At 38.2% G+C, this 288,358-nt stretch overlaps 7 protein-coding genes and 1 pseudogene across 15 annotated transcripts; 3 read left to right on the plus strand and 5 right to left on the minus strand.

Annotated features, from left to right (window-relative positions):
* Window positions 1–3,053: 3,053 nt before the first annotated feature.
* Window positions 3,054–22,362, plus strand: LOC306880875 (macrophage mannose receptor 1-like). Its single transcript, XM_079434675.1, has 31 exons — window positions 3,054–3,442; window positions 3,628–4,011; window positions 5,088–5,264; window positions 5,439–5,591; window positions 5,714–5,827; window positions 6,087–6,224; window positions 7,122–7,301; window positions 7,410–7,567; window positions 7,708–7,824; window positions 7,942–8,057; window positions 8,255–8,403; window positions 8,509–8,708; window positions 8,844–8,965; window positions 9,323–9,395; window positions 9,477–9,630; window positions 10,026–10,061; window positions 10,162–10,328; window positions 10,473–10,534; window positions 10,619–10,719; window positions 10,888–11,030; window positions 12,165–12,267; window positions 16,134–16,273; window positions 16,379–16,423; window positions 16,513–16,612; window positions 16,720–16,949; window positions 17,298–17,463; window positions 19,295–19,450; window positions 19,545–19,658; window positions 20,341–20,529; window positions 21,229–21,261; window positions 21,473–22,362. The coding sequence occupies exons 1-31, from the start codon at window positions 3,379–3,381 to the stop codon at window positions 21,685–21,687; spliced, it is 4,299 nt and encodes a 1,432-aa protein (XP_079290801.1). The 5' UTR covers window positions 3,054–3,378; the 3' UTR covers window positions 21,688–22,362.
* A 324-nt stretch (window positions 22,363–22,686) lies between these two features.
* On the minus strand, window positions 22,687–52,435 carry LOC306880984 (voltage-dependent L-type calcium channel subunit beta-3-like; the record flags this gene model as incomplete). The annotated part of the gene is made up of 13 exons (XM_079434778.1): window positions 22,687–27,054; window positions 29,142–29,315; window positions 30,151–30,246; window positions 33,253–33,404; window positions 34,973–35,082; window positions 35,173–35,231; window positions 35,576–35,656; window positions 35,775–35,797; window positions 36,021–36,082; window positions 36,221–36,360; window positions 36,907–37,029; window positions 39,389–39,466; window positions 52,274–52,435. The coding sequence occupies 13 exons, from the start codon at window positions 52,433–52,435 to the stop codon at window positions 26,359–26,361; spliced, it is 1,956 nt and encodes a 651-aa protein (XP_079290904.1). The 3' UTR covers window positions 22,687–26,358.
* A 7,558-nt stretch (window positions 52,436–59,993) lies between these two features.
* On the minus strand, window positions 59,994–62,469 carry LOC306881252 (transmembrane protein 236-like; the record flags this gene model as incomplete). The annotated part of the gene is made up of 4 exons (XM_079435257.1): window positions 59,994–60,595; window positions 60,678–60,801; window positions 61,757–61,829; window positions 62,222–62,469. 4 exons carry the CDS (start codon window positions 62,467–62,469, stop codon window positions 59,994–59,996), a joined length of 1,047 nt encoding a protein of 348 aa, XP_079291383.1.
* A 1,281-nt stretch (window positions 62,470–63,750) lies between these two features.
* On the minus strand, window positions 63,751–83,913 carry LOC306881111 (signal transducing adapter molecule 1-like; the record flags this gene model as incomplete). 4 transcript variants are annotated; one of them, XM_079435023.1, is made up of 14 exons in its annotated part: window positions 63,751–65,338; window positions 67,796–67,929; window positions 68,061–68,214; window positions 68,391–68,445; window positions 68,524–68,611; window positions 68,839–68,927; window positions 69,657–69,751; window positions 70,093–70,294; window positions 70,375–70,465; window positions 78,192–78,338; window positions 78,430–78,525; window positions 78,649–78,724; window positions 78,826–78,910; window positions 83,874–83,913. In XM_079435023.1, 14 exons carry the CDS (start codon window positions 83,911–83,913, stop codon window positions 65,164–65,166), a joined length of 1,527 nt encoding a protein of 508 aa, XP_079291149.1. In that variant the 3' UTR covers window positions 63,751–65,163. The 4 variants fall into 4 exon arrangements, with proteins under 4 accessions (XP_079291149.1, XP_079291148.1, XP_079291150.1 ...); XM_079435022.1 differs by having other exon boundaries at window positions 63,753–65,338; window positions 83,507–83,901; XM_079435024.1 differs by having other exon boundaries at window positions 63,753–65,338; window positions 67,796–67,948; window positions 83,507–83,901.
* A 1,491-nt stretch (window positions 83,914–85,404) lies between these two features.
* LOC306880813 (collectin-12-like) lies at window positions 85,405–125,444 on the minus strand. 2 transcript variants are annotated; one of them, XM_079434584.1, is made up of 10 exons: window positions 124,754–125,444; window positions 122,176–122,226; window positions 98,938–99,060; window positions 97,123–97,209; window positions 93,194–94,237; window positions 90,702–91,202; window positions 86,965–87,101; window positions 86,680–86,789; window positions 86,367–86,509; window positions 85,405–86,243 (listed from the first exon to the last, which is right to left on the minus strand). In XM_079434584.1, exons 1-10 carry the CDS (start codon window positions 124,758–124,760, stop codon window positions 86,224–86,226), a joined length of 2,223 nt encoding a protein of 740 aa, XP_079290710.1. In that variant the 5' UTR covers window positions 124,761–125,444; the 3' UTR covers window positions 85,405–86,223. The 2 variants fall into 2 exon arrangements, 1 of the variants encoding a protein (XP_079290710.1); XR_013785106.1 differs by having other exon boundaries at window positions 85,609–86,243; window positions 86,367–86,577.
* A 4,322-nt stretch (window positions 125,445–129,766) lies between these two features.
* Window positions 129,767–133,275, plus strand: LOC306881089 (clusterin-like protein 1; annotated as a pseudogene). The gene is made up of 7 exons: window positions 129,767–129,875; window positions 129,993–130,141; window positions 130,284–130,423; window positions 130,539–130,971; window positions 132,006–132,129; window positions 132,668–132,882; window positions 133,093–133,275. The product of its transcript is annotated as a clusterin-like protein 1 (transcript).
* A 1,626-nt stretch (window positions 133,276–134,901) lies between these two features.
* Window positions 134,902–167,886, minus strand: LOC306881476 (tyrosine-protein kinase yes-like). 3 transcript variants are annotated; one of them, XM_079435597.1, is made up of 13 exons: window positions 167,385–167,820; window positions 167,066–167,214; window positions 154,882–155,172; window positions 151,475–151,574; window positions 150,972–151,070; window positions 147,022–147,125; window positions 146,770–146,919; window positions 143,513–143,668; window positions 142,340–142,519; window positions 141,945–142,021; window positions 141,047–141,200; window positions 139,720–139,851; window positions 134,902–137,246 (listed from the first exon to the last, which is right to left on the minus strand). In XM_079435597.1, the coding sequence occupies exons 3-13, from the start codon at window positions 155,162–155,164 to the stop codon at window positions 137,038–137,040; spliced, it is 1,644 nt and encodes a 547-aa protein (XP_079291723.1). In that variant the 5' UTR covers window positions 155,165–155,172; window positions 167,066–167,214; window positions 167,385–167,820; the 3' UTR covers window positions 134,902–137,037. The 3 variants fall into 3 exon arrangements, 2 of the variants coding, with proteins under 2 accessions (XP_079291723.1, XP_079291722.1); XR_013785154.1 differs by lacking the exon at window positions 167,066–167,214 and adding an exon at window positions 140,301–140,343 and having other exon boundaries at window positions 134,917–137,246; window positions 167,385–167,803; XM_079435596.1 differs by lacking the exon at window positions 167,066–167,214 and having other exon boundaries at window positions 167,385–167,886.
* A 4,596-nt stretch (window positions 167,887–172,482) lies between these two features.
* Window positions 172,483–174,805, plus strand: LOC306881477 (glucagon family neuropeptides-like; the record flags this gene model as incomplete). Of its 2 annotated transcripts, XM_079435598.1 has the most annotated exons (4): window positions 172,483–172,586; window positions 173,499–173,633; window positions 174,005–174,109; window positions 174,622–174,805. In XM_079435598.1, the coding sequence occupies 4 exons, from the start codon at window positions 172,483–172,485 to the stop codon at window positions 174,803–174,805; spliced, it is 528 nt and encodes a 175-aa protein (XP_079291724.1). The 2 variants fall into 2 exon arrangements, with proteins under 2 accessions (XP_079291724.1, XP_079291725.1); XM_079435599.1 differs by lacking the exon at window positions 174,005–174,109.
* Between the last annotated feature and the right edge of the window lie 113,553 nt (window positions 174,806–288,358).

Consider the following 288,358-nt stretch of genomic DNA (forward strand, 5'->3'; position numbering starts at 1 on the left):
TAGCCATGATTTTCTGAAAGCAACTAGGTACTGAACTTAGGCCAAAAGTAATCCTCTTAAAATGGAACAACCCCATGTAAGTCACGAATCAAGTCAGGTTTCTGCTGTCCTCGTGCAGGGGTATCTGCATGTAACCTTGCTTAAGATCCAGCTTTGTGAACACTGAAGAACCATAGAAGAGTGTTGTGAGTTCCTCAATAGTCGGCAATGGGTATTTGTCTGGCACCACAGCCTTGTTAGGCCCCCGAAGATCAACACAGAGACGTATACCACTAGACCGTTTTTGCACCACAAGATTTGAGACCCAAGGGGAAGCATCAATGGGCTCAATAAGGTCTGCAGCTAGCATGCCCTGTAGTTCAGTGGTGACCTTGTCACGCAAGGCGAGAGGCACTCGTCGCAGTAGCTGGATTACTGCGATACAGGAGGTACATCTGGGTTAAGCAGGGGTTTGTGGGAAAAAACAGAGAGGCATCCTAAACCACTGAATAGAGCTGGAAACTGTGTCTGCCATGGAGAGTCCACCTGAAGGATGGGTGCACCGCTGTTGTCATGCAGAGAAAAATCAAGGCTAAGGAACAGGTCAAGACCCAAGATGTTAGCACCATGCTGAGTTACGTAGAATGGAAACTCTGGTAGACATTTTCGCCCATATTGTACTGGCAGTTTAACTACTCCAGTCACTGCAATGCTGGCTTGGCCATAACCACAGAGCTTCAGAGGTGATGGTTGTAACTCAACATCAGAGAAAAATTTCTTGTAAGTGGCCATATTAAGCAATGACACTTTAGCTCCTGTGTCAAAAAGCAGGGGAATACAACAGTCTTTCAGCTGCACACCACATGTAGAGAAAGTGACTGAGTGAGGACCAACTGTATGAATTACTGCTGGTGAAGGCTGCGAACTGGACTTTGATCTGCACCACCTTGCAAAGTGGTTAAGCTTGCCACTATGTCTACACTTTTGGCCTATAGCTGGGCAGTCTGGGGACCTGTTGGCATGATGAATGAAGCCACAGTTGCTACATTTCCGTTTTTGTTGACTTGACTGAGGCTGTGTTTGCTGGATGATTGCACCTCCTGCAGGCTGGAACTCATCATTCATGACTGTATTTGCAGGTACATCAGTTTTAGAGGTGACATCAGTTTTAGCTGCATTAGTCTCAGCAATTTTAGCTGCACACTGTGTAGCTTCTTCAATTTGGAGTGCCAGAGTGAGAGCCTTATCCAAAGTAAATCTATCATCTTCCATAAGCAGCCTCTCTCTGACCCGTGCACTGTTTGTTTTTTCAATAAGTTGGTCTCTAATTAATTCGTCACGGAGAGCACCGAATTTGCATGGCTCAGCAAGGCTTTTTAAATCAGCCACAAACTGACTGGCTGACTCACCCGAACGTTGGCATCTTTGTCTGAAATTTAAGCGTTTCAACAGCACGCTATGAGTCCTTTGAAAATGTCCTTTCAGTCGTGCAACAGCGTCAGATTATGTATTTGCAGCGCCGAGCGTCTGGAAGATCCGTAATCCCTCAGCGCCGAGACAATGGAGGAGAAGTGCGTGCTTTCTCCCGTCCGGGACATCATCCAAGCCCGCGGCTACAAGGTACGTCTGAAATGACACATACTCAGCGCTCCCACTGAACGACAGGTTCACCAGTGTGGGGCAGAAATGGCTCACGGGGAGGCAGAGATAAAGCCATCCTCGTCGCCAAATGTTATGTTCAACAAAAACGCATACATATGGAGCTTCGGGTGAATGCTAGTTTACTCAAGGAACTCCTGCGGCAACAGCACGGAATATGGTACAACTGTGAAGTCCGCGCATCAGCATGACTTCACGACAGTATTACTACAACAGATAAGAACCGGTTAGCAACCACAACAGAAGGCTCGGTAGAAATCGCGTTCCGTGGGGTGCTTATAGAGCAGGGGTGTCAAACTCAGTTCCTCGAGGGCCGCAGCCCTGCAGAGTTTTTTGTTCCAAGCCTGCTCCAACACACCATGTAGTATTCAAATATGCCTGAAGAACCTGATGAGCCGGATCAGGTGTGTTTAATTAGAGTTGGAGCTAAACTCTCCAGGGCTGTGGCCCTCCAGGAACTGAGTTTGACACCCCTGTTATAGAGGTAAGGGGCCACCTGGCCGGCCCCCTCATGCTGCCAATATTGATGACAGATGGATACATACAGTAAATGGTATTACTGCCAGTTCTTGTTAAACAGTTCTTGCAGTTCTCCTCTCAGAATTGAATGGAATCATATCATAATCATAAGGTGTGCTTGTTCCATATTCCTTTAAAAATACCCATGTGATTTAATATTTTACCATAAAATGCAAAAGTAGGCCTATCGCTTAAGTGTCCATATTTCTCACATTGTTTTCTTCTATAAATTAATATCTTTGTGTCTGTATCTTTCTTTGTACACAGCAGATGTGGGGCTGTTGAGGAAACAGTTTTTCCCCACCATGCAGTTTATAAAGCATGGGATTTGGGAGGCTCCATTTCAGGAGGGTGTGTGGCTCTCCGGTAGACCTGCAGTTAATCAGCGACGTGTTCGTAGGCATCTGACACCTGGTTCTCATGAGGCAGAAAAATGGTGACATCATAACAAGTGATAAGTATAAATGCATGCAAAATGAACTGAAATACCACTGGGTGATTGGAGACCAATCTGTAAAAATGATTTATAATGATTTATAATTACTGAATAAAATATTTATATAATTATATATTTATAAATATTATTTATAAAGTAACATGTGGTTTCACAGACAGTAACAGTATCTAATAGTATCAGGGCAGGCATGACCTTAACATATTTTCGTATGTGGTAAATTGCTGTCACCACAAGTTTTTACACAGGATGTCCAGGAACATGAGTACAAGGCATAACAGGAAATTGCATTCAGATCATAAATTTTAAGTGTAATTCAGTTTCTTTGTACAGCTATTGTTGTGTATGCTGACAGGGCAGAACCATTGCTGGGAAGAGGGAATGTCTCAGTGATTTAGGAGGTGACAGCGACTATAGGTTTGACTTCCGAATGGTCTGGTGTGAGCAGTCACTTTTCTAGAACAGAAATTATCTGTGTTCCTCATATAACTAAACCAAAACACCAAAATTCACAAAATTAAGCTGACTAAGACCATATTTTCGATCATTGAGAAGATCCCTCCTTTCCAAAGAAGCTTTGTGACGTTAGCGTTTCAACAATTTTGAAGAAAGAGACATGTGACAGGATGTGATTCTGATTGGGACAATCGGACCAGTTTAAAGGGCAGGTCCGCATGAGCAAATGTGAGACTGCAGAATCTCAACCAGAGACAGAGGATGACACTGGAATGAACCTAGCAGCAGCACAAAATACATTTTGAATCAAGATGAAAATAATAACAGTAGTGATTTTGCTCGTATTACATTTAGCAAACTGCTTTGCACAGACAGGTATGTCTTTTTTTCTTTAATCAAGCTGAAAAATGAATGAAAGTATTAATCATGCTTTTTGTTGTTGCAAATAGTATTATTTGTTATGTGTGTGTGTGTATGGGGGGGGGGGGGGTATGCTATAGCACATTCTATATGTGTGTAAATAATTGAATGCTGCATCATCTCATACAATTTTTGTGTAGGAGGAAATTTTCTAGTATATAATGTGGATTATAACAAATGCATGAGCAGCTCCCTGGAACGGCTTGCCACCTGTGACCCATACAGTAACCCACAACAGTTTCGCTGGACTTCAAAGAATCGCATTTTGAACACTTTCACAAAGAAATGCCTTGGAGTAGGAAGTAAAACAGTGGGAAAAAAACTGCAGTGGCTGCTTTGTGAAGATGACAGTGTTCTGCAGAAGTGGGAATGCCACAGTGATACATTGCTTGGCCTAAAGAATGAGTCTCTGTACCTGGCTGTAAGTAATAATGGTGAGCCAGTGATCTCTAAAGACACTGGAGCGAAGAGCAAATGGACAGTTCATGGAACACTAAACAGCATTTGCTCTAAGCCTTATGAAGGTATGTGTCTTAATGTGTCTATTGAACTTTTTTCTTTTCTATGCAAATGTGTTTTATTTAATCAGGGAGCAAAATACAACAGTTATTTCTCTGAATAATGGTGAAATAAAACATTCATTCCCAGCCTTTTTTAATCCTCATTAGTAAGTCTCTAGTATATGTTCCCCCTAACTGGTATTTTGCTCATTAATTTGATTCAAATGCCCTTTATTTTGACTTGTAAACAAATATGAATCAAAATTGTTTGTGAAGACTCAGATTGCTTCTCCCTTTAAGGAGACCGCTGAGCTTGTTTGTTTTCCAGCAGTTCAGTGGTCTAGTCAGACTAGTCTTACAAGTTAGTCATCTGTGTTTTCTTTAAGACTGGTCATAACTATTTTTTTTCCAAGTCAGTTGCATAAAAACATAGATTTGAATCTGAACAGTAAGACCGATTATTCCTTGGTTTGGGAAGTCTGAGCATAGTGGTTATGTTTATGTGTAACTGGCCCCTGGATTCAATCACAAAAAAGATCTAACACCTAAATTATTAAAAAATAAATTACTGTATGTCATCAGTTATGTTTTACAGGCTTTAAAACAAAATCAAAACATTCCTAAGTACCCTTGAAACCTGAGTACAGTACATAGCTGTACATGTCCGTGTACATGTAATAGTTTATTCTGATTGGTCAATCATTGCATCCATACTGAATATTTGCTATAATCCAAGGTAACACTATATATGAGTGATTGGGTAAATCAAATGCCTTTTGTCACATGGGACCCACTGTCTAGTTTCATCAGGAAATGGTTTGTTACTATTACTAGCCTTGAAACCAATGCAACTAATTAATTATATACATTTTTGAATACAAAGTGATTTCCAACATTAATCGATTCAATTCCATTTAGCAGATTGTCTAATCAACCTCTGCTATTTAATATTTAACTGAATGATTAATATATATATATATATATATATATATATTTTTTTTTTTGCAAATGTAGTTTTGTGCATAATTTGTTCATTTCACCAGTACTACAAATGATGGTTCAAATAACTGATCTACAAACTCTTACATTTTATTTTACAGAATTGTACAGCATTGGTGGGAATGCATTTGGGCGCCCATGCCAATTTCCCTTTCTTTATGAGAAAAAATGGTATGCAGATTGTACCAAAGTTGATACACAAAATCAACGTCTATGGTGTTCTGTTGAGACGGACTACGGTGTTAATCAGCTTTGGGGCTACTGCCCAACACCTGACAGTAGGTTTATTTCCTATTCACTTTACATTTGAATTGTTACCTCCATGATCAATATTAAATCTTTGAGACTACAATTGTTACTTGTCCATCACTGAAGACTAAACAAATTAATAATATATATTCTAACAATGAAACATTGGCTTGCACATATTGATGGGTAGTGATGATTTTCAGATACTTTCTGGGCCAAACATCCACTGGCAAACGTCTATTACCAAGTGAATAGTGGGTCTGCCCTGACATGGTACCAGGCTAGAAAGAGCTGCCAGCAGCAAGGTGCGGAGCTGCTGAGTGTCTCTGAACCTCACGAACACACCTTTGTAGCAGGTACATTCCCATCAAAAAGATTCTCTGAATGGAACTGTTCATCATTATATGCTATAATGTAATATTGATGAATGTCTAGAAATATCCAAAGAATAAAACATTAAGAAAACTGACTTGTCTAGGAATTGTCCAGACGACTCAAAATGCACTATGGACAGGACTCAATAAATTAGATGAAACCAGTGGATGGCAATGGAGCAATGGACAGCCGTTACGCTATCTGAAATGGCTCAGTGGTAAGACCGTCTTTGAGTCAAAGGATTCAGTCTCATTGAATTAATGCAGCTCAATTAGAAGAGTATAATACCAACAACACTAGTTTGATTCCTAGTGAACAAAAAAAACTGATACAAAGGAATGTGTACTTTAATAAATGTAAGTGTAGCGTGAAGTGAGAGACCTTCACTATGCCTTTATTAACCATATCCTAGATGTGTTTTAGCTTGTACTGAATAACTAAATGAACTGAAATGATAATTTCTTTCTTTGTTGAAGGATACCCAACCACACAACCAGGCTACAGTTGTGGTGTCCTGAAAAATGCTTTTGGTTCTGAATGGTCAAATGAACCTTGTTCTGTAAAACATGGATACGTCTGCCAAAGAGGCCATTCTGTTCCAACTCTTCCTCCAGGTAGGCTTCCCAGTCACTATTTATTTCGTATAGCAGGGGTTCTCAAAGTGTGGAACTGGGATTTATGAGTCGAGAACTGTTAGGAAAACAAACAAACATATAGCGTGATCTGTGTATTCCAATTAACAAACAAATGACTCTTATGAGTCGGATCTTTTCACCAAATCCCTCGGAGTGGTTCTCATACATGTGGCACACTTATTGAACTGCATGTCAGTGCGTTTTTAACCTACTTCAATATGGGCTATTAAGGGTGGGCGATATACCGGTAGACACGATTAACCGGTAGAAATTTGTCAACTGGTAGAGATTTTGGACTATTTTGGTTACACGCTCACGTGACGTTGCTGTGCAACGTGATTACTAAAATGTTTTGTTTGCACATGTTTTTAAGCATTGCGGTTACAAACAAGTGATTTTAAGCCGTTGAAATGCAATCAGCAGCAAAAGAAAACCCATTTCGCTATATGCACACGCTGTCAGAGAGGTGCGAGCATGTGAAGACGATGTTCATATAGCAAGGGTGTTATTTTTGCCAATTTGTAGGCTTCGAACAGTTAAATACACACAAGCTATGAGATAAAAAGCCAGTCTTTGCAAGTATCTTCGTAAACACAGTAATTTAGGTCTTAAGTGAACGCAAACAGCTGGGAAAGAAAACATGTAACAGTATATTGGATCTGGACAGCTCTTAAAGTGACAGCAGTCTATGACAGCAGTCTGTCATTCATGTTAATTCAAGTTTTTTTTTAATTTAGGCTAGTATTTGTTGTTTTGTGATATTGACACTGGTGACAAGAATTGTAAAATTTCTATGGTATCCAAAATGTTGGTATCCTCTACCATACTGTATTGTATAAAGTGTCGGTAATGTGTTATCTTTGTATTTTTGGACAGCGGTGCACACTGGTTTTTGCCATAGCCCCTGGATTCCATATTCAGGCAACTGTTATCTCCTTCATCGCAGCAAGCGAACATGGCTGGAGGCGCGAGACTCCTGTCTGCGGGAAGGAGGAGACCTGCTGAGTATTCTCAGCAAAGAAGAGCAAAGCTTTGTCATCACACAACTTGGATACTGTACGTTTTGATAATTAAAATACATTTTTAACAGTGTTGTTGTAAACAAGGTATAGAAGTCACCCCTATACAAGGTTACTAGGTGATCATCTACATCTCTATTCTCAGCGAAAACAGACGAGCTGTGGATTGGTTTCAATGACCGTAAAACACAGATGCTGTTTGAGTGGAGTGACCAGTCTAGTGTCCCATTTGCCTCATGGGAAGTGAGAGAGCCGAGTCACAGTGCTATTTATGCGGAGGACTGCGTGTTAATAAGAGGAGAGGTAAGAACTTCATTAGTAAGAAGTAAAAAGCATTTACTAAAAACATTTTTTGAGAAGTCATCTTAAATTCTAGTTGCATAGTTTTTCTCATAGCATTATGGGTTGCTGAACTGAACATTTGCATAATGTTTCTCATTTAGGAGGGAAAATGGGCCGATGATATTTGTGAAAATAAGTATGGATTAATCTGTAAGAAGAAGGCCAGCTCTAAAGCCTCAAATAATGACACAGCTGTCACAAGCCCGGGATGCAAAACAGTACGTATTGTACGATTAGAAAATGGCCTAAAATTGTAGAATTATGTCTTCTAGTTATGTTCTTGGTCATCAGGTGGTAAAATGTATTCACTGACAGCTGTCTTATTTTTTGAGAAGGGTTGGACCAGGTATGGGTACTACTGCTACATGGCAGGATCTGAGACTAAGACCTTTGAAGAAGCAAAACAGATGTGTGCAAAAGCTGATTCTCAACTGGTTGATATTTCATCCAGGTCAGATCACTTCTTCAGTTACATGCTTTCTGTCCTTTCTACATCTGACATTGAATTCTTAATACACTGACTAAAATCTTGAAGCATTTGAAAAAAACTTTTCAAAATGTGTAAATTATTTCATATTTAAAAACTATGAACAGCTTTCAGTGTTATTTTCTGCCTCACAAAAGACTTAATCTGTTTTTCCCCATTAGAGTAGAAAATGCATTCCTTGTTAGTCTAGTTGGAGCTCGACCAGAGAAGTACTTTTGGATTGGATTGTCAAATCAGAGGGATCTGCACACTTTTGAATGGACCAACACTAAGGAAGTCTCTTATTCTCATTTCAATGCTGGGATGCCAGGTACTGTACTCAGTGTCAATTAAATTATTATGTTTCTGATTTCTCATAATTACAGTATTACATTTTAGAAAATCTCTTTTTTTTTTTTTGTCTTTACAAAATTAGGAAGAAAACAAGGCTGTGTTGCCATGACGACTGGACTTATTGCTGGGCTTTGGGATGTGCTCAGCTGCTCAAATAAGGAAAAATACATCTGCAAGCAGAGAGCCGATGGACTAGTTACAACTCCAGCCCCACCAACCACACCTGCTTTGGCCTGTCACGAAGACTGGCTGCCACTTTTGTCTAGAAACCTTTGTGTCAAGGTAAAACAGGCTTTTTAAGTTGTTTTCATGATGAATTTTGGCTAAATTTGTTATTTAAACAAAATAAAAGCCACATTGTAGCACATTTCCTTGCTTATTATAGAATCATAAAGACTTGATTTCTCTCTCTGGCAGCATTTTAATGTACCTATGAGACAAATGAAGACTTGGAATGAAGCTCTTGACTTTTGCCGAGAGCTTGGCGGCGATCTCCTGAGTATCCATCATGAGGCTGATATTCCTTGGAAACAAGGAGGGTAATATCTATCATTCCTTCTGCAAAATGATAGCTGATGAATGTCCAGCTAATGGAAAAACTTGTTTATCATGATCAATAGCAGACATGTATTTCAGTCAGGTGACACTGACCATCAGCGGTAATAATTCACAATAATTACCCACAATTAAACCACAATCCATCTCCATACACTTGCATATCATTTAATATTATATTTGTCTCCATGTTTTTCTTGTGTTTTTGTATACCATGCCATTAATTTGATAATTTGTGAAATGATAGATGAGAAGAAAAGTCACATGACTAAAAATTATTAATTCATAAATTAATGATAGATAGATAAATAAATAAACAAACTATGTGTTTTTGCTTTTAGAGTGTACCCAGCATGGATTGGTTACAGAATGTACGATCCCGCTGTGGGTTATGTTTGGAGTGATGGTTCTTCGGTGAGTTCACAAAGACAACAAATGCTAAATAGAATTCACATTTGATATCATTTTGGTTTTTCAAAATCTACTCTCTTTCAGTCATCCTATCAAAACTGGGCTAGTGATGAACCAAACAATTTGAACAACATGGAAAATTGTGTTGAAATGAAAATTTCAATGTGGGACAGTGATGGAGCATGGAATGACATAAACTGTCAAGATAGAAAGGACTGGTATTGTCAGATCCGAAAAGGTACATGTCAATCTGGCAAAAGTCTAATTCTATCATCACTCAATTGAAAAGAAAATTTGGTCACTTTATTTTAAGATCCAATTCTTGCTATTAACAAATATCCATTAACTATGACTTTTGCCTCAATAAACTCCTAATTTGCTACTTATTAATAGTTAGTAAGGTAGTTGTTAAGTTTAGGTATTGGGTAGGATTAGGGATGTAGAATATGGTCATGCAGAATATGTGCTTTATAAGTACTAATAAACAGCTAATATGTTAATAATAGGCATGCTAATATGCAACTAGTTAATAGTGAGAATTGGTCGATTTAGGCAACTAACGTGTCACAGAAAATTCTATTTAAAATGTTTTATTTAAATACCTGACAGCTAACTGCTATGCTTTGTCTTTAGGAAAGACACCAAAGGAAGTAAATATTACAGGTCCAGGTAAGTCTTAAACTTGCACGAACGTTTTTGTTTGTTTTTGTCACACTGATGGGGTAAATGAGGAACTCAAATTCAAAACATTTATTTCTTTTTATTTAAGTTTATAATGAAACAGAGGATGGCTGGATTCAATTCAAAGGTAGCCAGTACTTTGCATCTCAGTACTCAGCACTTTCTATGCACGACGCACGGACATTCTGTAAGAAATCACATGGTGATCTAGTGGTTATCAATGATGAGGACGAGCGGGTGTTCCTCTGGCATCAGGTATGAGGGCTGAGCTACATTTTCTAGCAGCATATTTGTGTTGCATGTATCACACATCATGTATCTTTGTATCATTTGATTTTGAATATGTTTTCTATATAATTTCTGACTGATTTTAGTGTTGGGCTTTTTTCTGTGTTGCAGGCTAAACATTCGCACAATGAATATATCATTGGTTTGACAGTTGATATGGATAGGACTTACCAGTAGGTTTAAATAATGCAAGTAGCATTCTATTTTCCCTTGCAAAAGAACAAATAAGCAAATACATTTTTTTTTTATCTATAAAGGTGGATGGATGGGTCCCCTGTAGTATTTCAAGCTTGGGAAACAAATCAGCCTGCTTTTAAAAACAGTGAGGAAAGATGTGTGAAGATGACCACATCTCAAGGTACAACATATCTTCTTATCTATAAATCTGGTGGATACAGTATAATAAATGGAATGTGTTATTGACCACTGATAAATTTGGTGCAGAAAATGTTTCTTATGTATGATCAAGTCACTGTTGATACATTTGATAATTTACATTAAACAAAACGTATTTTGACTGTTACAGGACTCTGGGAAACCGTTAACTGTGGTGATGAATATAATTTTGTTTGTAAGCGAAGTCAGTCACCTCCAGTGAATGCCACGGTGGCCCCTACACAAGAGCCAAAAGGAGGCTGTGCTCCTGAGTGGAAAAGCTTCAAAGGAAAAGTAATTATAAACATATTTTAAAATTATATATATATATATATATATATATATATATATATAAAAAAAAAAAAATAATAATAGTGTTACAATTAAAATTATACCTTCAGGTTTTACATTTAGACATTTTTGCAATATTTATGTAGTTTCCGTCAGTATATTTACTTTACTTTAGTCATTTAGCAGACGCTTTTGTCCAAAGCGACTTACAAATAAGAAAAAGTAACTAAAACTAAAAGTTACAACTCTATAAATACTATATACCTACATATTTAAGAAAATAAAGAAATTAAATAAAATTGACACATGCATGTAACATTTCAATAATAAACAAATAAATGGAAAAACTAAAATAAAAAGCGATACTTCTATCCCTTGGTGGAGTCGCACGGTAGAGTTGATGGTCTTTACACTCTTCGGGCTTCACACGACGACTGCCGCGGTATAATAACCTTTTTTATACCAATCCAACAAATCACCATTTCAATTCAGCTGGACCCACTTTCCTGTTAATCAACTACAAATGGCCAACCAAGTGCACACACTGACAAGATAAGCGATACAGTACGAGACCAAACGCGATTTCAGCAACTCTCAACACAGTAAACAAAAAGCGTTTCCTAGCAACGGCAAATGCGCTAAACACTGAGACAAGTAAATACACTTACGAGCTGATTTTAAACTTCGGCTGACAGACTGCTTCTCTTAAAGTCTATTTCATTACACTGCCTTCTGCTGGCGCTTGAACCCACTTTCCTGTTAATCAACTACAAATGGCCAACCAAGTGCACACACTAACAAGATACGCCATACAAGACCAAACGCGATTTCAGCAACTCTCAACACAGAATTAAATATATTATAAATTATAAATATAAGAATAATTATAAATATTATATATTAGAATATTTAAACAGTTCTGCACCAGATTGTTCTATAGCTCAATGAAATTAAAATGTTTCACAGCAAAATCAGACCTCCCACAGAATAAAGCTGTGCTTATCACAAAAAATTGTTTTTGCACTGCTGTAATAGATTTTCCAATCCAACATTTGTGAAATTGTGTCATGATCTGTTTTTATGGCTATTAATTTTTAGAAGAAGATAAATAATGGTTGTTTATATAACACATTATAGTGCTACAACATAAAAGAAGACATAAAAAAGTGGACTGAAGCGAGAGAATACTGCAGAGAGCTTGGTGGAGATCTGGCATCTATTATGAGTAGACAACAACAAGGTAAGCTTGGTTGTTCAATTAATGAATTAGACAAGAGATTTCAATGCTACTCAAAATTATGTTAAAAAATGTAAATGTACACTGAAATTGTAGCATTATTATATTTTGCATACATTTACATTTAGTCATTTGGCAGACGCTTTTATCCAAAGCGACTTACAATTGGGGAATACAAAAAGCGATTCATCTTGAAGAGGCAGTCAGACAGAGGAAGTGCTCGTAACACCAAGTCTCAGTCATTGTTCAAATAAGTACAAACTAGTAGGTGGAGAGAAAGATAGAGGGAAAGTTTTTTTTTTTTTTTTTTTTTTTTAAAGTTTAGGATGAAGTCAAGTACTGCCGAAAGAGATGAGTTTTCAGTTGTTGCTTGAAGGTTGCCAGAGATCCGGCGTTCCGGATAGGGGTGGGAAGATTATTCCACCAGCCAGGAATGGTGAACGAGAATGTTCTGGAGAGTGATTTTGAGCCTCTCTGTGATGGTACCACAAGGCGTCGCTCACTAGCAGATCTCAAACTTCTGGAGGGGATGTAGGTTCGTAATAGTGAGTGGAAGTAGGAGGGTGCAGAGCCTGTGGTAGATCTGTACGCAAGCATCAGTGACTTGAACTGGATGCGAGCTGCCACTGGTAGCCAGTGCAAGGAGATGAAGAGAGGTGTAACATGCGCTCTTTTGGGCTCGTTGAAGATCAGTCGTGCCGCTGCATTCTGAATCATTTGTAGAGGTTTGATTGCGTTTGATGGCAGACCAGCCAGAAGAGCATTGCAGTAGTCCAGTCTAGAAACAACCAGGGCCTGGACAAGAAGTTGCGCAGCATGCTCTGTCAGAAAGGGCCTGATCTTTCTGATGTTGTGTAGTGCAAACCTGCAGGAACGAGCAGTCTTTGCAATGTGCTCTTTGAAGGTCAGCTGGTCATCAAAGATTACACCAAGATTTCTGACCGAAGTTGATGGGGTAATCATTGATGAGCCGAACTGAATCGTGAAGTCATGCCATGGAGTCGGAGTGGCAGGGAAGACCAGAAGTTCCGTCTTTGCCAGGTTGAGCTGTAGGTGATGTTCTTTCATCCATGCCGAGATGTCCGCCAGGCAGCCTGAGATCCGTGCAGCTACCGTTGGGTCATCTGGTTGAAAAGAGAGATAGAGCTGCGTGTCATCGGCATAGCAGTGATAGGAGAAGCCATGTGCATGTATGATGGGACCCAGCGATGTAGTGTACATGGAGAAGAGGAGGGGTCCAAGAACCGATCCCTGAGGAACTCCAGTGATCAGTTGATGTGGTTTGGATACCTCCCCTCCCCAGGTCACCCTGAAGGATTTACCGGTGAGATAGGATTGAAACCAGCGAAGTGGAATTCCAGTGATGCCCAGTGAAGAGAGTGTAGACAGGAGAATCTGATGATTGACAGTGTCAAAAGCAGCAGAGAGATCCAGCAGAATGAGGACTGACGATTTGGAATCAGCCTTTGCAGTTCGCAGGGCTTCAGTGACTGAGAGTAGCGCAGTCTCTGTTGAATGGCCACTCCTGAAACCTGACTGTTTAGCATCCAGCTTGTTGTACTGTGAAAGAAACCGCGAGAGCTGGTTGAAGACAGCTCGTTCGAGTGTTTTCCCTATGAATTGAAGGAGAGAGACAGGTCTGTAGTTATCTAAAAGAGAAGCATTTAATGTAGGTTTTTTGATCAGTGGGGTTACCCGAGCCTGCTTGAATGCTGTGGGGAAGATGCCTGTGAGGAGAGATGTGTTGATAATGTGTGTGAGTGCCGGTAAGAGTGTGGGAGAGATTGTTTGGAGAAGATGTGAGGAGATCGGGTCGAGAGGACATGTTGTAGGATGGCTGGAGAGGAGAAGTTTGGATACTTCTGCCTCGGTGAGGGGACAGAAGGAGAAGATGGGAGCTGGAGCGGTGGATGTGGTTGATCGGAGGTCCTGCGGAGTTGAGAACTGGTTGCTGATTGTTCTAGTTTTGTCTGTGAAAAAAAGAGGCAAAGTCATCAGCGGTTATCAAAGTGGTGGGAGGTGGAGGAGGGGGACAGAGGAGAGAATTAAATGTTCTGAAGAGATTACGCATGTCTGGAGTGCTGGTGATCTTGTTGTGGAAATGTGAGGATTTGGCAGTGTGGACTTCAGTAGAGAAAGATGAAAGCAAAGACTGATACCTACTCAGGTCCGACGGATTGTTTGATTTGCGCCATTTTCTCTCTGCCGCTCTGAGTTTGGTCCGATTCTCACGAAGAACATCGGATAACCAGGGGTTAGAAGGAGCAGCCCGTGCTGGCCTAGAGGAGAGAGGACAGATGTCGTCTAGACAAGAGGTTAAGGTAGAGCATAAAGTGTCAGTGGCTGCATTTACATCCAGAGAAGAGAAATGGGTAGGCGAGGGAAGAGAGGAGGATACTACAGAGGAAAGAAGGGAGGGGGAAAGGGAGCGTAGGTTGCGTCTGAAAGTAACCGGTAAGGGAGATGGTGGCACCTGAGTTGCAAAATGTAACGTAAATGTAATGAAGAAATGGTCAGATATATGGAGTGGTTGTACCAGAATGTTATCTGTAGAACAATTGCGTGTATAAATTAAGTCGAGTTGGTTACCAGATTTGTGCGTGCTAGTAGTGGTGAGGCGTTTGAGATCAAATGAAGCTAGGAGTGACTGGAAGTCTGTAGCATAAGGCCTGTCTAGGTGAATGTTGAAATCGCCGAAGACTAAGAGTGGCGTGCCATCCTCCATGAAAGACGACAGCAGTCCGTCCAGCTCGTCTAGGAAGGTTGGTGGTATTTGGCCCGGCGGACGATAGATTACCACAATCTGGAGTCTTATAGGAGCTGTCACAGTAACAGCATGCGATTCAAATGAGTTGAGATTGCCTAGGGGAGAGTGGGTAGAGTATTTCCAATTGTTAGAAATGAGCAAGCCAGTGCCCCCACCCCGGCCAACTTGCCTAGGGGTGTGAGAGAAAGAGAAATTGTGAGAGAGAGCAGCTGGGGTTGCCGTGTCTTCTGGACGGATCCAGGTCTCAGTCAAGCCCAGGATGCTGAGTGTGGAATGTAAGGAAAATGCAGAAATGAAGTCGGCTTTGTTGACAGCTGACTGGCAATTCCAAAGACCTACAGAGAAAGAAAGAGGTGCAGTGGAAGATGTAGAGATAGTGCGCAGGTTGGCAGGGTTACGTGACCTTCTGCATGTATTTTTAGAGCGAGGTAGAGAGAGAACCGGAATGGTTTGGAAACACATGATAGAGGATAGGAAAGCGTGAGGGAAGATATAAAGGATACTTAAGTGTGCGCTCGGTGTCGTTGCTCGGTCAAAGTCGCGCAGGAAAAAGTCGTCTGTCTTTACACTCGTTGGTCTTCACACGAGGAGGCTGAACGCTTCCGACATCAACTAAATACAGTCTAAGAAACTAGAGTGAAAACAGCTGTTGCCGGCTTCTGATCAGCCCAGCCAATAAGGTTAAAGGACTGCTAAATAGCTCAAGACGAAACTAACACTTTGCACAAAAACAAAGGCTCGTTCTGACCTGAGGCGCAAATTATTCTAATTTCCAGCAAGCGCAATTAACAGAAAAAACAGCGAAAATGCAGAGTAGAAATAGGTAGGAAACGAACTATTCCTTCCTAGTAGCAAGTAAATTATTTAAACAACAGAACTGCAACCAAGTTATTCAAAACACTTACGCAGCTGTAGTCCTTCTCTTCTGGTGACAAATTGGCTTTTTCACAGTCGCATAGATAGATTAAAATGGGACCTTTTTCTAAAATATAGAACTGCTGTATCTTGATTAGAGAGATTTATTTATTTTGTTTGCTGTACACTTTGACATGATCATTATCATACACTGCATGTTTTATTTATTACATCATATTTGCTGCAGCCTTTTTAAGGACACTGATTAGAGATAAAACCACAGACTTCTGGATTGGATTCAACAATTTAGCAAGCGGGAGGTTCAAGTGGACAGATGGGACTAAAGTTACATTCACCGATTGGGCCAAAGGAGAACCTCAAAGTTATGTATGTAAACCTGCTTAAGAAAATCCACACTTAACCTGAAGATGTTTTGGTATAACGATGGACTGTTTTTATAGTTATTTATTGAAATGTTTTCCCCACTCACAGTGGCATTCATACTATTGGACAAAATATCACTATTCGGATGAACAGGTACTGCGACAAACTGAGATTATAACTGAATAGTATTATTTTTAGTGATAAAACTAGTGACTTCAATAGAGTGTTTCTTTTTCAAACAGGAATGTGTTTTTATGGGCAAATCGTCAGGCTCTGTCTTTGGCAAGTGGGTGGCAACTGACTGTAATGCGACTCACGGTTTTATCTGCAGTCGTGATGTTGGTGAGTTTAACTGAACACTGTGGACTTGCAGAGAAATTGTAGATATCTTGCAGGCTTTTACTGTTCTTCATATTTTGCTTCCTTTGTGTAATTTTTTTCATGTTCAGATCCTGGTATTGCCTCAGTGCCTATTGAAGTTCCTAAACACTTTGTCAATCTCGGAAATTCATCTTTCAAAGTGATTCAAGAGAATCTAACATGGAGTGAGGCAAACCGTCGCTGTGAGGCAGAGGGGGCTCATTTGGCCAGCATTCGGGATTTGATAACACAGGCTTACCTTGAGTTGCAGGTCTATAGGTCCAAACAGCCCATGTGGATCGGTCTCAGCAGTGCACAGGTAATGCACCAGAGTGAGAAAGGGAAAATCATGGCATTGCAATTAGTAGGAATATTCAGCCAAAATGGGAATGTCATCCGTATGAGTTTCTTTGTTCTGTGGAACACAAAAGCAGATGTTTGGCAGAATATACAGGCTGCTCATTGCCAGACAATGAACGTGAATGATTAATCACATTTAATGACAAAATTACATTTTACTTTGAGCATTATGTGGAAAATATAAATGTAACGGAGTGTTTTTTTCTAAATTAGTCTTTTAAAAACTAACTCTGTATATCCTACTCTTCTGTATGGGATATGTTGATGATGACTCATAATCTACAAATTGTATATTTGGATCCAACAGACACATGGATATTTTTTATGGGCAAATAACTGGCCTATGAATATGGAGAAATGGGCACCTTCTGAACCACGGCCCAATCGCCCTTGTGCATACATGGAGATGGATGGAGAATGGAAAACAACGCTCTGCAATCAAACCTACTACAGTGTCTGTGAGAAAACAACAGGTGAGATACAAGTGTGTGTGTGTGTGTGTGTGTCCCAAAATACAGCAAATAATTCTAGATACATTATTATCAAATTATTTAGACTTTTAGAATGCATTAGAAAGCTTATTATCCATTAAATCCTATACACAAAGGTTTCTGTATATGTCACTTGCCACTTGTCATGAATAAAGGAAGTCAAACAGTATTTAAAAGTGTCTTTAAATGAGAAGCCAAAATCCCCTTGATCTTTTGACATATAAGAGGTCATTGTACTGTAAAAACATCCTGTAAGTTTCGGAACTTTCTCGTTAGTCTAAAAACAGCTTATATTGAAGCCAGTCTGCCAAAATGACAGGTTGGGGAGTGTGCCACTTTATTACGTAATAGTGTGGCTAAACACCGCCTCTGCAGAAAAAGATCAATGCCTGCTTCTACATCGCTGCCTGTTTAGCCCCGCCCACCGATTTGCACATGCAAAGATGGCCCCGAAGGCAAAAAGATGCTGTGCAGTGCCAAGCTGTGGAAAAACAGTCTTTGCATTTCCTTCCTTCTGATCCCAACATTAGAAAAGAGTGGATGAACTTTATTTTTAATGAAGCTCCAGACCGCGTCAAGAACTTGGTCCTTTGTTGACTTCATTTTACCGTGGATTGGTTAACAAACAAGGCACAATTAGACACAAGATTTTAAAAAAAAATTGAAACTGAAAGACGATGCTGTGTCCGACTATATTGGATCCAGCAGTAATGTCGCAACAAACAAGTGTGAGTAATTGTTTTTATAGTCTCACATAGCCAAACCTTCAGACTGACAAAATGTCAAACAACCAATCACAGTTCGTTTCATTCAGCGTCATGTTTTGGGGCGTGGAAATGTTGCCACAATAAACATGACGGCTTTCTTCTTTCGTGAGGGGGTTTGACGCCACGTTAAAGAACGCAACACACACGTCTCCCGGGAATCCTGTATAATCTAACCAATCCGATGACGACTTTGAAACTCCTGAAGTGTTTCCAGATAAGTGTGCCATATGCATCAGACTTTTAGCCAACGGTTCGTGGGCGTGAAGTCTGAGACTGAGACTACTGTTTTTATTACATGCTCACTATTGCTTTATCTGTTAAACAGATCATTTGATGTGAGTATTTATGAGTTTTTAACCTTAATCACTGCAGCGTTCATCTGTGAAGGACGTAGTCTGTCAAACATACACAACTGTTAGCTGATCAAAGCATGTGGCGTTTACTTCAGTGTATAATCAGCCACACCTATTCAAACAGCGTTCTGATGAGGGGGGTTAAAAACAGGACAGAACATAGCCTATTACTTCTAAATTATGATGTTTTTGATGTAAAAATCTTGATAAAATTATAAGTGGACCTCAGAGAACAGTACTAAATAAAAAACAGAGGTAGTTCATGACTCCTTTAATTGTTTTCAAACAGCCATTCAGAGTTGTGTTAATAGTCATACCTTTGGTCACACAGACAGAAGTGAAACAAATTGGTTGAGTGAAGGATTCTGTCACTCACCCAGAAAGCCAGTCACTTCCTGTTCCTGAATGAATAAGTGTTTTTCAATGGATTGGCTGAATCAATGATTCCATATCTTATTTATAAATACAGTTTTCGCCACCTACTGACATAACAATGTAATCTGCAGAAAGAGTCAGTAAAAATGCACTGTCTGTCTTTTGCATGCGAACACACACAAGCGTTATGATACAAACAGGTAAAAGCCTTAATACTCAGTTTTTGAAATGACACACATCTAATCATATTCCATACTGAATGGATAATACTTCTTGAATAGCTTGGTAAAAACTATTTCCATGTGACGTTCTCCTCAGACATTCCCCCGACCATTCCAGCACAGCAGCCTGGGCACTGCCCACATGAAAATGATGACAGTCCAGTGAGGTGGATACCGTTCAAAGACAGCTGCTATGCTTTTATGACGGACATGAAATCATGGAGCAGAGCAGCTAGACTCTGTATGACATGGGGTAAGGATATAAATTGATTTAAAAAGCTGTTTACTCAATTACATGACAGGTGCAAAGAACAAAAGAGTAAGAAAGTTTGCACTTTGGTTTTCAGGAGCATCTCTTGTCAGCATTAGGGATGAAGGGGAACAGAAGTTTATAGAGAACAACATTATGCTCCTTGAAAGTTACAAAGACTTTTGGATTGGGCTCTTCCAAACCCAGAAAGGTAATGCACCAAATATACATTTACATACAAGAATCTCTTCTGCCTAACACTTCTGGTGGCCCCAAATCATTTATTACTCAACCTCATGTCGTTCCAAACCTGTAAGACCTTCGTTCATCTTCGGAACACAAATTAAGATATTTTTGATGGAATCTGAGAGCTCTCTGACCCCCCCATAGACAGCAACAATATTACCACGATCAACGCACAGAAATGTAGCAAGGAGATCGGTAAAATAGTCCATCTGACATCAGGGGTTCAACCATAATTTTACGAAGCTACGAGAGTACTTTTTGTGTGCAAAGAAAACAATGATATGCTAAACGTGAACAATGCTGATTACGGTGATTATGTTCTGGGGTACTCTTCAAAATGGCGGAAGACGGTAACTCGGGGAGAAGAATTGCTGAATAAATTATGCGATTATTGTTTCTGTGCGTTGATCGTGGTAATATCGTTGCTGTCTATGGGAGGTCAGAGAGCTCTCAGATTCCATCAAAAATATCTTAATTTGTGTTCCGAAGAAGAACAAAGGTCTTACGGGTTTGGAACGACATGAGGGTGAGTAATTATTAACAGAATTTAAATTTTTGGGTGAACTAACCCTTTAATAGTGAATGAACTCATATGCCTAAAAGAGGTGGTTATATCTGAACTCACCCTGGGTTATCCAACTACACAGGTCACTGGATATGGTCAGACAATACCGTGGTAGATTACAGTAACTGGGCAACTGTGAATGATTATGAAGATGACTATCAAGACCATTCTTGGAATACGGACTGCGCATTAATCTCTACCAAAATTAAAAAATGGAAAAAACAGCATTGTGATTACTCAATGTTATCCTTTATCTGCAAAACTGCCAAAGGTATGTATTGTAAAATTTCAAAACAGCCTTTTTAGTGACATTTTGTAACATATGGGGAAAGCAGAATTAGTCAGAGAAACAGAAGATTGTGTCTCATTAACTAATGTTTTGAGTAAAATGTCCAATAGCATGTTTGCATTGTTTCTCTAGCAGTGCTTATCTATGCTGTTCTCAAACATTTAATTCAAACCTGTCTTGTGAACTCAGTCCTCCAAATGAAAAGTACTGTGCAGTAAATTATTTGTGCAGTGACTCAGGTGACCACAGTTTGTTTCAGTATTTTGCTGTTTAAATCTTCCTGAAAAGCCATTAAATACCCTATGATATATTTTAAATGCAAGTATGCTGTGGAAGATGTAATTTTTTATTTTAGACATTTATATTTCATGAAAATATATTCTTGTTGAATAACGGCAGGTCCACATTTTTTGTGAATTTACCCTATATTCAAAAATATATTTTAGGTAGACAAAAAATAATTTATTCACTAGAGTAAAACTTGTGACAAATAGTCTCACCAAACATAATTTTGGACGTGATCAATAGATCTGCTAAATATTAATGTTTAGGGGAAATTAATCACCAACATTACATGATCAATCTATTTGCCTATAACATTTTATAGACAGATGTTATATACAACATTTCTTGTTTAAAAAAAAGACCAGATTTTTTAAATTCTGTTTTTTTTTTCTGCAGTAACAAGTCCTACCATTAAGGCCCCGGAAGAAGGTAATATTATAACTTCACTTGCACTTCTTTTTGTCAAGAAATATTAAAAACGTTTATGTCAAGAATGCAGCAACCTCTCTACTTTTAAATAGACTGATTCTCAAAAGTCCATATGTTATGTAATAAAACTGCAGTTTGATGTAATGTGTATATATCCCATTTTCACACTAGATAGTTTGTCTTATTATTTTTGTCTCTTATTTCTTCACAGGTCCTGAACCTCACAAGGTCAATACGGGTTTGGCTGTGTTCTTGAGTATTGTAGTGATTGGCATATTGGGAGCTCTAGCTTTCTTGTACTACAGAAATTCAAAAAGACAGTTATTGCCTACATTTGAAAATCCCATGTATAATAACAGAGATGCTGCCTATTCAGATAGTAAAGATAACAAATCGTTGATTGGCAACACTGAGATCGCTGAATAGAACTGTTTTATAATGTCAAATTACTTGTATATATGTAAGGGATGGTCAGTCGATTTTTATCATAAAATAAATAAATCAAATCTATGACAGGGCTCATCAGGTTTATTTTGCGATAATGGCTGTATGTTATCCTGCTTTACATGGCTACTCACCAAATATTAATTTGAGTAGAAAATATTTTATGTTAGATGAAACATAGCTATGTAAAAGCCAGTTGTTAATTATATGTTCAGCACGCATTATGCCAAAAATATCTAACTGCAGAATGTTGTAAATGTGCAGTAAGAATTTAATATTGCAAAGAATCTCTGGTTTAATATGGCATTGCCATTGTTCTGTATAGTGTATGTTTTTTTTAGGGTTTTCAGTTTGATATATGTGTTTTTGAGCAAACCACCAATTACACACCAACTGTGCAGTGCAAATTAGTATAAGCATGGAAAAATTGTGCAATGCCAAAAAACAGGATAAGATGATGTGTAAAGGTCAGCTGACATGGCAGCATTTCGAGTGTCAGGACAGTGTTGGACCACAATTTAACTTTTCCATTTTTAGTTTCAGAAAATGTTATGCCCGCTTTGAATTCAGTGGCAATTTCAACCATAAGGAAATTATTGTTTTTCCTGAAACACATTCAAATATAGAAGTGTGTTAAATAAACTTTTTTTTTTGTTTTCAGAACTGTACTGATTTTATATTTATACCGAATCTGTGCTCAAAAAAAAAAGTCCTTCATAATATTGGCAACGTTACAATAAGGTCCTATTAGTTAATGCATAAACAGATCAAATAAAACCGATAAAACTTTCACATTATTAAAATCAAAAGCTGAAATTAAAATGAACAAAAAAATGCTTTAGAAGTATTTTTCATTGTTAATGTTAACTAATGTAGTTAACTAATGTTAACAAATTGAACCTTACTGTAAAGTGTTACTGTAATACATAGTGAGGTGAATGCACAATGAGAGCCACATCGGGGAAAACATCAAATGGTAAATCGGACGTGTGCATTATTTGTTTAGGAGAACATTTCAAAGACAATATACAGTCAGACCAACTGAATACAGAAGTTCATCTATATTACAGTGCAGCAGTATCTGTACTCAGTTTTATCAATCCAGTATCTACAAAGGCATTTATGAGGTATATACAAATGCATAGAAACAATTTTCAAGCCAGAGTGTTGTCACAAACTAATGCATAGAGCACTCAGGAAACATAAAGGTATCAAGTGTAAAGAAATGTCATGGTTCCAGATGCACTGAGAATATGAACAGATCAGAGATCATTGCCATCTTCCTCTTTTCATTTCTAACAAAACTGGAAACAAATCTTTTACCATTCTGTTGTAATAAAATAGGTATTTTCTGAATCATTGTACTTCTTTTTCTCAGGACATTCGAGTGTGCCTTTTTATTTTGTGAAGATGAAAGTAACGATTAAGAAAAAATATATATCCATTTGATATACATACTGTATGTATGTAACATTTTGAAAATCATAAATACATGCAGCTGGTTGGCTAAAATGATCTCATTGTATACATTATAAATGTGGAACAAAATTAAACTGTTCATAAACATTAAAAGTGTTCATTTGAACTAATTTTGCATGAGCAAATAACACATAGTATGGCTCCAGAGTTGATGTGATCAGCTAAGGTCTTTGTATTGACACAAACAATCCTTTGTATTAAATTTACTGAATAAAATTTGGATTGATTTTTGTGACATACAATCTACAAAACCAGGCCAAACTAAACGCTGAACTTTGTATACATTAAAGCCAACATGAAATTGAAATATGAAAATAAATATTCTGCTTTGAATCTCACTGAAATTCTGTGTCCCTCTGAGATATTTCAGATTATGGAAGTCTGTCTGAAAAATCATTATTATGTTTTATAATTCTATTTAGTGAAATTATAAAACATAATAATGATTTTTCAGACAGGCGCCTTGAACCCTCTCCCAATCTGCCATAGGTCAGACAAATACATAGTATTTATGGCAGCCATTGCTGTCAGGCTGGTTGAGATTGTCAAATATATATATATTTTTTTCTGTTGTGCCACAGAGCCACGATGTTTATACGTTTCAGTTAAATCAACCTACACATTTCTTGTTTCTGTGCTTTAAACTAGCATAACAGAAAATATGTTAACATCCAAAATATCCACTTTATTTTTTTTTAGCATTTTTATGTAAATATGCAAGACTTCTGATTCATTAGGCGAGATAGGTAAATAACTACAACTAAAAGAGTGTAATTAAATTATTTTAAACTAAAATTTCTTTGAAATACAAATCAGCGCATTTATGATTTTGATCAATTAAAATAATATGAAAATAAATACCAGTTTGCAATATATCAAGCAGCATAACGGATCGTTTTTGTACAGCTAAAATAACTAAGCAAATGACCCCAGAAGCCTTGCACATTTCAATTACAAATGGCAGCACTATGTTAAAAATAAGGTGGACAAAAAGCATAAAAAAATATTAGACTAGACTGTCATTGTTTGAATGTTGGTAAAAAAACAGACCTTCCAATCCTTGAGGTGAAAACTCCCAAGTGAGCGTAGTCCTAAATTTCATGCAGCCAATGGCAGCACAATGTGAATGCATAATTAATATTTCTGTGTGGCTTGCCCCTTATTATATTCTTAATATTTTCATATCTACCACTAGTGTAGCAGCACGTTCTACAAAAGGCCAACTGAAAAAAAAAAATTCACAAGTCAAAAAAATCCAGTTATTTTTCTCAAGGGTGACAAATAAACATGCGTAAGAGCATAGCAGTATAAGACGTGACCAGTTTGCATGTACAGTCGTGGTCAGAATTATTGGCACCCTTGGTAAATGATCAAAGAAGGCTCTGAAAATAAACCTGCATTTTTAATCTTTTTGATCTTTTATTTTTTTTTAAATCACAAAAATCTAACATTTCATTGAACTAAAACAATTGAAAATGGGGGAAATCTTATTATGAAATAAATGTTTTTCTCAAACACACGTTGGACACAATTATTGGTACCCCTAGAAATTCTTATGAGTAAAATATCTCTGAAGTATATTCCCATTCATATTCACAATTTTGAGCACTCCAGGGTGATTATGAACATGAAATTATCCAGCCATGGCTTCCTGTTTAACAGAAATATAAATAGGAGGAAAAACAAAGCCCAAATTCCCTTAATCATCCATCACAATGAGAAAAACGAAATAATTTATTTCTGATGTGCAGCAAAAGATAATTGAGCTTCACAAATTAGTGAAGTGGCTTTAAGAAAAGAGCTAGAGCAGTGAAAATTCCAATTTCCACCATCAGGGCAGTAATTAAGAATTTCCAATCAACATAAAATGTTACGAAACTGCCTGGAAGAGGACGCGTGTCTATATCGTCTTAATGCATGGTGTGAAGGAGAGTTTGAGTGGCTAAAGACTCTCCAAGGACCACAGCTGGAGAATTGCAGAAAATAGTTGAGTCTCAGGGTCAGAAAATTTAAATAAAAATTGTCAAACAGCACATACATAACCACATGTTGTTTGAGAGGGTTTCAAGAACAATTATCCTCGCTCACCCAAAAACAAACTCCAGCATATTCAGTTATCAGACACAACTGGAAATTCAAATGGGACTGGCTTCTATGGTCAGATGAAACTAAAGAGTGAGTTTTTTAGCAGCAAACATTCAAGATGGGTTTGGTGAACACAGGGATAAAAAGTACCCCATGTGTACAATGAAATATACTGCTGTATTTTTGATGTTGTGGGCCTATATTTCTGCTGGAGGTCCTGGACATCTTGTTTAGACGCATGGCATCATGAATTCTATCAAATACCAACAGATAAAAATCAATAAGTGACTGACTCTGTTAGAAATCTTATAATGGGCCATGTTTGGATCTTCCAACCATACAATAATATTCAAACACAAATCTCAAAAACAACACAAAAATGGGTCACTAAGCACAAAACCAAGTTTCTGCTGGCCATTCCAGTCCTCTGACCTGAACCCTGTAGAAAATGAGTGAGATGAACTGAAGAGAAGAAGCACCAACATGGAGCTGGGAATCTAAAGGGTCTGGACAGATTCTGGATGAAGGAATGGTCTCTGATCTCTAGTCAAAGTGTTCTCTAACCTCATCAGGCATTATAGGAGAAAACTTAGAGCTGTTAAACTGGCAAATGGAGGTTTCAAAAAGTACTCAATAAAAAGGTGCCGCTAATTGTGGCCAATGTGTATTAGAGAAAAACATTTATTTCAGGTTAGATTTTTTTGAATTTTTTAAAAGGATTAACAATGCAGGTTAATCTTCACAGCCTTCTTTGATCATATTTACCAAGGGTGCCAATAATTCTGACGACGACTGTACATATCAGGAAACAGGAACAGTAACAAGCAAAGAAGTAACCACATACTCAGGATTGGAAGGACCAATGTGCTGACTCTTTTTACTTATGCAGTAGTCAAGCCCTGATAGCAAGACATGAATATAAAGCAAGAGAAAAACTAAATTATGTGAATGAAAACTGAAAATCAAAGAAATTAGATGTGGACCAGAGGAGGCGATAATGCAGCAGAATGGATAAAGAAAGAGAAACCATGTTGTCCTGAGTACACAGTAGACAGCATTTCACATAGCAGCATTAAAACAACGTCCATCTCAGCGATGAATGTACATGTCTTCAGTCCACTCCTCTGTCTCGACGCACCTGTCCCTCTCCCTGTCCCGCTCCCGTCCCTGGTAGTGATAGTGATTGTGGTGCGAGTGAGGGTAGTGGTGCGATTGTTTGTGCGAGCGCAGCTGGCTCGACTGTCTCTGTTGCCTGTTGTGCTCGTTGTGCTCCAGCTCGTAGTCCTGCTGCCCGGGGTGGGCATAATCCGGCTGAACGTCTGTGGTCCCGCGGCGGTGGTGGTGATGCCGGTGGTGGTGGTTGTGATGGTGATGGTTATGGTCCCTTTGAGTTGTAGTCCTATTGTGGTAGACCTCCGTTTGGTCCGGGTCGCCCTCGACCGGGAGCGTGCACCTGCTCCGAGACTCCACATATGAAGCGTCTTTAGCAGGAAGCAGCTCCATGTCGGCAGGCTGCTGGTGGCGTATGTGGTGCTGGTGTTTGTTATGGGGCTCTGTTGGTCTGCTGGAGCGGTGGTGGTGATGATGGTGGTGATGATGATGGCTATGTCTCTTTGGCTCACTACGAAGGAGCCTCTCCTCCTCCTCGGCCTCCTCCTCCACTTCCTCTTCTTCCTCCTCCTCCTCCTCCTCTCTCGTCTCCTGAGCCTGGGGCTGATACTCCTGCTGGTGCTCTTGAGATCCTTTTCTCTTGGTGGCAGCCGTCTTCTTGCTTTTCTGTTCATCCTGTATATGAGATACATGACATGAAATTAGAGTTTTGTGGCTTCTAGTCCATGTCTGTTAGCTTTGGAACAGAAACAGACCAAAATAAAGTGCAGCATTTGGGCTCCAGGAGTAAAAATCCCATTAATTTTCTCTGTGGGGGAACTGATAACTTTTAAACCTTTACAGTCAGACCTACTGTGAGCTACAAGGTTGTTAATCAGTGGAATATGCTTTTGTTGAAATAGTAAGCCCTCATTATGCCTTCTTATTTTTTAAATAACTATATTTAACTGCAAAAATCCTAGTGAAAAACTACATTACCCATGATTCTGCAGACATATCTCCACAAATCAGAGAAGGAAATAACCAAAGACGCTACAAGAACTACAAACGTGGCACTTCTGCCCTATTATAAAGTTTACTTACAACACCTACGTAAGATAGGCTATTACTAATACTATGAATACAAGCTACTGACACTATAGGCATTTTACCTCAGAGGCCACCATCTCACTCATCGAAGGTCCTTAAAACTCAAGTCTTCTTTAAATGTCCAAGAAAGTTTAGTAAGAGGTGGAGAGGAAATTGAAAATGTCACAGAATGACAAACCACTAAGCTAAAGTTTCAGACTTTATGGAGCCTGCAGATGTTTCCAAACAGTTGTAATTTAGGACACTCACAAAAGAATGCACGAGTTAACAAAAATGAACAAAATGTTAGATTGTGGATTAAACTGAAGGTATAAGAGACATTAATGAGAAAATAATACTGAAAACTTAGTGTACATGGTTACTCATAAAATATACTTGAGATGAAATATGATAAGTGAAATGTGAGGAAACAAAAGAAAATGGCCTGTAATTTTCAATCAAATTGTAATTGTCAGATTATGTGAAAAAATTGTGAAACTAATATTTAATTGTGTGTATTTAGGATATATAAAATGATAGCAATGACATTAGACTTAAAACGAAACAAGACAAAAAAAAATAAAAATAAAATTTTTATATATAAAAAAAAAAAAAAATGACATACCCATTTCCACCACAGAACACTATTAAAACACAATACATAATGTGAAATGTGGTGGAAATGACACTGTGTATGAACTTTTTATGATTTATGAATATATGTACAGTATATTACCATTCAAAGGTTTGAGGTCAGTAATAATTTTTAAAAAATATTTTTTTTTTACTTTTTTTATATTTATCTAAAGTTACATTAAAGATATTTATAATGTTACAAAATATTTCTAATTCAAATAACTGCTGTTCTTTTCAACTTTTTTTTCTTTAAAGAATTTTGAGAAAAAAAAAAAGGGTAACACTTTACTATAGGGACCAATTCTCACTATTTGCATATTTGCACACCTATTATTAACATATTAGCTGTTTATTAGTACTTATAAAGCACATATTCTGCATGACCATATTCTACATCCCTAATCCTACCCAATACCTAAATTTAACAACTACCTTACTAACTATTAATAAGCAGCAAATTAGGAGTTTTTTGAGGCAAAAGTCATAGTTAATGGTTTGTTTACAATAAGAATTGGACCTTAAAGTGTGACCAAAAATGTATCAAGATTTCCACCAAAAAATTTAAGCTGTCCAACTGTTTTTATCATTGATGATCATAAGAAATGTTTCTTGAGCAGCAAATCAGCATATTAGAATGATTTCTGAAGGATCGTGTAACACTGAAGACTGAAGTAATGGTTGACAAATATCAGCTTCACCATCACAGGAATACATTACCTTTTAAACTATATTCAAATAGAAAATGGTTTAAATAGCAATAATATTTCACAACATCTATCTATCTAAACTGTATTTTGTGAAAATGCAAATAAATGCAGCCTTGGTGAGCTTACGAGACTTATTCAAAAACATTTACAAATCTTACCGACCCCAAAAATTTGAACCACCATGAGTATATTTACTATCTTTGAACAAATTTACCTAGCGAATGTCAGAAAACACACGTCTACAGAGCATTTCTTGATTTGTGTTTGTTCACTCCTAAAAATCCACAGGCTCTGTCTGTAAATGTTCAGTCTCAGTACTTCATCTCCTGTATTTCTCAGTGCGTCCAGTACCTTAGCAGGTGTGGGGCTGGTGGGGAGTGTGTTTTCTGCCAGTTTCTCCAGCATGGGGTTGGGAGGCTCCATTTCAGGAGGGTGTGTGGCTCTCCAATAGGCTTCCAGGTAATCAGCGATGTGTTCACAGGCATCTGACAGCTGGTTCTCATCCAAGATGACATCGAACAGCTCCTGTGAGAGAGACCAATAGTGACGTCACAAAAAGTGTAAGTATAAGTGACAGAGAAATTAAGCACATAACACAGGATAATGCTGGGAGGCTAATCTATGTCAACTACTGCCTTGGGTGCCTTGCATGATGCAGAATAAAAATAACAGTCTCTTGATAATCAGATCAAGACAGTTTGTGATTAAGCCCTCCGGCTATACTTGGATTAGAAATAAGGGCAGTGTTAAAAGGAGGCCATCAAAGAGGTTCAAAATTTGGGTGTTCATATTGATTTTCTAAAGAAACAGACTCTAAGTTTATCAGAGGTAATATATCAAGTGCAAAACAAGGTGACATTTTGTCTCATGATTAATTGACCACTATGCCTTAAAACGTTATTAAGCAATCCACATGAAAATAGAGCTTATCGAGAAAATTTTCAATTCATTCCTATGGGATATTTTGTAAAGTTAGAGGAATAGTTCACCCAAAAAATTGCTAATAATTTACTCGCCTTCAGGCACCATTTACATGTAAAAACAGTCCAAAACAGTTCCAAACAAATATGACAGTGGTCATATTTAAATGGGGTGGTCTTTTTCACTGGAGAAAGTTATATTATAGATAGAGGTCCCGTATCGATCCACTGGCGATGCAATGCTAAATTTCTCCAAATCTATTCCGATGAACAAACAAATTCATTTACATCTTGGATGGCCTGAGTACATTTTCTGCAAATTTTGGGGTGAACTATTCCTTTAAGTGGGGTGGATTTTTAAGACGGGTCATCTGCAATCACATGGAAAACATTTTAATGTCTTTAGGATGTATTTAAGTGTTTACAGAGGGCACACTTACATTGGGACATTGGGCCAGTTTGTCTGCGGCCACCATCTGAACATTCAAATGTTTAGTCTGAGATTTTCCCCTGGTCTTTATCAATCTTGTCAGAACCTGAACAGCAGATGAAAAGAGGAAGGAAAAAGGGACAGGAAGGATGAGTGGGAGGCATACGTGGTGAAAGAACAGTGGACGTTAGGTCATGCTGGGTCACAAGAGAAAGGTTAGCGTTTTTTTGCAACCGGGCTTCTCGTAAACTAGCGTTTCCTATATAAATGTAATGGCTGCACATTCAAAAAAACTTTTGGACAATGAATGAAACCATGCTTTGTGTAGCCTAGTGACAGAAAGATAGATCTTATTCCTATGACAGATATTTATCATTTTGAATGATATAGTGCACTTTAAAAGACATTTGCAGTTATCAGAAATGAGACAAGTTTATCAAACAAGTTGATATAGTACCACATCAGATCCCGCTGTACTGACAGAATAATCTTGTTTCTGCCTCCTAGTGGCTCAAATCATATTTTTTATACCAAATATTAGCTCACACCATAAAGCCAATGAAATACTTGAACATACTAGCAAATAATACTTTTAATATTTTTGCAGACTAGGGAAATGGCATAGACCAGCTGGAGCTGGTTAACATAATGAGTGAATGCTAAATTAATTTCTTTCTGATGACTGAATAGCTATTAAACTGATGACTAAGTATTGAACATTATTTAATTGTTGAACATAATTCTCCACACATAATAAGTCCTGTTTTGGAATAAACAAATGTGGAATTTGGAATTGCTTTGAGGTTAATATTTGCTGAATGCAGTTAAGATTTTAAATGAAAAGCTATTTTATTTATTTAGTTATTTCTACATATTAAATGAACGATGTGCATTAATAAAAACATATTTTAAAATGAAAAAAACAAACAAACTATTTACTCACCCAAAACATACTAACTGATCAAAAGTCACAGTAAAGACATTTAAAATGTTACCAATAAATTCTATTTCATATAAATGCATCTTCTGAACATTATATTCATCACAGAATCCATAAAAATGCATCATGGTTTCCACAAAAATGGTTTACCATAACTGTTTTCAACATTGATTATAATACTAAATGTTTCTTGAGCACCAAATCAGCATATTAGAATGATTTCTAAAGGATCTTGTGACACTGAAGAATGGAGTAATGGCTGAATATTAAGAATATCCAGCTTTGCTATCACAAGAATATTACATTTTACAATTGCCTTTTGAAATATAATCAAAAAGAAAAAAAAGTTTAAACAGTAATAATATTTTCATAATATTGTTATATTGTTATATACATATTATATGTATTTTTAATTAAGTATATGCAGCTCTGGTGAGCATTAAGAGACTTTTAAAACAATAAAAAAATCTTACCTTACAAAGACACTATTTAAACTGAACTGAGCTGGACGATGACATCGCTGAATTCAATAATGAAATGCCTTTAACTGATAATTGAAATTCAAAAAGTGAAACTTTCATATATTTTAGATTCATTGCATGTAAAGTAAAACATTTCAAAAGTTTTTTTGTTTTAATTTTGATGATTAGAGCTTACAGCTCATGAAAGTCAAAAATCAGTATCTCAAAATATTAGAATATTTACATTTGAGTTTCAATTAATGACCATCCCTACAGTATAAATTATGGGTATCTCTTGTTCTTTGAAACCACAATAATGGAGAAGACTGTTGACTTGGCAATGATCCAGAAGACGAACACTTACCCTCCACAAATAGGGTAAGTCTCAGAGGGTCATTACTGAAAGGTGTGGCTGTTTACAGAGTGCTGTATCAAAGCATATTAAATGGAAAGTTGACTGGAAGGAAGAATATCGGTAGGAAAAGGTGCACAAGCAACAGGGATGACTGCAAATTTGAGAATGCTGTCAAGCAAAGCTGATTCAAACACTTGTGAGAGCTTCACAAGGAGTGGACTGAAGCTGGAGTCAGTATATCAAGAGTCACCACGCTCAGATGTCTTCAGGAAAAGGGCTACCAAGCCACTTCTGAACCAGAGACAACGTCAGAAGCGTCTTACCTGGGCTGTGGAGAAAAAGAACTGCACTGTTGCTCAGTGGTCCAAAGTCCTCTTTTCAGATTAAAGTAAATTTTGCATTTCATTTGGAAATCAAGGTCCCAGAGTTTGGAGGAAGACTGGAGAGGCACAGAATCCATGTTGCTTGAAGTCCAGTGTGAAGTTTCCACAGTCAGTGATGATTTGGGCTGCCATGTCATCTGCTGGTGTTGGTCCACTGTGTTTTCTGAAGTCCACAGTCAACGCAGCCATCTACCAGGGAATTGTAGAGCACTTCATGCTTCCTTCTGCTGACAAGCTTTATGGAGATGCTGATTTAATTTTCCAGCAGGAATTGGCACCTGCCCACACTGCCAAAGGTACCAAAAGCTGGTTCAATGACCATGGTGTTACTGTGCTTGATTGGCCAGCAAACTCGCCTGACCTGAACCCCATAGAGAATCTATGGGGTATTGTCAAGAGGAAGATGAGAGACACCAGACCCAACAATGCAGATGACCCGAAGGCCACTATCAAAGCAACCTGGGCTTCCATACCACCTAAGCAGTGCCACAAACTGATCACCTCCATGCCACGCCGAATTGAGGCAGTAATTAAAGCAAAAGGAGCCCCTACCAAGTATTGAGTACATATACAGTACATGAACATACTTTCCAGAAGGCTAACAATTCACTAAAAATGTTTTTTTTATTGATCTTATGAAGTATTCTAATTTGTTGAGATAGTGAATTGGTGGGTTTTTGTTAAATGTGAGCCTAAATCATCACAATTAAAAGAACCAAAGACTTAAACTACTTCAGTCTGTGTGCATTGAATTTGTTTAATACACGAGTTTCACAATATGAGTTGAATTACTGAAATAAATGAACTTTTCCACGACATTCTAATTTATTGAGATGCACCTGTAAATAAAGGTGACTTGACTTGACTTGCTATCCCCAAACTTTTGAATGGTAATGTTTAATCAGTTTATTTCATTAGTAAACAAATGACTATTAAAAGAATGTGTGCGAGCGCCGTGAACACAGTTTCTGACCTTGGGTGATGAAATCTTGACATACACAAGGATCGGGGCTAAGGAGGTCTTGCTTAGTTGGAGAGGATGATTAATGGTGTCGGCATCCAGAACCACAAGCTGTAGACTGCGTGCTAACTCAAAAATCCTCTCAACCTCTCCTTGGATTTGGGCTGTAGGGGCAGATTAAGAAATAAATGACTAGTCAAACTAAAATCCTTATATGACATCTTCAAAAATATTATTCTATCAAAGTACAAATCTGCTGAAGTGTAGCCAAAAGCACTTCAAATGTAATGGGAAGCTTTTTATGTCCAATTCCTCTATTATACATAAGAAGAACATCAAAAACGATCAAGAAGAAAAGCTTTTTGCACTATTTCATGAAGTATAGATATAAAAGGACATATTAAAGTAAAAGTCTCATCTTCAAAACTAAATGCATTCCATACACAGTTCATGCAATATGTCAATGAAAATAGAGATGATCAAAATATCCTGACAGGACAGTTCCTTGCCCACAGGATGTAACAGAACAATGAAGGTTTAAAACTTGCTCTTGCCACAAAGTGAGCAAAACTTTAATGATAAAAACAGGACAAGATCAAAATCATCTCACATGGTGTTCAACATTATCTTTTACAGCACACTGTAAAAAAAAGTTGGTTTAATCAGTTGTTTTATATTGTTTTTAAGTAAAAATATCAAAACATTCTTTTGTTCCTTTTACTCCAATGAGAAATAGTTTTCTTTTGTTAAACATAAATCAGGGAAAAACATTCTTATTATCTTACGTAAATGATCTTTTTATAAGAATGCTCATATATTTTTTTCAGAAAAACTAAACAAAATTTACAGATTAAGCCGCACAAAACTCACTCTTACGTACACATTAAAATACTTTGGCTTGCATTTGCTTGACCAGTAAAATTAAACACATATTATGAATGTCAGTGGAGATTTTGTGGTTATGGCGTCTAACACAAGCCGAAGCTTTTAGAAGCAGTGACCTTTACTAAAAGTATCAGGGTACTTTGACACTTATAGTGTTTTCTAAGAGGTAAAGCAGTTCTGATGACACCAACAGGAATGAGTTGGGGAACATGGATAGGCTACTGCTGTTATACATACCCGCGACATCTGAGGTAAGAGAGCAATGCAAGGGACAGAGTGGAGAAAACCAGTCAGATCCCCTTAACAAAGCTAGCTACACACCTCAGATCCACACTTGGTGAGAAAACACACCCACTAATGTTAAACAGCCATTTAATAATTTAATAATAAAAGATACAACTTTTAGTGTTTGGAGAATTACAGTTTAAAAGCAGTGGGAGTTTCTCTGTAAGTGGGATCATTTTTTTGTTTTCTGAACACACTGCAAAAAGTTTGACTAGTCAGTATTTTTGTCTTGTTTTCAAACAATTATTGAGAAATCTATCATACAAAAAAAATCGACTTAAGTTTACTTGTTTATGCAGTTTTATATAAGTAAATGCATTAAAGAAAATCAAGACAAAATACTGATTAGGATTTTTTTGTTTGTTTTATTGCAGTGCACCATCAAGCTCTATTATCCCAGTGTTAAAGTATATGCACGTTTGTGTTCAATGACCAATAAATTCTTTCTAAACTCTCTGATTCTGAACTAAATGTATTATTTAATATCTCACGCCAATACATTTAGAATATATTATCTAATTTGCATGGATAGACATACAGACAGACAAACATAAGTGAATACCTAAATTGGAGCGGGTGTTGGAGCGATCCATTATGGCGTGCTTGCTGGGGTTGTTCAGGATCGATCGCTTGGCAAGTGCAATATCTGCTGTCACCCGGGTGATAGTAATTCTAGCAATGGATTTAAATGTTAGAAAAGTCACAACAGTCTACTACTACAACTACTACACACATTTTGAGTCAACAGTCTGTGTACCATACCTTCCTTCAAATCTGTGTTTTAAAAAATCAAAGAGAGCTTTTTGCATCATGTCTGTAACCTGTAAATTAAAATAAAAGGGAGAAAATATGCAACTCAGTAATTGTACTTCATAAAAGTGTAGTTTCTGTTATGTACAAGAGAGGGCAGTACATATTTGTACAGCATAAGTGTGGCTAAAGAGAACATAAGAATATAATCCTCAGATTCAGCGATAAGACACATTATAGACCATTTAAAATAAGAATGGTACTTTTTTTAAGTTTTATTTTAGGAGTAATATATTTTTATATGTCTTCTGAGCCACTGGCTCCTTCAAAGCTTTAATGCTTAAGATCCTCAGAGAGTTTGGACGGTGAATGACTGAACATGGCACATACGGATACAGCAGCAAATGGTCCTCACCTCATAGCCCTTGAGCGAAGGCCCCATGAGTACCACAGGACGCATGGAAGGTACAACATCATATGCAGCCAGTTGCTCTCCCTGCAGTCAAAGAAAATGGGTGAAGATATGTTGAAACAAACTGGCAGTATTTGAATATAAACATAAATGTGTGTGTGGTGTGGTCATAATCACAGCATTACTGTATGTATTTGCGTACCGATTTCTTCTTCACTTGCTGAACTAAAGGATAAATTGAGAAAAATTAGAAATTGAATTGCACACAGAAACATAAAATAACATTATTTATGTTCAACATACATACTTTTCATCCAGATAAGTGGATGATAACAAATTAAGGATAATAAATTATAAAAGGAAACATGCGTGCAAATTTGGTTAAATTTAGTAATTTGTCTAAAAAATAATAATAATTCAAATAATGAAATATGAAGTGTCAGTGCACCTGTTTGTGGTGGAGCAGCTTTCTTTGCATTCATATCATCTTTGGTAGCACTAGCCGCTTTACTGTAAACAAGAGAAAAAAGGCAAAATTAATTTTACCGCAATTTATGCACATTTAAATGGCTGATTCATTCATGCAATAAGAACACAAGGATTACAAAATGAAGACTCCACACTGCATTATTAATCATGTTTGTTTACTTGGCCAGCGCTTTGGCGGCCTTCCTGGCCTGCACCTCTCTTCTGATAAGAATTGTCTCCAGGTTCACCGGGCTGGGGATAAAACCAACCTCTCCCCCTTCCTTCACAGGCCGTCCAATCCACCAGTCATTGTTAAATTTCTGTAAACAACAACAAAAACAACACAATATTTTAAAAACCATCTTCACTGACTATACTGACATTAAAGAGTGCACCTAAAAATGAAAATTCTGTCATTAATTACTCACCCTCATGCTGTTTCAAACCCGTAAGACCTTTGTTCATCTTTGAGACACAAATTAAGATATTTTTGATGAAATCTGAGAGCTCTCTGACCCTGCATTGCAACTACCATATTCAATGGACATCCTTAAAATAATCCATTTGACATCAGTGGTTCAACCGGTAATTTTAATAATTTTATGAAGCTACGTGAATACTTTTTGTGCGCAAAGAAAACAAAAATAACAACTTTATTAAACAATTTCTTCTCTTCTGTGTCGAAGCACATTCATGATAGAGCCACGCATGTGTGGTGCTGCTGACGCAGGAGCCGCCGTTCTGATGTTTGGAACGACATGAGGGTGAGTTATTAATGACAGAATTTTCATTTTTGGGTGAACTATCCCTTCAATTTGATGTACTTCGGTGTAATGATTGTGCAGTTGATCTGGGAGCACACTGACCTCTTTGATATGCAGGAAGTCTTTAGCTTCAAAAGAAACCCCGTGCCCTGGTATGGGGACGTTGTCATCATCTGCAGGAGTGTAGGTGAAGTTTGTGCGCACCGCGAAAGCAACATGCTTAAACTGAATAATCGCAACAAAAAGGAAAGAGTAAAACCTCTACATTTTGATAACACAACACATTGAATGTGACACTTTTGCATCAGAATTCTTTGTGAGCACATGAACTGCGACAGTATGTGTTTCAGTTCTGTAAACAAAATCTCTGTGTGTAGTTCAACCATGTATGATAAAAATATTTGTAAATTTGTCCATGAGGCTGTGTATGAGTGAATGGCAGCAACTTTGAGGAGAGTGCGGGAACAAAACAACTGCTGATTTGAGCAACGGCACATGTGCTGTATTGCCCCAGGCAAGTTACTAATAATAGCTTTCGTTCATTTACCTTCAAACCAACTGCAATGCATAAATTCATTGTCAAAGAGCTCCATATCAGCCCAGTAAAGGGTAATGTATTTTGTAATGGCAGCTACATGAGGCTTGAGGACAGTGCGGGTTTGTATACATAGGATGAAACTGAATGCACACAAGATCATTTTAATTTAATCTGCAAAGACCTAAAACTTGTCCTTCAAGTGCTGTAAAATTTGCAATGATAATTTCTATGGAGTGCAGCAGGGTAAGCTGCATGTGATCATGTGATCAGAGTTGATTCATCCATATTTACATATATGTACAGTAAAGGACAAAAGGACAATTGAGTAGCAACTGAGATTTTTTGATAAACAGTTGGTTTGCCTGGGTCAGTGATTGCCAACAGGGTTATTTGTACAATATTTTGGGAACAATTTTGATTAGTTAAACATATAAAACAAAAACTTCAAATAAGGAATCTCTAAAGGTAAAAAGGTTACAGTAATCACAATCTCATTGATTGATTGATTGCCTTAAATCTGGTATAAATGTAAAAGAAACGGGATTAAATGATTACTTGAGTCTTACAAAGACAAAAAAGTGGGAAACATTATCTTACTGTAGATTACAATGTATAACTTTTTTTGGTAACACTTCACAGTAAGGTTTCATTAGTTAAAATGAACTAATAATAAACAATGAAGAATGAACAATACTACAGCATTTATTAATCTTAGTTAATGTTACTTTCAGCATGAACTAATCACTTATTAAAATCCAAAGTTGTGCTTGTTAACATTCGTTATACACTGTGAATTAACATGGACCAACAATGAACAACTGTATTTTTATTAAGTAACATTAACAAAGATTAATAAATACAGTAATAAAAGTATTGTTCATTTCTTGTTCATGTTTGCTAATATAACTAACATTAACTAATGGAACCTTATTGTAAATTGTACCCTTTTTTCTTTAAAAAAACAATCCTCCAAGTCTCCATGCTTGAAAATACTGCAATTGTTTTGTTCCTAATTAATTATTGTATTATAATTTGAATTTGATTTAAAAGAAGTCAAAAGTCAAATATCAGCACAATGGAAGTCTAGCATAACACTCCCTATAATTTTTTTAAACTAATCAATGGCAAAGTCTCTACCACAAAACAAAAACTGCATTTATAAAAATCCATAAAATAATGATGTGATGTGAAAAGTAGCTATAATATTCAATCTTCTATATGACCTGCGGAAGGATTTGATATTTGATATTACACTTACAGGTTAAAAAGGACAAAATAATCACAATTTCATGCTTTTTAGTGAATTTTTTAGAAAATCTGGAATACAATTTTTTATTTTATTTTTAGACTTAAAAAAAGTTTGGTTAGTATATTTCACAGTGTATAACTTTTTCTATCTTTGAAAAAAAATCAGCTAAGTCCAAGTAATTGAGTCATAACACAATAATAAATAAATCATACAATGATAAGTAACTGCTTTGTTCTATTAATTTGTTGTATTATAATGGAGTATTTAATTAAAAGAAAGTCAAATGTCAACTGCTTATAGCCTGGTTTTAAAAGGCGATGCTCTGTGGGAGATGGTGGACTGAAGCAGTACGTGATGCCGTCTGCTCAGTACCTTAATTAAAAAGGACCTCAGGGAGCTCACTGACAGACAGGGGGGTTTCATTCAGTTTTTAAAGCCAAGCAAAACTGGACTCTGTAAAGAGCCGATGATAAAACACCAAGCATTTGTTGTCTTATTTCTTATCTGTTTTTGGGCTGTGTAAAGGAACAGAAGAAAAGGTAATTGTAGCTATCGTTTGTCAGTCACGTGTAAAGCACTGATTTTGTAGAGAACAAGATTTAACACTGATGTGCTGTTTCAACCAAGGCACTTGGTACTTAGCTTTTTGACACAGCTACCTTGTTACTTTGACAGAGGAGAAAGAGCCGTGCAAAATTTATGAGCACATCTAAAGCTGTGATATATTTCGGTCCATGTGGCCAACGTCACTGGTAGCAGGAACGGGCAGCTGAGAGAATTATGGAGTTGCAATCTACCTTGGCCTTCTCCAGCTGGACTTGGGCATTCTTCTCTTTCTCCTCAGAGGCCCCTGAGTCCTGACGGTCCGCCGAACCCTTTTCAAACAAGAGTAAGAACCAGCATTATTAGAACACCCAAATTCATTCTCCTTCACAAGACATTTCTGTCCATTCTGACTCAGTAGTAACAAGCACTTGACTGTGCACATATCATCAAATATAACAGTGATAGTGTTGAGATGATTAAGCGGTAACTGTGCTGCCTTTGCCTTTAAAATGAAAAATATTAATAAAATATAAAAACAGAGGTAATCATAAGCAGGTACAAAGACATCATCATGTTATCATAAAATCATCAAATGAGGCATATGCATTGATGTGTCGTTTTCAGTAGAGTTCACTCCACTATATAATGACAGTGTCATCAAAGTCACAAATGATCCTTTCTCCTTCGGGGCTCCGTCATCAAATTTTATTAGCAACTCCTCACAAAGGGCAGTGTTCAAAGTCATGCAGATAATTTCTTAGTAATGTCAGGCAATAAGAACTCAAAGCAAAACCATTTCACTCTGTCAAATTGAGCTTGTAAATTGATATGAGCATAACACTCCCTATCATTTTTCAACACTAATCTATGACAAAGTGCTACCACAAAACAAAGACTGCATTTAAAAACATTCCATAACACAGTGTCCATAATATTTTTTAACTCAGTGATGTGAGGTCATCGTAGCCACCCAGATCCAGACTGTATCCAGATCAGATGGTGGATCAGCACCTAGAGATGACCTCTAACAGCCCTGAATGTCAACGGAGACCAGGACAATTAGATGAGCCCCAGAGACTGATCCCCAGTGAAGACCCTGTCTCCTAGACGGCCATCGGGACAAGACCACAGGAACCAATCCTTTGCACAATCTGATTCTGCTTTAGCCTAGATTTAAACTGCTGATTTTGTCTGGCCAGAGGAGAAGGACACTATTTCGACAAACTATTTCCCCGTCTAAATACTGTAAAGCTGATATAAAGCCACCCAGCATTATATCAAGCCGATGTAAAGCTGCTTTGACACAATTTGCATTGTTAAAAGCGCTATACAAATAATAGTGACTTGACTTCACTTGAGAAGCAGTGATGATATTAAATCTTCTATATGACCTGCTGAAGGATTTTATATCAGATATTAGCATAGGCGGAAATCTCGGGGGGTTGAGGGTCATCTGAGGGTTGTCCCCCCTAAAAATATGATTTAAAAAACCATGCTGTGTATTGTAAATAATGTTTTATACTTAAAATAATTGTGTAAGTAGTAAAACAACACAAACGCAAACGGAGCAAAAATGTGTTTAAGAAACATTTTGAGTCTCCCCCTCCTTTGCCTTACAGTGATTTGGTCCAAATGCTTTCCTCTTTTATATCACACACACAAGTCAAGAGATAATACGTCTCAATAGCTGTGGAACTCCAGTAAGTAAGGCTGTCAGTTGGCTATTTTATATGGATTTTTTTCAAAAGGAATTGCAAATTGTATTTTCAAATGCGTTTTCCACATGTGGGCGCATAAATTGCGACATAATCCAAATGCAATTGCAAATCTTGCATTATCTTTTTTTATTTTCGCTTTCGCGAACGCACAGTGACTGCCAAATTTCAAATGAAAAAAGCAAAGTCCATTTTCAACTGTATTTCCCATGTCTTATGAGCTATGAGCCTGTCATATTTAAATAGCAATATTAATTACCACATTTTCCTTTTCACTTTCTCTGCGTCCTGCATGTAACCTGCCAAAACTCAAATGGAATCGCAATTCCTTTTTCATTTGAATTTCCTGTCTTCGCAGAAAGCTGTCAATCAATGTGAGTGGGCGGGACTATACTAGGGGGCGTGTTTGTATTGGGAGCTGACGTCACTCACAGACGACCCTGCCGAATGCTTTGATCAATGCAGGTGATCGGGAAAGGCTCTGATAAAGGCAGCTGCCAATCAGTTCGTGCCTGTGTGAACGAACAAAAAACCTTCCTGGAACAATAAACATTTTTTTATATAATAATAATTATTATAATAATATTTTTTTTTACCCCAAATGTAGCGGTTATACCCTGCTGGGAGCAACAACGGTACGCACAACAGGTCAATATTCACTATTACCCAAACCCTTTTCACCTGTCTTAACATCACTCACTGTTTCTCTCAGTGCAATTCTACACTTATTACAGTACATTTTATTCCTTTCTTTTAATCTGTAAAATAGTGATGGAAAAACAGTGCCAATCTATATTTATCTACCCATTTTCCACCGTATTTATTTTGTATTATTTCATATTTTAACAGTTTTAATCCGTAATGGAGCACGCATCCCATGGGCATGGGCACCAAACCGTCGGGCAAGTCTCCAGATCTCTCACTGTGTACAGCCACCGGACACCGCGATTGATGCACATGATTTTTAATATTACTTCACCTTGGCTGTGGCATGTTCTGTGACAGCTGTGCCTATCATTGGTGTAAAGTGAAGTCTCATCTAAGGCAGGCAGAGTAGGAGCAGCATTTTCTGTTTTGTCAAGTGCATCAATTGGAGTGTACACAGGCTGAGAGATCTAGAGGCAGGTGCTCTATTATACGATAGGACTAAGATATAGGTGGCAAATAGGTAAATACGTGCAGATTTGCACTGTTTGTTTGTTTCAATCGGAGTGCAAACAGTAGGCTAAAAGATCTTGAAGCAGGTGATGCTCTCTCTATTACTACGGAGGTTCTAAGAAGCCATGCATTTTTTCCCTCTTGTTTTCTCATGATCACGACTTTATTTTTGTTGTGACCTCGACATTACAAACGTTGTTTTCTCGTTATCATGACTTATTTTACTCGCGATCTCAACATAACAAAAATTGTTCTCCAAGTTACACAACTGCACCAGCATGTGGCAGTATAGTATGAAGGTAGATCAGTAGTATCTACTACTGATGGGGAGTTGTTTACTGTATCAACTATAGCCTATTGTACGAGTTTGGGACAGAGGACCTTCTTCGTGATCGCTATAATTTATGCAGTTCATTACTGACATTTAATTAAATATAAATGTTAAATGCCTGAATAAATATGATCATTTTGATTGAAATTGTATATGTTATTGTTACGTTATTACTGCTGCATGACTCGTCACAGTTTCTCATTTACAACGACTATTTGTAATGTGCATCTTTATTATTTTTAATCTTTATTGTTAATAAATGTATATTAGTAAAAACTGTGATTTGCATATGTGTATAATTTAGTTCAATGTTATTATACAGTGGTGTAGCCTAATTTTTTAAAATAAATGTATTTTCTACATTTCTTTGTAAGAAATCATAAGTGTAGAATTGCACTGTCTGTTTACTCATTTGCATCAATGGGAATGAGAGAAACAGTGAGTGGACTCACTGGACTTTGCTTTTTCATTTGAAATGTGGCAGTCGCGAAAGCGAAAATAAAAAAAAGATAATGCAAGATTTGCAATTGCATTTGGATTATGTCACAATTTATGCGCCCACATGTGGAAAACGCATTTGAAAATACAATTTTCAATTCCTTTTGAAATCCTGAATATTCTTCCATAATTTTATTCACTTAAACATCGGATGAAGTGATTATTTTTTTTATTTTCAGAGCAACGTGTTTCTGAGAGCGCGCGTCTGTGAGAGCAAAGAAAATCCGCGTGCTAGGGAAGAGATTCCCGCTCGCGCATTATTTTCATTTGCTTTCGTGCTACAATGCGCTCTCGACATTTGTCATTAAAATAACTCCTAAGTCTTCCTGCTACACTAATTGTAGTAGCTTTCTTCTGTGTATACATTCTTACAAGAACAATTTTAGCTGTATTATTTGTGTCCCCTTCAAAAACTGCTCTTGAGAAATGTTATGCATATTGTTTTAGTTTAAGATTCCAAATTTTCAATGTAAAACAGTTTCAAATGTACACCCAAGCACACTTTTTTCCCAAAGGCACACCTACGCATGCTCACATGCACACTAACACGCTGACAGGAATGGCACCGTGACAAGCCCCTCGAGAGACACTGGTGTCATTCTGACCTTAATATAAGGCTGATAACCTTGCTAACAAGACCAGCACTACTGGTCTCATGTATATGTTGTGTTTTGGATACTGAAGTGCTGGTTACCCAACTATTTTTTGCTGGTAAACAGCACCAAACCAGCAAGACCCAGTCTGAACTTCATCATCACATCAAAGCAAAATCGTAATTCAAGTTGTAAATGCTGTAAATGTTTCATAAAGTCTGTCAAGAATGTCAATGTGAGCTTGAATGTTATTATTAATAAATATTGTGCTCACAAGTGTTTAAAATAAACAGTTTGAATGCAGGACCCATTGGATAAACTGACTCAAGGGCATGCAGCAAACATAACATAGTTTGCGTTGAAAGAAATAAGGCTAATTAGCAGAGAAGGTGGTGAAATAAGATTGAGAAAAGGAATGAATAAAATGAGGAATTAGAGGAGACCGGGATAATTGGAGGGTGGGGAGCGGAGGGGGCTTGTCATATAGGCACAGTCATGTAGAGGTGCTTGCTTTTGTTTACTCATGTCTGCCATAGACATCTGTTCACTCAGTGCCGCCTCTCCTGCAAGTCAATGTCACAGAGAGAGCAGTACAAAACGCTCCTGAATTATTAACCAATGCCACGCTCACTAAGATGCTTTTCCACTGAGTTTAGTGGGAATCATTTATATTCTCATTCTTAGATGTATTGAAGAGTGAAGCCTCTCCAATATATTCAAAGGGAGTAGCTGATTTTTTGAGTCAATGATATGACCATCTCTTCCCAATGTTTCCTAGTCATTGTTAAAGGTTTGGTGCGATCATGCAAAAATTTAACAAAGGCAACCACAGATAAACAGAGCTGGGTAGATTACTTTTTGTAATCATTACTGATTTGTGAGTTTAATGAAAAACAAATAATTAATTCAATCATTAAAAATAAATTAAATAAGTAATTTTAAAATAACATCAAAGTAAAACTAATTACTAAAATTTGTAAATATTTTATTTGTTTACCTGCATGTCATGTGACCATTAACCATTGTCTGAGAACTGTGATCATGCAAATATTATACTTAATTTTTAAAATATTTATTTAAAAATCTCAGGGGTACTTAAAGTAAATATATTAGTTAGTGAAAAAAGTTTGAGAATCCCTTCATTCAATGTAAATAAGAAATAATGTGAATTTGTGCATTTTAATGTGTTTAAAAAGACAAAAGCCTTCCAAAGACAAAGTAATACGTGATTAAATAACCCTCTGCATGTTCATCAGTAGTTGCTGTAATGTTGAATTGCTAAGAAAACAATTCTTAAAACTGAAATGATTTTTGTAAATCCAGTGGTCAAATTTCTGCGAAATTATATCCACCTGACTAGTGACTGGTCTTTTTGTGAATGTCTGCAAAACTAGAAAACTTTCTGACTGTAAATACGCAGTGGGCAATTTTAGAAAGGAAAATTTAAAAGACAAAAAAGAAGAATCAGGGAGAATTAATGAATTATGAATAACTTATTGCTATTGAATAATATGTAATCATGTAATCAATAAAAAAGTAACTGTAGTCTGATTCTGAGTATTTTATAATGTAATTGAATCTAAATTACAAGTATTTATTTTTTGGAATCTGATTCTGTAATCTCTGCAGATAAATCATATGTTGCACCTGTTTTTGTTTAAACCACACACTGGACTTCAGTGTTCTTTCATCTTCATAGGTACGTTACCAATGAGTCTGTGATTGGCTTACTAGTGCAAAACCAATTAACAAACCATAAAGTGAGCGTCAGCTATCAGACTTGGATCCCCTGGATGACAAACCTGACATACATAGAGGTGTGGAAATGTATTTCATGATATTCCACTTTGGAGAAGTAGTTGCAAATAAACAAATCAATCAAAATGTAACATCGCACAAAGGGAACCAGACACTCCATTATTTTAATGTCTCATTTTAAATCATTATTTAATTTTGCTGTTGCAGTGAAAAAAATTACCCAAACTTAAAAAAAAAAGAAAAAAAAAGTTGATTGCGGCTCTCACAATTCAGACATTTTTCCTAAATTCTGAACTCGCAACTCTTATTTTATATAAAGAAAATTCTGAATTCTGAGTTAAAAAAAAATCACAATAATTCTGTGAAAAAGTATAATGTCAGAATTGTGCAGAATTGTCAGAATTTTTTTGAGCAGTTCAGACACGGACCTGATTATGTTTTGGTTCATTGTCCTGCTGCATCACCCAATTAGACTTCAGCTCATGTACAGACGGATGGACAATATCTTTAAGAATTGTCTGGAATGTTGCAAGTTGTCCAGGTCCTACAGCAAAACATACCTATACCATCACTCTGCTGCAGTATGACATTGTTACAATGGAATCAGTACTCGCTTTACACCAGGAAGACAATGTATCTTCCAAAAACTTCCATAATTAGTTTTTCATAGGGTCAGTCTGGGCAATTTTAATTATTATAATGGCTTAGAAACTTGTTCTTTGTATTTTAAGGTGCCCATTGTATAATATAAAATATTATTACTATAAGATTAATTCAGATTGATGACATTATGAAATATAAATGAGGAAAAAAGATTTTATCATTCGTCATCAATACAATAGAACTATGTGTGTGTGTCTGCATTAAAAGCTGTAAGGGATCGAGCCAAGAACAGACGTTGCTATGGAAACCTCAAGAAAAAGAAATGTGCTGGCTATGCAGTAAATTTCACGTGGTGTATGACTTAAAATCTAGATTTCCCATTTCCCAACTACAAAATACTGTATTAATCATTAAAATTATTAGATTTTTCATAAAACAACCTAATGTATTGTGTGCTTTTCTAAAAATGATTAGGACAGTTAAAAGATTGTGATTAATAGACACGAGTATGTCACAATATCACACTAGTGGATTTTTTGTCCAGTGCTATAATGGTTTGAGTTCTGGGCTGTGCTCCTACCTGTGTGACTCCTGCTACCACACCACTGAACATGTCATGAGATTTGGGTCAGATACATTTAGTGAGTCAGCACCTTTCACTTCAACACTGGGGGTACAGCAGGAGCCGGAAATTCAGTCAAAATGTTTTAACTAACATGCTTATATAAAGTTGAATACAAAATTTGAGACTTTAGTTAATTAAGCAGATTCAGGGCTATGTTCAGTTTGGTCTCAGGTGAATGCACGGGTGACGGAGAAAATATACAGATTTTCTGAGAGGCTGGAATGTTTTCCTGAGCTTTGAGTGGACAAAACAGAGGACAAAATGTGGATGGTGGAGCAGCACACTTTCTTATTTGAAACTGCCTCCTAATCTAATTAAGACTAAGATGCTAAATGAGCTCTGGCAGGTCGCCCAGGTGTTCAACTGCTCTTTATTCTAGGCTATGCCAAATGTTACTGTTTGTACAATATAAAGTAATGACTGTATAGATTTTTAGTAAATAAGACTATTATCTTGAAACAGACAGATACACATCCAATACAGTAGACTGAACTATTTCTGATTAATTTTATAATTCTGTAATAGTAGGACTTTAATATCAGATATCATAACACAGTAAACACTGATAAGGAGTGTTTATCACAATGATCAGTTTAGATTTTGTTTAGTTTAGTTTAGAGATGCTTTTAGTGTTTTCCCATAAAAATACACTGCATATCACCAGCATATTCAGTGGTGGACAATCACAACGTCAACCTGTATTTTTATATCAACAAAACATTGTGCCAGTTAAGGCAATGTATAGAAAGGTACAGATCCGGCTTGTTCTGTACTGAAACAAAACACACTATGAGACCTATGGGAGAGACACTCATGAACATTGCATCTCTTTTTCTCGCTGTTGCCTCCTGGTCATGATTGCTTCTCTGTAAGGAGATTAAGATGGCATGCGTCAATCCAGGATTTGGAGAGAAAGAGACAAATGCAAACTCGTCCTGTCCAATGGACAACACTGCAGATAGAGACTAGAGTTTCACACGTCCTCAACGACCCACAGCTACAAAACAAGGACTTTGAAACCACTTGTTTTTTTTTTTGTTTTTCTCAGCAGACAAAATTTACAAAATGTTTCTAATCTATATTTTTTTTCTAGTAAAAATATCTAAACCAGATGACAAGCAACATTAAATTATACATCTTTAATTTTTAAAGTTTTATTTTTCTCATGGCCCCTTTTGTTTGTTTGTTTGTTTGTTTGTTGCCAATTGTGGTAAGAAAAATACATTTAATTTAACACGAACTTTGAAAATGCCAACTACGGTATGAAAAAGAAGCTTGATTTAACATGAACTCTGAAAATGCCAATTGGGGTATGAAAAATAAACTCTGAAAACATTTTATTTTATCATGGCGAACAAAGTATAGAAGCAAGAAGGGACTAGTTTAATGCCCCTTTGACAGAGGTCATAATTTTTTTAAAGCAAACTAGTCCGGGTACTTTCCCAAAAAATATAAACTATGGAAAAAACAAAACAAAACACAAACCACACACCTGTTCTATATTTAGAGATCATTTGATAAACAGCCGAGTTTTGTAATCCTGACAATTGGAAAAGGATTATGTTCATAACACTGCTCAGCACAATTCAGCATCGCAATGATTGTGCAACCTGTCACGTGGAGGTTACACTTCAGGACAAATTTACTTTTGACAAAGAAAACATCCAGCATAGGCAGAGCACTCTTAACTCCAGTACTGGTGCACACACAACGTATTGTCTATGGTACATAAAAGCAATGATGCATAGCAGCTCAAGCTCACATGGATTACAGCTGAAAGCAACAGATGGCACTCTCATGTCTACCTCATCATCACTCCCTCACAAACACAAACACACTAACACACAAGACGTTTTACCTTTTTCTTGGGTGGCATGCCCACTTGCTCGCTTTTCGTTTCTCCACGATTAACAGCTTAAGTAGTGGTCAATTTTATGCTCTCACAGCCGAGATTGACCAGCGACTGAGAAATATCCATGTACTATCCCCTTTAATCTGTTCCGTCCCAGGACAGCCAGCCAACTTTGTCAGATGAGCCCTAAGCAGGTTTTACGGCATGTTTTGCACATGGTGAAAATCATAAAGTCGTGAGCCTCGGGTTTCTCTGATAGTTATGGCAAACAATGAGGACCGAAGGTCTCTCCATGAGTGGATACACAAGCAGTGTGAGCAGCTCTCGCTGTGAGTGGAGTTTACCACACTACTCCTCCACCCTCCCCCGCTCTGAAGAGCTTTATTCCACAACGTGGCATCTGTTGCTCCAAGCACGAGCTGCAAACCTGTGCGATTAGCAAAACTGCTATTCGGTATATGGTATATAATAGGACATATCATACATATCATTTTTATATTGAGATAAAGATGTTTGCCAAGCCCTAATTTTAACATTTCAACTACACTTAAACCTCACAGGCAAATCAGTAGATTTAAAATTAATCATGAGTTGAGATTTATGAGCCTTGGGGAGTAGGGACTGCTTCAAATGTCCTCTCAAGTTGGTTTTCATCATGTTTTACTATATTAGTGATGACATTTTCAAAAACGAATTAACTTTTTTAAGTCTCAGAAAAACACACTATGGCGTTCCTGAATGAACCACAAATCGGCTGAGTAAATGATTCAATGACTCAAACACTAAATAGTATACTAGAATACTACTCTTATTATTTATGACATATAATCACAGAAATAGTAAGTAAGCTATTCCTACTCCTGAGTGAATCGGTTGAGTAAATGAGTCAATGACTCACTCATTTTAAAGTCACTTGTCGCCACCTACTGGCAAAATGCCTGCAGAAATGGCCCATTGCTCTGGACTGTTATATGAGCAATCTCAGAACACCACTCAATCAGTGAGATTTGACCGGAACTAACTGTTTAGAACAAAATGTTCTTAAAATCAGACATTTTCAGATCAGATCAGATGGCATAGGCTCAATAACATGCAAATTACGTGACAGAAAATTGGACATTTTAAATGCATAAACAACAGCAGGAGTATGATTCACCAGACTCACACATGGAACAAACACTGGGCCAAATATTATATTAGCATTAGCTATATTACAAAGTGAAAGCTGAATCTGCACCAAAATACTATAGTTTGATCAGACACACAACATTTGATATCAACAACAAAAGATATAAAAAGTATTATATAAAAAATTAAAAAGGAAATTTATTTGTTTTGCTGCCCTAACTACTGCACAGTTATTTGGTTAGTTGCCGTTTATAAGTGGCATTTAGCAATGTTTTTCCCTGTTGACCACAACCCTATCACAACAGACTGGAGAACCCCTGCTATCGCTATCTAAATGAGGAAATACTGTAAACTTCTATTGTTGATATAAACAATCAACAATAATTACTAAAGACTAACATTGTAACCCACTAAAGACCACTACATCTTTCTAGATGCCCTATATATGCCACTGATCAGATGACAGAGTATTAAAGGTGTACACCTGAGAGTAAGTGATTGTGATCCTATGAGAGAGAAAGAGGGAGAGAGAGAGAGAGATTTGTTTTTGAATGTGGATTTCTCTTCAAATTTGCTTTAAAAATGACAGAAGACTAAATGAAAATTATAGACAGTAAAATCCAGACTATGGGGACAACAGATTATGCAATGCTTGCTTTGAATTTCAGCACTTTTAAATGATATATTTTGAGCTCAGAATACTTATATTGTGTGCACTTGATTTCAAGTAAACTATTTATTGACCTAACTACATGAAACATGGCTAGACATGAAAATATAATTTGATTTGCAAAATTGCAATCGTTTATTTGCATGATTTTTTTCACAAGCCCTTTTTATACAATATAAGGCCTTGTAATTGTATACTTCACTATTCCTTAGCCAGTGTGTAATAATTCTTATTCTTATTTCAGCATGTGACAGATGCTATAAAGTTGTCAAATGCAGAAAGAATGGGAATGCACTAACACAGACCTTGCAGGAAAAGTGAGAAAGTAGAAACATACACATAAGACACAAAACTCTATGCCTACGATTATTGTTCTTTTGGCATAGACAGTATCTTTGGATCATTCTGAATAGTTTTGAAAACTATCTTTAATTTTTTTATTTGACTTCTATTTAGATGCATATTTATCAAATATATAAGGCAATAAACGCTTATAAAAAATCTCAATATAATAACCCATTTATAATACTGTCTCTGAAAATTTATTAATTTGGTTAAAACAAATTAATCTTAAATGGTATACTCAGTGGAAATGAGTAAATCATATTTCTTTTCATTTCTTTAGACTTTCAAAGAATTACATTTTTATGGACTAGTAAAAGTGACAAAAATCACAATTATGTAATTTCTGAGAGTAGCCAAGTGTATGAACAATACAATCTTTATAAAAAAATAATATATATATTTATATATATATTTCTCACTTTTAAATGGCATCAACCCACACACACACACACACACAAGCAGTCATGATCATTCTGTGAGCACACAGATGCACTTAATAAATTAGTATTAGTAGATGACAAATCTTAGTGTGAGACACTTTACATCAGCTACACTAACAGAATAGGATTTCTGTGGAGCATCCGTTGACCATAGAAATATCTGCTATATTGTCCTAGTAATGTATTACCCTAGACATGGCTAATGCATTCCAAATTAGGATACAGCTCTTCGTCTGTTTATAAAATTGTTATTTTATAGACCTGCACATTTAAATACATAAATATAGCACACAAACACATATTCATGCTCATGGGAATGAACATGCACTAATATGCATGTGAAAGCACATGCAGTTGGATTACACACACACACACAGTGAATCTATAAGCTTCTTACAGAGGGGTGTGTGTAGTGTAAAGCCACGCTCAGTAATACACTGCTCAGAAGGGCACAACGAAGCAGACACACACTGCTGGAGTTCCGGCCTCAGCAGCTCTCTCCTCTGGACCATTCAACCACACACACACACACACACACACACACACATCCAGCTGGAAGACAAACATCTGTCTGACCTTACAATCACATCAGAAATGATCAGCCTTTCAGTGGGAGACCGCAAATTTAAACTCCACTGCTCTTCAGTTTTTAAAGTGACAGTTCATACAAAAAGAAAAATTCATTATGTCTTTTAATATAAAAATTAAAATGTCATAATTTACCCTCATGTCACAACCTGTCTGATTATCTTTAATGATCTTTTATTGAAGATTTCTAACTATTTCAAGTCAGTGAAAGTCAATGGGGTCCACAGAAGAAAGTAAGTAATATAGAACTGAGTAAATCATATGAAATTTCTGAGGGTTATTTCTAACTTTAATTAATTTCTGAATTTAGTCTAGTACCAACCTGAATATTGGCTTCTTTTTATACTTAAAATGTTGTATATCTGATTTTCTGATTACAATGCTCCAGAAGAGCTTAAGTTGTGTTTCTGGGAGGGGTTTTTTTTTCTCAGTAATCCTTGTTCTTAACAGCATTCAGGTCACTCATTATGCCTGTTTGAAATGCATCCTGGAATGAAAGCATATTTCCCTTCACATCTGTTTGAATATGGCATTATAAATCAAAGTTGTAAGGTCTTCAAAAGCTGTAAAGTCGCATAACGGCTAATGCGGTAGCATACTTTATTCTGCCATCTTTATATGCAAATTATGACCTTTTTCAAACAAGTCATATCCTTCTAATCACAATCTGGCCCTCACAAACTACAGCTGTCAATAGAGAGTTTTGTGCACCTAAAGTTCATCTAAAGCCACTTGTACCAATGAAATCCATGTGCTTTGAATGACAATTTAGCTAGACACACACATGCAATGTACCTCAGGGTTTACAGTTTTAGTTTCAGACAGTACTCACCCAAGAGACGTTTTTATTCTTGAGAGTTCTGGGCATTTCTGCAAAGAGAATCGGTGAGTGATGCCCCAAGTTCACCTCTGAGATCTGTGGCCCATTAGCGCTGATGTCTGATCCCACTGAAGTTAGGCTTTGAGATGATACACAGTGGCCATCAGCCACCATCTACATGATGTGTACAGCAACTGGCAATGCCAGGACATGAAGAAAAACTCAACGTTTGGTCATCTTGTCTCTATCATTTTCTTCCTCCTTAGCCCCTCTGACTGGCAATGCATTAAAATACTGCATGAATATGCGACGTAACATCTGGATGATGCTCCGCCCCATAATGCTGGAGGCAGGAACTCAAGAGTGGCCAATCCTGCCCACCCAACAGCTGGGAGAAGAGATTTAAAATGGTAGAAAGAATAAGGTGGAGCACAGGGCATGTCCTGCCCAGTGTTGTCAGACAGATTGTATGCCTCTCTAAAACAGGATGAGCAATGCTCATAATCCTCCAGAACTGTTCAAAAACTCTCTGTCCTGCCTCTGGAATAGGTCAAAGCACTGAATACTGCAAAAGAACATGCTTTTCATAACCATCAACATACCACCAACCTTCTCCAACTATGATGGCCTAGAGTTAGGGTAGCGCCATATTTAATTTTTTGACAAAGAGACCCCCTGAATGCCATTTCTACCGAAGGGCCCTCAAGTCTTGAATTTGCTTAGAGCCCCAAAATGGGTCCGTGGGTAAAGATTTGTATTACCCTCACATACTTGTTTTCATCAGCATTAAGGTCTAGACTGTGTACAAAACGTTTGGTAGTAAACCAACAGATTTGAACTATAAGAGTACAAAATATCCTCTGTTAATTTATAGGTTACTCACTCCGAGCTTTCCCTTTAAAAATGAGAAACGCAGGGCAATTGAATGTGGTAAACCCGCATTTTATAGAGACGCGTTTTTAAAAGATTCTTAAAACTTATTTACATTTGAGCGCCGCATTTTTAGAACACTGTGTCATGCGCGAGACATTCGTCTAGTGCACGTTCACATAGGAAAAAACAATAGGAATGCCGTGCAATTAAATGCAAAAAGGAGTTCTACATATCAACTGAAATTGGCGCTACTTTCATGTAGCATCAGACTGCTCAAAGTTGTCTCTTACAAACAAAACTTCCGCCATGCGTCTTCGTTATCGATTTTAGATGAAAAGTTACCTGGGGACTTGAGCCGGGCAAACTTTGTCTTTAAAATGCTATACAGAAAAATCATAAACAGCTACATAAAATTAAAAGACGGAAGAAAAAAGAACATTTCATCCGGCAACAACATTCATTAGAAAGCTTTTTAACCAATCACAGCCTCTCTAGATTGTATCAGAATCAGAATCAGAATCAGAATTAGATACAGAAAATCAGTATCACGTTATATTACAGTAAGGGGGTGTTCACACACTGTGTAAATTTTTACACATTTTTGTTGTAGAATTTATAATAAACAAACAAACATTTACAACAGTATACAAAAATGTAAAGTTAGTTTATGGCACTTTAAAGTAGAAAATTCTGTTAAACGAATAGGATACAGATCCTTAAATAGTAGGTATAAAATATTCTATTTAAAACAAGTACGTTAATTGTTAACTATTAGTTGCAGTTGTGCTATCAATCAACTTTACATGTGTGGATTATAGGTAAACTACCACAAAAAATCATTTTGTAAATCAATCAATCAATCAATCAATCAAATGAGGAAGCTTACTCTTCAGCATTGGCAGTGTTCAAATCAAATCAACACCCCTGCTGAAACTTAAAATGTTTGTGTCTGCATTAAAAGGATAATTCACCAAAAAATAAAAAGTTGTTCCAAACTGGTATGAATTTCTTTCTTCTGCTGAACACATGGAAGTCAATAAGGACCAGCAATTGTTTGGTTACTCACATTCTTCAAAATAACTTTTAAATGAGTTTTCAGTTTTGGGTGAACTAGCCCTTTAATTCCCTTTGTTCAAAAACTTTTCAGCTTTGCTATTCATGGAACACATGATTCCTCGTATAAAACAATAAAATGCTCCCTGCTCCAAAGGGTTATGAAATACATGGGCCTGTTGCAAAGGTGTCATGTGTGCACATAAATCAAGAGAGGAAAGCTCACTTATCAAACAAAATAGAATGAGTTTGCTCAACCTTTTCATTTATATAATGTGGTGTATTTGAATGCCAGAAATCGGCATTAACAGAGGCATGTCCTTCATCTGCTGCCATCCTGTCTCCAGTATCCTGGCAGGATCATGACAGAGAGGAGTGATCTGCCTTTAGCCACTGCCAATAGCCACACAAACACTTAATATAATTCAAGTTCACTCAAGTTCAATATCTGCCAAAGAAAAACAAGACTTGAATGTTATATTGGAAGAACATTAAAGTCGATGCTGAACTAGGCCATGTTTCAACCCTTCCTCTCATATTAAGTCCTTAATACTTCATCTTGTCAGGTTAAGCTGCTAAGTGACAGCATTTCCATTTAATGATTTCTTCATGAAACGATTACTGATTAAATCATTTTTTTTCTCACAAAATCATACTGACGTGAACTACATCTAAAAAAACAACAACAAAAAAACAAACCATCTAAAAACAAACATATGTACAACTCAGTAGGCATAACCTTTGATCAAGTTCACAAGCCCTCAAGTGCCACCACTGAGTCAGAGAGTATTTGTCAAGAGAAGTGGCAAATTTTTCCACAAGAAATGTCATGTAAGCCTGTATGAATTCTAAATGGTGTCTCTTACACAAATACTCCAGTATAATCCATGTTAGGGGATTAGATACACAACAGAAACCAAGAACACATGGCAAGGAATTGGAACAGGCAGCACCTCCCAAGTGCACTTCAGAGGCTTAACATGAAAGTTCAATCCATCCAACATCAATATCACACAAAACTCCCACACTGCAGACAAAAATAGATGTTGGAGTTTGCTGGAAAAACAAAAGCAACTCACATAATCCTTTTGGTCTTGTCTTCTAATAAAAATATAAAAGCATTCTTTAAGCAAACACAAAATCACATTTACAGCTTGTTTGCAATATGATATATTTCAGAGTGGAATAGGACATTCAATGCTAATTTTAACAGCACAATACTACCATACTTTTATTGGTGCAGTACCCAGTATGCAAATTTTCTGTATGCAAATACTGCATCCCACAATGCAATGGACCTGAATTCATTTTCAGTATGATCAGTGTCAACTTATTTTTTCAAAACTGGATTTAAATGCAATAGAATGCATAGTATATACAGTATGTATACTGCACAATTTTTAGTAATATTTTGTAATCTATAGCATTCAATTATAAACATATCCCAAGGAAAAACAAAGCATAAAACCATATTATTATTATTATTAACATCATAAAATAGCCCACATGGGCTAAGTGACGTCAGCACCAAGAAAGTCGCTTCAGAAAAGAGTTATTTGCTCTACAAAGAGATAAGAGCAAATACATTTAGATAAAAGATCGCAAAGACAAATTGTTTTGTGAATCGATGGTTTTTCGCAATAAACATGGAAACTCCTATTAACAAAATAGAGTTTATTTTAATTTCATGTTCTTGTTCACTCCACAAAAACACTGCAAAAATGCTTTTCTTACATTTTTTTGTCTTGTTTCCAGCCAAAATATCTAAAAATTGTTTTCAGGAAAAAACTTGTCAAAATTAAGTGAATTTTTGCTTGAAACAAGCTACATAATCTACCAATGGGGTGAACAAAATAATCTTATTTCAAACAGAAAACAAGATTATTTTCCTTACCCCATTGGCAGATTATTTAGCTTGTTTCAATCAATAATTCACTTAATTTTGACAAGTTTTTTCCTGAAAACAATTTTTAGATATTTTGGCTGGAAACAAGACAAAAACAATCTAAGTAAGAAAAGCATTTTTTGCAGTGAAGGTATCTGAGAAATTGGCACCTATTAAGGTGACTTAATTGAAAACCAGTGTTTATATTTTAGTGCTGGATAATCTTTTAATTAAGTCCCGCGATGAAGCTAGCTCTAGTTTGACGACTACTAGCGCAAGACATTGATCGTCTTGACTCCTGACTGTACCGAAAACCCCAACAGCACATTTCTGAGGATTTGGAAACATCTGACGCATGGGTTACAGTAAGAGATGGCGCTTTCAAGAATTCCTTTCTTTGCACTTCGAGTTCTGCTGCCTGACACTGCATACGGCCTGAGGCACGATACGCCTATTTACTACCTGTTTGCTTTGACAGCTTTGGAGCTTCTGTGTGACTGTGATCCCCTTCCGCCTGCTCTGGGGGGTATTTAGGTAAGGCATTCATCATGGCACACACAGTGACTCACGCGTCTCTCATTCTGTTCTTTACACACACACACACACACACACACACACACACACACTCATTCACTTTCTCTCCATGCGGCAGTCCAGGTGACAGTAAAAACGTGGCTTAAAATAGCAGCGAGTGTATTTTTAGACCTTCTACGTTTGAGTCGAGTTCCTGCTGAAACGTGCTCGTACGTCAAATGTTATGAATGATGAAGTACTCGAAGAAATACTGTGGTGGTGGTTTAGTAGGTGGTTTGTGGGATATTTTCAGTTCTGACCTCTTCACTAAATGCTACAGAGGGAACAGGTTGCCATTTTGAAATCATAAAAGTCCAGAATGCAAAAAACAGTCTGGACATTACTATGACATACATCACCCCTGTTTTTAGTATTATGAAAAGTAACATAGGCTACACAAAAACACTCAATGAAAACTTTAAGGAGGCTTAGAATGACAATACGTACCATTTCACACTTTCAAGTTCTACTTGAAGTGTATTTTGTAACCCTTACTCAGAATTGTTTGTTTAGATGCAGTGGTTTTCTATCCAAGAGCATCCTGATGGTGGAAAATCACGTTAAGTATGCTGCGGTTACTCACATAGGTGGACTGTTCTCTCCGCCAGTGTCCCAGACCACAGCAATACATCAAGAGAACATCCAGGGGGGTCGTGATGATGGTGCAGCCAAGAAGAGTTTAAATCACTCTTTCTATGACACACAGCCTCTGGATCCCTTTCTGTAAGGGACAGCCATCACATCAGTCTGATGAGAGACACAGCAGCATCAGCAGCAGCAGGTAAGTGTCTCCGTTCCACACAGCCTCCGGTCCAGCCCATAGGTTTACAGAGAGTATTAAAAGCGGACATTCCTCCACAAACGGTGAAGAATGCTATGCAGTCAGTCAAAGTGAGTGATTCACATCCTCCTGCTGTTCGAGACCAACAGGCTCACAGTCCGCTGGCTCCAGGTGTGTGTGCAATTTTATTTGTTCGGCTCTTCCCTCGTTGAGTTCCTCTCCTTATTTATTTACGCCAGCCCGCGCCCTCCCCAGACAAACCCCAACCCACCCCTCCCACCGCACTCCTTTTTTTCAAAGACAGACACAGGCTTGGAGTTTAAAATTGATACACGGTGTAAATGTCATTTTCCTGCCTGACTTTCTCTGCGTCAGCTTGTCCCTGCCCACCCTGGCCAATCAGAATGCAGATGCCAGCCGTGTCTGGGCTGCCTTGTCTCCAGTCCACACAGGCAGAGGAGGCTGGAGTCCACCATCTGCTGTCTCTCCTCCCCGCTTTCTGCTGTTCTCTACCTCCACGACTCCTCCCTGCCTCCCTCCCCTGTGGATTCAGGCTCTTTCTGTCTCTTTTTCGCTCTATGCTATCAGGGATGCTCCTGATTACCTGTGTTACCCCCTCGTGTCCTTTCTGTTGCTGTAGTTTGCTGTTTTCTCTCGCTCCCTGTGTTGCTACACTGCATGCTAGAGCACTAAATGCAGGAGAAACACAGGCTGAATTCAAATGCACTTCCTCTCATGGCATCTCAGCGCCTTTTCTTTATCAGTCAGTCCACTCTTTTTCTTTATCTATATACTGTATCTGAGTGTCTGTCCTTGCTGTCTCCCTCTGTTGTCCCCTGCTGAGGAGGTGAGCGAGACCTCATGCAATTTCACTTGCAGCATCTGTTCACATGCTGACTGTCAAGTGTAAACGGAATGAATTAAAATTAAGCTCTATTCTGAAATCCGTGGGAGACACGCTGAGGCGAACAATTTAGTCACACTCAGATATGGGTTTTTAACATCTCCTTTCGAGGGAATAAATCACGCCTCATTGGTTATATGAGAATAATGCTTGAAATAGGCTTGAAATAAGTATTAGACCGAGAAAGAAAGCTATTTTATTCAGAGGTTTCTCCTTGAATACTTACACTTGGGATTTTAGAATTTTTTTATATCATATATAGCACAACATCTTGGTCATACACTTCAAATCAAGTAAAAATGTGTTATTTGGTTAGCTGTTAGGTAACTGGTAAGTTACATAATATAATGATAAGTTACCTAACAATATAAAGTAAAAACAAAACAACAAACACTAGTACAATTATTCCCAATTTATTGCAATATGCTGTAAAAACCTGTTTCTGGAAGTAAAAAGTATGAATTGCTATGTAATTTTCTGTTAAAATATGGAAGACATTGCGTGTGTATATATATTTGAGTATTTAAAAGAATATAATGTATTTTACAGTAAATTATTGATAAAATATTAATATATTTTTTTGTTAAATTGATTACATTTAATTAAAATCCTTAAAAGAGAAGAGAAGTCTTAAATCTGTCAAGTCACACTGTTATTCTTTCAAGGTTACAAACACATCACATGGTCTCTGACAACAAGTGTGACCATGTATAACGAAAAAATGATAGATGGAATTATAGTGTGCAGCAGTATATGAGATGCAATGGAAGGGGATTTCTAAACATCATGGAAATTCAAAAGCTGTATCTTATAATATGCATTATAGTTGAATCAAAGCATTACTGGTCAGGCTTTTTATGAAAAGCAATCAGTTTTTACATTATGTACTGGTATAAGATCAACTTGCATTACCTTAAGTCAGTATCAACTGTAGCTGCACTCACGTGCTGAAATGAAATCCAACAATAAACATGTGCAACATCAGATGCTCTTAATAAATTGCTATATTTTACAAATTTGAAAACATGATATTTGGCACAATGAATTAAAATGTACAATACTTGAAAAATGCATGAACTGTTATGCATAGAAAAACAACAAAACAGAAAGCCTTAATACATGTAATAATATACTCAAAATATTAACACAGTATTTACACTACACAAGTTTGGAATAATTAAGATTTTTTTATGTTTATGAAGAAAGCCTCTTATTCTCAACAAGGCTGCATTTATTTGATCAAAATACCATAAAACTATCATATTAGAATGATTTCTCAATGATTTCAGCTGCTGAATATTCAGCATTACTATCAAATTAATTAAGTTAAATTTCAAAATATATCAAAACAGAAAAACAGTTACTTTAAATGTAATAATGTCACAATATTACTGTATTTCTGCTGAAATAAATGCAGCCTTAGTGAGCAGAATAAACCTTTTTCAAAAACATTATTTTTAATTATTTAAAACGTTTGCCCGGTATTATACCAATATATTCTACAATAAATATTAATAGAATGACTAAAAATTTGGATGTCTGTGTATCGTTTTGGCCACCTGTAAAATAAAAATCCAGAAATATACACATTTATTCTGAACTCTAAAACGTATTTACAATCTAAATACATCAGCTGTAAATCTGTATGGATTTCCTAATGCCCTCAGAACATGCTTCCTCTGTTCAGCAGTTTTAATTTAGTCATAAAGACAAAGTACACGAAAGATACCACAGTGAAAATGTTCTTTAGTATGTACAGCACAGGCGTAATGTAACCGAAAACAGCCACCAGGCATATACGCACCACCAGGAAGGGCAAATCTTGGGAGAGAACTCTTGATGAAGCCAGCAAAGGACTGTCTGGAGTTATAACAACACGCAGGATGGACAGATAAGCCAGTATGTATATGGGAAACACCCATGCTGAGTAATACACCGAATCAGTCCCAGCCACCCTCACCATTTCCACGGTGTCAAACCAAAACATGAAGGTGGCCACAAAGAGGTCATGCCGAGGGTCTCGAATCCAGACGAAGTGAAACGGACCCGAGTAAGAATGAGAGGAGTAGAGATATGCCGTGCGAGAGGTGCCGCCTTCATCTGCATCCCTCCAACGTCCTGATAGTGTCCCATTCCTGACCGGCGACCTTGAAGACGCGTCGACGTCCCGTCCGTTAGCCTGCAGCTGTCCGGAAACTGATGTCACCTGCTCCAAGTGAGTCAACACCGGGCCTGGCATCTCAAAATCCAACTCTAATCCGCTTGCTTTTTTAAAAAGAGGATAAAAATAGAGCACAACTTAGACAGATAATTTAATTGGACAAATTTATCGGCGGTTATCTCTTACCCTGTCCTGTCAGGCGGAGAGGGCGAATTTTCTCCACTATGTCCACACAAATGAGGGAGAACAAGACCAGAGAGACGGGGAGCTCAGTGAAGCGGTCATACTTAACGCCAGCATCAACTTGAACCTGCACAACCATAAATAGACCAGAGGGTTGCTGAGAGAACAAAGAGTCATGAGCAAAAAGCCTTTTATCATCCTCAAGAGAAAACTGTAGTGAAAGACTGAAAGTGGAAGCAGTTTTGGATGTATCACCAAAAACCAACTACACTGTTCATTTAAAACAGCTGGACCAATGTGAAGATTCATATCTTCACCAGTCAAAAACCGTGAGAACCCTTTTCAAAACTGGTAATACATTGACAGTTGGCTGTGATACAGATCTATTCACATTCCACAGTCTATTATACCCCATCTTTGGGTTAATAGTAAACCTGCTGGTTTGCCGTGAGTTACTGAGTTCCTTGGAGAGAATGTTTACGAAAAGTTTCTGATGTCTTGATGAGCCCTACGTTTTTTTATTACAGATTTTATTGTGGATGTCATTCTGAAAGTAAGACTACAAATGATCAGTATATGGTATAAATACATTCAAATGGATACATATTCAAAATGTTCTAAAAGAGTGTGAAGTGCCATAAGGGAACCTTTTTTTTAGTTTATTCTGAAAAATTATACTCTAGGTGTCTGGAAACCATCACCAGCTTTAATGAACCCAATGAAATCAATGTGTTTCAAACTTGAAAACCCTCTACACTCATAAAAAAAGGGATAAAAAACACAGTGTTGCCAGTGATGACACAGTGATGCCATGGAACCACTTTTGGTTCTATAAAAGTTAATGTGAAGAACATTTTAAAAATCTAAACAATCTCTTTTTTTTCCACTATAAAGAATCTTTTGTGCAATGGAGAAGTTCCATGGATGGAAAAGGTTATTCATGGAACCATAGATGCCAATAAACAACATTTATTTTTAAGCGTGTACAGTAAATAACGGTTCTTGGTAGTAATATAGATTTTAATAATCATGAAGTGCTCAGTCATATGGTAGTTTCCTAGTGAGACGGAATAATGCGTTACCTTTGAGCTGGCTATGATTATAGCAAAGCATGGTAAAGTGCTGAGGATCACGTATGCAAGTGTAACAGGTCTCCTGCAGAAGAAATAAGGGTGTTTTCATTGAGGAACATGATTTGCATCACAAACTAAGAAACAAAGTTTAAAAATTAAGAGCAAAATTTCATATCAAATGGATTTATATTGCAACTTGTGTTTATAGTTAGTTGATTTTTTAATTTCTAGACATTTCTTTAGTGGCATGCTTTAATTAATCTGAAAATATTTGAGTATTTTCTCATATAGTTCTTCCAGAGTTATATGGAACGATTTACACTGAACAAGTAAAGGCAAAGAGGTGACTCTGAACGGAGTACATTTGCACTACTATGAAAATTCAAACTAACATTTTAATGCTGAATAATGAGAGTTCATGGATCAGCTACCCTTATAAAACAGTGGCAGTGTAGAGAACGGTTTAGTACTCACCAGTTGGTCACTTCTGAGAAGAGCTGTGTCTTTAGGATGAAGTACTTCAAAGGAACCCACACAAACAGGGTTACAGACGCCACATAGGCCACCGAGGCGGCCACCACCAGCCAGTAGGCAGTGACACTAGACTTCACATTATGAATGACAGAAGCAAAGTGCTCCATTACTACAAACACAGGAATACAGAGACATGCGAACTGCAGAAGCTCATAAAGGATGAGTTTGACAGTCTTTCCAGATAGCATCTTGACAGTATGAGTTTTCAGTAAATTCCTCTACGAGTGAGCCATCACTGAATGCATCTCTCACAGAACTTAATGACTGAGTGCTCTGGACTCTGTACACTGCTGCTGCTTACACTGCATTCTTACAGGTGCTCTTTTACTGCCACAGTAATGAAGCAGTCACAATTCTTTTTTTTATGGTGTCATGGAAGCAAAAAGTGCCAGTAGCAAACTGAAACATAACAGTCATAATGACATGCACTGCAATGTCACCACATCAAGAACATGTATTAATGGTGTTTTTAGCACAAAACAGGAAAACGTAAGTTATTTTATTTTTCATGCCTTATAGTATTAGTATATAGTAAAAAAAAAAAAAAAAAAAATCGGTATCTTTATTTTTTAGCCAGACTCCCTTATAACAAGATACATGTATTAAATCAACATAGTATTTTTGTTTGTATGTGTGTGCACGTTTTTTCCCAACAAATTGCAAGATGTACACTACCATTCAAAAGTTAGGAGTCTGTATGATTTTTCATCTTTGAAATAAGTTTGTTATGGTCAACAAAGCTGAATTTATTTGATTAAAAACTCATTAAAACAGTAAAATTGCCAAATGTAATAATTTAAATAAATTGTTTTCTATTTTAATATATATATATATATATATATATATATATATATATATATATATATATATATAGTTTATTCCTCTTATGACAGATGAGTTTTAAGTAGCTATGCTCTAGTCTTCAGTGTCACATGATCCTTTAAAAATATTTCTAATATGCTGATTTGATGCTCAAAAAACATTTCTTCATCTATTATCAATGTTGAAAACAGCTGTGCTGCTTAACTTATTTTATATAGAAATAGTTTTTTTTTCAATTCTGTGAAAAAGTTAAAAAGAACAGCATTTATTGAAAATGTTTTTTTTTGTGTGTGGTAATGTAAAATATAAACTGTCATCTTTGATTAATTTAATGCATCCCTGCTCATAAAAGTACTGATTTCTTAAAAAAACAAACAAAAAAAAACATTCTGACCACAAACACTTGACTGGTAGCGTATATTATTTTGAAGTGGATAATAAATTCTTCTTTTCAATAAAATGTATTTATTATTAAAACTATTATTTTGCTGTTGTTATTAATAACAACCAATTACCAAGTTTAATATGTCTTGTTAAATTTGCACACCTGCAGCATAACAAGAGCTTATTTAACCGATAAACCATCAATAATCCAACTAAACCGTCTCTACCAGAGCAAAGTGATGCATAAACATGAGACACAATGTGTCATGTACATTTGGCCTAGTTTTATTGTGAATACTAATAATTAAGATGATTAAAATAGTGCATACAAACAACGGGGTACATAGAACTGATACACACCAAAAACAGTCATTTCCCTGTGGATAAGGTTGACATAAGGATTATCATCTCCGTGTGCAAATGCTTAGGTGGTACATTAGAACTGGCCCGTGGTCCCAATTTCCCAAAATGTTCTCTATGAAACGTCAACAACTACTCTGATAACACGAGCTATACAGAGACAGAGAAGTGGGGTACTGCCTTGGTTCAGAGTAGGAGATGTAAATGAACGGATGGAGTCTGCTCTCTTTAGTGTCAGTCTCAGCCCTTGCCAGGACTTACGAAAATAAGAGGTTAGTTCAATCATCCCACACGCTACAGATCATTTACACACTAGCATTAATTCCCAGGAGATACGGAGAGTTTGAAAAAATTAAATCCAAGCCAAGTATTTCTGTCGCTTATTTTGAAACAGTTATGGAAAAGAGTTCGAGTGCAGGGTTAATGCCATGGTGGTTCTTCTTCGAGGGCGGAGTTAACGTATGTTTTAAGTGGACACATCTGAAATAAGGGTAATGACAAGGGTAAATTAAAAGTGCATGATGTGGAGTAGCATTACTCCTCAATTTCCCATGTGCCCTTTCTACAGAAGAAGCAGCTGCTTTGAACGTTACGCTCTAAAGACAGAAGTGAGCTCTCGTATATACACATCTGCACACAGGCAGAATATTACATCCTTCTATTAAAGTACTGTCCATTAAAACAGCAAAACGACAATCAAAATATAAATAAAATGCACTAAAAAACATCTGATCTTAACACTGAAAACTGAGCTTAAAGACATTGGGGTGATGGGTCACTGTCAAGACAATGGCAGTGTTTCGCAACATGGTTCTGGAGGAGAGGCGAGATGACTTGAGGGCCTAAACACGCTCTCTCTCCGACACACACACACACACACATATAGTGATGAGAAATTAAAATGACGACGTAACCTCCCCTTCAGGAACTGTTGTGAAAAAACACTGGATTATCGGGACCTACATTGGTACGGAAACGTATGTACAACACAAGCATGCTGTGTGTTTTCCTGTAAGAAACATCCAGTTAATTATTACTATAATGACGCTGCCAAATAAACCGTATAACTTAGTGTTCCTCATCACCTTCCACAAGATGTTCTTATAAAAGAGACCAAAGAAGTATAAGATGGATCAGAACCACTCTGTGAGAACACCACTGGTTAGTAGTCAACAATCGGCACATCCTGTCTTCATCAGAATCAGTGTTTGTTTGTAGTGTCTTAAAGAAAAGGATGAGATATCTTTCTGTGAGCTGAATGTTCCTTGTTTCTGACTGTAAGTGTGTGTGTGTGTTTGTATGAGTCTCTAGGGATCCTATAAGAGGGCTTTCTCAGGGTAATGGGTCTGTTGGCTCTCGGTGGAGGGTATGGTGTAGCCGGGGGTCTGTCTCATGGCCGCTGGAGCCTGGTAGGACTGGACATCAGCTGGAGGCATGCTGCCAGGGGTCGGGCTGTAGACTGGAGGCTGGCCCATGTACATATGGACATCACTGAGAAACAGATCAAATAATAAAAAATCTATTTATTTAAATTTAATTATACAAATATCATAATTATCATCATCACCACTACCAGTAATGCATTAATAATAATAATAGGTTATTGTTAAATAAATAATACAGCCTTGTTTGTATTATTTTAATTTGAATAATAATATTAATATTATTAAATATTTTATCTAATCATACAAACATTATTATTAATGTATTATAAAAATAGCTTCTTATTTTTATGGCTAATTTAATTAACTCGTTATATTATTAATATCAACAAAAATATGTAATTATACTTAGGGCTGGGCGATATGGCCCAAAAAATTATCACGATAATTTTTTTCATATCAGTCGATATCGATAATTATCACAATAAATGTAAAATCTTTATTTTTTTCAAGTTTAAAGCCAGATTTTTGCTCCAAAGTGAAAGTTGTAGAAACCAGACCATTAATTTTCCTTAACAAAATAAATATCTAAATAGAAAAATGTATTTCTTAGTTTCTGCATGTTCTAATTAGTGATAGTGTTTCAAATCAAGAAACAGGTTTGGGTTGCCAGATAATATTAATAATAATAATAATAATAATAATATCACTTTTTTTGTCTCCTTAGAAATGCACATTTGATAGTAGCTTGAGTTAGGATGCAGAGGTAAAGTTTTGTTCATTATCAAAATCAGTAACATCTGTAAAAATTGTGGCAAGTGTTTTTTTTTAAGCATTGGTCTCCCACAGTAGCATACATTTAAATGATGATAAACACAATTAAAACCACATATAGCACCTCAATACCATGGTAAAAATATAACTATATGGTTTTTAGGTAACCTATTTGTATGAAAAACAGTAGTCTAAAAACATTCAGTATAAATGCACACATGCTATAGCTTAATCACAAATACCTACTATAATTATATACCATTACTCCTGTAATAAAATTCAGTGTGAATAGCCCACATTTCTGCCACAATGGTGCAGTGAGTGTTACTACAGTAAATCCATGGTAAATGATGGCAATGTGTAGATTGAAAAGCCTTCTGACTGTCTCGTTGCACACAATGTTACTCAGAATCAGAATCAGAATGAGCTTTATTGGCCAAGTATGTTTACACATACAAGGAATTTGTTGTAGTGACAGAAGTTCCACAGTGCAACAGAAAGACGGCGGACAGGACACCGATAATAAAATAATAATAATATCCAAATAGGCAAATGTACAAAGCAGCAAAAACACAATATATAATATAGACAACTATGTATGTACAGGTCAAGTATGTCCAAGTATGTACTCCTGTTTGGCTTTAAACTTTAAACTACCACAGAGTCATTTGTGTTCTTCGTTGAATTCAAGCGCTTCACACTGGATCTCACAGTTTAATGCTCGCGTGACTGAGTAAACGCATCTGATTAGTAAACTCTCTAGTGAGCTTACGCCACGCGGCAGTTTGAACTTTGATCCGAGCTTTTGGCGCATAAACATTATATCGAACATTTATCGAACTCTTCATATCGTTTTATCGAGGAAAATTATATTGCGATAGTTATTGTTATCGAATTATCGCCCAGCCCTAATTATACTAAAACATTAATATTATGGCATCAATACAGCTTTTTTATTTTTTATTATTTTAAATGTAAAAACAATAACATATAATACTAAATTATTATTAAATATACAAAATAAACGTAATAATAATAATAATAATAATAATATTATTAATGCATTTCTTAATTTATTTAATAATAATAATAATAATGATGATAACAACAACATTATTATTATTATTATGGAATTTATATAACTTGTATGATTTATTATTATTAAATATTTTATCTAATTATACAAAAATAATATGGCATCAATACAGCTTTTTAAATTTTATTTTAAATGTAATAATGACATAAAAATAAATAATTATTATTAAATATACAAAATAATAAACTTAATATTATTAAGGCATTGCTAATATTTAAAAAATGATTTAATAAAAACAACATTTTTATTAAGGAATTGATATAACTTGTTTGATTTATTATTATTATTAAATATTTATATAATTATACAAAAATATTATGGCGTCAAAAGATTTTTGTATTATTTTAAATGTAATAATAATTACAATAATTAATTATTAAATTTTTTTATAAAATATACAAACTAAAACTTAACAACAACAACATTATTATTATTTTTAAGGAATTTATATAACTTTTATTATTATTATCATTCTCATCAATATTATCATTATCAGTTAACTGATACAACTTGTTTTATTTATTATTACCAATAAATTTAAGTAATGAATTGCTTATAATAAATTATTATATTTTTACTAATTCATTGATATAGCTTTTTTTAATAATAATAATAAAACTGATAATAAAAATCAGGCTAATTTTTTTTAAAATACTAAAATTATTGTATTAGTGTAATATAGTTAAGTGTGATTACCTGGGAGCCTGCTGCCCGCCCATTGGTGTTCCTGTTTGGTTCATTGCAGAGAGCTGCTCCATTGGAACATTGTATCCTGGTACTGCTGTGCTGCCCAATGCATACTGCCCTCCAGTGGACTGGCCAGGGTACACCTGAAAAAATAACAGAGACCTACCCTAATATATCACTACACAAAACAATAAAAAATAAACCGCTATAATAGAAATTTAAATCATATATAGCAAACTAACAACATACACACTTTGATCACTTTGAGTTTCACCTGTTGGGAAGCGTTAGGGGTCTGCTGCATGTAGTATTGCTGACTCTGTAGTTTGGCATACATAGTGTATACTGGGTCTTCATTCATTAGCTTAGCATAGAGAGACAGCCCTTCCATGACCTTCACGTTCAGATCGGACAGCTCCGAATGTTTCCTGAAAACAAACATGGCAGATTTATTACACATGAGATCTATGGGGAATGACGTGTGCATTTTTCTCATTGGATTTCATTCACTAAAAATAATTGGAGGTTAGTTTACAGGCTTTGCTAGATATATGGAAGGATGGATTTGCATTAAATTAGATTTTAGATGGGACTTTTTGAATACCTGTCAATATCCTCCAACTTCTGATCAATGAGAGGACCCATCTGGTTGCAACCAGCTAATTGGGAGAAGAGGAACAACTATGAATCAATGTTTTCAACACAGAACCAACATACAGATACGGTTTTAGACTAACCCTCCAACTGCAGGAGTTCACAGGTGTCTGACTGGTCATCCGTTGGATCTGCACTCTGGATCATCTGAAGCAGCTGGTCCATTTTCTCCTGCAGAACATTGAAAAGACATTACAAACTAGACTGCATGACACTTCAATGAGAGCTGCAACGACTAATTCTAACACAGTTCTCCACCGAGAGCATCTGATGTCTTTGAAGGGAAAACGTGAATAGTGGATCATTAATTTCACTATGCAATTTCATGTGCTTTGTAGTTGTAAGGGGTATGTATAAGAAATACAGTGCCTTATACTGTGAGAAATATGCAGCCTCACCTCATCGATGTAGACAGGCTCTGGCTCCGGTTCAATCGTCTCTACCTGGACGTCTTCACTGAACTGCACGGTCTTCTTCTCTGTTTTCACTAAGGAAAGAAAAATATTAAAGATGACAATGTAATGTAATAAGCAGAGAACAGAAACCCAAAAGGATATTGTTATGATAATGCACACTGGGCTACAAAAGTCTGAGACCACATTGAAAATATGGGATTGAATCGTGGAAATGAACAAAAACTGATATTTGGAAGGTTTTCAAAACAAGGACTGTGATATTGGTCATGTGAATTCCTTTGTATAGATGGTCAAATGTTCTTCCAAAGAAGCTCTAGATGCTCTTTGGTTCATTCTCCAATCATGCTGGCATGATTGCTTGGCATGATAAAGCAACAAAAAAAAAATGACATGTAAAATATTAAAATTGATCTTATATGGAAAATCATAAGAAGAATTCAGATAATTTTGAAAAAATAAAATAAATCGAATTCAAAATAACTTCTATTTTATATATTTTAAAATGTAATTTATTCCTGTGATGGAAAAGCTACATTTTCAACAGTCATTACTGCCGTCTTAAGTGTCACATGATCCTTCAGAAATCAATCCAAAATGCTGATTTACTACTCAAGTTACATTTCTTATTATTACCATGTTTGAAAAAACAACAAAAAAGTAAAAAAAAAAAAAAAAAATATTTGAATGGAATGGTAAAGTGAAAAGAGAAAAACTATTAGAAAATGTTGTGAAACAGGAAGAGACTTTGAGGGGCTGCAGACTATCAGGCGGAAAAGAGTAGATGTGACAACTTTACTTACTCATCTCAGGCTCTGCTGTCAGGTCTGCTGTCACAAAGTTTGACGGAAAAAGCCCAACACCCTGATACGTCTCACCCTTCCACCAGTTAGGGTCACTGTGAGAGAAGAGATGCTTAAGCCACCTCCCAATAATTGCCATTTTAAAAAAAAAGAAAAAAGAAATGAAACTCTTTGGCTGTGTTTGGAATCATTCACTCAATCTCTACACAGTGCTGAATGTCTACTAACCACCTCAAACTACTTCTGTTTCATAGTCATGTGCTAGTAGCTTAGCAACCAAAATCAGCTGAATTGATTAAACTGACCAAAGTGCAAACAAGCCTTCCAAACAGAACAAAAATGACCAATGTGTAGTGAATATCATATGAAGGGAATGATTTCAAATAGCCTGTGAGTGAAATTCATTGTGACCATCAATGAACAGAACCAGACTCACCTGTCATCCAGGATGGTGATGATCTCGCCTGATTTAAAGGTGAGCTCGTTGTCCTCGGCTGCCTCAAAGTCATAGATGGCCCTGACCTTTCTGCCGTCAGCCTTGTGAGATGTGAGGAGGCTGCTGGTGCTCGGGTAGAGGCCAGACATAGAGACCTGAGGCTGCTGCTGGTGCCGCTGGTCCTTCAAAGACAGTTCGATCGCTGAGAAAGAGAGAGAGAGAGATTACCTCTTTCATCAAGACAATTCATTGTATACCTCAGGATTACAGATTTGCACCCACCTTTAGCAAGGTCTTCTTCTTCTTTCTTGTTTGTTGATGTTGCAGGGTCTTTAGCAACTAATGCAGGACTGGCTTTAGCTTGTTCTGCTGCCTGAACAAATAAAGTTAAACAACTCATTACTTAATATCATACACATTTTCTCCTTATAAAGGTTAAGGCTCATTCACACAAAGTCTGACAAAACAGAACAAACAGGGTAACATATAATCAACACTCAACATACTGTATTCTACACTGTCTGCATATAATATAAAATAATTATTGACAGAAGTCATATGCTAAAAGCATTTATTTAATCAAAAATACAGTAAAAACAGTAATATTATGAAATATATTTTAAAATGACACTTGTCTATTTAAATATATTTTATATTATTATTATTATTTTATTATGAAATTTATTCATCTACTTTTGATTAATATTTTTGTGGAAACCAAGATATATTTTTTTATAATTCTTTATGAGAACAATGCTCAAACTAACAGCATTTATTTGAAATATAAATATATGTTTTAAAACAAATGTTTTTACTGTCACTTTTGATCAATTTAATGCATCTTTGCTGAATAAAAGCATACATTTGTATTTATTATTCCTATGAAAAAATGAATATACTCTAAGAAAAAAAAACCTTACTGACCCCAAACCTCTGAACGGTAGTGTGTGTGTATGCATGTATGCGTATATACATATATATATATATATACACATATACACACACACACCCGTGTGACCCTGGACCACAAAACATCATACATAAGTGTCAATTTTTCGAAATTGAGATTTATACATCATCTGAAAGCTGAATAAATAAGCTTTCCATTGATGTCTGGTTTGTTAGGATATGACAATATTTGGCAGAGATACAACTATTTCAAATTCTGTAATCTGAGGGTGCAAAAAAATCTAAATACTGAGAAAATTGCCTTTAAAGCGGTGCAAATGAAGTTCTTAGCAATGCATATTACTAATCAAAAATTAAGTATTTATGGTAGGAAATTTACTAAATATCTTCATGGAACATGATCTTTACTTAATATCCTAATGACTTTTGGCATAAAAGAAAAATGGATCATTTTGACCCATACAATGTATTTTTGGCTATTGCTACAAATATACCCCAGCGACTTAAGACTGGCTTTGTGGTCCAGGGTCACATATATATATATATATATATATATTATATACAGTGCCTATAAAGTCTTCATACCCCTTAATTTTTTCCGCGTTTTGTGGAAAGCCTTGTTCAGCCTTGTTAAACTGCTTTGAATTACTTTTTTTCCACATTAATCTACACTCCATATACCATAATGACAAAGCAAAAACAGAATTGTCACAACTTCATAAATTAATAAAAAAAATATAAAACATACTGATATAAGTACATGGCATAAGTCTTCATACCCTTAACTCAGTACTTAGCTGAAGCACCTTTACAGCCTCAAGTCTTTTTGGGTATGATATGACAAGCTTTGCATATCAGAATTTGGCAATTATCTGCCAATTCCATCTCCTCATCTCTTCACGTCTAAAGCTCTGTCAGGTTGGATGGGGGCAGATGCACATTTTCCGGTTTCTCCAGAAATATTTGGCTGTGGCTGGGCCACTCAAGGACATTCACAGAGTTGTCTATAAGCCACTCTTGCTGTGTGCTTAGGGTCATTGTCCTGTTGTAAGTAGAACCTTAGTGCCAAGTGTGTTTTCATGTGTCTTCACTGAGGAGAGGATTGCATCTGGCCACACCAGCATAAAGCACAGATTGGTGGAGTGTTGCAGTGATGTTTGTCCTTCTGTAGGTTTCTCCTATCTCCACATATGATCATGGAGTTCAACTAGAGTGACCATCAGGTTCTTGATCACCAGTCTAGACAAGGCCCTTCTCCATCAATTGCTCAGTTTGGCCAGGAGGCTAGCTCAAGGAAGAATCCTGGTTGTTCCAAACTTCTTCCATTAAGGGTAATGGAGACTAGATGCTTCTGTGAAACTTCAATGCAGCAGAATTTTTCTCTGAACTCTTCCCCAGATGTGCGGTTTGATGCAATCCTGTCTCTGAGCTCCACAGGCAGTTTGTTTGAGCTCAGGGCTTGGTTTTTGCTCTGATATGCATTTTCAGCAGTTATACCTTTTATTAAAACGCGTGTGCCTTTCCAAATCATACCCATTCAATTGAATTTGCCACAGGATAACTCCACTCGAAGTGCAGTAACATCTAAAAGCAATATGAATGCTCCAGAGCTAAGTTTCAACTGTCCCAGATAAGGGTATGATTACTTATTCAATGGAATCGTTTAAGGTTTTTATTTTTAATAAATTTGCAAAGATGTTAAAAACCTGTTTTTTGCTTTGCCATTTTGAGTGTAGATTGAAGTGGGAAAAAAAAGTAATTTAAAGCAGTTTAAAATAAGGCAGCAACATTACAAAATGTGAAAAAAATTAAGGGGTATGAAGACTTTTTAGAGGCACTGTATATATATATATATATATATATATATATACACACACACACACACACAGTATTTCACAGAAGTGAGTACACCCCTCACATTTTTGTAAATTATTTTATATCTTTTCATGTGACAACACTGAAGAAATGACACTTTGCTCCAATGTAAAGTAGTGAGTGTACAGCTTGTATAACAGTGTAAATTTGCTGTCCCCTCAAAATAACTCAACACACAGCCATTAATGTCTAAACCGCTGGCCACAAAAGTGAGTACACCCCTAAGTGAAAATGTCCAAATTGGGCCCAAAGTGTCAATATTTTGTGTGGCTACCATTATTTTCCAGCACTGCCTTAACCCTCTTGGGCATGGAGTTCACCAGAGCTTCACAGGTTGCCACTGGAGTCCTCTTACACTCTTCCATGACGACATCACGGAGCTGATGGATGTTAGAGACCTTGCGCTCCTCCACCTTCCATTTGAGGATGCCCCACAAATGCTCAATAGGGTTTAGGTCTGGAGACATGCTTGGCCAGTCCATCACTTTTACCCTCAGCTTCTTTAGCAAGGCAGTGGTCGTCTTGGTGGTGTGTTTGGGGTAGTTATGTTGGAATACAACCCTGTGGCCCAGTCTCTGCTTCAGTATGTCACAGTACATGTTGGCATTCATGGTTCCCTCAATGAACTGTAGCTCCCCAGTACTCATGCAGCCCCAGACCATGACACTCCCACCACCATGCTTGACTGTAGGCAAGACACACTTGTCTTTGTACTCCTCACCTGGTTGCCGCCACACACGCTTGACACCATCTGAACCAAATAAGTTTATCTTGGTCTCATCAGACCACAGGACATGGTTCCAGTAATCCATGTCCTTAGTCTGCTTGTCTTCAGCAAACTGTTTGCAGGCTTTCTTGTGCATCATCTTTAGAAGAGGCTTCCTTCTGGGACGACAGCCATGCAGACCAATTTGATGCAGTGTGCGGCATATAGTCTGAGCACTGACAGGCTGACCCCCCCACCCCTTCAACCTCTGCAGCAATGCTGGCAGCACTCATACGTCTTATTTCCCAAACACAACCTCTGGATATGACGCTGAGCGCATGCACTCAACTTCTTTGGTCGACCATGGTGAGGCCTGTTCTGAGTGGAACCTGTCCTGTTAAATCGCTGTATGGTCTTGGCCACCGTGCTGCTGCTCAGTTTCAGGGTCTTGGCAATCTTCTTATAGCCTACGCCATCTTTATGTAGAGCAACAATTCTTTTTTTCAGATCCTCAGAGAATTCTTTGCCATGAGGTGCCATGTTGAACTTCCAGTGACCAGTATGAGAGAATGAGAGCGATAACACCAAATTTAACACACCTGCTCCCCATTCACACCTGAAACCTTGTAACACTAACGAGTCACATGACACCAGGGAGAGAAAATGGCTAATTGGGCCCAATTTGGACATTTTCACTTAGGGGTGTACTCACTTTTGTGGCCAGCAGTTTAGACATTAATGGCTGTGTGTTGAGTTATTTTGAGGGGACAGCAAATTTACACTGTTATACAAGCTGTACACTCCTACTTCAGTGTTGTCGCATGAAAAGATATAAAATTTACAAAAATGTGAGGGGTGTACTCACTTCTGTGAGATACTGTGTGTGTGTATATATATATATATATATATATATATATATATAGTGCCCTCCATAAGTATTGGAACAGTAAAGACAAAATTGCTCTGTTGGCTGTGGAGTCAAGACATTTGCAAATATGATTAAAAGATGAATATGAAACAAAACTATAGAATGTCACATTTTATTATTTGTATTTCAACACACACATTTTACCAAATAAAAAGAACAGCACTTTTAATGTTCATCCTACTACTAGATGTGAGCATATGTATTGGGACAGTTAAATTTAAGGCAGACGTAAAAGATTAAAAGCTATTATTTAGTTGCAGATCCCTTGCACACAATCACAGCAGTGAGTCTGCAACCCATAGACATCACCAGACTCTTGGTCTTATCCTTTGAAATGTTTTTCCCAGCCTTTAATGCACCCAATTCCAACTGTTGCTTGTTTTGGGGAGTTTCTGCCTTTAGTATCCTCTTCAGCTGGTGAAATTCATGTTCAATCGGATTTAAATCTGGAGATTGATTTTGGCAATCTAAGACTTTTCAATTCTTTGCCCTTATAAACTCCTTGACTGAATTGGCAGGGTGTTTTGGGTCATTGTCCTGATGCAATACGAAGCACTTCCCAATGAATCTGGTGCCATTTTCTTGAATATTGGTAGCCAAGATGGTTTTGTACCCTTCCAAATTCATTCTGCTAGAGTCATCATACATTAAGTCATCAGTAAAGTTTCTATATCATGCTTTACAGATGAGGCTGTATGCTTAGGATCATTTGCAGTTCCCTTTTTTTCTCCACATTTTTGCTTTCCTATCACCTAGATAAAGGTTCATCTTTGTCTCATCGGTCCATCGACGCAGTTCCAAAACTCTTCTGGCTCACCTTTGTGCTGTTTTGAAAACTCTAATCTTGCCTTTCTATTTTTGGTGCTGGTCAGAGATTTGCATCTTGCTGTAGTCTCTGTAATTCTGTGTCAAAGTCTCCAGCGGACAGTAGATTGTCAGAGCATCACCCCAGCTTTCTGGAGGTTGTTGGTGATTTTACAGACACATTTTAGGGTTCATTTTCACAGCTTTTATGATTTGTCATCAACTGCTATTGTTTTCCTCAGTCGATCAGGTCATTGTTGCTGGTGGTGTCCAAACTCTATTTTTCCCATGCCCTTTGTTTTTGCTATAGCTCTAATTGACTTCCTCTTTTCTTTTAGTATCCAAATTGCTTGCTTTTCTCTCAAAGTCGTCTTCATCCTGGTTTGTGTGTGTTGTCATCGAATGTAAGATTCAGAATGCAGAAGCAATGGATATAACTGATATGACACATTCCCTGCTTTTCATATCTGAAGAATTAATGCAACAGGACACAGCTGATCACTTAGAAAGACCTGTGAGGCAACTGTTCCAATTCTTATGCTCACATCAGATAGAGGGATGAAAGTCTAAAAGTGCTGATCTACTTAGCTGGTAAAACATCTGTGTTGAAACACCCAATAATAAAATGTGACAATTTGTAGTTGTCTCATATTCATCTTTTATTCATATGTACAGATTTCTTAACTCCACGGCAAACCGGGCAATTTTGTCTTTACTGTTCCAATACTTTTGGAGGGCACTGTATATATATGTGTGTGTGTGTGTATATGTGTATTTCTGACTCAATGTGAGGGAGTTAGATTGCTTTCATTTGAAAATTTCTTTAAAGGTCCCATGACATGCTGTTTTTTGGATGCTTTTATATAGGCCTAAGTGGTCCCTAGTACTGTATCTGAAGTCTCGTTCCCGAAATTCAGCCTTGGTGCAGAATTTCAGCCACTATGAGCCAGTCCCACAATGAGCTTTCCTTAGGACGTGCCGTTTCTGTAGCTTTAAATGCTAATGAGGAGGAGAGAGGCGGGGCAAGGTGGAGGGTGGATGTGTGTGTGGCCTGTAGCTTGCGGCCACGGTACCATGCGCTAATGTTGACAGTGGATGTATCACAATGGCTCGTAGACACGCAGACGTTCAAGCTTTTCAGTTTGACCTAGAATCTGATGCGGATGGAGAAGCATCAGATGAAGAAGTTGCAACTCAGCGGCTACAGCAGGACGTCTCCGAATGGTTAGTTTAAAATATTGTGTCTGGATAAAGTCTATGTGTTTCCCACACATAGACTTTACCTGGGCGGGCCGCAACAATATCCACCGCCTGCTGCCATTAGCTCCCGTGTCTCACACACACAAGCGCGAGTTTAGAACAATATTTAGTAACTTTCAGACCCTTTTGGTTGCTTTTTTCCCCATAACGGGTACATACTAACAAACCTAGCGACTTGCCTGCCTCCAGTACTGCCCCGCGAGCGCGAGGTCTGACTCTGCCGGCACAGTGTCACCTCTCTCTGCGTCTTTTCTGAGCAGCGAGCGGCAGAGAAGCAGCGCTTTCAGTTTGCCTTAAAGCAGCAGACTCATCAATAAATCATTTACAAAACAGCGTTTCCAAGCACTTGTCGCTTACTGAGTGTTTGGACTTTTAAATATGAACATAATTTGTCTGTTAATATTTATATAATATTAACAGTTTATTACTCAGACGCAAAACAGTAAAATAGCCAAAACCACTGCATATAGTCGCTTTTTAGTGCAAGTTAGATGTATATTGATTTTATCAGACAATGTTGCGATTATAAATCAGGATTTAAGGAGTATAGGGAGAGTGATTCAGGGTTAACGTATTATTAATGGGTCGTGTTTACTATTTATACTTGTTTTATGTATGACAACAGAAAATATGTAAATGTGAACAGCTTTATTGGGCATTCGGGTTGTATTACAGTATAGGGCTGGGTATTGTGACCAATTCTTCGATTCGATTCTTATTTTTATGGTTTCGATTCGATTTGATTTCGATTAGCTATCAATATTTCATTTAAAATGTTAGTTTTGCAGACATGGGATCCATAGTTTGATATAAATGCTGGTAACTGAAACTCTCCTACTTAAGTTTATTACTGAAATACACATCTACATTAATAATAGGGTGCACACAGTTGTTTTTTTTAGTGGAGCAATTCGAAAGATGGTGACACCTTCAGGACGAGAGGTGAATATTCATATCCTCTTACGTGAAGCACGCGCATTAAGAATCGATTCGGGGATTTCCCGAATCGATATGGTTGCGTTAAACTGAAGATCGATTAAAATCGGAGAATCGATATTTTTTACCCAGCCCTATTACAGTATGTGACAGTTCAGAGTAGAACAGATCTGAAGTGCCAAAAAACAATGCTTTGCTCGTTTGCAAGCCATGATGTCTCTCGAGGAAAAAAAAAATATTGTGCTCGCCTCGCACGGTCGTAGCTCATTTTCTCATGGGCGGGCAAAGCAGAGAAAGGGGAGGTAACCTTTCCCCGTATGACGACATAAAGGGAAGATTCCAGATTGGGCCATCTGAGCTTTCATTTTCTCAAAGGCGAAGCAGGATACCCAAGGCTCGGTTTACACCTGTCGCCATTTCTAGCCACTGGGGGACCATAGGCAGGCTAGGGGAACTCATATTAATGTTAAAAAACCTCATAAAGTGAAATTTTCATGCCATGGGACCTTTAATATCATGTTGTGCAAGTTTTATGTTCTAAAGACTGTGATTTGGCCTTTAAACTGAAACTGCACTCCTGACACACATTTAATTACATACTTATATAAATTACTACGGCATTTTACAGAATCCAGTGAACAGGCAGATCTGTGCAGTGAGGAGCTGGATTAGGCTGTTCACCTGAGAGCCCACGGCAGGGAAGATGACACCCTGTTCTCTGAGGTTCTTGATCATGGCTGATATGAGGCTGAGCTGGGGGTCATTACGGAAATCCTCAGCCCATTCCACCATCAGAGCCTTCAGCTTCTCACACACTTTTGGGTGACCCTTGAGAAAAAAAGACAAAACATCAGTCTTTTGCTGCTGGACTAAACAATTTAAGCATGCAGTATTTCTACAAACAAAATGAAAAACATACCTTATTTAGCACGTTGCTAACTTCACTGGCAAATTCCCTGGAGCAAACCTCTAAATGGAATATTTTTCCACAGTTTGACACACACGCACCTAGTAGCTATGGAGGAGAAAACACTCATTTGATTCTTGATAGCTCATTAATGGCTTCTGATGTTTGCATACTTGAGATTGAAGCATGCATTCTCATCCAGCAGAAGGCATTAAGAATCATTTGACTTACCGTCAATGCTTGCATGGCAACATGCGGATCCTTGTGATTCACTCTCCTCATTATAGATCGCAGACATTCTTTAGGCCTTCAGAGGACAAGAAATTACTTTTAATCTTTTATACACCCATTAATCTAAAAGACACTCTTCCAGAATGAAAAAAAAATCCAGAATGCTCATTCACTAACCCTGTGCGAGACTGTCCAATCTTGTCACAAATGTCCAAAATGAGGCCCCAGTCCTCAGCTGTGTTCATCTCACTTGTCGCTTTCTCTGCAAAAGAATAGTTACTCAAGTGTTTATCACTCATGATAAAAGTTTCCTGTGATTTTCACAGATTCAGTGGCATAACATTCATTTGCAAATTAATGAATGTGTATCTGTGAAAGGCCACAGGCTCTGTTACACCTAATTATAGAAACCAGAGTCAGAAATTAGCCAGTGACTAAGAAAGAAAAAAAAAAAAGCCACCGAAATGCGCAAAAAAATAAAAAGCCCAGATATTCAAAATGTGAGTGCAAAAATAGCCCCAGGTTATACGGTAATAATAATGAGTTATAAAAATGGGTTATAATTCAGATATATCTATACAATTTAGGGTTGGCAAAACTATTTTCATGTTTTTGAAAGTCTCATAATCATCAAGGCTGAATTTATGCATTTAACAAAATTACAGAAACAAACAAAAACATTTCAGTTTTGTGCTCATGAAACATTTCTTATTATCAATAATAAAAGTGCTGTTTAATATTTTGTGGGAACTGTGATACAAAGTGATATTTGAAATACAAATCATTTGTAACATTATAAGTCTTTACTGTCATTTTCAATCAATTTAATTCATCCTTCTTGAATAAAACTATTAATAAAAAAAAAATAAAAAGAAATCTTACTGACCCCAAACTTTTGAATGGTAGTGTATATGCCAGATCTGTGTTTCCATTACATTTAAGAATGTGTCTTTGTTTAGAAACCTCTATGTTAATTTATTCAACCAGAATGTTAATCATGCCACAATATTTTGTTATGAATCTCTATTTACAGCAACTGTTATTATTTTACTTTGATGTGGATTCAATTTGATAATCAACAGCCAAAATTGTTTAAACCCCCATGAAAATCCATTCCAGCCCAGACAGAAAATATTTCCCACAACAAAAGTTAATTTATGACAGAACAATAACCCCGTTTACAGAAGGTTAACCAATGACATACATTTGTTGTGAGATTCTGTTTGTCAATCTAGCAAGCTGTCAAATAGAGGACAGAGGTCACCCAAAACATAAACACACTGGTGGTGTTCAGTATCAGTGATCTAGTACAGAAACACCCCTACAAAACATTTACAATGAACAAAACCGGCCAGGAGACTTATTCTACACAGAAAATTCATCATGTCATCAGGCCAGCTCAAACAATGCCATCTGCAGCTACTGTACATCACAATCTGACATTCCCCACATCACAATGATTTAATCTGCAAAGCCTGAACATATTCAGATAAACTCATATGTGAATGTGCAAAAATAGCCCTATAGGTAAATTTCATGTACTTCCTAAAATGCGTGCATTTGTATTCTAACTGATTTGGTCTCGTACTGTATCGTGTATCTTGTCAGTGTGTGCACTTGCTTGGCCATTTGTAGTTGATAAACAGGAAAGTGGGTTCAAGCGCCAGCAGAAGGCAGTGTAATGAAGTGGTCTTTAAGAGAAGCAGTCTATCAGCGGAAGTTTAAAATCAGCTCGTAAGTGTATTTACTTGTCTCAGTGTTTAGCGCATTTGCCGTTGCTAGGAAACGCTTATTTTGTTTACTAGGATGAGAGTTGCTGAAATCGCGTTTGGTCTCGTACTGTATCGTGTATCTTGTCAGTGTGTGCACTTGCTTGGCCATTTGTAGTTGATAAACAGGAAAGTGGGTTCAAGCGCCAGCAGAAGGCAGTGTAATGAAGTGGTCTTTAAGAGAAGCAGTCTATCAGCGGAAGTTTAAAATCAGCTCGTAAGTGTATTTACTTGTCTCAGTGTTTAGCGCATTTGCCGTTGCTAGGAAACGCTTATTTTGTTTACTAGGATGAGAGTTGCTGAAATCGCGTTTGGTCTCGTACTGTATCGTGTATCTTGTCAGTGTGTGCACTTGCTTGGCCATTTGTAGTTGATAAACAGGAAAGTGGGTTCAAGCGCCAGCAGAAGGCAGTGTAATGAAGTGGTCTTTAAGAGAAGCAGTCTATCAGCGGAAGTTTAAAATCAGCTCGTAAGTGTATTTACTTGTCTCAGTGTTTAGCGCATTTGCCGTTGCTAGGAAACGCTTATTTTGTTTACTAGGATGAGAGTTGCTGAAATCGCGTTTGGTCTCGTACTGTATCGTGTATCTTGTCAGTGTGTGCACTTGCTTGGCCATTTGTAGTTGATAAACAGGAAAGTGGGTCCAGCTGAATTGAAATGATCATTTGTTGGTTTGGTATAATAAAGGTTATTATACCGCGGCAGCGGTCGCGGCAGTCGTCGTGTGAAGCCCTCTTAGTGTGAAGACCAAAGAGTGTAAAGACCATCGACTCTACCGTGCGACTCCACCGGGCAGGGACACCGGCAAGGGATAGTAGTAGCTTTTTATTTAATTTTTTCATTGATATGTTTATTATTGAAATGTTGTTGTTATATGCATGTGTTAATTTTATTTAATTTCTTTATTTTCTTAAATATGTGGGTAGATAGTATTTATAGAGTTGTAACTTTTTAGTTTTAGTTACTTTTTCTTATTTGTAAGTCGCTTTGGACAAAAGCGTCTGCTAAATGACAAAAGTAAAAAAGTAAAGAGTGTAAAGACCATCGACTCTACCGTGCGACTCCACCGGGCAGGGACACCGGCAAGGGATAGTAGTAGCTTTTTATTTAATTTTTTCATTGATATGTTTATTATTGAAATGTTGTTGTTATATGCATGTGTTAATTTTATTTAATTTCTTTATTTTCTTAAATATGTGGGTAGATAGTATTTATAGAGTTGTAACTTTTTAGTTTTAGTTACTTTTTCTTATTTGTAAGTCGCTTTGGACAAAAGCGTCTGCTAAATGACAAAAGTAAAAAAGTAAAGAGTGTAAAGACCATCGACTCTACCGTGCGACTCCACCGGGCAGGGACACCGGCAAGGGATAGTAGTAGCTTTTTATTTAATTTTTTCATTGATATGTTTATTATTGAAATGTTGTTGTTATATGCATGTGTTAATTTTATTTAATTTCTTTATTTTCTTAAATATGTGGGTAGATAGTATTTATAGAGTTGTAACTTTTTAGTTTTAGTTACTTTTTCTTATTTGTAAGTCGCTTTGGACAAAAGCGTCTGCTAAATGACAAAAGTAAAAAAGTAAAGAGTGTAAAGACCATCGACTCTACCGTGCGACTCCACCGGGCAGGGACACCGGCAAGGGATAGTAGTAGCTTTTTATTTAATTTTTTCATTGATATGTTTATTATTGAAATGTTGTTGTTATATGCATGTGTTAATTTTATTTAATTTCTTTATTTTCTTAAATATGTGGGTAGATAGTATTTATAGAGTTGTAACTTTTTAGTTTTAGTTACTTTTTCTTATTTGTAAGTCGCTTTGGACAAAAGCGTCTGCTAAATGACAAAAGTAAAAAAGTAAAGAGTGTAAAGACCATCGACTCTACCGTGCGACTCCACCGGGCAGGGACACCGGCAAGGGATAGTAGTAGCTTTTTATTTAATTTTTTCATTGATATGTTTATTATTGAAATGTTGTTGTTATATGCATGTGTTAATTTTATTTAATTTCTTTATTTTCTTAAATATGTGGGTAGATAGTATTTATAGAGTTGTAACTTTTTAGTTTTAGTTACTTTTTCTTATTTGTAAGTCGCTTTGGACAAAAGCGTCTGCTAAATGACAAAAGTAAAAAAGTAAAGAGTGTAAAGACCATCGACTCTACCGTGCGACTCCACCGGGCAGGGACACCGGCAAGGGATAGTAGTAGCTTTTTATTTAATTTTTTCATTGATATGTTTATTATTGAAATGTTGTTGTTATATGCATGTGTTAATTTTATTTAATTTCTTTATTTTCTTAAATATGTGGGTAGATAGTATTTATAGAGTTGTAACTTTTTAGTTTTAGTTACTTTTTCTTATTTGTAAGTCGCTTTGGACAAAAGCGTCTGCTAAATGACAAAAGTAAAGTAAAAGTAACTGCACTGGCTGTTTGCCCCAGCAACACTATTATCAGCAGACTCATAAGTCATAATACAATAATGATATAGACAACACAACACTGTAATCTTAATAAAGGCCTATTATAAAGGATGCAGTCATGCAGTTGGAATATCATCAGTCAGCAAAACAAACACGGCTCTTAATATATAAAAGGAACAGCTGGAGACATTTGCAGAGTCACCGTGTGAACCGTTAGCTCCGGTGCGAACGCTTCAGGTCGAGGATGAATTAACGTTAAACCATTAAAGACCGAGAAGGCTCAAATCATCTGAAGTGGACTGCAAAGCGTCTGTTTTTACTCAATAGTGCGCTGTCAGTGCCATACAAATAAAGAAAATGAGATTTTGCTCGCTAACAGTCAGTCACAGCTTCTTTAGCTACAAACTTGGCTAGCCATCAGGCTAATAACATGTTAAGCTCTCTAGAGCCGAGGAACTGTTGTCATTAAAGCCAACGTTAAAAGTTTCTGGTTAAAACCACTAATGGGAATTATTTAATCAATGGAATGCCATTGCGAAATTCCCATAAACAGTTATAGTGATATCGAAAAGAAACAAAAAGCCGGTGGGTTGCCATGAACAACAATAGACACAGATGAGCTCCCGTTAGCTCGCCTGCTAACTGCATGTCATCTCAAACTTACCAACATCTTGATCAAAGGGATTTGACGCGAAGAGAGGCATGGCCGAGATATACACGCGACGAAATCTAAGCTCGATCCTCTCCCTGTCAGCACTTGGTTAAAAGTGAATTAATAAACATAATAAAATAGAAACTACACTTAATGTTGCTGATGGGATCCCCTCCTCAGTCACTTACTCGCAGCCCTACAGCGGTGCATTCTGGGTAACAGAGCTATTTGCTGGAGTGTGCAGACTGTGCACATACCACACAGTTAAAACACACAAACAGCTGGGCATATCCAAATAAATATGAGCGGGATGTGAACGAGATGTTTGTTATTCGACACTGGAATCTCTTAATCGGATAATGAAAAAGACGACTCTAACCGTGTCTCAAACGGAAGGCTGCATCCTCCGGAGGTCGCATTTGTAGGCTGCATACGTCATAAAGAAGATCTTATTTTAGAATATTAACAGTTATTAATTAATATGGTTTTGACTCCCGAATGTAATGCTCAGTTAACTGAAATAAACCAGGCTTGATGAAGTATGCAGCCTACAAATACGACCTCCGGAGGATGCAGCCTTCCGTTTGAGAAACGGCCTTTGTGAAGGTTGGGGAAAATACAGCTGATAAATAAAGTCACATGACTTAATCACATGATAGACCCTATCTGACACAGCAGTCACGAGATGATGTGAACACTTTTTTGTTGTTGTTGTTGCTTTTTTTGTCTTATTGCATGTTTTGTTAAAATATTAAATTGTGACTTTTATGATAAGGCAGACCAGTTGTCAAGAGCTATATAAGAGTTTAAGAGGAAAAACTGCAATGACAAATGTGTGTTTTCTCTAGCAGTGGTTTTGCATGTTGATTTAAAAAGAGGATAATTCATAAATTCCGAAACCATCATATTTTGACATTGTTTTTGGGTAAACAAGTAAATAATAATCAATAAATAAACAAGTAAACACAATAAAATTACACTGACCTACCTGACAAGGGGGATTTTCCATAAATGTTAGTCATTCATTATAAAATTAAAAATTTAAATATATAGTCTACATATTTTATATATGATGTAAATTATTTTAAAAATGTTTTATAATTTATTTAAAAAAAATATACAGTTTTAAAGTCTATTATGGTCTATTTGGCTTATTTGACCAAAAATACAACTTAAAACAGTAATATTGTGAAATATTAATTTAAAACATTTTCTTATTTTAATATATAGTATAGTAAGATATAATTATAGTATATTTTAAATATATTCTATATTTATAATACATTTATAATATTATTCCATTTAATATATAGTATTTTTTAAATGTAATTTATTCCTGTAATAATAATAAAATAATAATAATATAATTAAAAAAATAAATGTAATATATAATAATAAATGTTTGAGCACCAAATCAGCATATTAGAATGATTTCTAAAGTGATCCTTTGCATCAAAAGAATAAATTACATTTATATAAAAAAAAAATCAAATAGAAAGCAGTTATTTGGGGAAGTCGTGGCCTAATGGTTAGAGAGTCGGACTCGTAATCGAAAGGTTACGGGTTCGAGTCCCCGGCCGGCAGGAATTGTAGGTGGGGGGAGTGAATGTACAGCGCTCTCTCCACCCTCAATACCACGACTGAGGTGCCCTTCAGCAAGGCACCGAACCCCCAATTGCTCCCCGGGCGCCGCAGCATGGCTGCCCACTGCTCCGGGTGTGTGTGTGTGTGTACTTGGATGGGTTAAACGCAGAGCACCAATTTCGAGTATGGGTCACCATACTTGACAATACGTCACGACTTTACTTTATTTCAAATTGTAAAAAATATTTCATATTGCTGTTTTTACTGTATTTTGTGATCAAATAAATGCGGCCTTGGTGAGCATAAGGAACTTTTTTTTTTTTTTTAAACATTTAAAAATCATAATGAATCAAAATATATATACAGTATTTTTGACAAGCACTGTATATAGTTGCAAAAGACAATCAACAGACAAATACATACTGGCAAATCATTATAATTAAAGTAGCTACAATTGATGCTGCATTATTGTGTTACATGTGGGACATTCCACAATGAAACATTTATCAAAAGGATTTCAACAAAACATTGAAAAATACCAACTATATTTTATTTCAGATAAAAACATGGTCTTTGATGATAACTACATACATGTACATGTATTCAAATACACAACTATTTTATACATAGCTACTGCATAATCAAATATTTGAAAAATTCAAAGCTTTAAAGATTTTATTCATAAAATCAAATTAATGATGTCCAGGATGTAAGATGTAAAACTCTGGTGTGAACAAATTTTGGATTATAGTCATTAAAACATATCAACATATTAATTGTAGCTTTACGGTTGTCTGTTAAAAGCTTTATTTTAATTAAAGCAGCTACAAAGCTTCATTGTATTGCACTGGAATAATGTGGCATCAGCTTTGTTAATGACACAGGTAAAACAGGTATTTACAATCACATGATTACAATACATTACAGCGTTTTCACTTATCTAAACCTTAACGTGACTGGTGATCAGTGTATTGTATAGTGTGCAGTCTTGAATTGTTCGTGATTGTCGATGACATTTACTTTTGTGTCCGTCACACATGTGGCTCTCAGGGCAAAGCGATCGTTCGTGCTTTATGAAAGGATACTGTGACAGAAGTCTTCTGAACTGTCTCTGTGATTGTCTCATCCAATATTCTCAACAGGTGCTATAAAACTGGAACTTTGACTGTGAATAATGGAGAAAAGACCGCGATGAATTAAATGCACTCAAGCACAGCAAGCAGATAACTCTTTTCAACCAAAAGAAGCTAAAAATGTGTGCAAGAAACTGTAAAGAATTGTAACTTACATTCATTCGTTCGTTCACAAATGAAACCAATGCGTTCTGTGCAGAAAAAGTCGTTCCAACTGGCCTCGTGTATTAACCCGGCACAGTCCTCCCCAGCCTCGTGTCCATGGCTCCAGTTATCAGGCTGTCCAGGCTTCCATTTCCTTTCAATTAAAATCAGACAAGACTAATGGGGAATGTTTCCTCACACTGCCATCTCCTCATTAATTTACTGAGGACCCTCAAGATAATGGAAAAAAATGTTATACACTGGATACACATGTATTATATACACACTGGAGTAACAATAATTTTATTTCAGTTATTCACTCACGTATAGTTGGGCAGGCTCCCGTCCACCCATCTCCAGATGCCTTCATCAACGCTGTCAGTGAGGCCCAGCCAGAAGTAACCCTTTCCAGAAATCTGCCTCTTTATCCATAGCTGTGACAGATAAAATAACCATTGAGTAACATTTATAGGGCAATGCTAGGTTTAAAACTCAAGAGTTCTAACACTGCAAGCTGTCCACAAGGCTATTGGCGACGACTGTTTTATTAGAGTTAATTCTGTTTATTTAAGATGCATTATATATTTTAGAATAGTATCCAGGATTTACCTGCACGTCTTCATCATTGATAATCAGCATAGTTGAACTCTTGTTGCTGCAACTTTCCATCGTTTCATTAAAGTTCAGACTCTCTGATGAGAAGTAGTAACATTTGTCTTTGAAGCTCTTCCACTGAGGTGGGCACCCTAAGATAAAAAAAGAGAAAACATTAAAATGGAAAAAAACATAAAAATATTATTAGATCTTCACTTGTGCTTAAAAGTAGCACTTATGAGAAAGACTGGTTTTAATTCAAGTTTTCAAGCTGTAAGGAAATTGAAATTATGTTGCAAACGATGTGCTATTATCTCTATGTGCAATGCATCTTTTTTAGTTTTGTGCTGAAATCATGTTTTTGTACTGTCAAAAAAAGTAACACTTAAATCAGTTACATATTTGTGGTTTGTGGAATTTTGACAACTTTTAACTTTTCATTTGAATTAACAAAATGCATGTCAACATATGAACTGATCTGAATTGAACATATCAAGAACTGATATGCATATCCTGATATCTTCATTTGATATAAAAAACTACGGCTGAATGATTAATTGCATTTGCGATAATATTGCGATATGAAAACCTTTATTTTTCAACTGCAGAGGCTGCGATTACACTGTCACGTGACGCCGGTTTCACACTGCAAGCGAGAGAGGTGTGCTCGATTTGAAGATCGATCGGTGTATGCAGGGGCGTGTCCAGGATTTTATACTTGGGGTGGCAAAGGGGGGGCAAGTCAAGAGCAGAATGAGGGGTGACAACTAGGCTTGTCAACAGGGGCGCAAATTTGCAAGATCAGTGTTGTTATCCCCCCTCGTGCAATTGTGACCCGTGCTGGCAAAATGAGTGTGAATGCGCATGGCCTGATTTTGATCTACAGACAAAAGAAGTGAAAAAAAATGTCAGTTTTGGTCGAATTTGAGGTTTTCACAAAAATGAGTTCATTAAGCCGCCTTCTAGCGATCCCAATGCTCCAAATAGTAATTACGCATCTAAAATGATCTTTATTTGTATGTTTTCTGAGAGGTGTACCTTTTCTCTGCTCACTTCTGGACGACTGCTGCTGCTTCTCAACACAAGTTGTAGGTTTATTGTTGCAAAGCGCAGCATTCCAGCTTTGTGAATAATCGAATTCTCGATTACATGAGTCCAAACCAGTGAAATATGATTTTCAAACCCATGCTGATGAAAACAAAACGATCGCGCTATTTGCAAAGCGCGTGCATAAATGCACCTTTCCGCAAGCGCGCGATCTCCCTACATTATTGCAAACTATGTTTTGACGAGATTCACACAAACAAAATCTGTTTTGTCTGACATGAACGTTTAGTTAATGGTTGGGGAAAAATCTGATGTGTAACATTATATTATATCCATGCATTCCAGTAGGTCTCAATGTTAATCAAACATTAAAAGAAAAGAGGAATCACTCGCTGCTCTTGATTAAACTACTGTTTATTTGCATCTTTGTTCTTGTTTTTAGTAACAAAGATAAAATAAAAAAATAGCTATATTGTGATTAATAATACAGTAATTATTAAGAAAAGAATAGGAGGAAAATATCAAGTAATAAATGAACATTACTTGATATTACCACTACGACCAGTAGATGACTGCAGAGGATCACTCATTGGTACATTTGCCTTTTCTAATACAGTTATTTTGCTTTAGGATTTATATTTAGACATTAAAAAAAATATCATTAAAAAATACTTTTTGTCAAAGTTTAGCACTGTTTTGTACTAAAGGATAAATAGTATAAAGAGTTTTCAAAAACTTGTGATCACCAGAAATGACCTATTTTGAATTCCAAATTTTATACGAAATGGGACTAGTTGAGCTTTACTCATTTTAATGCATTGCCCCCCCCCCCTTGTCTTTTTCTGTTCAGCACCCCAGAGCATTTCCCTCCTCTATTCATTTTATTTAGGATAATTCAGTGTCTGTAATGTCAAATGAGTGATTGATGCTCACTTGATAATAAAATTTATTGTTAGAAAAAAGAAAATAAAAACTTCTTTCATCTTTGTTTATTTGTAACAAGTAATGTTTTGGTTATTTATAACGTTTTATTAGAGAAGATTTTGACAGCATGATTTCGGCAAAAATGTAGCTAATCAGAATCATGGGTTCGAATCGATCTCATAGCCCATGAATGCAACAAAAATGTAGCTCTTTATGTTAATTGCATTGCGGTTTGCTTTGGATAAAGTAAATGTAACTTAAACGCAAGAGCCCTTGAGCAGATCTGATAAGACAAAAAGGGCTATTTGTGTTAGGCTATTTCTTTTCTTTTAGGCTAGGTGCATTAAATGATTTACCAAGCTGTTATCAGCATTAAGACGTTAAATCTGTCATTGTAGCGTTTTGAAGCTCCAATTTTCTTTGGAAGTCTTAAAATAACAGTACATTTTAATCAGTTATTTTATCAATTATTTAGTCAGATACAGATAGAGAAGCACAATAAGATTACATTTATTTGAATGCATTTGTGAGAGCGCGATTGCATGTGAATTAGTCCCGCACGTCTGTGCAACGTCTTTCTACTAGTGAAGCTGTGTTTTAATTATTTGTCCATTAACTGTCCATCGCCGTTTTCATAACCTTCACCTTCTGTCTGATTTGAGTGATAGGCTACATCAGTGTCAAGCTAGATAATTGCGTCAATTCTTGATCAAATGCAGTTATATTATGAGCTGTTGGCATTAATTGTGCTCGTGATGAAGCGGTAGCGGAGCGCTCTCGGAGCGAACGAAAACTACAACTCCCGACTTTCAAAAATTCCTTGCTTCAGTCAAAATCACGCAGCTCCATGATTTTCACTCCGCTCTCACTTCAATCGATCCCATAACTCTGGTTTGGGGTGGCAACGGGGTAGCTCATTTTTAGGGTGGTAGTTTCCACCCCGTGCCACCCTTGTGGACACACCCCTGGGTGTATGACATCAAAATACGGCGAGAGAAAGCATAAGGAGATGTCCGCTCTCTCGCGGTACTTTGACGACACACACACCGATCGGTCTAGCAGCGCTGCTACACATCTAAGCAGTCTTCAGAGGAAGCATCAAGTTGGCATGCTACAGTGTTGCCAAGTCTGTGGTTTGCCTCCAAAAACGTGATATTTAGCCCCTGAAATGCAAATCTTACATGGGGAACCCCTCCAAAAAATGTGTATTTTACCCCCCGAAATATTTTTTTTTACCAGTGGACCCCCTCGAAACGTGATTGGGCTAGTTTTGAGTAGTAGCCTAACTGGGCAGGTTTTGTTGTGAAAACCTGGCAACCGTGGCACGCTGCAGGCGGAAATGTTTGAAAGCGTATAAATGAGCGTAGCCTACTTCAAAACGGCGCATGGAAATTACACGAGCAGTAACAGTGTTACGGTGCATTTTATAGGCCCTGGCCCTATATTTTTGGCATAAAGAACAATATCGACACAGAGAACGACTCAGACTCTCTCCGATACAGCCAAACAACACAGGAGTTATGCAAATCATATCTAGCACACCCATCTCATTTAACGTACTTTAATAAAAAAATATATGATAGGTTGCATACTAATGATCTGTTTGATAAAAGGGAGTTACTTTACAAAGGTATATAACGTGCATGTTTTTAAAATACTTTGTGACTAGTGTGAAAGAGGGTGTACGCAGAAGGACGTTAAATGCCTGGCGGAGTACGTGACTGTAAAAAGTTTAAGACCCACTGGTGTATGTGAACAGTGAGTATAAGAAAAACTAGTACCTGGTGTACTTGTAGGGGGTGGCGCTACCTGGCGGTTGACAAAGCCTTGTGGATCTACCGGGGGCACAACTACTGGTGCAGGAAGTCCTGGCAATCCAGGAGGTCCAGGTGGGCCAATGGGGCCAACGGGCCCACGGGATCCTTCCAGTCCTGCAGGCCCAGCTGGTCCAGCTGGCCCTCTGAGTCCTTGTGGCCCTTGTGGCCCTTGAGGACCTGGCTGACCATCTCTTCCAGGCAGCCCAGGTATACCAGGGTCACCTTTCTCTCCTGAAGGCCCCGCCCTGCCCCCAGATCCTCGTGAACCCTTTTGCCCAGGGCTTCCTCTTGATCCGGGTGGCCCTTTCATTCCTGGTACACCAGGAGGCCCTGCTGGACCCCTTTCTCCTTTAGGCCCAGCAACACCAGGTGCTCCCTTTTCACCATTTTCACCTTTCTGGCCAGCTTTGCCAGGTGGCCCCTGGGACCCTTTGTCTCCCCGAGGACCTCTTGGACCAGGAGGACCTGAAATCATGAAACAAAGAAACTAACATCCACTCTTCTAAAACCACAAATGAGTTATTAGGGTATATTCAGAAATGTTGATATGTGCAAAGTGTTTAAGTTTGAACATTTTAAAGAGATCGCTCATCGATTCAGCCTGACGGCACCCCACGTGATCACACAGCCATGTTTTGGTTGCAAATTATAGCTCAAAATATAATTTTTAAATAAATAAAATAAATACATAAATCTTTTGGAATACTTTATCTTGGCAATATACACTCACTGGTCTCTTTATTAGGTACACCTTGCTAGTACCGAGTTGGACCCCCTTTTGCCTTCAGAACTGCCTTAATTTTTCGTGGCATAGATTCAACTAGGTGTTGGAAACATTCCTCAGAGATTTTGGTCCATATTAACATGATAGCATCACGCAGTTGCTGCAGATTTGTCGGCGTTCTACCACATCCCAAAGGTGCTCTACTGGATTGAGATCTGGTGACTGTGGAGGCCATTTGAGTAAAGTGAACTCATTGTCATGTTCAACAAAGCAGTCTGAGATTATTTGACCTTTGTGACACGGTGCATAGAAGTAGCCATCAGAAGATGGGTAAACTGTAGTCATAAAAGGATGGACATGGTCAGCAACAATACTCAGGTTGTCATGCTTTCATGTTCTTTACAGCTAATTCTGACTCTACCATCTGAATGTCGCAGCAGAAATCGAGACTCATCAGACCAGGCAACGTTTTTCCAGTCTTCTATTGTCCAATTTTGGTGATCCTGTGCGAACTGTAGCCTCCGTTTCCTGTTCTTAGTCGACCGGAGCGGCACCCGGTGTGGTCTTCTGCTGCTGTAGCCCATCTGCTTCAGGGTTTGACGTCTTGTGCGTCCAGAGATCGTATTCTGCATACCTTGGTTATAACGAGTGGTTATTTGAGTTACTGTTGCTTTTCTATCATCTCTAACCAGTCTGCCCATTCTCCTCTGACATCAACAAGACATGTTCGTCCACACAACTGCCGCTCACTAGATATTTTCTCTTTTTCGGACCATTCTCTGTAAACCCTAGAGATGGTTGTGCGTGAAAATCCCAGTAGATCAGCAGTTTTTGAAATACTCAGACCAGCCCGTCTGGCACCAACAATCATTCCACGTTCAAAGTCACTTAAATCCCATTTCTTCCCCATTCTGATGCTCGGTTTGAACTTCAGCAAGTCGTCTTCACCACATCTAGATGTCTAAATGCATTGAGTTGCTGCCATGTGATTGGCTGATTTGTGTTACCAAGCAATTGAACAGGTGTACCTAATAAAGTGGCCGGTGAGTGTATATAGTATATAGACACCATAACTGTGCATTAGTCTACACATCAAATCTGTAGTTCCACATAATTTTTACAAGAAATTCTGTATAGTTTTATACATTTTTACTGATTTTAGTAATTAATAGAAACAAATTATCATAAACAATTTTTTTATCGTTTCGTTTCCAAAAAGTGGGCAGTCACTATTGCATTCTATCATGTATTCTATGCTGTAATATATTGTGCATTTATTGAACTGAATAATAATAATACAATGATAATAATAATTGTATTATTATTATTATTCAATTATTAAATGTTAGCTGAAATATAAATATTAGATGAAAACGCAAACTAAACAAAACATTTAAATGTTGCCTTGGTAACTAATTGAAAAAGTTTAAGCTGAAACACTAAAATTACTAACTGGAAATAAATAAAAAATAAAATCTAAATAGGAAAATATATATTTTTTAAAATGTCAAAAGCACAGAAGGAAAGGAATAAAAACTGAACTAAAAATGAAAATAAAGAAATAAAAGTAACTATATGGTATATAAATGGCATATAGATCATTCTAAAATAACACTACATATTATAAATATGATTTAAAAGATAAAATAGGAATGATTAAATTATGTATAACAAAATCTTTTTAAACAAGTGTTTATATTTTAATAAATAGAGGCCTAGCCTCAGATCTTACCCTGAAGGATAGTGAAATTCGTGATGAGCTGCGAGTGTTTGCTGTCGACCAGTTTCATTTCTTCCATGACTATGGAGAGGCTGCTGACCTCTTTGTCGAGCCTGGCGGCGAGTTCTTCCTGCTGGGTTTTGAGCTCTGTGTTGTCGGCTCTGGTTTCTGCCACACTGCTGTTCAGCCCCAGCAGCAGGTCCGAATGCTGGGCCACTGTCTCGGAGCAGGTGCGAAGACCATTCAGATCCACGCTGATCACGCCGAGCAGCTGAGTGGTGAAGCTTACATTCCCTGTTATGCGGTCCATTTCTGCCTCGTTGCGGTCAAGATGTGCCTCTAGTGCATCGAACTTCATGGAGGTGGCATTGTCGTGGTCTCGCTGCTGGTCCATGAACTCACGGATGCTCTGTTCATGGCTGTCGGCAATGCCCGAGGCGTTCTGCACCTGCTCTGAGAGCGAGTTCAGCTGAGAGGTCACGTCCTCCAGAGTGTCACTGTTAGAGCGGGTCAGCACAGAATTGTTAGCAGCTATGGCCTGAAGGTTCTGGACCTTCTCCCTCAGCCAGTCGGCATCCGCTTTGGTCTGCCTAGCCACCTGTTGAAGGCTCTGATAGTCATTCTTAAGCTTCTGGACAGCCTGGCTAGTGTCCTCCACCGACCTCTGGAGGGAGCTGATGAGGTTCCTCTGCTGGGTCTGGGTGAAGTTCAGAGTGCTGATGCTGTGGGTGTTTTGGCCCTGTTCGCTCGTCTGCACCTGAAGGTCCAACTGGAGCCGAGCCGTGTCTGTCTTTAGTCCGTCAATCAAGCCGCCGTATGAGATTAAGGTGCGGTTTACTTTGCTAATGACATTGGCATTGCTCTCCAACAGATCTCGCAGTGAGTGATGTCCGCTCTGCATGTCCTCGCCGGCTAGCCGTAGCTCATCGAGAACAGCTTTGTTGTTAGAAGCCTTCACAGCAACATCACTGAGCTGCTTCTGCAATGTCTGAATTTCCATCTTGAAAGACAGGAGTTTACTGGTGGCGTTTTCTGACTTCTCTCCCGTTTGATCATCTGCACATCAAATTTAGAAGTTTATTAAGCCAAAAAAAAAAAGAATTTAGAGTCAGTGATGTAGAAGATTAATATAAAAAATATTTGATGATTAATTTAATTTAATGGCTCATATTTGATTACTTGAAATCATTAAGTAAAAAGTTGTCCTAACACATTATCCTTAATTGTCCTATATATATATGAAGTTTATTTGCAAAAACTGTTAAACGCCACTTTAAAAAAAAAAAATTGCCGTGCATTATTCTCCAAATGTAGCGCAATCTGAACCCTAAACACGTTTTGTCAAAAAAGCCGGTTTTGTCCACTTTCAAGGCATCGCGAGTTCATGTTTTACTAAAGAACTTCTATTTACAAGAGCGTTGTTTCGGTTCGTGCAGGTCTCCCCTTCTGAGGCCAGAGCCCCATCTACAAGACGCCTCTACTCCCTTAAGTGGTCTGTTTTCTCCACTTGGTGCCTAGACCGTGGTGAAAATCCATCTACCTTATCGGTGGTTCTGTCCTTCCTGCAGGAGCTGCTGGATAAGGGACGTTCCCCGACCACACTCAAGGTGTTCGTAGCAGCTATAGCGGCCTCCCAAGCATGTGTAGACATGTGGGGGCGTGTTTGAATTAGCTGTTTTAGGGGGGGCATGGCAGAGTCTTAACGTTTATAAAGAATATCTCTTTGGTTTTGAGACTTTAGTCTTTGCAACTTCAGGGATCTTATCTATGCACAAACAGCTTGTAACACTCCAAAGAGAAAGGAAAACTTGAAATCACATCATATGACCCTTTTAAAATCGGAGTTATCTGTTTTTGCAAATTAACTCTTCATATATATATATATATATATATATATATATATATATATATATATATATATATAAAAAATCATTAAGTTTTTTGGAAAGTCACACCTGGTACTTTACTACCTTTACTAAAAAGTGTCATAAAAAGTCCAACAATATGACTTTTCCAGGTAAAATTTTTTTTCAAATATAAACAGCAAAACAGTTTTGTTAAAAATGAATGAATGAATAAGTAAATATATAAACTAATATACTTAAGGTTTTATTTTCAACAATTTAATTCTGTTATTGAAGCTAATAAACTTAGTTAAAGGTAATTAACTTTTTTCTTCATTATGATATTAAGGGAGTTATCATTATCCCATAGATCATTATCATCCTTTAGAAAAAATATCTAAATTAACTGTAATTCAGAAATTAAAAACATGCTCATCAGCTGTGTGAATAGTATTTTAAATTATTTTTTTAAATAATTTTTTATATGAATACATACATACACACAGTGCTGCTTGAAAGTTTGTGAACCCTTTAGAATTTTCTATATTTCTGCATAAATATGACCCAAAACATCATCAGATTTTCATATAAGTTCTGAAGACAAAGAGAACCGAATCAAACAAGTGAGAGAAATATAGGTTCTTTGTTATTTATTTATTGAGAACAATGATCCAGTGTTAAATATCTGTGCATTGCAAAAGTATGTGAATCGTTGCTTTCAGTATCTGGTGTGACCCCCTTTTGCTGCAGTAACTGAAGGTAAAGTTTCTTGTAAATGCTGATCAGTCCTGCACAATAACATGCAGGAGTTTTAGCCCATTCCTTAGTGCTTAACCATTTAAACTCTGTGATGTTGGTGGGTTTCTTCCTATGAACTACTTGCTTACTTGCTACTTGCTGGTCCTTCCACAACATTTTAATTGGATTAAGGTCTGGACTTTGACTCAGCCATTCCAAAACATTAACTTTGTTCTTCTTTAACCATTCTTTGGTAGAATGACTCGTGTGCTTGGGGTTGTTGTCTACTGCATGACCCATGCTCTCTTGAGACTGTTCTTAAACAGATGTCCTGACGTTTTCCTTTAGAATTTGCTGGTTTAATTCAGAATTCATTGTTCCATCAATGATGGTAGGCTGTCCTGGCCAAGATGAGCAAAACAGGCCCAAGCCATGATACTACCACCACCATGTTTCACAGATGGGATAAGATTCTTAAGCTGGAATGCTGTGTTCTTTTCTCCGAACATAATAGTTTCTCATTTAAACCAATAAGTTCTATTTTGGTTTCATCCATCCATTAAACCTTTCTCCAATAGTCCTCTGGCTTGTCCACATGATCTTTAGCAAGACATTTTCTTTTTGGAGAACAGTGGCTTTCTTCTTGCAGCTCTGCCATGCACACCATGGTTGCTCCATGTTCTCCTGATGATGGGCTCATGAACAGTAACATTAGCCAATGTGAGAAAGGCCTTTTGTTTGGTTAAAAGTTACCCTGGGAACATTTGCAACCCCGCAGACTATTACACGTTCTGCTTAGGAGTGAAAACCTGCTGTGGAGTCCAAACTCTTTAGAGATGGTTTTGTAACCTTTTCCAGCCTGATGAGCAACATCAACTCTTTTTCAGAGGTCCTCAGTAATCTCCTTTGATCGTGACATGATTCACTTCCACACATGATCAGACTTTGAAAGATCCCTGTTCTTTGAATAAAACAGGTAATGTACTGACATTTGATAGTCATTGCACTGACCGAAGACACCTCTGCACAGATGGACTCTAATTTCACCTTTAAATTAACTGCTAATCCAAGAGATTCACATACTTTTGCCACTCACAGATATGCAATATGATAATTTTCCTGAATAAATAAATGACAAAGACAGTATTTTTGTCTCCTTTGTCTGATTGGGTTCTCTTTGTCTACTTTCAGGACTTGAAAAAATTGCGAGAATCTGATGATGTTTTGGGTCATATTTATGCAGAAATATAGAAAATTCTAAAGGGTTCACAAACTTTCCAGCCGCACTGTATATAGTGTTATAATGCATTGAGCCAGTTATGTGATTTCTATATTGCAACATCTCAGGTCTGGACTTACCAAGTTTCTTGAGGTCTGTCTCTACAGCCATGATCTTCCCTCCATAATTCTCCATACCCTCTGTTACATTATCCATTCTTTGGACCACTGTGGGCACACATTGTAAATGCCAGTCAGACGTTGTCTGCACTATGGACAACAAGTATTCTATAAATCCTTAAGTACTTCTAATTTTAGAAAGTCATTAGGCTGTTTGAGATGCATTTATGAGACAGCATTCCTTCAAAATGCTGACCATTTTGACCTGTGTGGACATGATTTAACATTTTTCACTTGTCCAGTGCACATGCATAAAAATACAAAATACATTCCACACACACAGTCATGCGGGAAATGCATGACACTTCATTTCCTCAGGAATTTGGAATTGATCTTGAGAAGTCGCTATCAGAGCATCTCCTTTCTGGTGATTCCCAGCAGGCACCACTATAGCCATTTAAAGACAGATTTTGGTCTCATCCCTGATTTGTACAGTAATGAAACCTTAGTTTAAGATGCCTAAGGGCTGAAATGTTTATATAACCTGCCATAACCATGACCTGACCATTTATGTTCTTATACAATGTTGTGTTACATTAAACTAGGAGTATGTGTTCATGTGCACCACTAGAGGGCGCTTCCACTATGCATTCTGCATGATTCTTTTTCTTTGGAACAGTCATGAGGTGATCTTACAGGCTATCCTGACAAAGGTCCAGAACGGTTTCGAATCCCCCCTCGTTCCCAGTGTTTATCCCATTGAATATCTCACTGGCGGTCAAACATGAATGAAAAAATAAAAGTCATCATCTTCGCTCTCCAGTGTATTGGCTCTCACTGTTTTTTAACTCATGTTTCATTCAGACATGCAGCACTCGGCTATCACTGCCAGCAAACTCAAACACATCAAACATCTTGGGTGTTAGCATTTCTAACTGCGCTTGTGTAACCAAACACAAAACAAATATATATGCTGTAGGGGAAAAACAAAACACGGAGGTCCATTTCAAAGGCTTGTTGGTCATTTTCACACTGGGAATCTGTCTGCGGGAGGTCAACGCTGCCAGTCTCCTGCCCTCCCTCTTTCTTTCCCACTTTCCTCTCTTTCTTATTTTCCTGTATAAGCCATGTTATTTTTGAATGGAGTTTAGTGGGATGCTTCTCTTAGCTGACAGAATGAGTGACTCAATCTAAATATGCACCACTGAGACACTCACTGGACTAAATCTGAATGTACAATTAAAAACTCTCGTCTATATGACGTTGTTGAGAAGTGATACAGAATAAAGTAACCAGATACTTTCTGGCACTGCCAACAAAGGAAACATAACGTGTTTTCAGAATGCCACAAAGTCCCTATCAATCAACCTGTGGGTTTTGGGACAGCAAATTGCCGCTAAGGCATAAAATCTCCTCTGGAGCAGGTTTGTAGTGAAACTTGCTGCTTTACATGGTCTTCTCATCTGGTTGGCATTAGGGCTTTAGAGAACCAGAGGAGACATATGGACTCAATAGAGACGTGATCTGGACAATCAGATCACATTCATTTAAAGGTAAATAAGCAAGGACACATTTTCAAGTACAGATTTGGAGTGCTTTGCAGAAGTTAATTTGTCTCTCTTCTATCGATCTATCTATCTATCTGATTTTTGTTAGTGCTTTGTTGGATAATCTTATATTGTTATCCCTTCTAAATATTTCATTGCAAACCTATTAGCACTGCTTGCTAATTGCAGTCTTCATTGTGAAAGCACAGTGGGCTGAAACGGCAAAAATGCAGAATTATTCACATCACTGCAAAAGGTCTTCAAAGTCAATGTCAGGAGGACTTCCTACCTTTGTATCCAAGCACAGCCACAGCTATGGTGAGCAGTGCACAAAGTACATAAAGAAGAGCAATCGCCACCCTCAGGGCCCAGTCATTTTTACATTTAGTGCATTCACTTCCTTCCTGGATACCTGCAAAAGAAAAGAACATTGCATCAAAATATTAAAATGTTTTTATGCAAGATGTAAATACATATTCCTCAATCTTAATTAACAAATCAAGTGCTGACAGGAAAGACCAGGAAAGTGGCTTTGTTTGCGTTAACAAATTAAGCCAGCATTTACTTAACCTAATGTTGTTGTAAACCTATATGGCTTTCTTCTGTGGGAAAGAAAAGTTGTTTTGACAAATGTTTCTTACTATATATTTATTATATTTTTAAGGCATTGTTTTTGGCTAAACAATGAAAATGTTTTTGGACCCCACTGACTTTCATTGTATGGTTACAATGAACAAAATATATCTTACAATCAAATCAAAATATCTTACAATTTAGTTCAAAAATATCTTCTTTTGTGTTCCACAAAAGTAAACAGTGACAGAATTTGTGTGTGAACTATCCTTTTAAATGATCTTTCTATGTATCATTATGCTTTCCATGCTGATAATGACCTATACTTTGAATGAATTCTCTAAACTAAATTCTCGCATGAACTAACATAACATAAAACATCTGAAACACTGGGACATTTATTTAAGACAAAATTGAATTCTAAGGAGCAAACAACTATTTCAGCGATTTCATGCAAAGCAGCTTTAGAGATCACAGCGTTTCACCACATGATGGTGGAAGCGAATAAATGCCCCTCTGTTTGTTTTCATGAGCCAAGCTGAAACTACACCATCAGGGCTTACTGTGGCAAGAGACCATGTGTGTCATGCCTGTCTCGAACGAGAATGAGTGATTTGTGTCAGTCTGGTTCAGATTACCATTGAGTGAATTGTTTTTCCTCCTTGATCTAGAGGGAATAAATGGTCAACCACACTGTAAAAAAAAAAGTTGAGCAAACTTAAAATTAAGGCAACCAGCTTCAGCAGATTTTTGACTTTTCTCAACTTGTTGTTTTAAGTTTATACAACAAAAAGTTGAGAATCTCCTACAAAAATAAGTTGAGAGTACTCAAAAATCTGCTGAAGCTGGTTGCCTTAACATTTTAAGTTGGCTCAACTTTTTTTTATTTTTTTTACAGTGCATAAATAGTGTCACACTAGGACAAACAGCAAGTTTGAACGGTACATGACTGCCATACACTGCATGTTTTTGCTACAGCTAAGAGTAAAGTGGACCCCTGTTGTGTTTAGATTGAGGCTTAGCAAATAAACATGTCCACTATCTCCAGAAAAACTCCAGACATTCCACAACGAGCCTCACATCCGTGTTTGACTCATCAGCGGTCAGAGTGGCAGCCATGGCATCCAGGTCAGGCTAAAATGAAAGCCCCATGAGAGAGCTGGGGGGTGGGCAGGTCGCTGGGGAGCTTGTCCTTAGACCTAAACATCTGTGTAAACATCAAAAAAGGGCCCTCAAAGCTATGGCCCCGGAAGTAGGGGGGATTTGCACTGAGGGTTTGGTGAGGTGGTCTGTGTGGGGGAGATCAGGAGAGGCCTCAGCCCCCACCATCCCACCCTCACTCAACTATAACCAAACCGCACCATGTAAACAAGCAACATCACCACCTCTGGCTATGGGTCACTGGGGTGTGCAGCAGAGAGAGAGAAAAGAAAACAATAAATGCATCACTTCTACATTACTGTTTATTGCTGTGTTTCTTTCACCTAATGAAAACTATTATCTAGAGATGGACAAATTGCTCCGGACTTACAACACTGAAGCTGTATTAACCACACAGATATTAACCTCTTCCAATAGCCTTTCACACGTGCTTTGAAAATCAGGGAAAAGCTGATTTCACTGAAGAAATACAGATGTGCTCTTTCAGATAGCTGGAATTCCAAGACGGGATGCTTAAATTTGTGATCTGAAGCAACAGATAGGGAAACACGCAGTGCTTTCTACTTATTAACTAGGGTTGGGAAAAAAAATCAGTTTTTAGTTGTTGTTTTTTTTTTTTTTTTAAACTGAATGTCTTTTGTTTTCGTTAATGGTTCCTGCAAAATATGTTCCCACTTGACTGATGGAGTTACTTGCAGTAGTTAATATAACATCTACACTGCGAAACAGAAAGCGCAAACAATGTATTCTGACTTCAGAATGATCAACAGAATACAGCCCAACCGATGTAGTTCCATTGCCAAACAAATGACTCAAATAAACTGGTTCTTTTAAGTGAATCAAAAGCATAAAAGCGCAACCAGTGTAATTGTATTCCGTGCACATTACTCTAATGAAGTGATTGTTTTAAGTGAATAAAAAAAGAACTACACAATCAGTGTAATCAAATTCTGGAATAAATGGCTCTAATGAATCGGTTCTTTTAAGTGAACCAAAAACAAACGGTGCAAACATATCCTGCGTTCCATTCGGAAGGGCTCATCCCTATGCCCTAATCCCTTCAAAGGGTTTACCCTCTGGAGTGAGAGCTTCGAAGGGTTGAAGGGTTTAGGGGACCAAACAACTGTTTCTTGAAGTGCCCTTCTGAGTCATTATACAGAGGCGCCGTCATCATGCAAAGAATCAGCGCAAAGGATCATGGGGGCCTGAAGTGTCCATCAGTTGTACTCTTTGAAATCCTTCATTCCAAAGGGCCCTTTGAAGTGGCTAATTTTGAGCACTTCAGTTTGGAACAACACCTTGGGAGGGCGATATATCCCATTTTTGATGGAATCTGAGAGCTCTCAGACCCTCCATAGACAGCAAGGATCCTTACACAATCTCAGATTCCATCAAAAATATCTTAATTTGTGTTCCGATGATGAATGGAGGTCTTACGTGTTTGGAACGACATGGTGAGTAATTAATGACATAATTTTTGGGTGAAGTAACCCTTTAAGTGAATCAAAAGCATATTGCGCAACCGGTGTCATTCCATTCCGAACAAATGACTAATGAATCAGTTCTTTTAAAGGGCACCTATTATACAATATCAACTTTGACATGGACTTTGGACATAAATGTATGTTGGCAGTGTGTGAACAAAATCTACCTAAATACATGTATCACTCCAGACTCCTTTGTGAATGTCATGTCGTTATAGTGCTCAGCGTTTTAACCGTATTCGTACATTAAGTATTTTGAACTGATCAGCACCACGCTTGTGAAATTAGTTTGCACCGTTCGTAGCATGAGATTCGTTCGGTAGCGCAATCTCGCGGCTCGGTCAATTGATCCGCGCCGATGACAGGTCAGCGCAGCACAAGCTCTGCAACATCGTGCTGTTTCGTCCCACTTTCAGTCCATTTGGCTTCCCATATGTACAGATAAACACCGTTGCTTCTACCGGCTGTTTATTGCTGTAGATATGCAATGCAGAGATTCGTATACACGGCGCCCTCTTCTAGAGACGGGGTGGGAATATGCAGCTCATTTGCATTTAAAGCGATACACTCCAAATCAGCTATTTTTAAGACAAACCCCAAAAATGACATTTTCCAGCTGTTATAATAAATGATCTGTTAGGTATTCTGGGCTGAAACTTCACAGACACATTCTTGAATTCCTGAATAAATGACTAATAAATCGGTTCTTTTAAGTGAATCAAAAGCAAACCACGCAACCAATGTAGTTCCATTCCCAAACAAATGACTCAAATATACTGGTGTATCAGAGTGAATCAAAAGCGTAGTGTGCAACCAGTGTCATTCTATTCCATACAAATTAATCTAACAAACTGGCTCTTTTAAGTGAATCAAAACCGTCGCAACCAGTGCAGTCTGATTCGGAAGTAACTAAAAATCTGCGTAAACTGTACATGTTTTGTATTTACTATTGAAGTTAAATCATCATATGGCAATATGAATGGCAACATTCTGCCACACATCCAAACACCCACATATTTAATGTTTGAAACTCAAACACACACGCAGAAATCCTAAAGGGAAAAGCAAACTGAGGCCCCGGAATGGATGACCATACCTTGCCCTTTACTACAGGGCTTTAAGGAGGGTCTGGAAAATGTCATTTTCAACAAGCCAGCAGTGACTGGTTCTGGTCCAGGAAATTCCCAATGAGAAAATAACTAATCAAACAGTCAAATGAATTTACAGTAACACACAACAACCCATATGTTTGTTAATGTACATTGGATGATTGTTGGTCTAGTCAACACTTCACAGTATGCATGCTACAGATCTCATGATGGATCATATTAAAAGCTGGAGGAGGACAGAATAGAGAAGTGCTGCTTTAACACTGTGTGAGATGAGGTTGTTAAGCTGTGGTAGGAGCTTGAAAGAGAGACAGAAACGCTGAGGCCCGCATCCATGCCTGTGCAACAGCTGTGTTTCATTTGGACTCAGGAAGTCACTCAAAGAAAATTCCTGTACTTCTATTTTTTCTCTGTACCTGCTATAAGACCCACTAACACTTGCCCAATGCAATACAACACTTGAGATGGAAATTTCCATGGCAACAAAAATATTTTTTTCCACACTACACACAGAAAGCGGTCCATGTTTGAGTTGATTTTTGGTTTGGTACATATAAGGGTGATTCTTCAATATGCTCTTTTGCAAAAATTATTATCTTAGTTTTAGGGTAAATTAGCTTTCAGATTTCCTATGGTCTCTTTAAGGACCACTACCCAGACTTGTCCTCCAAAAAACACACTTGAAAAATCCTAAAAGATCTTCCAAGGGAGTCTAATCTGGTCTCACAGAAACCATAGAGGCCTAAAGCTGCCATTACAAATTAGTTTGCACATTTACAGTGGGTAACTGATTCATAATTATGTTTAATTAAGCCCTTCATAATGTTCAAACGTTTAAGCTACAGTTCAAAAACTAATGAAGAGTTACTGATAAATTAGGCAAATCTGAGCAGTGAACCCTTCTGGGTCCAATCAGAGTTCAGATATTTGAGAAAAACAATTCTTTTGCCATTTGACAATAATTACAGCCTTATCTGCATGATCTGAATGCAACAAATGTGCAAAAGCTGTCATAATAAAGTACTTCTTTTCATAATTTCATTTGAGCATTACCTCAACTGATTTCATGCTGGCCATTGTTTAGTGACTATACAAATTTGGAAGACCAGAAGTATAAAACGATTAAACATGACGGACTGGCAGCCCTGAAAGCAAACGGTTTAACAAACATGATCAACTAGTAATAACAGACCCAGTCAGTCTCTTAAGATGAAGAGCAAACAAAATCTTGCAGTATGTCATTCCGCTTTATTTCAACACAAGAAACAATGCGTTTTGTCACGTTAAAAATATTCTGGATATCCATGTCTATGTGACCACTGCCAACATCTGGAATCATCACTCACAGTAAGACTCAAATAAAATGCTATTTGCATGCAATTCCTTTCAGCTGTGTAGCATCAGAAATAGTGATTCTGGTGCAGATCTCCGGATCCAGTCATCATGCCCACAGCGTCCCTCATTAAAAGCCCCCTCTCTGGAATGTTAACAAGCGCAACCTCTAAAAAAGGGGTATAACTACAGAGACAAATTACTACACCATTATGTTTGTAAACCTCTGAACTGTACTGCTCCACACTAGCATGCAACAGTAAAAAAATATCCCCTTTTTTTGACAGCAAACAGGGTTATAACACTTTAAATAGGCACAAGCATCTGGAGCTTATTACACAAAGGGAAAAAAAATCAAAGGATGCATGAGAAAATTTGATACATCATCCCTTCTTGCCAAGGACTGAAGAACAAACATCTAAAATGTCTGCTAAGTTAACAATTTGGATGCAAGGAATGCTTTTGCTCAAAGAACCCTCTATATTACTGACTTCCACTCATTTAGAAAGCACCACCATGGTATAGGAAGTGTTGTATATTTTAGCTTATGAATGGCTTCAACATGCCACCAATCCTGGTGGAAGAGGTCTGGACCAATTCAAACAACACAGCCCATTACGCTGGAGCATTTTGATTGAGCGAGATTGAATCTTCATGGAAAACTAGGCAAAATCATAAGATACACTGAGGAAAATCATGCCTTTTCATGACTAGCAATTGCTATGCACTCATGGTTGGGCTACAACATGAAGCCTTTGCTTGCATGTTTACTTGGCTCAAATTTAATCAGACACATGCAGTTTTGATACAAACAAATCAACAGCAAGCAATTTAGAGAAAGCCTTTAACGTTTCTGGATCCAACAAATTTTTTATGATATCAGCAACAAAACAAAGGCAGAAATAGAAATAAAATCCTCTCTGGAGTTCAGAGAGAGGCAATAAAGTCTTTCCTAAGACATTGGCACAGTCAGTGGGACACGTGTGGGCTGTTTTCAGCTCCACTTATTTCCTTATGTGATTAAGGCCATGTGCAGTTTTAGAAATCTAGAGAGACTCTGAAAGAACTAGATGACATGGAGCTAGTGATTGTGAAAACAACTCGAAGAACTGGATAAACCTACAATGGTCTTTCAAGATTCAACATATTTATTTCTTGCTGTTTAGAATGAAAACATTGAGAAAAAACAAGAAACATACTGTGGCCATGCATATATATGCTTATGTTCAGCCCTGCAAGTCATCTGTCTTGTATTATTGTAGAAATAAAGCGCAAACTAAAGAGGAAATCATAAAAAGGATGTATGGAAAATGCGTGGAGACAAAAACAGAGATAATTCACGGCCAGCCAGACAGGCAGTTCCCACTCAGAATCTGAGACAGGAAATCAAAATCTGAAGCCAAGAGCCTCTGGCTAATGAGCCGAAAGAGAGATTCTGCTCTTGATATTGGTCTACTGCACTAAATAAATGCAAATACCTTTAAATCCATTCTTTTCCTAATGGTTTAACAGTATTAAGCATATAACTTAACTTTATATAAGGTCATACATGACAGGGTTTTCATTTTAACATCTGTCTTGGTGATTGATGCAGAAAATTCTATAAAAACCATAGCAAGAAAATATTGTTGGCTTTGATGCATGCAGAAATGTTGCAACTTTTTTTTGGCAGCGACTTGAGTGAAGTCACACAAGCTCACCTTGTTCTTATTCCAGCACACAATATATTTGTATTGTTGTTATTTTTGATTGCACAATATAAATGCAAAGCAGCTCTTTTAGTCTACTCTGAGTTGAAGAACAAATCTTCCTTTCCTTAAAAATAAGTAACATTATAATTGCAAACTCCTGGTGTTCGCCCACTTAAGTGTGCTTATACTCTTAATGGCTTAGTATCAGGTGGGATCCATCCTTTCTAGTCCCTTCACTCACAAGCATAAGCTAAAAAGAGCTACATTGTAGACAAGTAGATTTTTATGCTTTTAAAAATCTTTTAGTGATGAGACTGTATCTGCATGTTTTAAGCAGTGTAGTCAGTTTCTGGCATATCTACAGTAGTTGCTATAGTATTGACGTGAGCGTCAACCAATGCCAAATGAGTTTCAAATAAACCGGCCATATGGAGAGAGCGCAAAACAAAGGGAATAGTTTCCCACCTATGTACACTATGACATCTGGTTTCCTTAAAGCATCAACACATGCCTCATTATTAACCCGTAACATTAGAAACATTAGGTCACAAGGGCACATGCCATTATATTCATACATGATCCAGATGAACAACTAAACTCATTTGAGCAGTGCACTTATTAGCAAAACATTTAAATAACCACACTGAGAATAAACACTGTCCATAAAAAGTAATAGTATGCAGTGTTTCCCTCCAGACTTTATACTCTATTTGAGGCTAATTAATTCTCTGCCAGCAGGAGGAGCTGTTGGAGCGGGAGAGACAGAGGTTTCCTGGTAACGCTGTACACAAAGACGCACTCAGCTCAAATACAGTGATATAAAAACATCCGCACCGGGTTTTGACTTTGACACGGGCAATGCTCATGTTTATTCAACGTCAAAGCCTTTTGGAAAAACTATTTGTGGTGGTCAGTTTGGATATTTGGGCTGCCACAAATAAATCAATGTGTAGCAGCCCTTCAACTTGGAATAAACAGGCTTGGGAGTGTTTCCATACGGGTGTACTTTAATTCAGACGAGTGTGCATAGCATCAACACCGTGAAAACTTAAAGGAAAATAACAAAGGCAAATTTAGCCAGATACAAAATAATCCTTTGACAAATGCACTTTAGCAAGCTAGCATCACATTGATAACAGCATAGCAGGCAACAGCCATCATGAAATGAATCGCATTACCATTTACATGAACGTATGAAATGAATTAATGTGAAATAGTACATTACAATGAACCACATACCTCGCTCCGCATATCAAAGGGTGCTAGAAAGTGGTGATCCAGGGAAGGCTGCCGCCATTAACTTAACTTGGACGTTGGAGAGCTAGCTAGCAACTTCATAAATTATTCTCAAATTATTACTGCCAAACAAATCAAGCACAGAGTAGTATAACACTTCAAAGAACACTTTAGTTGAAGGTTACGGTAATATTTTCCAATCTCTGACTCTAAACATGCATCGTCTTGTAACGTGACCTCTTGTGTTTTATTGAACAAGCGTGAGCGAGGAGAAATTAGTCCCCCCTGCAGATAGCATGATGTCAAAATAAAAGTCACATGAAATAAAAGTATAAAAACAGAATAATCATAATAAAACACTGCTAGTGGTCATCTACACTCCCACCACTCATGTTATGAAGAGTGAAGACAAGGATCAACCTGGCTGAATGGCTCATACGTGAGTCCTATGTCTGTATCGGTGTTTCTAGATATGTGCAGGTGAGTGCTACTTAAGAACTGAGAGTAGCCTATGTCATAAGGGGATAAAGGTGTAGACAACTAGACTGATCACTCACTCTCGAGAAGAAGAACTAGTTTCTGAATGGGCCTTTCTATAATCAAAGGTTTGGTGGGGCGATCTTGTTTAACTGACGTCCTTTCTCCTACTAACACCTTGACGCGACGCACTAGTCCATCGCTCTCCTTTGTGGTTTCAACCACTCGTCCCAGGTGCCACTGATTTCTAGGGGTGTCTTCCTTTATAATGACTAAGTCATCTACCTTAAGGTTGCGTCGAGTCGTATGCCACTTTTGGCGTGTGGAGATGTTCATGAGATATTCTCTCTTCCACCGGCACCAGAACTGTTCGACAAGGTACTGGACTCTTCGCCACCTTTTAGTTGCATAGACATCTTCCTTCTCAAATTTGCCAGGCGGTGGAAGGGCAATCTTGGACTTCATCAGTATGAGATGGTTTGGAGTTAATGGCTCGAGCGAGGTAGGATCATTTACCCCGTTTGCGGTTAATGGACGGCTGTTCACAATGGCCATTGCTTCATAGAACAGAGTTCGAAGGGAAGAGTCGTCGAGTCTGCCTGAGTATTGACAGAGTGTGGCATTTAGGACATTACGGACAGTCCGAATCTGGCGCTCCCAGACGCCGCCAGCGTGACTTGCTGAAGGAGCATTGAAGATGAACTCGCATTGCCTTTCTGCGAGGAAGCTCTCAATTGTTTTGGTGTCACATTGCTTCAGTGCTTCTTTGAACTCATTTTTAGCTCCCACAAAATTGGTTCCTTGATCGCAATGGAGTTGACGAACGGCTCCTCTGAGACTGATGAAGCATCTTAAGGCATTGATAAATGCATCTGTGGATAAGTCCTCAAGCATCTCAATGTGAACAGATCGAGAGGCAAGGCAAGTGAAGATTAAGCCATAGCGCTTTTGCTCTTTGCGGGCTTTCTTAGTGATGAATGGGCCGAAGCAATCGATGCCGCAGTATGTGAAGGGAGCAGAGACTTCTACACGCTCTTTAGGAAGCTCTGCCATGCGTTGTTCTTCTGCAGGCCGTCTGAGTCTTCTGCACTTCACACATCTGTGTATCAGCTTAGCAACTGACTTACTTCCACCGATGACCCAAAACCCATTGGCTCGAAGTTCTGTTAGAGTTTGATTCCGGCCTTGGTGACAGATCCTCTCGTGGCAATGGGTCATGATCAGCTTGGTAATATGTCCTCCTTTGGGTAGAATCAAAGGGTGTTTGACTTCTAGGCTTAAGGATGACTGATCTAGTCTCCCACCGACACGAAGTGCTCCTCCTTCTAAGATGGGATCCAAGCGAAACAGAGGGCTGGAGTTTTGAAGACTTTTTCCCTTTTGAAGTATCTTCATCTCTTGGGGAAATGCTTCTTCTTGTGCAAGCCTCATTACTGATTCGGCAGCTCTCTCGCGTTCTTCCACACTCACAGGTTTGCCAGGATGGGTTTGCTTTGAATTCAGCCTCTTGATTCTTGCGATGACTTTCAGGAGTTTTGACCAGGAGGAGAACCGATTTAGACGGGTAAGAAAGTCTGACTTGGAAGGTTCAACTTTAGTTGTAAACGCCTGCATTGACCTGACCTCAGGATCACCAACAAGCAAATCAGGAGTGAGGTGAGACTCTGAATGTATTTCTTGTTCCCACAGGAATTTGGGTCCTGGTAGCCAGTTTGTTGAGGAGATGTCTACTGCATTGAGACCTCTCGACGCATGGTCAGCAGGGTTTTCTGTTGTGTCTATGTAGTGCCACTGGCTGGGGATGGTGTGTTCTCTGATCATTTGCACACGATTGGCAACGAAGACATGGAACCTTCTTGCTTCATTGTTAATATAAGCCAGGACAACTTGGGAGTCAGTCCAGAAGAATTCTGCATGGATCGGCATTTCAAGCTCGTTTCTCAGCATGACACTTGATCTTGCAGCGACCACTGCTGCTGCAAGTTCCAACCTTGGAATGCTTGTGAGTTTTGTAGGCGCAACTCTAGCCTTTGCCATCACAAGGCTGCAGTGAACTTCACCATCTTCATTCTTGCTTCTCAGATAGGAACACGAGCCATACCCTATATTGCTGGCATCCGAGAAGTGGTGTAGTTCCCTCGTGACAGTTTTGCAGAAACCTTGTGGTTGGTAGCATCTCGGTATTGAGACTTCCTTCAGCCTTTGTAGGTCGCTCTTCCATTTCTCCCACCGTGGACTTAAGTCTTCGGGAAGTGGGTCATCCCATCCAATGCCTCGACGGCACAGCTCCTGGAGGATGCACTTTCCAGTTAAGATAAATGGAGCCACGAATCCGACTGGATCGTACAAAGAAGCAATGACGGATAGGATGCCGCGACGTGTAGAGGGCCTGGTTTGTGGGTTTACATTGAAGCTGAAGGTGTCATGTTCAAGGGACCACTGGATACCGAGAGCACGTTCTGCTGGAGCTGCATTTAGGTCAGATTGAGGGGTTCAGATGTGACTGCTCTCTCAGTTGGGTCCACAGAGTCCAGAACTGACCTTTTGTTTGAATTGAACTTGTGTAGACGCAAACCTCCTCTCTTGCACAACTCTCGTGCTTCAGCGATCAACTCCTTTGCTTCTTCTACGGAGGGGACGCTGATGAGCCCATCATCGACGTAGAAGTTCTTTTCAACGAAGGCTGACGCTGATGGATACTCTTCCTTGTGTTGACGTGCCAAGTACTTCAGACCAAAGTTGGCACATCCCGGTGACGAGGCGGCGCCGAATAGATGAACAGCCATTTGATACTCTTGAGGCTCTGCTTCGAGGTCTCCATCCTCCCACCAGAGAAACCGTAAGTAGTTCCGTAGTTCAGGAGAAACGTAAAACTGATGGAACATTTTCTCGATGTCGCATATGATGGCTACAGCCTCTTTCCTGAAACGACAGAGCACTCCAAGGAGAGAGTTGATCAGGTCAGGACCTGTTAGCAGTGTATCATTTAGTGAGACACCACGGAACTTCGCTGAACAGTCAAAGACGACCCTTAGCTTCTCTGGCTTCTTGGGGTGGAACACCCCATGGTGTGGTATGTACCACGTAGTCTGCTGTCCTATCACAGGAGAGGCTGGCTCTGCATCACCTTTCTTTATCATATCTTTCATGAAGGCCTTGTACTGTTCTTTATACCGCTCGTTATTTTTCAATTTTTTCTTTAGGTGCTGCAGTCGAACTGTTGCCAGCTTCTTGTTGTCTGGTAGCAGAGGAGGCTCTGTGCTCTTGAACGGGAGGGGCATTTCATAGTGTCCATCTTTCCTTTGAGTTATGTTGTCACTCAGGAGCTGAATGAAGCGAACATCGTCTTGTGACACATACTTGTCTTTGTCTGCATACTTCCTTTCATTGAAGTCTGATTCCAAGACCTTCAGCACGTCAGTGGTTGATGGCGCTGGTATTTCCTTCACTGTCACTCGATGGACGAACCTCTGGTTTCCCTGGCGATCCAGATGTGGATTGGATGAGCCTACGATGCTCCAGCCGAGTTCCGTTCTCTGGGCAAATGGATCATTTTCGCCTCCTGTGACGACTTCCTGGGGGGCTAACGCCAACGGGCAATCACTTCCAATTAGCAGTCCCACCTCACAGTCCTTCAGCAGCGGAAGTTTGTTTGCTAGATGCTTTAAATGAGGCCAGAGCAGCGCTGTCTTGGAAGTCGGGATGTAGGACTTGTCGACCGGGATGAAACCACGAGTGTAGGCTTGGCGTAGCTGAATCTGTTTTTGAGACTGTAGTCCTCGAACTTGTAGACCGTAGACACTTTTGCTTGCTATGGGTGTGTCAACAGATGTCATGGTGCTCAGTTTGAGCTGTACTGGTTTAGTCTCCACGTTCAGCTCTTCGAGTAGGTCTTCCAAGACGAATGTCGAATCACTCTGCGTATCCAGAAGAGCATATGTTATAACTTCTTTCTGTGGTTCATTTGCAGATGACATGAAAACAGGGACGATGCTTGATGTGGCAAAGATGTGCTGCGTCACTGCATGGGACGTCACTTTGATCTCCTCCTGACTAGTGCCTTTGTCTGTGGAAGTGGACTGTTTCTCTTTTGCTTCCACAGATCGGTTCTCTCTCTCTTCATGTAGACAGGTGGGGTGACGTCTGCTGCATATGCCACAAGAGTGTCGCGTTTTGCAATCCTTACTGTTATGTCCCTTTCTCAAACATCCGTAGCACAAATTGTTTTCCCTTATGAAGGCCTTCTTATTTTCAAGAGATTTTGCTGCAAAGGTAGGGCACTTTACGACGCCGTGCATCTCATCTTTGCAGATAGGACAAGGTGGCTTTGACTTGGTGCTGAACACTTTCTCAACCTTTTCCGTGGGATTGTTCCCTTTAGTGTTTGTGTGAAGTGCTCTAGCTCTCTTGGGCTGCCTGTCATCTGTGGCCTTGATCAGAAGTGGAGAGGCGACAGGGTTACAGGCTATCCGAGCCTCCTTCTGGATGAACCTTGTGAAACAGGAAAAGCTCGGGTAATCCCCGGATTCGTCCAACCTTTCTGTGACGACTCTGCACCATCTTCGTGTGATCCAGTCTGGTAATTTCTTCAGCAACTTGTGGTTCTCTTCACAGTCGTCCAAGATGGCCAATCCTTTCACATGAGGCATCGCTTCAACGCATCCTTGCAGGAAGTCAGCAAACTCTCGAAGTGCAGCAGGATCACTGGTACCAACCTTGGGCCATTTCATGAGCTTGTCTCTAAAGGCCTTTTGCAGAATGAAGTGGTTTCCGTACCTTTCTTCTAGGACCCTTAAGGCCCCCTGATATGCTTCTTCTGAGTTTCTATAGAAGAATCCCTCTACGGCTTTACGTGCTTCTCCACTCAGATAGTTTTTTAAATAGAACATTTTTTCATGAGCTGGGAGAGGCTGGTGGTCTATGAGGGCCATGAAGGACATCTTCCAGTCTACATACTTTAGGGCTTCGCCAGAGAACTTTGGTGGCTCAGGAGCAGGCAGGCGATTCATACTGAGTGAGTTAATGAGTGCTTGGGTAAGGCCATCTTTCTCAGGAGATGCTAGTGCATTGACGTATGCTTGTGGAGGCTGGTATGCTTCGGCCTTTGGATTAAGCTGGCCTTTGAATTCAACGGTGAGATTAGTCTCTTTTAGCCAGTCTCTGCAATCATGTTCAAGGCTCTCGTATGCGTTTACTCTCGCCTCTGCTATTCTTACTTCTGACTCTGCTTGAATTTGCTGTAGTCTTTTCTTTTCCTGACGCATGTTTGCCTCTATCCTTTTAAGAGCTACTTGCTTTTCTTCTTCCAACCTTTTAAGAACTAGCTGCTTCTCTTCTTCTAACTTGCTAAGAACTTCTTCTTGAGCTTGTATTTGATATACTGCCTTAACCTTTTCTTGTTGAGCTGCGAGTTCTGCTCCCGCATCTACATGTTTGCTTGAGCCCTGTGAGTGGGTTGAATTTTCTGCTAGAGAGAGTACAGTATCTGTCCTTGTGTGTCCGAAGATAGATCCATACTCATCCTTCTTAAGTGCCATCCTCACTCGTAGTTTCTCAAGTTCTGGATTGAAGACCTCATCTACAGTTTCTAGCCGCATCTCTATTATTTCGCTGATCTCTGCAGTGAGTGCTATACAAGCATCCATTTTCGGAACAATGTCTGGGGTGGCATTGTGGTTGCGTTGAATGGGCTCATAACATTCACTTACGGCACTGTGTCGAATTTGGATTTCTTCTCTGATTTTATTTAGTTCATCTTGAGAACAGAATGACTTTAGTGCGGTCCTAACTTTTCCTGCCACTTCTTTCCAAGAGCCATAAGCTCTCATGAATTCTTTCTTGTGTTTAATGGCTTCCTGTTTGTGCATCTCTAATCCCTTTTCTGTAAATGTTCTTTCGCGTGAACTAGACCTGACTGGCTGTGGGTTATCTGTTTTCATGGGTGGGTCGTGTGTGCTAGCTACTTCTTCTCCATTAAGTGACATTTTGTTGAAGTTGTGTTGCTGTTGGGTTATATTGAACTACTGAACTATAGTTTAATTACTGAAATATAGCTTAATAACTCAACAAATACTTAATATCAACATGCACTGCGCGATTATCATCAACAAAATGAAGGCTAACACACAAACACCTTAGCAATGAATGCTATCATATGGATCTACCCATGAATGAATTTACATTTAACAGATTCAATTAGTTCAATATTTTTTTTTTTTTTTTTTTTTATTAAATTACCCTTCTGTATCTTTAAATTCACCTTTCAAATGTAAGATTAAATCAGAGCATCAAACATGTACAGTATACTGTTGATAAAGGTGACTTCAGTCCATTACATAAATATCACTGTTCGCAATCAGAGTCTCTGTGATTTTATGCAGCAATCAGCATAAACGAAATAGACCGATCTTGCCTGGGTGCCGGTTGAAGTGAAGGCGTTTGAACAGAAGGTGGCAGTCTTCTACACAGAATGGCGGATGGCAGTCTTTTTAACGTCGAGTTGAGTTTCACTCCACATCGAGCAACGAGTTTTCACTGTAGCAGCCCTTCAACTTGGAATAAACAGGCTTGGGAGTGTTTCCATACGGGTGTACTTTAATTCAGACGAGTGTGCATAGCATCAACACCGTGAAAACTTAAAGGAAAATAACAAAGGCAAATTTAGCCAGATACAAAATAATCCTTTGACAAATGCACTTTAGCAAGCTAGCATCACATTGATAACAGCATAGCAGGCAACAGCCATCATGAAATGAATCGCATTACCATTTACATGAACGTATGAAATGAATTAATGTGAAATAGTACATTACAATGAACCACATACCTCGCTCCGCATATCAAAGGGTGCTAGAAAGTGGTGATCCAGGGAAGGCTGCCGCCATTAACTTAACTTGGACGTTGGAGAGCTAGCTAGCAACTTCATAAATTATTCTCAAATTATTACTGCCAAACAAATCAAGCACAGAGTAGTATAACACTTCAAAGAACACTTTAGTTGAAGGTTACGGTAATATTTTCCAATCTCTGACTCTAAACATGCATCGTCTTGTAACGTGACCTCTTGTGTTTTATTGAACAAGCGTGAGCGAGGAGAAATTAGTCCCCCCTGCAGATAGCATGATGTCAAAATAAAAGTCACATGAAATAAAAGTATAAAAACAGAATAATCATAATAAAACACTGCTAGTGGTCATCTACACAATGTATGGGAAACACTGGTATTAGTCAGTATGTGTGTGTGTTCTGTGCATATTTATAATGTATATAATACACACACACACACACACACACATGCATGCATATATTTAGAAAATATTTACATGTACACATACATATATTATGTAAACAAAAACTTTCATTTTGAATCACGATTAATCGTTTGACAGCACTAGTATTAGTATTGTTAAAAATGCATTAGATGAAAATTTAAGCATGTAAAGGGAAAATGTAAATTACGAATGTTGGCAACTAACAGAAAAAAGTTTATGCTGTAGTAATACATTTTTTAGAACTAAAATAAAAGTAAAGCTAAAATATTTAAAAAACAAAAACTAATACAAATGAGAAAAGCACATAGCAAAATTACTAAAATTACTCAAATAAATTAAAATTAAAGCTAAAATCTATAATACCACATTAATAATATTAAAATAACACTGATCACAATAGGAACATAGAATGTTCTAGGAAGCATGCTATTGTTTTATGCTACATCTGCATTCTTTATTATACATACCATTAAAAATAATATCATTTTTAATTGACATTTTATGTGCTTAGCAGATGTCTTTGTCTAAATCCAAATTCAGCATTATAGAATTGAACTTCTTTTTGTTTAAAACAGAATGCATTATACAGTACAGTTTATACTATGCATGTAGTACTTAATTATGCAACATAAAGCAGAATTTAAACACAGTTAAACTTAACAGCCTCAAGGTTAAAACATTTACTTTAAAGAGAATCTAGAGGGACTCATACTAATGACCTCAGTGATAGAAATCATACTACGAAATAAAGGTTTGCTCTCAATCTTTTATAGTTCTGGTTTTATAAGGAACCGAGAGGAGAGCACACCGCTGGGGCTAATGAAAAGAACACCTCCCACAAATGCACTGTTGCCTGAACTGATTTTCAATACGGCTCATTGCTCTTGACAGTACGGTGATGTCATTTAGATGTATCCATGGAGATTCAAAACAGCCCCCTCATTCAGAACACTGTAATGTTCTGGAATCTGGCCCTGAACTTTCATGACAGAGAAAGGGGAGGGGGGGGGTTGAGACCCCCTGAGCAAGTGCTCAGATTATTTTTGGGTCTGGATGAATGTGTTCATACCTCTCCTTAGAGACACTTGATGGAATGATAATTGAATTGTTATGTACATGTTTCTTCAATAAACATAAGCGATCAATAAGAGGGTGACCACAGAGCAAAGTCATATTAGACGCTGATTTACAATATGATTCTGATGTCAGCTAAAAATGATTACTTTCAGTGAAGTGATTTTAATTTTCCTGTTTTCTGTGTGCATAATTACGGGGTGACATTCGTTTAATATCTGAAGTCTCAGAGGTATGATCTCATTTGATCAGGGGGTTTGCCAAAGAACATGTTTGGCAACAAAAAATCAAGAGAGACCCATGAATACAGTAAATTAGAGCACTAAACAATGATCTTCCATGAAATGAATGGCACAGTTCAGAGTCAACAATTCCTTCATCCAAATTCAAACAGAGCATAGCACAACAGGCATTAATGCAATTTAGAATTGTGAAACATTTTCTTCTTTCTTTTCCTTAAAGGAGACAGTTCATCCAAAAATGTAAATTATGTCATTATTTACTCATATAGTTCCAAATCCATATAATTTTTTACCCCATTCAACCCAAAAGTTGAATTTTCTGAAGAATTGTTCTGCAGTTTTTGCCATATAACAACCAAGGGCTGTCAAGCTCAAAAAAAAATTGAAGTTTTTTTGAAAAACATAATTAAAGACCACAGAATGAGAAGCATTAGGCTGCTTTTAGCCTTTCACTTTATGGCTGTTCACTTTATGGCTATAAGTTGGTTCACTTTCCGGCTATGAAACTAAGTAAGTAAATAATTAAATAAATTAGCACGATGATATTGTGTATCTGCAATCTTACAGTCCGATGTTTTTACTAACATCTAGCCAACACTACTTCACACAACAGGCTTGTGTCTGGCCTATGTCCAGAAGTGAAAACAAAAACAAAAAATTGTTTGTCACTACAGTAACCATTTTTTTATTCTGAATGCAAGGGGTAGGCACATTTATTTGTGAATAATGACGTTATGGATTTTCTTTTCCCTTATGGACTTTTGCTTTAATATTTCGTTAGAAATGAATAAAAAACTTGCAACTTTATGTTTCAACATATAGATGGCGATCAAGAGCCCAGAATATCGTGCTGTACCTTTAGACTGTTCCTCACGCAAAATTATGGTATGCCTTCAAAATACTTTTATATGGAATGGCATGAACGACTTTCATGATACTTTTATGGTGTTTTTTGTTCTTTTTAGAGCTTGACAGCTACAGTCACTAAGGACTACGTAAAGAGTCTTTAAAAAAATTCCTTGGGTGAACTGTTCCTTTAACCTCTTGTGTATCGAATGTTCTAGCAGGGGTACAGTCATCATGCTGACGGGAGGAGTGTGGGTTGGGGAGTTTGGAGCAGGAAAGGTTCATGCTAGTGGGTGGCCCACCACAAGGCCTGGATCCTGACTCAGCAATCAAGGCTGTTCGTTACCGCAGCAACTAAGCTTAGCCTGACATAAGCCAGAAGAGCGCTCACAAGCTTCATCACTTTACGCAGCCGATAAAACCCACCGAGCTCTTTAATAAACTTCCATGCCATGCCATACATGCTTAACACGTAAATAGAACAAAGAGCAGCAAACACCAGGACAAACGGTGACACTCCACCCATTGTGTAAGTGACTAAGAAACAAAATATAAATACTAATTACGTTTGGTGACATAAAAAAACAAACTACTAAATGAAATGGATGTGTTTGCACTACTCAGTGGAGCCATGTCCAATTAAAATACAGATGTGCCATGAAGAAAAATACCCTGTGATATAGTTCAAAGAAATTATTGTCCAAACGTCAGCCATCAGAAGAAGAATTCCTCTAACTTTTCGCAATAATTCATTATTTATGTATTCGTATCGGAGTTAAATTATACATTAAAAAAGTCGAAAAGGTAACCCGATCAAGAATAATACCGTGCGTCAGTCATCTTAACAGCCAAAGTAATCAAAGCCTCAGAAACAAAGGCACTGTGCCTCTGTCTTGGCCAGTTCTGCAAAACGGATTGCCTGTAAGTAGTACTCCGAATCGAGCAAAGAAAAATACACATCTTTCTTTCACTCTACCTTTTTTCTCAAGCCAGGAAGTGCAGAGTTGATTTTGGCAGAGTTGGAAGCCAAAAGACTTTCATTAATATATCAGACACTCGGGGCCTTTCTTTTATTGGTAATGCCAAAAGAAAAGAGTTGGTCTCCATCAGTGACATGTATTGTTTTTGAATGAACGCCAGACCTTGTGTTGCAAGGAAAGGCACAGAGTCCATCCATCATTTAGGTGTGACACCGTATCACATGACAGTATGTTATAGTGGGTAAGAACATCTCCGAAGACCGGACGGATGCTAACTTGACCCATTCTCTTCACACGGTTCAGCCTAACAGATGGTTTCTTTTACAAGCTGAATTTATATCTATTTGTCAAAAGTGAAGGAGGAGAAATTTGGTAGCAGTCCTTGTTTATGTGAGGAGACCACCACTCCTGATCTGTTCCCTGTCCCTGTCAACTACTAAGAAGCATGAATTTAGTCAAAGCCTTCAACAACAAGTCAATTCAGCATAAACAAGCAAGATTTACTCTAAATCTTTCTTGTCACTATGTAAACTACATTGTTTTAAACAGAATTGTTCAGCTCATATTTGTGTAGCTGCTTATCTCCCCTTTCTATAGTGCATCCACCGCTCAAAGCTCAAGCAAAGGTGCCTTTAAAGAGTCAAATTCAACTAGCCTGACCCAGCACTGACCCAAACCCTCTCCAGAATCCTTACAGCCAATGCCATGAACCTCCTGCTGGGAAGTGGTCATTTGTACATTGAGTGGAGAAAAAAAAAGAAGCCTGTTCTCAGTTGGAGAACTGTGTACCATTCTCCTAATCCAGGCTGGAGCAGGCTTGAGATAATGATAAAATCCTCCAGACCCCCCCCCCCCCCCCCCCCCCCCCCCCCCCGACAGCTCACCCCGCAGACCCTGTGGGCTGAAGGACAGACAAATGTTCTTTCTCCATCTAACTCCATCCTCCTGGTCTCTGCACGCATACTGAAAACACACAAGCATGTCATGTTTCATGTTGGCATTACAGAACATCAATGCATGTAGAACCCTGGAGGGGAGGGGGTGCATTAAACAAGTGCTCTCAAAACATTCTTCTCTAGTAATAATAAACCTGAGCCAAATTAAAAACACTCGCTCTGACTCAAACATATACTTTATCAAATGCATCTTCACTACAAAACATGTAAACAACAATACTGCAGAAACTATTTTCTTAATCAATAATTTGAGAAAAGAGAATTTCTAGGCATGTTCTCGGAAATAAAATGTAAATTTTCTAACTGAAATGTTTTTTAAACATAAACCTCAATACATTTAGTTAGATTTATGCTTTTAAACAAATACAAACAAACAAGCATTATACCCTGAAAGATAAACTGTTCTCAAGATGACTCTTCTAAATAAAAGAAACAATTTTAAAATATAAAAAATGTAACATGTATGCAACCAAACAAGAAGATACAAAAATACAGATTAAGAAAAGGCCTCATTTGCAGTATGAAAACAACATCCTACCATTATTTACCTCATCAGATTTTATTATGAGTGAGCAATAAAGAACATCTTTACAATGTAAAAAAGAGAAATCCAAGGCCCTCTTCTTCAAAAATATATAAAAAGCCTTTATTATACTGACTATTTCATGATAGAAAATTTAAAAGAAGACATGGGAGGAAGCAACCCACACGTAGCGGCACAAAACGCCTTCTTCAGGGTGTGTCTTTTAAATTTTCTATCATGAAATAGTCAGTATAATAAAGGCTTTTTAAATATTTTTGAAAAAGAGTGCCTTGGAAAAGAGCACCTTCAAATATCTCATTGAACTCCCTGAGCACCCTGGATTTTGTTGTCTTTCTAACATTTTTACAATGTTGCTTTCTCTTTGAAAATATGTTTTTCTATATTTTCTTACATCTTTTTATTTCCCATCCAGCACTCTTTCCCATTGGCATTGAAAACCACTGAAAAAACATATTTCTATTTCAACGGCTTATAAAATGTAAAAGGATCTCTTCTGTTCCACAGGGATACAGAGTAACTTTTGCCAAATATCTGGCAGCACTTTGATATTTTGACTGAAAGGGAAAATAATCAACTTAATAGTGAAAATGTGTTAAAATCAAACTGTGTGACAGATCCAAACAGGCAGCTTTGATTGTCTGATGTTGCCACAGTGTAAAGGAGCTAGAATAGTTTCCAACACTTTCTGTCCACGAATGCACTAGCTCAGCGAAAAGGGCTGTGCTGGGATGCAATGTATCCACTGAGATGGCAAACACTTCTACATGGACCCCGCAACCCACTAGCCCTACACTCTTGTGCTGACGCAGCACAGTAACACATTCTGCTGGATTCCTTCACCAAACTTCCTCACTAGCTCCCTACACCCACCTTACAGCCGTCAAGCCAAGAAATGAGCCTACATTACAAGAAATACATCAGCGACTCTACAAGTTACAACAGAAACACCAGCATTTTAGACTCTGTAGATGCAGGCTGTATCATTTCTGTGTACTATCAGACTGCAGTTCTGGAAAATAGGGAAACAACGCAACTAGCGCTGGTATAATTTTTTTTTTAATGGTCTCAAAGCAAGTTTCAAATCAAACACAGAGCCTTCTAGACACCATGCGATTTCAGAATGAGCATTAGTTTTCAGTCTGTAGAAGCTAATGTGTGTTCTAGACCAAATAAACATTCACCATCTCAGACGATATACGACAGCCACTACATTTCTTCCATTCATTTTCGCTGTGTGAACAGTTTTAATCCAGTTTGGCTCAAAATAGGCATTCTATCCCTAACCTTAACCCTAAACCCAAAGTACTATTAACCTCTTATATCACCGGTATTCTGTTAAATTAACTTAACACTTCACTAAAGTATTTAGAACAGATGAGGTGTATGACAAATTCACCCAGTAACACTATTCTGCTGTGACAAATGAGCTGTGGGCTTGAGTCCAACCACTCTTAGGAGCTACACTCTTAATGTTCATGCCCTTTATCAACTCATTCTTCTACCTCAGTGGTCAAATGGCACATTATTACTCTGCATGAAATGAAATCTAAGTCAAACTGGGAAATAACTCACGCCACTTTAATAAGTGCTTGCTAGTTGGACGGTGGTAGCTCAGCCAGAAACCTGAAACCTCGTTCTGGACCACCAAAGACGACAGATTCACAAATGCCTTAATGCATAGGTAATAAACTATCGAATTACACAGTTGATGTGATTTGTTGTTGGAGGCCTCTCTTGGAAATACACTGGCTAAATTAAACAAGTCACTTCTTAAAAGGAAGACAGTATGAGATTTAGGGCTGATGCTAAAAGAACATACATATCACCGGTCACCATGGTATGTGTGAGTGGAATTTTCAATACAACTACTGATATTAAAATTCTGGATAAATGTTTTCATGTTAAGTCTGATGTTAAAAATTTTGTGTTATTTTGTCTAAATAAATTTAATCTGATGTTTTAAATGTTACACATGAATTTATGCACCAAAACATTATAATATACAGTATGACAAATGTATATTAATTTTGAGATTAGACTTTTCAACAGTGTTAATAAATTATTAGTATTTTAAAGTGAATTTATGTGACAGTTAGATGACTGCAAAAGTAATCTGAATGTAAATATAGAGGAAATAGGCATGAACAATTCAATTTTCAATATTGACAGTCACAAAGAATGTAAAATATGGGACTGTAAACAAAAAAGGCAAACCATTCAAACATGTTTAGCATGATCAAATACAAAATTGTAAGATAAAAAAGGCTGAGAAGGAACTGAGGCATCCAGATTTGTTCACTAAAACATACGTCTGATGGGCTAATGATAATAGCACATGTTTAGAGGGGAAAACAACTGCGGTGCACACCAGGGCATGACCTTGTGTAACTTATAATCAGCTTTCCTGACTATAATTTAGAATCCAATGCACTTTTCAAACACTAAAAACACGTCCAAGCTAATATATGCAGAAGAACGAAGAAAACAATTAAGCACATCTATATTGATTATGAACTGACTGCAAATTCACCAGGCACTGCAATGCACTTACCAAACCTTTTGTAGCCAAAAGACTGCACTTCCTCTTCATCAGTGAAGTCGTCTGCGAAAGTAACAAATGACAATGAAATTAGTATAGCAAGTGCTGCAGGCCTGTTAATCAAATAATGTCCTAAAATAATATTCATTGATAGAATGTATATTTAACATTAATTTGAAACAGAACTATTTTAAATATCTTTTCTGTCACTTTTGATCGGTTCAATACATCCTTGCTATATATTAGTAAAATATTGTAATATATGACACATTGTTAGGCACAGACAACAAGCTCTGAAATGTCATAACACCAAATAAATATGACAATATTCATGCTTCTTCAGAAACAAGGTAAGTATATTATGCTGAGATAAATAACATAAACAAACATAACATCAGCTTTGGAATTGATAAAAAGCATGTGGTCTGCATCTGACTGCTGAAATAACATTGGCCAGGATGGTCCATTCATGAGTTAACTAAATTATACCATCCTCTACTTCCTCTTCCTGTCCTGGAGCGCTCTCTCATGTGGCTACCATGCTCATGGGAAAGGAGAGGGGTGACTCCAGGCGGTTTTATGTGTCACTGTCCAAGGCCAGAGAAAATAAAGAAAGAACACATGTTTCTGTAGTTGGAGCCCACTCCCCCTCACTCTGATACTAAACCAGAGTCAGAACCGCAGGTGGGTGGGGGAACAGTTCGTTAGAAACCCCACAGAGTGTGACCTCAAGTCCAGCCATCCAGCTGGACAGACACACAACCCATAGAAACCTCAGAGTGGAAAACCAGGGAACAAACAGCTTGGGACAAAGAATTATAGACCGATGCTGACAGCTATTTCAGTATTTTAGCTGAAAATAACAGCACAACTCTGGGAAATGCAAAGGACCAAAACTCCCACACACCCAGAAAAAAACAACAACATTTTTACAATGTCACAGTCAGAAACTTGACATTTTGCTTGAAATAAAACTTTCAAGGATAAAAATGTTACGCATGGAGGAGTATCACAGAAGACTGCGGATGACCACTACTCAGGGGAACAACAATTCACAGTGTGTGGTCTAAACATCCTTATTAGGTTTTTTTCAAAGTGCCTTTTGCTCTGTTTACTAATCATTAATATGTTAATGCTTTGAATTGATTTAATGTAAATTAACATTTATCTAACCAAAAGATGAGTTATTTTACTTGTCTGAAGTCCAAAATCCAAGCAACCCACAGGAGCCCACTTTTTGACACAGTGACAACAAACCTGCTTTTAGATACACATTAAGATTTTTTTTTTTCAAGTATTTATTTCTAATTGTACTGCATTCAATTCAAGTTGCATTAAAACTGCACTTCCAATGAAGCAAGATTTTTAAAGTCAATTTTCATGCATAAGGAGGCTACATTCATTTCTTTTTTAGTTCAATATGAATTCACACAATATTTATATTGACATTTCCACTAGATGGCAGGCTTCTGGTTAAAAATGAGAAGTAGTTCAATGTTGCATAACTCATAAGGCACAAAAATGTGATGTGAAGGCTTGGTGTGTGTCAAGACATCTGGCCATTGGACATGCAAAATGAACCAGGATGGGGAGATGTGGGGGTTGTTTTTACTGTAAGTGGCTCTCTGAGTCACACGTTTAAATTCTAGTGTGCAATTGAGATGGAAAACATCTTGGCTTGTAGAACACCAAAGTTTCAAGAACCTCTGAAAATACAGAAGACCTTTTCATTTTTAATGATATAATTCTGACCCTTTATTTCCACAGCACAAATTACTTTAACTTAGAATTAAGAGCACATGATACTTTTAAAGATGCACTCATTAAGTTTTTGTTATTCATCCCAATAGTATAGCAGTTTTAGAGTTTAAACTTAGCCTGGATGAAACATTTTTGTTGGTGCTGCTGATTAACAATGAAGCTGTTTGTTTATCTTTTGTTCCGTTTTCTGCATCCATGAGGGTGGACTCACTTCATACAGAATAAAAAAGACTGATATATCTGAAGGATTCATCTCATGTCAGTGCACATTACTCTAATATCAACATTTATTTTTGACATTTCTCACAGTTGTGTAAAACTTTTAAGTGGCCTGTAATAGAAAAAAAGACTGCACCTTTAATTAAAAATTATGAATCCAAACACGTATTTAACTGAACATCAACACTTTAAAGTCAGTCAGATTTAATAGAAACTTTGCAGAAATGAGTTTTCACAAGTTCTTCAACCCTTAGAGAAACATCTTCACACCTCGCCAGATGTTTCATTTGTAACGTGGCCACGTGTTTTGATTTTTTTTTTTAAGACAAAGGGAGAAATGTCACTTAACATCCCACACAATGGCCGGGTCAGCAACGCAAGGTTGTGTGTTGATCCTTCTATTCAGCTGTCTTATAACAATCTACGAGAAGTTAATCGCAACCAGATGTTTCGTCCACTGGAGTAACACACATTCCTCTCACAAGAGAAGGAAAGAAAGAAAAGCAGAAAAACTGAAGAGCGAAACGCGTGGATAGACTCAAGAGACTTCTCTTAAAAAGACAGTGCACTAAAAATGTGTAAGCATCTTATAATTTGAAATTCAACTTACCCTTCATTGTGTTAAAACTGAGGTACACCGTTCCGTCAAGAGCCAAAAGTTCACATCAATCTCATGATAATAGCGCGGACTCAAGAATCGCGCTGAAGTTTCACAGATGCGAATATTCCACCTGAAACATGCGTAGAGTGTTTATCACCCCCTCAATCCCTGCGACTGATGCTAAACTAAATAAATAAAACTAAAACAACAAAAGGAAAAACTCGTGGACACGATGTTTAATAAGTCGTAGGCAACAAACTTCAGCTCAAGACGTAAACTTTTTCTCTCTTTCCATGAGAACGTGTTCCGATGGAAATTCACTTGAGGTAAGTGAGGCTCTTCTGCCTTTTGGCTGCAACCCGAGAACCAGAGAGAAATTGGGAGTCCGTAGGGTGTCTGTTAGTCCACTTGTTTTCTACATGAACTGAATCTCTTAAAGGACAACCAGGTGAAAAGCAGCAGCCTCCTCTTCTCGATGTGCAGCACTGCATCTGGAGTTAAACTTCCTCTTGGCACACGGGAGGGTCTTACACGTTGCACGAGTTAGTTTTTGTTGACCTTGGAGTGCTGTGAAATCTTAATCTGTAAAGAAACCGTACTATAGAAAACATACTACTCAAATTACTACGTGATTTTGTTCACCTAAAAACTCAGCATTTCAAATCCCTTCATACTCTGCACTGTTCTCCACTGTAATGATGGCTTAACAAGGGAAAACGTAGCATGGCCCAACCTTTCAGTGTAGAAAAGTCTTTATGAACACTTTTATGTCCACTATTAGGCTGGAATAATGCATCTAAAGTGAGGACTGGAGTTGTGACAAATGCAAGCTTTATATCAGTAACACAAAGTACAGTTATAAAAATGAGTGTTTTCTCTAGCAGTGGTGTGTTGGTTTCAAATATCTAGTTCATAACCCTCTTAAATTCAAATTACTTTGCAAGTTTTATTCTCAGAACTAAAATGCTAATATCATATTTCTCTGTAATTGGTGGATAAACAAGTGAACAAAGTAAAACCTCACTGCAAGATGTTGCCATGTGTTTTAAAGGGATAGGGACAACCTGATGACAACAGTAGCCATTGACTTCCATAATATGGGAAACATATGGAACTCAATGGCTACCGTTAACTGTTTGGTTACCAACATTATTTAAAATGTCTTCTATTTTTGTTCAACAGAAGAAATAAACTCATACAGGATTGTAACAAGAGGAGGGGTTTGTAAATGATGACAGAATTTTAATTTTTTTGGTGAACTTTAAGCTTTATATAATTACACAATAATATAGGCTAATTAGATTATATAATTTTTTTATTACGGTATTTGTTTTATTACGGTATTTACGGTATTTGTACGGTATTATGCTACATAATTTTTTAATTTAAAGTTAGACTGAAAAACTTATAAAAGGCTGTTAAAAGCAAGTTCCATTTTGATAGTTTATAATGTGGCAATATTCTCCATTACAAAAGATCATGCGTTCAAAAATAACGTTAATCATGTGTTTAATGTAATAAAACGCATGTCCAACACCAAATTTAATGTGTTATATGACAACAACATTAACATGATAATATAGATTTTTATGCTTCATATAAAGTGTAACTGAATTTCTTTCTTAATCAATTATGGTGCTATTTTTCAAATAAATGTATAAGGTATGCCAGCGTGTTGGCTCTGAATCCCAGGACTGCCAAGTGAAAAGTCCTTTGCGTGTGTTGACTGTTGCTCAAAATTGCTTGCTCAATTGTTCTGCTCCCTTCGGGTTTAATAAGCACACAGCTCATTTTGTTTTTTCTTTGCATTTCTCTCTAAACCTTTTTGCCACAGGGATCCGTGATTAATTATTTGACATCCCGCTGGATTGTTCAGAATCGTGTGATCCGCTGCACCACACTGGCCAGAAATGTTTTTCCAAACGTATTAAAGCTACACCGCTGGGTTCTAAACTGACTTTATGTGCCCTCTTAAGTAGCGGAAGCTTTTTTTGCCAGAGCAGGTGACTTATCCATTTTTTATTTACCTTCGGAATGTAACTTTCCTTCAAACTTTACCATAGTTTCCACAAAAATACCATAGTTGCTACTGTTGTTACAAAAATTAAACAAAACGATTCTGAAAGCTTACAGCATTTGAAGGACATCCAATATGGTAAAAATCTGGCAATTTTTCATGAAATATTTTTTTATAAGGAATAGGGTCTGTTTCGTTTTATACTAAAGCAATGTTTTCATTCATGTTCTGTCGTTACTGTTTATTTGTATTCTGAGGTTTCCAGTAATTCACCCTCGGCGTGCCAACCGCCAGGTCTTTGGCACTAGATGAGCGCGACAGGTCCAGAGAGGGTTATGAGAAACAGGTGTGTTTAGACTTAGCAGAGATGGACATCCCAGTGGCCCATATTGCTGTTTCTCATTAAAGGTTAGAAAATACTATTTTCAGGGTCACAAGCCCCAAAGAGGGGGCACTTTTACAAGGACATGGTGCGCTAATGAGAAACTGGGGAATGTGGGCCTACATCACGTCTTTGTTACCAATTTCTACTTTGTTATATACACAAGGTTGATCTTAAACCTTAAGACTTTGTGATATACATCTTAAAACTTATCAAATTTACCTTTTCTATATTTACCTTTGTTCTAAAAAATAAAAAAACTATAAAAGTGCCATAACACAATTAGCAAACACTTCCATTCAATGGTTAGCTGTGATTTAAAAGCACCTCCTCATTTTGACTAATGCAGACATTATCGTGTAACAAACTTGGCCACAAATATCAATGGCAGAAAATTATGTACTGATCGTTTTACCAGCACTCAGACATATGATGTGACAGCTTTACAACACTAGCTTTTGACTCTGACCTGCCAAATGTGGTGGCTCTGTTGTGTTCAAGACAACAGGTGGTCATGAAGTAAAGCTGGTGAACTTGTGCACCTCTGGTGGTATTTCTAAAATATTTTCTAGAATGTGTTGCTTCTTACAATAACACCTCATATGTCTGGTTGCTGATCTCGAAAATATAGGGTTTTGGGTAGATAGTCACAAGACTTGTTTGGCTCTATAATATGAAGCCACATTCTGTAACCTCTTAAACGGCTTAATATATCCCATATTCCACCTTCTTAATCCCAGAAAGAAGCTTCTAGACTCTAGAGACTCTAGAATCTAGAGAATTGTCCCTCAATTCTCAGTAGAAATATCTGGAAGCAAACATAAAAATGGATTACAGGTACATCTAAAAAAAATTAGAATATCGTGAAAAAGTTCATTTTTTCTTGTAACTTATTTCAAAAAGTGAAACTTTTATATAATTTTGATGATTAGAGCTTACAGCTCATGAAAGTCAAAAATCAGTATCTCAAAATATTAGAATATTTACATTTGAGTTTCAATTAATGACCATCCCTTCAGTATAAATTATGGGTATCTCTTGTTCTTTGAAACCACAATAATGGAGAAGACTGCTGACTTGGCAATGGTCCAGAAGACGAACATTGACGCCCTCCACAAAGAGGGTAAGTCACAGAGGGTCATTATTGAAAGGTGTGGCTGTTTATAGAGTGCTGTATCAAAGCATATTAAATGCAAAGTTGACTGGAAGGAAGAATTTGGGTAGGAAAAGGTGCACAAGCAACAGGGATGACCTCAAGCTTGAGAAGACTGTCAAGCAAAGCTGATTCAAACACTTGGGAGAGTGAGTGGACTGAAGCTGGAGTCAGTGCATCAAGAGTCACCACACTCAGACGTCTTCAGGAAAAGGGCTACCAAGCCACTTCTGAACCAGAGACAACGTCAGAAGCGTCTTAACTGGGCTGTGGAGAAAAAGAACTGGACTGTTGCTCAGTGGTCCAAAGTCCTCTTTTCAGATGAAAGTAAATTCTGCTTTTGATTTGGAAATCAAGGTCCCAGAGTTTGGAGGAAGAGTGGAGAGGCACAGAATCCATTTTGCTTGAAGTCCAGTGTGAAGTTTCCACAGTCAGTGATGATTTGGGCTGCCATGTCATCTGCTGGTGTTGGTCCACTGTGTTTTCTGAAGTCCACAGTCAATGCAGCCATCAATTTTAGAGCACTTCATGCTTCCTTCTGCTGACAAGCTTTATGGAGATGCTGATTTCATTTTCCAGCTGCCCACACTGCCAAAGGTACCAAAAGCTGGTTCAGTGACCATGGTGTTACTGTGCTTGATTGGCCAGAAAACTCGCCTGACCTGAACCCCATAGAGAGTCTATGGGGTATTGTCAAGAGGAAGATGAGAGACACCAGACCCAACAATGCAGATGACCTGAAGGCTGCTATCAAAGCAACCTGGGCTTCCATTACACCTGAGCAGTGCCACAGGCTGATTGCCTCCATGCCACGCCGCATTGATGCAGTAATTCATGCAAAAGGAGGCCCAACCAAGTATTGAGTGCATAGAAATGAACAAACTTTTCAGAAGACTGACATTTCTGTATTTATTGATCTTATGAAATATTCAAATTTTCTGAGACACTGAATATCGTTATCTGTAAGCCATAATCATCACAAATTCAAGAAATAAAGGCTTGAAATCTTTCACTATGTGTAATGAATCTATATAATATATGGGTTTCACTTTCTGAAATGAGTGACAAAACATATTGACCTTTTTCACGATATTCTAATTTTTTGAGATGTACCTATAGATACTAAGATACTAACATAAACCGACCACACAGACTAAAGAGTGACATACGGACTATAAGTTTCCTGAAGGTTATAAAACACTTACTTTCTTTGAACCATACATTTTCAGTGAAGTTGTAGTGCCACTCAGTGGTTGCTCACAGCTGTTACTGCTCCATCTTTCTTATGATCAAAAAGACTGAATGGGGACAAAAAAAAAAAAAAAAAAACGAGAGATGTTATTATTCTTATTATTGTGTATTGCATATTATAAAGCCTTTCAAAAAATATTTGCGATTATTTCATTAAAGTCTCTAAAGCATCTACTTGCTTCTTAAACAGGCTTTGTTATTCCTTTGAAGTTGCTGAGGATGAGGGCGTTGATCTTCTCTCTGGTTTTACTGGCGTCTCTGGGGGCCTTTCATTGTGCCCCTGGCCCTGATGCTGACCTGCCTCCGATATCAGCCAACACTCTCAAACGTGAGTGCATCCTATAGACAAAGAGATGAATATCATGACTATTTGCTCAAATTAATTCACAAAATCGGGGAACAACCAAATGACATGTAGATGACCTGAAACGTGATCGTCTTTCAGGCCTGTCTCTGGAAGGGGAGAAGCTGGTGGATCAGGAGGTCAGCAAAGCACTGTTTGGGGTCAAACAAATGAAGGAGTTCATGGCCAGGAACGAAGAGAAACATGCAAACCTCATGAAGTCCCTCAGGCACAGCGGGGAGAAGAAAAAGGTAAGTGAATATTTAAGTGGGATTTTTTAAAACCAAAATAAACAGTCTTTCTAGTTGTGTTAAACAAAAAAATTATAAACAAAATTAAGTGCCATTTTGATATAAATGTTCGAAACCTATCATTGGCTTCTTGCACCATCAGGGGGCAGCAGAGATTGCACAGGACATAGAGAAGAAGCTGAACGAACAGCAGTGTAAGGAGTCTCTCAAGTCCTCCTGGGAGGAATGTCGACCTTGTCTTGACACCTGTAAGAACTTCTAGGAAAGAACTTCACAAATAAAATACAGAATTCTCATCCACCTTTGCCATTCCAATGCTGAGTTTTGAAACTATTTGATAGCTATAAATTGAATCAAAATACCAAAATTGTATCATGTATTTTTCTGTTTTCCACAGCTACAGAACTTCTTCCAAAGGCTGAGCTCTCGCTTTGGCCCTCGTGATACTCAGGATGAGGTTGTGCTGAACCAGAGCGCAGAGAATCCTGACCTGGAGATGGTGAGGATCGAGGACTCCTTCAGCAACCTGCTCACCAAAGTGGGAACACTGGTCAATCGCAGTGTCGTGCTGGTCTCCCACTTCCACCATGAGCTGGACCAGGCCCTACGAAGGGCTTTCAGCCCTGAGCTTCAGGAGGATAAAGAGAGCGAGCTGGAGCTCAAGCCTGCCAACAAAGCTCTGGATTCTGCCTTTCTGGAGGGTGTGGGACTGGAAGATGTGCTGGAGTCCTTCTTTCACTTTGGCAGAAGTGTGTTGGAGGAGTTTGGGGCCATAGTCACACAAGCCTTCAGTGTCATTCATGATGCTATGGAGAAGACAGAGAAGAAAGGTGCTCTATCCTGAAAAATGTGTGTTCAGCCAAAAATGAAAATTTGGTAGCACTTCATTTTACAGTCCTGTCCCTCATGTACATACTATGTACTTGAAGTGAAGTGACATTCAGCCAAGTATGGTGACCCATACTCGGAATTCGTGCTCTGCATTTAACCCATCCAACGTGCACACACACAGCAGTGAACACACACACACCGTGAACATACACCCGGAGCAGTGGGCAGCCATTTTATGCTGCGGCACCCGGGGAGCAGTTGGGGGTTCGGTGCCTTGCTCAAGGGCACCTCAGTCGTGGTATTGAGGGTGGAGAGAGCGCTGGACATTCACTCCCCCCACCTACAATTCCTGCCGGCCGGAGACTCGAACCCACAACCTTTGGATTACAAGTCCAGCTCTCTAACCATTAGGCCACGGCTTCCTTATGTACTTGTTAAAGTAAATAATATAACTGGTTAATAACCCTGAACCTACCCCTAAACTCTACCCCATGTAGTTACTTTATATTACCAGTACTTTCTTAGGTAAGTACATGCAAGTACACATAAGTACACAAATGGTAAAATAAAGTGCAACCAAAAATTCTGTCATCATTTACTCACCCACATGTTGTTTCAAAACCAATGACATTCTATTCTATTAACATCTGTTAATAGAATAGAATAGCTCAGGCCACAATTCAACTGTGACACAGGGAAACAATGTGGCATCACTTTCAGAGCTATTTTATTCAGATGATGATCAATAAAAAACATTGACAGACAGGGATGTTGCTAGTGGGGGACTGACTAACTACAGGGGGCCAAGAGTTATTGGGGGTCTCGCAACAATCCCCCAGTTGATGAATGATAAAGCATTGACAGCCAATTGGAATCCACCCGATTTTAAAGAACTTGAGCTTTTAAAGTAGCAGACAACATAACTGCAGTGTGCTCTTAAAGTTTTCGTGTGCTGGTGTGAATGCTAATATAGTTATAGATCTTGGTTTGAACAAGCCTTAACTCTCTCTACATGTGTCTGTATTCACTCCAGAGAGGAAACTCTTCCCTCAGTTTCTGCAGAACAAGAGACTGTGCAGAGACCTGCGCAGACAGTCCTCAAGAGTGCTGGCAGCTGCAGAGCAAGTGTGAGGCCTGCCAGGGAACCCTGTTTACCGGTAAGAGCTCACATTGATTAGTTAAATGGACAGTTCACCCAAAAATGAAAATCCTGTCAGCCTCGTTCTCATGTTGTTTCAAACCTGAATTTATGGAACACAAAAAGGGAAAATCCTCTACTCCTGTATATTCCAGCTCTCCAGAAGTGAGGAATGAGTCATTGTTTTTTAAGACATTATTCACTGATAACCAATAACAATTAGCTGTTAACTACCAGATGAGAGTGAGTGAGTTGATATTGAAAATCAGATCATTCAGACTCATGAAAGAATAAATCGGGCTGGTTAGTGAAACTGATCCAACTGATTCATTGAAAAAAATGACTAAGGAAAACAAGCTGTTCTCCTCACCATCAAACAGGCTCTGGAACTTCTCTTTTGTCATTGTGTTCCATGGAAAAACTGAAGTCATACAGGTTTGGAACAACATGAGACTGAGTAAATGAAGACATAATTTAAATTTTTGGGTGAACTGTCCCGTTAGAAACCTCTTACCAGTGACACTGATCATTTCAAGTACTTATTGTTTGATTCACAGAATGCCCAAATGTAAGAGAACTACACATTGAGTTGGATGAAGCTTCTCAGCTGTTGGAAGCATCCAATCAGCAGTACGAGGAGGTGCTGGGCATCGTGCAGAGTCACACGGATGACACCATCAGCTGGCTCAACAACATGGCCTCTGACTTTGGTTGGGTGACTGAGCTCGCCAATAACACCACCACTCCTGAGAGCATCTTCAGCATTGCCATGGTGAGACAATACCAAGAAAATATCATCGTATTACCATTTTTTTGTCATACTGTGCTATTTTGGATCTGTAGCATGGTAGTACCATGGTATTCATTGAAATACTATACTACATGAATATGGAAATTATTCAGTAGGTGAGAAATAAAGCAACAGTGGTGGTAAATTTAGTTGAAAAATCAGATACTAAATCTATTGATCCCAAAAAACAAGGTGGTGGCACAGATTGAGGAGGGCGGCAACACCCCAGCAGCAGACACTACAGTGGAAGTGAATATTCTCAACTCCCCCACTCTCACCCTGACCGTTCCTGTGGGTCTCAGGCTGCAGGATCCCGCCTTCATCCAGTATGTGGCACATGAGGCTCTGGGCAAGTATAAGCAGATGGCCAGGTGAGACACTTTCCAATTAGTCACATCATGAAACATGTCAGAATAGTTCACACTCATCAGCACACATTTCACAGGGACAGTTCACCCCACAGTTTAATCATAAATCAGGGGTTCTCAACAAGGGACTGGGGAGCCACTAGGGTGACTGACTTAAAAGTATTTAAATTATTAACCCTATCAAGCGTGCATCATCATATTTGATACATAAATTTAAGGGCTCTGAAATATCAAAATGACAAAAACATTGATGAAAAACCTGTTGATAACTTTTAGCAAGAAAAAGGCCTGCGAGTATAACTGTAAAAATGTTTGTCAAAAATCTTTGATGATTTCTATAAAGTACATTATAGTACTAGTTTTATATTTTATTAATATTTCTATATAATCATTTACTGGACTGAATCAACAGTTTTTTCCATACATAATATAAAGAAAAATTGTGTTAAAATGTATCAATCATACAACAGGCTCTTGAGGAACGTTTATTTGTACATCTCTCAATTATCATATTTCTGTATTGTGATGTGTTTGCCCCCAAAATTAAATGAGCACTGATCATAAAACTAAGTATATCAATATCTTCTTATGAATCCATAATATTGGGAGATATGACAACTGATACTTCTTTGAATTTAAGTAGTCTGTTATACGGTTATAAAAATCTAACTGTTTTACATTACAAGCTATCAGAATTAAATGCTGCACCAAATTGCAAAATAATTTTGCTCAGTTTGGGCCCCTAAATAAAATATATAGCTACATAGTCTCATACTATATGGCCCATAAAATCCTTATGTATCAAAAAATATTTATTTAAAGGTTCAATAAAGCATTTACAAAGATCTGACTATACGTCAGGCTCTACAGGGTTAATATTTTAAAATGATCTAAACTAACTCTAAATTAAAATGTCAAAAAAAGCAGGTAGTGGATCTAATGCTCATCTCTTGACTAGTCTAACAGTGTTCTTGTTTTTTAGGCATGATGTATAATCTACAAGTCAGCAGTTTTCTTCCCAGGTACACTGGTACATCCTATATCCTATGTATTTAGTTATATTTTATGCATTGTGTTAAGTATAAAAATCAAGTCACTGCAACTATTGTTATTTATTTATGGTCTTATGTGACCGGTTCCAGTTAGCTGCATTTGTAACTTGTCTTGTGTTAACTGACTTAAACATCAGTGTCAGAAATGTACTTCAAGTATACTAAAAGTATATATCACTGTGTGATTGTAAACAAGTATAACAATTGCTCCTTAAAAATAATTCACTTTTAGTGCAAAACCATTTCCTAGTTTATTACATCAGTTGGCCTTTGTGTGTTCACTGAGAAATCTAAAAACTATAAAGCATTATAAATGCTTCATTTAATTCTTGAGCATGTTTCCATGGAAACTTGTTTCTGTCTCAAGAGTAAAAAATTTAATTGTGAGAAACTTACAATAAGAAATAAAGCCGCATTGTGTGATATGCACTGATATTGCAAGATCAAAATTCAGATTATGCACCTTTTTTTTTTTTTTTTTACTGTCAGCTGGAAAAGGGCTTCCAAGTTTCTGTTCAATCCCAATGCCATACATTTTCCAGTTCCAATTCAAATGTCTGAACAACAAACACACATGATTTACAAATAACCCTCATGGAGTTAAAAGCATTATGTAAAACTTTATTTTTTTACTGTACAAATTGTTCAGATTAGTAATCGTAACCATTGTTTCACAACAAACATCCTCATCAACTCTGCAGCGGAGACCCTCACCTTACATTACAGTATTTTCTTTCTTTTTTTTTGACACGAAGAACAAAATTCAAAAAGTGTTTTGCACAAACTTGCCTGCAGCCCTTGTAAAACAGGTTGTGGTGATGGGAGAGATGTCTAGTTGATGTCCTGGATACAGGAGGAGACTATACAGTCCCTAGGACAAAGGGCTCACGTACAGGAAGGACAAAAGCAAGGCCTCTCTATATATGAAAAGCTACACAACAAAAGGGAGAAGAAACCATTCAAATTAGCCCTCCAAAAGATATCGGTCTGATTCATCCCAAGTGCATTCAATTCCTTGTCATGGATGAAATGAACCCCGTAACAGACAGTACATGACCAAACATTAAGACTGAATCTGTAATAGTGGTACAAAAACTGTACAGCTGTATGAAGTCGTCTAATTTGCCCTCTCCATTAGACTTGTACCATTTTAACAGATCAAGGAAAACATCAATCACATCATTTTTTTAAATGCGCTCAGGATAGAAGGCAAATTTTACCGACTCCATCAAACTTTGGTTGATAAATGGTCTCAATCTGTAGTACCTGAATATTTCACAGTGATGCCTAAACAGGAAATGTAACAACTCCACCAGCAGCAAACGTGGTATATCATGGAGTTAAAAAGACTTTGTAAATCTGATTCCTGGGCAAAAACAAAGATCTGTGTGAAATAATTTGAGCAAGTTCACATTCGTATGTCAAGATGACGAAACCATGGCTCTCTTGAAATATACTAAAATATTTACGTATGAAATCATCTGTGAAAGATCAATAAATCTCTGTGGTTCATTTATTGGAGTGTACATGAGAGAACAATGAATTGGTACCAAGAGGTTGGCAACACTACAAATGTGTTGGCACAAAAAAACACAAACCTGGCAGTGTGGATGCTGATGTGCGTAAAAAAAGCAACTCAGGCATTGCTGTTGTGATATTGCGACCTGTCGGGTCTCAACAGCAGCATGAGGAATGATATTTGGACTGGTCAGGTCTAGTGTTTTGTTAATCAAAGGTGTATCTGCTTAATTACCCTTGGCACAAAAATACGATTTATAATAATGACTTTTTGCTTGAAAATTAGCAGCTGGTTGAAATGGCGATCAGTCGTCAGAAAGGTTTTGTGAAGGCTTTCCAATATGAATTATCTCCCAGGATATGATTTCAAGCTCTCATAGAGATTGATTGAAACTGATATGAAGGTACTTATTAAAAACCATGATTTGCTATAAAAGTATTTTAGAGAAAAACAAATCCTGCCCCTTTAATTGATGTCTTAAACTCGAGCTCCCATACATTCAGAACGGCTAATTCCCTCATGCGTCTCATTCTCTCTGTCCTTCTTTGACTTTCACATTCCCGTCCCAGCAATGGCACTAACTGTCACTGGTAGCGCCAACCGATTCAACCACAGTTATTGGTCACTTTTAATAAACTACTCAAACTACTAAATAAAATAAAAAAAAAAAAGAGAAAAAAGAAACATGAACAACTTTAAAATAATAAAGACTTATTTTACAATAAGATTTAGCGTTCATGTGAAAAAGAAAACATACAAGAGGGAGGGAAAAACAAAATAGATAAAGAAGACAGAGAAAAAGCTGATTTTGTGCAACTGTGAACCAGCCATCAGCACTAAGCTCATCGCTTGTTTCACAGCTCCCTCTGTCTGCAATGCAGGGAATCACCCCAGCAGAGCTCTGGGAGCGTGACATGGTCTGGCTCCAAACCCGCTCATACACACACCCTCGTCAACTCTGCCACACACACATCCTCAGGCAAAGATCAACCTGTATCTGCAGTGAAAGCTACGTTTAGATGCACTAATCGAGTTTTTAAGTTTGACTCTGGGGGGAAAGAACAAAAGAAACAAAAACATCTCTGTAAGGACAAGTGTGCAGGGGAGCTGTTGGAAGGAGGTGCCACAATGGGTTTGGGAACCGTCCTGGTGGCTTATTAGCACATGGTGGTGAGTCTCTGGGTCCCGTAGAAGGTCTCTACAGGTTGTCTCCGGGCTGGTACTGTGGCTCAGTGGCGGTGAAGTAGTCCTCCAGGAAGGACTGGATGTATTCGAAAGTGGGCCGCTCGTCTGGGTCCTTCTTCCAGCAGAGCCGCATCATTTCGTGCAACGACTCCGGGCAGCCCTGAGGACACGGCATCCTGTAGCCCCGCTCCACCTGCTCCAACACCTCTCGGTTCACCATGCCTGAAAAACAGTTGAGACCGAGTCAGTTTGTGCAACCGCCCACTGTTCAGCGGCCAGACTGTCTCAGACAGGATGTGAGGGGTGTGTAATTACAGCGGACACTTCGCTTGGAACCCACAGAGGATGGGAGCGTCGAGGACAGAGGGGACAGACAGTCTGGTGCTACGTGAAAGGACAGGAAGTGTAAATCAGTGGGTTGACTGGATCCGAGAGCTCTCTCAGAGGAAGGATTGTTTATGCATGCGAGAAACACAGAGTGATCTTTTTGAGCTCAGCCTACTTTAATTTACACTCGCTTGCATAATGACTTACAACAATAAGTCTTGTGTGCTAAACTGAAATCAATAAATCTTATGTTAAAGGGATAGTTCACCAACAAATGAAATGTCTCTCAAAGCAGTGGGTCCAATTGACTGCCATTATATGACTGACAGACTGCAACGGTTTGAGTTAAAAATCTTTGTTTGTATTCTACTGAAGAAACAAAGTCACCTACATCTTGGATACCCTGGGTGTAAACAGATAAACATAAAATTTTCAATTTTGGGTGAACTATCCCTTCAAGTGGGAAGTTAAAAAGCTGCTGGGCTTCTTGTTGTGGCTTAGATGGAAATGCTTAAAGGGGTAGTTCACCTAAAAAGGAAAATTCTGTCATTAATTACACACCCTCATGTTATTCCAAACCCGTAAGACCTTCGTTCATTATCAGAACATTACAGAACGTTATTTGTTTTCTTTGCACAAATAAAGTATTCTCGTAGCTTGGTAAAATTACGGTTGAACCCCTGATGTCACATGGACTATTTTACTGATTTCCTTGCTACGTTTCTGGACCTGGGAACATTACAGTTGTGTTGCCGTCTATGAAGGGATTTCATAAAAAATATCGTAATTTATGCTCCTTAGATGAACGAAGGTCTTACAGGTTTGGAACAACATGAGGGTGAGTAATTAATGACAGAATTTAAATTTTTGGGTGAACTATCCCTTTAAGGCAAAGCATTGTCATATATTACAGATGATAAACGTTCTCTTTGACTCCAGTATTTACACTATGAAATAATTAATTCCTGTACAGCCGAACATTGTACACTAACATCCAAAGGGCATCTGCTCAAGGTTAAAATCCTGATAGTTTAAGGCTCTCTATTACTGAGGTTCAAACCTACAAGCTTTTGGCAACCAACCCAGTTCTTTAACCACTAAGCCAAGTTGCCGCATTAATCCAACCTCTTCTAGGGCTCTGCATGGAAACAGATGCCCATCAATAATGGACCGAGTCTAATAGTGTACGACTGAATGATTGATGAAAGCCTAACTAGGTTTGTGATGTGCAACATCAGTGAGAGACTTTAGGTAAGCACTACAAATGACAGACTGGGCTTTGAGAGGGACGGGTGCAGGAAGGGAACAGACAGATGGTGGTAAATAAGAACTGGTGCCCAGTCAGTCCTTCATGCCCGCCTAAGCCAGATGGCTCCTTCGGAGTAGTAATAACACACCCAGCAGTCCCCCTCTGCTCCAGTAGAGGGCACAGTGGAATCTGCACCTCTCAGTTTGGAGATCTACCTACCTGCAGGACTGTTTGATCCCAACCTTCTTGAACACACCAGCCTGTCATTTTTTTGTTGTGTAAACCTGAAGACCATGATTAGCTGGTTCAGGTGTGTCTCACTGGCTGAGCATGATATTAAAGGGGTAGATCACCCAAAAATGAGATTTCTGTATCATTTACTCACCTCCATGTCATTCAAGCCCATTAGACTTTGGTTAATCTTCAAAATACAAATTATGACTTTTTTTTTTTTTTATGAAACCTAAGAAGTTTCTGTCCCTCCATTGAAAGTCAAGGTTAGCAAAACTAACATAAAAAGGTCATAAAGTTGTAAAATGAATCCATATGAATAAAGTAGTTCAATCCCAGTTTCCCAGTGAAGAAATGTAATTGCTTTATACGATGAACAGATTTAATTTAGGTATTTCTTCACATATAAAATACATACGTGACACACTAAAGCGTACTTAATTTGTTCTTGTGCATCACGCACACACGTTTGAGCTTCCGTGTTTACCATAAGTGATGTGCTCTATGCATGTGTATTTATCATTGTTTAAATGTAAATAAAAACCTAAATTAATTATGTTTATCATATAAAGTGACCATACCTCTTTACAAGACTTGGATTAAACCACTCAATTCATATGGTTTCCATTTATGATTTCTTTATGACCTTCTTGGATCATCTAAGTTTTGGTAACATGCACTTTCAAAGCACGAGCAGCAAATGCTCAAGTTTCATAAAAAATATTGTTTTCAAAGATTAAACTAAGTCTTACAGGTTTTAAAGAACATGCAGGCGATGATGTTTTTTATTTTGTGTGAACTATACTTTCAAATATGTAAGTCTTCCTAAAACCACATGAAATATAATTATCCTAAATGCACTGCTAAATCAAATGTAATATTTCTCACCTGGATATGGCACTCTGCCCTTGGTCACAAGCTCTGTCAGCAGGATACCAAAGGACCAGACGTCAGATTTGATGGTGAATCGGCCGTACAGCGCTGCTTCTGGTGCAGTCCACTTAATGGGAAACTTGGCTCCTGAAGGAACAATGGCAGACATTCTCTAAATTACTGCGGAGTCAATGGCTCTTACTAAAGCAAAGCAAATGTCAGCATTTTAAAACATCCTGTAGGCCTCCACATTACTTGATTCAATGGATCTTCATGGTAAAAAAGGAAATTCAATTAATTTTATTATAATTGTTTTTTTTTGTTTGCCATGTGAACCCATTGATGCTGTGTTCATGGGTTCAGCACACAACACAAGCCGGATTTGAACCTCTGTCTCTTGCACAAGCATTAAAGCTCAATGTGTCTGCAGTTTATGTGCTGATCTAAAGTGTTGTGACAAGTGAGTTTATAAATAAGTCAAATGAAGAAGTGTCAAATCAGGGAACATGAGAAACTGAAATTCATTGATTCATCAATCATTAGTGAAACAAATACAGCTGTATGTACAAAGCATAAGAAGGTAGTATGTGATGTACCATTTTCTTTACTGCCCAGACGCCTTTGGGCACTCAAGACTCCCTGCAGGGAAAAATCATCGTTCACCATTTATGAAGGTAATGGCAAGTCAAGGTGCTCTACACAATCACAGTGCATTCTGGGAGATGATGGATTCAGACAGTAAGTGGGGTAATTGTGCATGATTAGATGCTGATTGCCTTGTAATTTCCAGCACAACAGCTTTGTTGCCAGCAGCAGCATTGTTTCAGACAAAAGATGGTAAGTTACATATTTCACCATGCATATTTTGTGTGACCATTTCCTCTTTTTACTCATATAAAAGGTTTCCATTTTCAAATCAGCACTTTGGTTTTATATTAATCATAGTTATAGAATAAAATACATAATTTCCCTTAATTCTTTGTAAAATAAAAAGCACAGGAGTAGAATATCATTAAGAAGAGATTCTTCATCCACTTTCTATTCACAACCTGAGTGGAATATTATTCTAATCATAACAATATAATTTTTTTTTTTTTTTTACAATATTATAACATTAGAATGCACTGCTCACATAACGCACCACTGCACCGGAAAGAGGCCAAAAACAGTCTACATTCACTTAAAATTCCCTTAGTCGGATGGAAGTACGTGACTGGAAATTAATGTGGATAATAATCATGATTTATTTCTAATATCACATTAACACATTCGATAATTAGGTCTCAAGCGATAATTACGCAATTGCCTGGTCATGCTTTATTTTTCATTTCCGTCCACGTACCTTGTCTAGCAGTGTATTCGTTGTCTTCAATCAGTCTAGCCAGGCCAAAGTCGGCGATTTTGCAGACCAGATTGTCTCCCACCAGGATGTTAGCAGCCCTCAGGTCTCTGTGGATGTAGTTCATCCTCTCGATGAAGGCCATGCCATCTGCAATCTAGACAAGATGACAGGAAATCAAGACTCTAGAAGCCAACATGTCAGATCTAGTCATGGAAGTCCTATATTAATAGAGCTGAAATGCTGCATTTATGGGTTCAGATGAGGTGGCACATGATCGAAGTTTTGGTGCTTAAAAAGCTAAAGTTTAACCAACGTTCATATAGCTGCTTATGGGCAAAATCTACACAGCAAGCAAACAGGTTGCTAAACACAAGCTTAAATGAAAAAACAGAAAACAGGAAGAAAATTCTTAAGGGAATTTAACAAACAATCAGAGACGGCAAAACTGTCCAAAAGGTTTTCAATAAGCATCATCTCACAAGTGGAGATGTGAGAGGAAGACTGAAGCCTCAGTCAAGCAATGCGGCAGTGATGGGAGCCCAGGGAGGAGAGAGAGAGAGCGCAGTAGGAAAGAGGAACAGAGCAGAACTGAATAGACACATTAAAGTGAAGTGGCCCCATAGGAGTGGCGGTTAAGTGCTCCAGGCATTAGGCGGGAAATGAGGATCATAGTGCCTGGGAGAGACACACAGGCAGCAGGATGTCATATCAGATATTAAATAAATATGACAGCCAGATGGAGGCTGAAACAGAAACCCTGCCGCTCTGGGAGATACCACTCGTCCAGGTTCACTGTGACATGCTTCTGCTAACGATTGGGCAGCTGTGTGTTACTGCATGTGGAAAAGGAAAACAGCTGGTTGGTTAACAGTGGATAGTGGTTGGGGTTTTCGCTTACCTGGGCAGCCATGTCTACCAGCTGGGGCAGTTTGAGGTACTTGCCCTCACCCTCCTTCAAGAAGTCCAGCAAACTCCCTAAAAGACAGAGGCATAAAGAGCGAAGTGAAGTTTAAAAGCGAAGTGAGTGTTCAAAACCGGATTTGAACCAAATATATGATGTGTAAAACTACTGTAACAATATAATTATACTACGAAATAATATTGATTCTATCTATCTATCTATCTATCTATCTATCTATCTATCTATCTATCTATCTATCTATCTATCTATCTATCTATCTATCTATCTATCTATCTATCTATCTATCTATCTATCTATCTATCTATCTATCTCACACAGTCTGGAGCTTATAAATATGCACATAGGAAATAAGGAACAAGAGTGCAAGCTACCTTTGCCCATATACTCAGTGACAATGTAAATTGGCTCCTCGGACACAACAGCATACAGGGGCACCAGCTTGTCATGCCGAAGCTTCTTCATGATCTGGGCCTCCTGCAGGAAGGCTTCAGGAGACATGGTGCCTGGCTTCAGTGTCTTTATAGCTACTTTAGTTGTGCCATTCCATGTACCTTGGGGAAAAAACAAAGAATGAGTGCAAAAGAAAGCACTAACAGTGTTTTTCCACAAATGAGAATTTGACAACCTCCACTGGATTCAGCTTTTATCTTCAGAAACAAATGTAGACTATAATTTATAGACCAGAAAATTTCCACTAGCTACACCAAAAACGTGCAATCCAGGTACTAATAAAAAAAAAAAACTGAACTGAAGTGTTAATTCTTAAATTGAACAATAGTGAAATATATAATAGTGAAGAAAAAGTGACGTATCTAATAAAAAAGCTTTGTAATTATTGTGACACTATTATCAGCTGTATTGTCATTCTGACGGCACCCATTCTCTGTAGTGGATCCATTGGTGAGCAAGTGATGTAATGCTAATTTTCTCCAGACCTATTTCGAGGAAGAAACAAACACATCTAGATTCTGGATGGCTTGAGGGTAAGTACATTTTTACGAAACTACCATTTTTAGGTAAACTATCCCTTTAAGAAATCTTACAAAACAGGTGAAGAACGTTACTTAGCCTGTCCAGGACAGACAGTTTTGTGAAAACAATTTAAACAGCAATGACACGGATTGCCAGCAGATGACAAATCAGTTATGTCGAACCTATTATGCATGTTGAAACAAACATATACACACAATAAGTGAAATTCCCGACATTGTTTTCTGTGATGTGGCATGCTGGAGATTGTAGGTTTTAAGAGCAGTGATGAAAGACAAAGGATCTTAAACCCACTTTAATATCTCTCTCTAGTACGTAAACACTTAAGTACTCTGGCGCATTTGCAAAAACAACAGATATAAATGAAGTTAACAGTACAGGAGAGTGGGGTAAGATGTGTCATCTAGTAATTTGTGCATAAGTTGTCTCAAGTAACCATGCTTTTAGCCATAAATTATCAACTAAAGCATTTTTGACAAGCTATTGGGTGTGGGGTAAAGTGTGCCAGGTGCTTTGGGGAATGAGTTTGAGTATTGTATTCGCATTTGTCTTACCCATCCAGACCTCTCCGAAGCAGCCCTGACCCAACTTGAGCTCTAGACGCAGTGACTCTCGAGGGATTTCCCATGCATCTTTAGCCAAGCCTTGAGTTTGGGGCTTCACCGTCGGACACACTGCGGTCAGTCGGTAGCACAGCCCATCTGCATGCTCTACACACACACACACACACACACACAAGAGTGATATTAGGGTCATAAACGCTATGAAGACGGGACTAGTTCTCCCTGAGGATGTCAGATAAATCATACCTGTAACGCCCATATGCAGACAACAGACACTCCCTTAATAAAAACAACAATCTCAATCCCATCTAGATCAATAGCTGTAACTCAAATGTTGTTTAAAAAATGAATAGTATAGTGAGTGAGAACAGCACTGAGTAAAATGATCAGATGTAATTCTAATTAAACAAGGTGTGTGATATTTCCACAAATTTAATACAATAGGGGGACCATAAAAGAACAAGACTACAAAATGACCTGGGTGAGGGCAAAAGTCAATAATTCATCACTTATCCAACCATAAAGCACATTAATCACTGTCTTTCACCCAAACGCTTAAAATCTTTACGAAGCGAGTCACACAGAGAGAGCCAGACAAGGACTGATGGCCTTTCATGTAAGATTCATCTTATCTTACATTCTTCAGATAAGATGAATCTGAACTGCAAATGTGTTACTTTCACTGGCCCTCGGGTCTGTGACAGGTTACATGAAACGCCTCTCAGAAAACAATTAAATCCACCTATCAGTGGGAATTTAACCATTTCATTTCAAAATTATAGACATGATTTTTGCAAGATGTTTTATCAATTTTGCTATGAGGATTTAATCTCATTAAAATTGGGATTTAAACTACTGTTCAGTAAGATTTATTTATTTAGAATTTAGAAATAGAGAATTTAGAATTATTCAGCAAGGATGCCTTAAATTGTTCAAAACTGAGATCAAAGACATTTCTAATGTAACAAAAAAACTTCTATAACAAATAAATGCTGCTCTTTTGAACTCTATTCACCAAAGAATCCTGAAAAAAAAGTACCATGGTATCAACCAAAGTGCAAAACATAAAAAAATAAATAATAAATGATTCTTTAGTTAATTTTGACAGCGATTTTCAACTTTAGTCTTAGTCCCGTGTTAAATGTCCTTGTTAGTTTTTATCATATTTAGTCAACCTTACCCTATTTAGTCTTAGTCGACTAAAAGTCTCAACATTTTAGTCTAGTTTTAGTCAATGAAAACTTGACATTTTAGCAATAAGAGTATTATTAATTAACCGTACAGCAGCATTATTTTTGGCAGCCACTTTTAATTTAGTCTTAGTCTTACTCAAATGTACATTTTAGTTATCATATTTAGTCAACCTTGCCCTGTTTTTGATTCATCAAGTTGAAATGTATGAGCATTTTAGTAAGGTTTTAGTCAAATCTTAGTTATATTTTCATCATGCTGTATTAATTGTTAAACGGATAAAAATTATTTTTGGTCAAATTTATAATTGTAATGATCGTTGTCATTTGAGAAATTTACTTTTGCATTTCAGGTATTCCCCAATAAGCACAAATCATTAGAATGTGGACTAAATATTATAGGCTTTTTATTATAAAAAATATTATAACAGTGTAATTCCACTACAATTCCAAATTGCAAGCCTATGTTTCTCTATTAAAACAACAGCGGTTGAGTAAGTGCATTTATTCAGCGATCACAATCGCAAACAATAAAGTCGAGATCTCATGACAGAACACAGACCGGCTGAGTGACACTTTCATTTAGATCGCTAAACTCCAGCTTGTTTGTCTGTTTTCAGATCATTGGCGGCGGCGCTTTCGCAATGAGAAGCGAGCGCGTGCACATGGTTGCCAAATTGATTCGGGGATTTGAACTTTTGCTATCTGGCAACCTCACTCATGAAAGCTCGTATAGTAGAGGCCTGTAGAGCAGTCCACAATAACATTTTGACAAAAATAAAGAGGTTTTTGTTAAAGTTTTTTTTATTTATACATTTTAGTCTTGTCTTATTTCGTCAACGAAATTGCATGTTGATATAGTCATAGTTATCGTTTATTGACCTTATTGTCGTCTCGTCTTCGTCATGGGAAAAAAGATGTACATTTTTCGTCATAGTCTTCGTTAACGAAATTAACACTAGTTCTTTAGCACCAAATCAACATATGATGATTCCTGAAGGATCACGTGACCCTGAAGACTGCTGATAATTCAGCTTTACCAAATTACATTTGAAAATGTATTAAATTAGTTTAAATTGTAACAACATTTCATAATATTACTGTTTTACTGTATTTTGATCAAATAATGCAGGCTTGCTGAACATAAGAGGATTTTTTCAAACAAATAAACATACACACTTTTTATTTCTATTTTTATTGGCCCCAAAGTTTTGGAAGAAAGAGCTAAATGTTTTAAAAATCCTTTAGTTGACTATCAGTCATTTACATGCTTTTCTTAGGAGTATTCACAACAAAGAATATGTTTTTATATTCAGAAACAACCAGATGGAGTGCAACAGAATTTAAGAGCAAAATGTGTTTTTAAAATCAAGTGTATTTTTAAAACAACAAAAACGGCGCTGAGCTTTGTGGAGCCCAGTTAAGCTCTTCCACACTTAATTCGGTAAACCATTTCTATATGGACCAGAAGCAGGAACAGAATAGGTACATCTTGTTCTACAGTAAATGTTTGTCTAAGGAGATTGTATGACTGTATGATTGATTTTATGGACCTGCTAGCAATGAGTGTAGCTGAAAAAGCCAAACCCTTTGATTAGAAGGGAGTCTGCATACTTTTTGCCATGTAGTTTGTGTCAAGTAATCCTGCTTTGAGAGTTTAACCACTGAGGTAAACATAACATTGGGTTGACGGCTTGACAAAAAACAAAATTAGGAGAATCTGATGTTTTTTCTTTGTGGGGACTGACGTCAGCTACAACAACAGCGTTGTGTCAGGACGCTCGCGCAAAATCTCATAAGATCAAAGAGGTGTCGATGTCAAAAGCCCTCTCAGACGTTCTTCTGTGGAAACTACGCCAAGATTAACTGACAGTCTGAGTGAACAGGGACATGTTTCTCATAGCAGATGTCAGGCACCTGTTAGCGCTAGTCACAGTGAGACCCGTAAGCTTCAAATCACCACCCTGCCATCTCCACATGACTGGTATTCAGGGATTCTGTCCAATTGAACTGAAAGGAGATACAAGAAACAATATTGTTTGAACTGAATGTGCTAACCTGTGTAATGCTTCACCAGTTTCTGTAGAGTGTCAAACTGAGCTCTTGTGGTGATGTAATAGCCTCCGTTGTCAAGCTTTCGGATTTTGTAGTGTTTCACGTTGTCTCCCTTCATCTCATCCCAGTCCCGTATTGAGAGAGAGTAAGCCCCTGCCAGAAGGAGAGGAGGGAATGGATTAAAAATATTTCTGCTTTGGTTTGTTTTGAGCACCAGCGCTGTACACTTCTTAAGATTGACAGCGATTCACTTACCTTTAGTGGTCTCACTTTCTCGGACCAAAAAAGTGCCCCGCTGGTTTCCTGGAACCAGTAGCAGCCGCTCAGCATCTTTACGACCCATTTTGCCAAAGTACCATCTGTGAGATAAAAATACATGAAAATAAACACTTGCCTAACCATGTTAAATCTGAGTTTGTGGAAGACAAAAGGCAGCCTGAAGAAACTCAAATAGTATAAAAAGACAGCAAAAAATGAAGAACGTGTTATTCTCCAAAAGAAAAAAAAAAACAGCTTAGTGACCTAAATGAATTGTTTATTTTCCAAGTTTTTTTGGGCTCTAAACAAATTAATTAATAAACAATATATAATAGTTCAAAAAAGGATAAAAACAACATGCTATCGTTCAAAAGTTTGGGGTCAGTACAACATTAAAGCCTCTTCTGCTAAATTAATTTGATCAAAAATATGGTATAGTACAGGGCTGTCCAAACTCGGTCCTGGAGGGCCGGTGTCCTGCAGAGTTTAGCTCCAACTTGCCTCAACACACCTGCATGGAAGCTTCTAGTATGCCTAGTAAGAGCTTGATTAGCTGCTTCAGGTGTGTTTAATTAGGGTTGGAGCTAAACTCTGCAGGACACCGGCCCTCCAGGACAGAGTTTGGACAGCCCGAGTATAGTATATAATAACAGTAGGCTTGTATTATGAAATATTATTACATACTCTCATTAGTAATATTAGATTATCAAATATTTTTTTTAAATAAATATTAGTTTAATGTATTTTAATATGTAATTTATTCCTGTGATGGCAAAGCTGAATTTTCAGCAGCCATTACTCCAGTCTTCAGTGTCACATGATCCTTCAGAAATCATTCTAATATGCTGATTTGGTGCTCAAGAAATATTTTTTATCATCATCAATGTTGACAACAGTTGTTTTGCTTAATATGTTTGTGGAAACTGTTATTTTTCAGGATTCTTTTCATGAAAAGAAAGTTCAATTTATAATTAAGAAATAGATGGATTTTTAATAAAACTTTTTTTTTTTTAATTAATAATAAAAAATACAAATAAAAAAGTAACAGGCTCCAAACTTTGAACAGATGTGTATCTTAAAGTGTATATGAAGGATTTCAAATTAGTTTTCATCGTGATATTTTCCTAAAGCGGTTTAAAGGGTCATATGATGTTGCTAAATAGAACATTATTTAGTGTATTTGGTGTAATGCAATGCGTTTACATGGTTCGAGGTTTAAAAAACACATTATTTTCCCACATACTGTACATTATTGTAGTTCCTCTATGCTCCCCCCTTTAAATCATTAAGGCATATTTCCACATTACTTTTACTAAATAAACACAGTGAAGAATGGTATTTAGAATGGTATGTTCATTCAATTTGAATTTCTATGAACCAATAAAAATGAAATACCACACAAAGACTTTTACAAGCAAATAGGGTTGTCACGATTCGTCGATTTTAGTCGACTAGCCGATTTTTTAAAATCGTCGACTTCATTTTGCTCGCGTCGACTAACCGGCAAAATACCGGAAGTGGCGCATTCCAAGGCCGAGAACCCATAAAACACATTTTTAGACTATTTTCCAAGGCTGTATGATATATTAAACCCATTTAAAAATCATAATTAATCATGATTGTGAATTCACAAACGCTATGATTTAATTAAAGAATTATATGCGATGTAGTTCTAACACATGCTCTTTATTTACATGCGTGTAGGTGTAGGCATGCGTCACACGGCGGCTCCGTTCACAGTAGTTCCGCAACTTATCATTTACATGTGGAGCGACTCAAAACTCATCTCTGCATGTTGTTGTGAGTTTGGGTTTATTGTAACGTTCATCTGGGAACGTAACGCGTGCCATTTCATCAGATTTGTAAGGTAAATCATTTATAAATCTACACAAACAGGAGAATACATTGCGATTTCAAAATAAAAGCTCAAAACCTCACTCGTGAGTTTACACGGTTTGATGTCCACATATTCATGTAATTACAGTGGCTGTAGCATTTCTGTCCTAAAAGAATGGCCAAATTAATAAATATTAAGTGTATATTTGAACTAAATGGTGCGTGGTCAATATTAAACAAGGATTAAATCGCGCAGTATTGTGTAAAAATAATCGTCAGGCCGTCGGCGCCCCCTGCAGGCCTTTATTGTAATGCGTAATCTACATTAGCTCTATTGTTTATAATTCATTATGCATTTGAACAGTTTTGTTCAATAAAACCATATGATTTCTTGCTTTTGATACTTTATTTGAACTAATTATTATTGCATCATTGCTATTATATATGTATTTTAAGTCATTTTAAAAGCTATTGTTCACTTAAATCTATTTTTATTACCACAAAAAAACAAACAAAAAAACAAATATATATATATATATATATATATATATATATATATATATTAATTGTCTCGCAGTCACGCGTTTGTTGGTGTGTTTGACGTACGTGTAGGGGTGGGCGATATGGGATTTTTTTATTTTTAGAAATATCACGATTCACGATTTTATCACGATTCTTTGTCATGTTAGTTTTACTATTTTGGTTTACAAGTTGTCTGAGCATTACAGCCAAACTAGAAAGACAAAGATGCATGGCAGATATTTAGGCCAAAGTGGGCGAAGATAAAAAAATCTTTGTCATTATTTTATCTTTCTTATTAAAAAATACACATAAAATATAATATACATATACAAATAAAACAAACAGTGCTTTATTTTCAGGTACAATAGGTGTATTTAGTAAAGTAAAGTAAAGTCGTGACGTATTGTCAAGTATGGTGACCCATACTCGAAATTGGTGCTCTGCGTTTAACCCATCCAAGTGCACACACACAGCAGTGAGTAGTGAGCAAATGCACACACACACACACACACACACACACACACCGTGAACACACACCCGGAGCAGTGGGCAGCCATGCTGCAGCGCCCGGGGAGCAGTTGGGGGTTCGGTGCCTTGCTCAAGGGCACCTCAGTCGTGGTATTGAGGGTGGAGAGAGCGCTGTACATTCACTCCCCCCACCTACAATCCCTGCCGGCCGGGGACTCGAACCCGCAACCTTTCGATTACGAGTCCGACTCTCTAACCATTAGACTTCCCCTAAGTCGTGGCCTAATGGTTAGAGAGCATTCAATGAAATTGAATGAACAAATATAAAAATAAAACACTACATAGACTGATTCCTAAAGCAACTGTATTAAAGTTTTTCAGTCAAGAATAGTGAGTGATTTTTCTCTTTGCGTTTTGTTGTTTTGTTAACGTTAAATGAATAGTTCCCCCAAAAATAAATATTCTGTCATCTGTCTGTCAATTCTGTCATAATGTTTTATTTTTATACCATCATTTACTCAAAAGTTGTTTTAAACCTGAATTAGTTTCTTTCTTCTACTGAACATAAATGCTATTTTGAAGAAGGTGGAAAACCAAACAGTTGCTGGTCCTCAGTGACTTCCATAGGATTTTTCTTTCTTACTATCAAAGTCAATGTGGACCAGCAACTGTTTGGTTACCCTCATTCTTCAAAATATCTTCTTTTGGGTCCTGCCCCTTTAAGACCTGCACGCATCTAATATACAGGCACGCATATAGAAAAAGCGCACATCAGACCAGCGCGCGAATGAAACATTTAACCAGCAAGGCTTGTGTGCAAATAATGTACTTTTGCGATCGCGAATAAGTGCAGTGTCCTGTCAGAGTAACTCTACTGTTGTATGTCGTGTTGTACAGTACATAGAGACGGAGGCGCCAGAACTGTATTTGATAATGTGTGCTGTAGCACGATACTACAATATTTCTACAAAAGCAGATCGTGGAGACATTTTTATCGTCCACGATCAAAAATCGTCATATCGCACACCCCTACGTACGTGTGACCGGCCATCACGCTCTCTTAATTACGGCATGAAGGGATGAGATGATTGGATAAGCACAGGAGGAGAGGAGTTACTTACTCTTCTGCTTGGATGGAGTCTGCAGGGGCCACGTAATTGCTGGGAATGTAGCCTTTCTGCCCCGTGTTGATGGAGCGAGCCTCCCACCAGTCTCCCTCTCTGTGGGCCAGAGCAAAAGACACAACCCAGTTATCAGGTTCACATCCTTCACCACAAACTGAAAACAATTCAGCAACAAGCATCTGCAGTAAAAATGCAGGGAAGTGAAGGAATTTGAGGTGTATGATTAAAACGTCAGGGTCATTAGAGGGTTTTTTTTTTTTTAACTGTGAGCGTTTACTGAAAGCTAAACCTGGCTGGTGGATGAACAGATGGCCCATTATGGAAACGCATTAACCCAGAAAGATTTCGCCCTCGATGAACTTGAAATACAATGATAGATTTAAAAAAATAAAAATAAATAAATCCTGACAAATTTAATTCCTGTAGCTGGATTATTTTACACATATACAAATATGTCGCCCTATAGATATGGCCATACGAGCGAAAGCTGAGGAACTCACGTGTTGTTGATGATCTGAAATCTATCGCCTTTCTTGAAGGAGAGGTCATCTGATGTCCTGGCTTCATAATCATATAAGGCCACGAAGAAAGTTACACCGCCTGTAAGAATTGATTCGAGTTGTGTTAAGACGCAAATCACAGGCTCAGACAAGCAATACAATAATAGTACGCTAATAGCTAGTTAGTTATTCCCAAGTAACTTAATTTTTCATTTGAAATTGCAGCATCAGATGCTATTTCAGCCACATAATAGAGTTTAGTTAAGCATTTATAGACATGCCGAATGAATTGATTTTTGTTCCCGGCTCGGTCGTCTCTGTAGTCAGTTATCATTAGCCGGCTCGCCCTTTGTCTTCACTACATCAACAATGGGATTTTCACTAGCATGGTTTATGGATGGCCCAGTAGAAAGAAGGCAGAGCTGAGATGGTTTTGAGTGGGAGGGAGGACAAAAGGAGAGGGTTGGATTAAACCTAAGAAGGCCCCCGAGACCAGATTATCCATTAGTGAAGAACAGAGGGCCGACCCGCTGATTACATCCGCTATGCCACAAACAGACAGGCACACACAGATCTGCCAAGTCAAGAAGACTAACGGGTATGACGTGTGCATGGGTGCTGGCGTTTCTTCTGTTTGGCTATTAAATTGGATCAGGTTTGAACCTGTTGGCAATGTGTTGACGATGAGTAATTAGGGTTGTTACAAAAGCAAAACTACAGTAGTCGATAACGCTAATACTAAAATTTCTCAACAGCAGAAACTTCTCTATAGCAACTACAGTAATTGAAAATATGAATACATATAAAAATACATGCACACTATCTGTTAATGTAACTATTATAAATGCAATATATATTAAATATACATTTAAGTACCAAGTAATATTAATTAACTACGTTCTCACTATATGGTTAGGGTTTTAATTAGGGTTTGTCTTAGGGTTACTTGCATGTAATTACACATAATTTATTGTTATAATAACAGTAAGTACATGTAGCATGTGTAACAAGGACACCTTAAAATAAAGTGTTACCATACACACACACACACACACTATACATACACACGCTTATTCAACGTGTGTGTGTGTGTGTATATACATACACATAAAAAATTATAGTATTTAAAAAAATATTAAAAAATACTAAATTAAATTCAAACAAATTGAATGTAGTATTTATCAGTTAAGTAATGATTATTACATTTTTGCCAGGTAATAAAGTTAACAGGCAGCAATAAAGAACAAAGAAATAACCGTAACCAGCAGTTTTTTCATTTATTTTGTCAACCTTGTTTATCAATATCAACATTACATTAGAGAGCCATAATAAATAGCAAAGACTAGATCTGAAATTGTGACACAAATTCAATGTTTATATTCATATACTGCCAAGACAGACAAGTTAATCTGGTTTATTTGCTAAGGTGCTAAGCTCATATACTTTGTATTACCATATTGTAGAAAGACTGGCTGCATTTTTATTTTAGTACTGACATTTGGCATTCATGGATTATAACAGCATTATAACATGCCAGAAAGAATACATTTTTTTGTAGGTGTGCTGGATATACAGAGTACTGTCTTCTCTCCGCTCACTGACATTGACAAGATCTTAAAAACTCTCTGGATTTTCCCAGGAGACAATTTCCATCAGGCCACACTGGAATTAGCATTTAAGCAAAGGCTATCAGATCAAATGTTGCCTGAAAAAGCAGATTCATGAACAGCACTTGCCCTGTGATAAGACATGATGTGATAATTACGCTATTTATAACTCTACTGAATAAAAACTGTGCCGTTCACAGAGTACACACAAAGATCTAATTATTTGGCTTTTCTGCTGTAGACACATATCGCATTTATACCCAGCCTCTTGGAGTTAGGGAGAGACAGACTTGGTATCAAGAGATCTCTTCACAGCACTGCCTGAAGCAGAACAGAGAAATTACCAATGAACAAAGAGGAATAAATCACATTAGTTCCCCTCGCATTTATTTAGGCCTACTAGAACTGCAGTTTGTAATTCTGATTTAATGAAACATACTTGATATATTGTTTTAGAGGTCTCATTTACATAACATCTGGCTTCCATGAACTCTGTCTTTCCAAAAAAAGTGTTTACATATGCAAACAAAACACCAAACACAACCTTTATCCTCATGATGACCCTGAACTATTGAATCAGCTAGGGAGCTATAGATGCCATATTTAATTATATATATATTAAGAGCTGGGTAGATTACTCACAAATTGTAGTCTGTTACTGATTACAGATTACATATTGAAAATTCTATTTAGGTTACGTAATCTAGGTTACTCATTTTATTTAATGTATTCTGACTACTTTTTAAGATTACTTTTAGATTTTTTTTTAATCTAACTTGTTTTAAATTTACCTTCAAATGTAACTGACATAAAAAAGCATTTACTGCTGCTGTGTGAATAATATGTAATCACGCAATCCATAAAGTAACTGTAATCTGATTATGAGCATTTTAAAATGCAATATACTCTAATTACGAGTACATCGTTTTTAAAATCTGATTTCTAGGGATATTATCAATATCGCAATATTATTGTGATCATATCACGATATGAAATGATAGGTCTTCCGGGCAAAAAGTGGAGTTTTTAAAACACATTTGTTTTGGGTCATTATGCTTTGGCACCGTAGGTTCTCTGTCAAACGAGCTAAAACCGAAAGCACAATAATATCCCTTCATCAAATCTGTTTTTGCTGCATGTTTTAATGTGAAGAGCACACATTGTTCAGGCAATCAGCTCGTGATCCGATGTTTTCCGTGCCTCAGAACGGCTCCGTTCACAGTAAATGAATACAGTGAACTCGTTTATTGCATGTGCTGCGATTTTAGCGCACGTTTGCAGCGTTTCACTAGATTTGTAGTGAGACACGTATTTGTAAGCCTGTTTTCACTGAAGCTGCTGGAGTTTTCTTTCAAAATAAAAGCTCTATTGCCATTTCTGTCAAAATAATGAATGAATGATTGTTTTATGGCCTCTGCTCTCGTTGTTATTATTCTTCTTCTATTCTAATTAGTTTGGTTTCCTAAAACACCAGTGTGAATGTAATTTAGACTGAGACAGTATATCACAAACAAAACGAGGGTTGAGTCCCCTGTAAAGCTCTCAAGTATCAAAGTACATTAGATATATATATATATATATATACATACACACACACACACAAAATAAATAAATAAAATATCCTTCACATATTTTGTATAGAGCTCTAGGGCTCACAAAACCTGGAATGGAGAAATGTCAAGATCCATGAGGCCAGATCTGGTATCAGACATCTGATATAGTTTCTTAGGAATTCTTGTTTCCTTAGAAAAAGCTACTTCACATAGGTACAGGCAGAGCTCTTATCACTCATCCACTCACCTGTGACGCCACCGGGGAAGGGATTGCTCACAGCAGCAGTGGAGAAGGAAGAGGAGGCAGCTCCACCGAAGGGTGTGATGACGGAGGAGGAGCCACCAAACGGGGTGAGCCCAGTTGTGCGGCTGTTGTAGTTGTTGGTGGGGCCCTTCAGGGCAGGTGATTGGCCCATCTGAGTGGGGTCTGGTCCATAGAGACCCATGTGTGACCCAGGGGTGGGATTAGTGGGATCTGGTCGGTACTTCTGTGTAGGACCCTTGTCCTCTTTACTCTTGACACAGCCCATAGTCAAGCCTGTGGAGAGAGGAGTTAATATTTACCAGCTCTCATGGCATTTTTGCAAAAGGAATGCAATCTTGACTTATAGCAATTACAACCGTTTATGACTACAATCAAAATAATGTAAAACGCGTCACATCAGACTGTTGAGATTCCCTGAGAGAGGCTCTATGACACAATGGACCCTTTTCATAGACTGTGATGTGATGACGCATTTCCACATTGTTAACATTATCAAGAAACATTTCATATTATTATCAATGTTGAATGTCTTTATGTTTGAATGTTTTTTGTCTTTTTTTAAAGATTCTGTGATAAGAACAGCATTTATTTGATATACAGCTGCGACAACTAATCAATAAAATTGATTATAATCGATAATGAAAATAATCAATAATGAATTTGATTAGCATGCATCTGCACAGATAACCTTTGCCGGTCATGTCACTTTACAGTACTGAATAATGCATTTATATGGCCAAAATGCATACAGCATATAGCAGAGGGGTTTTCTTGAGCATGTAACTCGCTTTTCACATTTGTATTTTTATCTGTTAGTGACAAAAGTTACACTTTTCATTTTTTCTTGTAGGCTAATCATGAAAGCTAGTGGGTCTCTGTAACTTCACATTCTTCACTAAATGAACCCTGTCACATGTATGACTGCAGACAATAGAATAGGACTGCAATAGTTCTGACTTTATACATTTTGATCAAATATGTCTTGTTAGACATAAACAGGTTTAAAATTCTAAATGCAACAATTGTATTTTTATGGGAGCAGTAACAGTAAAGGCACTTAAAGAGAGTTAATGGACGTAATGTAATTACTATTACTAGTGTAATTAGCTACTACAGTTAACTGTTTGAACAGTTAATATTTAGTTTGTTTTTGTTTTAATTTAGTGAATTTAAGCAAGCAAGTAGATTTTGTTTTGGAATGTTTATATTTAACTCTTTTGTCATGATGTCTAGAAATGTCTAGCCTATACATAGATACATTTGTTATATTTGTTTTCATAGCCTTCAAACTGCAAATAGTTTGGAGGACAGCATGTGAAATAGCATTTTTAATAATGGATTAAAATTAATTATTTTTATAATAAAAAGATTTAATTTTTTGTAATGTAATTTCACTTTTTTTAATTTTTTTTTTTACTTTATGTAATTTTACATGATTTACTCTTCTGTTGAACATAACATTCATTTCCATGATCTGCCATTTTTGCTGTTGTCCTCGCTTGTTTCTTCACAATACCTGCAGAACATCTGATGGCTCTGCTGGCGGCTGGCCTGGAACATGGGCGGGTATATGCAAATGTTGAGGGCGTAACTATTAGTGATCCCGACTGTTACGTCACAGTCAGTGTTATGTTCTGATTCGCCTATTTTTCAGTGCTCTTTTTTTATTCACGAGATTTACATAAGGAGGAGGAAACAATGGTGTTTGAGGCTCACTGTATGTTATTTCCATGTACAGAACTCTTATTATTCAACTATGCCAAGGTAAAGACAGTTTTACATTCTATGGCACCTTTAAAGACCTACTTGGGAGCTACAAGGTTGTTGATTAGAGGTATATGTAGGGCCCTATGATTTCTACAATGCTGAAAACATGGAGGGAATCATGGAATTGTCTGTATAACGCAGAATGTCATGGAATTGACCAATTTTAGAAGGATAAATAAAAAGGTCAATACAATTGAATTAAAACGATATGGACTAGTGTCTGTGAATATTAAGCCACAGAAAACTATGACGTGCGGTTTCATTTACTACACACATACTGAAGCGCGCATGACGCTTGTGGTGTTTTCAGCCTCTGCCACCTCAATATATGAGTGCATAAACAAACAATCTCTAGAACTGCTCTGAGAGTCACTTCCGTTTCTTTTGAGAAAAAATATCATCATATCACATACAAAGAGAAACCTAAAGGTCTTCACAGCAACCTGTCAAAATTGAAGAAACGGTGACAGAAAAATATTACTTAATGTAATGATCGTACTATTAGTAATAATAAAATTATTATTGTAAGGATCCACTCGCCGGCCCAAAGATAATTTCGTGTCTTACATTATTAAAACTTTATTCTATTTATTAAAACATTATTCTTTAAAGAATATTTAACAGAAAAATTATTAGCAGAAAGATGTAACAACACCGTATTTATGGGATAATAAATAAAATAAAACATTTTTTAAATAAAATTATTTAATGAGATGCTTTTGATTATTAAAATCTAATGAAAGTAAATGAAACTAAAATGGGGTCCAGAAAAGTAATGGACAACAGTATTTGGTAAAAATAAAACTTAATTTGAGAAAAACAAAAAAAACATTTCATAGGGCCTTAAATGTATTTTATTTTAAACTTTTAATAAATTGCTTTTAAATTGTGCAAGTTTCATGATTTCAATTAATTAGACTTTTTTTTAATTTAATACAATTTTATTTAACCATTAAAATGGAGTCTATAAAAAAAATATATATATAATCCAGAAAAAAAAAAAAAAAACAATTTAGAAAAAAATTAAACGCATTTCATAGGGCCCTAGTATATGCTTTTTATTAAAGCGAACAGGCATCATTGTATCAAATATTTTTTTAAACAACCATGCTCAACAGTAAAGTTCCTGGTGAAAATCTACCAGTCAGAGAATAAAAACAATCGACTCTCACAAAAAGAACTGTTTAGTATTCGTATGCACTGAAACAAATTGGTGTAGAAATAATTTTAAATTTATTTCCAAGGGCATTTTTTTTTACATTTGTATGGTCAATTTTTAAAGTTAGCTTTTATAATTACTATTATTAAATGGTGTCCGTGTTGTTTTTAAATGTCAAATACTTAAATGAATCCTTAATTAACTACTTAAGTTAACCAGAATATTTTAAACTGTACCAATAACAACAAACTATTTAAAATTGTATATAACTTATACATTTAAATAAACCCAGAACAGGTTAGGGCTGCAATATTATGACAAAAATCATTGTTGATTTTTGAAGCTGCAAAATGAAGTTCTTATTTTCTGCACTCTATGGTTTATGATGAAGAGAATTTATGAGTGCACAGAATTCAGTCAGTGAGTGCATGCATAAAACTCCAATGTTTTCATTGCAGAAAATCAAAATGCCTATGATTTGCTATTGCATTCAAAAGCTCAACAGAAATGTGTAAATGTGTAATGCTCAATACTGCAAAAAAAAACCAACAAAAAAACACTGTGTGAAAAACAAAATGATGCAATGTGCACAGCCCTAAATGTAATTCTGCAAATTGACACTTCATTAATTTTCACGTTTCATTTTAATAATAGATTTGACTTGTACAGGAGCAATTTTTGCCCCTTAATCCTGAATTTGTGGGGCATTTTTGTTCATTTTGGTGCCATTTTTGCCACAAGCCCCCGTTATAGGTTATAGCTTCATAGCTGCCTGGTTCATAGCTACTCTTAATTCTTAAGTACTCTGCTCAATCTTACTTTTTGGTGCGTAGATCAGACTCATTCAGTACCACTTTCAAATAATGGATCCACACTTGCTGTATCTTTTTAATAAATAGTTTATTTTTATTTCTCAACAGATCAATCAACAATCAAATGTTCCAGCAACAAGCCTTCTTCAGTGAACCATACCATGATGTAATTCTTAATTGAAAACTTTTTCAAGGGGGGTCCAATGCTGTTTCATGCATGTTGAGTTCTTTACACTGTTAAAGAGTTGGATTCTCATGCTAAACATGGCCAAAGTTCCAAAAAACGATTTGGACATATAACAGAGTATTTCTGTGCCAAATACACACTTCCGGGTTTCTTACAAGTTTGTATTAAAAACTTTATTCATGACGTAATAAAGGGTAGAAATCCTTGTATGGGCATTTCTCCCGGAAGAGCGCGCCCGCGCACACATCGATCATCACGAGAGCAAGAGCGCGCCCATCAACGCTCTTCATTAGGCAGCACCTACACAGGGACTCGCTCAGGAAGAATGTCTCTAATAAGTGTGTTTTTGGTTGTAAGGGAAAGATAACCTTATTCACATTAACCTTCCCGAAGAACCCAGCGTCACGTAAACAGTGGATGCATTTTGTTTTTCCGGGTCAGCAATGGAGTTTTGCAAGTGTGTTTGTTGATGAACATTTAATAAAAAAAAAAGGCCCAGTTCGATGCTGGATTTGCACATTGTTTAATACTGAAAGATGGAGCGGTCCCAGGTATAAAAGATCCCGGTCATGATTCTGAACTGCAGATGGTAAGTGAAACGGCATCACATGTCTGTGTTTTGTTGGAAATCGGCACTCAAGTGCTCGTCACTCTTTAGCTCCACCCACGGCGCGCCTCCAGGAGCTCCAGGAGAAATGAAGGATGCAGTACTACTCTATAGGTACTCAATATTAACATGAGAAGAGTATAGAAGGGAGTATTTCAGGGTTTGAAAAATTAAAAAAATTCAAGCTACACAGCACTGAAGAGTGGTTGAGCTTGACTGTTTGAGTGTGAGCTTGAGTGCTTTAAGTGGACCAAACATGTCCTGCCACGTGAGCTGTATCCGCCCCCTTGACCCTGTGAGGAAACATTTAGAAAGGTGTCACCTCCTCAGGACAGGATAAGCCAATGACGGGTGCTTGTAAACACGCCAGCATGGGCTTTAATCAATCCCAGCTCTGAGAAGCGGTGGACAGGAAGTAACTGGAGAAAGATCTGACCTCTGATGGAGTCCTATAAAGCTCAGCACTACATCATCTGCTTCTAATACCCATAATGTAATTTCAAAGACTGGGCCTGAGGGGACTGCGGCATCCTTTCAATGAGGAGAACATTTATATACTCCTGACAAATGAGCTTCAATCAATTCAACCTTGCCCTCTGCTAGAATCTTCAAGCCTAAAAATCGTTTAAATCCGACCTACACTGAGAGCAAGTGACATGATTCCAGTAAAACTACACTGCTCCCATTATAAATTTCAATAGTGACGTCACATGCCTGCAGTGGACAATGATTAGTAGAGCGTGACTGGAGCGATTTAGTTTTGTAGCATCACTCTGTTCCATTTGCTCTAAATGTGGACACAGTGTAAAATGACAATGTTGTTGGATTCAGACTAATAATGGAGAAGCAAGCATGTTGCCTCTGAGCACAATCTAAGCTTTGTAAGAGAGCTGCTTAGCGCTCAGTGTGTGACAAGCACGCAAAACTGATGGAGTGGCTGAGGGTGGGGTTGTCATGAGATCAAAACTTCAGCAGCCACTACCAGCTAAATTTAAATTCCCAATTTTGATGAAGCATGAGTGACAGAGATTGGCAGGTGAGTGTATATCAGCAAATGGGTGAAAGAGAGACAGAGGATTGGAAGAGAAAAGGCTGAGACAGAAAGTACTACGCAGATGTGAGGATTATTGGCAAACAATGGGAGATCTGTGCCTATAGAGGATTGAAAGAGCATTAGCAGTGTGTACACATCAGTGACACGGACGGATGGGCCCTATTCTCTATGCTCGGATGAACTCTGCACTGTACATCCATGTACATTTTCACACACACAGCGGTGCAAGCTGGGTCATACATTCAAAACTATTAACTGAACAAATTAAGTCACTAAAACTTGCACAGCAATCAGGGTTGGGACAACAAGTATTTAAGAGAAGGTCAAGGAACATCTTAGGCTGTGTTTATACCTGGTATTTAGATGCGATTTTGTCAATCTGATCACAAGTGGACTTTTGAGTGAACAAGTGAACTACTTTCGCGTTCTTATGTTAATTGCGCAAGCCTATTTCGCAATATCAGATTGAAAGATCAGAAAACAGGTGGTTAAAAGTGGACAAAAGAGACAGAATAAAACAAGGTGTAAATAGGAATGTGTCTGCCTCTTCTACTTGTGATGCGATTGCCCAGAAAGCATCTTAATATATCATAAACAGGACCTTTTCTTCTTATTGACCTTTAGTCATTTCCTCTGTTCTCTGTCCCCAACACTACCGCAGGATGGAAGCTGAGGCTCATTATGAGCTTTAAGGGTTATTTAGTGCTCTGTTTAGGCTAACCGCAGTGCAAAAGACCTGGATCCGGATCCTAGTGTGAGGGTGTGTGAGGTTCCTCGTTTCAAATCCCCTGATTTAAGTCCTGAAGGTATCTAATCCTTCTAGTTGCACTGTCTAATCTTCTAGAGGACAGCAATGGCGCTGACACAGACCCGGACCTCACCAACCATGCAAGGTCACTGATGCATGCGGACATCGCAAATAATTCATAAAAGAATGATAGCAGTACAAGGCAAAAAAGATTTCCTGTGCCCTGTTAGATATCTGAAACATGAAAAAGGCACATGGTCGAGCATATCTACTAAATCCATATCTGATCATTCAAGTTGTGCGCAACACAAAGCGCTAACAGGGAAATCCTGGGTTTATCGAGGGACACTTGAGTGTGTGAAATGTTTCTTCAAAAAAAATACAAATATAAAAATCACCAGGCTATAGATTGCTTGAATGGGGAAACAGCCTTTGTACTCTGCTACCAGTGATTCTGAAAAAAAGAAAACTATTTAAGATTTTAAAAATGGGGGGAAACTAAAGTAGTGTTTTGCTTATTCACATTACATACTATCAACCTAAGTAAGGCACTCTATTTACCTCTGATAAGTAAAATTTCTTGAACCACAATGACATCACTTATAGGCCTAATGCTTTGCTGGCTGTGCCACTGAAAAGAAGCAGCGCTTCAGGGTTTATCCTTTATAGTTATCCATTACAAAGACCTTTTAAGTCAGTCAATGAGGCCAGGCAAAGGGTCATAAATCTCATTGACCGTGCCCAGTTGTTATAGGTCACACATGTTAGGCAGTGTAAATCAACCCAAACTGATTAGCAGGTTGGCCACTTGAGCTCTTAAGAACTGAACAGCTGAACAACCGAACAAGTGCCCAAGATATATTAAAAGGAATATCAAATGGCCCTCATAATTACAGCAATATAAATAGTAGGCAGTCTGATCAATAAACTACAATAGAACTTAATGAACTCTTAACGGGAATAGAAATCAAACCGAATCAAATTCATTTAGGTTGGATTACAAAAGGTTCCTGAAGCTTTTAATAATCCACCGTCTGATCCAGCTGGGCCTGTCAGGGTTGAGGGAATAGATTGAGGATTTTTTTTTTATTTTTTTTTTATAAATAATCATTAATACTTCTATTTAGGAAGAATGCATTAAATTAATCAAAACTGCCAGTAAAAACATTGATAATGTTACAAAAGATTTCTATTCAAAATAAATGCTGTTCTTTTCAATTTCAACAATCCTAATAAAAATGCATCACAGTTTCCACAAAAATATTAGGACACCGAAAACTGGAGTAATGCAGAAAATTCAGCTTTGGCATCACAAGAAATAAAGTTTTAAAATAAATCAAAACAGAAAACAGTTATTTTAATTTGTAATCATATTTTATAAATATTAAACGCAATCTTGGTAAGCACCTAAAGACATTGTTTTTGTGTGTAGTACTAATTTCTTATGCATCTCATGCCTCCGTTGCAATTCCAAAACGCTGTAATTTGTCTTTTTTTCTTATTGTTTACTACATTTATTTGCTTTGTCAGTGTGGGTTTTGGTTCTTTTGCTGTTGTAGGCTGTAAGGACCTTTGAAATAACTGAAACGACATGCAATACAGTCCAGTCGAGATCTGCCTGGAACTAATTTAGCACTGCGTATCCCTGAAAATAACTGGACATCTTAGAACATTTGTCAGCCAATCAGACTCAAGAAATCAACAAGCCTGTAAAATATAAATTAATTTAAATGACCCCAAACTTTTAAATGTTTGCATATAAAAGCAGCTTGGGACTAAGGGACTAAAATCATTCATGCCTTTCCCTCTGTATCAGTCATGTAATAATACATTATTTCTGTCCGCTGTAAAATCTTATTACACACTAATCATTTGACCCACATTCTAATCAAAGTCAGAGATATGAACGCTCTAATTATGAGAGGTCTCATTATCCCCTCAGCGCTGATGAGAGCCACGAAAAGCGCTCTGTTAGAAACGTCAATCCCGCTGCTCCAGTGACTGGAGAGAGTGAGCTGACATGGCCACGGGTGGTTAGTGATGGTCATTGGTCAGACACATTTGCACACAGACCTGATTAAACAGCCAGAGCATCAGAATGCCACATGACATGAAACACAGGGCCTCATGCCAGCGCTGGTCAGATCAAATGGATTAAGGGCAGAAAATCAACAGCTCTGCAGAAGTCCATGCGTGTTGTTTGAATGTATGCTTGCTTCAGTGTCTGCAGTGGTACGTGTCTCAGGTCTTAATCACTGTGCTAACAATGACTGGGATTTAATATGGCATCATCTGAATCGTGAGTACTACTGAAGGTGATACCTTCCCCCATCTAAAATATAGAAATTAGTTCCCCCAAAAATGCAAACTCTGTCACTGGGTGCATCTCATTTCTTATTTGTGCATTCTTGTTTCCTTTCCTTGCGTCTTAGCTCCACCACCCTTATAATGCAAGAGAAGGATGCAAGGAAAGAAAATTAAGATGGAGGAATCAAAACTTTTTTGATATATTGGAATATTTTTGAGAACTCGTGTCACTTCAAAGCATCATCAGCCGCGCTCAAGGGATCTACCCTTAAAGGGATATTTCACCCAAAAGTGAAAATTCTGTCATTACTCACTCACCCTTATGTCCCAAAACCATCAGATCTTTGTTCATCTTTAGAACACAAATTAAGGTTGATGAAATCCAAGAGCTTTCTGACCCTGCATAGACAGCAAAACAACTACCACATTCAAGGCCTAGAAGGACCTCATTAAAATAGTCCATGAGGCATCAGTGGTTCAACCATAATTTTACGAGGCTAAAAGAATACTTTTCATTTTCGCATGCATCATGAACTGAAACAGAAGAGAAGAAATTGTTGAATAAAAGTCGTTATTTTTTATTTCTTTGCACACAAAAGGTATTTATAAAAGTATAGCTTCATAAAATTAAGATTTAATCCCTGATGTCACATGGATTATTTTAACAATGTTCTTTCTGGGCCAGAAAGCTCTCGGATTTAATCAAAAATATCTTAATTTGAAGGTCTTATGGATTTGGAAAGACATGAGGGTGAGTAATTAATGACAGAATTTACATTTTGGGTGAACTATCCCTAAATTGTTGAAGTTTGGTTAAGAAATTAATATAGATTAATAGATCAAAATGCCTTGTTAAAACATGTTAAATGCATGGGTCTATGTAAATCGCAAAGGTAGAACAAATTAAAACTGTGACAGATATGAAAGGGGAGAATGTGAGAAGGAGAATTTATGCATGCGTCAGTTTTTTCCGCATAGAATTAAACGGTGTATCTAGCTCTTCCAAAAGTTCTCACTCCTTATTCAATTGCAATTAGACAATTGATATGTACTTCAAGATACCTCAAGAAATATGATATCAAATATGGGTCACAGGCTCAAGGATCGAGAAGCGAGGAAATGAGGAAGCATCAATTTGAGTATTGAGAAGTATCATGTTGTTCCAAACCTGTATGACTTTTTCTTCCATGGAACACAAAAGTAGATAGTTTGAAGAATGTTTCACCCATTTTTGCTCATACAATGACAATCAGTCAACAAAGACAGCCATGCAGGTTTGGAACAACATGAGGAGCGAGAAAATTATGCCCTTTTTAGTGAACTATAAATATTTGTGCGAACTAAGTAAAAAAAAAATGGATACGTCACCTTCATCATTATAATCAAACCAACAAGGAAATGGGGAGGTGACTTCTGAATTTTGGCAGAAAGCAGGCCGGTGGGTTGATCTGCCCACCTGAGTGAAATCTGCTGGTTCAAAGCAGCCGTAGCAGCACTGAAGTTACATAACCAACGATACAAGTATGATCTTGTACAGATCTGTTGTATTCCGTGTCCACCCACCATGTGCACAAACAACACAATGCAACCAGGAAATGGTCATGAATTTAAAAGTGAAACCTGCACTTTTTTTGCATTAAACTTAAAAAAAGCTCCTACTTCTTGATCCCAAACTATCTCTGAATCTCAACTCAAATCCTCATCCTAAGGTAACATGTTCTGGTTTTCAGTGAAAACGTTGTGTTAGTAAATACAGAGCTTGGCTGAGCTGACTGTTGAACATTAAGTGTAACACTGTAGTTGCTCTGGCAGACTCACAGCACTGCGGAATGGCCTAATCACCATGGCTTTCTGCTGCTGCTGCCAATCAGAGCTAAGCAAGGAGGGGGACAAACTTCCTTCCGAGTCCATTCATACAACAAAAGCCACCTGCTGTGCCTGTCAAAGGCTGGAGCAAAGGGTGAGGGAGGACAGAAAAAGATGGACATGAGGGATGTATAGACCCATAACCACCATAGTCAACCCCCTTCTACCCCTGCCAGAATCATGAATATACATAGGTAACATCTTTGGCACAGACAAGAGATTTAACCAGTGCGTTTGTAGTCTATGTAATGCTACTTTTAGCCCTGTCAAATAAAATCCTGCTCTGCATATTAGTTAATAATAGCACAGAAATGGCTTCAGAATGACAGTGATCAGTGATGTCATTCTATGTACACAGTCTTGAGGCTAAAATCCCTTATCTTACAACATGGACATGGTCTTCCCAGTGATTGATGTGTGTGTGTGCATAAAGGTCATAAAGGGACATGGAGTGTAGACAGTTCCTGAACTGAGAGTGGGAAACTTCGAAATGAAACCAACAAGCTAATCATCTTTACTGCAATTTCTGTCAGGGTTGTCAATAATTCTTGTTGATCTTGAGTATAAAATCAGCATATTAGAATGATTTCTGAACTTAAGACTGGAGTAATGGCTGCTGAAAATTCTGATTTTGCACCACAAGAATTAGCCTACATTTTGAAATATTGCAATATAAAATATATTATAATATAAAATACCTATTTAAAATTGCAGTAATACTTAACTATATTACTGGTTCACTTTATTAAACAATCTTGGTGAACATAAGACACTTTCAAAAATATTACAGTAAAATAAAGTTAAATACAAAAGTGATGTTTTTTTATAACATTACAGAGAGAGAAAGAGAAGTTTTGAAACCTGTTTTGCTATATTTGTTTTTTAAATGATTGAATTACTATTATATAGAACTAGAAGTGTGGTTTTCAAGTTTTGCTGTGGTATCAAAATTGGTTTTGCAATGTTGGAATGATTAGGGTCATTGTAACGAGTCTGATATCTTCACATCATATTTGGGGGCCCTTGCCATTTACAAGTTTGAAGACCCAAAACCCACAAAAGGGCCATGAACTGCATGAGTGGTAGTAACACGAGGTATACTGAAGACAGGATCAAAGGGAAACAGATCAGAGAGCTGAAGATGACATCCTTCCCTTCCTCAGAGTCAGGTCAGCATCAGGCAGTGGGGCAGAGGTTGTGCTCACAGAAGGAGGGTTAATCAGGCGCTTGCGCACGCACGAACTCTGCTTTGTTATGACATCCTTTCATTAATTATTCAATGTAAACAACCGAAACTTGTGTGAAATGCCCGGATGTTGTGAGTAACTACAAATTGGAGTGGACGTTTAACTTGCAAGAACTACAACACACTGGAGAAGAGGTCTATTGTTAAGAAACTGATCACGAGTCACTCTCAAACGTAATTAAAAGCTTAAATTATATAAAGACTTAATGACGGAAAGTTACAGTGTAATTCTTTATCAGTAAACTCTTTCAAAGCGAGTCGTTCGCACACTGGTCCGTGTTCCCTGTGGCGTGAGAGTAAACTACAGGCCTGCACTGTGGACATTCGTCCACAAAACTCTCATAAACAGTCAGAATGCGAGTGTACACGAGTTTCAAGCACTGGCGTTCACAGTAACGTCCGATTAACCTTACTTGCGAACGGGATGTTTCCTCGGAAATCTACGGTTCAGGTGGGAACTTCGAGGAGCCACGTTTCATCCTCGGTCTCCGTCGAAGCGAAGACGGTAACGTTACCATTAACGTTAGTCGGACAGCTTCAAAACTTCTTTCGAGAAATACAACTAGTTTTGGGACAAGAAAGCGAGATTTGTATTCAGGTTAGGAGAAAACACAGAACTAAGCGCCCACTGTTGTTTTCAATCACACGCTCGTTTCACACAAAATCAAAGGCAAGAGGAGACTAGGCCATTTGACTACACTTTCACGAAATGAACCGAATCGGGTTTCTTACCTTTGCCGAATCGGATCTTTTTTTTTTTGAGGTTACATACGCCTTCCGACGGCTTCGTCCTCAGTAAATGTTTCAGTGTTGCACTCAAAGTGGTATTGTTGTGTTCAACTTGAAAATCACAGTCTGTCCCATTCCTTTGCCATGTAACACCTCACGAGACGTGATAAATAAATGCTGTGCCCAATAGAGGGAAATATCCGTGATATATATTATTAATCCAGTCACGTTACTTGGTTTTGTTCTTGTGTTGCAGTAAAGTGAAAAGAGTAACAGTGACCAATCCAAGCAAACAAAAACCTTTAAACCGGAACCGGTAGAGCTGGTGTGGCTATGCTACATGACAAAAGACAAGCTCTAGGAATAGTGGCTGGACTCCCGCAGATGTTCCCCCTCCCTCCTCTCCTCTCCTCTCCTCTCCTTTCCTCTTCTCTTCTCTGGTTTAACTTGCAGCAACGCATCCCACAATATGGCCGCCGCAGGGAATGGTGAGCGGAAAGAAATCACAGTTTCTCAGTTGGCAAGTAGAGGAGAGACCGGGAGCCGGTGATATTTAAGCATAATAGTACTGCAGGTCGTCTTTGGATTACGCCAACACAAGTAATTACTCTAGACTGCTCGTGGTGTACGGTGTTTAGATCAGTCTTATGGCGCCATCTGTCTGTTGACTTAAATCACTGCAGCTTTCTAGCATTCCTTTACGTTTAGTAGTGGGCCTACATCCTGGGCACATTTCACGCATCGTCGGTCCTGGAGTGCCGTTGTCCTGTAGAGTTTAGCTCCAACCCTAATCAAACACACATGAACAAGGCAAGCTAATCAAGGTCTTCAGAATTACTAGGGATGCAGGCAGGTGAGGTTTTTTTTTTCAGGTCTGCAGAACATCGGCATTCCAGGACCGACGTTGCCTACCCCTGTTTTAAAGCATTTGAAGCACAAATCAAATTGGATATGCTTGATAATCAGTTGTCTAATATAAAATTAACCATTCATGAAATGCATGACACCCAAGAAGTAACATAATTTGCCAAATATAGATACTATACTCCCATCATATTATTTAGAATAAAGCCAAAATAAAGTTAAAACGGCAAGTTTTTGAAGTTAATACTTCAAACACATATGGTGAACAGTAAAAAAAAAAAAAAATAAAGTTATGGGGGGTGGCTTGAACTTGCTCCTTCTCCCCCATGCGCAGGCAATGCTGACACCAAAATAGAAATATTCAAGATTCTGCTTAGCTAAAATAAATTATATTAGACACATATACTTACACTCTGTCCATGACACATGTTTATGTAGGCTGTTTTAACTAAAAAAATAATATTAAATGAAAGAATTTAAAGAATTAAATGAAATAATTTAAAGAATTAAATTAAATAATTCATTGTTTATTCATATAAATAATAAAACATGGAAGCTCCAATGTGTGACCTTCTGAGTTTCCCATATTTGTTGGGCCATTACTATATTTGATTTTTAAACTTTTATTTTTGGTAAACTGTAACCAATATACATATTGTCACTATCCAAGATATATATTGTGGCATTTTTGTATTGCGATATTGTGACATGATATATTTTTACATCATTAATATGTGACCTAGAACCAAAAAACCAATCATTTAAGAGTCCATTTTTTTAAAAAATTGAGATTTATATATCATCTGAAAGCTGAATAAATAAGATTTCCATTGATGTATGTTTGTTAGAATAGGACAATATTTCGCTGAGATACAACTGTTTGAAAATCTGGAATCTGAGGCTGCAAAAAAAAATCAAAATTTTGAGAAAATCACCTTTAAAGTTGTCCAAATGAAGTCCTTAGCAACACATATTACTAATCAGAAATTACGTTTTGATATATTTACGGTGGGAAATTTACAAAATATCTTCATGGAACATGATCTTTACTCATCAATTTTATTGTTGGCTATTGCTACAAATATACCAGTGCTACTTAAGACTGGTTTTGTGGTCCAGTGTCACATGTTTATTGCAAGTACAACAGCTCACATAAAATATAATTAATTTGACCAAAACTCTTAAGAGTTGCAGGCCCTGTGTTACTGCTAGTGAACTATCACTTCACTAGTAAATACTGGCATCAAGTGGAGGTTGATCGCACTACAGTTTACTGTTCTACACAAAAGTAAACCAAGGCTCTGCATAACTGTTGCATTTATTATTTTATTTTTAAAAATGTAACTTTTGTTTCCATACTTATGTGCACATTGTCGTATTCTGTAGGCCTATATGCTGTATATGGATATGTGCATATATACTACTGTAACCAACCAACATATTTTGATAGACTGCATGTTAGCACCTGAAGACACTGCATAATAGTCAAATGATATATTATGCATCGGTTGCAAAATTGATGTATATGTAAATTAATAATTTCCAAAAATTAAAAATTCTTGTTTTTAATTTTTGAAGCCGTTTTAAGTGAGTTTTCTTGTATGCTGTAGTTGTGCTTATTTTATGCGTCATAGAGAGGTCATGTTCATCCACAAAGGAAACCATAAACCACCAGTTGGAAATTTAAAGTACCACAATATGTAGTGACACAGGAGACGAATGTGTGACGAAACAACGACTTCCTCCCGCTGTAATTAGGGACATCAATACTTGCACTCAAGTTGACAAATGTACCGTAATCTCATTGGTTACAGCAGGATCCCAGAGGAAGCAACTTAATAGCTTTACTGTAAATAATTCCTCCTCTTGACTCACACACAGTGAGTAATAGCACGTTTCCCAGACTTTCTCATTTAGCTACTTAATTTACAGAAGTTTGTGTTTGTCTCTTTTTACGGGAAGTATGTGTCTGTGAACCGAAAACACATTTATTTTTAACAATTATGAAAATAATAGCTACTGACATGCATGCTACATACATACATCAATACACGAATGAATGAATGAATGAACAGGGATTTTAGAGGAATAACATTACGATCAAATGCTTCAACTTGTGTGGCTAAATTAACAGGTGAAACGCAAGTTAAAACGCGATTCATGATGTTGCGAGTTATATTGGGTAGCCTAACCCCCATTTAGATTCAACCAAACCCAAACGAAGTAAAATTATTAATAGGCTACCATTTCTGTACTATTATGCAAGCATATGATATTCATAGGCTATATAGCTACATTATATCAAAGTTTCAGTAACCACAACTTTCTCAAAAAACGTTTTAACATCACAAAAGTTAAAGTATCGCGAACATAAGTTGTGTTGTGTAGGTCGTTCCCGAGCGATACAGAATGCGCATTTAACAAAAGTCCTTATTTATGACTCTATATAGAGCGTTTGGATACACCGGTCTAATTACAGCGTAGTTTATTTACATAAGTCTAACAAAAAATATCTAATGAGTCTTTAAGACGCTTACAGGTGACCGTGCACCTCTGAAAACAACCAACGTTTTCATATTTAATTTCAAATCTGAAACACATGGGGGCAGTATTGAGGTAAGAACGGACCTGATGTGACAAGTAACAAAGGCGCGGACTAAATCACGCTCTGTGTCAAGAATGAGTGAGTAGCCCATACATACGAAGCGGTGACTTATAGTTTCGTCATATGACGTCAGAGTTCACTAATCGTAATCATGAATTAATTCATACCAAAGCCTCCGGTGGTACACGACTCATCTGTGTGCGGACAGGCCAGTAAATGCATCAGGGATCCAGTTTGCGCCTAACAAAATCGCGTATTTTGTTTGACTAATAGCCTAACTTTTTGCTTTTGTGAGTGATATAACGAAAAACTAACGAGAGTTTATATTGAAGTTATAAGTGGAACATAGGTGGCCTTATCATTCTAAAAAAATCAGACGCAGTAATTTCCGCTCACCAAAGAAAGGCCATGACGCATAGGAGACTAAAATAGACTGATATGTCTTGTATTGATTGTTTGTAAAAATAAATTAAAAAAGAAAATGAGAGAGAAAGCGCAAGTAAAAAAAATAGCACAACTTAAATAAAAAACAAAAAAATAAATAAAGTGTGAGCTATTTTTATTCACCATGCAATTTCAGTACCCCACTGCTGGACAGCGCTCAGTCCGTGACCCTGTGACAAATGTGGCGTTTTTGAACTTGGCTCTTTTTTCTGTCGTGTCCACCCTCTATTGTCCCATCGTTGCTTAAGTCTGTCTGTATGGAGTGACTGATGTGGTTTGGGACAACCCACGGACCGGTGAGCCTAATTGGCAGTCAAATTGTCATGTCAAGTTGAAAAAAAAAGTTACAAATTGTCCTTTCTCCCGAAATTAGGTTTAGAGGAAAGTTCCATTTGAGGTGTATGTGTGTGACTCGTTCATCGATGAGGAAGGAACTGTACTATTATATCCCGGGAGGAAGGGTTGATGACGTCTGTGGCATACTTAATGTGACTTATTGAAAAAAAGGCAAGACTCCCTATTCATGGATAAAAATCCGAGGTAATCGGAGCACAGCAGAAAAAGTTTTGCAAAAGGATATGTAGACAAACGAGTGCTGCTGATTTCACCGAGGTTTTGTTTGCAAAATTGATTTTGTTTATATTGGTTATTGTATAAAAGTGCAGGGGTTGAACAGACGAGCACATAAGCAAAGGACGGTGGCGCTTCAGGGAAGAGGTGCTGTGAGGAAGATCTCTATCACAGCCGCACCCGAGTCGCATCCAACAGCATTTCTATCTACCTACTCTGCAATAGGTAGGTTAAAATCCGACAAAGACGTTTTTATTCGGTTTAAACCAAGGAATTATGATACGAAGACGCTCAGGCAACTGGATTTTCCTTTTCTAAAGATTATCTGCCGGTTTATTATCGTTTGCCTCATCGGGAGAAGGATTCTGTTGCGCATGCATGGCATTCTTTAAACTTTTCAGATTTCATCTCATGAGCGGGAAATACGAGTAAAACAAGTAAAAAACCGCTTCTGGCTTGCCTTACTTTATTTAGAGGCTTTCTTAGCAAAAGTTCTTTGCGCATTAGGCTATATCGAATATAATACAGCCCAACCCAGGCGTCCGATGAATTTGTGGCTAGTCTATAAGTGTTTTATATATTTAAGTTATTTATTTAACTTTCTTCTATCTTTACAGCATGGCCAGATCTAGTAAAGCGACTTTGGCTTTGCTCATCTACGGAATCATGATGCACTACAGCGCCTACTGCACGCCTATTGGGATGGCTTTTCCCAAGATGAGGTATGTATAAGCTTTTCTGGGATTTCTTTCATGTTGAAACGGACTATATTCTGCGACGAGCTTTATTTTACAGTCGAATCAGTCTAGAATTTAATCATCTCGTCGAAGCGCAGAAAAAAATTGATAAAGATTTGGCTACTAAATTTTTTGGCTACTAAATTTATAGAGTGGAAAAAGGATTGGCTTTGTTGTATTATTCTGTAGACTTCAACGAGATTTCCCCCGAGTGTTTACGCAAGGCTACAGTGCATGCGCAATGTGGGAGGGCGTTCGTATCGCTAAGAAGGGATTTCTCCATCGGGACAGGCAGATGCAGTGTAGCTTGTATGAAAACGAGAAACCAATTAATGTAACGGGTGGCCCGTATAAGATGACGGTACAGTGGCGTCACTGTACAAACCGAAAAAAAACGAACGAGATGCTCAGCTCGGGACCTTTTGTTGTGTTAATTTACTGATGATTATAAGATTACAATGTAACTTATATTTGGTTACGTTTCACAAGTCACCGTCAAATCTAATTATTGAGCACATATGGCCAAATAGAGCAAGCATCATCATAATTTTTATGCTTGTTTAAAAAAAACTGCGAAGAAACGTTTGGAAATAAGATTATTATTGTCCCATTTACCCTAAAAAGATAACACAATAATAAAACAGTTTATTTAAAAATCAATTCGATTCATGAACCTGCTTCGAGCTTGACGCATTTATCATCTCAATGTAGCCCATTTTATTTATTTTGTTCGTAAAACAATTGTAGCCTATAATTTACGGCAGAATTAATGTAGCGATTTATTTAGACTTTGTTTCAAACCCTGTTTATTTTCTTATTTTTATTTGATCGACATCATATAACTCTGGTGGATAAATTGTGATTTAATAAATGCATCAATCCATTTTTTTTTTCCAGACTAGACAACGATGTATTTGACGAAGACGGAAACTCGTTAAGCGACCTGACTTTTGGCGCTGATCAAATTTCTATACGAAGTCCTCCCTCTCTCACGGATGACCTATACACGCTATACTATCCACCAGAGAAAAGGTAGCCTACATTATTTCACATCACCTGACTGTATGTCATATGACAATCAATGTCATTATGTTTAGTTTATGTTGTTCCACTATGTCTGTTTCCCAGCTTTTTTCCTTTGCTTTTTTTCTGTTATTGTTGCTGTTGATATTTGCATCAAGTGACTATTTAAGATAGATAGATAGATAGATAGATAGATAGATAGATAGATAGATAGATAGATAGAGACGGATCGATTGACAGATTTACTAGGGGAATCGAATATAACCCTATTACGCGTTTAGCCGAGAGAAGAAAACAACTAAATCACGCTGATTACTTTGCAACAAACGTGTTCTGTGGTATTTCATCACTGATATTATGTGTTTGGCGTTTTATCTCAGAACAGAAAGGCATGCAGATGGATTAGTAGATAGAGCCTTGAGGGACATCCTGGTTCAGTTATCAGCACGAAAATATCTGCATTCTCTGATGGCAGTTCGCGTAGGGTAAGGGCATTTTTTAAGCGTTTACCTGCCGTCATCTTTGTTTTCCCCCTTTTAATTTCAGTGGAGGTGATTTCTCGTTGTCCTGTCTTGACTCTCTCTTGTCTTTATTTTTCCCGACTTCTTGTGTCTTTGTCTGTGGGCTCGCATGGGCGTGGAATTTCATGGGGAACTATTCGTAGACGAAACCCGATAAATTAAAAGTGATGTGTTAATTGCTTGTGCTAAGAGGAAAATGTTGTGTATTGTCAAAGAAAAAATGCCGAGAGACAATGCGTCAGAATACATTTATATTCCGACATGCATAATTTATGAGGCTTGTCTGCTGGATCTTCTTTCGATTTCTAATAAAATTCGTTGTAATGCTAACGAAAAAAAACATCAAGATTAATTATTATTGAACAATTGAATAAAAAAATATGTTTGGATCATCAAGAGCGTTTATGCTGTAATGAAACCTGTTAACACATTCTCTGTGCCAGCCGGTAGCCTAATAATAGTTCATATATTTGCAGCGGAGGAAGCAGCGAGGAGGACGAATCGGAAACCTTATCAAAAAGGCATTCGGATGGGATCTTCACCGACATTTACAGTCGCTACCGAAAACAGATGGCCGTCAAGAAGTATTTAGCAGCCGTCCTGGGAAGAAGGTACAGACAGAGAATTAAAAACAAAGGACGTCGATTTGCTTATTTGTAGCGCTGACAAAACTGCCCCCAACTGCCCCTCCATGTGTACATTCAGTCCTAAGATCAAAGTCATTCTGATATAACTGATTAATCAGTGGATCGCGCCTGTGTTCTTTAAACATGTATTTATGTATGAAGTAAAGCCATTAAAATGAATATTTTACTAATAACATTGTTTTTCTTTTTGTACAAAAGCACTTGAAACCGCACAGTTATACTTTGTGGACCAACCTTTCAGTTTCATGTATATAGCTATATATGTTAAAAACAAAAGAGAACAAAAAACCATCAGGAGAAAAAAAAGAAGAAGAAAAAAATGTGCACCTTGAACGTTATGCACCTGATATCTTTTCAAATTCATCAAAATAAATAGATTTTAAAAAGACAATCAAAGTTCTGAATGTTATACTTATTTTTGTAATCTGCAAAAGTATAGAGTCTTATTTTATCCAAAGTCTGCCCAGGGATGTATGCAACATACTCTGTAAAGTACAGGGCTGTTTCAACTGTTGTGACTCCCCCCTAAAAAGGGGGAGTGGGAGAGGGATATATAGTAGCTGGCACAATTCCCTCTTTCTTAGCCCACTCATTTGTGAACTGTACTTCAAATCATCTGTCTTCTCCAGATGGAATGTGATTGTCCTGCCTGTGTTTGTGATTGGAGCCATTAACCAGTATGCCTGACTGGGGAAAAAAAATGACACTGGAGTAACTGTAGTATTGATATACATGTTTTTTCCTTTTTGGGTTTTCTTTCTATTGTTTTTTTCTTCATCCCAGTGCATGGTATACTTAAAATGTATACATGCATGTCCTTTGCACTTCTTTGTTTCCCATCCACTCAATGTTTCCATGCTCATTGTATTGGTCCCCCCATCAGATCCGCCTCTGAGCAAGCAGAGAAAAAATTGAATCAAATCGAAGAAGCCTAATATTCAAATGCATGCTCCACCTAAAACGTGTTGTGGAATTGGCGTGTCGGCCTCTCTCTCAGTTCTTTGCATGTTTTCGATGCCTTTGTGGGTGGCTTTGCATAATTTCTGACCGAATTTTGTTCTTATGCCTTAAGCTGTGAATGCTTTGTGTGCTATCTGCAGTTAGACTAAACCAGTATCGAGTAGCAAGTCAGGACATAATGTTCTTCTGATTCCACCGCTATTTTAAAATTCAGTTAAGAAATGAATGTGGTGGATGGTCCCTTCACGTCCATGACTTAATCGTGAAAACTTCTTCAGTGATGTGATCGCTCCTTAATTCTGATAGGACGAAGTATGCTTAATGGTTTCATTCGTCAGCTCATTGTAGATCTAGAAAAAAAAATCAATTGTGTTAATGCTTATCTTTAATTGCTGCTGATGACTGAGGGAATGTGAGGCTGAGAGAATGGGAAGGCCACCGAGAGCGAAGGGGGAGGTCCTTGTGAACTTCAATGTGACCATTGTCATATTCATCACCCTTATTGCCAGATAGTGCTAGTGCACATTGAAGATAGCCTTTTTCTTGTATGTATAGATAAGGTACACCCATCACCCTTAGGGAGGGACGCACTGCAAAATCATCTATTGTTTGTCTTTATTTTTGCCATTATATTTTGTTTAAGCCTGTACTGAATTCAGTATATTTCTCCTGATATGTAAATCAGGTCTTATTCTTCCACTAATTCAATATGTAAACCGTTGTCCCAGGCATGAAATCAATCTTTCTTCAATTTGGCATAGTCCCCCAGGCTTTATGTGAGTATGGATGCGTCTCTGAGAGTGTTATGCGAGGTGTGTGTGTGCATGTAGGAAGGGCGGGAGGTGGGTGGGCGAGTGAATGTGTGCGTGAACATAATGATGTTATGAAAGATGATATGGGTTTTGGCTTAGGTGCCTTGTGACAACTTACGATAAAAAATCGCCACTTATCACGGATGGCAATTTTAGTGGCCCTACGATGCTGCAAACTATTAGGTTCCATTTCACAAACTCCATCGTTACTTTTTCCTCTCCTTTTCTTTTCGAAACTTGGTTTCAAACCTAATTCTTTAATTAGAGCTGAAAAGCATGGCCAGCATATATTGTGATCAAATCTATTACTGAAGTGGTGTACATGGTAAAAGTATTAATTGTCTGGATTGTTTAAGCTGATGAATGTGTGTAAATGTGGCAAGCACGTGTTTCTGTTTAGCTCTACTCATTGTAGCTCAAGGTCCATGAAGCCTAGCTAGGTTTTGTGTTGTTTCTTGTTGCATAGCTTGAGGGTTTTTTGACAGCGAGTGGAAAACCTGATGGAACCCAGGCCACAGCACAGCCTGTTGTGTACATTTCTGAAAGCGCCGAAAGCCTTAATGTGAACGTTTTATCTATACCTGAAACATTATATATGTGACAAGTGAATATTAGCAAGTGACATCATCCTATATTAACACATATAACTCCTTAGGGGGTGACATTTTTAAATGTTAAAAAGTGTTGTAAGATTTGTATGAATAAATTTTTGTAAACAACACAATTTCTAATCCATGTCTAATCTTTGGAACATTCCACCGTAGCCCGTGTGAACGCACAGTTTGTGTGTTTCTGTATACGGCTACTTTTATTCACACAAGCACACAAAGAAGGCTCACGCTGTGACACTAATGATAGACCAAAACCCACTGCTGTTCAAGATGTGTAATCAGTATAATTCAGATCTCCAAATATCACTGTAGGTGAGCCGAGTGGTTGTGACGGCCTTAATTTATACTCACAACAATCAGAACATTAACACCATGTCAGGCGATTAGATCAAGAGTGACCCTCAATGAAACACCCACTTCAACACTGACAGCAAGACACATACGCACACATTGCATATATGTACTGGTACTTTAAACAAAATAAATGAACAGCTATATATAACAACACATATAAATAACACTACAGTGGTGGCGGAAGATCACACAAATTCTGTGTTGTCCAGAAATAAAAGTGACTCAAGATGCTGAAGATACATATAATTTGCACATGATGTGTTTCTGGACGTCCCAGTCAACTACAGAGGTAAGTCAAAAGCCTTTATGCTCTGGACTGTAAGTTATAAAATGAAACATTATAATAATGCCACAGTCCAGTACAATCAAACTTCAGAAGCAAAAAACGGTCCAAAGCAATCAATCTCAGAAACAAAAACAAAACAGTGAAACTAAAGCTTCAAAAGTACTATTTAAAGAAAATGGGAAAAAACATTAGATGACCAATTTTGTAATGCATGGTGCTAACAATGCCAAAGGTTGTAGGTTCGATTCCCAAGGAAAGCAGGAACTGATTAAATCTACACTTTCAATGCAAAAGCATAAATACAAGGAATACGTTTTTGGTGTGCTGCACCTTCAACAAAAGCTAACTTCAGTCCATCCTTGAAGAAAAGCATGTTTTTAGGACAAGATAGCTCTGTCTGAGCCAGTAGCGACCTCATGACACACTCGACTCTATAACTCCTCACATATGTTCTGTTCATCTTTCCTGCCTTCCAGCCATCAACAAGTCATGTTTCCTTCTGGGATGAGACCTTCAGTCAATCTTATTCAGAAGTATGGTCAGAGTGGGCAAAGTGTCACTTGCTGTTTCTTTCATAATGTCCAAAGCACTGTATAGCACTGGTAAAAAGCCATTAAAACTCCTCCTTAAAGGGAGCCTGGAGACAAGTGCTAATGGAATCGCTTCTAACCCAGCTAGATGATGATGGAAACACTGCTTACCTTACTAAACGATATATAAAAGGACTATTTTAATGATGCAGCATGTATTAAAGTACAAGCTTAAAGGAGCTTCACAATAAATCTGAACACATTCCAATGGGTGGAACAAACAACACTCAAGAAAACTCTTCAGTGTTCCATAAGTCTTCCCGGGGACGTTTCTGCATTCAACAGTGGGAGCTTTCCATGATCGCTCTCAAGCTACCATGTATAAAAATAGACATCCCTATTGTATAGTATATAGTGTTGTCCTGGTACACATTCTCTCTGACTGAGAGACAAAGGCTGGGAAGGGAACTCGACCCGCAGGACTGGGGCTGAGGGTGTGGCTCCAGATCCATTAGTGTGATCTGATCATGTGGTCCATGCAGAAGGCGGATCCTTGCTCCCATAGTCAACTAACTTAATCAGGGAAGTGTTGCTGAGCAACAGGCCACAAAGGATTGTGTATCTGTAGGTGAGCATGTGTACACACAAGGTATTTGATGGCAGCTCGAAGAAAACTTTAAGGGACTTTGCTGTGGCTATATGGCTATACACATTTTCTGTGGAATAGCATAGACCAAGGTTTTTCAAAATGGGGTCTGCAAGGGGGTTAAACGAGGGCTGCGAATTTTTGAATAAAAAATAAATGCTGTTCTTTTAAACATTCTATTTATCTAAACATTTATTAAAATATTGATAGTCAATAGTGCTATTGGCATTGATAACAACATTAAGAAAAGTTTTTTGACATCAAATCATCATATGTGACCCTGGATTATATACATCATCTGAAAACTGAATAAATAAGCTTTCCATTGATGTCTGGTTTGTAAGCTTTGCCATCAAAGGAATAAATTACATTTAAAAATATATTAAAACAGTTATTTTAAACCGCAATAATATTTCACAATATTTCTGTTTTTACTGTATTTTCAGATAAAATAAATGCAGCCTTCGTGAGCATAAGACACTTTAAAAACATTAAAAAATCTCACCAACCCCAAACGTTTGAACAGAAGTTTAAACATATTGAGTTGCTCTCAAATGTGCTTTCAAGTTAATAAAAGGTATATGTTTTCTAAATGATATTTTAACAGTTTACTTGCAGGTCGACAATATAAAAGCCAGTTAAACATTTTGGAAGCATAAATTAGTTTTTTTTTTTTTTTTGGATGGATGGATGGATGGATGGATGAATGGATAGACCAATGCCATATTTGGGTGTCCTTGGCATCAAAAGGTTTAAAGAAACCCCTGCTATAAAACATCCACTAAACCATAATGCTTCAGCTCAAATGAAAGAGTTACAGCTATTAAAAATCTGTTTGTTGCACAAAATTGAATGTAAACATCACATTCATTTTTCCCCGGTTTAGCTTCCACTCCTCCAAGGAAAGACTGTGTTCACCAAGCTGTTTGCAAAGGGCCTTGAAGGAAGCAACAGAGCTCTCCGTCCTTCAATTAAAGCTGTGAAAACAGCAGTCAGGCAGGAATCATGCTGGGAGCCTCCATCTTAGCCATGTACTTGTTCTCCGCTGCAGCCCCTTTACACCATTCCCCCTTGCCACACTCCTGAGGTGTGAGGATGCTGGGTAGATAGGTGTGAAGTGGGGGTTAAGGGGGGTTTTCCAAGAGGGTGACTTCACTGAGACTGGCACCCACCCCCAGCTCACAGTGCTCCTTTCTATTGTGTGTGTCCCAAATGTGAGATGTGACTTATGCATGTGTGTGTGTACATGAACACACTCCCTTAGGGAGTCATTTGCAGCCACACAACAATATGTCAAAGGTACATCTGTGGCCTTGGTGATTGGAGACATGGGGGGCTTGTGCCTGAGACAGCTTTTTTTTTTTTTTTATAGGACTCTTGCTTTATTTTAAGCACAGATAAATTATAGCTGCTGTATACTGATAAAATTTCCTGATTCAATTCTGATTCACAAGCTCTTGTTTCAGTTCTGATTGTATTTCATTTGTGCATTTTCTGTAAAAATTAACTACCGAATTAAGTTAAAATTTTCATTTTACTTACAAGAAAAACATTCTTCCTCAGTTCAGGCTGAAAAATATGCAGGGAACCTCAACTTGGTACATTACAACAAATAGGGCTGTTTAATATGAATTTAAAAAGTAATTAACAACAGGGCCTAAACTATGTAAACCTCTGTATTTAATAATCAACACAATTAATAGTGCTTTGTGAGTTACTAAAGTAAACATTCAATTGCATTTGTTGTATCAAACTGCAATTATAAAAAATACAAAATGATTAATTGATTATGAAATTATAAACTCTAATTAAAGAGTATAGAAAATATTTTAGACAAATTGTTTATTCATTTATTAGTTATTCGCTTAGGTGCTTTTTATGTATTTTAAAATGTACCAAATTTATCACTGATAGCAATGATAACTTGATGTTAATTTATTTATCTGACAGATTCTGTGAGTTCATTCAGTTAGATCAATCAGACTGATTCAATCTGCTTCATATCAATCAGACTTCAAACTCCTGAGTTTGTGAGCCGTTTGGAATAATTCATTAAAAGGACTGATTTTTAAGAGTATGTTTTTGATTCTCTAGAAAGGATAGACTCGTAAGAGTAATTTTTTTCATGAATCAAAGTACAATGGTTGCACTGTATGTTTTTGATTCATTATGAAGAATGAACTCATAAGAGTATTTTTTCATGAATCAGGCTACACTAGCATTGTATTTTTGATCCTTTTTGAGGTTTTTGATTCTTTTTGTTTTTTTGAGGTTCATCTCATAAGAGTCATTTGTTTGTGAATTTAGACTACACTGATAGCACTGTTTTTGATTCACTAAAAAGGCTGACTCATAAGAGTGATTTGCTCATGAATCAGGCTACACTGATTTCACTCTATGTTTTAGATAATTAAAAATATGTGTTTTAAAAGAGTCAGTTGTATGTGAATCACACTACAACCGGTATCACACTATGTTATTGCATGCAGCCTATGAGGACAACCTAATAGAAAGATGTTTTCATTATTTTGTGGTACTCAGCCTTTTATCTCATCATTTCCAATATGGACAGCCAACTCATACAAAATACTACTTCTACGAGACTGCTGGTTCGGCAGCGGGTGGGCGTCGCTGCTAAAAAGCAGTAGAAAAATAGTAAAAGGGTAAAAGCTCACTCTCGAATTTTAAGAAGGGATATCGTGATCAAATAAAGATCACGATTCTTTTCAGAATCGATATTTTACCCAGCTTCACCCCACTGTTTGAGGGTCAGACGGTAGACACTAGAAAAGCGACACCCCTGCATGTCACTCTGTGAAACATTACCTCAAGATGATACAGCCACCCCACTACTATGAATCATTCAGTAGTGTCCGCTAAAAGGCCAAGGGGCCGGTCTTCCTCCACCCTGGCCTGAAGTAAACCAGTTTAGTGTTCCAATAGCCCCTCTTAGTGAGCCAGTGCGGCTGTCAAAACTGCCAAAGAGCACAAAGCTGGCTATGACACACTGCCTTCCTCAAGGGAATGAGGGGCACTTACACAGCAGAGAGAGCACTGAGACGTAACTCACACTGGCACTGACTGGTGATCATCCCTAAACGCAATGTTTATCTTCAAAAGGAAGCACTTAGTCTGGATTTCTCTCCTTTTTATCAAGCAGTACATTATGCTCATTAAGTGTAAATTACTTGCTGTGGTATTGGTAGCTTTGATGTATAGAGCCAGAGCACTGCTTGTGTGTATTTGTTGATGATACCAGGAAATCCAGTGTTGCTAAGCCACAGGACTTTGACGGATACAGAGCAAGAATCAAACAGGGAGGAACAGGGGAAAACTAAAGCCTGTGGGGAAGAAACAAAGCGTCAAAACAGTGAGTGGCAGGAGCTCCTAGTTTACCTGAAACAACAGACTGAGTTTACCAGTGTGTGGTCCTATGTTTAGAGACAACAGATGAGTCACACTTTTTACATTTGCAGTTGTTTTTCGCCTTATTGTAGGTCTTAACTGCTTAACTGACTCTGCGGTGCTGTTTGAAAAGAACTCCTTGTCTGAGAAGCTAGGGAAAAGAAGAAAAGGATGCAGCCTGAGGCGCTGTCCATGGTGTTGAACTCTGTCACTAGTTCACTGGGGCTGAACCTAGGGGTCAAGTTTTTCCTGATTAGCATTTGCCCCTACTGGTAGACATTGAAATTACACTATCTGGCAGCACCATGCATTTTCCCTATCGACAGCCATTCAAAATGATCTGTGCGTTCTCTCTCTCTCTCTCTCTCTCTCTCAGCAAGCAACATTTAAACCATACAAATAATTTATATCCCCAAAGGTTGCATTTATTTGATGAAAAATGAAGTAAAACAGTAATGTTGTGAAATATTATTACAATTTAATATAACTATCTATTTTAATATATTTGAAAATATAATTTATTCCTGCTATTGCAAAGCTGAATTACAGCTATTACTCCAGTCTTCAGTGTCACATGATCTTTCAGAAATTATTCTAATATGCTGATTTGCTACTCAAGAAACATTTATTATTATTATTATATTGTGCTCTTTGGCAGAAACAGTTGTGCTGCAAATAATTTATGTGGAAACTTTGAGGGTTCTTAAGTTCAAATGAACAGCATTTATTTGAAATAAAAATATTTTGTAACGCTGTAAATTACTTTTAAACAATTTAATGCTTACTTGCCAAAATAAGTATCAATTTCTTTAAAAAATAATTGAGATAGATAGATAGATGATAGATAGATAGATATAGACAGACAGACAGACAGACAGACAGACAGATAGATAGATAGATAGATAGATAGATAGATAGATAGATAGATAGATAGATAGATAGATAGATAGATAGATAGATAGATAAAAAAAACCATTCAAATTCATGTAGCTTATCAATATCTGAACAATACTTCCCCCTTTTTTGTTCTGATATATCCATAACATACAGCTCTCAGAGATCAATGTTTCTACTTGCAGTTTTCTACGTATACGCCAACTTTCCCATCATGCATCCCCCAGAACATTAAATCCTCTGGCGCTAAAGAAGCTACCATAAATGACAAACCTAAGTCTGCAACTTATTGCTCTAGGAGATGAAACAGTGTAGTTGATCTTTTTTTATTTTTTCAGCTACCAGCCCAACAAATATAAGCTGAGCATTACTGCTATCTTCCTGCACAAAGGCTTCTTTTTGACAGTGATAAAGGTAGGCTGCTCTGTGGGTTGCCAAAAACAGAGACATCCAAAGACAGTGGGCTCGTGGAGTTTCAGAAGGCTTGGAGATATGTCGGCAACATTACTGTCTGCGTCTGGATTTTGACGAGAGGTAAAATACACACAGCCCCCACAAAGGGGGATTGGGAAGTGACTGTGCATTCCTTCAGGGAAGCAGACACTCCTTTCCGTGCGGAGCATCTGTCCTCAGATTCTCTTATGAGTGAAATAATCCAAACTCTCATTTCTTGGCCACCCACCCACTCATCTCATCACATCTGCTTCTGAGCAGGATAATATTGATTTTGTGCGTAGGAAATTGTGATAATGAATGAAAGTCTAAATCCACACACTGGAAATATACTCGACCTGTCATTATTTTCTTATTCACAGGAGAATGGGAAGAGAAGGCACATTAGTATTCAAGAGCACTAAAAATAATCTCTTCTTGTCAAGCATAACTGTCAACAGTATGGTCAGGGCAAAGGTCAAGGTCAAACAATTACTCAAAGAGCTAGAATTAAGAGAGTAAGATTCAGTCTTGTCGCGCTGAACTGATTATTGCACACACAGTCACGTTTCATGAATTTAACAGATATAATATAAATAGCAATATAATAAGTGATTTTTCTTGTGTGATATGTACACTCTAAAAAATGTAAAAATAGGGCACAATGTACTCTATTAATATGTAGGAATTTTCCATATAATTTTTTTTTACAGGTGTTTTACCTGTATTTTGAATTTTGCACTGCCTCGCGTTGTGTTTTAGGGTTATTTTATTTTTATTTTTTTACTACAGTGTACGTACTCTGCGTTGGGGTCCCTTTTAGAATTGTCATGATATCAAAATATCAATAATAATTAGTTGATATCAATAGCAGTAAAATGTCATGGTTCTCGGTACCACAGCAAAAGCAATATATATATATATATATATATAATTAAAATTAGTTAATTATTAAACATGTATTATAAAATAATACATCAAAACGTCAGCATGCAATCTTTATATATTGTTCAATTAAACAGATTAAATGCATATTAGTAATAAAATTAAAAACAAAACCTCATTACATTTAACTGTGGCAGACTTATTTGTGTTTATAGTTATTTGTAAAGATTTGTGAGTTTGTAGAGCTCATTCTGAACAAACTGTCGTGCATTGAGCAGATTCTGATTAACTTAAACACCTCTGATTTGCCAATTATGTTCACACACTCAGCAAACATATTTGTTATTGGCTACAATGCTCAACGCTGCAAAAACACATTGTAGATAAAAACCTTTGACACACTTCACAGGTGCGGTTGCACAAATATCCACGGGACAATTTGAAAGCAGATGCCTAGCAGCAGGTTTCTAATTGACCCCGGTACTCTGTACTACTGATGTTATGTTTTAAACTTATTGACTTGGTACCAAAGTACAAACTATTTTCGTTGTTGGATGAAATGTCTAACATACAAATGAACAACTTTAAATATTTTTGATGATAACATTTTTTTATATTATCCTGAACAAGCTACTTGCTACAAAATGTTAAGTACAATTTCTTTCTCTTGAAATAATATGCGGAAAATATACCCTGTCAGACAAACAGATGCTATTTAGCAAAAGGAAGGTAAGCAGATAAGTCTTTACTTTAACAAATGAGCTAAAAAAAAGAAGCTAGACAGAGTGAGAATTAGACGTTGAAGGGGCAATGCACCATAAGGTTCCTCATTCGCACCTGTGAAAGACAGACCATATTCCCTAAGGAGGCCAGATCCAAGCAGCCCAACAGCAGGACATGTTTCTGCTTGTGCTATGATGTGGCTTCTGTCATCTCTCTTCCTCTCCCCCTCTGTTCTCTGTTGTTTCTCTTTCCTTCTGTTTTTATAGCCATTTACCTCAATCTCTGAATTCTATGCCATTAATCCACGCTTGGAGAAGCCACTCATGTGAGCGGGAAGATAAGACTAGCACTCCAAGGCATCTCGCTCTGAGCAGGGTCAGCTTGTGGGTTTGCAGGGCCCTAGGCGAGATCATGAAAATGGGCCTCATTGGGGTAAAAGTTGTCAAAACAAATGAAATATCCACAGATGCATTGCAGTGTGATTCATGCGTCTCTTTTGAAGAACACACACAAAAAATTACATTGCACACTGCAAACAGAGAAAATGTGATTTGCTACCCTTAGAAGCTACTATATATAGATGAGACTTGATGAGTGTTAAGTGATCTCTTATGTGTACAGCAAAACGCACGATGAAAGAGTATAACAAAGAGTTCTTTTAATTATCCATAGACTGAGCAGGGCGCAACCAGACACAAATCCAAAACGAAAGCAGACAAAGGAACATAGGCGAACACAGGCTTTAAATACTGAACGTAATCAGGGAGGAACAGAAAACAGGTGTGTAACTACTTAATCAAAAACCATGGAAACAAACGAGGCAGGAAGATGGAGACTAAACTAAAACAGATCATGCATGAATTGCATGTTGTTGCTCTTTTGTTGGTTTTGATTGCTTCTTATGTCCTCATTTGTAAGTCGCTTTGGATAAAAGCGTCTGCTAAATGACTAAATGTAAATGTAATGAGCCTTAAAATGTACTTTTGTTGATTTAACTTTTTGTAATCAGTGTGATCTAGTCATATTAAATGATATTTTTAGTTAAAATTACAAAAATAAAGCATATTTGGTAACACTTTACTATAAGGAGCAATTATTTTGTACCTATTAAGTTCAAATATGTACACTTTAAGTACTAATATGTACCTTTAAGTTACCAAAATGGACCCTTTATGTACAGACATGTACCTATTGAAAAGGTACTGCCCCAGTGACAGCTTTGTACCTTTATTTCTGAGTGTATATAATATTTATATAATACTATAAATAAAAAACTGCAATTCATTGTAAATTTATATTATTCAATAAATGGTAACACTTTAGTTTGGGGGACCAATTCTCACTATGAACTAGTAGCTTATTACCACACATATTACTAGCATGTTGGCTGTTTATAAGTACGGTAACACTTTATTTTAAGGTGTCCTTGTTACACGTTACATGTACTGACTATTATAATAACAATAAATTATGCATAATTACATGCAAGTAACCCTAATCCTAACCCTAATCATATATTAAGTACATGTAGTTAATTAATATTACACAGCACTTAAATGTATAATTAAACTGTAACAAGGATACCTTAAAATAAAGCGTAACCAGTAGTACTTATGAAGCTCATATGTTATTTTACACAATGATATTCTGCATCTCCTAACAATACCTAAACTTAACACCACCTTACTATTAATAAACAATAATTAGGTGTGTTTTAAAGCAAAAGTTGTAGTTAAAGGGGTCCTATTATGCTCTTTTACAAAGTGTTGATTTTGTTTTGGGGGGTGTACTAGAACATGCTCTCATGCTTGGTGGTTCGAAAATCGCATTATTTTTCACATCATTTACATTATTACAATACCTTTCTCCCCAGCCTGACACAAACAGGCTCGATTAGTTCTGAGTTTGATGAAGGCCCGCCTTCCGAAAAACGAAATGTGTTGTGATTGGTTAGCTGTCCCAGTGCGTTGTGATTGACGAACAGCTTAGACGGCGTTTCAGTATTACCCCGCCCCTTGCCAGAACAGCAAGTTCGTCAATATTGCCATATCAATTCAGACCTCAAGGATATTGAACAAGAGGATCGTGCAGAACCTTTGCATGCACAGATATTGCAAGACATATTACAGTGGCAATGTTATTGTTTTTTTTTTTGGCTAAATCACGTTTTAGATAGGATGTCAGCAACAGCTTAAAAATAACTGCATTGACTATGTACATATAAGTGCAACGGTAATATGTATTATGTTTATTGTTCTTTAATGATAACATTATAACATGAATTGCACTGAAACTGGCCACATATATGCAAATGAATTATCTGCCAGCAGGAGGCGCTGTTGGAGCAGGAGAGCTCGAGGTTTCCCGGTAACGCTGTACACAAAGCAGAGCTCTGCTCACAAACACTGCTTTATCAGACTTTACATGCAAGATGAAATGAAAATGACATCCAAAATTTTCTGAAGACTGTCGGTTTTCATCAGAAATACAATGATATAAAAACACCCGCATTTTGAAACGTGCAGTGCTCAACCAAGCGTTCTCCCCACCCCACAACCATTCAAATTTCTGTATGTGGGATATACAATTTGTGATGTCACAAATACAGGCAAACAGCTTTGTAGTCCAAACGAGCCGTTCGTTGTAGTTCTTGAAACAAAACAAAAACAAACAAAATATCTCCCTTTGGAGTGGACTTTGAGATTTGTAACTTTGTAGATCGTTTTATGCCCAAACATACACACTACACACTGACTAAAATTCAAAAAGTGAAAAAGCATTGACTATGTACAGACCCCTTTAATAGTTTGTTAATACTGAGAATTGATACTCATATATTTATGGTCCTCAAATAATTTTAGTGCTATTATTTAGGCACGATTAATAAAATTACAATTTGATATTAAAATTAATACTATTTATAATTAATAAAGCGGTTTAATGGTATATGAATTTATGGTATGCTTAGACAACATTCTTTTTTACAGTCTGAGCTTAAATGGCAATTAGCCTCTTATCAATGACCCCAACATCCCGTAATCCATCATGAGCCAAACAAAATCACTTTCCTTTTTCAAAACAAAGAGCTAAAGCTTCTCTTTGGATGACTTTGAGTGAGTCACACTGGTCCCCAAGTCAATGCATAGTTAATACATTGGCAGACAGGGTTAAACAATTTGAACCACAAAGACAAATGCCCCTGGTTTAAAGCGGGGAAGAAATATTGATCCCTTGTTCGTGAACACCCTTTGTCAGCAAAGTTCTATTTTAATACACGCTGTGCTGTCGAGTTCAAACAAGACGTGAGGAATGCTCGTTTCTAGTCTCCAAATTATCGAATGAGAAGAGTTTGTTTATTTTTCTGGCACAGATACACAACCCTACACAGACACTATTTATGTTTGATTTATACATGAACGCATGAAATCCAAATTAAGTAAGCGCTCAGCATGTGTCCAGCCCCAAATAAGGAGATGATTGTCATGTTGCATGGGAGGTTGTTTGATATTAGTGGTAATAGCCCAGTCCTCAGGGATAGCCCCCACAGCAGACCTCCTCTCACGTGTGACAGATCACCTATATACTGAGATGCTGCTTAATGACCAATGTTTTTCTCTCCAGTCTCAAGAATTAATACTTTTTTTCTGCTGAAAAGTGTTACTGATGTTCCAAGAGGCTTCATAAAACTCTACATTTGCTTTAAAAGAATTGTTCATGACAAAAACAGTCCATGCTTCCAAATATAATTCTTTAGTTTTCTCCCATCATACAGGTTTGGAACAACATGAGGGTGAGGAAATGCTGACAGCATTTTCATTTTTGGGTGATGCCAACTTTGGATCAAGTCAAGTCACCATTATTTATATAGCTCTTTATACAATAGAGATCAATTCAAAGCAGCTTCACATTATTAAACACATTACTGAAACAATTAAATTTCTGCTGTAAAGCAGCTCTAACAAGACATTGTCATTATCCATCTCCAGTCAGTTCACTGTTTGATCAGTTCAGTTCAAAAACTGTAAGGATCACCATTTATGAAACAAGTTCAGCTGGCCCTTTGCAGGGAGTTTGATTGACAGGCGATCTGACCAATCATAATGCAGAATCCGCCATTTTGTCTGGTGGACTTAAACTTGAAAAATGGTGTGTATTGACATCTTTCCACAGTTGAAACAAGATACCTTCTGATGTTCATTCATGTTTATTTTGTGCTTTAAATATGAAAAGATGATCGGTTCAGGTGCCGCTTGAACTGAGGCACTAGTGATCTGTCGTGACACATTAAAATCAATCAAATCAATAATATTACTGAATATTAAATGTTTTGTAAAACCTTTCTAAGAAAAAAACAAACAAACAAGCAAACAAACAAAAAAACAACCTTGGGAGAAACCAAGCTCAGGCAGGGACTAGTTCTCCTATGGGGAACTGGATTGACATACAAAACTGTAAAATATTATCTTTATATTAAATCCTTAAGATCACAACTGTTATAATTTCCAAACATGTTAATTATGTCCACTTAACTGACTAGATTTGGCATTTTCTGTGAAGCTGCTTTAAAACAATAAGTATGAAAAGAGCTATACAAATAAACTTTTTAAAATGACTGAGAGTGGATGACTGTTTTTGAAAAGATTTATTGTGAAAACCAAACAGCTTAAAACCAAAACAGCCAAAATGTCAGTGTATAATTTGGCAGATATGTTGTAAAGTACGTGGGGAACACAATGGAGATAATGTCTCTAGAAGCATAAAAACCAGAAAACCATGACCGATGATTTCAAACAATGCGTCTTTGGTACTTACATGTTAGGGGCCCAGAACATCCACATATAAATGAGGGGTCAATCCCTCCCTAAAAGTTAATTAAATCAGGCTTTCATGTTCACACCTGGGGCCCCGTGCCTGTCAGAATCTGGCACGCGGTCACATGATCACGCCCAGTTGCTCGTGCATACATAGGAAGCCCCCCCCCCCCCCCCCCCCCACACACATATGTTAGGGTGCCATCCTTTGTTGTGTCACAGAGCAGATGCGGCCCCTCACTAATTCTAATAAAGACGTGGTCCAAAGCTGGGGGGCTGGGTGTGTATGTGTATAGGGGCGGTTCCGGCTGTCACCAGGCTTGTCTTGAGAGGAGCGTGTGCTCTCTCTACTCCCCTCATTAGTGGGCTCCATGTGTCACTGGTGTCAGTGGTTAATCCCAGTCCCCCCAGGGAATCCCACCCTCCTAAAACCAGTCGCCCCACTTCGACAGATGGGACCTTCTTCTGCATACTAATGACGGATGGATTCCAAAGGCGTGATTTTTCTGTAGTTCTGCTTGTAGAGGATGATGGAGAAGAGTGATGTAATCATTGACTAAGGAAAGAATCAAAACGTAGAAAGATAAATTAAAGGTAAAGTACTGAAAGTAACATTATTAATACAGTTATTTTAATATAATTTATAATTTTATTTTAAAATAATATATTTGAATGTAATTATTATATATTGTTGTTAAAATAAATGATTTGAATGTAAATAATTAGATATATAATTAGATGTATATATATATATATATATATATATATATATATATATATACATATATATATATATATATATATATATAATAAATAATCAAAGGTAAAATACTGAAAATAACAGTCAGTTAAGTTATGTTTTATATAGTTATTTTAAATTAAATTAATTTATTTTAAAATGATGTATTTTAATGTAATATATATATATATATATATATATATATATATATATATATATATATATATACAGTGCCCTCCAAAAGTATTGGAACAGTAAAGACAAAATTGCTCTGTTGGCTGTGGAGTCGAGACATTTACAAATATGATTAAAGGATGAATATGAGACAAAACTACAGAATGTCACATTTTATTACTGGGTGATTCAACACATACATGTTTTACCAGCTAAGAAGTTCAGCACTTTTAGAGTTTCATCCCTCTATCTGATGTGAGCATAAGTATTGGAACAGTTGCCTCACAGGTCTTTCTAAGTGATCAGTCGTGTCCTGTTGCATTAATTCGTCAGATATTAAAAAACAGGGAAAGTGTTGTATCAGTTAAATCCATGACTTCTGCATTCTGAATCTTGCATTCGATGATGACACACACAAACAAGGATGAAGACGAGGGAGCTAACTTTGAAAGAAAAGCAAGCAATTTGGATGCTAAAAGAAAAGAGGAAGTCAGTTAGAGCTCTAGCAAAAACAAAGGGCATGGAGAAATCAAGAGTTTGGAAACCACCAGCGACACCAGCAACCAACAACGACCTGATCGGCTGAGAAAACAACAGTAGCTGATGACAGACAAATCATAAAAGCTGTGAAAATGAATCCTAAAAGACATGTCTGTAAAATCACCAACAACTTCCAGAAAGCTGGGGTGATGCTCTGACAATTTACTGTCCTCAGGAGACTTTGACACAGAATTACAGATGCTACACAGCAAGATGCAAACCTCTGTGTTTATGGACCGATGAGACAAAGATGAACCTTTATCTAAGGGATGGGAAAGCAAACGTGGAGAAAAAAAGGGAACTGCAATGATCCCATGCATACAGCCTCATCTGTAAAGGATGGTGGAGGTGGTGTCATGGTACGGGCATGCATGGCTGCCTCTGGAACAGGCCCTCTCAACTTTACTGATGACTTAATGTATGATGACAGTAGCAGAATGAATTTGGAAGGGTACAAAACCATCTTGCCTATCAATATTCAAGAAAATGCCACCAGAGTCATTGGGAAGTGGGAGTGGGATTCAATGAGTGGGATGAACTCTAAAAGTGCTGTTCTTTTTATGTGGTAAAACATGTATGTGTTGAAACGGCTAATAATAAAATGTGACAATCTTTAGTTTTGTCTCATATTCATCTTTTAATCATATTTGTAAATGTCTCGACTCCACAGCCAACAGAGCAATTTTGTCTTTACTGTTCCAATACTTATGGAGGGCACTGTATATACAGGTCCTTCTCAAAAAATTAGCATATTGTGATAAAGTTCATTATTTTCTGTAATGTACTGATAAACATTAGACTTTCATATATTTTAGATTCATTACACACAACTGAAGTAGTTCAAGCCTTTTATTGTTTTAATATTGATGATTTTGGCATACAGCTCATGAAAACCTTTTAATCTCAAAAAATTAGCATATCATGAAAAGGTTCTCTAAACGAGCTATTAACCTAATCATCTGAATCAACTAATTAACTCTAAACACCAGCAAAAGATTCCTGAGGCTTTTAAAAACTCCCAGCCTGGTTCATTACTCAAAACCGCAATCATGGGTAAGACTGCCGACCTGACTGCTGTCCAGAAGGCCATCATTGACACCCTCAAGCAAGAGGGTAAGACACAGAAAGAAATTTCTGAACGAATAGGCTGTTCCCAGAGTGCTGTATCAAGGCACCTCAGTGGGAAGTCTGTGGGAAGGAAAAGTGTGGCAGAAAACGCAGCACAACGAGAAGAGGTGACCGGACCCTGAGGAAGATTGTGGAGAAGGACCGATTCCAGACCTTGGGGGACCTGCGGAAGCAGTGGACTGAGTCTGGAGTAGAAACATCCAGAGCCACCGCTTACAGGCGTGTGCAGGAAATGGGCTACAGGTGCCGCATTCCCTGGGCTACAGAGAAGCAGCACTGGACTGTTGCTCAGTGGTCCAAAGTACTTTTTTCGGATGAAAGCAAATTTTGCATGTCATTCGGAAATCAAGGTGCCAGAGTCTGGAGGAAGACTGGGGAGAAGGAAATGCCAAAATGGCTGAAGTCCAGTGTCAAGTACCCACAGTCAGTGATGGTCTGGGGTGCCATGTCAGCTGCTGGTGTTGGTCCACTGTGTTTTATCAAGGGCAGGGTCAATGCAGCTAGCTATCAGGAGATTTTGGAGCACTTCATGCTTCCATCTGCTGAAAAGCTTTATGGAGATGATTTCATTTTTCAGCACGACCTGGCACCTGCTCACAGTGCCAAAACCACTGGTAAATGGTTTACTGACCATGGTATTACTGTGCTCAATTGGCCTGCCAACTCTCCTGACCTGAACCCCATAGAGAATCTGTGGGATATTGTGAAGAGAAAGTTGAGAGACGCAAGACCCAACACTCTGGATGAGCTTAAGGCCGCTATCGAAGCATCCTGGGCCTCCATAACACCTCAGCAGTGCCACAGGCTGATTGCCTCCATGCCACGCCGCATTGAAGCAGTCATTTCTGCAAAAGGATTCCCGATCAAGTATTGAGTGCATAACTGAACATAATTATTTGAAGGTTGACTTTTTTTGTATTAAAAACACTTTTCTTTTATTGGTCGGATGAAATATGCTAATTTTTTGAGATAGGTATTTTGGGTTTTCATGAGCTGTATGCCAAAATCATCAATATTAAAACAATAAAAGGCTTGAACTACTTCAGTTGTGTGTAATGAATCTAAAATATATGAAAGTCTAATGTTTATCAGTACATTACAGAAAATAATGAACTTTATCACAATATGCTAATTTTTTTAGAAGGACCTGTATATGTGTGTGACCCTGGACCACAAAACCAATCTTAAGTGTAAATTTTTCTAAATTGAGATTTATACATCATCTGAAAGCTGAATAAATAAGGGTTCCATTGATGTATGGTTTGTTAGGATAGGACAATATTTGGCTGAGATACAACTATTTGAACATCTGGAATCTGAGGGTGCAAAAAAATCGAAATATTGAGATAATCGCCTTTAAAGTTGTCCAAATTAAGTTCTTAGCAATGCATATTACTTATCAAAAATGAAGTTTTCATATATTTACGGTAAGAAATGTACCAAATATCTTCATGGAACATGATCTTTACTTAATATTCTAATGATTTTTGGCATAAAAGAAAAATCAATAATTTTGACCCATGCAGTGTATTTTTGGGTATTGCTACAAATATACCCCAGCGACTTAAGACTTAAGAAAAAAAAGGTTTTGTGGTCCAGAGTCACATATATATATATATATAATTTTTTATATAAATAATTGCATATATGAATATTTATATATTTGATTTATTATATATCTGAAGATTTCAGATGCAAAAGCCTCTATAATAATTAATTAGAAGGTAATTAGAGGCTTTTGCATCTGAACTCTTCATTTATAAATATAATAAATCTAAATCAGTATTCAAAATTAATATGTGATATTATAATTTATATAATAAATGATTATAAATAATTAAATACATATTTTATTGCATTTTAGACAAAAATACTGCATAGTATATTTAAAAAAAATCTAAAGCAATATATGAAATTAATATATTTACTATATAAATATATATATAATTACATATAATTTAGTGTGTTTTAGTGTACTTTTGATTAAAGCATTATAAAATATCTAGGTGACTTCCTGAATTAAAGTGTATATTTTTATTGACTATAGAGCATCTGCTAAATTAATAAATAACGAACATGAAAACAAAGTGATTAATGTTTATGCTCCTCATGATGTTCTTTTCCTCCTATAAGCCACATGGGAAAGTCAAACTTTTCATATAGTCATATGAACTCACAAGCAATAAAAAGTTATTTCTTTATGTTTTCTCCTCTTTATTTTGAAGGATGGAGTCTCCTCAGTACTCAAGAGCATAAAGTGAGTTCTAATTATAGGGAGAAGTCTTTAGATATCCCACTCACTGCCTACATAGCAAACATACACAGGCCTGAGTCTAAAAACTGACACAGAGGAAACCATCAAAGGGAATTCACTTCACTTCGGAAATATGGAGTCTGATTTGCTGGCGCCTTCAGTTACTGTAAGCATATTATCCTTGTATATGCAATGTTTAGAAGCTTCAAAATTAATTGAAAAATACATTGTTAAGTGGTCAGAACAATGCTCTAGAGCTAAGCAGAGCAATTATTTGCAGCAAAGAATGACTCGTATAAAACTTCGGCCCCACTCATGTATGCGTTTACGTCAGTAAACCGAGTAAAATCACATAAGATTATCCACAGTTTGTCATTAAATAATAACTGAGCAACTGTAGCAGTGAGCACAGAAACATGGATCACAATATGAAGGGATAAGCATAATCTTTAAACGTCATGCGGTTTTTGCTTTGTATCCATTCTAGGTCCTTAAATAAATGAGGCTCAAACTCATTGTGAGTGACAAATATTTTCGTGCCAGTTCCTAAATGACTTCCTCAAGGGTGTCTCAGCAGGGCATAACCACTGTATACACTGAGAAGGACACGCTCAGACCAAATTCAGATTGTTAAAGATTGTTTTTCAATGGCTGACTTACTCGCAGTCTCAGTTCTTTAAAAGACTTGCGACAGTTTAAAATCCTATCGCAAAAGTCTCCGGGGATTCCATTTGTTGTTTTGTTGATACTGTCTTGTGCAGATATCGAGCGAGTGCCAGGATTTCCACCACAGGAGCAGCAGTGTTTCATTTGTGAACAAATGACTCTTATGAACTGGTTCTTTTACATAAGTCAATCAAAAAATTCTGAATTCAACCTCTTGCAAGTTAGCAGTTTGAATCTGCTTCACTCAGTCTGTGAACCATTTAACGTCGTTAACTGACTCCTTTACTCAACTTTGAGTCTCATTTCAGGTATGCCCAATTTAAAAAATGGAGTGTCTATTTACACTTAGTGCAAATAGCCCGCCTTGTTGGCAGAGGCTATTTACACTAACTCCGCCCACCTACATGTGATTGGGATAGTCAACATTATAAAAAACAGCTATGAATCATTAGCTCCAGTGGCGCAGATGGTAACGTGCATGACTTGGTCGTTTTGACACGATCGACCTGGGTTCGAACCGCCTTTCGCCGAACTTTTTTTTTATCTCCCTTTTCAAATCTCATATCACGTCGTAAAGGCATTTATTTTCAATAAAATTTAAGTTAATAACCAAAAACTTGAAAATAAAGTATCGGGTAGGGTTAGGATGTAGGGAGGGCTTTATTGTACCAATAAGGTGGCATTATTTAATCATTTGAATGAAAATTATAATTTACACTCAATACGTTATTATCGCATACTGTTTTATAATGTAATACAATACTGAAGTGTAGATAATTGCCACTATTTGCAATAAGTAGAATAAATAGCAGAAAATCCTGCTATTTTAACCTAGTGTAAATAGAATCCTTTGCTATTTGCACTTTGTGTAAATAGCCTCTGTCGCTATTTATACTTAGTGCAAATAGCCACTACCTTTAAATAAACCATGTACTGTTACTGTGACGTCTAAGCCTACTTAAGGTTCGTAAGACTTCAGTCACAATTCTGCAGAGAAATCTCCACCAATCAGAGAATGAAAGCAAGTAAATTGCACCAAAAGAACTACCCACTACCATGACGCACTGCAAATGAGGAAATTGAGTATATAAACACACACACACACACACACACACACACAGACACACACACACACACACACACACACACATACTGTTTCTATATATATTTTGTCATGGTTTTTTAATTTGTGCCCTTTGCAATGTTTCACTGGATATAGTTTATTCCCTCTTTGAAGCTGTTAAGTACAGTCTCGTTTTTGTGTCCAATTTTTCAATTACTTTTTTGCTTCGAAGTTTGTTCTGCTGTGATTCACCTTTTAGCTGATTGGTTTGGTTCATGGCTAATAACTTTTAAATAACTCTTTTAAAAACATATTTAAAAAATATATATTACTGGTTATTATGTAGAATATAAGATCAAACTTTAATGTTAAACTGATTGTAAAGAAAATTTTTCTCAAGTAAAAACATTTAACTTTTAAAAGTTAAAACACTTTATTTTTACTCCAAACAGGCAGAAATATTCTTAAAAACAAAATGTATATAACTTACAAGGCTGTAGTTATAGACAAGATTAGCAAAAACTGTACATTTAGGGGTACAACAGCTTGTCACTGGGCACTTCTGTACCTTCTAAAAGGTTAATATTAGTAGACTCTAAAACAATGGTACTAAATAGCACTAAAATTGGTTCACTGGCTCGTAATCATAGGGGGAACCTTTGTCAAATGGTGCTACAGTATGTAGAACCATAAGAGGAACCCCATTCTCCTCCTTAGATTTTAGATATGTTACTCCACTTTCATATGTTTGCCATGAATGGGAATTTACTGCAAGAGCAAAATCTGTTGTGAATCACTTTTATGCTTTTTGAGGTCAAAAAGTCTTGTGTGGGGGCCGCAGTATATTTCTTTATATATAAAGGGGGGCCTCAGGGGCAAAAAGGTTGAGAACCATGTTATTTTCAGGAAATACACTTTCGTTGTTTTTAACCCTTTCCCCAACTAAACTAAGAGACTAGAGAGTTAGAGGACCTTTAAAGAGTTATACAGGGGCTTTGCATGGCAGTGGTGCTATATAGCATCTTATCCACCCCAAAGAACCGCTGAAGAACCACAAGAGTTTTTGTGTGTGTGTGTGTTCCTTGCTTAATGTAGTAATACATAGTTTTAGATAGTCATATGCACTCCTACTATTATGAACCTTTTAGGGGTAAAGAATGTACAAAGGTATCCCTTTAAGGGCACTGCCCCAGTGACAAGCTGGCATACTCCTTAATCTACACGTTTTACAATTTTTTTTTCTAAGACTGCATTCTAAAAACATCTCTTCAGCACAGAATATAGCATTGACTTGTTAAAAGCTGAGTACAAAGCTATGTACAACTACCTTTATGGAGCAATTCTGAAATTTTACAACTAAAAAGTCATTTGGCTGCAAAATATTTGCCTTACCATTTTGAGAAATGCAAATGGGATAGTGCATTTGAATTTGATTTTGACTCAGTGTTACTTATTTTCAGCAGCAAGGCACAAAGCAACAGCATAATGGGACAAGTGTGAAAACAATCTTCTCATTAGTACGATCATCAACCGGCAGATGATAAAAGCCATATTGTGAGCGGACACAGCATCACTTTCATTAACGTCAACTATTTGCGGAAATGCACATTTTCTCCGGTCTCCAAGGGGCTGAAAGGCAAAAAAGGACATTTGTATGCATTAATATTACATTTTTTCTTATGCTCCAATGTAAATAATTGATCAGGATGCACTTAGGAAACCAGCATCTCAGAGGCACTTTACCAACATGTGTCCTTCAAATACACAATAGTTCCGTCTCCTGATGTAGAAGAAATTACAACCCCTCTCACCGCCCCGTCAACCCCGACAAACAACACAAAGATGTTTGATCTCTGAAACAATCACCATCATTGTCAAGGGAACTTTTGAAGCTCCTGGACGAGGTCGTGTGTGTGGGGCTTTCACGTAAGGTCACTTTGAAACTGCATGAGGTTCATGTCATAGGCATACCTCTCCTCATTTACCGCAGCTCGCTAGCGCTATACTGGAATTCCCCCCAGCGTGATCTGAGAAGGGCTCTGACTGAACGCTCAACAGATGGCTGTGAGGTAGCGTTGCTAAGCGACTGGTCATCACTGATCCCACAGCTCGCTCTGGAGAAATCTCTCCTGCATTATGAACTTATTTACAATAATAACACTTTTCATTTGAATAATCACTCTGCGACTGCTGCACCGAAAGACTAATACTCCAGGGCATTTTAACTCATTCATTTAGGAGGTCTAGCCTAATTAGACAAGTAAAGACTCTCAAGAATGAGAAACTTTGGTTATAATGAAGCAGGGCTGATGATTAAATCAAAACGGACATTTTCGTTCATGAAGAAGATTGTACACCCCAATAAATTCTTACAGAACTTCCCAGAAAGATTTAAAGTGCACAGAATGAAGCATCTGAAGTGGGAACGGATCTAAAAGCGGAGCGCAGGAGACAAACAAACACAACTCAAAGCAGTGTACTACACTAGAGCAGAGGAAGCGTACACCAATCCTGAGTCTTTATTTGATTAGACACTGTGAGAAACATACATAAACTGTATGTTTATAAATGGGCAAAGGTAAAAAGAAAAAGTCAAGACAATGCCGTGCAGTTCAATGTCTGAGAACAGGGCGTGAGATTCTTTCATCAAAAAATAAGTTTTATAAGCACTCCTCGTTGCTTGTTCTCACTTCCCATTTTCTGGAAATGCGGCGGGCAGATGATTCACTCTAAGGAGGAGGAAGAGGAGGAGGAGGTATATAGATGTTAACAGAACAAATAACACAGACAGACACATCCGTCATCTTTCCTATTCGAACAAACACTCATAAAACAAAGACAGACCATTTTATCCATGTATAAACAAGCTGATACTACTTTAATACCCACTGCAATGCAGAGAGAGACAGTAAAACAAACATGAACAGATGGACAGATGTACCCAGAGGTCAAAGTTCAAACAATATGCAGACAGAAAAGGAATCTTAACAGTACTTTGCATAAATTAATATTAAAACATTTTGGGTAAATACACACTAAAAACAAAAATATGAAAAATGAGATCTGATGAAAATGATCAGTGTTAATAAATTCTTAGTATGTCTAAAGATTAAGTTTAAGTGAGTGTTAGATGACAGCAAAGGTAATCTAAATGCAAAAATATGGGAAAGTAGTGATGCACAATTAAATATGTGATATCCATATAAATTAATAAATAAAAATATCTGATATCAGTCAGTAACCAAGTTGGTACAGCTATATTGTGCATACATTAAATACATTTAATTAAACAATATTACATTTAATTATAACAATATTTCTTTGCATAATTATATTATATTATATTATATTATATTATATTATATTCACATTTTATTTTACGGTCCAATTTTTGCCATTAACAAGCTGTCACAGACCGGCCAGGCTCAATCACCAGTCAATCACAGCGCACGCCGTCACCTGAATTCTAATCATCTGCACCTGCACGTCATCATGGCAATCATCCAGCACTCCTCATATACGCACACCTCACAACACTCCAGTGTCCGGTCTCGTTCCGACGAAGAGGACTACTACAGCTATCACACATCTGTGCTAGATACTTACCGTCTTGATTACTTACCTGTTGTGGTCCTTCCTTTCCCAAGTGTGTCTTCCAGTTGTTCCAAGTCTGTCCAGTTACCGAGTCTCATCCACATTCCCAAGATTGGTGAGGTGAACCTCCTGAACTCCGAAGTCTCCTAACCTCATCACTTACCTGCATCTTCCATTCTGCCATTATCTGTCTAATAAACCCGTTCTCAGTACTACTCCCTGTCCGAGTCCTACTTCTGTAACACAAGCCATTGACTATTACTTTTGCTTATACTGGTCCCTATACTAAATTGCTACCTATATTAAATGTATATTTACACTGTAACAAGGACACCTTAAAATAAAGTGTAACCTAAAATGGATATAGCTGTATCAAAGTCAACAGACTTTGAGCTCTTGTGCCTGCAAGAAAAGGAGAAAGTGCTTTGTTTTTAAATGACTTTACACACCACTTAACTGCATGAAACGTCAAGCACATGTATGTCAGGGCTCCCAATTGGGACATCAAACAAGGTAACACACTAGCAACCCTATGACACATCCAATTCCCAGATACACAACCATGACAATGACAAATAATCCCTAACCCCTTTAATAAATATATAATACGCTTATCTATGGGGGCATCAGAAGATAAATAAATAGACGAAAGGGGGCTCAAGTCGCAGATTCTCCTCCCTCAGATGTGAATGTTGAGGGGCTCATGGGGACATATTCAGGCAGGGGATGAGTAAACTTGAAAGGCATTGCGTTTCTGGAAGACAGTATACATACAGTATACAATTTTTTTTTTTTGTTCAAGTCTGTCACTGAAATCTAATCAAACCACTCAGAGGCAAAGAGAGAGCTGGAGGCTGGCATATACATTGCAATAAAGTTACACTGTAAAAATGTTTTATCAGGCAACCTAAAATGAGCTTCTAGATTGATTTTTATTTAAAAAAAAACAAAAAACATTTCATTTGACCAAATAAATAATTAGGCAAAAATCAAAACAATTTTAAGGGTCAGATCAAGTAAAAAAACTTTGCTAATGTCAATAGATAAAGACAGTGTACCTTAAACTTGGATGAGACATTTTTAATGATTTTGACAAAGAAATGTCAGCTTCTTTTGTGGTCCTTTCTGTAGATATTTGTGTTGCATTAAACAAGAACAAAATCAATGACAATTTGGCTAAATTATATCATCTTGACCTGAACTGAAGTTTACTTTTTTTGTTGTAATCTACTGTAATCAAGTTGATTTAATCATATTACATAACACATAACTTGAATAGTTAATTAAAATGTTTCTGCATGATGCAAATTTTTCATCTACCTGACAAAACATACTTTACCATGTAGGCTATTTTAAAATTAGTATATGAATGTCTAAATGAAGAAATTAAGAAAAATTAATCTCAGGAAGAAGTTATGTAACATTTAGAGGCATGCTAATTCTTTATGTCGATAACAGGAAGCTTGTTAACTGCTTTGTAACAGTGATGGAAAATAGGATTGCTGGACGTCTGGGGGAAACATGTGAAATTAGCTTGGCCATTACCTGAGCAAGCCCACACCAAGGAGAGCCTTGCATTATCAGTCTAAATGTCTGAGTACAGATGTGTGGGCGGATGTGCTAAGTCCCTGATTCTTATTAGTGGGATTTCCATAGAGGGTCGATACGGCCTGAGCTTACCAGCGTCCTGCTGCAGTCCCACACACTGTCCTGTTCTGACATGTAGTCACAGTAGCTAATCACCAAGCCTCCGACTCACTGCATGCTTAATCACTTTGGGGTGGCCAGAGAATGGGGATGGACAGCGCCTAACGCCAAAGCAACTTTCTACATGTTCTTTCTTTATCTTTTTTTGTTTTTTCTTCTCCCTCCCTTTCTCTCAATGTTAGCATTTACATTTACATTGAATCATTTAGCAGATCCAGAGGATCCGAGGAACATCACAAGCAATTAACAAGTTCATACAAGAGCCAACAATATTTGCAGTGCAGCAAGGCCAAGTACAAAAGTAAGCTAAAAAAACAAAACAATGAAAAGTACAGAAAAGTAAAAGCAAGAAGGGAACAAGAAGTACCTTTATGTATGTTTGTGGTTTAGTTAAGTGCTTGCATACCAATATGTTAGAAGAAAGTTAGAAGCAAGTTCCTTCACATGGCAATAGAAAGAGTGAAGGTTCTGGAAACTTTGTGAACCACTGTGTTCTGGAGAAGCTTAATCACTCCATCTACAAGATGAGCCTAGATGAGATATGGGCAGTGAAGCTCTGGTGCGATCTCAAGATGTTTCTCAGATAACCATCTTTCAAATGTGTTCCTAGGTTTGAAATGATTGAAAATAATGTGTTTCAGCAGGAGCGTTATGTAGTGTAGTGTGTGCGAGAGAGATGAAGAGAGAGTTCTAGTTAAATGCCACACTGAAACATTAGCTTTTTGTAGATCTTAAAATGTCAACAGTTTGCACATCTTTTGGGGAATTCAATTTATTTTCCTAATTATTTTAACTAATTGTTTTGAGTTAACTAAAATGTCAAGTTAAAACCTGCTGTCATTCTAGCAATTACCTATTCAAAGGGTAGCTCACTCTAAAATTAAAATTCTGTCATCATTTACACTTTACCCTCATGTTGTTTCAAAACTGCCTGACTTCTGTGGAACATTTAAGTAGATATTTTAAGAAATGTCTGTTTTTTTTTCTTTGCTTGTTTTTACAGTGCCATGAAATTCACTGGTCACCAGAATTGTTTGGTTCTCAACATTCTTTATGTTCTGCAGAACAAAAAAAAGTCTAACAGGTTTGGAACGATTGTGAGTAAATGATGACAGAATTTTAATTTTGTGGTAAACTATCCCTTTAAATATCTCATGTTTTCTCTCTGAACCATTCAGCACACTTGTTGTCTTAAACTATCAAGAACAAGTCACATGACAGACCTCAACACACAACAAAAGTGACCTAACTGATCAATTCAAGTTGAAGAACAAACTCATCTCGACATTGCAAGACCACAAGCTATTAAACAAGACAACAAAATCAACTGGCAAGCAGTCAAACAATACAACCATATTCATTATTTATGTCTCCGTGCACGCTGGTAAGAGGATGAATAGGAATGAACCACACAACCATTTTTCACTAGGCCTATTTGAAATAAAATGTATTTATTCAGCTCACCTGCTGTGCTTATTGGTTCAAAGTAAAAAATGTGAGTATACTGTAAAAGAAAATTACAATCAAGATGCATTACTTGTGTTCCTAAAAGTTTCTGTTAGAACTACAACAGCAGCGTTATTTACTTTATCTTAGATCCCTTGATCTCATTTTGCGCAGTGCAGGGATATGTGCTGGGGTTGAAATTTCACCATACCTGATATTGCACTGTGATGAGCAGTTTCATCTAATCCACCAGATGTTTGGCTCACAGTCACTAAAAGCACTGCAAACAACCAATTCCAAAACACAAGAGCAGTCCTCAAAACACAAAGACAAGAAAAGCTCATGGATTACTTAATATTAAAGGTGATCAAACATAATACATATTACTAAATATTCTATTTTTATTCTCATATCTATTTTTATTTTATTTTATTCTATTTTATTTTATTGCTAGTTTATTTCTATATATATATATATATATATATGTTTACTGTACTTATTTTCTATTTGTATTTTTGTAAACTTGAGGTTTTCTTAATTTTGTTAGACAATTTGTTGGACAGTCGTACAATACATTTCACTACATGTCGTACTATGTATGTATATGTATGTGACAAATACAATTTGAATTTGAATTCTAATTTGAACTATAATATGATCCCCACAATCTTTGCATGACATGAAAATTCACCTATTTTATAAATGCATGTGATTGATCATATTTTGAATAGTCCATCCATATATGTTTTTTTTTATTTTTTTATTTATTTTGACCATCATTTTTAAATCAAAACTTGATCATCCAGTGAAATGACAGACTTCTCTCTGATGTTGCTATACCTTTACATTTATGCCAAACATTTATTCGGCTTAAACCCCGGCACTTTCTTATAATCAACTGCAAGCTCTCATTCATTTTCGAGGACAATGCCCAGATCTCTACATCCAAATAATAACACTTACATTTACATTTAGCAGACATTTATCCAAAGCGACTTACAAATGAGGACAATGGAAGCTATCAAAATCAACAAAAGAGCAATGACACGCAAGTGCTCTTACAAGTCTCAATTAGCTTAATGCAGTACAAGTAGCACAGGTTTCTTTAATTATATAATAAGTAAAAAGAAAACAGACAGAATAGAAAAAGAATAGAGCAGATCGCTGCTCTTCTCACACATCATGACTCTCTGGGGTATCATCTATAGTTGCTGTTGTGTGCACTAACTGACGGATCGGCAACAGGGGGTCACACATTACACAACCTTTCAATAATCACGACAACTTCATCTGGTTGTCGACAACAAAACATATGTGAGAAGTGATGCAGGAAATAACATAAGATCACGTGTAAGACAGGAGTTCTTGGATTCCTTCCTGTTAGAAACTGTAGCCCGAAGTAGCTTGTGATACAAGTTGTCTGTATTCTGGTTTGCAGTAAAAAAGAAAAATAGAAAGAAACAAACAAAAAAAAAAGCATATGAAGGAGAGATGGTTGCTTGCAGAAGCCATGCATGTTGATGTTTTGTAGCAGATCTATGACTACATCACTTAAAAATTCCCTTGTTCTGTAACATGCTCTCTCATTGGCTGTAGGCCTTCGTCAATGTCATTTTCAGTGAAAACATTGGCGCTTCATTCACATGGCATTTTGCCTCCGATTTCAGGCATTTGTCTGTAATTTCCACAAAACTGTCTGCAATTGAAAATCGGCAGTGTGTTCCCGATATAATGGATAGAACCAAGCCCTGCCCTACAAATATTTAATATCAATGATATTAGGCGATAAAAAAAGAGCTTCAGAAATTATATAAAAGCTATAGCTTGTTGTGATGCTGCTGCTATAACCAAAATCATCAAGCAAGAAATGATATGTGCATACTGAATGTCCTTTATACCCTGTGGTCATCATGTATTCTTCTGCATTTTCATATAACTGTCAAGAAAATCTGCAAGTTTGGAGGTTAAAGATTAATATTGATTTTTTGTTTCAAGGTAAGCTTAAAAAACTTGCTTGTTTTATTCAAGATAAAAAAATAAATATATGACTTAATCAATCTAAGTTACTCCAACACAAGCATTTTTATGGTTCAAATCAGGTAGAAATGGCTCATTAAGGCAACGACTGCAGGTTTCCACTTTCAACACTGCAGATCATCAAAGATTAATGTAAGAATCTTTGCATATTAAAATTTGAGTGGGAGAGGTTTGTTAAAAATATGATCAGCCCTCAGGAAAACTTCCTGAACATGCCAACATCGCCATCACAAACCTAAAGCGGCCATAGTTACACTAAAACAAATGAAATTTTAATCTCAACGTTTATGTTGCCGATAAATATGCACTTACTGTTTTCCGCTTGTTCCCCTCCAGGCCTTATCCTTCAGCAGTTAAGTGACACAAACACTTCAGCTTATTTAGCAGTAATTTGTGTTGTTTACATCACAAAATACACATAATAAAGGACACACAATGATATCTTGTTTCTTAAAGGAAGTTCACCCAAAAATGAAAATTTGCTGAAAATATACTCATCCTCAAGCCACCCAATATGTAGTTTGTTCATCAAAACAGATTTGGAGAAATTTAGCATTACATCACTTGCTCAGCAATGGAGCTACAGTGAATGGGTGCCATCAGAAAGAGAGTCAAACAGCTGATAAAAAAAATACTCAAGTAATCCACGTGAATCTAGTCCATCAATGAATGTCTTGTAAAGCAAATATCTGCATGTTTGTATTAAACAAATCTTTCATAAAGATATTTTGCTTCTGATTAAAATGTGTCCTCTATTTATAATTTTGCTTTCTCCAGTGAAAAAGCTGTCTCACTATGCACAGATTAAGTATCATTTAAAATAAAAAAATATGTCAATGGATTTTCATGTGAGAGGACAACTGGGGATGGAGTTTTTACTGGAGGAAGTGTATTATTATGGATCATAGATTGGTATTTTGGCCAGAAATTACGATTTAAAGTTGGTTTAAATGATGGGTTTGTTTCTTACTCTCATGCAGCTATTCACTTCATAAGATGTTAATCATCTTGAGGGTGAGACAATTTTCATTTTTGGGCTAACTATTCCTTTAAAGAGCAAGTCTATTTTCGTACCTCCAGAACAACATTTGGTTAGGACAGCTTGGGATAGTAAGGCATTCAATGATAAAAATCTTGTATGTACGCTCTTTTGTATATTTATTCAATCTTAATCCATTATATTGTTCTCATGGCATCAATTAAGGCCATGGGTTTTACACAGCCCTTTTTGTTCTTGCAAGAGAGACATTTCTCTGGTGAATGCATCTGACTTTGCATGACTATTGTGTCCCGTGTCTCCAGCGGGGAATCTCTCACAGTGATTGTCCATTGAGACTGGCTCTCTCACCACTGGGTAGGAAATCTCCCCGCTGTTCTTTGGATTCCATGATATGCTCACAGTGGTCATCACAGCCTTCACTGTCTAACATCTTATAGCAGATCTATTGATGGGGAGACACTCTGTGCCTCTTGATGAGCTTTACAAAGGTCTTTACAAAGGCCATACTTCCATTTTAAAAGTCATCACAATACACCAATGAAAGGAAGCGAGGAAAAAAAGCTAGTTTTCTCACTTTAAAGCATTTTCACACCTCTCAGTGAGACTTGATGTTTTATAGGATTTTATGAAGCAACATACTGTACAATATTGGAACAAACTACTTAAAAAAGTGTTGTGCTTGATCGACATGCAGTGACAGGCAGAAACATAATTAAAGTCTGACTAAATTCAAATGATTTTAGTGATTTATAGCTATATTTTAATTATCATTTGGATGAAAATATGGTTCATGTGATTTTTTTTGGCTGACATCAGTAAATATTTATATTTTGAAGCCGATAATCAATATATTGGACAATATTAGTCTACATTTTCTCATGATCATTTAGAATAATTTATCAAATTAATTGACTTATGATTGTTGTTTCAATATTTAACTCATAATTTTTTTAAGTCACATTTTATGAACCGATACCAGTGTAACCACCAATATAGTGTGTATTGCAATAAACATTGCAATGCTGGGTTAAAAACAACCCAAGTTAGGTTAAATATAGACAAACCCAGTGATTGTGATGTTTTGGTTATATGGCTATACCAACCTGCTGGGTAGTTTTATTTAACTCAATTATTGTTTAAAAATTCCTATATTTCTTAAAATGAACCCAAAAACCATTTTTAATATATTAAGTAAATTAATATTTATTAATAAGTTTAATAAATAATATTTAAAAAATGCCTGTTAATAATGTTTCACTTTTTGATTATTACTGATGCCTAATTATGTGTCTATTTTTTTTATTTTGGGTTAATTTTAAGCCTGCCATTTAGTACATTTTAAACGATAGTTGAGTTAAAAAAAGACTGCCCAGCAGGTTGGTCAAACATTTAACCCAACAGCTGGGTCAAACAACTCAATCGTTGAGTTTGTCCATATTTAACCCAACTTGGGTTGTTTTTAACCCAGCATAGTGTAAATGAAAAAGAAAAAGTAAATAAATGTAAAGAAAATAATTTTTGTAATGCAAAAATCACATAATCTTTTGTAATTTCTACAATTCTGTAAAACAGCAGAAACACTTCCAGTGTGAAAACAAAACAGTGTGTTGCTGCCCTTACGCACTGCTTGCATGTGTGGCGCGAAAGAGGCCTAAGAAGACAATACAAAAATTAAATACAGAAGTTTTGGGAATTTGATATAATATTGCTTTAAGCGGTCTCATAAATCTCATATGGACTAGAGCAATCCATGAGAATCAATATCTTTATCAGTCTCACAAAGACTCGACCTCATTTATCAAGCAAGATTAACTGTCAGCTTGGATAAAATTCAAGGTGCTTAAATTTTGTGCTGCCCAGAATTCGAAGTATCACAGGCAAGATAATTTATCCGATGCATTGCATACAGCAAAAGTGATGATTTGATTTAAAAAACTACAATAGATGATGCTGACCTGTTAGACTTATTTGCTATGTTGCTGAAAAATATGACTTAAGTATTCATTTAAACTGCAAATAAAACGCTACTATTCAAATACTCTGTAGCGTATTCAATCATACAAGATATTTCAAAATATTCCATAAAAGCTGGTCATCAGTAACACTACTAACTTGACATTTTTTTCCACACACAGTATAATGGATTATTATCTGTCATTGACCTAAAAGGTCAGGCTAATAAACTTTGCTGATAAATGTGAAAAATTCTAATCATTTTGTCATATCATAATTACGATTCCTAATGAAGAAGCATTATTTATTTAGGTCTTAGGGGAAAAAATCCACAAAACCAGGCATCACTAAACTCAAAACTCAAAAAAAAATGTACCAGAGTCTCAAGCTTGTTGCTCTCCTCATTAAAATAAGATTTTCCTTTATTTTTTTTAGTACGAAGTACAAAACACTGCCAGCTTCACTACATTCACAACTTTTAATCAAAACAATTAACTAGCTTATTTGAACCTTAAGAACTATATTTGCAACTTGCTTATCATACAATGTTGCATAAAAGCTTTGAATTGATAATTGCTCGCATGCTTTTCAACCCCCAGTTAGAATGTGTTAATTATCGGGCAAGACGAAAGATGCAGTGTGAATATGCTTGGATAGCATTTTATTAACGTAATCGTGAACTGCAGTGTTCTTGCACTCATATCAAGAGCCCAAAAGTTTTCTGTGAAAATGTCGTACCGGGAATCAGATAATTCACACTTTGCATATGCAATGCACAAAACAAGGCAGAACAAAATCTGATTATTTTGCTTGCCATATCAAAGCTGCTTCTAGATGATGGCCCCTTTGATTTCTGATGATGAATATTCGTCTTGAGGACCACAATGGAAAAGTCTTGCTCTTTTGTCTACTTTTTTCACCCAAGATTCAGCTCTGGTATTTGTCACTGGATATTAGCTATACTTATTTTAAACTTCTCTGATCATTATCCTGTACAGCTGCTTTGATTTAAAAAAAAAAATCAAGTCTTTCATTTAAAATCACTCTTTAATTATTGATTTAGAGTATAGAGCACAGCGCTTGACATCCTATAAATCTGATTCTAAATTGTTCTGTGACTGATGCACACAGAAAGGATCAATGGATTAATTTCTATGAGATGGGTGTTCTTGTGGGCCGAAGACGTGCCTGCACATGCAAAGAGCAGGATTATGAAATTTGAGCCAGGGCCTCTCACGTCCGACGGGTGTAGGAAAGCTGGCCTAAAGGGCTGAGTTGATGACAAACGGTAAGGTGTGAGGCAGAGCGCTCTTCCTCACCAGCTCACTCACATTGAATAAACACCACCACACACCTCGACCCTGCCTCTAAACTGTCTGTCTTAATAGTTGTCTAACAAGACAACTGCAAGTGTGTGTGTCAGGGTAGTTCAGTTGCCAAAGAGCAGTTTAAAAAAAAAAAAAAAAAATGCTAATTTACTCAAACTGATCTTTACTCATAACTTTCTAGAACACAAAAGGTTAATTATATTATGTAGTTTTTTATATAATATAAAGCACTATACATGTGTCCCAAACAATTATATTATAGTTATATGATTACATATATATATGTATTCGCAAGAAATAATGAAATATTCATCACCCAGCTGCTACAAATCCCTGACGATAAGAAAAACGTTTCTTAAGGGATGTTTCAACTGGCTACACAGGTCCTCAGCAACTTAGATTAGTAATATCTAACCTCCAACAACACATGACATATTTCACTATGCCATTATTTATTTAGCAAGCCCATGGCAAAAGTCAGAAACCAATGCGGGAAAACTTAAGTACGCCCTGACTGCTTCAAAAGGAATTAAGAGGTTCATTAGAATTCAGGAGCTGATAATGAAATGCACTTAATAATCTTGATCGTCAGGAAGTGTGACCACCTCTTCAAAAGCAAATGAAGATCGCCCAGAGGCAGTTGCCTTCGTCTTTACTAATATGAACATAAGGATGTTTCTCAAATAAGAAAAAATGGCAGCACAGCTTAGGTTCACGAAGGTGAATGAACAAATAACAAAATGTCTGGAATAATGTCCGTCAAACAGACGAGTCCATTGTAAAAATGTGTGGTTATTATGCACAACACCATGTTTGGCAAGAACACACCGTGTATAGCCACAAACACTTCATACCAGCCGTCAAGTGATGGAGGCGTGATGATCTGAGCTTCTTCTACAGCCACAGCACTTTCTGCAGTCATTGAATAGAACATGAACTACTCTTGATACTAAATTATTCTAGAGTCAACGTGAGGCCATCTGTCCATTGGCTGGGCTGAAGTCAGGCTGAAATTGAATCATAGATAATGACCTCAAATACACCTCCAAATACAACCAAATGGCTAAAACTTTGACAAGAGGTCCAAACTTTTCCTAAAATAAAAAAATAATGACTGAATAAAAAGTAATATCCAATTTTATGTATTTATTTTAAATGGGAATTTTATCAAATCCATTTATTTATTTATGCATGTTATATTACTTACACAATTTCTAGGTGTATCCCTTTAAGACAATTCTTCTCAGAAGAACCTTCCAACAACAAGCTTTTCATGTGGTTTGACACCTGCCGGTTTAGGAATTAAGCACAGATTGACAATCGGAAAAGGGTTCAGGCCAATAATTAGCAACTCTCCTCGACCCCCACTGCTGCTAACAGATATATCGACAAGTGCCCTGGCTTTTGTACCTGATCCTTCACCTTTTACTTCAGCAGAGATTGAATCTGTGTTGCACAATTTACCCAATAACACAGCTGGCAGAATGGATGGAGTGACTTATGATATGCTCAAAGCCAGGCAGTGTTCAAAATCTAAAATCAATGTTTAATGGGTGAATGATTCTCACAAGGGGTCTCTCATTTATTGAATACTCAAGAAAGACGAGTTTCAATCTGAAGAAGCATTTCTTTATTATCAACAATTTATAAAATGCTTGTCAAGTGGTTTCTTGCAGGTATTCTCTCACCCAATCAGACAGTTTACATCAAACGCAGGGAATGAATGAGCATGTCACAGTGACTGATTCAAGCACAAGCATGTTTTCATCTCTGAGAAGTTGCGTTTTTAGTTTCATCCTCAAGTAGGGTGCTATACCACCACTTAAGATGGCTCAGTCAAATCAAATCACTTTATTTTTATTCAGTCAAACAGAAGAGCAGTCTTTGTTCATTCAGTCTTTTATCATTGTGTTTCTTGCTATTTTCTGAGTTAAAGGCTCACCAGACTCATTCTGTTGTCTCTATTTCACTGTCTAGCTATTTTTAAAAGCTTATGTGTCTTATGTAAACACGCCCATGAAGCACTTCTGTTTAAGGTCAGGTGAACCCAAAACCGGGCTAATTGCACAATGTTTCCTTTAGACCAGTTTCATTTTGAAAATATGTATTTGGTAGCACTTTATAATAACGCCACACTGTGAATCATTAGTTAAGCATTAGTAAATAGTCAGTTCATCCTTTATAAAGCATTGTACCAACATTAATAGGCATTAGTAAGCATTTTATAAATACAGCTATAAATGTTTTGTTCTTGAGCGTATCTATAATGTTTAATAATTGTATTTTCATACTGTATTAATGTTCAATTTATCATTTCTAAATTATTACGTTATTTACAAACCAGTTATTTAGGAGTTGTCAGTGGTTCATAAGATCATTTAGAAAGTATAAGTAAATGATTAATAAACTATTTAAATGTACATTTATCAATCTTATTATTTAGACACATGATAATAGTTGCTCAGTGAAACATTTATCTTCCAAACAGAAAAGTTAAACAAACAAAACACAGAGGGATACAGAACACAGAAATATTTTTTCAAGATGCAAAAAATGTAACTGTACAACTGTACTCTTGATAAAATATGAAAAATAAACCTCTGCAATTTCATAGAAAACATTAAAATAAAATAAAATTTCAAGTGTAAAGTTTCATTTTTTGCATCTTGAAATAAATATTTCTGATTTCTGTATCCCTCTGTGTTGTGTTTGTTTATTTTTTCTGTTAGGAAGATAACTGAGCCTTTAAATCTCCTTTGTAATACATATGCTTATAAATCAAGAACAAGGCATTTATAGCTGTATTTACTGTTGGGACAATGCTTTATAAAGGATGAACTGGCTATTTACCAAAGCTTAACTAATGATTCATAGCGTGCAGTTATTATAAAGTGTTACCAAAATATCTTAATTTGTGTTCTGAAGTTGAACAAAGGCCTTACAGGTTTGAAACGACACGAGGGTGAGTAATTAATGACAGAATTTTCATTTTTTGGGTGACCTATACCTTTAAATTAATACCATACATATATGAAACAACAGCTTTAATAGTGAAATTTTTAGATGAACTATATAATTTAATACTTATCTATGTAATAACAATAACTTTTTTTTTTTTTTTTTTTTTTTACAACCAAATAAATTATTTCCAAACAAAGTCAACAGAAACGACCATTGCACATATCCATGCAACATAATAGTGGTGTTTTGATCCTGAACAAATCTGTGTTTATGAATGAATTACTTGAATGATTCAGTGACTCATACATAAAAGGCATGAGTCATGAGTCATTTGTAATCAGTTAGTGTTTTGAACAAATCAGTCGAATGAATGAGTCAATGACTCACTCATAAAAACTTGTAACCTGCTGGTATAACAGAAAGAGTTGATGAACATTTCTACCTCGCTTTCACTGAGATTTATAAAAGTAAATATGTATTAAAAGTGATAAACAGTATTTATGAAAATATGTTTTATCAATACAGATCTTAAGGGCAAGTGCTGATTTTGAGGTAACCAGCAACACAGAGTATAGTTGCTATGGTTACAACTTCTTGAGATCAAACTTTTGTGGTTAAATGCTATATTAAAACATTGTTGACACTTCATTTAATATGAACAATTAAAACTGTTACTCCTAAGTATCTCAATCTGATGCTGTTTTGAAGAGGTGCTTTGTTTACTGTAACAAGCATCTTTACTTTTAATGTTTTTTTTCCATACTTTATGTACTTTTTTATCTATGGTTTCATGGGTGAGCACACAATCAGTTTCCATTTTCATTCATATATTGCAGAAACAGTTCCCTCCTAGCTATAGAAGATATAACACTTAAAATAGAATATGAATCATGAGTAGGTGTCTTTCTATGCAAGCCTATCTATAGGTCCATCATAAAATGAGTGTATAACCGCCACTGGCTGCATCTGCTTTCACCTGACACAAATGTTTAAATTATAGCAGTGTTCCCAAGCCATCCTATAAATACGCATTCCAAAAGTACACTATAAAAATAGACCAACACAACATGATGTAAAGAGCATGAACTATCAATAAAGGTGCTGACAGCAAAACAAGTGTCATGGCAATTAGTTCACTTTAAATGATCATGGTGAGAATGCAATGGAATCATATTAACGAAGACTAATTAATGAGGCTAATTATCTTAAAAACCTCGTCACCGTAAGAGACCTTAAAATCCCTTTCGATACTTCCCTGGAAAAGGTCAAATGAATCAGTCATAGCTGACGTAAATTCTTTTAGAAATGTGTTAGTCAAAACAATTCTTCTGAAAAGGTGGCAGTCACAACTTGTTTCTTGAAGCTCACAGTCAAATTAAAAGTGACAAGCTAGGTTATTGTCCAGAGTGACACGATTAAACTCTTACCACTACTCCCATTTTGTTTTTATAATGATTCAGATATATTCTGATTCCTGTTTTACTGAGATGCAAAAACGTGTACTCAAAAGTTCTCATATGTTTGGGAGGAATTATAGAGGAATTATTTAGTGATTCAAATAAATTAAACAATACAGATTAATTTGAATAAATAAACACTCCTGTTTTTGGTAGCTTTTATATTTAACAATTTTTTCAAAAATGGTAGCTTGACTGTAGCTTGGCAAGCTATACAGTAGTTTCAAAGTAAGTTGCCCACAATTGCTCAAAACAATATTTTTGAACACAAGGATCTGGTGCGCCAGCCTGTATAGGGGGCTCCTGCGTAACAACCAATACAGGTACAGGAGCTCCCAGCACCGGGCCCTGAGACAAGAACCAAGGTTGTCTCCTACATGTCTAAGGCACGTAGGGACTGCCACGTGACCTTGATCATGCAAAGCGGGTTTCCCCTTGGGGAGAGCCCCCTGGTCATGAGCCACCACTGTAGGGGTCTCATGTACAGCAGGCCAATAGGTATCACGTTGGACGCAGCCGCCATCAGACCCAGCAGTGTCTGAAACTGCTTGACAGTGAGTGACTGGCCTTCTTTCACTCTCCTGACTTCCGTGAGGATCGACTCGATCCGAGCAGGGGACATACATGATGGAGAAAGCACATTCTTCTTGGCGTTCAGTCTTAACCCCAACACTTTCATGTGAGCGAGAACAACATCTTGATGTTGGGCTGCCATTTGCTCTGATTGAGCGAGAGTCAACCATTCGTCGATGTAATTGAGTCCACACACTTCATAAAAGTGCAGGGTGAGAGTACTAGGCTGAAGGGAAGAATCCGATACTGGTAAGCTTTGCCCCCGAAAGCAAACCTCAGGAACTTCCTGTGAGTGGGAAGGATGGAGACATGGAAGTATGCGTCTTTTAGATCGATCGCGACAAACCAGCCCTCGGATCTGATTTGAGACACGACCTGTTTGAGTGTTAGCATCTTGAACTTTAGTCTGCTGACTGAACGGTTCAAATGACGCAGATCTAAAATGGGACGCAAACCTCCATCCTTCTTTGGAGCTATAAAGTACCAGCTGTAGAACCCGGACTCTCTTTCGTGAGGAGGAACCACCTCAATGGCCTCCTTCCATAAGAGAGTATCTACTTCTCGTTCCATTAGCAGAGCCTGCTCGGGGCCCACCAGAGTGGAATTCATCCAGTAGAATCGAGGCGGAAGAGAACCGAATTGGATTCTGTAGCCTCTCTCTACAGTACGCAGGACCCACTGAGACACATTTGGCAGTAGTTTCCACGCTGCAAAATAGTCTACTAAGGGAACCAGTCTCTCGAGACTGGCCTCTGGTGTAATTGGAGAGGCCAGAACGGCACTGGAACAGCATACCGGCAGAGAACGGACGAACTAGCTGCTCCAGAGACCCCCGAAGGGGTGGCGAGCATCTCAGCTCTGCTACGCTTCCGGGCGGAAGAAACTGAGATATATGTTCACTGGGGATCACTGCGCCCTGGAACTCCGTACATGGCAGGGTTAGCAGATCGACCTCCTAAGGGCACTGGGGCGAGACGTGTGCTGCGGTGATCGCCGCTCTTCCCCAGCCTCAGGGCTTCTTGGCCGAAGACCTCTTTGCCTGAAGAACGGTCCGCAGATCCGGCTTAGGCTGCGAGGTCCTCGACCAAGAGCCCTTCTTACCGCCCTGGCCCTGATTCTTTCGTGGGGGTTTTCGGGCGGCGACGCTCTCTTTCTGAACCTCCCTATATGAGGAGTCAGTACGCGGCAGGGGCTGCTCTCGCCCAGCACCGCTGGAACGCCGGTGCCGGCCTCCTGGTCTCCTGGTGCCTGTCGACGACGGCACGAGTGACCACCTCCACAATAGAGATAGAGACTCGCTCATCTCTGATCCCTCCATCAGACCGTGCTGCTAACCCCACGAGCACCGCAGCCGCTAAGCGGGGAACGCTGACGAAAGCACCCTCGTTTGAGAAGAGGGACTTTTGGGAGCGAAGCGTATGCAGAGGGAGGCTCTCGCAGTGCGGGCAGTCAACCCCCTCGAGAGCCGCCTCCACATGCCTCGCTACCAAGCAAACCACACACAAGCTGTGTGTATCACCTGCACACATGAAACGTTTGCAGGGAGAAACACACTGCTTGTATTGTTTGCTCTCGCCCTCGTGCTTTGCCTATACTGGCTTTTAGACATGATAGACAGACAACACCAAATATGACTCACAGAGACTAGCTGAGTCTCTGTGAGTGAGCTGAATGACAGGAGAGCGCTAGCTGAATGACAGAAAGGTGACGCCGGTTTCACCGCACGTGCTTTTGTACCAGCTGGTCATTACGTCACCTCGCCCGTGACATCTCGCCCATCCACTGGACAGATTTCACTTGTATTCAGAGCTGGTTACACTGAAGCCGTTCACCTAGCGTCTTCGGACGCAGTTCGAGTTGCTGAAGAGGAACCCAGCTTTAGGAAAGTGTGATGAAGTTTGCAAATAAACAGTTTGTGTGGTACATTTCAGCTCAGATTGTTTTGTGAATATGAATGCCCCAAAAATAGGCAGGGTCATGATTTTCAGTAAATAATGATTTTGATTTTGATTTTGGTTTGTTCATCACACAAAATTATCATACGACTTCAGAAAATCTTAAATATAGTGCAGAGCTTGTGGTGACCACTTTTATGATGTTTCTACACTGCTTTTGCATCCTTTTTTAAGGTTGGCAGCCTCAGGCCTTCTTCACTTTCATTATATTGAATCAGCAGCCAGGAAATTCTTTCTTCCTTTGAAAACTCACCTTTGTGATCCACAGAAGAACAAGTTTGGAACAACATTAGAGTAAATTACAAAACTTTTGGATGAACTATCCCTTTAAATGTAGGAAAAATGGTCTGTTTAATTCCAAGGATAAAAATAAACAAACAAAAATGGATGGGATGAAGAAAGGTTAGGAGAAAGGGAAGGAAAGTGAGGGCGAATTAATTACACTCAGCAGGAGCCAGAAAAATGTCACTCAATCATATATTAGGCAAAACATACACAGTTATTAATCTCTTTGACTGACACTTTTGATTCAGAATAAATTATTCATACCACTACGGACAAAGTTTGTCTCAATGAAAGCTCAGAAAATGTCTGCCTGACAGAAAATTGGGTTTATTGTCTCTCATTAAATAAGTTGAAATAACTGGTGAAAACATGCACATAATGAAGGATGAAGTTTGCATTACTCAATCTTCACTAATGAATGCTCATTTACAGTCAGACCACAAAAAAAAAAAAAAAAAAGAGCAGCTCTGGTATCAGTAAACCAAAGGTGCAAACATCAAGACAAAGTAAGATTTGTCCTTTTTCCACAGCTTGCTGTCAGACAGTAAATAAGGATGTCTGCATCATTTGGAGAAGCATAGTGAGCTAATCACCTATATATTACCAGCAGGCCGTATGTTACAACATTGAGGCAAAACAAATCAGTTGCAAGAAGCTAAATTTACATTGTGTTACGCAAAATGTCTATCACCTGTTCAATTTTGTCTATAAAATTTGCTCTGTTTCATTTAAAGGTCGTAAGTTATTGCACAAGTCAATGTTTTCATTAGGGTGGTTGGCCGGATACGGCTGCAGTTTGAGGGATTACTTCAGCCCCTTGAGACATGCATTGATTTGTGACAGTCCTTGTATCTGATGCATCATGCCGTTTCTAGAGCAGAATTCCTAGATGCTTTGTGATGAGACATTACATTATAATTATATAGCCTCAGAACATATTATTTAAATATATCACTATGATATCATTATTGTCTTTTTATATACATATGCAAGAATGCATGAAATTTGGCAGATCATTAGCCATAACTATATTATCACACAGCTCTCTATATAAAGCGCGTCCTTAGCGTTTGCACACGGAGGTATGTAAACCGCGACAATAACAATGGCCGTGAACTCCCGCGGCAGATAGAACGGTCGACACTTCACAAACATAAACTCCACCAGCGATGAACAGTGTTTTGATAATACCACAGCATTGTTACACCAGTCTTTGTTGATATACACACACAAGCCACCTCCGCGGGTCTTACCAGATAGTGATGAATTTCTATCCGCTCGGAAGCTAGTTAGCCCGTGCAGCTGAATGGCGGAATCCGGGATGTTGTCGTTTAGCCAAGTTTCAGTGAAAACAAACACACAACAATCCCTTGCCTCATGCTGTGTAGACCGACTGAGTTTAATTAAATCCAGTTTGTTTTCCAGAGAGCGAACACTTGAGAGCATGAGTGTTGGAAGAGCCGTTCTTGTGGGCTTAGCTCTTAGCCTAGCTCGTATACCTCCGTGCTTATGTCCCCTCTCACACCGCTTGCGACGCTGTCTTGTGCAGGTAGCTTCAGTAGGCAAGGCCTCCAGCAGTAAACAAAGGCCTCATAGCTTCTCAGTAGCCGCCGGCAAGAGTTGTTGTTTGTATGCGTTGCTGATATCCAAAAGACTTTGGCGATCATATATGTGTTTTGGATTAATTTCCTTGTGAGTTAGCGGTAATTTTACACTATATGGAGATGAACAGACGACATTAAAAGACATAAAAGCACCGTCTTTGGGACCCGGAGCAGCTGCTGCATCTTGGATCTTTTTTTCCCGCCATCTTGGATCTTTTTATCTTGGATCGTTTTATATATATATATATATATATATATATATATATATACAGGTCCTTCTAAAAAAATTAGCATATTGTGATAAAGTTCATTATTTTCTGTAATGTACTGATAAAAATTAGACTTTCATATATTTTAGATTCATTACAACACAACTGAAGTAGTTCAAGCCTTTTATTGTTTTAATATTGATGATTTTGGCATACAGCTCATGAAAACCCAAAATTCCTATCTCAAAAAATTAGCATATCATGAAAAGGTTCTCTAAACGAGCTATTAACCTAATCATCTGAATCAACTAATTAACTCTAAACACCTGCAAAAGATTCCTGAGGCTTTTAAAAACTCCCAGCCTGGTTCATTACTCAAAACCGCAATCATGGGTAAGACTGCCAACCTGACTGCTGTCCAGAAGGCCATCATTGACACCCTCAAGCAAGAGGGTAAGACACAGAAAGAAATTTCTGAACGAATAGGCTGTTCCCAGAGTGCTGTATCAAGGCACCTCAGTGGGAAGTCTGTGGGAAGGAAAAAGTGTGGCAGAAAACGCAACACAACGAGAAGAGGTGACCGGACCCTGAGGAAGATTGTGGAGAAGGACCGATTCCAGACCTTGGGGGACCTGCGGAAGCAGTGGACTGAGTCTGGAGTAGAAACATCCAGAGCCACCGTGTACAGGCGTGTGCAGGAAATGGGCTACAGGTGCCGCATTCCCCAGGTCAAGCCACTTTTGAACCAGAAACAGCGGCAGAAGCGCCTGACCTGGGCTACAGAGAAGCAGCACTGGACTGTTGCTCAGTGGTCCAAAGTACTTTTTTCGGATGAAAGCAAATTTTGCATGTCATTCGGAAATCAAGGTGCCAGAGTCTGGAGGAAGACTGGGGAGAGGGAAATGCCAAAATGCCTGAAGTCCAGTGTCAAGTACCCACAGTCAGTGATGGTCTGGGGTGCCATGTCAGCTGCTGGTGTTGGTCCACTGTGTTTTATCAAGGGCAGGGTCAATGCAGCTAGCTATCAGGAGATTTTGGAGCACTTCATGCTTCCATCTGCTGAAAAGCTTTATGGAGATGATTTCATTTTTCAGCACGACCTGGCACCTGCTCACAGTGCCAAAACCACTGGTAAATGGTTTACTGACCATGGTATTACTGTGCTCAATTGGCCTGCCAACTCTCCTGACCTGAACCCCATAGAGAATCTGTGGGATATTGTGAAGAGAAAGTTGAGAGACGCAAGACCCAACACTCTGGATGAGCTTAAGGCCGCTATCGAAGCATCCTGGGCCTCCATAACACCTCAGCAGTGCCACAGGCTGATTGCCTCCATGCCACGCCGCATTGAAGCAGTCATTTCTGCAAAAGGATTCCCGACCAAGTATTGAGTGCATAACTGAACATAATTATTTGAAGGTTGACTTTTTTTGTATTAAAAACACTTTTCTTTTATTGGTCGGATGAAATATGCTAATTTTTTGAGATAGGAATTTGGGGTTTTCATGAGCTATATGCCAAAATCATCAATATTAAAACAATAAAAGGCTTGAACTACTTCAGTTGTGTTGTAATGAATCTAAAATATATGAAAGTCTAATGTTTATCAGTACATTACAGAAAATAATGAACTTTATCACAATATGCTAATTTTTTTAGAAGGACCTGTATATATATCCATATACTCAACTATATCATCACACAACTATACAGTTGGGCAAAAAAGTATTTAGTCAGCCAGCAATCATGCAAGTTCTCCCACTTAAGAAGATGAGAGAGGCCTGTAATTTTCATCATAGGTACACTTCAACTATGAGAGACAGAATGGGGGGAAAGAATCCAGGAAATCACATTGTAGGATTTTTAATGAATTCATTGGTAAATTCCTCTGTAAAATAAGTATTTGGTCACCTACAAACAAGCAAGATTTCTGGCTCTCACAGACCTGTAACTTCTTCTTTAAGAGGCTCCTCTGTCCTCCACTCGTTACCTGTATTAATGGCACTTGTTTGAACTTGTTATCAGTATAAATAACACCTATCCACAACCTCAGTCACACTCCAAATTCCACTATGGCCAAGACCAAAGAGCTGTCAAAGGACACCAGAAACAAAATTGTAGACCTGCACCAGGCTGGGAAGACTGAATATGCAATAGGCAAGCAGCTTGGTGTGAAGAAATCAACTGTGGGAGCAATTATTAGAAAATGGAAGACATACAAGACCACTGATAATCTCCCTCGATCTGGGGCTCCACGCAAGATCTCACCCCGTGGGGTCAAAATGATCACAAGAACGGTGAGCAAAAATCCTAGAACCACACGGAGGGACCTAGTGAATGACCTGCAGAGAGCTGGGACCAAAGTAACAAAGGCTACCATCAGTAACACACTACGCCGCCAGTGACTCAATCCTGCAGTGCCAGACGTGTCCCCCTGCTTAAGCCAGTACATGTCCGGGCCCGTCTGAAGTTTACTAGAGAGCATTTGGATAATCCAGAAGAGGATTGGGAGAATGTCATATGGTCAGATGAAACAAAATAGAACTTTTTGGTAAAAACTCAACTCGTCGTGTTTGGAGGAGAAAAAATACTGAGCTGCATCCAAAGAACACCATACCTACTGTGAAGCATGGGGGTGCAAACATTGTGCTTTGGGGCTGTTTTTCTGCAAAGGGACCAGGACGACTGATCCGTGTAAAGGAAAGAATGAATGGGGCCATGTATCGTGAGATTTTGAGTGAAAACCTCCTTCCATCAGCAAGGGCATTGAAGATGAAACGTGGCTGGGTCTTTCAGCATGACAATGATCCCAAACACACCGCCCGGGCAACGAAGGAGTGGCTTCGTAAGAAGCATTTCAAGGTCCTGGAGTGGCCCAGCCAGTCTCCAGATCTCAACCCCATAGAAAATCTTTGGAGGGAGTTGAAAGTCCATGTTGCCCAGCAGTGTTAATTTCGTTGACGAAGACGAACCTTTTTTCTGTGACTAAGACTAGATGTTGACGAGCTAAAACTAACATCTGATAATAAAAACTATGACGAAATTTATGCGCGTCTTCGTTAACAAGACGAGACGGGACTAAAATGTTATTTGAGGACTACCGGACATTCAAAATACATCCTATAGGCTAAATTAACTGTCTTGTCTTTCAAAATGTGCGTCTCTGTCATTGGAAAAGGGCGTTTGCATGGCAGCCGCGGTGGACGGATAGGCTACCAAAACGCGAACTAGCGATCTGAAACAATGGCCTCAGCTCCCGAAGGGTTAGGGAGTGGGTGACTAGACGTCCCGTTTTTCCCGGGAGTCACAATTCATTGTTGATTAACTTAAAGTCAGTGAAGGTGCGTTAGGCGGAAACGCACTGATAGAAGTGCTCTCTCTCGCGCACGCTCCACTTCTTCAGTTCTCATACAGCGCGCAATTAGTTCTCAGCGCTCAAATACACACACAGCAGTCCAAATGTCTATCGTGTAGAGTATCTCACGGAAATACAGTCCGTTATGGTTTAAGTGAGCTTAAACAGGTGGGTGAAAACTGAATGTATGTCAGTAGGCTATTGCATGCATACCTTCCATCTTAAATGGACAGCATTCCTAATTATCTGTCATAAATGTTAACCAACAAAAGATGTTAAATAAATGTATACTTAAGTAAACCTACTGTATCTGAAAAATGAGTTTCATTTATATCTCTACCAAAAAATGAAAATGTATTCCAGTTTTTCCAAATTCAATCCTTGATTCAAATTTCTCATAACTAAGCTTAATTGATTTGGTCTAAAGAGAGAAGTATTGATGACTATTTTTGTTTAAATACTACATATAAAATAGCTACCAAAATAAATGTTGGTAACTGCAGTTTGACTAAAAGTAATGACTAAAAGTTGACAAAAATGCAATGACTTTTCGTCGACTAAAACTAGACTAAAACTATGAAAGACTCAAATGACTAAAACTAGACTAAAACTATGAAAGACTCAAATGACTAAAATGTGACTAAGACTATTAAGCTTTTTCGTCTCAAGATAAAGACTAAGACTAAATAAAAAATGCCTGCCAAAATTAACACTGTTGCCCAGCAACAGCCCCAAAACATCACTGCTGTAGAGGAGATATGCATGGAGGAATGGGCCAAAATACCAGCAACAGTGTGTGAAAAACTTGTGAATACTTACAGAAAACGTTTGACCTCTGTCATTGCCAACAAAGGGTATATAACAAAGTATTGAGATGAACTTTTGTTATTGACCAAATACTTATTTTCCACCATAATTTGCAAATAAATTCTTTAAAAATCCTACAATGTGATTTCCTGCATTCTTTCCCCCCATTCTGTCTCTCATAGTTGAAGTGTACCTATGATGAAAATTACAGGCCTCTCTCATCTTTTTAAGTGGGAGAACTTGCACAATTGGTGGCTGACTAAATACTTTTTTGCCCAACTGTATATATAAAGTTGTATATATATATATATATATACAACTTTACCCAGATACAAACAGCATATTCATATAAAGCGATATATATATATACAGAATATACTATATACTGTAGCAACTCTTAACTGCTTGATTGCTTGCATTGTAAACTATATTATTGTACAACTAAATTATCTGCTGAATTCTACTATAAGGCAATATATTAAGATATTATAAACACTAACATCATGATTTTCTATAAAGCTTTGAAATTGTGAAAAGTACTATTCAAATAAAATTTAACTTGACTTGAATATATATATATATATATATATATGAGCATACATATCTTTACAATCGTTATTTTCCAAAAAGTTTTGAAATAAGTTAAATTAAATGAAGAAAATAACAACAATAAATTCAAAAACACCAGGCTTAATAAAAGATTTGTATGACAGGAGAGTTTTTTTTTGTATGACAGGAGAGTTTTTAATGAGGCTTCATGAAACAGCAAACGTTCATCAGTAACACAGATGGAACTAAGTGGTCTACAAATTTGATTTATAAAAAAGATCAACACTTTGATTGGCTTTATAAAGTCCCCTGCAGTAATGTATGGTCTTGATTGTGGATGTGAGCCCGATGCAATAGGACAGCTAGCCGTTTAATATTTAATGAATGAGATGGCAGCAGACACTGAATAAATTAAAGCCTTTAATCATCTGGACCATTAATGACATAGTCAACATGGAAAATTAGATTTCTGGGTCCCCTGATAGTTTAGATTAGCCACACACCTCAAGTGATGTCGCATTTGTTACACATTGCAGATTGAGGAGATGGGGTATGCCAAACAAAACAACAAGAAAATAGCCAATAACACAAAGGACACTTTTGTGGAAACCTCAACCGCACCCTATCGCTAAATAAGCCAAGGCTCAAAACAGCTAAATAAGATCCATCTTCCAGACAGAAAGGTTAACTTAATAGAAAATTCAGGCCATTAGCTTTGGATTACATCATAGCTATAGCGAGCAATAAATGGTATGGGTGCCGGTAACCCGATCCTGGAAGGGCAGCCTGGTGTACTTTGCTGAACGTGAGGTTTATTCCTTGTAGCATTTGGGTTGTGACATATACTGTGATTTCGAACAAGAGCCCTCACCTACAAGCAATTCCTTTTCTCCCTCTCAGCCTCGATGTTCACCTCTGTGTTTATTGGTCCGTTAAATAATTCATCACCATAGCTCTTAGAACGTGTGGGAGTGTATCTGCGTGTGGGGCATATTGCACTTGATCGGAATCACAAATCCCCGAGGACACATTCTTATTTGGAATTTCAAGGGGACGTTCATTAGACCAAAACAAGACATTTCCCGCCAACTCCAGTCCTGCATACAAAGTGTGAGTTAAGCGTGATGAAGTCAGAAGAACAATCCCTATAGCTGAGGGCTTGGGTTTAATACGTGTGCCAGGAATAATCTGCAGGAGTCTGAGGCTCAATGAATGAATTTTATGATTCAGCCAGGGTACCTGAGCCAAGAATGTGCAGATCAAATGTCAATCACTTCTCGGCAGATCCAACTTGCTCAAGGCTATTAGCACAAAAACTCACTCATTTGAGATTTGTGTTGAATTTCCTACTGCAGAAAAAACAAACTGCCAGTTACATCAAAGAACTGGGCCGACTGTTTACTAAAAACTTATTTTTAATATTTTTTTTACAAATGAAATGGACGTCAAAACTGTTAGGTACCAACATTCTTCAAAATACCTTCGATGTTCCACAGAATTAGAATCATATAGGTTTGGAACGTCATGAGGGTGAGTGAATGATAACACATATTTCATTTTGGGGTGATCTCGTTAATGTTTAAATTAGCAGAGTCAGCCAACACTCTAAAAATGCTGGGTTAAAAACCACCCAAGTTGGGTTAAAAATGCACAAACTCAGTGAATGGGCTGTTTTGGTTAAATGTTAAAACCAACCTGCTGGATAGTATTATTGTTTAAAAATTACTATATTTCTTGCTTAAAATGAATCCAAAATTAACATTTATTAATATATTTAATAAAGGAGCATTTATTAATAAGTTTAATAAATAATAAACATTTATTAAATTGCATATTACTAAAGGTTCATCTTTGGATTATTACTGATGCCTCTAGTAAGGTGTCTGATTTTGGGTTCATATTAACCCAGCCACAGTCATTTTTAAACAATAGTTGAGTTAAAAGACAAACAAACTACCCAGCAGGTTGGTTAAACATTTAACCCAACCACTGGGTCAAAACAACCCAAACGCTGGGCTTGTCCATATTTAACCCAACTTGGGTTGTTTTTAATCCAGCATTTCTTTGTGGCAATATTATTTAAAAACATGTTTATTCTTAACAGCTACATTTAAATGGTTCCAGAACATCCAGTGATTCTAATCTAAATATACGCATGAAATGAAGAAATGTGACATGATGGAGACTGTGTACAACTCTCAATATCACATCTCATAAAATGTGCATAAGCAAATGCGACTTCAAAAACCATGAAATACAATCCCCTAAATAATTTCTTTCAGATATCTATTAACTGTGAATGTTTCCTTCTGGAAAGATAATAATAAAAAAAAGTTTTTATTGTCATTGATTCAGAAAATATTGATTAGTTTTCCTTTAATAATGCATATCTTAAACCACTAGCCAAGTCGATGAACTTGATTTGTTTGGTCTAACAATAGATCATTAAAGAAACTTATGCATATAACAAAATACATTCATTACAATGGAGATTAGTAATAAAAATAAATGTATTTTCTGCTGAACGTGGAGTCTCTCTAGATCACACTGCAAATATTATCTGGTGTGCATAATGATCATAAAAGCATTCATAGGTGATTATGGAAGTCATTTCCTCTTACAGGTACCCAAGGTAGCCCCTGTGGCAAATGTGTTTGTAATCCATATACATATGTAGGATCTGACATCTTTACTACGCATTGTGTTGATTTCCCATTGCATCAACTGCCTGGCAATATTTATATATTTTCTGCAAATGGCCTTTAAATAATTCATTATCAGTGCTATTTGGGGGCCAAATGCACCCTCTTGTATTATGCATGATGAGTCTATATAGCAGCTGATGTCCCAGGACATTTGTGAAATGACAGTGCCACTCCAGCAGCCAGATCACGATACCAGACCATCTTGGGTCCGTGTGTCACATCCACGTCACACCGGCCCTTCTGGTAACTGGATCCAAATCAGGATACAAAAAAAAAAAATCACAACTGAATCTCTAGGAGAATCACGTGTCCATACTGATTCACGTCATTTGAGGCCTTTGCTGCAGGAAACTTATGCAAAAAATGCAAATGCAAAAAAAAACAAGTTGTTGGGAAAATCAAAATGTAAGACAGGATCTCACCTTCATGAACCGTAACCCCACAAACACATCAAATTCTGTTGATAGTAGTCAGTGACTCACAACAGAAACTCTTTCTTCTGACATGTCTATCAAGAAAAACTCCTCGTCTTTCACCTAGCTGTTTTTAGGGCATAAATGACATCTCAATCTGTCTGCCTACAACAACCTGGTATCAGCTGTTGCAATCAATTATTAACTTAGATGCTGTAAGAAAAGTTTCAAAGATACTTTAGTGTTATATAAAAACAACGTGTTACTGAAGTAAAGTGAGATGTCAACGTGCCAGCCCACTTCTCTTAGATCAGATAGTTACAGGGGTCATGCATTCTGCCACCATTAGACTACATTGCAATTTTGTCTGTTAGTTTCTGTCAAATAAGTATTTATTGTTTTTGCTCATCTTTTGCTCACCAAGGCTATATACAGTATATATATATATATATATATATATATATATATATATATATATATATATATATATATATATATATAATTGCAATACAGTAAAACAGTAATATTGTGAAGTATTTTTAACATTTTATAATGTAATCTATTCCTGTGCAAAACTGAATTTTCAGCAGCCATTACTTCAGTCTTAAAAGGCATAGTTCACCTAAAAATGAAAATTCTGTCATTAATTACTCACCCTCATGTCGTTCCAAACCTGTAAGACCTTTCTTCATCTTGGGAACACAAATAATCCTCAAGATATTTTTGATGAAATGCGAGAGCTTTCTGACCCTGCATAGACAGCAATGCAACTACCATGTTCAAGGCCCAGAAAAGTAGTAAAGACATCTTTCAAATAGTCCATGTGACATCAGTGGTTCAACCTTAATTTTATGAAGCTACAGGAATACTTTTTGTGTGCAAAGAAAACAAAAATAATGACTTTATTAAACAATGTAGTCTCTTATATGTTAGTCTCTGCCGCACGTTCAGGAGAGTCAAGAATTTATTCTTATTTCTTCTTATTATTATTATTATTATGAAAACAGATTTTGCTGCATAATATTTTGTAAAAACCAGGATTCTTTCATGAATAGAAAGTTCAAAAGTTTAGCATTTATTGGTAACACTTTAGAATAGGGACCAATTTTCAGTATTAACTAGTTGCTTATTAGCACACCGATTATTAACATATTAGCTGTTTATTAGTACTTATAAAGCACATATTCTGCATGACCATATTCTACATCCCTAATCCTACCCAATACCTAAACTTAACAACTACCTTACTAACTATTAATAAGCAGCAAATTAAGGAGTTTATTGAGGCAAAAGTCATAGGTTAATGGTTTGTTGATAGTGAGAATTGTACCTTAAAATAAAGTGTGAAATCTTACTGACCCCAAACTTACGAAAACACACGAAATACTATTCAAAAATGCCAAATGTTGAAAATTGTTCCAATACTTTCAAATATGAATATACCATTTTTCTAATTTATGAAAAAGCTTTTAACGAAAACATTTCATGCTTTAATTAAAAAACGTTTTATGTTCATATTTTTATTAGTAAATAAATCTTTCACATACAGTGCCCTCCAAAAGTATTGGAACAGTAAAGACAAAATTGCTCTGTTGGCTGTGGAGTCGAGACATTTACAAATATGATTAAAAGATGAATATGAGACAAAACTACAGAATGTCACATTTTATTACTGGGTGATTCAACACATAGATGTTTTACCAGCTAAGAAGATCAGCACTTTTAGAGTTTCATCCCTCTATCTGATGTGAGCATAAGTATTGGAACAGTTGCCTCACAGGTCTTTCTAAGTGATCAGTTGTCTCCTGTTGCATTAATTCTTCAGATATTAAAAAACAGGGAAAGTGTTGTATCAGTTATATCCATTACTTCTGTATTCTGAATCTTGTATTCTATGATGACACACACAAACCAGGATGAAGACGAGGGAGCTGACTTTGAGAGAAAAGCAAGCAATTTGGATGCTAAAAGAAAAGAGGAAGTCAGTTAGAGCTCTAGCAAAAACAAAGGGCATGGAGAAATTTTTGAATTTTCCAAGAGTTTGGAAACCACCAGCGACACCAGCAACCAACAACGACCTGATCGGCTGAGAAAACAACAGTAGTTGATGACAGACAAATCATAAAAGCTGTGAAAATGAATCCTAAACGACTTTGAAATTTGAACTTCCAGAAAGCTTTTGCACCAAAAATAGAAAGGCAAGATTAGAGTTTGCAAAAAAGCACAAAGTTGAGCCAGAAAGGTTTTAGAACTGTATTTATGGACCGATGAGACAAAGATGAACCTTTATCTAAGTGATGGGAAAGCAAAAATGTGGAGAAAAAAAGGGAACGGCAATGATCCCAAGCATACAGCCTCATCTGTAAAGCATGGTGGAGGTGGTGTCATGGCATGGGCATGCAAGTTTACTGATGACTTAATGTATGATGACAGTAGCAGAATGAATTTGGAAGGGTACAAAACCATCTTGCCTACCAATATTCAAGAAAATGCCACCAGAGTCATTGGGAAGTGCTTCATGTTGCATCAGGACAATGACGCAAAACACCCTGCTAGCTCAGTCAAGGAATTTATAAGGGTAAAGAAATGGAAAGTCTTAGATTGCCCAAGTCAATCTCCAGATTTCAATCTGACTGAACATACATTTCACCAGCTGGAGAGGAGAGTAAAGGCAGAAACTCCCTAAAACAAGCAACAATTGGAATTGGCTGCATTAAAGGCTGGGAAAAGCAAGGATGAGACCAAGAGTCTGGTGATGTCTATGGGTCACAGACTCACTGCTGTGATTGTGCGCAAGGGATCTGCAACTAAATGATAGCTTTTAATCTTTTATATCTGCCTTGTGTTCAACTGTCCCAATACTTATGCTCACATTAATGAGTGGGATGAACTCTAAAAGTGCTGTTCTTTTTATTTGGTAAAACATGTATGTGTTGAAACGGCTAATAATAAAATGTGACATTGTGTAGTTTTGTCTCATATTTATCTATTAATCATATTTGCAAATGTCTTGACTCCACAGCCAACAGAGCGATTTTGTCTTTACTGTTCCAATACTTATGGAGGGCACTGTATTACCCAATGATTCAACTCACCCCTTGACATGCGAATGACAAATTGTGTCACCAGGCCACTATTGTCAGTCTGTGTCTCGTGTTCCCCCGCCTCTCGTGTCCATATTTGGCCTTTCTGTTCCTGTTCTCATTCCCTGCTCATTAGTTGATTAGTCCCTAGCCCTGTGTTTGATTGCCCCGCACCTGTTTCTGTTCTTCCTCATTAATTTCCCTGTGTTCTTAAGCCCTGTGTCTCCCTGTCTCCCATGTCCTGTATTGTTCGTCAATCCTCCAAGCTCCATGTTCTGCACAGTTGGAATTACAATAAAAACCTGGTTTGGATATCTCCGTGTCTCCTCGCTCCTATGTCCCGAGAGGGAACGTGACACAATACAGGACCAAAACAGTAAGCGGCGTCCGACCTTTTTTTTGTTTCCATTTTGTGACAGTTTTTTGTTTGTTCCAGTTTTTTTCTCTGCGGCATGGACGCCGCCTCCCGCTTCGCCGCCCTGATCCGCGAGGGTTGTCCGTTCTATGAGTTCGCGGAGAAGTTCTGTGCGATCGCCGCAGCGACGGCTTTTGACGATAACACTCTGAACAAGCTGTTCTGGCTCGGGGCAAACTACCACCGTCCCGTGGGAAGAGTCCGGTCCCGAGCCAGCTCGCCGTCGTCCGCGGCTCTCCCAAGTCCTCTGCCATTCGCGCTTCCAGAGCGCCCCTGTGAATTCGCGCTTCAAGAGCGCCCTCCTGTGCCAGCTCCTCGCAGGTGGACTCCTACGTCTCCGCTGGTCCCGCCCAGCTCTCCAGCGTCTCCGCTGGTGCCGTCCAGCTCTCCTGCGTCTCCGCTGGTCCCGTCCAGCTCAGCTCCTCCAGAGCGCCCCCAAGTGTCTGCGCTTCCACAGCGCCCTCCCGTGCCGGCCCCCCGCACGTGCCCTCCTGCGTCTCCACTGGTTCTGTCCAGCTCCGCGCTGCAAGAGCGCCCAACAGAGTCCGCGCTGCAAGAGCGCCCGACAAGGCCCGCCCCTCAGGGGCTCCCAGGGAGGAGCTTCCCCAAGAAAATTTTGGGGGGGGATAAGAGGGTCACAGCCTGTGTGGCCGGGCCAAGGGCCAAGGTCACAGAACCCCTCGGGCGGTCTGAAAAGATAGGGCCGTGGCCTCCCGAGTCCCCTGGTCCGCCCTGGCCTCCCGAGTCCCCAGATCCGCCCTGGCCTCCCGAGTCCCCTGGTCCGCCCTGGCCTCCCGAGTCCCCTGACCCGCCCTGGCGTCCAGAGTCTCCTGTCCGGCCATGGCTCCCGGAACGGGCCCCGCCCTGGAGGCCGGTAGCCCTGCCCCCTGATCCCTGGAGGCCTCCAGAGCGCCCACCCCCCCTCCCCTTAGGATGGTGTATGACGTGAGCACACGCCTTCGGAGGGGGGCGTAATGTCAGTCTGTGTCTCGTGTTCCCCCGCCTCTCGTGTCCATATTTGGCCTTTCTGTTCCTGTCCTCGTTCCCTGCTCATTAGTTGATTAGTCCCTAGCCCTGTGTTTGATTGCCCCACACCTGTTTCTGTTTTTCCTCGTTAATTTCCCTGTGTTCTTAAGTCCTGTGTCTCCCTGTCTCCCATGTCCTGTATTGTTCGTCAATCCTCCAAACTCCATGTTCTGCACAGCTGGAATTACAATAAAAACCTGGTTTGGATATCTCCGTGTCTCCTCGCTCCTATGTCCCGAGAGGGAACGTGACAACTATGGATACTTTCTTCTAATTTCATTTTATAGCTGTATTCAATCATCGTCAGATTCAATTAAAAAGAAAACGTCTTCTAATGACAGATTATTTTTTAAAATATGTTTTCTAGCTGTACTATTTTAATAAACAGGATCAATACTGAGTGACAGAGCTATGTGGTGGAGGTTGCACTCTAGAAGAGTGGTGCGTTTGTGTTCCCACGCCTCTGCGCCACATGCGTCAGCTCCTATGTGTGGAATCCCAGCTTGTCAAACGTTCAGGGCCCCTCAGGGTCTCTTGCTTGCCTTACAACTCTGAGTGCAGCTGCGATCTGCCATGATCACAGTTTTAGGCAGATACTCTCTCTCTCTCTCTCTCTCTCTCTATCTCCCCCTCCCCCCTAAGTTCTATGTAATGGAAAGAAAATGAGTCACTGGGTTGTACAATGCTACGTAAATGCAGAAGGCGAAGCTTTTTCAGAATTAAACTCCCACTTCAACCAGATCAAACAAGTTCAAAAAGCACACCGAATGCCATTGAGCAACCCTGTAACAAGTTGCGATTTCAGATGGCTCCTGTCGACTACTTATAATATAATAATATACTTATACTTATAATAGCGAGAAGAGGAATCAAAAGTGTGTGTCTGCGTCTCTCACCAAAGGTGTTAAGGGATCACAGAGCCATTGACACTTTGTACTGACACCAGAAAAAGATAGCTGTGGAGGGAGAAAAGAGCTCTGAGCCAAAAGCATGCATGCAATTTTAATGAACGCAAAAAATGCAAACCAAAACTAAAATAGCTCCTTTGCCCATTACAAAAGTTTTGAGTCGGATGAAGGAGCAGGTTTGAAGTGGAAAAACATAATAGCTATGGAGAAACACAGACAGAGCCTAATGGCCATTATATCATAAACAGCAGGTGTTTGCACATACAATATCAAGGGAATTTCACACATAAAATCTGTGGTGAGAGCTTCCAACAACATTATCCGTTCTCACTTTTAAGTAATTCATCCTTGGCGGTACTTCAGGAAATTAGTCTTTTAATATATCCCTAATAGCTCACTTAAAGGTTATGTCTATCTGATGGCTTTTAAGAAACACACATTTCTCCAGTATATTAATCTTGAAGAATGATTAGATAGAAATAGATAATAGTTTTGTTCTGAATAAATCGGATATCATCTAATAACTGCTTTCGGAGTGCTTAATTAAACATAATCCCATTGTTCCTCTACATTTGCCTTCCTTCCGGTAACTGCTCTTTGTATTCATGTTGGTTTCAAATGGTTCTGAAAAACTTTTATACCATTTTCTTTTTTAACCAATATCATTAACTATTAATTTAGAAATATACTTGTGCTTTTAGAGAGTCACACATTTTACAATCTGAGCTAATCTTGCCTGGTCATAAAAAGATTTTTCTAATAATGACCTATTATCTGAAAAAACACTTTTTGACATTGACATAAAATCATGAGGGTCCATAGGAGTCCTCTTTGAGAGAATTCATGTTTTATGTATTTTTGAGCACACTGGTGCACATGACAAAAGTTATTTTCAGACATTAATAAGCAGTGAAAAATTTTTTTTTCTAAGAAATAACAGTAACAGGTTATGCCAAACTACACTGAAAAATAATACATACTGTATGTTTACATTGCATTTTTTACAACCTGGCCTCATAAAAATATGCACCTCTGTGCACTTTTTGTGCGACACCGTTTTTACGTACCCAACTGCACATTTCGCCGCAGTTTCAAAGAGAAATGTCGACTGAGTGGCGCTAAAATACGGGTTCAATACGTAAACTCTGACACGTTTTTATTATGTTGATATTGTCAGTCTGTGTCTCATGTTTCCCCGCCTCTCGTGTCCATATTTGGCCTTCCTGTTCCTGTCCTTGTTCCATGTTCATTTGTCTCCAGCCCTGTTAATTGCCCCACACCTGTTTCTGTTCTTCCCTGTTGATTTCCTAGTGTTTATAAGCCCTGTGTTTCCCTGCCCCTGTGTCCGGTATTGATCGTCATCTATGTTCGTCTCTCCCCAAGCTCCTCATCTGCCTGTTTCAATAAAGGATTATTATTGGAATCTCCTTGTCTCCGTGCCCCTTGTCTCCCAAGAGGGAACGTGACAGAATACCGGAATGACAACAGTAAGCGGCACTTTTCACCCCCCATTTTGTTTTCTGTTTTGAAACAGTTTTTGTTTGTTCCAGTTTGTTTTTCCCTCCGCGGCGATGGAATTCGCCGCCGCCTCCGCGCTCTTCTCCTACGAAATCTCCCCTTCGTGGAGTACACCGGGGTGTTCTGCCGGCTCGCCGCGGTGACGGATCTGCAGGACGCGGCCATCCTCCACCTGTTCCGGCTCGGAGCCGTTTACAACTTCCCCATTTACCTCCCAGACACCTCTGGATTGACCTGGAGGGAAGGAATATACCGGTGTCTGGGAGACTTCCGGGCCCGAGCCAGAACCAGCCCGTCATCGTCCGCTACTCCCCCGAGCCTGCCGCTCGCGCTTCAAGAGCGCCCCCGCGAATCCGCCCTCCTGTGCCTGCTCCTCGCAGGTGGACTCCTGCATCTCCGCTGGTCCCGCCCAGCTCTCCTGCGTCTCCGCTGGTCCCGTCCAGCTCTCCTGCGTCTCCGCTGGTCCCGTCCAGCTCAGCTCCTCCAGAGCGCCCCCAAGTGTTTGCGCTTCCAGAGCGCCCCCAAGTGTCTGCGCTTCCAGAGCGCCCTCCCGTGCCGGCCCCCCGCACGTGTCCTCCTGCCAAGGCGAAAAAGAACCCCTCGAGCGGTCCAAAAAAATAGGGCCCTGGCCTCCTGAGTCCCCTGACCCGCCCTGGCCTCCCGAGTCCCCTGTCCCGCCATGGCCTCCCGAATCCCCTGACCCGCCATGGCCTCCCGAGTCCCCTGTCCGGCCATGGCTCCCGGAACGGGCCCCGCCCTGGAGGCCGGTAGCCCTGCCCCCTGATCCCTGGAGGCCTCCAGAGCGCCCGCGCCCCCCTCCCCTTAGGATGGTGTATGGCGTGAGGACACGCATTCCGGAGGGGGGCGTCATGTCAGTCTGTGTCTCGTGTTTCCCCGCCTCTCGAGTCCTTATTTGGCCTTCCTGTTCCTGTCCTCGTTCCATGTTCATTAGTTCATTTGTCTCCAGCCCTGTTAATTGCCCCGCACCTTTTCCTTTTCTTCCCTGTTGATTTCCTAGTGTTTATAAGCCCTGTGTTTCCATGCCCCTGAGTCCGGTATTGATCGTCATCTATGTTCGTCTCTCCCCAAGCTCCTCGTCTGTCTGTTTCAATAAAGGATTATTATTGGAATCTCCTTGTCTCCGCGCCCCTTGTCTCCCGAGAGGGAACGTGACAGATATAGGTACGTATTGCTGTGTTTTTATTACGTTGCTTCAGGAACGTATTGCGGCGGTTCACAGGGGCGTGTTTAGTGTTTTGGGGGCCCTCAGCAAATGTTCCCGGAGGGGCCCCCCTCAGTGGATTTTGCGATTGATTCTGGAGTAGGGATGGGTGTCGTTTACATTTTATCGATACTGATTCGATACTTATCAATACAGTTATCCATACTTCTCTCTATAATTTGGTGCAAAAATAAATTATATAGAACGATGTTTCAAGTTATTTTATTACTGCAGTTTAAAAATGCCCTTCAAAGAGAGAGAGAGAGAGAGAGATTTCCTTAGCATACCATAGCACAACATATTTGAACATCGTGTGCATAGGAGCACAACAGAATGTAATAGAGAATTCTGGCGTCTCTAGCTATTTTTATTAAAGAAAATTTCAATATTGACTTTCTCAGGGAGCGGGCGTGATTTCTCCTAACAGAGAGTGTCTATGTTTTAGAGGGACTTTTTTATCTCTGGTTTTATCTACATGATAAAAAAGGCTTCTTTTTAACCTGTAGACTTATTTATAGTGATTCTCCAATCAGGATTTTTACAGACATTCATTCAGGTCCTGAGTTTCATTTTTGAAAATGGGGTGAATTCCCCTTTTAGCTGACTCTTGTGGGAGGGAGGATTTTTTATTTTTTTATTTGAGTGGTGGAGGGGGAATTTTTAGACTTTTAGTGCAGACGCGATGTGGTGATATGAAGCCATTTGCGCATTCTGAGAGGGAAAGACAGAGAGGCCACAATAGGCCATAATAAAATCTCGACCACGATGGCGGTGCGAACACATCGCGAGGCTCAGCGTCTCTCCAGTTTTTGCAATTTTGCAGTATTTTTCCTGCTCATCTCGGGTCTGTTCTCACTGAACAGCTTTGCCTTTACATCATACACCCGACAGGAGCTTTTGGATATCAGTCTGCACTTTTCCAACAGTTTTATAACCAATCATCGACTCATCCCGGAGATCTCCAGAACACCCGAGGCTACGCACTCTGCTCGGCCGGGCGGAAGTGCTCACAGGCGGCGCCGAGATCGTAAACAAAGGCGGGGGAAGCGCGGAGGACTAAGAGCTAAGCTAAAGCTAACACCGCACCGGCTCTCTTTACCCAGCATTTTCCTCGCTAATGTGCGGTCATTGGTGAACAAAATGGATGAAATACGACTTCGCATCACCCATAGTAAGAAACTTTTGGACTGCAATGTCATGGTTTTCACTGAAACATGGCTACATAGCGACATACCCAATAATGCTATTGATCTAACCGGACGCTACACGCTCCGAGCAGATAGAACGGCAGATGACTCCGGCAAGACCAGAGGTGGAGGATTGTGCATTTATGTGAACAAAGCTTGGTGTACGAACTCTGACATTGTTGGAAAACACTGCTCACCTAACCTAGAGTTTCTCATGGTTAAGTGTAGACCTTTCTATCTGCCGCGGGAGTTCACTTCCACCATCATAACTGCAGCCTATATTCCCCCGGATGCTAATGCCAAGCTTGCTATGAACGAACTGCATGCGGCCATTAGTAAACAACAGACTGTACACCCGGAAGCTGCATTTATTGTTGCGGGTGATTTTAATCACTCCAACTTAAAGACAGTGCTCCCCAAATTCCATCAGCATGTCTCCTGCCACACTAGAGGAGAAAAAACTTTGGATCATGTTTACACAAACATTGCAGGAGCTTACATCGCGACACCCCTCCCCCACCTGGGACAGTCTGATCACCTTTCTTTGTTTCTCACCCCCAAGTATTCACCCCTCATCAACCGTGTGAAGCCATCAGTGAAGACCATCAAAGTGTGGCCAATGGGAGCAGAGTCTGTACTTCAGGACAAATTTCAACAAACGGACTGGAGTATGTTTGCTTCCCAGGCTGCCAGTGGCTCTCACACGGACATTGACATCTATACCACCTCTGTACTGGATTACATCAATACCTCCATTGACAGTGTTACAACAGAGAAACAGATCACAACGTACCCTAATCAGAAGCCATGGATGAACAAGGAAGTGCGGCTCCTGCTGAAAGCCCGCAACACTGCTTTCAGATCAGATGACGCTCAGGCCTACAGCATATCCAGGGCTAACCTGAAGAGGGGCATCGAGAAGGCCAAGCACTGCTACAAGCTAAAGGTAGAGGAGCATTTTTCCAACTCTGACCCCCGGCGCATGTGGCAGGGCATCCAGGTCATCAGTGACTACAAGCCATGCAACTCCACTCCAACGGTCACAGACGTCTCCTTCCTTGATGAGCTAAATGACTTTTATGCTCGCTTTGAGAATAACAACAAGGAGACAGCCACCAAGATCACACTCTCAGGAGACCATCAGACCCTCAAACTCACCTCCACAGATGTCTGCACAGCATTGAGCCGGATCAATGCATGCAAGGCCGCTGGCCCTGACGGCATTCCTGGACGTGTGCTCAGGATATGTGCAGAGCAGCTCGCAGAGGTCTTCACAGACATTTTCAACCTGTCCCTCACCCAAGCAACTGTGCCAACATGCCTTAAGGCCACATCCATTGTGCCAGTGCCGAAACACTCCTCCCCGACGTGCCTGAATGACTACCGCCCCGTAGCACTCACACCCATTGTAATGAAGTGCTTTGAGCGACTGGTCCTGGCACACCTCAAGAACTGCCTCCCACCCACACTGGACCCACACCAATTTGCCTACCGTAGCAATAGGAGCACTGAGGATGCAGTATGCACAGTACTGCACTCGGTACTCACACACCTGGATAATAACAACACTTATGCACGGATGTTGTTTGTTGATTTCAGCTCAGCATTCAACACCGTCATTCCCTCCAAGCTGGTCACTAAACTTGGAGACTTGGGTGTTAACACCTCCCTCTGTAGCTGGATTATGGACTTTCTGACCAACAGACCTCAGCATGTTAGGTCAGGCCACACCTGCTCCACCACCATCACACTCAACACCGGCGTACCACAGGGCTGTGTGCTGAGCCCATTCCTCTACTCCCTCTACACCCATGACTGCAGGCCTGTGCATGGATCCAACTCAATCATCAAGTTTGCTGACGACACCACAGTGATTGGCCTCATCAGAAACAACGATGAGACTGCCTACAGGGAGGAGGTACAGCACCTGGCTGCATGGTGCGCTGACAATAACCTGCTCCTCAACACCAGCAAGACAAAGGAACTTATTGTGGACTTCAGGAAGAAGAAAAGTGGAACGCATGACCCCATCCACATTAACGGGATGGTTGTTGAACGTGTCTCCAGCTTCAAGTTCCTGGGAACCCACATCTCGGAGGACCTGACCTGGACCACCAACACATCCAGCCTAGTCAAGAAGGCTCACCAACGCCTCTTCTTCCTTAGGACACTGAAGAAGAACCACCTGTCTCCAATCATCCAGCGGAACTTCTACCGGTGTGCAATTGAAAGCATCCTGACCAACTGCATCACAGTCTGGTATGGGAACTGCACAGTTGCTGACCGAAAGGCACTGCAGAGGGTGGTGAAAACCGCCCAACGCATCACAGGGACACCACTTCCTGCCATTGAGGACGTCCAGAGAAAACGCTGTTTACGTCGAGCTCGCGGCATTCTTAAGGACTCCTCTCACCCTGACCATAGACTGTTTAAATTACTGCCTTCTGGGAGGCGCTTCAGGAGCCTCCGATCAAGGACAAGCAGACTCAGGAACAGCTTTTTCCCTACAGCTGTTTCCCTACTAAACTCTGCCCAATGATACCCCCCTCACACACCACCACAAACTCTTCACCCCTCCCCATCATTAAAATCGGTTAAAAAACAAAAACAAAAAAACATCCACACACTGAGTACTGTGCACTGGAAATTTTTATTTCTATGCACTTTCAATGTTCATTGCACTAGTATTTATATATCTTAATGTATAGCTTATTCATATCCATTTGTAATTATATTCATAGTTTTTGCTCATAGTGTACATACATTTACTGTACAATCTATCTGTATAGTATGTTCATATCACCCATCTGTATATCATACTGATAGTATTTAAAAATTTGTAAATTATGTCCATAGTACTACTGCCTTATCTGTATATTCTGTACATATGTAACTATTGTAGACACTGTATATCCTGTACCTCTGCTTATTGCACTTCTGGTTAGATGCTAACTGCATTTCGTTGCCCTGTACCTTACATGTGCAATGACAATAAAGTTGAATCTAATCTAATCTAATAATCGTTTTGAATAAAATATCAAAAGTAAATAACTTATGGTTCCGTTGAACAAACTTAATAAAATGTATCAAACAATATAACATGCATACGCATTACATCAAAGCCTACAGAGGACTCCAATGGCCCGACAATCATCTACTTGTCACTGTGCGATCTTTAATCCCCATTCGGCTAAACAACTCTTAATTCAAATGTCCACTTAATCTTTAATATTTGGCCATTTCTTTATGATAGAAATGCTGCAACAATCGTAAATCATTGAACGTGGACATCAAAAGTTGCCATTTTTCTCTGAGTTTTTCATTACGTTCAGCCATTTCACCATTATAATCTGTTCAGTTTTTCCCCTATAGGTGGCGCAATTAAATGAGGGTTCATGATCATCCCTTTCAATGACTGCCTTCTCAGCATTAGCCCATTGGAGTGGCTGCTAGGAAAATTTCCGGGGTAAGAAATACCTTCTAATCGCTCTATCAGCTCTGCATAACTCCCCGTTTCAAGCATAAACGCCTCTATTTCCTCTCGATGAATTCTCTCACAATAGGAAGACATTGACCAGGTAATCCATTTGATAAAATCATGGGTCTCAGCACCTGGCTGTCAGAAGTCGACATCACCTCTGCTTCCAAAGTCATGCCTATCCATCCAGATTCATGGCATTTATTTGGGCTACGCTAACACAGGAAATCCTATTTTGTCGTATGCTTAACTTTCGAACGCAAGCAGCACCAAGATTTTCAACGCGTTATCAGAAGCAGCTTATTGGATTTGTCTATATTTGCGCAAGTAATCCTCATAGCATTATCCTGAGTATTGAACTCCCTGTCAAATGCTCCAAGAGCGCTCCCGGTGAAGCAAATACGTTTCTCTGTCGACTACCGGCGAGGCTCACCCATCCGGCGCTGTGATTATTGAATTCCTGTCAAATGCCGACGAGAGCCTCCCGGCCGAGCAAACCTTGGCCTTTCCCGCCCGAATACCAGCTACGCTTATCCATTCGATGCTGTAAGTACTGAACTCCCTTCGAACACGACAACAGCCTCCGGTCAAGCAAATCTTGGCCTTTTCAGTCCATCTACTGGCGAGGCTTAACCATCCGATGCAGTGAGTATTGAACTCCTGTCGAACGCGTCAAGAACCTTCCGAAGATGGTTTTCTTTCAACTACCGGCGAGGCTTACCTGTCCGACGCCGTGAGTATTGACCTCCCGTTGGATGCTGGCGAGAGCCTCCCGGTCGAGCAAACCTGTCCGGCGCCACGAGTATCGAACCCCCGTCGAACGCTTCAACAGCGTCCGGTCAAGCAATCTTGGCTTTTCAGTCTGCCTACCGGCGAGGCTTAACCATCCGATGCAGCGAGTATTCACCTCCAACCGGATGTCGGCAAGAGCCTCCCGACCACATAACTTTGCCCTTCTGCCCTTCGTTCGGCGACGCATTCCTGACCGACGCCGCAAGTCTTGTTCTCCCGTTGAATGCGACAAGAGCCTTCAGAATACATTTCTCTTTCAACTACCGGTGATGCTTACCCGCTCGCGCCGCAAGTATCGATCCACCGTCGAAAGCTAAAGCAGCCATCCGGTCAAGCAATCTTGGCTTTCAGTCTGCTACCGGCGAGGCTTAACCATCCGATGCAGCGAGTATTGATCTCCCATCGGATGCCGCGAGAGCCTCCCGGCCAGTCAACCTTACCTTTTCCATCCTACGGCCGGCGAGGCTTACCCATCCAACGCTGTGAGCATCGATCTCCAGTCGGATGACGGCGAGAGCCTCTCAACCACACTCATCTTTACCCTTCTGTCTTACCTGTCCGATGCCGTGAGTCTTGATCTCCCATTGGACGCCGGCGAGAGCCTCCCGGCCAGACAACCTTACCTTTTCAAGTCCCAAGCTTGGCGAGGCTTACCCGTCCGACACAGCGAGTCTTGATCTCCCATTGGACGTCGGCGAGAGCCTCCCAGCCAGACTAAACTACCCTATCCATTTTACGGTCGGCGAGACTTACCCGTCTGACACAGCGAGTCTTGATCTCCCGTCAGACGTCGGCGAGAGTCTCCCGGCCACCCAACCTTACCTTCTGTCTGACGGTCAGCGAGGCCCAGCCGTTTGATGCCATGGGTCTCGTCCCCCCCGCCGAACGCTGTCTGAAACCTCTACGGCAAACCTCACATCTTTTTTTCCCCCACCTGGCGAGGCTTACCCGTTCGATGTCCTGAGTCTTGATCTCCCATCAGATGCTGCGAGAGCTCTCCCAGTCCGGTTTTCCTTTTCTCCCTACCCGCCTGGCGAGACTTACCCATCTGATGCAATGAGTCTTGATCTCACGTCAGACGTCGGCGAGAGTTCTCCCGGCTGGGCTCCTATACTTGCCGCCCGCAAGCGAGGCTCATCCATCCAATGCCGTGAGTCTTGATCTCCCATTGGATGCCGTGAAAGTTCTCCTTGTCGGACGTCCCAAACTCTTTTTATCTGTCAAGCCGATAGGACCCACTCGTCCGACGTCCGGAGTCTTGATCTCCAGTCAGAGGCTTCCTGGGGCCTGTCGGTCAGCTACCCGCCCTCTGTCCTCTGATTAGCAGGGGCTAACGGCCAGTAGGGCCCATACGCCGACTCCGTGAGCTGCTCCACTCAAAGCAACTCAGAGCCCCCCTGGTCAGGGCCACAATTACGCTGCTCCTCCTCCATCGGCCGGTAGGGCTCACTCGTTCCAACGCAGTGAGCGCACTGTTGAGCATTGGTTCGAGCCCTCCCGACCGGGCACCCAACCACGCAGTCCACCAGCGGCCGGTCGGGCCTACCCATCCTACGCCTAGCCGCTCCCACGGAGCACGCAAGCTTCGGCCTAGCATAAAAGAGACTTCTCAAAACCAGCTCCCGCCAGATCTCAGTGTGTATTTGGGGGGTTCTTAGTCTGACGGCTGTCCAACTCAATTGCCTTTTGGGGGGTACTCTGGGTTCGGGCCTTTCCTGAGCCCGGAGCCCTTCCCCAGGACAGCACGCCCAACTACGCAATACCTTACTCGTGCTAAATGTATGTAAGTGTGAACTCATGAACCTGCCGTCTATGAAAAGCCATAGATATGAAGCTTGATATGTGCGATGCTAACGTTCAAAAGCATCACTTTTCAAATCTCCCAGCATATTAATATTGTTCTGAAGTCATAGCATGATATTCTTCAAGTAGGCCTAATTGTACGAAAATTACGCTTTTTTAATCAAAACTGTGAATTTGTGTGAAAAGGAATAAACTGTGTCGGAGCTTTACTGCCTCTAGTGTTCATGTATTTTGGAAACTGCAGTGATATGTACTTATTGGTACCTATTTCACGTCTCGCTAAAAAGTGCACCAAATGCCGTGAGACCAGGTAGATTTTTTAATGTGTTTTTTCAAAATAAAACATTCAAAATAAAACAAAATGAATGTCACGTCATTAACCCACACGTCCAAACTGAACAACACATTCAATCTCACATGTCAGCTCTCAAGCCGGCTGTTTACAGGTGATCATTCCCCCTGTAATGACAAGTGAAAAGGCCGCATTAACGGATAATGGCTGAGGCACCCACAGTCGCTGATAATATCAGTCCTTTGATGATCGGGTTACGCAGAGATGAGAGGGGCGAATGGAACGGCAGCTCTAAAAAATGTATGAGGGCATGTAGAAGATGAAGCACTTGCTAAAGAAAGCTTTTCAGGTAAAATATGACACCTGCCCCTGTTGTCATCCCTAAAGACTGTGAAATATTGCTATTTCCAGAGGTATCACACCCCACGGACGCTTCCTTTGTGGTGCTCAGAGACGATCTGTCTATAGCCGTGGCAGAGGTTAGCCGCTCAAATGAGTGGTGCGGCCTCAAAGTGTGTACTCTTGACAGGTTTGACATAACGTACTGCAGCAATAAAAGGTCACTAACACATAGTGTTGCATTGATTTTGTGTAATGTCACACAACTACAATGTCTGTATCTTTCGGAGTTTGCTGGATGGGATCAATGTAACATAGAATTCTCCAAGTGAAGGCAAGAAGCAAATATCAAAAGAAACCCAATTTATTAGGTGAAGGAACAAAAGACATCGGTATCAATAACTCTGGTCCTCTCCGCATGGCCACTTCCACAGCTTCATAACGTCACGTCTGGCTCTGATCCACCTCTCACCTCATGACTAATCTAACGGGAATCCTTTGCCGAGAGTTTGCATGTGACATTTTACATCAGAGAAAACCAAACACCCACCACCCCGACTGCACTCAGGCTCTCTCTCTCTCTCTCTCTCTCTTTCTCTCACACCCACGCGTCCCTGCACTAAAATCACTTCTTTGGAGTAAAGCTATACTTGAGGAAGAGAAGCTGATGTGTTTTGAAGTAAAAAATGGGTGGTGATGGCGCAGTGGATAAGACACATGCCTTTGGTGTGAGAGACCCGGGTTCTAATCCACTGTGAGACACCAATGTGTCCCTGAGCAAGACACTTAACCCCTAGTTGCTCCAGAGGCGTGCGACCTCTGACATATATAGCAATTGTAAGTCGCTTTGGATAAAAGCGTCAGCTAAATGAATAAATGTAAAATGTAAAAATGTAAAAAAAAAAGTGCAGGATTTTCTACACTGACTGAGTTCAAATGAACCCGTTGCATTCGCAGATATAAAAAAATCAATTTGGGCCAAGTTTAGCTACAATTGCGCCTTCTATTAGTCAGATAATGTAGTTGGCTTTAACCTTTGCCTACAAGCTTGCATTCAGTTTTCACTTCTCAAAAACCAATCAACTAACCCATGGATCAAATCAGGTTTCTGTTCTGAACATTTTTTTCTTTTTCAATAACCTGTTACACTTCAAATCACAATACAGAAGAAAAATCTGTTGCTACTTCTGTTTTATCACAATTTTAAAACTTTAAAGTAGTTAAATTTCAGTTAAACTTCCTTTTTTAAACGTGGTTAGCTATGGTACAAAAAGGACCATCTACACCAAAGCTATTTTGAGGGGCAATATCATTTATCAGATTTTTTATTTAATTCTGTAACCACAGCAGTATTTATCTAAAAAATAAGCTCAATTGGGTACAGCACAGCAGATAAATTCAGACTAAATTTTCAATAAAGCTAGAAACGCTATGTAACTGCATATGCTCTGTTTGCTACAAATTTGCTGAAAAACAATACACAAAATACTGCACAGTGATATTTGTGCAAAGACTCAGTGTGACTTGTTCAGTGAATTTACTTTTCATTTACACTGAAATGAACTAAAGTTCCAAATGCAACATGAAAGAGAGAGAATATTTGGTTATTTGCTCATTCTGCATGGCTTTAAAGCCGTGTGTGCAATTCAAAAGTGATTTAGCATTTCTTTTATACTGCTAATCAATGGGGAACAAAAAACATTTTGTTTGCTACTTATGCTACATTACTAAATCGCAAACTGAATTTACCCATTATAATGAGCTGTTTAGTATAATTAGACAGCTTTTTCCTTGTATGAAACATGTTTTCGCTTTTTTCAAAAGAAATCTGACATTTTAAAAATCAATAAATCAAGCTATTTTTTATATCTGAAATCATCCGTGTAGTCCAGACACGCAGTCCAGACAGAATCCCACAATGCACAAATCACTCCTCATGTTAACACAAGCCGGATGATAAAGCTGTCGAACAGATTGAAATTACTCTGAGCCAAGCGATGAGAACCACAGTCAGAGCTGACAAACTGCTCGCCTCATGCTGAGCAAGTACAGCACCTGGGACCGCAGAGAGAAATTCATATTGACTTGTTTTTTCCCCAGTTAATTTTCATCCTGCCATTATTTGCAAGAACACACGTTCATTAAATGTTATAGCAATTTATGGAAATATTTTGAGAGTCTAAAAACTGTTATGATACAATTACCCAGAATTACATTTACTGAACATCTTCTCCACTTTGCAAATCTAGTAGCACAAACCAACCGACAAGAGATGACATTCTGAAAACTAGGCATCCACAGCTTGATATCAACTAGAAGGATCTGGGGTGTGGAAAACAGCGCAGGTGCAACCATATGACCATTATCTTCGGGCAAAGGGGCTATAAACGTGCTTTAGACAAAATGACTCCATTAATCTTTTGTTTTCTCTTTCTGGGGAGGTCTTGACAAGAAGTGTAGGCATGAAACCTGTTGAAGTCAGTGCATTTGCCCTTGGAGAGTATCTTTGTTTCTGGTGGCAATAACCTGTTTCCACGGAAACCGTGCAACACAAGCAGGGTGATGGAACTGGATTGGTGTGACAGTTATTATTCCGGTGGAACATTCCAGAGCACAAACATTCATCAAAGTATTACACCTATGCATGGACATAATGCCTCGGCTTGTTAGGCTCATCTAATATACTGTGCTAGATAGCTGTTCAATATTAGAACTGAGAGATACAATATTGAAAACGCTTGTCAAGTGTCATATTGCAATATCATCGGTTAGGCCTCTTCCTTTATCACTTTATAATAAAATGTCACTGGAGTGAATCCGAACTAGGATATGTAGCATAAAACGTGACAATTTTGATTATCATCATCACTGATTTCTTTGGTTTTTGCTGTATTACACTGGATTTTCTAGCACAGGGGTTTTCAAACTTTTAATGAAAAGGACTCTCATGCATGATGATGATGATAATTTTGATGCATAAAGCCAGAAAAACATGTTCATGTATACATGTGTGAAAAATATTCAGCACAATATTATAAAAGCAACATTTTGATTCCAAAATTCAATGTTAGTTTTTCTTCTAAAGCCAAGAAGATTGTTAAATTACCATATATATATATATATATATATATATATATATATATATATATATATATATATATATATATATATATATATATATGACCTATATCTATGTTAAATAGTCCATGCTAATAATTTAAAATGAAAATAATTACCATCATTATCTGTCTTTTAATTACTAATTTATATCTTTATTTAACAATTTAATGAATAATCATTGATTTGAATGATTTTTGACCCATTTGCAGAATTAAACCACACAATTTAAAATATTGTTAATGTCAAGTCAACATTTTTACTGTAATAAAAATATATTTTTTTAAAATCTAAAAAAACTCTCAACATTTCCACAAAAAATTTTTTTTTGAAATTTTAATGAGCAAAAAAAAAAAACATTTGTCATTAAAATTGTTCAAATAAAAATGTGTGTCTTTAACATTTTTATTATTTTAATTGAACATCGCCACTTCGAGTTTTTACAATATTGTTTTAATGAAAATTTGTGTCTTCAACGTTTTTATTAAAAGGCTGCTATAACACTTGTTATATAACACTAGACAATCAGAAGTTCATGAACATCAAACTTTTAGTATAAACTTCCAAGTATATGCATATTGTTAGAGCAATAAATAACTCACAAATTAGGATTCACAAATTGTAGAATCATTGTCCAATTTATAGATGAACAGATGGACAAGTTGCCCTGAAATTCTCTCCTCCCCCTCCTCCTCCCATTTTTTTATCTTGAGAGTAATTAAAATACAGACAATAATGTTTCTCTTCATGTTGGCCCAGACTGTTCACCTTGCAGTACGGGCCTGCTGTCACTGTGGAGCGCAGGGAGATGACTGTGTAGCTGGGGTATTGTGACTCACTCTTCTGAAGCTTGTAGCCAGAGCTCAGGGCCATTGGCAGCATTGTGCCAGTGAAAGAAGTCATCGAAATATACAGAGAACCTGCGTGCATCTGCCTGACTTGGCAGGAAGGCCGTTTGTTTGAAAGGCACACGCATTCCAAAGTCATTCCCATGGCTGATCCTGCATATATGCTAATAATGCATATTAGTCCCACTTCTCCAAGGTGAAATTTAATGTGCTAATACCCGTTATTGCTAACACAAACCCTGAAGGAAATGTATTTCATTACTTACTGCACACAAACCGGAGCCGTTTTACATCCCCCATCGCTTACTGACAACATCAAAACCAAAATCACCATCATTAAATCAAAATTAAGTTACTGTCTTGCACATTCCAGGTGTTATTGTGAACAATTAGTGTATATTATTCCAATAAATAAATAAATAAATGTTCTGAAAAGAGAAGGTGACTGACAAAATTTGTGGGATCTCAGGAGGTTAAAATAAATAAATAAATTAGTTGGTTGACAAAACTGGTAGGATCTCAACGGAGGTATGAAACATTGTTTCCATTGAGCCAAATAATAATTAGTCTGTTGTGTATGCATAGAGTGATGTATGGGGAACAATTACTTTTGATGTGGGGTGGCACAAACATTGTTAGAGGAAGAACAGTGTGCAGTCAACTATTTTAATTAGTACTAAAACAGGAGTTTCTTCTGCCTTTGAGAGCCGTGATGTCAATGACCCCATTATGAAGCACCTCTATGTACAAACACTGTCTGAGTTAAGATGCAAAACAAAATATCCTTCAAAAGAATACATTTTTAGAAGAATTAAAACACCACTGTCTGCCTCACATGCCTATATTTCAACTTTTTTTTTTTTACTTCTATATAGGTTTAAATTAAACTTAGGAAAAACTCGTAAATACTGTAATAAATACTACAACAAAAGCAAACAATTAACAAATAACCCTTTACACACACGCGTGCGCGCACACACACTCACTCACCCACTCACTCGCTCAGTTTTCTGTAATAAATTGAATTTTGATTCTCTAGTGAATTCCATGTCTTGCATTTTCCCCAATGGTATAGAATTATGTAAATTTATTCTAAATATATTCTCTGCTTCCGCAACATTTTTATTAAATCTCGCAGACAAATAACAGACCAGACTTTTTACTATGCTTTTTAGTTGACATGTTATTCACTCTCTTTTTTACTCATTTCATTTCACTGTGAGTCATGAATTTTAGACTTAGTTATAACTGACCTTGTCCATATTTGTGCTTTAGGGCACAGAAGGCATGGATACAGCCAAGGTGAACTTCCCTCTCTGAAGAATTGTTTTTTTTTTTCTCTCCCTCTGTTCTTTGGTTCTTTCATGTCTGAGTGCTTCTTGTGCTGAAGTCATGTTGATGGTTCAAGTAAGGCTTTGTTTTACTTAAAAAGCTGCAGTAGGTGGGACTCTTTTTGTTTGGACTCCTCTGACGTTCTAAGCGGGACTCATGCTTCTACTTTGAGATTATCTGATTTTTGGTTGCAATATGTATGATGACTGCAGGCATGGAGTGGGACTGAAAACAGCTGGCCCATCACAACCAACTGTGCGCACACACATAAATATATTCTATGTCCAGTCCATCCCTGGAAAATTTTAGTATTTTCTAGTATTTTCACTTTTTCCAATAGCATGCATTAGACCTGTTTCATTCCAGGTTTAAGTTCAATCACATCTGGCTTGTAAAACATCCATTATACATTTGCAAAATATTGTAAGCCACCAATAATGACTGCATCACGACTTCTGGTCACAACGAATCTCCATGAAGAGCAGGATGACTACAGCATGACAAATGTTCGAGTGTGGTGAGAATTCTCACTGTGGAGTCCAGTTTGGCACAGGCCATTCTGGCTGACCTTGTCAGGATGTCAGTGACTAATGTCTGATCTCATCGCAAGCCCAGAGTAATCTGGCACAGCCCTGGTGGATCTCCACAAAGCAGCAGTCTCATCACAGGTTTCCAGCGAAGACCAGGCATAGCCTGGTGACATAAAGGCCATCCAAACTGCCCTGACCATGTGATGCCCAGATTCACTTTGTTCCAAACCAGTATTTCACAATGTGCAGACGTGTTACATTTACAACGAACCTCATATAATATAAATATAAATATAAAAGGTTTGAATTTAAATATTATACATCATATATTACAGTTAACAGTGTTCACCGTCGGTTTGATTGCATGTAATTTGTAACTAACTGCATGATACTTACTGTACATTTATGCCATAGTCACCACTAATAACCTACTCCTAAATATAATGTAGAAACTTAATATTTTCTGTAAAGCTGCTTTGCAACGATTGGCATCGTGAAAAGCGATATGCAAATAAACTTGAATTGAACAGAATTGAATGTATACACACACAAACATATATACATATGCATTCTGTACACATATACATAAATGTACATAAAACATGTTTATATTTAAATACATATATAAATTGTAATTATAATAATAAATAAAGTTATTATTAGATTATTATTCTAAAACTGCAAAAGAGACACTTGTTTCCCACTGTGCTTGGACAATTTCTATCACCTAACTCACTGTGTATCAGAGTATGATAGGAAGGCGTTCATGCAGTGAGGAGAACTGTCCATGGTACTGACAGTCTCTGGGCTCACATGGTCTTTTCCCTGCTCAAGACTTGGCACAGAATTGTTACGATGTGAAGACAGACACTGAAGCGCTGGGATGAGCAGTGTGACCCAAGCAGACCCCTGATACTCCGATCGACGCCCTGTGCCAGGGCTAAGACCCCCACTGCCGCCCCACTGGTGTGCAGATATCAAAGCACCCGCCCTATCCTCTTTCATGTGCCAGTAATTAGCTAACAAACCCTACTGCAGACCCCTCCCTTAAACCAACAATTCAGGATGAAAGAGCCATGACACTTTGAAACCTGAACGCTTTGTCGGTAAACATTTCAAACTAATTAACAGCATATTTAATTAAAAAGTACATGTGAAGTATTTGAGCTTCTGTTTTTTAATTTTTTTTTTTATTGTAATGCTCCAGCAGAGAAGGTTGATTAAAGTCATGCTTGCCTAACATTTACCAAAAGTCACCGTGTACTTATTTATGGTGTTTTAGCAACATACAAATGAGGTCCGAGTTAGGATATCATTGCTTTTCCGCATGGGTGCATGTACCAGCATCTCAGTGGCTCGCTCGACGTGTCCTGCCTTCTGACCCGAGCATGGAGAAGCCTTCATTTACACAGTCTAATGAGGCAAGGCTTGTAGTTGTAGGCAGGAATTGTGTTTACAGTCACATTCATGCCACATTTCCAACTCCAGAGCACTGATGAGTGCACATGGCCAAATCAGCCCACAAATATCCAGATACCCCACGCACAGCCTAGGCCAATAAATCACACTCAGTCCTTTACGTCTAGAAAGAACTCGAGGGGCCTGGGAGGAAGCAAGTCAGACTGGCTTGCAGCAGACATTTTTCACAATCTGGCCTGTCACCAAGCTGAGCGCCTTAAAGCAAGATTAATTCGAGGAGGACAAGCCGTCTGACTTTAGTGGCATCAGTCATGGTAGGGCAGGGAGGGAACAAAAATCTCTGATAGACATGCAATTTGTGTTCGGCTGAAAGAGATCCGCTAGTTGCTGTTGGACAATTTGATATCTTCATAAACAGTTAAACTTTCTCTGCAAAATGACTTTATTCTGTGTCAGAATCAGCATGGAGTTTGCTATGTTATAGTTGTCTGTGTGTGTGTGTGCACGTTTATGACGGTTTTACAGCCACTGAGATGATGGGTAAGGCATACAATTTTGGTTGTCATCTCACAACCTGTCATGCCGCTGTGGATATGCTGGCAGAAATGTAATATATGCATGTTTTAAAGATAGGTGAGGTGTGCCGTTATGGCCCAAAGCTTGTAAAAACCTTTTGACACAATGATTTAAAACAGCACTCTGAAAACAGTGCTAACAAGTCCTTCAAAACTATACTAAAATAATGTTGGCACTAAGTACATCAGTGAAAATTTGTGGTGCACAAAACAACAGCCTCTCTAAAACTGGATTGTGGTCTATATTAAATATACAGTATAAGATGTAAAAAAATATATATAATCAAAAACTAACACAAACAACATAGGCTGCTTTTTTAAGATAGAGATGCACAATACCATTTCATTTATGAGTTTATTGGTATCAGTTGATATAGAGTATTTAATTGGTCATACTCATAAAAAATAAAGATATATATATATATATATATATATTTTTTTTTTTTGCATGCAAGTGTTGTGCATACATTCCATTTGTAATGAGAAAAAAAATAGACAGGGATGCACAAAATGAATATTCACAGATTTTATTTATTTATTATTTATTTATTTATTGCAATACCATATACTGCCATGATGGCTTATTTTCTTGTCACATTTTAAAATATTGAAATTTTTTGTGTTTTGTTTTGAATTATTATTTTTGAAGAATTGTTTAACATTTTTATATACATTTTAATATTGTCCAATTATCAGCAATCAGTCTCATCAGAACTATCACCACTGTAATATCAGTGCATATGCATACACTAAACATTTATATGTACAAAAACAATAAACAATTGCATGCCTACAACTGTACACATTTACGTTACATTAATAAAAGCCATTAAAACCACATTAAAAGCCATTCACAAAATTAGGTTAATAACACCCAAATCAGTTTCTTCAAATTTTTATTTCGATTAAAAACAGCCGCTGCTGTTAAATGACTCATATGGCTGTGCGTAAGATAGCTCAGCTGAGAGGGACTGCATTTCAGATTGATCCTTCACCCTGTGTGTGCAGTCAGCGAATACTAATGTATAAAACATTCTGCTCGCACCAGAGTTAAATAATAGATTCCTTTTCAGTAGAACACAAGCAAGACAAAGAAATAACAGTGTGGGGAAAATGCTGAGAGGTCTGTGAAAGGTCAGTGGTTACGAGTTGCCCCAGCCTCCACTGAGATCCTTCGCAAGCTGAAGACTGCTGAAGGCATACTAAACAAACCTGGGGCTCATGCAGTGTGGCTTATTTGCCTTACGACAAATATAGGGATTGGGTCACAGTACGATCGATGCACAAAGAGGGAGTGCTACATGAAACTGACCTTGTAATACAAGGCACTTAATGTACTTCCAAAATATATGCCAAAACACCGATTTTAAGAGGACAAAAATAGATTCACTGTACAAAAAACTATATTGGCTAAATTCAAATTGTGAGCAGTGGTTGCACACACTGGAAATGGGATTTTAATGAACATTCTTTGAACTATACTTAAATACTTTTTGAGTATAAGTTGTGTGGAATAACCCCCAAATAAAATGCAACTCTAATTAATCGCTTGCAGTTAAAAGAATAGTTGATAAAAAATTTACATTTGCCAAAAATGTACTCACCTTTAAAAATGTAGAAGAGTTTGTTTCAGAATTGAAAATATTTATCATTACATTACTTGCTCACCAATGGATCCTATGCAGTGAATGGGTGCCGTCAGATAAACAAACGAGAGTTCAAAACGATAAATGAAAGCATGGCTCCAGTCCATTAATTAACATTTTGTGAAGCGAAAAGCTGCATGTTTGTAATAAATAAAAATGATGGATTTGCTTCTAACAAACAAGCAGCTTTTCAGAAGATGTTAACTGATGGACTGGATTTGTGATGATTATTGTGAAGTTTTTATCAGCTGTTTAAACTCTCATTCTGACGGCACCCATTCACTGCAGAGGATCCATTTGTGAGCAAGTGATGTAATGCTAAATTTCTCCAAAACTGTTCTGATGAGAAAAAAACAAAAACAAACTCGTCTACAATTTGGGTGGCCAGACATGTACCTTTTGTTTTACACAAACAAATAGACTGCAAAACGATACAGTTGTGAAAACACATGCAAGAACTGTGTTGCATTTGCACATTTTAATTAAGGATATTTATTTTGAAAGCAGCATAAATCAATTTGTGAGCTTTGTAAAATCATTGCAAATTTCAGCCTCACTGATCTGATCAGCCGATGAGTCATCGACAGGAAAACCACGTATTCAATACAATCCAACCAGAAAGAGCCAATAAAATAATAAGCAGTGTCACTGCTCCTCTGAGAGGCCAAAACACAAGACTGAATGAATCACTGCATCATCTGCATTTCAATTTTCAGAGCATGAATTCAGCTGTCTCCTGTTAATTCCTGATAGCTCAGGAAGAATTTTAAACATTTCTCCCCTCTTCTTTGGAAACATTTAATCAGCACTACACAACTTTAGAAATCTTAGGGACCCTAAACCAGATCTATTTTTGCACACGAATACCTTATAATGGTAATTACTTTATGTTTATGAGGCAAGCAGTACAAGTGTGGTATGCAGAATGACCAAACTCTTACAGTATGATTCATTTTAAATTATATCATATTATTATATTATAATATACAGTTATATCATAAAATGGTAAATGTTTCTGGAAATTAAACTCTAAAACATTTCATGTATACTACCGTTCAAAAATACAGCAAAAATAGTAATACTGTGAAATAATATTAACATTTAAAGTAAATGTTTTCTATTTTAATATATTTTAAAATGTAATTTATTCCTGTGATTTCAAGGCCTAATTATTAGCAGTCATTACTCCAGTCTTCAGTGTCACATTATCCTTCAGAAATCACTCTAATATGCTGATTGGGTGCTCAAGAAACATTTCTTATTATTATCATCATCCATGTTGTGCTACTTAATAACTTTGTTTATTATGGTTGTGTATTACAGAACCTGCCAGTTTTTTTGTTTTTATATATATATATATAATTCTTTGAATTAACTACTTTCAAAAATGCACTTTATTCTTATTTGATTAATTTCCATTCATTTAATTTCTTAATTAAATTACATTTCAACCAAATTAAACATGATGGATACAAAAAATGTGATTAAAAAAGAATAAAAAGTGTGGCATCCGTGCAAAAACAGAACTCAAACTCCAAAAAATTACTGTAAAAAAAAAAAAAAACCCTAACATTATTCTAAATACAATTTCCTCAGCTACAGTTTGCAAGTTTTAAGTTTTCTGCTTAGTGTTTAAAAAATTTAACACTGCAGCCACAAAAAAAGTCATTGAGTAGTGCTGCCCTAAATCCTTATAACTCTCCAGAGGTTTAACAACAATAAGTAGCTTGAGGAAAACTGATGCTACATATTTTTGCTCACACATTTTGCTCAGTCTTATTAAATTTTCACCTGGGAAGTATTTCACAGCGAGTTAAAAAAAAAAGTGTCACTGCAGGACATGCTAAATGTCCCCAGTCCCTTCAGTACGTCATTTTTAAAGTAGAGTCAGATGTCAGGGTTCCTAATTAGGCCCCAGGATCGTTCTATTGTGTTAATTGGTGGAAAGACCGCTGACATCTCATCCAGTTCAGCAGGGCAGTGGTAACAGGGAGGTGGGGGTCTCAGCAGTCATAACAGCCTTATCTCTAACAGTAGAGGGTCTCATTTAGCTTATGAACCAGCATGCATCATTGCCTAATGAGCAAGAAGATATGGAAGAGCGAACTGTGACAGCGGCAAACAAACAATTCAACGAGATCATCAAACTATCAGAGCGATGATCGTATTTTCTAGGTATCTGACGGCACTAAGGCCAATTAAGTTGATGGCGAATGATCAATACATTTGCGGCACTGAATGCATCTTTCGAGTGCATTATAAATATGTGAAGCATGTCCGGGGTGCAACAGCGGGGTTGGATTTCATCCAACATACTGCCTCTGCTTCCTCTAGACAATTGGGTAACAAAATGGGATGTTTATTTTGTTTTCGTTAACAAGAGCATGCTCTCCCCATTCGCAGCATGCATTACAGAGCAGTCATGAGTTTCAGTCTGACACCCCTGCCAATTATGTGTGTTGGATGACTTCAATATCATCGTTTTATTAGAGGGATGTAATTTGTGCTATGGATTTACAGTCAATGTAATAGAAGTCCTGCCTTCCAGGTCTGTTCTGTGCTATAAAATAAGGCAGCTGTATAAATCTTACTTACTACGTTAGGCTGATTGGGTGAGTGTGGGGACTAAGGTAGATTATTTGTTTTTGGGTTTTTTGCGCTAATTTATTTTGATTTTGATTTACTTGGTTTCGCTGCAAGGCTGTAATCGTTAGCCAATCAGAAAATTAGTCGCATATGTAGCCTGTCTGTTCTGTTTCCTCACCTCCTGAATCTCCTCATGAATGTTGCATTAAAATGTCTCAAATATGGAAAGGATCTCTAGAAATATTTCCGATTTCCACTCACTTTCTGTGCCTTAAAAGGCGTCCCACACTGACAAGCCTTCAGAAATGAAACTGTCACTGTTATTGGTGAGTCACAGTATCCGGAAGCACATGGCCCATGCTGACAATTATCCCTCCAAATAACAGACACTAATACAGAGATACATTTCAGACTGGTAAGAGGTTGTTTCCGTGCGTGCTGGAAAATATATCTTCTGGCACCTGTGCTTTATTGGCATTAAGCTATCCGTATAAGATCGGCAGCCTCGCTTTAAAGGGTATTCAAGTTGCCAGAGTGAAGAAAAGTCAATATTGATCCAGAGTCGGTGTGCATTTTGTTGGGCAGATGCTAATTCGTAGGCCCACTCTCCTCTGTTCAGGTCAGGAAGAACAGCTGGTCTTAGAACAGCGCGCTGAGGATCGAGCGTGAAATGCACGCTGCCTATTTTAGTACTTGGCGTGAAGCCGGTAGAAAAGCACAGGGGTTTGGACTGAAGATGCTGTAATCAATACTGCTGTTTTCCAGAGGACTCTGGACGTCTGTGCTGGGATAGAAGGATAGAATAATTACAGTTGTGTATAAGATAATCCTGACCACCTGGATGTGGGCCATGAGACTGACTGATGTGTAACGAATGTGCATGCAGAGTGACGCCGTCACTAAAATATTGCACACATCTGTCTCACACATATGGCTGAAGTAAATATCTACCTTAAAAATAGGCTTTTGCTAATAAGCTGCATTCATGCTTGCGGTGAACAAGTAGACATGAAAGAAATGAGAAGATTGTCTAACATATTCTTTAAAAAAGGGACCAGTTGGTTTTATGAAAGATATAGAATAGAATATTCACGTTCGGGGGAAAATGTGCCCCCTAAAGAGTGCTAAATCTGACAAAATCTGTCTCAGCTGGAAAACTGATTCAGAAATCTATGAAACGTACACCAATAATTTTATTTACATTTCACTGCTGGTTATAGATGTACATATATATGTACATACAGGTGCTGGTCATAAAATTAGAATATCATGAAAAAGTTGATTTATTTCAGTAATACCATTCAAAAAGTGAAACTTGTATATTAGATTCATTCATTACACACAGACTGATATATTTCAAATGTTTATTTCCTTTAATTTTGATGATTATAACTGACAACTAATGAAAGTCCCAAATTCAGTATCTCAGAAAATTAGAATATCAATTAAGACCAATGCAAAAAAAAAATGTTTTTAGAAATGTTGGCCAACTGAAAAGTATGAACATGAAAAGTATGAGCATGTACAGCACTCAATATTTAGTTGGGGCTCCTTTGGCCTGGATTACTGCAGCAATGCGGCGTGGCATGGAGTCGATCAGTCTGTGGCACTGCTCAGGTGTTATGAGAGCCCATGTTGCTCTGATAGTGGCCTTCAGCTCTTCTGAATTGTTGGGTCTGGCGTATTGCATCTTCCTCTTCACAATACCCCATAGGTTTTCTATGGGGTTAAGGTCAGGCGAGTTTGCTGGCCAATCAAGAACAGGGATACCATGGTCCTTAAACCAGGTACTGGTAGCTTTGGCAGTGTGTGCAGGTGCCAAGTCCTGTTGGAAAATGAAATCTGCATCTCCATAAAGTTGGTCAGCAGCAGGAAGCATGAAGTGCTCTAAAACTTCCTGGTAGACAGCTGCGTTGACCCTGGACCTCAGAAAACACAATGGACCAACACCAGCAGATGACATGGCACCCCAAACCATCAATGACTGTGGAAACTTTACACTAGACCTCAAGCAACGTGGATTATGTGCCTCTCATCTCTTCCTCCAGACTCTGGGACCTTGATTTCCAAAGGAAATGCCAAATTTACTTTCATCAGAGAACATAACTTTGGACCACTCAGCAGCAGTCCAGTCAAGACGCTTCTGACGCTGTCTCTTGTTCAAGAGTGGCTTGACACAAGGAATGCGACAGCTGAAACCCATGTCTTGCATACGTCTGTGCGTGGTGGTTCTTGAAGCACTGACTCCAGCTGCAGTCCACTCTTTGTGAATCTCCCCCACATTTTTGAATGATTTTTTTTTCACAATCCTCTCCAGGGTGCGGTTATCCCTATTGCTTGTACACTTTTTTCTACCACATCTTGTCCTTCTCTTTGCCCCTCTATTAATATGCTTGGACACAGAGCTCTGAGAACAGCCAGCCTCTTTAGCAATGACCTTTTGTGTGTTGCCCTCCTTGTGCAAGGTGTCAATGGACGTCTTTTGGACAACTGTCAAGTCAGCAGTCTTCCCCATGATTGTGTAGCCTACAGAACTAGACTGATAGACCATTTGCAGGTGTTTTGAGTTAATTATCTGATTAGAGTGTGGCACCATGGGTCTTCAATATTGAACATTTTCACAATATTCTAATTTTCTGAGATACTGAATTTGGGACTTTCATTAGTTGTCAGTTATAATCGTCAAAATTAAAGGAAACAAACATTTGAAATATATCAGTCTGTTTGTAGTGAATGAATCTAATATACAAGTTTCACTTTTTGAATGGTATTACTGAAATAAATCTACTTTTTCATGATATTCAAATTTTATGACCAGCACCTGTATATATGTACAGCGCTCTCTCCACCCTCAATACCACAACTGAGGTGCCCTTGAGCAAGGCACCGAACCCCCAACTGCTCCCCGGGCGTTGCAGCATAGAATGGCTGCCCACTGCTCCGGGTGTGTGTTCACGGTGTGTGTGTGTTCACTGCTGTGTGTGTGCACGTTAGATGGGTTAAATGCAGAGCACGAATTCCGAGTATGGGTCACCATACTTGGCTGAATGTCACTTCACTTCACTTATACTCTGTATAATTGTGTATGTGACGAATAAAAATCTTGAATCTTGAATCTTTATTTACAACTTTGAAAAATATTTTTTTAAACAAGAAGTGAATAGAAGAAGTGCATTTAAATGCCGTATTAGCTTTATATTATAAATATATTAGTATAGCTATATTCTTCTGTTATATATCTTATACCTTAAACACTGCACAACAATATAACAAAGCGTCAAGCAGATAAATATACAAATAAATAAATACATTTAATTAAATATACAAAAACAAATAAATAAAAGTGGTGCATATGGCTTGTGTGCAATGATACAATTCTTCAGAGCTTTGTGTGAGGAAAGGAACAAAAAGGCATTTTTGTCATGACAGTTACTAATTCAAAACAATAAATCAACATTTTGGCACGTTGCAGTCACAAGGTGCATGAAAGCCAATGGCATGATTTGCCTCACATGAAATCTGTCATAAAGATTTTTGAGGCAGCAACCTTTGAATGTTGATCTGAGATTTGAAAGAAAGGAAGATGCATAAATGTAACATTTTTTAAATCAAAATTCATTTTTTCAAAACATTCAGAAGTTTAAAGTCAGTTTTTTCCGAGAAAAAAAAAAAGCAAGGATTATTTATATTGACAGTAAAGACATTTATAATGCTACAAAAGATTTCATTTTTTCAAATAAATTAAAAATTTCTATTAATCAAACAATCCTGAAAAACATTAAGCAGTACAACTGTTTTCAACATTTATAATAATAATAAAAGTTTCTTGAGCATCAAATAATCATATTAGAATGATTTCTGAAGCATCATGTGACACTTAAGACTGGAGTAATGGCTGCTGAAAATTTAGCGTTGCCATCATAGGAAACAATTGTAGAAAACATTCAACAGAAAACATTTTGTAATGTGTGCCATGTGTTCCCGCCTCTTGTGTCCTTATTTGGTTTGTTTCCTGTCCTTGTTGAGTATTAATTCTCATCCAGCTGTTTGTCTAAGTATCTATGATTATCCTGTGTATTTAAGTCCTATCTGTTCAGTTAGATTTCATCTGGTCTACTCATTACTCCCTGGTGTTCCTGTCTGTGTCTACCTTGCCTTGTCTTGCCTTGCCTTCCCACATGGAAAGAACCTATATGAGGATATATGCGCATATATGAAACCTATATGCAGTATATATGCATATATATGATAACATATATGCTGCATATATGCGTATATATGCCACATATAGGCAAAATTGAGGTGCATATATGTGCATATAAAGGCCATATAGGTCTCCTGTATTGCTTCTTTATATCCACATATAAGCCCTATATGTACATGTAAATGTAAATTTCGACATTTTGGGCTTTTATTTATGTTGTCTAGCAGCTATGGATTTTAATAATTTTACTAATATATAGGTAAACATATAGGTGCATATATGCACACATATATATACATGCATATATGTACATATATTATAGGAAAATGGCCAATTTTATATATGTCACATATATTAAAAACATATATCAAAACCTATATTAAAACATATATGTTTATATAGGTTATTTCCGTGTGGGTTGCCTTGTTTGGAGTCATTAAACACTGTTATTTGAGCTTACATCCTCGTCTCCTGTTCCTAGTTCATCCTTGCTGTGTGCACCGTGACACATTTGTAAAAAGAGACTTGTCCATTATTTTCAGAAACCTCTGATCCTCTCTGGAAAGTTCCTTCTCATCAACATTGTTTTCACTGAAGTCATGATTATACTGATATTGAAGCAGTTCCTCAAGCCTTCCAACAGAAATCCTATTGACAGTAACGGAAGGTATACCAGTATTCTTCTCACAGTCACTGCTCCTTTCTGAAGGTCCATTAACTACCCACCCCAATAGGGTTCTAATGGCATATGGTCCATTACCATAGCTATTTATTACCATAGTATTATTATTACTTGGGAAGCATTGGCTCCAATCAATAAATCGACATTAGCCTCAATGTGTGGAACTTTCACTCTGTCAAGGTATGGCCACTTGGATATTTCCTCTTGTGTTACAATGTTGTTACAGTGTACACTTCAGGAAGGGAAAAGAAACAATCGCTGTTAATTCCACTAATTTCCAAGCCAGTAACTACATTGCTAGACACAGACTGCTCCTGTCCCATGGTACGCAGACAAATGTTGATCCTTTTACCTCTGATGTTCAGTTCATTTACCAACTGCTCCGAATAAAACGTAGCTGAACTCTCTGGATCTAGAAAAGCATATGTTTGAATCAGTTTGTCTCCTTTAGCTGATTATACTTGCACTGGAATTATTGACAGCAAGCACCTTTCATTACCAGCCCATGTATGTCCACAAGTTTGTGCAGACGCTAGACTGCGCTTTTGCCCTTTGTCCTCTACAACTGGCTTGCAATGTATGTGCAACACTGAAGGATGTGTCTGACTTCACACACAAGGCGGTTATCACATTCCTTGCATACATGTCCAGTCTTCAAACAACTGAAGCAAACTCCCTTTCCTTTCAAATAGTCAAGCTTTTCTCGTTGTGACCTTTTCTCAAAAGCATCACACCTTTCCAAGACATGGTTACCAGAACAGTACAAGCAGGATCTTTTATCATTGGTCTTGTGCACTGAATGGTCTCTCTGTTGTGATGTTACATGCCTCCTTGAACCTGAAGTAGTAACATTTGTAGCAAAACTGTTTCCCATGTCTTGTTTGGCTTCACTACACTTGGTTGTTTGTCCTGAATACATCCAAAGACAGGATCGGATGCCATCTTTGCCTGTCGTTCAATGAAGTCCACAATGTCAGAGAATTTAGCTCTACCTCGGTTCAACTCTGTTATCTCACAAGCCCTTTCTCTCCAACGCTCTCTCAATTTGAAAGGTAGCTTCATCACCACAGTTCTAATGTTGTTTGGCATGTTAAGCTCTTGCATATAGGAATTATCATCAATAATATTACAGCATGCACGCACAAACAATGAATATGCATGTAAACTTTGGGCATCCTCATTCTTTAATGATAGCCAACTCAAAGCCTTTTCCATATATGCAGCGGCAATCCTAAACTCAGTACCAAATTGCTCCTTCAAGAGCTTCTTGGCTAGTGAATATCCCACTTCTGGATCAAGATGTTGACAACTCCAAACCAGTTCTCTTGATTGTCCTAAAGTAAACTGTTCCAAGAAATACAAACAATCTCTTTTACTGCAAGCCTTTTCCTCAACACAATGTTCAAATGCTTTTATGAATGGTATATAATGGAGTGGTTTTCCATCAAAAACTGGAATCTCTTTTTTGGGAAGAGTGTTACTCTGAGTCTGGTATACCAAGTGTGTAGTCAACTCCTCTTTCCTCTTCAGAATCTCATACAGAGGTAAATTTTGACTTGGAAGAGAGTCCACAGCTTGAGATGTTGTCATATTACCACTGTAATGTTGTACAAAGTAACGTGAATCCTGATGTCGTTGAGTACTGCTGTCATGAGTGTTCAATCCTCCTTTGTGCAGCATCTTTGTTGACTATCAGGGAATGTTAGAGGTAGCATCAGCTGTACCCACTGATATTTGACCCATTGGCACATATGAAGTAGCTCGTGGATTTAACATCTTTGGCCTTGTTGAATCAAAAAATTCAATTTCCTGTCACATCCCTTGATGTTTGACACTTTGTTACTTCTTTTCTTTTAGAATGAGAACTACCAGTACGTGAACATTTGCTATGGCTGTCAACAGTACTCAAAACAGCAATTTTTGCAGTAGATGCTGCAATTTCAGCATTTAATTCAAGTTGTTTCTTCTGTTTCCTCAATTCCTCCTGCTGTGTTTCAATTGCATGTTTAGTTTTCAATGCCTCGGCACGCGTAATAAGTGCAGCTCTCTCTGCCTCGGCCTATACACGAGCCGATACAGTGGAAGAACCACTGCTTCTTGAACTGTGCCTTCTATAGGCGGTAGTACCCTTTGAAACACTGTCTTCGGGGACAACCTCATCATTAACATTTACATTAGTAACCCCCTCAGAAGCTTCCTGACATGTTACAGGTGTGGACAACCATACATTTACATGTTCAATAAACTCATTCTTTGGAATAATTTTTGCCTTAAACCATATATCATGTTTCTCAATGTCATTATCAGGCAACAAAGTCAACAAGGATTCATGTGCTTCCTGAGCCTCTAAACATAACTCGTTGAAATTTTCAAATGCACTTTGTACCTCAGACTCATACTCTTTGTTATCTTGCATCAACCTTTTAATAGTCTCTATCATTATGCTTGCATTGTTGCTAGTTTTGCTTTTCTCAGCGCTTGCAATGAATCAAGCTTTTCCACCAAAGCCTTTGCTGTAAGTGTAACTCCCCGTCTTCGTGGTTTCGTCTCATCTGGATGTTCACCTGCACTGGATTCACCAACACCACTCGTCACCGGCACGCTGTCCGTCTAGTCCCTGCGCCACCAGCCCACCCGAGAGACTTTACTACAGTGTTGTTTTCTGACCAAATAAATACCTTATTTACTTGCATCATTGCTTCCACCTTGTGTTATCATTACAGTTATACAAGCTGTACACTCACTACTTTACATGGTAAATGTCATTTCTTCAGTGTTGTCACATGAAAAGATATAATAAAATATTTACAAAAATGTGAGGGGTGTTCTCACTTCTGTGAGATACTGTATATATGATAAATAAATGCATCCTTGCTGAACTATGAAGCTCACTGAAAAAAAACTTAACCCCAAACTTTTGAAAGCTAGTGTATACAGGATGTGTGTGAATCCACATTGTGATCTAACACTGTTGAGCAGTTGACAAAAGCCTCTCTTGTAGACGTCTCTCAGGGCTATCAAAGGCCATGTGTAGCAATTAGGCCTGTTGTTAAAGTGTGTTGTGGTCTCTGTGCTGCACCCTCGGAGGACAGAGTGATGGATGTAATGCAAATATCCTTGTCCTGGTGAGATTATCCCTTCATCTTTTGACAGAGAAGGAGGAAGTGAAAGAAGTCAAGAAAGAAAAAGTGGGCATTTAATTGATGTATGAATGAATACATACTCCGTGCTTTGAGTTCTGAATGGGGCAGAGGAGCTGTATATGTATTCATGGGCTGAGATGGAGGAAGGAGAGATTTGTGATGAAGTGAGAAACTCCGGTGAAGGGCAGAGAACAATTTGAGATACATTAGCCACATCTCCTACCCTGCACTTGCTCCTTTGTTTCAAGTGATTGATAGCGCACCTCAGCAGCCTCTCCTAATAGAAAGCTCGGCTCTTCATGAGGGGAACAGCATATGTCTCATTTTACGCAAGAGAATAGAAAGGCTATAAATGGTGCAACCAAAAGCAAGCCAGCAAAATCTGCGATGACGACCCTTCCTGTCTGCAAAACATTAAAAAAAGCACTTGCAGACTTTTTTAAAGCTGACTTTTATCACAGCACATAATCATAACCCCCAAATCAGCAAAGATCTACTGGAAACTGTGCTAAAAATGTTGCTTACCTAGTGCTCAATACCACGACTGAGGTGCCCTTGAGCAAGGCACCGAACCCCCAATTGCTCAAATAAATGGCTGCCCACTGCTCCGGGTGTGTGTTCACGGTGTGTGTGTCTTCACTGCTGTGTGTGTGCACGTTGGATGGGTTAAATGCAGAGCACGAATTCTGAGTATGGGTCACCATACTTGGCAGTATGTCACTTCACTTCGCTCAAGTGACGGCAGTTAACACAGTGAATTAAATATGAAATTTTGAAGTAGAAATGTGTTATGATATTGTTTTTATTTACAACTTTGAAAAATCTTTTTTGTGCTTTGCTTTATTTTGTAAGGCTGAATTAGTGTTCTAAAAACTAAAGTACAATTGAATACATCTGTTTTATGATAAGCTATTTTTTTAATTACTTGATTCAAATTTGTTTTGATAAATTAAAGTGATTTAAAATTTGGTATGAAGTGAAAAATAACAGGGTGATACAAATATACTGATATCATAATGAAAAAGCTAAGTAGAATTAAAAGAACACAATTCTTTAAAAGAAACCTGTCTGGCATAATATTTTCTTACTGTTTTTTTATAAAAAAAAAAATGCAATATTTTCACTAAATGCTTCAGTGCTTATTAATATTTGGGGAAATATATTAGTCTGCCAAATCAAAGAGATATGGTGCAGCCAACATTCAGAAACTTGCAAATAAATAAATAAATTGAAAGAAAGAAAGAAAGAAAGAAAGAAAGAAAGAAAGAAAGAAAGAAAGAAAGAAAGAAAGAAAGAAAGAAAGAAAGAAAGAAAGAGGAAACTATATCAGAGAGTGGAACCCTGCAGACCCTCACGTGTCACAATCAATCTCTCAAAATACCAAATAATTTGACTTTTTTAACGACAAGCCAAGTTTGTAAAATGTCAAATGACTTCTCAAAAATTTTATTTGTAAAAAAAAAAAATGTATTTGTAAAATAAACACTTTTAACTTTGAAAAGCACATGATAAAATAATAAAATAATGATATGTGTTCCAAATGTATGTAAAAAATATTCTTAATTTTTACTTATTTGTTATTGACCCCAATATCAATTGGACATTAAGGGAATAGTTGAAAACATCTTGATTGATTTGTTTATTACTAACACACAGCTTTTATGTGTGAATTATTTTCTGGATTTTTCGTGATGCTTTTATCAGCTGTTTGAGCTCTCATTCTGACGGCACCCATTCACTGCAGAGGATCCATTGGTGAGCAAGTAAAACAAAATTTCTCCAAATCTGTTCTGATGAAGAAACAAATTCATCTACATCTTGGATGGCATTTTTCAGTGAACTATTCCTTCAAATCACTGCATTTCAGCATCTTTATGAAAATACCTTTTCTACTGCAAAAAAATATATATTGTTTATAGATATGAATATAAAATGTTTGTTTATACATATGTTTATATGTAATAACAGTAAATTGCTGTCTGTCCATTCCAGCTTCAATTCATTTATGAAGCTCACATTCCAGTGTATTTGGACACATCATCAAACGCATTTCAACATCACTTGTACGAGCTCAGCCTCCAAGCGAGCACACTTACAAAGCTATGAGGGATCGATCAGACTTTTCACTAAGCAGTTATCTGTTGAGTATAGATGGCTCTTATGTGCAGAGATAGAAAAACTCCATTAAAAATACAGCTTTGGGGGAGTAAAAAGCTTGGATTAAAATGCAAAATTTCTAAAGAAAGCAGTCCGAATATCGATAGTTGTTACAGAAAATATATTCAGTATGCAATGGATATCGTTCCTTAAAGACAATACCTGAGATCCAATTTCAAATTCTGTCTTGATTTCTAAACAAGGCCATGCTAAACACTCCATACACGCTGCACACAGATAAATAAATGACTATTTATGGAAATGAGAGCCACATTATATAAAATACATTTATGTAAATTCTGCATCTCCGTACACTAATATTATTTTTGTCCAAAACAGCTCCACCAAATAAATTAATTTGTTGGCATTCAACGGCTCAGCGGCTACACTAACAAACATCCTGACGCTGCCTTTATCATCGTGGGAGACTTTAACAAAGCCAACCTCAGGTAGGTCATGCCGAACTTTTATCAACATGTATCCTGTCCAACTAGAGGACCAAACACACTGGATCATTGCTACACTCAGTTCAAGAATGCCTACAAAGCCCGCTCACTACCGACTTTTGGCAAATCGGACCATGCCGCCATTTTCCTCACACCGGAATATAAACAAAGGCTCGTTCAGGATCCTCCGGTGCAGAGAGTATAGTGACGCGCTGGTCCTCCCATTCAGAGGCTATGCTGCAGGCGGCTCTTGATGACGTCAACTGGGACATGTTCCGGGCGAGTTCTTCTGACGTCAACGAGTTCACGGATGTAGCATTAAGCTTTGTAAACGCGCTAACTGAGCAAGCTACAGAAACAATAACTATAAGGACATTCTCCAATCAGAAACCGTGGGTGGACAGAACTATCCGTGCTGCCGCTTACAATGAGGCTCTTCTGACTGGGAATATGAGCGAGTACAAAGCATCGTGCTATGCTCTCCGACACGCAGTAAGAGCCACCAAACACAGATACAGAGAGAGAATTGAGTCTCATTTCCAGCTCAATGACTCTCGATGGATGTGGCAGGGACTGAGGACCATCTGTGCCTTCGGAAACAAATCCTCCGCGGAGGTGAGAGCAGATCCGTTGCTGGCCGACAAGTTAAACATCTTCTACGGCCGCTTCGATTGCAACGGCGGCGGCGCGTCTCTGCCATCCAGCGCGTCAGGAAGCAGCAGGCAGAGCAGCGATGATCCTGTAATCACTGTGTCGGAGGATGAGGTTCGGAGGGCGCTAAAGAAAGTGAATGCCAGGAAAGCAGCCGGACCTGATGGGATAACCGGCCGTGTTCTGAGGTCCTGCGCTGATCAGCTCACTGGTTTGTTCACGTCTATCTTTAATGAGTCCCTTGCTACCTCCGTGGTTCCCACCGCATTTAAAAAACCTGTCATTATCCCTGTGCCAAAGAACAATAAACCTTCTTGCCTGAATGACTATCGCCCAGTTGCCCTCACATCTATAGTCATGAAGGTTTTTGAAAGACTTGTAAAGAGCCACATCTGCTCCTCCATCCCTGATACTTTGGACCCTCTTCAGTTTGCCTATCTTGATTTCTTCAAGGCTTCCTCACCGGCAGACCTCAAGTGGTGAAAGTTGGCCAGTTCACCTCAAACTCCATCACTCTGAACATAGGAGCCCCACAGGGCTGTGTCCTGAGTCCCCTGCTCTATTCTCTCTACACGCATGACTGCGTGTCCTCTCACAGCTCCACATCTATTATCAAATTCGCTGATGATACTGTGGTTCTGGGCCTCATCTCCAACAATGATGAGACCGCTTACTTGGACGAGGTAGAGAGACTCACATCATGGTGCCAGGTCAACTGTCTCTCTCTGAATGTGAGCAAAACTAAAGAGCTGATCATGGATTTTAGGAAGAGACATCAGCAGCCCTACACTCCTCTTATGATCAGTGGGACCCCTGTGGACAGGGTGAGTAGCTTCAAGTACCTCGGTGTAAACATCTCCAAGAACCTGACTCGGACTGCACACATCCAAACACAAGTTACGAAAGCCAGGCAAAGACTGTACCATCTGCGACAGCTGAGGAAATTCAGGGTCTCACCAGCAATCCTGAAAACTTTCTATTCAGGGACCACAGAAAGAGTATTGACTCAGTGCATCTCAGTGTGGTATGGAAACAGCTCCAATCAGGACTGCAAAGCACTACAGAGAGTTGTGCGCTTAGCTGAGTGCATCTCAGGGTCTGCTCTCCCCTCTCTGCAGGACATCTACCTCAAACGCTGCAAAAATAGAGCTGTCAAAATCATCAAGGACTCAAATCACCCTGGTAACCGTCTATTCACTTTGCTTCCATCTGGTAAGCGCTTCCATAGCCTGATGGCAAAAACTGAGAAACTTAGGAGGAGCTTCTTCCCCCCGGCCATCAGGCTCCTAAACTTTAACTCTGTGTCATAACATCACATCACTTGACTCCATGTAAATATCACCATATCAATAAGCTATTCATAATTTTTCTCTACCTCATATTGCTGCTATTTAAATACCCTGTACAACTATTTTGCTAATTTTTTTGCACATTCCTCTTATATTACTATTTAAGTCAACAACATACTGACCTGCACATTTATATTTATATTTTTAATCTTTTATTTTATTTTATTCTTTTATTTTTTTCTACTTTTCTTTTTCTCATATTTGTATTCTATATAATTGCACTGTCCTTGGAGCGGACCTGACCTACATTTCACTGCTGGTTATACTCTGTATAATTGTGTATGTGACAAATAAAAATTCTTGCAATGGTTATCATCACTTCAATTATCACATTTCGGAAGCACACCCTGTATTCTGTATTCCCTCAGAATGATAATGGTTATTTTGGGGTTCGAAGTTAAGTTCAATCAACAGAATTTGTGGAATAATGTAAAAAAACTGTCTTGCCTTTCATCTTAAGGAAATCAAAAATCGCGGTTGCTCTGACGCATTTACAATGGAAGTGAATGGGGCCAATTTTTTGAAGATTCAAGAAGTATGTCACACTTATCAGTGTATCAAATCACTTAAATCTTTTGTTAAAACTTGTACATTATTTGAGCTATAAAGCAGTTTAAATTATCATTCTTACAATTATTTTAGGGTTTATGGTATTGCATTATCATGGAAAAAGTCATATTTTTATACATAACTTCCCACAGTAAAAGTTCATGATTTTTTCCTCAATAAAAACTTTACCATTAATTTTGTTCACATCTTTTTGCTATACTATTGAAATAGCCCCATTCACTTTCATAAGTGTCACACTATAACCCAGAAGTCCAGATTTTTTATTTAAAACCATGAAGAAAATGATTGAAAAGTGTCAATTTTTTTGTAATATTCAACAGTATGTCACAAATGCTGTCAATTGAGTTAAACTTGTAGTTAACCTAGAATATTCTTGTATATCCCATGACCTATAAGGGATCGGTAAAAGCAATTTTAAAACAACCTGTATCATGAAATTTTGAATATGAAGAGGAAAGTTTGTAGATTTAGAGTTTCATTTGTCTTATTGAAAACTGCTTCATAAATACCAACATCTCTGCATGAATCCAGCACTTTTGATAATTAAAACAACATTCTCTAATCATTATAACAAACCATTTAGAACACTTACAAAACCCCCCTCTACTGGTAAAACCATCTCTCTTATTAGTTTTTCATTAATTAGTTAGATCTCTCCGCCCATTCCTGTGATGTCACACAGTGAGTCACTCATACAGCTTGACAGAGAGCACATTTAAAATGAATAGCTTTTGACACCTCATCTATTTATTTATTTTTTTTCATTCCAAAAAGAAGCTGTTAAATTGCTTTCAAAGATCACAAGTGTGTGTTCTTAGCAGAGTGAGCCTTGTGATGATGGAAAGAACGCTTGAAACACACAAGCTATTGAACTAAAGCAGATTGTGTGACACACAAATATCTGTATGTATAACCTTTGAAATACATTAGACTTTCATATAGGCTACCCAACAGATGTGCCATCTCATCACTCAGACAAACAAATTATTCGTTTTTATAATCTAAATTTTACAATGACTGTGGTTTATCTGACAGATGTGTGGGGCGTCAGCACAACCAGCGAGGAACGGTTTTACAGCAATGTCTGCTTGCAGAGTCATGTCTCTATCAGACTGGCCATGAAAATCTCGAAAACCAGCATCTGTTGTAGTCTGTCCTCCAAGAACAGGTATTCAGATCTGAACCATTGAGCGCACACTGTGAATGCCATCTGTAGAGAGTCAGCCTTGGACAATCTGCGGCCTTGATGTGTGCTGCATCTCATCCGTAGAATGATTTCTCCAAAAAATGCAGAGACGCAGAAACAGCTTAAATGATCAAAAAGCAACCTTTCAAAAGTATTCTATTTATTTTGTAGTCGTCTGAAAAGCAAATACTTCACTTGCTTTGAGAGTCAGCTCTCAAACAACCTTTGCCTTGCTCAGACTAAGACTGTAGGATGAAAAGGAATTTCAACTATTTTCATTGCCTTGAGGACTAAACTCAAAAGAGCTGAACATTAAGCTCTGAGAAAAGCCCTCTTCACATTTTTCTTCTCTAAAAGTGATCAATTTGGGAGTAAAACGGGATTTTCGATTCTAAAAATGTAGGGCATTTTTCCATCAGCAATTAACTGAAAACATGAAAAGTTGTCGTTACACAAAAAGACCTGAATGAGAGTTTGCTAAAACGATGCCCATTAGTAAACATTACCGAAGAGTTATCCAAAAACATTTTAAACAACCTAGAGCGATGCATTAACAAAGTTGATTGAATTAATTGAATGTTGACTGTAAGTGCATCTACTTCTCTCTATAATGGTTGCTTGTATATAATTACATACTCGACCATTCAAAAGTTTGGGGTTAGTATGATTTTTAAAAAATAAATTAATACTTTTATTTAGCAAAGACATAGGCTATTACACTGTTCATCAATGACAGTAAACATCTTTATAAAGTTACAAAATATCTATGTTTTAAATTATTACTGTTTCAGATATTTTAAGTTGTAAAAATACTTAACAGTTATTACTGTCAACTGTAGTATGCACATGAACACAAGCAGAACACAGGGTCCAGAGTCTATTCCTGTTTTGGGTAAAATTAATAGTCTTTGTCATTGAGTTTCAACCTTGTTTAGTCAGCTTCTAAGCTCTGGAATCATTTCATCAAAACTCAGCCAACCCTTCCCACACAATCACACAAATAGATAACCCAACCCTCATTAGATCTGTCAAGCTCAACCACCATTTTCCCCTTTGCTTCAATGAATAAGAACACAGTTCCCTCTCAACACATACGTCACAAAACAGTCGTAATTTCCCTCAGTATGAAAATCTTCGTCTCAACATTTTTATTTAACAGGGGAATATGGGTTAAAACAAATCATTAATTTAGTCTCACAATGCTTGGCAGCTCTATAATACCTTGAGAAACCTACAGTACTCGTTAGCATTCCCATTCATTTCAATGGCAGTTACTCAGTTGCCACAGGACCCCCCCGGAAGTATGTGGTTTGAAATTTGCCTTCTTTGCTCATGGGCAGCAGGTTTTCTGAGCCGTAAATACTTTGTGACAAATTTGTGAAATGTTGCCTTGGGAATTAACTGAAATAAATTATGTTAAGTTTTGAATATTAAAATGACTATAAAATAAAGCATATTTAAATAACTGCATATATAACAGACTTCTGCAAAATATGTACAGCATTGTCAATGGAGAAACACAGGATGTAGTAACATGGTTAACTGGGGTTAGCAGGGGTTAACTGGGCTAAGATAACCAGCCATCAAACTATTCGTAAACACCTTTTCCTAAAATTTGTAATTTATTTCTCATTCATTTACAGTAAAACAAAGTAATGTTTTACACTTTTATTTACTGGACTTTCTAGGGATGAGAGAACAAAATGCTTCGGCTTAAACCACTGTCACACTTGACAAAAAAGACTCAGCTTTTGCTATTAAAAACCAGATTCCTTCAAAGTCTGAGAGGAGGAACGTCCGGCTAAGATTCCGATAGTGCTGAAAATAAATGGAAAAGCACCAGGAGGATGACTCACACTCACTGACTGACCCCTCCTGAGCTCTTCGCTTTGCGGTGTTATATTAGCCCAGCGCTTCCAGCGCATTCTCTCATCTCCACCGCTCACTTTGTCTGCTGTTTCATTCTGAACTGCCTGCTGTTTCATTTGTGCTCCACCAATGCTTTGTCACAAAACAGACAGTGGTTTAAAAATAAAAATTCATGGGGAGGTGGAAGAAGTTGTGAAGTGACATGAAGAGTAGGACTGGTGAAAGATAGGGTTCTTGCTCCCAGGCAGCCGAAACTATCTTCCAGAAAATGTTCCGGAAATTATCTGATATATTGTGCGTACAGGGAGTCACAGCGGTCAAGACTATATTTTTATAATCTCATATCAATTCTAAGAGTGGCCGTTTCATATTCAGTGTGATGACTAATTAATGATGACTATTAGTTACTTTTATTCATATTAGTGTCCCAAATTGAAAATGAATGGGAATTGTGTTCAAAGGCAGAAGATGGGAGTATTTCATGTCTGTTAAATAAAGATCTCTGGGGGAAGAAAGAGTCAGATGGAATTACGAGTGTTCCAGTAGTGTAACTAGATACATTTAACTTCAAAAGGCAAGCACAGCTCTAGCAGTTGAAATGAATTACTTTAAGATGACACACAAGGTCAGACAACAGCATGCAAGTGTACATACTGAGTCAAATTTTGGGAATTGTACAAGATTTCCAAATTTGGCAGTCTTTGATCATTTAGTACAACATGCTCACAAATGATTGATTAATTGCCTGTGTGGTGAATCATTGGCCTGAAACATAAGTACGTGAACACCAATGTGTCTGTGTGCAAAAGCAATGTGACTAGTGTGGTCCGACTCTCGAAAGAACTGACTATCAGCTCACATTAGTGAATCAAAAACATACAGTGTATGTTTTGTTTTGTTTTTTCTAGCACAGACCGATTCCCAGAACAAGAGCTGGTTCTTTTTACAGGATAAAAATTATATAGCATGACCATTGTTTCAAACACTTATGAGCTGTTTCTTCAAAAACAAATCAATTCAACAAGTTAATTTTAATGAATCATAAACGTACAATGCAATCACTGACTCTTATGAGATGGTTCTTTTAAGTGAATCAAAAAGAGTATTTGAAATCATTAACTCTCAGAGTAGGTACTACTTTTGAATGAGGGATTACTTATAAAAGTATGTCCTGTTCTGTATAGTTTGAATGTGTGTAGTAAGCATGTAATATTGCCATTGTTATGACCTACCAGCATTGACTGTCAAACATAAGTCATTCGTGTACTTTTTGTACTGTTTCATGAATACTGTGCATATTTATTCACTAGGGTTGTTTATTGTTTACTGTTGTATGCATGCTTATTTTAATTATTGATTATTTTATGATTCACTGACTACTCTATTCTATTATTTTACTGATTATGCATGTTCTAATATATAAATAAAACAAGCTTTTGAAAATGTAAATTATATTACTATTATACACTATACAATTTTTGTTTATGGTTATTAGAATGATTCAGTGATCTCTCATCGTTTATTTCACTGGTTAATGAGTAGGCTTTGATCAATTATTCAGCTTTTGCAATAGTTAAATTACTGAGTTGTACATGTTCTAATAAATAAATAAATAAGCTTTTGAATAATATTACTATTACACAATTACATTTACTATACTTTTTTCAATACAAATAAATGTATTTAGCACATAAAATTTGATTACAGACAGAGAGACATTCTAATTCATCATTTAAATAACTGTACAAAAATATAACTGATTGACTGATGCATCTTTCTGCCTAACATCTCCTTTTGTAAGTCATATGGGTATGGAACAATTTAAAAGGTAAGTGATAAGACATTTGATTTTTGGATAAATCTTGGGGTGGGCGATATGGCAAAAATATCATATACCAATTTTTTTTTCCAGGAAAATCAGGTTTGGGACAACATGAGAGTGAGTAAATAATGACAAAATTTACATTTTTGGTTGAACTATCCCTTGCATGACAAGCGGCAGCAATGTTTAGTAGGTATTAGTCAGCTGTCACTTTAAGATCTGCGACAGGGCCATGTGGGTTTGGATTTTGTTTTCCCTTCATAATAAAAAACTTCATTCAAAAACTGCATGTTGTGTTTACTTGTGTTATCTTTGATTCATATTTAAATTAGTTTGATGATCTGAAACATTAAAGTTTGACAAACATGCAAAAAAAATAAAAATCAGGAAGGGGGCCAACACTTTTTTATGTTCAGATCAAAGCATGCATATATGTCGTGATACTCTCCAAAATGGTGCTAGGGTGATGCGGAGGAGACGAATTGTTGAATAAAGTCATTATTTTGGTTTTCTTTGTGCACAAAAAGTATTCTCGTAGCTTCGAAAAATTACGGTTGAACCCCTGATGTAACATGGACTATTTTAACGATGATAATTTCTGGACGTTGATCGTGGTAGTATATATATATAAATAAATCTTGAGTGAAAATTGCCTGAATCCCAAAACAAATTACTCTTTTGAGACGTTTATTTTTAGTGAATCAAAAACATAGCATGGCCATTGAAGCCTAATTCTTGAAACGAATGACTCCTATGAGCTGGTTCTTCTGAGTAAATCATAAATATAATTTGACCACCCTTACCAAAAAAGTAGTATACTTCAAGTTTATTTTATTAAGTATACTTAAGTAAAGTTCAAGTATAATTTAAGTATACTTTATGTAATAAGTATACAAATATCAGTGTACTAGTGGTATACTTGTAAGTGTACTGTTTCAATACTCCTTGGGACTCAATTGGCCCAATTTCTAGTATATAAAGTATACTTTAAGTATAACAGTAGTAAACTTTGAGTACACAATTGCAACTATACTAAATGTGAACTTATAAGTATACGGATAGTTTACTAATTAAATGTGTAGTAGCATTTTTTTGTACACTTTGAAGTATAGTCTCAGTAAACTACTAGTTTAGTAGTTTTATACTGCAAGTATACTCGTAAGTTTTCTTTAAGTGAACTTTATATCATACTTTAAATATACTACTATGTCCCTATTTAGGTATTAATTTTTTATTTATTTTGTTATATGAATATCTGAACATACAAAATATCAAAAGAAAGAACAGGGTATCTGCTTGTAAACAAAAACACTTCTAGCTTCATGCATTCTTTTTTAAACACTTGAATGTGGGTAAGTTTCACAAATAACAAATAAAGAAATAAACAACATTTTGAACAAAAAAAGCTGAAAAGGACTATTAATTGGATTCAGAATGATAATCAAAATGTAGATGGAGTCGATCAACACCCCAAAGCTTGACAGTCATATTACCTCTTCATTGATGCTGTTTTATGTCTGATGATTGTGTTAGATTATATGCGGAAGCATCTGTTGTTTCAGTTCCTTCTTCACTTGTGTTTTTTTGGAAATTCTGTACAGAAGATTTGTACTAGTGCTCCCTACTGTATAACAATTAAAACACGGATTCTAGGAGCACAGTATAGCTCAAATATATTTAGACTTTTTCTAAGTATAATTCAAGTATACTTAAATGTCATTTTAAGTAAATTTCTGAGAAGTACATAAAGCCCATTTCTGAGAAGTACATAAAAAGTAGACAAAGTATACTTTCCTGTTTTTTAGTTTAAAAGAAGTATACTAATAGCACACTAGAATAAATTTCTTTTTCGTAAAGGTAATGTAGACTGATTCCCGCTTTGATTCAGTCACTGCCATTTATCATTTCCAGATCATTTTAAGCAAACTAAACTATACATAAGCAAAATTGGCCTCACAACTCAAATAAACCACTACTGAATTTAATCAAATTGAAATGCTTATGACTTAAAATCAACAGAATCAAATCGAAACAGGAAATATCAATGTATCAATTCCCTTCCCTAACCAGGTGGAGCAAGATTTTGCTAGTAACATCTTCTTCACGTTTCATTTCACAGTCTCATACCTCTAAAAATCTTACCCAGGTTTGACAGGTGATAGACAGGTGGCACAACCACTAACAGAAGCCGTGTTAAAGCCCACGGCAAGGTGCTCAGCACTTCCTGTTCATTTCCTCTTTTTTGGGTGTCCATTACAGGTGAGGAAATAGAGGTGTGAAAATCTGGTGGTAAGTGTGATTCCACCTGCCTCCTGCTCTGGATCTCAGAGGCCGTCCAGCACTGCTGTGACACTAAAGTCACACCACTTATCCCCCCTCTGCCACCTTGGCACTGGTGGGCTGGTCCTGCAGCGTTAATGCTCCTTTACAGTCTGCTTGTCATTATGCTACTGTACTGTGTCATGATCTGTACTGCTTTTGAGGTACATTAACAAGAAGCAAGTGATAATTTTGAGGTGATTTTTGAGATTTTAGATTTTCTTTTTGAATGATCAAAGGCGATCTGTTTTCATTTAATGTCACACAGGAGGAAGAAAATAATAAAGGAACTGGAAGAAAGCGACATGCAACTCTTGTTCATTGAATAGTGAATGTAAATCTGTCCCACCATCCTCCAATAATGATGGCAAAACAGTTGCTAAGTTATAACGTTCTCTTTTTAGTGAGATAGAAACAGTACAGTGCGACTAGTGTAGCCCGATTCATGAAACAAATGGCTGTTATGAACTGGTTCTTTATAGTGAATCAAAAACATACTGTGTGATTAGTGCAGACCAACACCCAAAACATGTCTCTTATGAATCGTCTCTTTTTAGTGAATCAAAAACATAGAGTGTGCTAGCGTAGCCTGATTCCCAAAAACAAATGGCACTTGTGAGCCAGTAGCACAACTAATACCGTAGCCAGATTACCAAAGAAACTGGCTACGCTAGTCACATACAGCGTACAGCATAACTAGCATAGCCAGATTCCCAAAACTTGACTCACATAAGCCAGTTCTTTTAATTGAATCAGTAACATACAGCGTGACTAGCGTACCCTGACTCCCAAAACAAATGACTCTTATGAGCTGGTTCTTTTACATGAATCAAAAACATAAAGCTCATCTGGCACAACCTGATTCCCAAAACAGCCAGCTCTTACAAATCTCTTTTTTTTTAGCATATTCTTTTTAATGAATCAAATTAATTGAAAATAAATGGAAAAGCACCAGGAGGATGACTCACACTCACTGACTGACCCCTCCTGAGCTCTTCGCTTTGCAGTGTTATATTAGCCCAGCGCTATATTAGTACAGGATTTAAATGAATTACTGACATATTTCTGCTGAAATAGTCCTGGTTGGTGTTTCTGGAGCTCTGTAAATGGGATCTCATTTGGAGGGCAAGGTGGGTGACTGCAGTGTGGATGTCACTGGCACTGCAACAACAACAACAACAACAACCAACAAAGAAATATGAATAGTTTAGGTGCAAGTCAACAGGAGTCTAAGCTATTAGGATGCTGAAATGAAAGACTTTAAGTGCTTAGATCTCCAGCTGCCCAACTAATAAGCGAATATTTTGCCCTTAGTTCAAACCTCTGTGGAGGCGGGAGCAAGGAAGTCCCATTTAAGCATTCGCCCTTATGCTAGCTGCTGACTGGCTCATACGTTACACAACTTTCTGGCTTTGATGTCACAGAGTTTCTATTAAAGATTTAGTCGTTTCCCCTCTAGCACTACCCACAGGATCATGAAGATGAACCACCTCCTTAAGGTTCACTCTGAATAACAAATCTGCCTGGCAGAGATTCATGTTTTATGCTGGCCTTTAAAAAACGCAAAAATGAGATGGCATATCACAGTATAAGAGAAGGCTTTCCTTTTCCATCACCCTTGTCGCTTTGAAGTTTGATAAATATTTAATGCTTTCATGATTGTACATGGTACATAATAGAAACAACTTCATTGACAATTTCCAAAGCATGAATAGGGAGTGAATGCCTTATAACTAGTCAAATGCTTACTCTTTTAAGTACTTAGTGCTAGTTTTAGATTATTTTACTTGTAGGTCAATGACAAGCAAGACTGTCCAAGATGTAAAAAAAACAAAAACATAAAGATTCTTAAAACACGTTAAAAACTTTTTATGGCCTTAGATGGTTTTGAAAAAAAAAAAACAAGACAATATACAATTTTCAACAAGTTTAAATTTAACAAATTCAAAGTAATGTCATGTGGTGTAACCAACTAACAAGTAAACATATTTTCTTTACACTTAAAACGTGAATGTGTATATATATATATATACACTAATAAAAAAATAAAAAAAAAGTTGAGACAACTTCTCAACTTATTTTTGTAGGAGATTCTCAACTTTTTGCTGTATAAACTTAAAACAACAAGTTGAGAACTCAAAAATCCGCTGAAGCCGGTTGCCTTAAAATTTTAAGTTAGCTCAACTTTTTTTTTTTACAGTGTATATAGCTGTACAGTGAGCTGGTCATGTGATGCAAACATCACATGTATTTGTTTACAGATCATACACTATGATAAAATTGATTTGAGGTCATAACATAGTATTATGCAAGGAACCGTATAATAATCAATAAAGACGATGCCTCTTTAATCATAATTTGTGTAAAAAGGAACAAACGTTATTGATGTTTTTCTGCCACCAATGTTTAATTCAGCTGGAAACTGCAATGAATTATATGCATACTGTAGGTACATTTTGGAGTTTCTCAAAAATGTAGGCGCTGTAACGGAACGGGTCGGACACAGAAGGTAAGTGAAATCACAAGGTGTTGATTTACAGGGTGAACAGCAAACGTGCGGATTCTTCGGACTTGGTGAGTGTCAATTCGTGAGGTTAAAGTAATAGGAATGTCAATCACAATCAGTCTCTCTGTCTTGACAGATCCTGGAGTTTGGCAGCGTCAGAGACATACGAGGATTCGACCAAGCCACCGGGGACAGACGAGGAGGAGGACAAGACAGAAGGTAAGTAAAGACAGGCAAGTATTCGCAGGTAGTTATACTCAGCTTATAGGGAAGCAGAGACGGTCCATGTAGCTATCCGGAACAGACAGTGTAGTCCTGTAACGTCACTTCAAGATCGGACCAAGAAGTGAGCTGAGGGAAGTGCTTTTATGAGTGTGGTGATAGGAGATTGATGAGGTGCAGGTGCGGGTGATGATTGGAGATACAGGTGACAGTGATGAGTGACGGGGAAGACGGGCCATTCTGTGACATTACCTCCCCCTCCCGGACGGTGCGTCCCGCGACGTAACAATAATACCGGGGAGGGAGGTGGGGGCCCTGGAGGCTGGAGCAGAACCTGGACAGGACAGGGAAGCCTCCAGGGCGGATCAGGAGCCTTGGGAAGCCAGGGCAGGACTGGAGGCTCGGGAGACCGTGGCGGATCCGGAGACTCGGGAGGCCGTGGTGGATCAGGAGCCTTGGACCTCATCTTCGGTTTGTGGTCCGATCTTCTGTAACGGAACGGGTCGGCCACAGAAGGTAAGTGAAATCACAAGGTGTTTATTTACAGGGTGAACAGCAAACAGCAATCGTGCGGATTCTTCGGACTTGGTGAGTGGCAATTCGTGAGGTTAAAGTAATAGGAATGTCAATCACAATCAGTCTCTCTGTCTTGACAGATCCTGGAGTTTGGCAGCGTCAGAGCGGCAGAGACATACGAGGATTCGACCAAGCCACCGGGGACAGACGAGGAGGAGGACTGGAAGAGGACAAGGCAGAAGGTAAGTAAAGACAGGTAAGTATTCGCAGGTAGTTATACTCAGCTTATAGGGAAGCAGAGACGGTCCATGTAGCTATCCGTAACAGACAGTGTAGTCCTATAATGTCACTTTGAAATCGGACTTCAAGATCGGACCAAGAAGTGAGCTGAGGGAAGTGCTTTTATGAGTGTGGTGATAGGAGATTGATGAGGTGCAGGTACGGTGATGAGTGACGGGGAGGACGGGCCATTCTGTGACAGGCGCAGGCAGGTTTTTCCAATAGGTTTGTAAATTGATAAACTGACAAATTCCAAATTATTAATTGCTAAATATTATGTACCTTATGAAATATTTCAGCTTTGTACTATTTTGTACATTTACAATACTCAGGGGTGGGTAGTAACGAGTTACATTTAGGCTACATGAGTAAATATTTTGGGTAACTTTTAGATTATATTTAAATATGGGTACTTTTACTCTTACTCAAGTACATTTTTAGTGAAAAAACTGTACATTTAATTCGTTACTGTGGGCGACGCTCCTCTCGTTACTTTGTCTTAATGCAATACAAGTAAAAAATGCTTCAATTTATTCCAAACGGGCCGTACTTTTCTCTGGGCAATGAGCGATGCCCATTCGCGAATGATTCATTCTTTTGAGTCAATTCTGTTCAAAGGCTTGATCAAACCATTTGGCAAACCAGTGAATCGGTTCGAGAATCAGTTTGAATGATTCATTCAGTTCCCTCCCGCACGCGCTGAGTCGTCTGAAGAGTTGTAACAGAAAGTTTTAAGAACATCAAGAGCGTTGAGCGCAGCGGCGCGCGACCTGTTCCAGTAGGAAGGCCTTTGCCTAGACACAATTAATATTGATATTTTCACAATATTTACGTTTGCAGAAATATAAGCTACATTTGTACATTTTGCAGAACAGACGGAAGAAGATCCGTCAATGTGCATGTGTTTCGTTATGTTCAGATGTTTGGTAGCCGGTCATGCAAGGAGTTTTCACTCTTCTCCGTGTCAGAGGTATACATACATACATACACATATAATACATAATTAATATACTTTGAAAGATAATTTAATTCAGTGATGCAAATCAGAATTTTCATCAGCTGTCACTTCAGTTTTCAGAGTCATATGATCCTTCAGAAATCATTCTAATATTGATTTATTACCAGTGTTGGAAACAGTTTTGCTGCTTAATATTTTTTGGAACCTGTGACATTTTGTTCAGGATTCTTTGATGAATAGAAAGCTAAAAGTAACAGCATTGATAACATATCAGCATAATGGAATGATTTCTGAAGGATTATGTGATACTGAAGACTGGAGTAAAGGCTGATGACCCACCGCTGAAAATACTGTATTAGAGGAATTGCAACATTTCTATTGTTGTTTAACAGGTCTAATTGGTGCATATCCAATTATTGTCCAAACATATGAGCAGCATTACACTGCATCGTGAAGGCATCAAAATGAGTAGAAATAAACGGTAAGACATGTGGTCAGGTCTATAGCTCATTAGGAAGTTCTCAACATGTATTCCTTACAAGGAAAATATGGATCTAGAGAGAAAGACTCCAGATGTCATGGAAGCATATCCACATGAACTGATCAAATGGCAGAGCCACGAGGCAGCATGAAGCTGCAGAACACCATTGATACAATTCCACATGAGCTACCTGATACCATGGAAACAAATCCACACAAAGCTAGCAAATGCCGTGCAAGAAAATCCACATCAAGTCAAAGGGAAATAGAGACAGATCCAGTGAAACAGTTCAAAATGACAAAAATACCACAAGTTAATATATAGCCACAGGTCCCTGTTGTATGGAAGAAAACATTTATCATAGACATTGATCAATAAACAATCTCATGGTGAAGTGCTGAACTCTGAAGGCTTACGTATTATAATATTTTATTTTGTAGATACATGCTGAACTAATTATCTTCATGTGTCCTGAAGGATATGTTAAATATGTTTTCCTTATACAAGCTGATTTGCTGAGCTTAAGTCACTGTGTCTGTTATGAAACAGTGTAAAAATGTATTTTCAGTGCTATGCCAGCTGAAAAAAAACCTCATAAAAGAGTGTACTTTCTACCTCTCAATCTATGACAGGATAAACATATTGCTGAATCTGGTCACCACCACTGGAGCTACTTTCCCATCTATTAACAAGAGAACAGCAGGTGCCATTGACCCAACACCCACTGAGGCTTTCAGTCTTGCTTATATTTTTAGTAGTACAATGGCCAAAGAGCACAAGGAGATGTTATTTGCATATGTCAAGTAAGAATGTAATTGAATCGGTGGCCCCCTATGACCCCAGCTATGATCACAGTCTCCTCAAGATTAAATTTATTAATGAGGGCTCCATGTGTCACATTCTTTGTGGGAAAAAACAATCTTGATTAACCCATAAATATCATTGGGAATACTTTTTAGCAAAAGCTAAATAATTTTAAGAGTAATACATTGCTGATCCTCACATTCCCGGACACCTACTCAGAGGGAGGAATAAAAAGTGTACTTGGGCATTTTTGGATGCACTATCTGGACTTTATTGATTTTCCCAGAATCCATTTTAAGACGTCTCCAGTCCAGTATATGTAATAGGACCTATTATGGCAAGTTGGTGCTATCCATCCAAACCCAATGGTGAAAAAGTCTCGACTTGGATGCGCAGTGTCCAGATAATTTATGTTCTCCTGATACAAGACTGGGCACTTAGGGCCTTAAAATGGCAGAAAGAAAAAATACCTGTACTTTTACTGTGACCTGATTCTGGTGAGAAGTGACCTCTCATTATTTTCTTTGCTAAGCCATCTCCTGTTGATCATGCACAGCTTTGCCATATGTCAGTGAGAATGTACCACAAATTAATTGTGGCAAACAAACACACTATGGGTGTCTTCACTGCAGCAGATTTTAATGAAAATCATAGAAAGGGGGTCTATGATAAACAGAAATTTCAGCTATTTATGCATGTGGTTAATTTGCTCTATAGGTTTTAAAAAAGACAAAAAACACTTTTATCAGCTATGGCTGATTTGACTACTTGAACCAAATGTAAATCTCTCCCTGTCAGGAGTCAGAATATGAAAAAGAATGTAAATATGTTTAAGAAATTACAGGTCAACATTAGTTTAGCATTGATTTTCACAGCCACCTTTGCTCATATTTACCAAGGGTGCCAATATTAGTGGAGGGCACTGTATATGTGCAGCAACAGTATTTCTTACATTCTCACAACAGCATGTCTGTGGATATATTGGCCATAGCAGATCTATTTCGCCAAGACCAAACCCATTAACATTCTCCTGTACATTAACATGCTAAACTAGAATGTTGTCATGACAGAAATAAGTTAATATTAAGTAAATTTTAGACACAACATTGTCAGTTACCTTGTCTATTTTTATTTAAATCATTGTGAGCAACACACAGTAGTGCCGTTCCCGAATGATTTACTGTTCTGAACAAATCGGTTAAGTGAATGATTAAATGAGTCTCTCCTAAAGTCCATCAATTGTTTCTCTCCTAAATTAATCAGTGTTTGAAATGAGTAGCTAGGCTGAAAGAATAATTCACACATAAAGACAGTCACCACCTACTGGTGAATCAATGATATGTGCAACAAGAGTCACTGAACAATCCCCATTATTAATGTACAAATAGCCTAGAAATGTGCAAACACATAAAGATGAGTGAAAAGTGTACTATATGCACACTGTCTAAATGCAATGACCGGAACTAACTGTAGTATAATCTTTATTAATAAAAAACATTACTAATGAAACTTATCATTGTAATCTGTTATTTTAATGTAATTGGGTCTGGAGGGTAAGAAAAAATCCATAACCTCTGGGTTATAGTAAAGAAAGCCTATAGTATTTATTCACATCTAGCAAAGGGGAATGTTAATAGTAAATGTGAAGTTGATGCCTTGCTACTCTTATAATTTATGGCAGCATTCATATTGCTTATTGGATTGAAGAACTGTCACAGAGAGCTAATCCAATATTGAAATGTCAGTTGCTTGATATAATCTATGTACTGCTATGTTTCAGTGCAGAATTATGCATTTATGAGAAAAATGTTTTCCAACACGTCCAGACTTGATTGGTTGAGATGTCTTTACACCTTATGTTCATCAAATCGTGCCAGTTTATTTATGTCACATTCACCAAGTGTGAACTCCCCCTCTAGATCTGAACAGACACCGAGGCAAACACACTCCTGCTCTCTCGAGTAAAAATGCAGCCAGCGAGTCGGTGTCTAGGTCACAGATAAGCAATGATCCCTTTGCATTTTACATTGGTTGATAAAGTCAGTGATTTGGCAAGCTGTGAATACAAAACAAGGCACAATGTCTCCAAGGAAAACCGAATGATACAGCTTATTCTTTAACATTGCTTATAGATACCAATAGATATAGATATCAATGCTTTTCCAGATCAACAGTGTTATTAGTTTTATAAGTCAACATTCATAAAATAACATACTTCCAAGCGGAACAGAAGATTAACTGACAAAAAAAGTAGCATATGACTTGGTTTTATCCATTGCGACCTGATGGGATGGTGAAAAATAGGTTTGATATACAAGTCAGAACATATGAGAGTTTGCTCAAACGGTGCTTAAATAACTCTTTGGCTTCTGGTTAACATTATTCAATAACCTGCATGACCAAATAGTGACGTCATTGGAAAGGAAAAGTTATTTCAAGTCCTTATTGGAGATCCAGAAGACAACAAGTCTGTGCATTTAGAAAATGAAAGGGTCGATTTTGATTTCCACACTTTCACAGTTTTGTATAGCAAACAATGTAACTTTTCTGTATTAATCTTAAGTTTGAGTCTCATATGATGTAGAATTATGAGTCAGTTATGACGATAGTGCCGATTTGGTGGCATTGTTCGTCCAACAAAGGTTCCTCCTCTTGGCGACATCGCAGGTCATAACGTGAGTGCTGTACTGAGAGTCAATGAAAAGCAACATCTTTATCATTGAAGTTATATCAGTATCTGACATATGAAACATCAGCTATCTACTTCAACAGATCACAAAAGACAGGGCCTGGAGTGAACTGCATAACCTTGACAAAGGCAAGCGTCATGCTCATGTTTTGTTTTCACCTAGACAAAGAAGTGCAGCATTTTTAATAATGTCTAAGGGCCAATACATTTGAAAGAGATGAAATTCAATTAGTACAAGCCACATCTCCACCTCTTCTGACAGGAACTTGGTTGTTAGGCAACACCAAGGACATTCCATTCTCTCAGCCAGCGCAGTTACTTCCAAACGATTCAGCAAATAAAAAAAGTGTCTTGTGCGGCGGTAGCAGCCAGTCTCCTCCCAGACAAAAGAAGAGGCATTCAGATGCCACATGACTTCTCTTGCTGTGTAGCCTTGCTTGTTCTACCTAAGAAGTCCATAAAGTCTTTCAAAGTGGAGTCTTTCAGAGAGAAATCGATTCTGTCAATCAAACACCCAAGAGAGAACCAGACTCAAATAGAAGGAAAAACTCTAGATATGTAAAGCAGGGAATAAAAGGTATGTTTAATTCAATACCCAGTGCTATTAGATGAGACATAAAGTGCAATTAATCTGCATTAAAGATGTGAATACACTACTATTCAAATGTTTTGGCTCAGTAAGATTTTTAATAAAGATGTATGTGTGGAAATTGCAATAAATCGCAAGTGGCAACTTCTCACTTTGAGCACACGAATGCGTGTGTCATTTATTTTTTAGGTACAACACAGAAGAAAAACATGATGCTCAACCGCGTCCACGTCACCACGCCATTTAAAGGGACCGCGATCCCTGTAGTAATGAATAACACACTAAGAACAAAGTGCTGCGTTTATAATCAACAGTATGTAGAACTACGCTTAATAACAGCGCTCTGCTCTTAAATAATTAAGAGCAGAGCGCTGGAGAGAAGCAGACCAGGGAATCGTAATGCCAGGGACAAAATCCCCTGGGACCCGCAGCGGCTGCCCATAAACCAGCTCCGCGGATGAGGACTGAAGATCCTCCTTTGGTGCAGTCCTGATGCCCAACATCACCCATGGGAGCTTGTCGACCCAGTTACCGTCTTTGAGGCTGGCACGCAGGGCAGCCTTCATCGACCTATGAAAACGTTCACAGAGTCCGTTAGCCTGCGGGTGATATGCGGTTGTGCGATGGAGTTTCACTCCGAGGCTCCGTGCGACGGCATTCCATAGCTCAGACATAAACCGCGCACCTCGGTCAGAGGATATGTCCGAAGGGGTGCTGAAACGGGCAACCCAGGTGCCAATAAATGCCCGTGTCATTTCGACGGATGCCACTGACGTCAGCGGCACAACCTCAGGCCAGCGGGCAGTCCTGTCAACCATGGTTAACAGATATGTGAAACCGTGAGAGGAAGGCAGAGGACCAACCAGGTCCACGTTTACATGGTCAAAACGCCTCTCAGGCAAAGGAAACAACTCTAAGGGAGCTTTAGTGTGGCGGTGGACTTTGGCCCGTTGGCACTCAACACAGGTGTTAGCCCAGTCCCTAACGTCCTTCTTGAGGCCGTGCCAAACAAACTTTGCCGCAACCAGTCTCTGTGACGCTTTCGAACCTGGGTGGGAGAGACCATGGATGGCATCAAAAACTTGTCGTCTCCATCCCGAGGGAACAACCGGCCGAGGACTACCTGTGGAGACGTCACACAGGAGCGTGGCGCCGGCGTCGCCAAAAACCACGTTCTCGATCTGCAGCCTTGTAGTCGAGGTCCTCAGGAGTTGAACATCCGGGTCTGTGGTCTGAGTCGCCGCCATGCGGTTGTAATCCAAACCCAGATGGACTGCCCCTGCCACAGCCCGTGATAGGCAGTCCGCCACGCGGTTGTTCTTACCGGCAACGTGCTGCAAGTCCGTGGTGAACTCGGAAATGTAGGACAGATGCCGCTGTTGGCGGGCGGACCACGGCTCAGCCACTTTGGCCATGGCAAAAGTCAGTGGCTTGTGGTCCACAAAAGCAGTGAAGTGTCGGCCTTCCAGCAGGGAACGAAAGTGTCTGATGGCGAGGTAGAGAGCCAGCAGCTCCCGGTCGAAAGTGCTGTACTTCCGCTCACAGGGGCGCAGCTGACGGCTAAAGAAAGCCAGCGGCTGCCAGGCCCCGCCTACCCACTGCTCGTAGACAGCACCGACAGCGTAGTCCGAGGCGTCCGAGGTGATGCCGATAGGGGCTGCAGGAGAAGGATGCGCCAGCATGGTGGCATTCGCTAGGGCTGCCTTAGTGGCAGCAAAAGCCTCGACTCTGCTCTCAGTCCAGTCCACAGCGTGCTTGGGTTTACCTTTCAAAGCCTCGTGCAAGGGCAGCATGAGCTGAGCGGCACGAGGGAGTAAGCGGTGGTAAAAATTCACCATGCCGAGGAATTCCTGCAGGGACAGTGAGCGGGCGTGGGAACTGTGTGACTGCCTCCACCTTTGATGGGAGAGGGACTGCCCCATCCTTAGTGACTCTGTGTCCTAAGAAGTCAATAGTGGAGAGACCGAACTGGCACTTGGCGGGGTTGACAATTAAGCCGTGTTGGCTAAGCCGCTCAAAAAGTGTCCGAAGGTGCACCAGGTGCTGAGACTTGGACATGCTCGCTACCAGGATGTCATCCAAGTACACAAAAAGGAAAGACAGCTCCCACAAGACAGAGTCCATAAGGCGCTGAAAAGATTGGGCAGCGTTTTTCAGGCTGAACGGCATACGCAGAAACTCAAATAGACCAAACGGCGTAATTACTGCCGTTTTAGGAACGTCCAGTGGGTGTACCGGCACCTGATGATATCCCCGGACGAGATCCACCTTGGAAAAAATCACCTTGCCAGCCAGGTGTGCTGAAAAGTCCTGTATGTTTGGGACAGGGTATCTGTTAGGTGCCGTTGCCTCATTAAGCCGCCGGTAGTCACCACACGGGCGCCAGCCGCCGCCAGGTTTGGGAACGATGTGGAGGGGTGATGCCCACGGGCTGTCGGATCGGCGTACTATGCCCAGGCGTTCATGTTGGCAAACTCAGCCTTTGCCACGGTAAGCTTGGTTGGGTCGAGGCGCCGAGCTCGAGCGAAAACAGGAGGACCAGTAGTGGCGAGATGGTGCTCCACACCATGCTTCACGGTAGATGTCGAAAAAGTTGGCTGAGTGAGGGCTGGGAACAAGGCAAGCAGACGATGGAAATCATCGGACGTTGAGAGCATGCTAGACAGTCGTATGGGGTCGGACTCGCTGAGCGTGCACATATAACAACAAAACGTGACGGCGTCAACCAGACGGCGGTTCTTTACATCCACCAACAGTCCATGTGCGCATAAAAAATCAGCGCCGAGGAGGGGGACGGCGACCTTTGCTGTAACAAAATCCCAGCCGAACTGCTGTCCTCCGAAACACAATTCGACATACCTCGTTCCATATGTGCGGATGGGGCTACCATTGGCAGCTTCCATAGGGGGGCCGTGGCTGTCGGTCGCCATGTCCAAACGGGATGCAGGCAGGACGCTCCTTTGTGCCCCCGTGTCGCACAGAAAACGGCGTCCGGAGATGCTGTCGCGGATGAAAAGCAGCCTGCCTATGCGGCCGACGCTCATGGCCACTGCTGAGCGCCGGCCCTGACATTTCCCGAACCGCCGAAACTGCATGGTGAACGGCATTTGGTAGCCTTGGTTCCAAACTTTGCATGGTAGAAACACAAACCCGAAGGCTGTTGGGGGCCAGAAGGCTGCTGCCGACGAGAAGTGGTTGCCGCAACGAGTGTGGAGTCGTCCCGCGTCGCCATAGCGACGTGCGCGGGAAAAAACGCGGCCGCACAATGTTCCTGACTCGCGAGGAAAAATTTATCAGCCTCTTCAGCCAGGCTCCGACAGTCAGTGATTGTGGTGTTGGCCAATGCAGCTCGCACTTGAGAAGGCAGCTGACGCAGGAAAAGCTGGATGAAAAGAAAATCTGGTCTGTGCTCGCCCAGAAGATCCAGCATACGGTCCATGAGCTCGGACGGTTTGCTGTCACCCAGTCTGTGAAGTGAAAAAAGCCTGCTGGCTCTCTCAGCGTCCGACAGTTCAAACGTTTTTAACAGGTGGGCCTTGAGCACTGTATACTTGTCAGTTGCCGGAGGATATGCTAAAAGGCTCACCACTCTGGATGCCGTTGAATTTCCGAGAGCTGACACAACATAGTAGAATTTTGTTGTATCCGCGGTGATCTCACGCAACACGAACTGCGCTTCAGTCTGGGCGAACCATGCCGATGCCGACGATTCCCAGAATTCGGGGAGTTTAAGGGTGACAGCGTTCGCGGTCATGGTCGTGTCGTGTCTCTGGGTACGTCCAGCAGACTAATGTCGGGGTCACCAGTGTGGAAATTGCAATAAATCGCAAGTGGCAACTTCTCACTTTGAGCACACGAATGCGTGTGTCATTTATTTTTTAGGTACAACACAGAAGAAAAACATGACGCTCAACCGCGTCCACGTCACCACGCCATTTAAAGGGACCACGATCCCTGTAGTAATGAATAACACACTAAGAACAAAGTGCTGCGTTTATAATCAACAGTATGTAGAACTACACTTAATAACAAAGGTGAATTATGTATGTCACATTCACTACATATGCTTTTATTCAGCAAGAATGCTATATAATTGTTCAAATGTGACAGAACATACTTTCATACTTTTAGAAAAATAGATTTATATGTCAGATAAA

This window comes from Barbus barbus (assembly GCF_936440315.1).
Source record: "Barbus barbus genome assembly, chromosome: 15".
NCBI lineage: Eukaryota > Metazoa > Chordata > Actinopteri > Cypriniformes > Cyprinidae > Barbus > Barbus barbus.

Coding starts and splice junctions, on each gene's coding strand:
- LOC306880813 (XM_079434584.1), bottom strand. Junction 99,061..122,175: donor TTTTGGCTACAAAAGGTTTG/GTAAGTGCATTG, acceptor TTTCTTTTGCAG/GTATCCAGGAAGGAAGTGAA. Junction 86,244..86,366: donor TTGTGAACGAACGAATGAAT/GTAAGTTACAAT, acceptor CATTATTCACAG/TCAAAGTTCCAGTTTTATAG.
- LOC306881476 (XM_079435596.1), bottom strand. CDS start 155,164: ATGGGCTGTGTCAAGAGTAAAGAGGACAAGGGTCCTACACAGAAGTAC. Junction 143,669..146,769: donor ACTGGTGAAGCATTACACAG/GTTAGCACATTC, acceptor GTGTGTGTGTAG/AGCATGCAGATGGGCTGTGC. Junction 137,247..139,719: donor GGGCAGAGTGCCATATCCAG/GTGAGAAATATT, acceptor ACTGTTTTTCAG/GCATGGTGAACCGAGAGGTG.
- LOC306880875 (XM_079434675.1), top strand. CDS start 3,379: ATGAAAATAATAACAGTAGTGATTTTGCTCGTATTACATTTAGCAAAC. Junction 8,404..8,508: donor TTTCAATGCTGGGATGCCAG/GTACTGTACTCA, acceptor TTACAAAATTAG/GAAGAAAACAAGGCTGTGTT. Junction 10,062..10,161: donor AGTAAATATTACAGGTCCAG/GTAAGTCTTAAA, acceptor TTTTTATTTAAG/TTTATAATGAAACAGAGGAT.